At 46.1% G+C, this 288,358-nt stretch overlaps 3 protein-coding genes across 5 annotated transcripts; 2 read left to right on the forward strand and 1 right to left on the reverse strand.

The window, feature by feature from the left end:
• Window positions 1-1,693: 1,693 nt before the first annotated feature.
• On the forward strand, window positions 1,694-196,764 carry SLC35F4 (solute carrier family 35 member F4). Of its 3 annotated transcripts, none has more exons than XM_054972376.1 (8): window positions 1,694-1,796; window positions 162,264-162,452; window positions 173,493-173,790; window positions 180,304-180,523; window positions 183,944-184,069; window positions 190,540-190,732; window positions 194,348-194,437; window positions 196,520-196,764. In XM_054972376.1, the coding sequence occupies exons 1-8, from the start codon at window positions 1,694-1,696 to the stop codon at window positions 196,762-196,764; spliced, it is 1,464 nt and encodes a 487-aa protein (XP_054828351.1). The 3 variants fall into 3 exon arrangements, with proteins under 3 accessions (XP_054828351.1, XP_054828352.1, XP_054828353.1); XM_054972377.1 differs by having other exon boundaries at window positions 173,496-173,790; XM_054972378.1 differs by lacking the exon at window positions 1,694-1,796 and adding an exon at window positions 141,591-141,666.
• A 12,239-nt stretch (window positions 196,765-209,003) lies between these two features.
• Window positions 209,004-232,036, forward strand: CCDC198 (coiled-coil domain containing 198). Its single transcript, XM_054972115.1, has 6 exons — window positions 209,004-209,478; window positions 213,569-213,651; window positions 218,971-219,057; window positions 221,678-221,770; window positions 225,422-225,572; window positions 229,980-232,036. The coding sequence occupies exons 1-6, from the start codon at window positions 209,253-209,255 to the stop codon at window positions 230,264-230,266; spliced, it is 927 nt and encodes a 308-aa protein (XP_054828090.1). The 5' UTR covers window positions 209,004-209,252; the 3' UTR covers window positions 230,267-232,036.
• Window positions 232,037-238,382: 6,346 nt separating this feature from the next.
• Window positions 238,383-253,074, reverse strand: NAA30 (N-alpha-acetyltransferase 30, NatC catalytic subunit). Its single transcript, XM_054972763.1, has 5 exons — window positions 253,017-253,074; window positions 252,061-252,903; window positions 246,845-246,968; window positions 244,592-244,647; window positions 238,383-240,456 (listed from the first exon to the last, which is right to left on the reverse strand). Exons 2-5 carry the CDS (start codon window positions 252,898-252,900, stop codon window positions 240,319-240,321), a joined length of 1,158 nt encoding a protein of 385 aa, XP_054828738.1. The 5' UTR covers window positions 252,901-252,903; window positions 253,017-253,074; the 3' UTR covers window positions 238,383-240,318.
• Between the last annotated feature and the right edge of the window lie 35,284 nt (window positions 253,075-288,358).

The following is a 288,358-nucleotide window of genomic DNA, read 5'->3' on the forward strand; positions in this document are numbered from 1 at the left end:
CAAAAGGCCTTGGGAACTCTCTCCCACAAGATGAAGCATCGGCCAGTATGGTGTTTGAAAGTATTAAAGACATTCATGGAAGAGAGGCCCATCAATGGCAGCCTACAGCTAAAGAGGCCGTGTGTTCCTCCGACCCACTAACTTTGGGCTGCTTCATACAGGCTCGTGGACTCCCTGCTACAGGGTTCGAGACCTTCCCAGGAGAGACGTCCATCAATAGATGTCTGCAGCTAAAGGAGCCACAAGCTCCTGCACCCTGCTAACTTTGGGCTTCCTCACACAGGGCTCAGGGAACTCCCTGTCACAAGATGAAGCGTCTGTCCACAGAGCTAGAGACTTTCCTGGCACAGAGGTCCATCAATGGCTGCCTACAGCTAAAGGGGACACACGCTCCTCCAAACTGGTAATTTGGGTTTCTTCACACAAGGCCCATGGAACTCCCTGCTACAAGATGAAGCTCCGGCCGGTATGGTGTTTCAAAGTATTAGAGACATTCACAGAAGAGAGATCCATCAATGGCTGCCTACAGCTAAAGAGGCCATGTGCTCCTCTGACCTGCTAACTTTGGGCTTCTTCACACAGGGCCCAGGGAACTCCCTGACACAAGATGAAGCAAGATGAATATGGTGTTTGAAAGTATTAGAGACATTCACAAACGCGAGGTCCATCAATGGCTGCCTACTGCTGTAGGGGCCATGCGCTCCTGCACCCCGCTAACTTTGGGCCTTCACACAGGGCCGGGGGAACTCCCTGCCACAAGATGAAGAAGCACTGGCCAGTATGGTGTTTAAAAGTATTAGAGGCATTCCCAGAAGTGAGGTCCATTAATGGTTGTCTACAGCAATAGAGGCTGTAAGATGCCATGTGCTCCTCTGACTCGCTAACTTTGGGCTTCTTCACACAGGGCCCGGGGGAACTCCCTGCCACAAGATGAATACCATGTCTGAAAGTATTAGAGGCATTCCCAGAAGAGAGACCCATCAATGGATGCCTACAGCAATAGAGGCTGTAAGACGCCATGTGCTCCTCTGACTCGCTAATTTTGGGCTTCTTCACACAGGCCCCCGGGGGAACTCCCTGCCACAAGATGAATATGATGTCTGAAAGTATTAGACGCATTCCCAGAAGAGAGGCCCATCAATGGATGCCTACAGCAACAGAGGCTGTAAGATGCCTCTGACTCGCTAACTTTGGGCTTCTTCACACAGGGCCCGGAGAACTCCCTGCCACAAAATGAATACGATGTCTGAAAGTATTAGAGGCATTCCCAGAAGAGAGGCCCATCAATGGATGCCTACAGCAATAGAGGCTGTAAGACGCCACGTGCTCCTCTGACTCTCTAACTTTGGGCTTCTCCCCACAGGGCCCGGGGAACTCCCTGCCACGGGACGAGGCGCCCGCTCCCAGAGACGCGCAGCCCTTCCCGGCCGAGAGGCCCGTGCGCGCCCGCCCAGCGCCCGGCCCGCTCCTCCCGCCGCGGGGCTCCCAGCAGCAACTTGGCCGGCCGGGGCGGGGGAGGCGCGGCGCGGCGCTGCAGCCGGCGAGGCTGCGGCGAGCGCGGCGGGCTTTGCAGCAAGCCGCCGAGACGCGCTCCAGCGCCAGCCCCGGGCCGCCCGCAGCAGGCACGGCCGCCGGGCTCCCGCGCCGCTCGCCCCGGGCCGGCCCAGGCGGGCTGCCCCCGGCGCCCCTCTGCATGGACGTCAAGGCCGCCCCCAACGGGGTGGCCACCATCGAGGACCGCATCCTGCGCATCACCGGCTACTACGGCTACTACCCGGGCTACTCCAGCCAGAAAAGTAAGGGGGCTTCGCGGCGCCGGGCAGGGCGGATGGGGAGCGGGCGCGGGCGCCGCCTCGCTGTCCCGGGACTGGGATCTTCTGCCCCGGGATTGGGGTCCCCAGGAGAGACCCGGACGCAGGAACTGCAGCCGGGGGGTGCTTTTAGGAAGCCACCCCCTCCTGCATATATCTTGCATGCACACGTTTACATTTTACATCCGTCCTTATACATTTTGCACTTACACATCCATATATATATATACATCTTGCCTACATTCATACTGATGTATTTTGCACACCTGCATTCCTACGTCCATACGGACTTTGCATGCAGCTGCACAGATCTGTGAGAAGACTGGAATTGGAGCAGTGGGGTTGGAGAAGACTTTGAGGGATTGGAGTGGGGGGAGGGGAAGCTCTGATGGCTACCCACTAGGGCACGTTGCCATCAGGTGGCCGGAGATGCCCCGCGCCTCGTGGTCTTTCTCCTCCACCTCGTGTGTTGCTTTTTTGGTTTTTAAAAAGATCCTTTAAAGTCAGGAGCAGAGGGGTACTGCAGCCTCCCAGGGGCTTGAGTGTGCACATGTGTGAAGCGGAGGCTGGCTGGCACATGCCCGCGCATGGCTGGGACGGTTGCGGACTGGCATGGGGGAATGGGCTGTTGCAGATACTACAACATAGAGAGAACTTTCCGAGGGCCTCAGGGTTTTTCTGCATTCGCACATAGGTTGCCAAGCGGCCAAGAAAACGAGGGATGTGCATTGCATGTGGGAACCAGGCCACATATCTGTCTGGTGAAAGCATAGATCATGGCTGTGTTTGTGGCGTGCGCCAATCTGCAGGCGTTGCGGGATGCAGAAGCCCCATCCCTGCAGGAAATGCACCGCGGGCAAAAACTCTTGGGTGCTCTGTTCTCTGCAAACGAGAGAATCCAGCGTGGTGAAGCAGGCTGGAGGCTCATTAATTTTCATTCGATTCATTTAGCTTCTGTCAGATTGTGGCCAAAGTGACTGAAAATAACTCCTGCCCCATGCCATCTTTTCTTTGCCAGACTGCATCTCCCTCCCCAACCAAAGTTTCAAATATTTTTGAATAACCCACTTGTGTTGAAAATTCAGAGCAGGACATGTTCGGGAGCCATGTGAAAAGACTTTTAAAGGCACACTGTTATTATTTATTATTATTATTACTGTTATCCTCGCAGCACAATCCAGGCAGTTTATAAGCACGAACCTCTTATCACTTGAGCCACTCTTTTGATTGACATCTTCCATGGCACTGCTAGTATGCCTTCAGACAGTTAACATTTGATAGCAAGGTTGAGAACGGTTGGCGACTTTTTTTTACCTGCCGTTGCTGCCATGTGGCTTGAACAGCTGCATTGAAAAGCAACGTATAATTGTATTTTAACTGTGTAAATTGGATGCTTTTAGAATTTAACTATAATTGTTTTATATATTTTAACCTTTATGTGTTTTGTAATCTGCCCTGAGCCTGCTGGAAATGTGGGGAGGGCGGAATAAAAATCAAAAATAAATAAATAAATAGATAAATAAAAGTAAGAAGGCAAGGGAAAAATTTCTCTTGCTGGATTTATTTTTCCCATACAACTGTTAAGTTACAGCAGACCTGTGAGGAAAAAATGGTTGGAAACTTTATTCCTAAGGTTGTGTGAGTATCTGTGTGCGTGGGGTAACTTTGATCTACAGATTATATTTATTACATGACAGTGCAGTTTGGAAAAGGGGGAGGCATTCAAGTTTTGTATGGGAGAACTATTTTTTTTTCTTATTCTCCAGAATTTTCCCCTTCTGTAACTTTCTGGGTAAGTAGAAGGGAAATGATTTTCTTTTTTTCCCATTGCACCTGAAGAAGTGAGCCTAGTCTCATGAAAGCTCATGCTGGAATCAATGGGGTTAGCCTTTAAGGTGCCGCTGGACTTCTCTTTTGTTTGGCTACCCTGGTAAAGAACAGCCCGTGGTCCACCTTGTGTCAAAATAACTGTGTCTTTCGCTCTTTTAATGAGTTTTGCTGTTGGCACAATAAAATTGCTGCTCATTTTTCTAATTCATAGTTCTTGGCGTCCTTGCCTTAATTTCCTATAGTGGAAACTCAGAAAGAGCGGAGTCGTCTTTTTTTTTTTTTAAATAGAATTTGTATAGAAAAGAACGAAAGAGCTTGATAAGAGAATGGTAAGAAGTTGTTAAGGGTGGGTGTGCATCCTGTAGCTTTTAAATCACAACACGGAAATTTGTGCAAATACGCACACAACAGCTAGGCATAGAAGGCCCGTGCTCAGCATTCATGGTGGTGCAAGGATACTATCAGTATTCAGTGCTGAGTGTAATTGACCCTAAACAAACTTCAGAAGCTAGGAAAGTGTTGCTGAAACTAGAAACCCAGTGGATCTTCAGACTTAAAAGTTTGATACCTAAAGACTTGAATCAAGAAATGGATTTCTCTCAATTTCTATAGTAGAGGATATCCCTTTAATTACATGAGCGTTTCTGTTGAGCGTGGTAATTGACCAGCGTTTGGATATGAGGTCTGTATTTATTATTTATTTATTATTTATTAATTTTATTTTTAACCTGCCCTCCCAACAAGCGGGCTCAGGGCGAGGTACAACATTGATTAAAATACAACTTAAAATCAATCCTAAAAAAGCAACAGATAAAACACTGTGCCCCTTTCAGGGCAGCCAGCGGGAGTGGACTCTCCATACCCCTTGTAGAGGGAGACCAGTGGAAGGCTCAGCACTGATGGGCTAAAATTAGCCTCCACGATATGCCTGGCGGAACATCTCTGTCTTACAAGCCTGCCAAAATGATACAAGATCTTGGCGGGCCCGAGTGTCTTCCGACAGAGTTCCACCAGGTTGGGGCCAGGACTGAAAAGGCCCTGGCCCTGGTCGAGGCCAGCCGAGCCTCCCTAGGGCCAGGGACCACCAGTAGATGTTTTCTGGTTGAACGAAGTGCTCTCTGGGGCACATACAAGGAGAGACGGTCCCTTAGATATGCTGGCCCCAGTAGAGGTTGAGCTGTATTACCACATAGAAGAAGCTGACTGAATGCATTAAATTTGTTTGTGAAAGATAAAATTGTAAGTATAGAAAGTCATGTTTTATGTATATGCAGCACGTCGTGTATGTTTACATTGATTCTATATTAATTGCGGAAATTTGATACGGATTATATTGTACAAAGTAATTGTTACATTTAGAGTGATTTATTTCCACCTTTGTTGAAAAAGACTGGTTGTAAACCGTTTAGTGGTTGTAATTCTCAGGCACTGTGATAAGGCCGTTGAAGAAGCAAGGATAGCAAAAAGGGATATAGCCAATGTCGATGCACCCGTTGCCAACCCTCCAGGAAGCACCTTCGGGGTGCGGCTTGTCCGTTTAGGAACACCAGTGACCATCGTAGGCATCCAGGTGGTCACGGCGTCTCCTTGCCTGAAAGAAGAAAAAAGAAAAAACACGATTAGATATATATAAGAAGGACTTTTGGTGGACTAGTTTCATTAATATGATGTCGATGGGATAAGTATTGTAAAAGGTGTTGGTTTATCAATGCATTTCTATTTTTTGTAAAATAATACTGATTGCGGTTTATGATTGTTTACTTAAGACTTTATAGTCTCTTGGGATTTTGTGTCCTCCTTTTTGGCATTGTACAAGGATACTGGCACCAGCTGCTGATGGTTTGGACTCTATGCTCACAATGTTATCAGAGGTGGCATGGATGGTGCTCAATATATCGGAAAAAAGGAGCTGCTGGTTAGCCCTGAACATGCATGAGTACGCATGAACGCGCATGAGTGCGCATGAACGTGCATGAGTGCGCATGAGGCTGAACTTGTTGGCCCAACAAGTTCAGTATTGTCTATTCTAACTGGCAGCTGCTCTCCACAGTCTTTCACATCTTCTACTGTCCCATCTGTTCAACTACGGATGTTGGGAATAGAATATTCTGGGATATTTGGCATGCCAAGCAGAATCTCTTCTGCTCAGCCACATCCCCTCCTCACTGGATGTTGGCCCTGTCAGGTATCTAAGAGACAAGTCTTGCTTTTTGATTTTAAGCAGTGTGGCCGCTTTCTCCAGCATGGGGTGCTGGATCTTCCCTGGCTCAGATGCTCCGGGAATACACCCAAGTCAAGATGTCCCCATGAGAGTCTGGCTTCTCGAATGTGTAAATGTTGCTGCCTTTCCCCATTTTGTGTCATGATGGAAGCAGTGCCCCACCCACCACCAGGACCTAGCAGTCAGGCTCAACCAAGTGGCAGGACCTCCCCCACAACCAACCCTTGCAGTGTCGCTGCACACATGCAGCGCTCATAACAGATAATATTGGCTTTTCCTCTCTAGTTCAGCCTCATCGAACTCTCTGGTGCCTTTTCATTACATCCTTCCTCCAAAGAACTCAAGGGGACACACAGAGTTTTCCCATTTGTATTTTTATCATCATGACAACCCTAAAAGGTAGGCAACCCAAAGAGAAAGTGTTAGAGAATCACAGAATCACAGAGTTGGAAGGGGCCATATAGACCTTCTAGTCCAACCCCCGGCCCAATGCAGGATGAGCCTAAAGCATCCCTGACAAATATTCATCCAGCCTCTTCTTGAAAACTGCCACTGAAGGGGAGCTCACCACCTCCCAAGCAGCTGATCCCACCTTTGAACTACTCTGACTGTGAAAAAGTTCTTCCTAATATCCAGCCGGTACCTTTGTGCATGTAATTTAAGTCCATTGCTTCGGGTCCTACCCTCTGCTGCCAACTGGAACAGCTCCTTGCCCTCCTCCAAATGACAGCCTTTCAAATACTTAAAGAGAGCAATCCTGTCCCCCCTCAATCTCCTCTTCTCCAAACTAAACATTCCCAAGGCCCTCAGCATTTCTTCGTAGGGCTCAGTTTCCAGACCCCTGATCATCCTCATCGCTCTCTTCTGCACTCTCTCGATTTTGTCCACATTCCTTTGAAAGCTTACTGTTTTTTGGCCGTAGCAGCTGGTACCTAGGAATATGCTGCTTCTGAACACGGATGTTCCATTTAGCTATTGTGACCCAATAAAAATATCAGACTTGCCTTGCTGGATTGGACCAAAGGTCCATCTAGTCCAGAATTGTGCATTCAGCAAAAGTTCACCAGGCACTCCTGGATAGGTCACAACCAGGGCATTGAGAATAAAAACCTCTGCTCTTATATGTGAATGATCTATCTGACAGCCTCTTTTTAAATAATCCCTTTCACTTTAGGCTGAAGTAGTTATTTACAATCCCAAACCTTGGTTAGGTAGATTATTTCTTGGCAGTGAATGGCTACAAGTTTCCCTTGTCCCTTTTGTAGCAGAAGAATTTTACTTCTCAGAGAAGGAATGCAAGGGAGGGTCTTTGTCCAATTCGAATATTTCAGTGCTGGAAGTTTTCAATTAGGGACGGCGGGTGCCAAAGCTGCTGCCGGGGTGGGTTGGGGGACCGTGTTTTCGTTCTCTGTGAATCTGAGAATGGCCTGGTACTGTTTGTTTCCCTGAGCCACAGGCAGCCATCTGATGTGGAGTGATTCATTTTTATAACGGCTGGGAAATGACCCGTTATGGCTTTTATAGTTTCATTGTAATTTTCTATTTGGCAGAATCCGTGTGGGTTGCGCACAGGGCATTGGAAAGGCAGGGAAATGGGGTGCTGGTGAGACCAAAGCATTTTCCAGTGGGACTTTGCCCTCGCAGGGCATCTTTTTAAAACTGGGCTGCTCCCCGTGCAAAGTCTCTAGGGCAAAGGGCTCCAACAGAGGGCAAAGGGCTCCCAAAGAGGGCAAAGGGCTCCCACGGCAGGTAAAGTTCCCCCACAAAGTGCTTTGGCCTCCCCAGTGTCCTTTTCCAACTGGGCCTGGTGTAGAAATAGCGGGGGGCCTGTTTGAGGAATGCAGAAACAGAAAGAATCACAGGTTCTGAGCTACAAAAGGCTCTCCTGCTTTAAAAAAATAATAATGGGTATTTAAACTCTTCGCTGAAGGAATAAAATTGGAATCGGCCAAAACGGCAGTGCAGCCACTCCATGCTAAATCATTATTATTTACTTCAATTATACTCTGTCTTTCTCCCAAATGGGAACCGAAAGCAGCTTTCAGTAGAGAGAGACAATGTTATCCGGGAAGCATAGTTTAAATTTCACCTCTCTACAGACAGGGCCAATGTGTCCATTGAGGCCGGGCTGGCAGCCGCCTCGAGCACTAAGGTGCCGGAGGGGGTGCTGGGGGCAGGGGCGGGCACCACGGAGTTCAATTGCCCCATGCTGCTGCCACCGCTGCCAACACACAGCTGCGGGCCAGGCACGGCAGGCTGCTGAGGCAGTGCACGGAGCAACTGAACCAGAGGGCTGGGAGGACGCACGCGTGCCGTTCCAGCAGCATGCCCTGCGTGTGATGTCACATGCAGTGACGTCATCGCACAGTCTGGGTGCGCATGTGCTTTGCGCGTGTGCGTGGGGGAACAACAGACCTGAAGCTGCCTCAGGCTTCAGAAACCCTGGCACCGCCCCTGTCAACAGAGCCTGTAGGGTTTGTTAATTTTCCCTTCTCAGAAGGGGAGGTGAAATTAACAGAGCCTTATGGGAGGCACAGAGGAAATTAACAAACCCTCTGAGGAGCCATCTTTGCCGGTTCTATAGAGAGGTGAAGTTTAAACTGCACTTCCTGGCTAGCCTGAGTGTTCTCATTAAGATGTCCCATGTAGAGAGCCTCTTGGGTTACCATCAGTAGATGGCGGGGCGCATGAAGCAGGGCCCCTGAAGATGACTGTAAAGTTTGAGTGGGTTCATATGGGAGTAGATGGTCCTTAAGATATGCCGGCTCCAGGCCATATAGGACTTTAAATGTCAGCACCTTGAATTGGGACCAGAAGCAAATTGGGAGCCAGTGTAGGTAGAACAAGTCTGGAATAATACAATCTCTACAACCCACTCCAGGCAGCGTTCTGTACCAGTTGTAGCTTCTGTACAGTCTTCAAGGGCAGCCCCTAGTAGAGTGCATTGCAGAAGCCTAATCTAGATGAAAGAACGTGTTTAGCTTGGGAAAAGGGTAGCAGGAGAGGAGACATGATCTCTTCAAAATGCCTGAAGAGGGTGAAGATTTGATTTTCGCAGCTGCAGATGCTAAGACTACACCTAGAAGTACAGGAGGGCGGGTGATGCTTGAACCTTAAGAGAAACTTCCTAATGGTATGAACAGTCCAACTATGAAACTGGGTGGAGCGTGTTCTCTATTACGGAAAATCTTCGAGTGATGGTAGACACCTTTTGGGAATGCTCTTGACTTGGATTTCAGGCATGGAGCAGGAAGCTGGACTAGATGGCCTCTAATGGTCTTCTGGCTTCAGGACTGTGATGTCGTGGAGTGACATTTCCAGTTGGAATATACAGTGCGGACCCAGATGGACTCGTGGTTTGATTCCCTATAAGGGAGTTTTGTCTGTTCTTGATGCATCACGAATTGCACTCTCTGAGTCCGAACACGTTATGGCGCTTCTGCAAATTTTGGAACGAATACTGACCTATCTTTCGAGGCGGTCACGAGGAGAATTGCACGGAGGCTGTAATAGACGTCAGAAACGATGAATATTAACTCAATGACGAGTTGATGTAGTCGCAAGGTTTTTAGCACTGCAGTGATGCTGTTGCGTATTGACTGATGTCTTGGACGACTGTCATTTCCGTGAGAAATGCGTGTTGGCAGAATTGGAACCAAAATAGATACGATGAACATTACGAGTCTTCATCCATCTTTAAAATGTTAATGGTGACACAAGCAGCCGTGATTCAGATTGGGGGCCTGTGAGGATGGGGAGAAAACTATTATTCCTTCATGTTTCCCATGCTTTTCATAATTGAAACTGGAATTACCTGCACTACATATCAACATTTTAATGGGGAGAAGGCTAGGTTTTTGGTGGTCACATCCTTTCTCCTTTAAAATGCAAATAGGTGTGAGGAGCCTGGTATTAATTAACAAAACTGAGCACAGATTGAAGGGTTAAATCCGTTCCGCCCAAGCCCCCAAACTAAATCATAGCTGTGCACACGGAGGGAGGGAGGAAACTCCACAATCTTTGTATTGTCGAAGGCTTTCACGGCTGGAGAACGATGGTTGTTGTGGGTTTTCCGGGCTGTATTGCCGTGGTCTTGGCATTGTAGTTCCATTGTAGGAACTACAGTGCCAAGACCACGGCAATACAGCCCGGAAAACCCACAACAACCATCCACAATCTTTATCCCTTCTGTTTTGCCCCTTCTCATTTGTAGCCCTGTACTCTGTTAGCTTTTTCCAGCACCTGTCCATTACATGCTTGATTGAAAATAGGGTTGCCAACTCCAGGTTGGGAAATTCCTGGAGATTTGGGGGTGGAGCCTGGGGAAGGTGGAATTTGGGGAGGGAGCTCAGTAGCCCACCCTCTGAAACTACCATTTCCTCCAGGGAGCTTTGACCCTCCAACGCTCCTGCTTTGGAAATCTAGTTGGTCTTTAAGGTGCTATTGGACCTGGTTTTTTATCTTCAACTGCAGACCGACATGGCTACTTGCCTGAAACTGTAGTCTGGAGATCAGTTGTAGTTCCGGGAGAGCTCCGGACCCCACCGGGAGGTTTGCAACCCTAATTGAAAGTAAGCTTGAGCAATGCCTTCTCCAAAGTCATTCTCGGATAGCGGTAAGAGGGTTGTGTGTGAGACTTGAGTGTGAATCTTTAGTCATGAAGTTTCATTAAGTGACGCTGGGCTAGTTGCTGTCGCTCAGCCTAGTCCCCCTCCCAGGTTTGTTCTACGAATTGAACCCGAGACCTTCGGCATGCAAAGTGGATGCCTTGGGATCCACAGGAGTGGATCTATCTCTAGAGACAGGCAGAGAGCCTGGAACTGACTTCAGACGGTTAAGACCGGGAGCGGATGGGCCCTTTAACTCACTGGGAAAATTTCCACACATGGCTGCTCTGGAGGGCAGGAGCAATTGGTGCTGAGGCCTAGAGGAGTTGGCAGCAAAGCAGGAGCCACTTGGCTTAGAATCCAATGGGCAAGTTTAGGTTCACTACTGGTCAGGTCGTAGCTGTGCAGCCCCTGTGGCCAGACTCTCTGGGGCTGCCCTGCTTGCTATAGGACCCGTTCTGCCCCATTTCAGAATAAGTTTGGCATGCTTCACTCCAAGCCGTCCTGTGCCAGAGAACTGAGCAGTGAATAGTGTAAATTTTTGGCTGTGGCTCGTGAAATGTTTTTTTGTCATGCAAGAGCCAGCTTGCAGGTGGGACGTTAAAAATATAAACATGAGGGTGCGGGAAACAACCGGGATGCTTGCTTGCTTGCGTAAGGTGCCATCGAGTTGAAGCCAAGTTATGGCGACCCCAGAGGGTTTTCCAGGAAAGAGATGGCTTACCATTGTCATAGCAAATCTGGACTTCCTTGTTGGTCTTCCATCCAAGTACTAGCCAGGGCTGACCCGGCTTAGCTTCCAAGAGCTGATCAAGCTAGTTTGGGCCATCCAGGCTACAACAGGAGATGCTTAGCAAAGAAAAAAGGATGTCCCTCTTTGTGCAAGACATCTAATCTAGCCACATATCCTGAGCTGACTGAAGAGTCCCCATTTGCTTCGAGAAAATTCTTCTATTAGCATCTTTAAATTGAAGAACAGTTCAAAACATGAGTAGAATCTTTCCTAAGAGTCTGGCAAGCAACTTCTAAACTCGCGTGATTTCTTAATCTGGATGTAAGCTGGTGTAGGCTAGCAGTTAAACGAATGACCCACAAAGTCCCTACTTCAAATCTCGTATCTGCTACGAACATGAACAGTGACCTTTGGCACGACATTCAGCAATATGGTGGCTAATAACACAGACCTACCTTACAGGGTTGTTGTAAGGATTTTATTATGCTAATGTATGCTAAGCTCTTTGAATATTGAAATGGTATGTAAATATGTATGTACAGGGCTTTTTTTCTGGGAAAAGAGATTGTGGAACTCAGTGGGTTGTCAGCACAGGACCCCACTCTCCCACTCAGCAGCAGCCTGATCCTGACCATTTTGGACCCATTTTTGGCCATTTTCAGCCCTTTTTTGCCATTTTGGGCCCAATTTTGGCCCAGAATGGCCAGGATTGGGTTCAAAACAGCCAGGATAGGTGATGTCAGGGGGTGTAACATATACAAATCAATTATGCTAATGACACTCTTCGGGTGATGTCAAGGGGCGTGGCATGTACTAATGAGTTATGCTAATGAGTTATGCTAATGAGTTCCTGCAGCTCTTTTTCTACTAAATGACTTCTGGATGTATGGATGTGAAAGTTGGACAGTGAAGAAAGCTGACAGGGAGAAAATGGATTCATTTGAAATGTGGTGCTGGAGGAGAGTTCTGCGGATACCATGGATGGCCAAAAAGGCAAATAAGTGGGTATGAGATCAAATCAAGCCTGAATTCTCCCTAGAAGCTAAAATGACAAAACTAAGGCTATCGTACTTTGGTCACATCACGAGAAGGCAAGATTCTCTGGAAAAGTCAATAATGCTGGAAAAAGCGGAAGGCAATAGGAAAAGAGGAAGGCCTAAAATGAGATGGCTTGACTCAATAAAAGAAGCCACGACCTCCAGTTTGCAGGATCTAAGCAAGGTTGTTAATGATGGGACGTTATGGAGGTCTTTCATTCATAGGGTCGCCATAGGTCAGAGGTGACTTGACGGCACATAACACACACACACATGTAAATATGTGTAATTATCCAGGAAATTTTCCAGTCCCCTTTCTAGACAGTGACTTTCTCTCATGCGATTTAAGTCATCTCTCTTTAAGGAACTCTGCCAAAAATCCTGCACTTTAAAGGCACTCTAATTTATTGTGCTGAAAGCTTTTGTGGTCTGGAATTACGTTTGACAGCAAAAGATAATTATTTATATGATCTGCCTCTCAGTGTCCTGTGAACGAGACCAGAAATTTTTGGGATAGTGGTTAGGTCCCGCAGGCCGGAACTTTAGTACCAAACATAAGATCATTTTGCAAACAATATCCACTGCAGAATGTTACACAAAAGTGTTTTCCCCTTGCCCCTCCAATCCGCTGAGCAAAGAGATGAAACAGATAAGGGCTGTTGTGAAAAGTATATTTGCAAATAAAGGTACAGGCTACAAGATGAGCTCAGAATGTACCCCAGAACAAAGGAGCATGTTACTTTTAAGGGCTTGTGACATCATTTTGGAGAAACGAAAGTCACATTCAAAATAAGGCACCTGATCACTTTAAAACATAAAGAATCCATCTTATGCTTCTTGCTAGCTTAATATTATTGCTATATGATTAATCCATAGTCTTTACTAATATAAATCTGCTAATCCCACAAGAGCAATACTCAAAAGGCAAGACTTCGTGACATTTCAGAATCGAGAAAGGAGTTCATAGTGCTGACCTAAGCAGGTTTATGCCCTTCTAAATCCATTGAAGTCCCTTGGCTGAGAATGATGCGACTCTGTATAGGATTGCACTGTCAACGTCAAAAAGTATGAGATGGCTAAACTTAAGTCTCTGGTTAGGGAAAAGTCGCTGGATAAATATATTGATACCTGGATACCCTTTGTTGACTTTCTTCAGGAAACAGAGAAAAATGAACTGATGGTTTGGGCGTTTGGAGATTAAGAGTTGAAGAAATATGTTTTAGAGGGAAGGACGAGCAATCCACTTAGGGCTAATTTGGGGTTAAGATATGTTATTGACGGCAAAGGTAAATTTGAAGTTAGGTCATAATTTGTGGTATGTATAAATCATTTCACAGAGGAAATGGGTACTTATTCCTAATTCTTATCCTTAATTCTTATTGTAGTTTTTCTTTTCTTTTTTTGTGTGATTTTTTCAATTAACGGAATAATTTTTTTAATAAAAACTCTTATTATTAAAAAATGTTTTGGCTGTAGATTCATATTCTGAAACACAGAACTGCCTTGAATGCCTATAAATAGGCGGCAAGGGAGTCTAGTTTTAGCAGTAAAAAAGTTGAGAGGAGAAATTAACCTTAATCCTGCCAGTAACAGCTTTCCTATTCAAGCGTGTTTTGTCAGATACTTGAAATATCAGCGTCTGGCTTGGAGAAGAGCTATTTGTGCACTGCATTTTTTTTTATTCCTCTGAGAACAGGTAGGCCTGTATGAGGTAGGCCCAGGGCCGGTACCTCCATTGAGGCAACCCCGGCGATTGCCTCCAGCGCTGAGGCACTGGAGGGGGCGCCGGGGCGGGGGCGCGCGCTGCGGAGCTGACGGCAGCAGCGTGCGGGCGGCTGACCGGGAGGGATGGGAAGCTGCCCCCGGCCACCTGCCACGCCTGGCCCGCAACGACTGCCGCCTCCCAGCTCTCCTGTGCTGCTGCTGCCGCCGCCAACATACTCCCCTGGCCGGGAGCAGCAGTCATGGGCTAGGCGCAGCAGGTGTCTAGTGCAGTGTGCAGAGCAACAGAGTGGGAGGGCTGGGGAGGACGCATGCGTGCCTCCTCAGCCACCTGCCGTGCCTGGCTGGGCTGGCAGCCTCTCAGCCCTCTTGCCCAGCTGCCCGCCGTCCAGGTGCGTGCATGAGGAGACAGGAGCAGTCCTGAAGCTGCCCTCCCCCCCATGCCTCAGGCACCAGAAATCCTGGCGCTGGCCCTGGGTAGGCCACGCTGTGGGAAAGCGTCAGACCCAAGATCGACCAGGAATTTTGTGGCCAAGTGAGGATTTGAACACGGTTCTCCCGGATTCTAGTTCTAGTATCTGATGCAGGGAGCTTGGCTTTAGAAAGCTTATCCCGTGGAACTCTTGTTGGTCTTTAACGTGCTACTGGACTCAAATCTTGCTCTTCTACTGGAGACCAACATGGCTACCCACCTGAAACAGATAATCCCTTGGAGCTTTGAGGGAAATAAGTCACAGGAGGGAGAGGATTTTGCCTGCCTCACCATTTCTGGTGTCCCCTTTTCTTTCAATTGGAGGCCATGTCTTGGTGGAAGAGAGCACGCTTTAAAGTTGTGAAGCTCCAGGTTCAACCCCAGGCAGCTCCATTAAAAAAAAAAATTATCAGGTGGAAAATGTTAGGAAAGGTCCTTCTCCACCTGAACGCTGAAGCGGGCAGTACGGCAACTTGGTGTATCTGCAGTAGATCGTTGGCACCATTTAAACCCAAGAACTTAAGAGCGCTCCCATTTAGCTTGCCAGCTCCCTGCTATTCACTAATTCATACCGTCCTCTTTTCTTTTCGTTCTTCCACCATTTTAGCTTTTTTAAAAGGCCATCCTTCCTTCTAGACTCTATCTTAAGAACCGGTGTATTGCTTCTTAATATTTCTCCCAATATTTCTTAATGGGTGGACCCAGCAACGGTGCATGAAAAGGGCTGCATTTACCAAATTACCCACTCCCATGTGTATTCTATACATTTGCTTTTGTGGTGTCAGTCCATTTAAGAGAGGGAGGGAGAGAAAGGAATGAAAAAGGCATGTAGGCTTTTAAAGTCATTTGAGTAATTTAGAAAATGTTACACTTAATCTTTCATAAAGTACAGGCTTCTGGTTCTTTTGACACTCCTGCTGATTTTCTTGAGAGAGTTCTGCTGTCGTTTTGGGAACTCTTTTTTAGCCAGCCCTCCATGTACAGTACATGGAAGAAAAAGCGTGCGGCTTTCCATGTGCAAAAACCCATCTTAGAAACATCTCCTTTGAGGGTTTAATTTGAGCCATGTAGCCTGTTTTTAATGCTTCAGTCGAGTTTGCTTGTCAAAAGATGACTCAGAAAAGACGGGCAAGGGGAGGGCCTGGGGCGTAGTGGGAGACTGCATTCCTTAAAAATGGGATTTCAAATAACAAAACTGGGGGGAATGCGTTCCTGTGGCCTGGGACGATGGCTCCCTTTGCTAGCCCAAACACACAGTATTTAGCTAGATTCGAGTCCAGTAGCACTTAAAGACAAACAAGATGCCCACGGTATAAGCTTTCAAGTAGGGTTGCCAATTCCAGGTTGGGAAATTCCTGGAGATTTGGTTGTGGAGGCTGGGGACAGCGAGGTTTGGAGAGGAGAGAGACCTCAGCGAGGTATAAAGCCATAGACTCCACCTTCTGAAGTAGCCATTTTTCCCAGGGACGTTGATCTCTGTAGTGTGGATATCACTTGTAATTCCAGGAGATCTCCAGGCCCCACATGGAGGCTGGCAACCTTCCTTTCGGGAGTCAAGCGCCCTGCATCAGACGGGAGCTTTGACTCTTGAAAGCTTGCACCTGGAAATCTTGTCGCTCTTTAAGGGGCTACTGGATTTAAATCTTGCTGCGGACCAACATGGCTACCCACCTGAAAGTATTTCGCTAAATGACAGACGCGATATCATCGGACCGTGCCAGACGTCCAAGAAATCAGTGTCAAGTCCCATCAAAAAAGACCACATTAGAGCACGTTATCTGACTGATCTCACAGTCTATAAGCTTAGGGTAGCCTTCGCGACATTACGCTTCCAGTCCATGCCAACTGAGATGATACTTGGGCGATTCCAAAAAACCCCCATCGATCAGCGGATATGTATATGTGGAACCTCAATTGAGGACTTAACACAATATGTTTTAAATTGTCCCTTATACCAGGAACCAAGGGGAAAATTTCTTGCGAATATTTTGTCTGGTCTCCATCTTCTGTCTGACTTTGATAAATTAAATTTTATTCTTTCAGATACAGACCCTTTTATTTCGAATAGGATGGCCTTCTGTGCCCTGGCTGCTAGGAAAATAAGGGCACATGTGGTAGCCAGGAGAGTAAACACCTGACATAGATTAGAAACCGTTCGGTTTTAATGTTGTTTAATGTTTATATTTTAGGTAAAATGCATTTTATAATAATTTTATTTATAGCTATGTAACTATATTTGTATTCTTGTATCTTTTTGCTGTTTTTAATGAATGATTTTAGATTGTGAAGGCCCAGGGCTCATTTCGAGGGGGAACGCTCAGGAACGCAGTTCCGGCAGTTCCCCAAAGAGGTCACATGTCAGGTGGCCCCGCCCACCTGACTCTCAGCCATTTTGGGCCCGTTTCGGCCTGGACTGGGGCCGACATGACCTGGATCGGGCCTCTGACGGGTGGTGGATGACTCTCCCACTCAGCAGTGGCCCAATCCTGACCATTTTGGGCCCCTTTCCAGACATTTTCAGCCCCTTTTTGCCATTTTGGACCCAATTTCGGTCCTGAATGGCCAGGATTAGGTCCAAAAGAGCCAGGATAGGTGATGTCAGGGGGTGTGGCATATGCAAATCAGTTATGCCAATGACACGCTTCTGGTGATAGCAAGGGACGTAGCATATGCTAATGAGTTATGCTATTGAGTTCCTCCAGCTCTTTTTCTATGAAATGACCCCTGTGAAGGCCTATGTCCACATACATTAAATTTGCATCCTTATCCTTATCCAGTGCCAAGCCACCTTCCCTCCCACCGGGAGGGTAGGAATCCGGCAATCCTAGCTAGGGCTGGCCTTTTATTTGTATCGTTCTCTAGTTCTATAATCCTAGCCCTACTGCATCGTTTATTGGACATCTCGTGCTGTTGATGGAATAGGTCTTAATTTTTTTGTAATCCGCCTTGAGTCTCAGTGAGAAAGGCAGACTATAAATGAAGCAAACAGATAAGTAAATATATGGGTACATTGCCGTTTCCGCTTCCCCCATGAGGCAATCAGCAGCTGGGGAGGGCAATTAAGGCTGGGAAAATGGAAGTACATGAAAGGGTTAAATCCCCCCCCCCAATGCTATAGCTGCAATTCTTGGTTGCCATTTACAGCTCAAAACCACGGGGGAGCTGTTCACCCGTCTTCAACATCATGCAAGATTTGGCCCTGGCACCCCCCCCTTTCTGCGGCATTACACTGCCTTGGTGAATAATGAAATTTCTTACGAAATTTCTCTGCAATCAATACAGCCTCCTTTGTTTTACAGAAGCGTTTGGCCGAGAACATTGTCCCACTTTATGTATTTTTGACCATTTTTTAAAAGGGCAGGCTGGCTTCAATTTTCAGCGAAATATTTGCAAGCTGTTAAAAGTTTACCGTCATTTATCCCGGCTTGTTTTGTTGAGAGTATTCACAGAAGCCGGAGGCTAAAATGGACCAAATCTTTTATTTATACAAATGTTTTGTTTGTTCTTCACGATGAATGAATTGCTGAAGTTTGGTGATCTGCAGCTCAACCTTTGGGGGGAAAAAATCCCCACCTCAATTAATATGCATTCTTTCCCATTTCTCCCTTCTCCTTTAAATCTATTCGCCTTCTACATTATGCAGTATGAATGCTAGACAAATGTCTGCCCCATAAATTGTTATTTGTGATACCATTTTAAAAATCACCAGAACATAGAAGGCGTAGAAGTGCTGCGTGCTGCTTTATTTCTCTTGTAAAGTCTTACTTTGGAAATGAATTTGAAGGTGCAGCTCTATAAAATGAAGGCGCCATCTGGAAGATACCGTCGCGGGGAGGAGTTGATTCCAGCCTCGCACTTCGCGGGCAAGGCTGGGTCTTGACAAATTTAATCTATCCAGTCCCGTGGGTGCAATTTCCGCAGGGAACTGCAGCTCTTGCTGCAGAACAAGTACAGTGATTTGTATGCTGCTGCCCCAAGTCCCTCTTAGAATCACTTTGTGCCACAGAATCTTTGAATTTAGAAGAATTAAGAACCTAGGAATATTGGTGTTGACGGGGTACCCAGAGGCCACTTCAGTCTACCAGGACACTCCATCAAGGACTTAAAGGTCGCTGTAGTTCAACAGAAACCTTTCAAAAACAAAATCCAACGGGAAGCTGCTGAATTGGAATTCATATGCAAATTTGACTCAGTCAGACTTGGATTGAATAGAGACTATGAATGGTTATCTCATTATCAGAAGTTACTGATTTCATTAACAGAAGCAAACCGATCTCATTATCAGAAGTAAACTGATTTGCATCTACTCCCGCCTCCCCTCACCACCTATATATCTCTAGCCCGTTTCTTTGTACCCTCCATGCATCTGACAAAGGGAACTGTGGTTCTCCAAAGCTTATGCTACAGTAAAGTTGGTTAGTCTTAAAGGTGCTACTGGACTCTTACTATTTCTCTCAGCGCGTGTTCATCAAGTGTAGGGAGATGCAATGTTATCCAGGAAGCGTAGTTTAAAAAGACAGATCTGGCAGAGATTGCTCCATAGAGGGTTTGTTCATTTCATCTTCGCTTCCCCGAAGGCTCTCAATTTCACCTCTCCAGTCTAAAGCTGTGTGGGATCGCAAACAGAGGGCAGCGAGGAATGGAAATGGGCTGGAGTTGCCTTCCAGAGCCGGGACCCAGAGAGGTTCTAATGGGCTGACATTTCCCCTTCTGGCATTTCACAGCCCCTTCACACAGCTCCAGTGTATAGCAAAGCCTTTGCCCTGCCGCCAGCTCTATCTTTTTAAACTACCCTTCCCGACTAACATTGCATCTCCCTACATGTGTTCTTCACGTGTCAAATGTCTCATGACTCCATGACCTTGGTCCCTTATATCTACAGGACTACCTCGCTCAGTACTGTATCAGATTTCTGCTTGTTTTCACATTTCTTCTATCCATCCCTTAGTGCACTGTTTATTGAACGTCCCAACCGCTGATCATATTGACTTGTTCTGTGTAATCTGCCTTGAGTCTCAATGAGAAAGGCAGACTAAAAAGAATGAAAATAATAAATACATTTCTCCATGTGGACGGTTACTGTTAGATAGCGGTGGAGGAGAGGTGTGTGTGTGCATACACAAGCAATGCAGCTGACTGCCCTTTGGCTTCAGATGTTTGGTGGAAAGCATTTGTGGTTAAGAGTCCTGCTTACTTTATAAAGTTGTTTGCGGTAAGGACCGTTAAGTGGATGGAATGCAAACCCCCCCCCCATGTAACATGCGGATAAGGCTTTATTTGGCTTTTTTGGCTCTGCATTCCTTTGCTTTGTCTGTGCATCCACGGTTGTTCCTCAAGCGAAGCTGGGTGAGGGGGGAGACAGAGAGAAGAATGCATTATTCTAGGAAGGATGATGCTTCCTTGCATAGTTGAAGGGTCCTTCCAGTTGCGTCTTGTCGAGAAGTTTGACACTTTTTGGGTGGCAAGATTTGGAACAAAATCAAAAAGAGTCCAGTAGCACCTTTAAGACTAACCAATTTTATTGTAGCATAAGCTTTCGAGAATCACAGTTCCCTTCGTCAGATGCATGGAGGGCAAAAAGAGAAACCGATTCCCTTGCGCTGCTGCACTCAGCAACCAAAGCACACGTTTAAACCTCTCTCAGGGAGATCAGTGGGATTTAAAAGTACTAAACGAGTGTAGTGTAGCGGTTAGATTGTCAGACTAGAATCTGGGAGCCAAGCGACAAGCGAGGAATTACACTTGCCTGGCAAGTGAACAGACTCACATGTATTCCTCCCCGTTCACTTGCCATTCACTTGATCTAGAATCTGGGAGCCAAGCTACAAGTGAGGAATGACACTTGCCTGGCAAGTGAACAGACTCGCGTGTGTTCCTCCCTGTTCACTTGCCATTCACTTGCTCTCCACTTGATCAAATGGAGCGCAAGTGAATGGCAAGTGAACAGGGAGGAACACACGTGAGTCTGTTCACTTGCCAGGCAAGTGTCATTCCTCACTTGTAGCTTGGCTCTGGGAGACCCAAGTTTGAATCCCGACTGTGCCACAGGAGCATGCTGGTTGACTTTGGGTCAGTCACACACTCTCAACTGAACCTACCCCGCAGGGTTGTTGTGAGGATAAAATGGAGGGGAGGAGAAGGATATAAACCACTGGGGGGAAAGATGGAGTAATAAATAAAGTAAATAAAATTAACTTGAGACAGCAAATGTCAAGATGTTTTTCATGAAGATGGACCCCACCCCTGGCTAATGGAAAACTGTTAACATTTCTAGTCACTCACTCCTCTTGAAGCAGAAATTACAGATCTGGAGAAAGGAACAGAGGAGGGCAAACAAAATGGTAGAAGGGCTATAGTAGCTTCTCTAGAAACCAAAACTGAAGAAACTCGGGCCTTTCAGCGTAGAATGAAAGACAACTGAGGGGGCATGATAAGAAGTTTATAAAATTATGCACGAGAGGGTTGAGAAAGTGGAGAACTTTTCTCCCTCTACCAAAATATTAAGAGCACTTAATGAAATTAATGAGCAGTGGATTCAGCGAATCCCAAAAGAAGGACTTCTTCATATACAGCCTTAACCAACTTCGTCATCTGAAATTGCTTCGCTTTCCAAGATACAAGGACAGATGGACTCACATTCTAGCAGTATCTGAAGAAGTGTGCTGTGACTCACGACAGCTCATACCCTATCACAAATTTTGTTAGTCTTATAGGTGCTACTGAAGAAGTGAGCTGTGACTCACAAAAGCTTACACCCTACCCCAAATTTTGTAAGTCTTACAGGTGCTACTGGACTCTCGCTCTTTTCTGCTCATATCTGAAGAAGTGAGTTGTGACTTATGAAAGCTCATCCCCTACCACAAATGTTAGTCTTATAAGTGCTGCTTTTTTTCTATAGCCTAACCAACTGTCGGATTTTTCTGCCATGAGATGTGGTAATTGCCATCATCTGAGAAGGTTTCAGAAGGGGTTCAGAAAAAAATGAGTTATTTGAGACTCTGTAGTCGTTGATGGCTATTGGAAATGAAAGGTAAATCGAACCTCCCGGTTTAAGAGCAGTTTATCTCTGAATACCAGTTGCTGTTAGGGGGGAGCATGTTGCATTCTTGACCTGCTTGAGGACTTCCTGGAAGCACTTGGTTAATTTTTCTGGGAAGCTGGATGGGATGGGCTTTGGATCTAATCCAGTAGGGCCCCTTCGTGTTTAAACTGTGCAACACGCATTGCAGTCTTCTTCCCAACTGAATAACAACAACAACAACATTCGATTTATATATTGTCCTTCAAGACAACTTAATGTCCACTCAGAATGGTTTACAAAGTGTGTTATCCCGAATCAATTCAGCAGTGCCGGGGCCAATTTGCAAGTCCCAAATCATTCCAAATCGGGCCTGATTCGGGTTAAAAACGTGAATTGGAAACCCGAAGCGCACAGCCCTAGTTATTATTATCCTCATGACAATCACCCTGTGAGGTGGGTGGGGCTGAGAGAGCTCTGAGAGAGCTGTGACTGAGCCAAGGTCACCCAGCTGGCTTCAACCGGAGGAGCGGGGAATCAACCCAGTTCTCCAGATTAGAGTCCTGCCTCTCTTAACCACTACCCCAAACTGCACTTCAGTAATTCCTATCTGTTCACTTTCTTTCTTTACTACTTTTTTTTTCTTTTGGTGAATTCTCACTGTTGATGATATTTAAATGCCAAGCCTGCTGTCTGGCCGCCTTTGGTGGCCCTCGGAAAGGTTTACACTGAGACCAACTAACGGATCGCCAAACCAAATAAAACCTCAGAAAACAAATTAAAAAATATGTCTCCAAATACACCGACACCAGCAGCAGTCTCTCTGCTTTAAAAACAAGTAATGATCTTATCTCTCCGAAGGCACGGTGGAATAAATAATACCTTGCCAGATCTGCTGAAAAATGCAACGGGAAACGGGGAGCTTCCTTGGGGAAGTAATTCCACAACGCTGGCACCATCATCGATCTCTATGATTGATGTTATGGATCAGCTGCTTATGATGGATGTTCCTCTTGCCCCGGACAACATCGATACCCGAAGTGTCGTCTTTTCATACAGAGCCTGAATTCCTTAAACACGCCCAAATCCATTCTGTTTGGGGCTGGGAAGTCTTTAGTTGTGCACCTTGAATTTAGCCCAGAAGCAAGCTAGTTATTAGTGCGACTCTCGGAGAAGGGAATTAAGATTTCTGTAGCTCTGCAGTGAATATATTGAAGGTGCTGTGTGAATAAATGAGCCGTTGTCTAAATGTAGCACTTTGCCTTCTGGATATAACCCTGCAGAAGTGCTTGCTTAATTTCGAGGAATCTGGAGTTATCTGCTTTGGGAGATGCATGCAATTGTGTAACTTCTTGTTCCGGGATGCAGAAAAGGGGCTACCCACTGTCAGGTCTTGCTGGATAAGTCCCCCAAGTCCTTCACTGCCAACACTCAGATGTATGAGTTAAAGTAACTTTATTGAAGAGACATATCAGTATCAAGATGCTTGGACAGTATCGTTGGCAGAAGTGACGCAAGAGGGGTAAGCAAGGTTAGTTATAGGGGAACGTTCCCACCCCTAGGAAAAGGGATTGTTAAAGTTTGGGCACAAAGTGTCCGGAGCCCGGGAGATTTGGAATAAGAGACGAATGAGCTCATCACAGTTCTCAGGGAAAGCTGACTTCGGCTGATACTTCAAGGCCACGTTCTCAAGCCGCGGGGAAAGTGAAAGCAAGGCACCTGCAAGATAAGCAGCTAACAACCAAGTGGTAACTATGCCCCCCTTATACAGTCTCAGCAGTTCAGAACATTAGACATACAAACAATCATGGCAGATATACAGGGGTGTATCTGACACCCGCACGGTGCTCTGCTACTGAAGCGGCTGTCTTTGTGGAATGAAGATTGCAAACTGTTAAGGGCGTCTAAGCCCCTCGTTAAGCACTTGTTCAGAGTAGTCCCATTGCCATACAGCAAGATACCGGGCCTGCTAGTTACTTGGAATAGGTGGCACTGAATTCAGTACAACTCACTTCCAAGTAGGGTTGTCAACAGCTTGGGAGGGAAAATGCTGTCCCTTTAACAGAAGTTTAATGGGATGTTATTTACCAGGTTATGTTATTCAGCTGCCCATTTCCACATGTTAAGGCTCTGTTAAAGTGCAACACATTTTTTCCCCCTTCCACGTTGCTGGCAATTCTACTTCCAAGTAAGTGTGCACAGGGCTCATTTCGAGGGGGAACGCGCAGGAACGCAGTTCCGGCAGTTCCCCAAAGAGGTCACATGTCAGGTGGCCCCGCCCACCTGACTCTCAGCCATTTTGGGCCCGTTTCAGCCTGGATTGGGGCTGAAACAGCCCGGATAGGGCCTCTGATGGGTGGTGGATCACTCTCCCAATCAGCAATGGCCTGATCCTGACCATTTTGGGCCACTTTTTGGCCATTTTCAGCCCCTTTTTGCCATTTTGGGCCCAATTTCAGCCCTGAATGGCCAGGATTGGGTCCAAAACAGCCAGGATAGGTGATGTCGGGGGTGTGGCATATGCAAATCAGTTATGCTAATGACACACTTCTGGTGATGGCAAAGGGCGTGGTATATGCTAATGAGTTATGCTAATGTGTTATGCTAATGAGTTCCTCCAGCTCTTTTTCTACGAAATGACCCCTGAGTGTGCATAACATCAGAAGTGCTTCCCTTTGATTGGATCAGGGCTTTTTTTCTGGGAAAAGAGGTGGTGGAACTCAATGGGTTGCCCTCAGGGAAAGAGCAAGAGTCCAGTAGCACCTGTAAGACTAACAAAATTTGTGGTAGGATATGAGCTTTTGTGAATCACAGCTCACTTCTTCAGACAATGGCTAGAATGTGAGTCCATCTGTCCTTATATCTTCAGCACAGTATCTGAAGAAGTAAGCTGTGCCTTATTTCTGTTAGTCACAGTTTGTTAGTCACAGTTTGTTAGTCTTATAGGTTCTCCTGGACTCTTGCTCTTTTCCTTGCAATGTATTAAACCTTCCTTGCAATGTATTACATTTAAGATTTTATAGTTACAGTGCATCTCTTCTTGGAAAGGAACACAAAATTTGAGTACCAGATAGAGAATACTCTGACCTGGTTACCCCATGCAAGCCCGATCTTGTCAGATCTTGGAAACTAAAGCAGAGTCAGCCTTGGTTAGTAATTAGATGGGAGACCTCCAAAAAAGACCAGGGTTGCAGAGGCAGGCAATGGCAAATCACCTCTGTTCGTTTATTGCCTTGAAAACCCCAGCAGGGGTCGCCATAAGTCAGCTATGACTTGATGGCACTTTCCACCACTAAATCGCAAATGGTTCCTTGGAATAAGGAACAGATGAAAAGCCTGATCTCCTCTGAAAGCATGTAAGCAGGGCACAGCAGCCAAACCTTCCCTTTCTGTTGACCCCACCGCAACTGGTTTTTAGAGGTATACCACCTCTGAAAACGGAGGTTCTATTTAGCCACCATGCTAATAGACATTGATGAAATTATCTTCCATGAATAACGGAGGATTGGAAATCAAAATGGGAGCTCTCTTCATATGGGTATATCCAGCTGGTTTATACAGAGTCAGGTCAGCTCAGATAATGCAACTGATATAGCCTTATTGTATGGGTCAAAAAAGGGGTCAGCTGCGCAAGCACTGAGTCATTACTGACCCATGGGGGGACGTCGCATCACGACGTTTTCTTGGCAGACTTTTTGTTACGGGGTGGTTTGCCATTCCCTTCCCCAGTCATCTACACTTTACCCCCAGGAAACTGGGTACTCATTTTACCGACCTTGGAAGGATGGAAGGCTGAGAGCCAAACTACAAGTGACGCCTGACACAGGTTGGACACTTGTCAGCTTCACTCAAGTTTTGATGGGAAACGTAGGCATCCTGGTCTTGTAGCTTGGCTCTCCGACGGCTGTCCAATGGACTTTTCAACTGTCACCTGTCCAACATTCCACCAAGCTGCCTACATTTCCCATCAAAACTTGAGGGAAGCTGACAAGTGTCCAACTAGTGTCAGGCGTCACTTGTAGTTTGGCCCATAGTCAACCTTGAGCTGGCTTCCTGAACCTGGCCTCCGTTGGGATCGAACTCAAGTTGTGAGCAGAGCTTGGGCTGCAGTACTGCAGCTTACCACTCTGCGCCACGGGGCTCCTCCATTGTAGGGGACAAAGGAACAATAATCATCTCCCTCCCGGTTGTGGGGCCAGTCTTGGCATGACATGATGGAGCTAATATGGAACCACGCTCAGAATGTCAGATGAGGTTGCTGGAGATTCGTGCTCAAATCCCTGATCTGCCATAAAGCTCACTGGATGCCCTTGTGTCAGTCACAACTGTGTCAGATTAAACAACCTTACAGAATGGTTGTGAGCACAGAATGGGGAAGGGGGAACCTTGAGCCTGCCCCCCCACCCCTGGGGTCAGTGGACGTGGTTGCAGTGGCAGCAGAAGAGCAGGAGGGGATAAGAAGCTCCCATCTTTCTCTCGTCTCCATGGCAGCTGAAGCTTTGGCCTCCCAGGTGCCAGGGATCCTGGGAAATGTGGTTTATAGTGGAAGTCCAATGAGACTGGTAGCCTGGGAACATTCTATCTGCCAGGATCCCTGACTGGTTGTTGCAGCTGCAGCCCTGTAAGCAAAGGGGGATGGTAACAGTGAGACTGGGAAGTTCTCCGATTGGGATTAAATCTGAACTGAAAAATCGTGGCTAGGGGTGGGAGTTGGTTTGGAGTACTGCAAGCTGGGCAAATTGTTATCCCCAGCCAATCTTCCTCCAGCTTTATGGGCATCATTGTCTGGCACAGAGTGGGGTTTGCATGATCAAGGAAATGAATCCTGGGTGTATGGCAGCAACTGCTCTGCACAAAGTCGGCTGCCTTCTGGCCTTAGCAGGCTGCCAGGTGACTGCTTTTTATGGTGAGGCTGAGTTAATATTCAGAGTCACAAACCTTTGTGGAGAACTCCGTCCCATTACGCTCAACGTCTGGAGCTCTCCTGGCCTCAGAGTCCATAAAAATGGGACGCAAATGCAGTCCCGCCGTGACGAATGGAGGAACATTGCGATCAAATATTCATGATGATCGTCAGTACTTATTGGAAATAATAAATCCCGTATCAATTTCTTGCATGGCCAATGGCTTGCTTATGAGCTTTCATTCCCTCTGTCTGTGCTTAATAAAGGCAAGAAGGAGGAATAGTTTTTTATGAACTTTGCAGTTTTTATTAGGCACACAGTTATGTCATTCCCACTGGAGAATAAACTTTGCCATTTGCACTTTCTTTAAAAGAAAGTAAGTGTAATGGCACAGAACCTTCCACACTAGCGGTCCATTCCCCTGGTGGGGGCAGGGGAACCCCCCACCTCCTGTTCCCATTGCCCACCACTACTCAGAGTGGCGGGAGGAGAAAATTTTTTAAAACCCCACAGTGTTGTGTGCGGCATCACGTCACTTCCAGTAGAAAAACCAAAGTCATGTGGGTAGCTCTAGCAATCACTGGGAAATCTATGGTAAAGCCATAGAGTTCTCAGTGATTGCTGGAGCTACCCACATCACTTCTAGGTTTTTCCCCCCTCTGGAAGTGACACAGCATTGCACCCAGCAGTGTGCCTCCCCCATACACCCACCCATAGTCCTCCTGCCACATTCAGGTACTGCCCGGCAAACCTATTCCACACTGACAGCCACTGGTGTTAAGAAAATGAGGGGTGACGTGGCAGCAACCTCGTCCAAGACACGCCGGAGTTGCTCCTCATTTTTAATACAAATCAATGCCAACACATTTGTGTGCGTTTATCATTTTGCTCTGCATTTCCTCCCCCTCTTTTCCACAAAAGAAGGAGAGGGAGAAGAGTTACAATTTCCATATCACCACCATGCGACTGTGGTAAGCCTTTTGTTTTTTGTTGTTCAACATAGTAATGGGAAGTCTGACATCTTTTTGAAGGGTGTTGCTATTTTGGTTTGGGAGGGCTGTTTTTTATTTTCGTCTGCTTGTGGCTTTGTTGCTTCTGACACAGTTTGTCCTCGCTGCCGTCTGCAGAAATGCTTCTCGCATCAGATTATGGCAAATCAATCGAGTGCTTCTATGCAACTTCTGGTCAGTTTGTTTTGTGTGTGTGCTGTGCTGCTCTTTCCTAAACCTTGCTATTAATAGCTCGAGAGACTTGTCTGTCTTCTCCTGTTCAAGGCCAAAACTGCGACGTCTGAGGCACACAGCACTGAGCTCTTGCACCCAGGACGGGCCTAAGATGGGGAGGTCTCTCCTATTCATATCACCTTGACTGAGCCGGGGCTGTGGCTTGCCCCAAAGGGGCAGATTGGGAGACAAAAATTCTCATGCCTGCTGTACCTTGATGTAAACATGGGAGCAAAAATGGGGATAGAGATGGTGTTGCTTGGCACGATGCTGTCACTTCTAGGTGAAGACCTGGAAGTGATGTCACAATGTCAGTTGATGGTTGAGGAATTCACCCAATCTCTATGGTATTTTTTACAGGAAGTGATGCTGCAGCCAGTGTCATGCCACCCCCATATCCCTACCTAGTAGGCTTGCCACCCCCCCCCCCCGGGGACAGGGGAACCTGCATGTGCTCCTCTACTCCCCCACCAGTGATGGAGGAACCATGGGGAGTAAAAATCACCTTTTTTAGGTGATTTTGACTGAACTGGGCTTCAGCATGCCCGGAGGCTACTTGCTCATGCTGGAAAAGACATTATTTTTTGGTGCGAAGGGGGAACACACGTGCGAGGTAACTACCCCGCTGCCCCTCAGATTCCTGCACCTCCACTTTGGGCCCTGGGCAAACCTACCACCCACGGCCCTTACGCTGGCTGTGGCTAACCACCTTTTCGAAAAGTATTTCCTAAAACTTTTCCCAAAGTCAAAGCAGGAACGGTGACTTAACAGGGACAAGTTGCAGAAAATAGGGGCAGTTGGCAGCATGCGTGGCTTTGATCCGTCCGGCATACTTTGCTAAAGCAAAGCAAACCTAAAAATAATTCCAAATGTGACTGGGTTAAAAATAAAAAAGTCGGTTTACGAAGGGGGGGAAGCGTGGCCTGGTGGTTGGGGTGGGCCACCTTCCGTTTGCTGAATCAGGAAGCTCTTTGTGAATTGTTTGCGGAGCTCTAATTAAACTTTCAACTTCCCTTCCTGACACCAGCAAAACGTCCATTTGAAATCAATGGAAGATTTTCCCTGACTCAGGACTGGCTGGGCGCCTTGCCGATTTCGCATCGCTCCCCGTGCCTTGCTTTGCGGCAATTTGTTTGATTCGACACTGCTTGCAAATAGACGAGGCTTGCCTGTGCATAACGAGAGTTAATTTTGACGTTGGCAGTTGCTTGTTTTCAGGTACCTGTCTGTCAGCATTCTGGGTATAATTGATTTTCTTTCTTGTTTGGTAATTACTTCTGCAAGGCCTAATTTGCAAAATTTAAAGCAACGGAGGGGAACCGTGTCTTTCATTTTAGGTGTTGTTTAATTTGCACTGTTCTTTTCTTTTCTTTCCTTTTCCTTTTCCTTTTCCTTTTCCTTTTCCTTTTCCTTTTCCTCTTTCTTTCTTTCTTTCTTTCTTTCTTTCTTTCTTTCTTTCTTTCTTTCTTTCTTTCTTTCTTTCTTTCTTTCTTTCTTTCTTTCTTTCTTTCTTTCTTTCTTTCTTTCTTTCTTCAGAAATCCTAGTGCCAGTGGAAATCCTGGGTTATTACCCTTTTACTGCTGCTACAGTGCAAATGTAATTCTAATTTTCCCTTTAAAAGACTAATGGGGACCCTCAGTTCAGATATCACGTTTGCCACTAAAGGACAATCTGTACGATTTGGGTTTCCCCACCATTATGGTCGTGTACAGAAAAAAGAACATTGCTTTTCTGCTTGCTTTTCGTGAAAGATTTTCATCCGGCGCACAATTTGTCAGGAAAATTGGCCTGTCAGACAGCAGCCTCGCCTAGTTTGTTGACCCCCCCCCCCAAATTGCCGGACAGCTCAAGGGCTCTTTCGAGCCATGAAGAGTGGCAGAGTGGGGGAGAGGGCCACATATTGAACTGGGGGTTGCTTTGGAGGGCTCTGAGCTGGTCACCAGCTCTTCCTGCTTCCAGGACTGCTCCTGGATGGAAACATTTGTCCACCTAAAGTGCATGTGTGTAACCCGCATGTGTGTAACCCAGGTGTTGGAATCAAAGCGAGTTCAAAGACGAGGGTCTCCTTTCTTAAAAGAGATTCCCACTTTACACTCGCGTACCTGGGTATAAGCAAAAAACTTTATTTCTTGTAATGGAGATAATTCTGTAGGGTATGGTACTCCGCATCTGTAAATTCCTTTCCCTTACCAAATCAAAGGCTCGGTGTTCCAAGATGAGTGATGGCTTAAAAAGCTAGAGCTTTTCTCACAGTTGTGCGGCTCTAAGCTAATATCTGGGGTTGCCATGTAGCTGATATTTTGGAAGCGCCGTCTTTTTTGCAAAATTGGGTAGCGCGGCACAGTTCCCAAGTACCGACCGGCCAGCTTCCTCCCTAGGAAGTGATTTGATTTCAGCCGACAGAGGCTAGGAGGGCCCACACCAGAAGTAATGCAATGTAATCTAAGGAGCCCGTCTGGGGGCCAAGCACCTCTCCGGGAAGAGAGTTGAGCAAAGAGAAGCTAGGAGGGGGGGGCCCGTACCGGAAGAAAGCAGCTCAGCAACGTGGACGGAGTAGCTGAACAATAAAGTCCTGAGTGGAAATCCAGTTGAACTTGCTTTTGTCGAAGCTCCAGCCTGCCATTTCTTCAGCTGAGGCTTTTACAGCAATAAAACAGTTGCTTGGAGAAAACATAAGTACTTACAGAAGTCTTCCCCCACTCCCTCTTTTCCCGTTCATGGTCCACAACTCACGGAGGTTACAATGAAAAAATTAGCGACATATGCTCCTCCCAGCATGCAAATTAGGTAGTTGCTTTGCTCCGCCTAACAGCCTACATTCCCAAAGCTCTACATGTGAACTATACAGATACCGGAGGTGGTGGTGGTGGGAAATGATGTCCTGTGCACTGTGACATCACTTCAAGGGTAAATCTGAACGTGACATCGAGTGACTCTAGGAATAACTGGAAACTCTATGGTTAAACAGTAGAGGTTTCAGCAATTCCTAGTGGTGTCCAGTATCAGTTCCCAGTTTCTCCTGGAAGTGACATCGCTGAGCACAGGATGTGGTGCCCGTCATGTCACTCCCCCTGAAGTTCCCTATCAGAAGGAAGTATAGGCCTATGCACTGTGTGCATCCCTCTTACTGCCAGGAAAGAACCCGGTGGCAGATGGAAGCATGCAAGGGCATGACAAGAGAGATTCCATTATGTCAAGATGCTGGAGAACAACCAGCCACTTGCTATCCGCCATCCAGATACAAGGCTTCCTGCAGCTTACGTTGGGGCATCTGGAGGTTGGACAGAGGGCAAGGAGGTTGCCAGTACTATCTGCCCTTTGCCAATCCCCAAATCTCCGCCCTCTGCCAATCCCCAAACCACCACCCAGAGCCACTGAGGATGGGCAGTTTATAAATCGAAATAATAAATAAATAATAAAACTTATCTCAGCTAGGGGATCTGGAATATTTCTGAAGATTTCTGGTATATTTTCACACACCCCCTTTCCTCCAAGGAGATGTGTGTGTGTGTGTGTGGGGGGAGTGTATAGGGTTGTCCTCTCTTCCTCATTTTATCCCCCCCTACAATGTTGGTGAGGACTGAGACAGCAATCAGCGTAGAGTCACCAGTGTGCTTCATGGCAGTGTGGAAATTTGAACTCAGCTCTCCTAGCCTGTAGTCTGACACGCTAACCATCAGGGCTCATTTCGAGGGGGAACGCACAGGAATGCAGTTCCGGCAGTTCCCCAAAGAGGTCACATGCTAGGTGGCCCCGCCCACCTGTCTCTCGGCCATTTTGGGCCCGTTTTGTCCTAGATTGAGGCTGAAACAGCCCAGATCGGGCCTCTGACGGGTGGTGGATCACTCTCCTGTTCAGCAACAGCCCGATCCTAACCATTTTGGGCCCCTTTTTGGCCATTTTCAGCCCCTTTTTGCCATTTTCGGCCCAATTTCGGTCTTGAATGGCCGGGATTGGGTCCAAAACAGCCAGGATAGGTAATGTCAGGGGGTGTGGCTTATGCAAATCAGTTATGCTAATGACGTTTCTGTTGATGGCAAGGGGCGTGGCATATACTAGTGAGTTATGCTAATGAGTCCCTCCAGCTCTTTTTCTACGAAATGACCCCTGCTAACTATTATACCACACTAGCAAATAGGAATGAGCAGCTCAGTTGCATCAAGGGAGCAGTTTGATGCTGAAACAGACGAAAAATTAAGGCGCTTGTACATCGGACAAAAAGACTGAAAGGCATAAAAGTGTGTGTGTCCTGGGATTTGTAGTTGTTCTGGAGGCCAGATGGGAAGCCTGTAAGGGCCAGATTAAATCTTAGGGCCACCAAGCGCCTGTAACGACATTTGAAAGAAGGAGATTTTTAATATGAAGATTAACACTTATTGTTCGAGCATATGCTCGGCGTGCAGAAAGTTTCACAGAAGTTTGAAACAGAGTTTGCAAAGAGCTGAATTGGAAAGAAAAGCATGGGAAAATCTTAATTAGCCTACGTTTGGCATCTGTTATTTGTAAAAGCCCTCTGCCTGAGACCTTGGAGAGCTGCTGCTAGTCTGAGTAGATATTGGTCAGACTCAATATAAGGCAGATTCGTGTGTTCTTGTTCATGTATACCAAGGAAAGATCCGTCTTTGGAGGTTTTAAAGCAGAGGCTAGATGGCCATCTGACAGCAATGCTGATTCTGTGAACCTGGGCAGATCATGAGAGGGAGGGCAGGAAGGGCTGCATCAGTGCTTAGTTCTCGTGGCCCCTTCTTACATGCCCAGGGTAAGGCCAACCACCACCTTGGAGTCAGATAGTATTTCCCCCCATGCCAGTTTGGCTAGGGATCCTGACAGTGTTTTGCCATCTTCTGGGCATGGAGCAGGGGGTCACTGGGGGTGTGGGGGGGAGGTAGTTGTGAATGTCCTGCATTGTGCAGGGGTTGGTCTAGATGACCCAGGAGGTACCTTCCAACCCTATCATTCTATGACTACAGCGTAGAGTGGGTGAGAGGGAGGGACCTTCCTCCTTTTCCATATACTACAGATTAGATAGGAATGTTATAACCACATGTGTACTTTACTTGGCTGCAATAGCATTAAAAGTCCAGGAGCCCTTTATTCATTGCAGCCCAGCCTGGTTTTTTTTGCCAAGCATCTCTGTTGCTTCAATCTTTTTAAAATTTGTGATACTGACGATCTCAATAGAAGCCGCGGCGTTGGCCACGTGGCTCGAGGAACTAAAAATACCATTCTCTGTGGAGCTTCCTTATTTCATGCTCTGAAGCCCCAGAATTGTTTATATGAGGGGAGGGGGGAAACATATTACGAAGTTAGCATTTATTGCTATTCAGACACACTTCACGAATAATTTACCAGGGGGCAAAAAAAAAAAAGAGTCTCCACTGAAAGCGGTAGGAACTTGGCGCATAGGAGAACATCAATTCTCATTGCGGCACAAGTAAGTACATCTTTTATTCAGGCAGCGTAGATAAATGCCTGGCTGCCCCAGGGAATAAGGAACATAAATACAGCCATGTTGAAACAAACCAAAAGACCAACTACTCTAACGCCCTGTTTCTTACCAGATACCCCCAGAAAGTCTAAAAGCAAGATACAGAGACCAAATCCTCTCTGCTCAGGTATCTCAAAAAGTGAATTATGTCTCACTAAAGCTCATACCCCACCATAAATTTTGTTAGTCTTCTAGATGCTACTGGACTCTTGTGGTATCTGAAGAAGTGAGCTGTGACTCACAAAAGCCTGTACCCTACCACAATTTTATTTAGTCTTATAGGAGCTACTGGACTCCTGCTCTTTTCTACTCCACTCTCCTGTTGTAGATCCAGAGGAGTTAGCTGTGTTAGTCTGCAGTAGCAAAATAGCAAAGAGTCCAGTAGTACCTTTAAGACTAACCAAGTTTACTGTAGCATAACCTTTTGAGAGCCACAGCTCTCTTTAATGACGAAGAGAGCTGTGGCTCTTGAACGCTTATGCTACAATAAAGTTGGTTAGTCTTAAAGGTGCTACTGGACTCTTTGCTATTTTAATCTCTTGTTGCTTTCCATAATGCCTGGCATCCAGAAATATAGTGCCCCTGAATGTGGAGGTTCTGTTTATTGCGACTAATACCTGTTGGTGGACCTTTCATCTTCTCAGCTCAATCCCTTTTTCTATCATCATCATCATCACCATCACCATCATCACCACCACCATTGTTGTTGTTGTTGTTGTTGTTATTGACAACAACAACATTTCTAACCCGCCCTTCCCGCAAGCGGGCTCAGGGCAAGGTACAGCAGTTATAAAAATATAATACGAATATTAAAAACAAGTCATAAAACAACAGTTCATCATAAAATCAACAAATAGATAACTGTCCCAAGATGGGGTCATTTCCAGATTCCTGCCCATCAGCATACAGGGAGAGGGAAGCGGACAGATAATGTACTGCAACCCATACGTGGGTCAGCTAATGAATGGGCACTACATAGCCCCGTGCTGTACCCATACATTGGGCAGCTGGCTGGTGGACACTGTATAACCCCACACTTAGTGGGGGGCTGGTGGGAGGCTCAGTGAGGATCTCATGCTGGCCTCAACCTGGTGGAACATCTCCGTCTTACAGGCCCACCGAAATGATAGAAGATCCTGACGGTCCCGGGTATCCTCAGACAGAGAGTTCCACCAGGTTGGGGCCAGGACCGAAAAAGGCCCTGGCCCTGGTTGAGGCCAACCGAGCCTCCCTGGGGCCAGGGACCACCAGCAGATGTTTTCCAGCTGATCTGAGCGTTCTCCAGGGCACATACAGGGAGAGGCGGTCTAGCCAGCTTAATCATCGCTTCATCCTGTAACAGCGAATTCAACATAATAATTACTCTCTGAGAAAAGTTCTTTTTTTTTGTGAAGTCTCTCTCCCACAACCCAAAATTCAAATGTTTGAGGGGGGCGAGGAAGACCCACACAAATGTAACTTGTCCCGTGTTACTAACTTTCCTCCCTGGCTACCAGAAACAATCTAATTGGAGGCTGTTTCATGCCCTAGGACAGAGCAGGGAGAGTCCAGCATGTGGTTCCATCCTTGCCTTTATTTGATCTGTGTTATAGAGAGAACTTCTGGGTTAAGGCTGATGTTGTAACCCAACTTGGGAGAGGAAAGTGCTCTATAGCCATTAGTGCATGTCTTGTTCTCTGGGCCCTGCCTCCCTTCTAGGTTGCGGTCCACATAAGAAAAGCCCTGCTAGATCAAACTGGTGGTCCACCTAGTCCAGCATCCTCATAAATGGCCAACCAGGTACTCTCAGAAGTAGGGGTGTGCACCTGAAAAAAATTTGGACGTGGAAAAATGATTTGTAATAACCCGAAAGCCTCTGCAGCCAGCTGGCCCCAATTCGGGGAACCCGAATCTTTACGCATTGGGTCTGATTCGGGCATTTTTCCCAAATAGGAAACCAGGAAGCGCACACACCTACTCAGAAGGGCTACAAGCAGAACAGTTCTTACTCACCTACATTGGCATCCAGAGAATTGCTGCCTCTGAGTAACAAAGTTCCAGTTAGTTAAAACTGATTTGTATTTATCCCACCTGAGGCTGAAGGCAGTTCCTTCTACATCCAGTTTTCCCTTGGAGGAAGACTTACTTAAGTTTTTTAGTTTTTTTAAAAATTCTTTTATTAGTACAAAGCAGAAAAAAGCAAACAAAGTCATTTAGCAACTGAAAGGGCACAGAGGGTCTATTTCCGTTGACCATCAGTTGGATTCCAAGAGACAGGCAAGTAGTTTAACAGTACATTAACGTCCTCAAAAATAAATGAATTTTTTAACACAAAATTAATATGACTAATAACTTCCTCCCAAAAGGGCTGAATGAGTGAACATATACTTAAGAGATGCGTCTTGTGAATTACACTGCCAACAGTTAGAAACTGTGCTTAAACCTTTATTAAAAAGATGCTGTGGCGTCCAATATACCCTAAATGTAATTTTTTGCTGAATAATTCCCCGCTTAAGATCCAGAGTAGCAACAGGTATATGGCTTAAATCGTCATCCCATTGCTTTAGTCAAATTGGATGCTCAATTGTTCCATTTATCTCTAAAGCTCATATTTATTAACTGACCTCAAATATTTATATACAAATATTGTAGTTTTGCTTTCTGTATTGATTCCATAAGAATCTACGGGACCGCTTCTCCCCATATGAACCCCAGAGGACTCTCTGTTCTAGTGAGAAACATCTGTTAAAGGTCCCTGGCCCCAGGGAGGCCCGCCTGGCATCGACCAGGGCCAGGGCCTTTTCAGACCTGGCCCCAGCCTGGTGGAATGTTCTGTCTGAAAAGACTAAGGCCCAGCAAGATTTGTTATCCTTTCGCCGGGCCTGCAAGATGGAGCTTTTCTGCCAGGCATATGGGCGGTGCTAGGTGGAACCCCCATGGCCGGTTGATGAGGGACTGGGCCCTCCCCACCACCAATACCCCCATTTTTAAAACCTCTTGAATGCAGAGGTGCTCTGAAGTTGTTTTAAATTTGATCAGTGGAATTCTGTGCCGCTATGTTGATATTTATAATTGTATTTTAACTGTGCAAACTGGATGTTTTTAGAATTAACTAGAATAACTGTTTTATATATTTGAACCTTTATGTATTTTGTAATCCTCCCTGAGCCTGCTGGAAATGTGGGGAGGGCGGAATAAAACAAAGCCTACGTAATTGATACAGTGTCAAACTACGTCAGAGACCCAGAGAATCGGTCTATAAAAGCGCTAGGCACAAGAGCACTCTTCACTGCCCCTTGGTGAAGCACTGCGGCCTGCTTGGTCCTGTGCCTCCCAATGGTAGTCGCTGCACTGATCCTTGGGAACTCACAGAGACCTGTTTGGTCCAGTATGTTTTCAACAGGTAATTCAGGAGTGCTCCTGTGGGGATGGGGATTTATATTATAAGTACTACAATTGTTGCATGCTTGTGTGTCTGTATAGGGATTTATATTTTATAGTACTATTATTGTTGCTTTATTATTTATTGTTTACTATTATTATTGTTTTATAGTACTATTATAGTACTATTATTGTTAGCCATTTGAAACATGCAAGGGCAGATAGGCCCAGTTTTGGAGCCTTGTCTCGCCACTACTGTTATCTCTTTTGTTTTTAAAATAAACTTTCAGTTTTGGTTAAGATCTTGTCTGTACAAAGGTGTCTATCTGCGTCAGTAGGTCAGATTAGCACTAGGGAAAACGAGTTTAGTGTTACATCTACACAAACCTTGTTAAGGGGCTTCCCCAGAACAACAAACCAAAGTGGCAACAGGGACCCACAGAGAGAGAGGGGGTCCCCCCTAAAATATTCTCACAACATATTTCAGCTGTCCTTTCCCTGTTTCTGTTCTACCACCCCTCCCCCATAATTGTTGCAAATGCTCACAAATTTCCAGCTGTGTGAAAAGTCACCCCCTGCCTCTCATAAACCGATGTGATGTGTTCCTTTGTTATGTTGTCCGCTGCAGGTTGTGTTAGTAGGGAAACTAACAAGGAAGTGAGCAGGTGAGGAGCTGCAGCACCCGGTACCTGGCCGCTCTGTCTTCTTGCAAAGCAGCCCCGGCTTTGCCTGGAGGAGTTAGTCAGCTGCCTTCCCCTTCTCATCCAAATGAGCAAAGACAAGATGCACGGGAGTCATTCCTCCACTCCCTCCCCGTCTTGGAGGACCTGGGATAAAACTCGTGCCTGTCCATGCATGGGACTGAGAGATGTGTCATTGTGTGAGCGAAAGCACAGAAGGCTAATGGAAAGAAATGCGTGTAAGTTTATTCACTTGCTCAAACCCAGGTAATTCATCACATGTAGTTCCCTCGTCAGTCTCCTCTCCAGGCGAAACATACCGAGCTCCTTCAACCTTTCCTCAAAGGACTTGGTTTCCAGACCCATCAACATCTTTGTTGCCCTCCTTTGGATATGTTCCAGCTAGTCAACCAAGTGAGGTCTAACCTTTTTGATTCCCTTTTCTCAGGGCTTTTTTTCTGGGAAAAGAGGTGGTGGAACTCAGTGGGTTGCCCTCAGAGAAAATGATCACATGGCTGGTGGCCCCGCCCCCTGATCTCCAGACAGAGGGGAGTTCAGATTGTCCCCTGCGCTGCTCGGCAATCTCAACTCCCCTCTGTCTGGAGATCAGGGGGCGGGGCCACCCGCCCACGTGACCATTTTCACGAGGTTCCGGAACTCCGTTCCACCGCGTTCCTGCTGAAAAAAAGCCCTGCCTTTTCTACTAAATATTATAGAAAGAAATTTCATCAGGTAACTTGTGATGTAACTGCTATTTTGCTGAAATTGTCTGTCCAAATGACATACGGACAGTCCATTGGAGCAGTGGCAAAAGGTCCTACAATGTCAATTGCAACCTTTTCCCACACAGCATTTGAAAGAGGGAGTGGCTGTAATGGCAACGGACATGTCACTGCTGTCTTATCGTGCAGGCAACTTAGGTTTTAATAGCTGCTTCAGTCTGGGAGTCCAACTCCGTGCTTGGTCTTCCCCCCCCCATAAATGTTTATTTCAGTCGATAAACATCAAACCACACAAATCATGAATTACCCAGGGTTCATTTTGAGGGGGAACGCGCGGGAACGCAGTTCCGGCAGTTCCCCAAAGAGGTCACATGACAGGTGGCTCCACCCACCTGGCTCTCAGCCATTTTGGGCTCATTTCAGCCTGGATTGGGGCTGAAACGGCCAGGATCAGGCCTCTGATGGGTGGTGGATCACTCTCCTGCTCAGCAGCGGCCCGATACTGACCATTTTGGGCCCCTTTTTGGTCATTTTCAGCCCCCTTTTGCCATTTTGGGCCCAATTTCGGCCCTGAAGGGCCAGGATTGGGTCCAAAACAGCCAGAATAGATGATGTCAGGGGGTGTGGCATATGCAAATCAGTTATGCTAATGACACACTTTTGGTGATGTCAAGGGGCATGGCATATGCTAATGAGTTATGTTAATGAGTTCCTCCAGCTCTTTTTCTACGAAATGACCCATGGAATTACCTAAACACAATAATCTAATTCATACAACCCCCCCATTTTTCACTGAACTACGATCATTTAAATCATATAATCATCAGATCATATATCTAGTTGTGTGTTGTGTGTGTTATGTGCCACCAAGTCGCCTCTGACCTATGGCCACCCTATGAATGAAAGATCCTATTGTTAACAGACTTGCTCAAATCCTACAAACTGGAAGATGTGGCTGCCTTTATTGAGTCAAGCCATCTTGTTTTGGGTTTTCCTCTTTTCCTACTGCCTTCCACTTTTCCTAGCATTATTGACTTTTCCAGAAACTCTTGTCTTCTCATGATGTGACCAAAGTTGTCATTTTAGCTTCTAGGGAAGATTCAGGATTGATTTGATCTAAGGTAAAGGTAAAGGTAGTCCCCTGTGCAAGCACCGAGTCGTTACTGACCCTTGGGGGGATGTCGCATCACGACGTTTTCTAGGCAGACTTTTTGTTACGGGGTGGTTTGCCATTGCCTTCCCTAATCATTACCTCCAGGAAACTGGGTACTCATTTTACTGGCCTTGGAAGGCTGAGTCAACCTTACTGACTCATTTTACTGACCATGGATGGCTGAGTCAACCTTGAGTCTATTTGAACCCAGTTTCCGCCAGGATTGAACTCAGATTGTGAACAGAGCTTGGGCTGCAGTACTGCAGCTTACCGCTCTACGCCACGGGGCCCTTACTGATTTGATCTAGTACCCACTTATTTGTCTTTTGGGCCGTCCATGGTATCCGCAGAACTCTCCTCCAGCACCACATTTCAAATGAATCAGTTTCTTCCTGTCGGCTTTCTTCACTTTCCAACTTTCACATCCATACATAGTAATGGAGAATATCATAGCCTAGATTATCTTGATCTTGGTCCCCAAAGAGACATCTTTATCTTTAAGGATCTTCTTGAGCTCCATCACAGCTGCTTTTCCAAGTCTCAATCTTCTTCTGATTTCTTCATTGCAGTCTCCCTTTTGGTTGATGATTGAACCAAGGAATAGAAAATCTTGGGACAATTTCAATTTCCTCATTATCAACTTTAAAACTGTGTAATTCCTCGATAGTCATTACTTTTGTCTTCTTGATGTTCAGCTGTAATCCTGCTTTGGCGTTTTCTCCTTTAACTTCCTTCAGTTCTAGTTAGAGCTTGCTTATATATGTTCTTAATTTTTCACTGCTGTTGAAATATCTTCCCGTCCGTCTTCGTATCTAATAATAGTTGTTCTTAATTATTCGTAATTATTCTTAATCTTTCATGCTGGCTCTTGAGGATTAGAGGCATGAGAGGATTAGAGATTGAAACTCCCTAAAGGCATTTCTTTTGCAAAGTGTCTTTTTTAAAACAACAGCCGCAGTGGGCTGTTTTTGCAGGACATCTTGCACGTTTGTGAAGAGCCACAAGGAAGAAATATTTTTGCAGAACAGCGGGATTTGAGTACAGTGGCACCTTGAAGACCGACAACAAGATTTTCAGAGTGTAAGATTTCGAGAGGGAGAGCATCAGGTTGTGAGATGGGAGGGGTACAGCAGAGCAAGATGCCCCTTGAAACACTCCACCCACGCTTGGCTGGGATATAAAGGTTCAGGGACCTCCATTCTTACTTGTGTCTCAAAAAGGGAGTTCTAACTCTCCAAAGTTCTTATCCTGGAAATCTTGCTGGTCTTGAAGGTGCCCCTGGATTCAAATCCTACTGTTCTTCTTGATAAAGAAATCGTTATGTTGGCCCTAGAAACTTAATTAAAGGATTCCATGTTTGGGCCATTAGCAGAGTCTGTTAGGCATAGGAAGCGTGATTATAGGTGGTTGTGAGCTTGTTCTGCTGGCTGGTGTGTGTGCAGGAATGAAAATAACAAATCATACACTTGCTTATATTTAGAAAGGAAATAAGAGTTCTTTATTGTAGGAACTCCATGCTCTGATAGGAAAGGAGGAGAGACAGATCCTAATTACCTGTCTAGTCTAAGGATGGACATGGATGGCAGGGCAAGGCCTACATCCATGCTGCCAAGATGGAGGGAGGAGAAGGAGAAAGTTGGTGCCTGGAACAATGCCAGGAAGAGAAGAGGTGAGAGGGAGGAAGTCAGGAGGAGGAAATCCTGAGAATAGCAATCTACATATCAAAGGACAGTCAGAGCAGCAAACAGTAAACAGAGTGCCTTGACCTCTCTCTCTTTCTTACTCTTTGGTTTGTCCTCCTCTGAAATCTGAGGAAAGGGACAGCGATGAGTCCTCCTCTTCCAACACTTCTGCAGACCAACGTGGCTGCTGCCGACCTGAATATATTTTTGCAGGGCTTTGAATCTTCAGGGTCTGTGGTCACTCACTCACATTCTTGCTTTAGCCATGGGTCTGCATTGAAGATTTCTGCGGAGGATCGATGCATTGAACTGCGCCTCCTGCATCCCGGCTTGTTATTTTGGATTCTGCCAGTTTGGGTGGAAATAGGGATAGCTTTTTCCAGTGAAAGGTCTGATTCTAGAGGCAACTGTTCTGTTATGTGAAGGCATATTTGTTTTCTCAATGAGCTGATCTCTAATGATCTCATCTGTCATATTACCAGTATCACCGGAGGCAATCAGGGCTTTGAGGGCAGCCGTGTACTATAGTGTTGTTTCCCCAGGTTCATGCTGGCAGAATTTTCTACAATTAGCTACCACATTCACTCGGAGCCCCCCAAAATTCTTGAATGCAGTGAGTGCAGTCTCGTATTTCTCTGCAGTGGGAAAATATGTGGGAAACATGCTGCCCTTCTGGTTCGAGTGGATAAGCAGAGCACGCTTTTTAACTTTGGAGACCTCCGTACCACTAATTGCTAGCAAGTAATTATCAAAGAACATTCGAATCCAAACAGCGAAGGCAATTGCAGGCTCATGTGGGTTTTGAAGAAAGCAGGCGGGGGACAGAAGAGACATCTTAGAGACAGAAGAGACATCTTAGAGACAGAAGAGACATCTTCGAGCCAAAACGGATGAGATGCCTGACACGCGGAGGACACTTGTTGGTTTCCCACAAGGTTTCACGGGAAGTGTAGGGAGAAAGAACCTCTGCCAGGGAGAAGAGGGAGAGAATCCCTCTTCTCCCTGGCAGAGGTTTTTTCTCTAGGCATCTTGTCTAGTCTGCTGAACTCCCCATAGCTGCTGCTAGCTTCCCTTGCTCCCCTAAAAGCACTCCACAGCCAGGGGGAGCTGAGCGCACTAGTAGTGGCGAGAGGGAATCGGTTGCGCTGGTGGCGGACAGAGAGAGCTGGCAGCGGCAACCAGCTCCTTGACCCTCTTGCCGCTGCCGGTGTGCTCAGCTCTCTCTGGCTGCCAAGTGCACTTGGTTTATTTCTCTGGAAAGCTGGACTAGATGAACATTGGATCTGGTCTAGTAGGGCTCCTTCGTGTTTTAAACAGTGCAACATACATTGTGGGCTTCATCCCAGCGGAATAATAATAATAACCAGGGGTCATTTTGTAGAAAAAGAGCTGGAGGAACTCATTAGCACAACTCATTAGCATAACTCATTAGCATATGCCATGCCCCTTGACATCACAGGAAGTGTGTCATTGGCGTAACTGATTTGCATATGCCACACCCCCTGACATCACCTATCCTGGCTGTTTTGGACCCAATCCTGGCCTTTCAGGGCTGAAATTGGGCCCAAAATGGCAAAAAGGGGCTGAAAATGGCCGAAAAGGGGCCCAAAATGGTCAGGATCAGGCCGCTGATGAACAGGAGAGTGATCCAACACCCGTCAGAGGCCCAATCCAGGACGAAACGGGCCCGAAATGGCCGAGAGTCAGGTGGGCAGGGCCACCTGACATGTGACCTCTTTGGGGAACTGCTGGAACTGTGTTCCTGCGCGTTCCCCCTCAAAATGAGCCCTGATAATAACATTTGATTTATATACTGCCCTTCAGGACAACTTACCACCCACTCAGAGTAGTTTACAAAGTATGTTATTATTATCCTCATAACAATCACGCTGTGAGGTGGGTGGGGCTGAGAGAGCTCTGAGAGAGCTGCGACTGACCCAAGGTCACCCAGCTGTCTTCAAGTGGAAGAGTGGGGAATCAAATCTGGTTCTCCGGATTAGCATCCTGCTGCTCCAAACCACTGCACCAAACTGGCTCTCAGTTTGATAGAAGTGGTTTAAAGCCATCCAAAGTGGCCCCCATCACCACACCTTGTAGCAGTGCTCACGGGATGTTCATTTTTTGCAGCTGACACCCACTGAGGCGATGTGGTTAGTGAATTCTTCATCATCATCCCACAGGGGCTTTCTTAGAACTCCCATCAGTTTGCATATGAAGCCAGGACGTCTTGTTCCAGTGTGCATCACTCTGTCCCGTCCTGCCCTAGTTATCTAGTTTTTATCCTGCCCTTCTTCCAAGGTACTCAGAGTGCTGCATGTTTTATTTGCCGTTTTGCCACCCATTCCCCCAGTTTGAAGAGACGGTGATGGAGCTCTTTGCTGTCTCATTGGTGTGTGAAGGTTATTTGAGATCAATATCTATAAAAGGCAATTCCGAACACTCTGCCACACTTGAACCTGAATGAGGGTCAAAGCAGATGAGAAGCTGGATCTCTGCTGTGGTTGTCTTTCGGATGAAGCAACCAGAGCTGCTGGGTCTATTCTGACAGGGTCTCTGGCAAGGGCTGAGAACAGTTTTGTTCTTTTTCCTGTCCTTGAAGACTCCCCACCTGCTAAGGAAAAACACACTGGAAATCTAGTCATGGATTTTGTAGTGCCTTGTCTGATTTATCATTAACCCAGGATGGGACAGAGAAAGAGAGGTTTGAGTCACTGGGGGCAGGGAGTTAGTTGTTACCCTCCCCGGTGGTGTCTTGGAGGGCAACCTTTTCTCCTCTATCAGCAAAAGGAAAAGGGAGCCCTATGTTCTGAGAGCCCTGTGTGCTGTGTCCCGTCAGAGCGCAGTGCCTGTGTGTACTTGGGAAAGGAACAAGATGCTTATCGTAGAGGAGAGGGCGTGGATCAGGGGAAGAGCCTCTGCTTGGCATGCAAAAGGTCTCAAGTTCAATCCCTTCCATCTCCAGTTAAAGGACCAGGCAGTAGGTGATGTGCCTTTACTTAAGAGCCATTTCCAGTCTGAGCAGTCAATACTGAATGTGATGGACCAAGGGTCTCATTCACTGTAAGGCAGCTTCATGTATGTTAATGTACACAGGCTGGAGAGTTCCACCCCTTCTGTGAGCTCAAGCAGACGAGATCAAGATCACGCATCTTGTCTCATCCATAAAGTACAAATTGCAGGGGTCAGGTAGCCTCAGTTTGCCTTGGGGCTGTACAGGAAAGAGTTAGAGGATTTAACACTTTGAAGTCCATTCACTTTCACTGTTTGAAACTGACCTCCCTGCTTTTTATTTTATTGTATTTATTTATTCTATTTATAAACCACCCATCCTCAGGGGCTCTGTATTAGCATTTTGTATTAGCATTTTAAAGGAGAAAAAACGCATCTTTAAAAAACATGCCCGTTGCCCTTTATAATGCTAAAATCAATGCAGGGGTCCCAGTTTTGAACACCAAAACTAAACAAAGGTTGAAGGATTAAAGCCTACCTCTTTCTCCTGCCAAGTCCTAAGGCTACATCCATGTAACAACAACAACATTCGATTTATATACCACCTTTCAGGACAACTTACCGCCCGCTCATAGTGGTTTACAAAGTATGTTATTATTATCCCCATAACAATCACCCTGTTAGGTGGGTGGGGCTGAGAGAGCTCTGAAAGAGCTGTGACTGACCCAAGGTCACCCAGCTGACTTCAGATAGAGCAGTGCGGAGTCAAACCTGGCTCTCCTAATTATAGTCCTGCTGCTCTTGTAATAATAATTACAATAACATTTGATTTATATACTGTCCTTCAGGACAACTTACCACCCACTCAGAGTGTTTTACAAAGTATGTTTTTTATTATCCCCACAACAATTACACTGTGAGACAGGTGGGGCTGAGAAAGCTATGATCGACCCAAGGTCACCCGGCTGGCTTCAGTGGAGGAGTGGGGAATCAAACTCAGTTCTCCAAATTAGAGTCCTGCCGCTTTTTAACCACTGCACCAAACTGGCTCCAAACATGCGATTTGCTGTTTATGAATAAAAGGTGTCTGATCTTTCTCTCATATGTTTGAGCCCTAAATGTGACAAAGAACATGTGACTGCCACTGAAAATGGCATCTCCAAATCCTATTTCTCCTTCTCTTCACCTTAGCTTGTAATATTGGAAATCCATGTTTGTCATCTACTACCCTCCTAGCAGCAGCCAGTGATGTGGAGCAAGTGTGGGGAAATCCATAATGTGATGATATCACTTCCTGGAATTCCATAATGGAGGAGAGGAGCGAGACATTGACGCAGGGTTGCCATTTTGGATGGCATCCCCATTGTTGCATATTGTTGTAACCCAAGGAGTACCCAAGCATTGCATGGCTATGTCCTTTGAACAGGGCAGCAAAAGCAGAAGAGGTTCGATACAAATGCTTGGTAGGATGAACTATTATTTTGTTAAATAGTAAAGAGTCCAGCAGCACCTTTAAGACTAACCAACTTTCGAGAACCACAGCTCTCTTTGTCAGAGGCATCATCAGCTTTCAAGCACCACAGCTCTCTTTGTCAGATGCATCATCAGCTTTCAAGAACCACAGCTTTCTGACAATGCATCTGATGAAGAGAGCTGTGGTTCTCGAAAGCTTATGCTACAGTAAAGTAGGTTAGTCTTAAAGGTGCTACTAGACTCTTTACTATTTTGCTACTACAGACTAACACGGCTAACTCCTCTGGATCTATTCTTTTGTTGTCCTTTTTGCAAATAATACTTGAAACTGATCAGGGATACTACCGGACAGAATATCAGAATAATGTTTTCCAGCATTCAACGGAGAGCGAGCCTGTAAACCACAGCAAAGAGCTTCTCGTGGAAGCAAATACAATTCAACGGACTCCCAAAAGATATTAGGTTGTATCTAATGTTGCCAACTCTAGGTTGGGAAATTTCTGGAGGTTTGGGGGCGGAGCCTGAGGAAGGCGGGGTTCGGGGAAGGGAGACACCTCAGCAGGGATGTGATGCCTTAGAGTCCACCCTCCAAAGCTGCTATTTTCTTCAGGGAAGTGGATCTCTGCAATCTGGAGATCAGCTGAAATTCCAGGAGATCTTCAGGCCCCACTTGAAGGATAAGCAAATCCAAGAGGGGGTGGTCCCAAACAAAATGAAACGAAGCTGAAGAACAGGACCACGTACAAAAGAGTTTAATTTTCTTACTATCAAAACTCAAATATAAGGCACAACAAAAAGCCAAAATCAATTTTCTTGCTTCCAGAACACAGTTGTAAGGCACATAACAAGCCAAAATCAACCAAGGAGTTATGAAGAATTCCCAAACTCCTGGCTGGAGGTGGCAACGGGTTTGCCGGCTTGGAAATTAGGCCCCGTTTCGCACAATGTGCTTTGTCATAAGCCACATGTAAATCTAAAATGAGGGATGGCAACCCCAGTAGTATCCTACTCTTCTGCTCAGCTACCACCAGCACAAAGAGCCTTCTTCTGAGGCAAGCAGCTCTTGTGTTAGCTAAGTGTGTTTGCCATCTTCTGGGCATGGAGCAGGGGCCACTGTGTGTGTGTGTGCAGTGGGGAGGTTGTTGTGAATTTCCTGCATTGTGCAAGGGGGTGGCCAGACTTGCTTAACGTAAGAGCCACATAGAATAAACGTCAGATGTTTAAGAGCCGTAAGACATGATGCATTGAAGTGACTTCAGAGGAGGAGACGGGTTTGGGGGAGTGTCCTGAAAGTGACATCACAGGAAGGGGTGGGCTTTTGGTGCAGTATGTGGGAGATGACATCATTGGAAGGGGGTGGGGCTTGGGAAGAACCATCACCTGCCCTTTGACCTGGAAGTGATATCACAAAAGTGATGTCACACCCTTGCTAGACACAACCCCCAAAGTCCTCAGGTATTTTCTGAGTCAGACCTGGCAGCCCCAATGTTTTTACTGAAAATATGAAGGACGTGGAAAGAAAGAAGGAAAGGGAGGAAGGGAAAGTCATGGAAAGAAAGAAAGAAAGAAAGAAAGAAAGAAAGAAAGAAAGAAAGAAAGAAAGAAAGAAAGAAAGAAAGAAAGAAAGAAAGAAAGAAAGAAAGAAAGGGAAATAAACTAAAATAAACTTTACGGCTATGGCAATGCTCAGAGACTTCTGGGAGCCACATGGTATGTATAGAAGAGCCATATGTGGCTCCTGAGCTGCAGTTTGGCCACCTCTGGACTAGATGACCCGGGAGGTCCCTTCAAACCCGATGATTCTAGCCCACCGCTGCATCTTCCTCCCTGCTACCCAGCTGCTTAAACTTCAGCTTGAGCAAACCTCCCGAACCTCTGCCGATGGCAAAACAAACAAATGAATCAAAGTCTTTTGAGTCTGGTTTTGTTTTGACAACAAAGAAGTTTAAGCATCCCTTAGTGACAATTATTCAGATAATCTTACCGGCAGAGGAATAAAAAGGAGCCGTTCCACTTGGGACAAAGAACGATCATTATTGTTAATTGTTCACGTGGTTCTTTAAGTGTGTAAAACGCTCAGTTGTTGGCATGTATGCACCGTTGCGTGAAGAAATCCGTTCTCCCCTGCCATTCCTTGAGATTTAATCCAAAGGCCCTTGTGAATAGGCAAGTCTTTGGATTCCAGACCAAAAAGCCTTTAAGGGAAGCTGCGGTTTGCAAGAGCCAAGCTACAAGTGATGCCTGACACAGGTTGGACGCTTGTCAGCTTCTCTCAAGTTTTGATGGGAAATGTCGGCGTCCTGGTTTTACAGCTTGGCTCTCCATTACAGCTGCAAGACCAGGATGCCTACATTTCCCATCAAAACTTGAGGGAAGCTGACCTGTGTCAGGCGTCACTTGTAGTTTGGCTCTGAGAGAGGAGGTTTCAAAACGGGGGAGACAACAACAAACCCCTTCCTCAGGTTCCCACCACTTGAATCTTTGCTAAGCTTAGTTCAAGGGCTGCCAGCCTCCAGGGGGAAATGGAGTCTCCTGGAATCCCAACGGATCTCTAGACTTCAGAAACCAGTTCCCCTGGTTATCAACGCTCTTGGAAAATCACCACCAAAACAGGAGTCCAGCTTGCGCCCTGTTGAGCTGTGATAGCTGGGACCTTCCCACAACACGTCTTGTATCTCCACTGCAGGATCTCCAGCCAGGGAGTTGGCTTCCCCGCCTGCCTGCAGCTGTTGGAATCCTTTAAAGAGACTGAAGGAAGATTTCTCTGTGATTGACTGAATTGTTTGGAGAACTGGTGACCGTGTTGTGGTCTTTGTTGTGTGTTAATAAGTTATAAAGATTTTGTATCATAACTGCCACAGTGTCTTTTGGTACCTTTGATATTGACCTTACCGCCGTAGGTTTTTCTCTTGCTCCCCCTGGAGGAAATGGCAGCATTGAAGGGTAGTGACAAATAAATCGTTATGTAGGCCCCAGAAACCTAATTAAAGGATTCCATGTTTGGGCCGTTAGCAGAGTCTATCATTTGGCATAGGAAGCTTGATTATAAGTGGTTGTGAGCTCGTTCTGCTGGCTGGTGTGTGTGCAGGAGAGATAATAATAAAAGCATACACTTGGTTGATATTTAGAAAAGAAATGAGAGTTCTTTATTGTAGGAACTCCATACTCTGATAGGAAAGGAGGAGAGACAGATCCTAACTACCTATCTAGTCTACGGATGGGCATGGATGGCAGGGCAAGGCCTACATCCATGCTGCCAAGATGGAGGGAGGAGAAGAAGAGAGGTGTTGCCTGGAAGAAAGCCAGGAAGAGAAGAGGTGAGAGGGAGGAAGTCAGGAGGAAGAAATCCTGAGAATAGCAATCTACATATCAAAGGACAGTCAGAGCAGTAAACAGAGTGCCCTGACCTCTCTATCGTTCTAACTCTTTGGTTTGTCCCCCCCTGAAACCTGAGGAAAGGGACAGCGCTGAGTCCTCCTCTTCCAACAGGTAGTCTCTACGACATAATATTCTTGCTGAGGTCCCTTCTCTTCCTGAAATCCGTCCACCCTAGGCTTCACCCTCAAATCTCCAGGAATTTCCCAACCTGGAGCTGGCAATCGTACCTGGTTCCCAGAAGAAAGCCCCCTGCCCTGACCTCAAGTCTGGTTCATTGATGTTGTTAGAGGCGTCCTTTAGGTACCGTGAGCCTAACAGGGCATCTTAAGTAGAGTTACACCTTTCTAAGTCCATTGAAGTCAATGGGGTTGGAAAGGTGCAATTTGACATAGGACACTTTAAGCTTTAAAAGTTAAAGCCGGTTCTGTATATTGACTCTGAAAACAGGTTGAAAGCCTCGACGGCATAACGTTGGCTTAATCCGACTACTGTGGCTGGTGTAAGGATCATAGCTGCCACATTTTGCACCAATTGAAGTTTCCAAACCATCTTCAAGGGTAGGCTCGTGTAGAACACATTATAGTAGTCAAGTCTGGATATTACCGAGGCATGTATGAGACAAATAAGTGGCTTCTAGAGCAAATTAAGCCTGAATTCTCCCTAAATGACAAAACTGAGGCTATCGTAACACCATGAGAAGACAAGATTCTATGGAAAGGTCAATAATGCTAGGAAAAGTGGAAGGCAGTAGGAAAAGAGGAAGACCTAAAACGAGATGGCTTGACTCAATAAAAGAAGCCACATCCTCCAGTTTGCAGGATCTGAGCAAGTCTGTTAATAATAAAATGATTTGGAGGTCTTTCATTCATAGAGTCACCATAGGCCAGAAGCGGCCTGACAGCACATAACACACATAATGCAAGGCATGTGTAACTATGGACTTTACGAACTTACGCAACCACTGTGGTCATTCTTGGAGGCCCTGCTTTGGGTGCCACCAACCCCATTTAAGGGTCTTTTAAAACATGTTTTTAAAATTGTGACAGAATAGCTTCCATTTGAAAAACTAGACCTTGCTTTTAAAATAGGAAACATTCTGGTTGACAGAACAAAAAAATACCTACAAAGTTAGGTACAGACCCACAAATATATCATAGAAATTAAACAGAAAAACCTTGAGGGTTTCATTGAACATAACACCAGCTGCAAAGGGGGGAAAAATCTATATTTCATTAAGAATTTTCCTTTGGCAGTGAAGGAATTAAAAAAAAAAACAGCAGCAAAGACATCTGGGAAAAAACAAAATACAATTTTGTCGGTTTCACCCTGTATGCCCATTTGTTTTCCTTCTCAGTATATTGAAATTAATATAATCCCTCACAAATTATCTACAGAGCTATAAATGACAATTTGGAATTACATGGCGATGTGTTGTTAGAAAATACGCATGTATTTTCCTTGTATGTGCACATATGCTGTGTAGCTTAGAGTCACATTCCAAGATCTTTTCACTGCAATCCTATGCAGAGTTACTCCAGTCTAAGACCACTGAAATTATTAGGCTCACACTGGGGTAGCTTTCCATAGGATTGCGGAATTCAAAGCCTGCAGAGAGTGGGAGAAAATACCCAGAACCCACTGAACTGATGCAGGAGCAGGGCTTTTTTCAGCTGGAACGCGGGGGAACGGAGTTCCGGCACCTCTTGAAAACGGTCACATGGCTGGTGGCCCCGCCCCCTGATCTCCAGATAGATCTCCTGATCTCCAAGCACGGAGGGCAATCTAAACTCCCCTTTGTCTGGAGATCAGGGGGCGGGGGCCACCGGCCATGTGACCATTTTCGCCGAGGGCAATTTAAAATTTAAAAAAACTCCCCCTTTGTTCCAGCTGACCCAAAGTGGCGTCATTGTGCGGTCCCGGGAACATGCGTGCACTTTGCGCATGCGTATGTGGTACCAGGGGCACCCTCTCCCACCAGAAGTTGCCCCCTGTGCTGGCAACCCACTGAGTTCCACCAGCTCTTTTCCCAGAAAAAAAGCCCTGTGCAGAAGGCATCACACAAGCCTTATACAAATGGTGTCGTGAAGTCTAGCAAAACTTTAAGCAGGATTCCACAGACGATGTACCCATGCTCAATGGATTTTGTGCAGATAAAAGCACTCAACTGACTCCTTGCACTTTGCTTACGTGCAGTCCGCTTGCGCAGCAGTAAGTGATTATATCCCTGCTATCTTGTCCACGTTACATGAAACAGCAAGAGATATTTCTTCCAGTAAAATTTAAAAAGCAAACAAATTTAATTTAATTTAATTTATTATATTAATATTCCGCCCTCCCCGCTTTCGCAGGTTCAGGGCGGATAACAAATACAAACACCATTAAAAACATTTAAAAACATTAAATAATACATTTAAAAACATTTAAAAACATTAAATACTACAATTCATGCTGCATAGTGGTTCATACACGCCTCTGTGTTCACATAGGGGCGATGGTTTAACCCCCCCCTTCACGGGGGGGGGCACTGCCCGGCTTCAGCCATATGCCTGGCGGAATAGCTCTATCTTACAGGCCCGGCGAAATGCAAGCAAATCTTGCCGGGCCCTTGTCTCGCAAGACAAGGCCTGCTGTAAAACAACACAAAACAAATTGTAAGGGTAACAACACAATAAAAGAACCCGCTCAATAACAACAATTAAAAATAGATACCCATAAAAACCAACACTAAAAACAAGCGGAGGCATAAAAGCACACATAAAACAACAGAGCGTTCTAAAATGATATTCATAAAACAGCCCTCGGTCTAAGAGCAGACTGTGGGCCAAGCTACACATGACGAATGACACTTGAACAGCAAGTGTATTTCTCCCTGTTCACTTGCCCTCCACTCAATCCACTTGCTGTTCAAGTGTCATTCGTCATGTGTAGCTTGGCCCTGTAAAACAGCTAAAAAGGTGGAACCCGCTCATTAGCACGAAATCAGGCCACTCCAAAGACGGGTCTTGGAACTGGAACTGCCACTGATAGAGACACCTCTCCATATTCTCCAAATCTGCCAAGTCTGCAGGCGCTTGTTTACATGCAATCTAGGTCACTGTCCTCGTTCTAAATTTAAATGGCTGCCTTTTTAAAAAGAGCGTCGCTCGGCTAACTCCTCTGGGAAATTCCTCCAGGAAGGCACAATTGGCAATTGCAGGCAGCTATCAGGAGTCTGAGAAAAACCTGATGTTCAAGAAGGCTACAAGCTTGTAGCAGGGTGGCTACCGCATTTGCGTAACGGCTGGGATTTTTCGCTGGTCCAAAAGGGCCGCGTTGCCTCCGAACCCTCTCAGAGCCCGCCTTAAATTGTGAGACAGCAACTCGGCTCCTTTTCCTGCATCTCTTTACGGGAGCTTATTTCTGCACAAAAGCTGAGAATATAGTACAGATGATTTTCGGATTTATCATCCCGGCAGTTGTGACCTGAAAATCTCTGTCCTAATTTTGCTAATCCCTTGAGCATGTGACTCTTCATTTTCCTGCGATTCCTTGCTCTGAATTTGTTCCATAAAATGTATGCATTTCTTGTCACGCTATTTTGTGTGTCAGTACATCAACATAAGACCCATTACTTGCATTGTATCTATAAAAGACGTGTATTGTGTTAATAAATACCTTATCAACTGCGTGTAAAAACTGCAGAGTGTGCGTACATAATCTACAACATAGGAATCTACAGCGCCAACATCAAAAATGAGAGAAATTAAGTGTTGATTGGGGCATTCAGATTAGTGGAAGGTATTATTATTATTACTACTACTATTATTTATTCATTTATTTTTATTTAGTTTTTATTCCGCCCTCCCCAGCCGGGCTTGGTGCAGATTACAGCAAATTAAAAACACATAATTTATACACCATAAAACAGTAAAAACATTTTAAAACATCCAACAGCACAACATACAAAACAGTATAATAACTAGATGGCAGCAGTCAATATTATTGTTATTATTATTTCTAATCTGTTCTACCCGCGAACGGTCTCAGAGCAGAATACAACATATATAAACATATTACTTTAAAACCAGATAAAAACATCACTAAATATATAAAACAATTTCTAAAAGACAGCAGTACACTTGTGGTTGTTTAGTGTCTGGGCTATCCATGTGTTTCTTGATGCTGAATCCTTCCCTTTCGTTGCCACAGCCATTCTCACTGTCTGGGAAATCAAAGCCAGACAGCGAGGCGTCAGAATCACCATTGGAACAGAAGTTTTTTTTAGAAAGCCTCCAGGTGTTGTGTGGTCTGGCTTTGCTGGCCCCAGGGTGTATTAACTGTGGGTCCAGGGCTCCCCCCCCCCCGTCCAGTCAGGGGCTGCTTGTACCCACAAGTTCTAAGGGAAAGGAGATGTCTCATCTTCTCTTTTATACCAGCTTCCTGCTTTGAACGCCCACCTGTTCACAGTTTACATAATTTGGAGCCAGTGTGATGTCATATCCCTTTTCAGCAGCCTGTCATGACACCGCTTCCAGTTTTCCGAAAACCAGCAATTTCGGCACTGCTTTGCTGATAATAAGTGGGACCACCTGCCCCTTCATACAGTAGTTTGCTATGTCCTTTGCAACATGCAGTTCCGTCTAGAAACGACAATTCATCGTTGTGGGTTTCTAAGGATCCTCTTATCGCACAGTTCCCTGTGCAATTTCCAAGATGTGAAACAGTTTTTTGCAATTTTAATGTTGGAAAAAAAATCATCCCTCATTAAAAATATTTCATTTAGTAAGTCTGCTTTTGTCTATAAATCATACGTAGAAAAGTTTTCAGTGCTCCTGTTTCAATGTTTCGCCCACTCTTCTCTTCCTCGGAGAAAATATTCCACCATTGTCCTGCATGAAGTGACTCAGTAATGGAACGCACAACCGCAATTTTGGCCTGGTCTCATCCATTACACTTTTGATTGGAAGGCTGCCATGCGGATCCCGCGCTGCATTTTTGGCTGGCTTTGGAGTGCGGCTGGCATCAGTGAAGCATTTCAGTTAATAAATTACTTTTACATTTAGCACTTGGTACAGAAGTTGCCAACGCCGTTTCCCTGGCAGAGCTGTCGTCTTTATAAAGTATCATGACACCCAGAAGTATCCCCGGTATGATTTTCCTGGACATGGAAATTGCAACGAAAGGGAAAGCTTGTATCAGTTGGATTTCTGCCTGTCAGAGGAAGGCATGAAAGAGCCCTGCCAGACTTCTTCCCTCTCTCCTTTTTTCTGCTGTGTAGGCTGTAAAGTAATCAACAGGGCCACCCTAAGTAGCTGCGTTTTGCAACGGCAGGGCTCATTTTGAGGGGGAACGCACAGGAACGCAGTTCTGGTAGTTCTCCCAAGAGGTCACGTGTCAGGTGGCCTCGCCCACCTGATTTTTGGCCATTTGGGGCCCGTTTCAGCCGGTATCAGGGCCAAAACTGCCAGGATTGGGTCAGTGCCTGGTGGGGGACCCCTCCCCTGCCTGGCACGAACCCGATCTGGGCCGTTTTGGGCCCATTTCAGCCTAGATCGGGGGGGGGGTTTCATCCCAAATTGGGCCCAAAATGGCCCTGATCGGGCCACTGCCGGGTGGAGGAACGCTCCCCTATCTGGCAGCAGCTGAATCCCGGACATTTCAGGCCTGCTCAAATCAATTATGCTAATGACAAACTTCCTGTGATGGCAAGGGGTGTGGCATATGCTAATGAGTTATGCTAATTAGTTCCTGCAGCTCTTTTTCTACAAAATGACCCCTGTGCAACGGTAATACTTTCTGGGCTATTTGGCCCCTGGACCTGCCAACAGGCTGGAAATTCCTGGAGATTTGGGGGTGGAGCCTGATGGGAGCTGGGTTTGGGGAGGGACCTCAGTGGGTTATAATGTCATAGAGTCCATATTCTGAAGTAGCCATTTTCTTCAGAGCAACTGATATCCCTTGTCTGGAGATCAGCTGTAATTCTGGAAGGGCTCCAGCCTGGAGGTTGGCAACCCTTAAACAGGCAGGCGGAAACCAGGAGTCTTTTCAGCTGTTCTAAACCAAAGCATTAACTACTAAACCACAGGCCTGCCTTGAATATTCTCACTAATAGCCAGTCTCTTACACTAAACCAGCCCTCTGACTGAAGAGAGATCAGAAGTTTGTTTATTCCAGGTGTCAAGTGAAAACCTTGTATCCCATCCAAAAATCACTCAAGGTTATCTTTTAATATCAGTCTAATCACTCCTGGAATGATTAATGATACAAAAACCACTAGCCTATGTCAGTGAAACCAGAAATAGAAAAGCACACATGTCATCTCTTATCCTGGATAAACATATGGAGCTGAGGTCCATTAGTAGCTATTAGCCACAAAGTATAGAGGGAACTCTCTGTCTAGGGCAGTGATGCTCTGTATTCTTGGTGTTTGGGGGGACAATCAGTAGGGGGGCTTCTAGTGTCCCTTCCCCACTGGCAGACCTCCTGAAGACACCTGGTTTTTTGGCCACTGTGTGACACAGAGTGTTGGACTGGATGGGCCATTGGCCTGATCCAACACGGCTTCTCTTATGTTCTTATATTCTCACTATCTTAAATTTAAAAGGTAAAATATAGTTGCTAAAATTCTAAGCAAGGCACTTTCAGAAAGATAAAATAGTCTCACGCAACCCAGATAACAACAACAACTCCAACAACAACAACAACAACAACAACAACATTAGATTTATATACCGCCCTTCAGGATGACTTAACACCCACTTAGAGCGGTTTACAAAGTATGTCCTTATTATCCCCACAACAAAACACCCCGTGAGGTGGGTGGGGCTGATAGAGCTCCGAGAAGCTGTGACTGACCCAAGGTCACCCAGCTGGCTTCAAGTGGAGGAGTGAGGAATCAAACCCGGTTCACCAGATTAGAGTCCTGCCACTCTTAACCACTACAGCAAACTGATCTGAGGAATTCAGGGTTTTTTAAAGAGTGCGGCTACCTTTATTTATGTCCAGTTATGTGACCCTCACATGACTGTATTAAAACCATCCAGTCTGTTTTCTCTGAAGGCACAATGTAGACACCTCGGAGTTTAGAATACACTGTCCCATAGACATGCTTGTTTCAAAACTGTGCTCTGTTTGTTCCACTCTTTCTGAGATTTAGTCTGGGCATGAAGCCATCTGTTCATAATCTATCTTTCTGTGCTGACATAGCAAGAAACAAATATATGGTTGCTGAAATTCTTATCCTTTAATTTGTACCATTAACCATCAGAGTCTGTTACGGGGGCACACACTGCTGCCAGAGCCACCGCAGCACATAAACACCTATTCTTCCTCCATGGAGTTGGGGTTAGAGTGTCAGCCTAGAATCTGGGAGATGCAAGCTTGAATCCTCTCTTTGCCAATTCAAAAGACTATCAAGATTAGGAAGCAACACACAGGATTAAAGAATAGCAAGGTTCGAGTCCAGAAGCACCTCGAAAGTGAACAAGATTTTCAGGACATGAACTCTCGAGACTCAAAGCTAGAGATGGGCACGAACAGCAACACGAACAAAAAAGAAAGCCACGAACAGCCCAATCTGTTGTTCGAGAACAAGCTGTTCGTGAGGCCCCATTCTAAATGAACAGGTGGTCGTTGCAAGCCTCGTTCCTTGCTGTTGGTCAAGCCAGACAGTCTGGCACCTGCAATCAATTCCCTTGGCAACGTAGGCAGGGATTGTCTGAACTCTGTCTGAACTCCTGCGGTTGCCCTGGAAACCCCAATCTAAGCCCAATTTAGTTTGATAGGCAGGTCTTCCTTCCAAGTGTGGAGTTCCAAATTTGTTACAAGGGAGCAAAGACCAGGGGGGAGGGAGGCTCCCAGCTCTGGCTTTGCAGACAGTGGAGAGGGAGAGACAGCTGCTGTTGGCATTTTGATAGAGAGAGTGCATTGAGGCTTGAATTTTCTTTGTGTGTGGTGGGATAGGGATCTACCCCTTCAGGTTCCAGGGCTGCTGCTGGGCTCTGGGCCAAGCTATTATTTATTATAGGTACCTTTCCTGCTGCCTGCTCAGGTCAGGTTTCTGGGAGTGGTGCAGTAGGGATCTTGACCAAACTTGGATTATGGCTGGAGGAGAGCCTGCTGGCCCCCACGAACATCCAATCACAAACATGTTCGTGAATGGGTCATGTTCGTAAGTGTTCGCGAGTCCCTGTTCGTGGATGGCAACGAACAACGAACATCACGTTAGTTTTTTTTCCTGTTCATGCCCATCTCTACTCAAAGCTTCCTTTGTCAGATACAAGTAGAAATGGAAATCCCTGAGCCTTTATATCCCAGCCTGGAAGTGGAAGGGGTGTTGCAAAGAAGGGCATCAAGATGCAAAGGCACAATGAGACGGTGCAGCTGATTAAAGCAGAAATTAGCATTTGTAGTGATATAAGAATCCTGCGTCTAAATTCAACCCCAGGGCTCCAGTGTTCTGCACTAAAAATCTTCCATGGAGATGTTGTTATCCGCCCTGAGCCTGCTTGCTGGGAGGGCGGAATATAAATACAATACAATAAAATAAATAAAATAAAAATAAAATAGAACAAGATGGTAGTCTGTTTGTAGCAGTGGAATACCTGAGGAAGATATCTGAAGAAGTGAGCTGTGGCTCATGGAAGCTCCTACCCTACCGCTAATTTTGTTAGTCTTATAGGTGCTTCTGGACTCTTGCTCTTTTCCACTGAAAATCTTGTTGGTCTTCAAACTGGACTTGAATCTTGCTGTTTTACCGCATACCGACATGGCTACCCGCCTGAAACACACTGGAGTAAAAACTCACAGGTTTGCCAGAACCTTTAGCCTCCACCATATGCCCCCTCATCTAGGAAGTCCAAGGGTAAGATGGCCAAGACTCAGAATATGATCTGAGCTTTCAGAGTTTGAGCCTTCTTCTCAGGGTCTCCAAGGGAATGTCTGAAACCTTCAGCTGGGGAGAGGAACCAAGGGGGTAGTCTATTTTCTGCTTGCCTTGATTGCTATTTGCTCTGCTTCCATCTTCATCAGACTCTGTATCCAGAGTCACCCCTGCACCTACCAGGCTCCACCCCCTTTCATAGGCTCCACCCCTTAACTTATAAGGCACCACCCCTTGGCTCCCAGACCCCGCCCCTTTTGTCTTAGGCTCAGAACCTCTGGAGAGGAAGCCACTTTATCCAAAGCAGAGCTGAAGAGTGTCAGACTGTGGCTAAATAAGGTACTCTCTGCAAGATTCCCTTTAGAAGCAAGAATAAGTCCAATGTCTGGCAAAGGAAGCTTTATTGCAGAAAAGATCCATTATAGTCCACTGTCCTGAATAGGAGACTCAGGATGGTACATGATCATTGTTACCAATGAAGAGCAAGCATAGGATACAGAGTAACAATACCCATCTGGAACAGCCTCCCCCCACAGTTCTCAAAACAACATCTTTCAGTCCTGGGAAGCTGCTCTCCTTCAAGGCCAATGCCTGGTGGAACGGTGTTAGACAAAACAGTCTCCTCTGGTGGGAATGCTGCTTGGGAACTGGTGCACCTGAGGAGAAAACACTTAAACACTGAAAGCATTAGAAAATGGAGTCAGTATAGTTAAGATATATATTGGACCTGACATTTCTGTCCCCCTTAAAATAGATCCCCTCCTGGTTTATATGGGTAGCGAGTATGAAAAGCTTTGGTTAATCTAGGAGCATGAACATGTGCAGAGTTCACCCATTCATCGTAACCAGAATCAAAGTCCTTCCATCTAATGAGGTAAAAAAGCTGATTTTTCTTGATTTTAGAGTCCAAAATTTGTTGTACCTCATAGTGTATTTGGTCGTCAATTAAAGTTGGAATGGGTGGAGCTTTGATATGCCATTTGTTGTCGGTGGGAGCTTTCTTCAAAAGGCTGACATGGAACGTATTATGCACATGGCGAAGGTTCTTGGGCAATGTTACAGCAACAGTCACTTTATTTATTACTTTGCGCACAGGAAAAGGTCCTAAGAATTTCAGAGCGAGTTTGCGGCTTGTCTGAGCTAGCTTTAGGTTTTTTGTGGAAATATACACATGGTCTCCTGGTTGTAATTTCCATTCGGCCACACGATGGCGATCTGCGTACTTTTTGTAATCCAGTTTGGCTTTTTCGAGGTGTCTCTTAATGATAGTCCATTGTTGCACCGCCTCCCCCCACCATGAGGATACATCTGGCAATTTAGAGGAATGGAGAGGGGGTGCGTCCAATGGGAAGGGATTGAAGTGAGTCCCATATACAATTTTGAAGGGGGCTTCTCCCGTTGAAGCGTGTACACTGTTGTTATAGGAGAATTCGGCTAGAGGGAGAAGGTCCACCCAGTTATCTTGTTGGAAATTGATGTAGCAACGAAGGAACTGTTCTAATATTTGGTTTGTTTTTTCGGATTGCCCGTCGGTTTGTGGGTGGTGGCTTGAATTGATACCTTGTTCAATATTCAACATTTTCAAAAGCTCCCGCCAGAAGTTGGCAACGAACTGTCCGCCGCGATCCGAAATCACCTTGGACGGAAAAGAATGTAATTTTACGATGTGTTTTAGAAACAGATCCGCTAGTTTTCGAGCGGAGGGTATAGCAGTACAGGGGATAAAATGGGCTTGTTTGGAGAACAGATCTACCACAACTAAAATACAATTATGTCCTTTTGAAAGAGGTAGATCAGTGATAAAGTCCATGGAGATTACTTCCCAGGGCCTGTTCGGCGTTTCTAATGGTTGCAGGAGACCCGGAGGTTTCTCTTTCCTGGTCTTTGCGCTGAGGCAAACAGGGCAGGAACTAACGTATTGGGAAATGTCTTTGCGCATGCCCGGCCACCAGAATTGTCTTTGAACTAGGTGTAAAGTTTTCAGATACCCATAATGTCCAGCAGTGGGAGCATCATGACAGCGCCGCAAGACTTCCAGCTTAAGGCTGTCCGGGACATAAAACTTGCTCCCAGCTAGCCAATCCCCCTGTGGGGATTGGGTTAGTTTGTTTCGCGGAGCTTTATTCCCCTCCTTCTCCACTTCAGTTTTAAGTTTCGATTTCCATTCTTGGTCGGCCGGGAGGGGCTGCTTAGCACGGCTGCGAGTAGTCACCACGTCTCCAAGTTGCTTAGGTGAGAAGACCGTGTCGACAGTCTCCGCCCGTTTGCTCTTATGTTGGGGCATGCGCGACAGGGCGTCCGCTAAAAAGTTAGTTTTGCCCGGGAGATAATTGAGGGTGAAGTTGAACTTGGAAAAGAATTCCGCCCACCGCAATTGCTTGGCATTCAGTCTGCGTGGGCTTCGGAGGGCCTCCAAATTTTTATGATCTGTCCAGACCTCAAAAGGGTATCTCGCCCCCTCCAGCCAATGCCTCCAGTTTGTGAGAGCTGCTTTCACTGCAAAGGCCTTCTTTTTCCACACATTCCAATTTCTTTCTGCCTCTGAGAACTTTCTAGACAAGAATGCACAAGGCCGCAATTTTCCATCCTCCCCCTTCTGCAGCAAAACCCCCCCTATCGCCGTATCGCTGGCGTCGACCTGTACTATGAAGGGGGACTGTTCGTTGGGGTGGGAGAGGATGGGTTCCGTTACAAATTGCTTTTTAAGGCATTCGAAGGCCGTTTGGCAATCGGGGGTCCATTGTAGTTTAGCAGAGGGTTTTTTGGCTTGGTCCCCTTTATCTTTGGTTTTCAGCAATTCTGTTAAGGGGAGTGTGATTCGGGCGAAATTTGCTATGAAGTCTCTATAGAAGTTGGCAAAACCCAGGAAGGATTGCAGTTCTTTGCGGGTGGTGGGTGTTTGCCAATCCTGGATCGCCTGTATTTTGGCTGGATCCATTTTTAACCCCTCTTGTGAGATACAATACCCAAGGTAAGTGAGTTCGGTTTTATGGAATTCACATTTGGACAATTTGATGGGCAGTTTATTTTTCATCAAGGTGGCCAGGACCTTTTGTACCATTTGAACATGTTCTTCCTCGGTGTCAGAATAAATTAAAACATCATCAAGGTACATCACCACCCCTTTGTACAAAAATTCATGTAAAACTTTGTTTATCATGGACATGAATACAGACGGGGCTCCCGTCAATCCAAAAGGCATAACTAAGTATTCATATTGTCCGAGGGGCGTATTAAACGCGGTTTTCCACTCATCCCCTGCCTTGATACGAACGTGGAAGTAAGCATCTTTTAGATCTAATTTCGTAAAGATCTTACCTTGGGCCACGACGTTGAGAAGGTCTCGGATGAGCGGTATAGGATAGGCGTTGTTGGTGGACACTGCATTTAGTCCTCGGAAATCCGTGCACAGTCTGAGTCCCCCGTCCTTCTTTTTCACGAAGAGAACTGGAGCGGCGTGGGAGCTAGAGGCTGGGCGGATGAACCCTCGTTGGAGGTTGGTGTCGATGAATTTCCGGAGCTCTTCACGTTCATGGAGACTCATGGGATAGAGTCATCCTTTAGGCAATGAGGCTCCGGGTAAAATTTCCACCGCACAGTCCGTTCGTCGGTGCGGGGGTAGAGTATCAGCTTCCTCCTCCGAGAAAGCATTTAGGAAAGGCCAGTACGGTTCGGGTATTTGGTTGACTTCTTCTTGGGTGAGGAGGGCCTTTTCTTTGTAAGTTGGGTCCTCGCCCCAGTTTTGATTCCAACGGTGAAGTTTACAGTTGGCATGATTGAAGGTAATACATCCTTGAGCCCAGTCTATGTAGGGATTGTGATCACATAGCCATTTGCTGCCTAGAATTAACGGGTACTTGGCAGTAGAGCTGATGACAAAGGACCTCTTTTCCCAATGTTGTCCCATGCCTGTGATCACCGGGATGGTTTCCGTTGTGACCGGATTCATGTTGGTACCATCCATTTGTTCAAAAATTACTGGATTTTGTAATTCCCGAGTTGGTAAGACTAGTCCATTGACTAGAGCTGGGGCTATGATATCTCTTGAGCAACCCGAGTCAATAAGAGCTTGCACCCGAATGTGCATTTTTCTCTCTGGGTTGATTAAAGTCACTGGCATGAATAAAATGGACCCAGGTGGCCGGTTCCGTGCAGGGACGGGCCTGGGGCGGATCTGTCGTTTGGGCCCTTTTACGACAGATCCATCTCGTTTCCCGACTGGGGACTTTCTGGATTGACTTCTGCAGATGGGGAAGCGGGATCGTATTCCATAACTTCTTCCGCTTCCAGCCCTCTTTCTGAGGCTGGCCTTTGGGAAGCGCCGCGGCCTCTGTTTGCTCGTGGAGCTGGAGTTGGGCGTTGGAGCGTAGGGAACGGAGCAAGGGTTGGACGCCGTAATTGGAGCGGAGGTCTTTGCACAGGCCGGTAGGGGCATTGTGCTGCAAAGTGACCAGCTTGTCCGCATTGCAAACACAGCCCTTGTTGCCATCTAGCATCTCTCGCTCCACGGGTGGCGTAGCCAGCTCCCCGAGCTCCCTTCTGTAAGGTCAATGGTCTTCTTTGTCCCGTTTGTTGTTGTTGCTCAACCAAACGGACTTCTAAAATGCGATTCTCCACTTCGCAAACAAGTTGAATCCAACCTAACAGCGTAGGGGGATTGTCTTGCATGAGGGCTCTGTCCAAAAGTCTCGGATTAAGTCCTTGTTTGAACAGAATAATTTTTGTGGACTCCTCACACCTGGGGCACTTGGCAGCCAATTGTCGGAATTTCGTGATATAGTCTCTCGCTGCCATGCTGCCCTGCTTAATGGCCTGCAATTCTGTTCGGGCCCTGGTTTCCTCTAAGGGGTCTTCATATTGTGCTCTAATAGCATCTACCAACCCCTGGAGAGTATCGAGTTCTGGGGCCCCGATATTATATAGTCCTACGTACCAGTCCGCTGCTTTCCCTTGTAAGCGGGAGCCGAGATGTTCAATTTGGCTGGCCTCGCTGCCGAAGAGGTGTCCCCACCGGTTGAAGAATTGCACGACTTGCACTAGGAAAAAGCCCAGTTTGGAGGGATCCCCATCAAAAGTGGCGTCCAGTTTCACCCAACCCATTGGGAGGTCTTGCCTCGGAGCCGGTGCTGGGTAGAAGTCCGCCGGAAGCATCAATGGCACTTGAGGTATGGGGGGACCCGGTTGTGCTGGCGGTGGCATCACCGGTTGAGCCGGGGGTGGCGGCCTCGGCTGGGCTGGCGGTGGTGCTCTCGGCTGGGCTGGTGGTGGTGCTCTCGGCTGGGCTGGCGGTGGTGCTCTCGGCTGGGCTGGTGGCAATGCCGGAGGTGCTGGCCGTAGCGGTTGAGGTCGGTGCGGCGGAGTAATAATCGGCCGCTGAGGGATGGGTTGGTGGGGTCGTAGTGGTGTAGGCCCCATCGGTTGGTTCGGAGGTGGTCTTACGGGCTGTTCCAGTGGCAAACGTATCGGCTGCAGCGGCGGGGTTAGTTGTGGTCGAAGCGGAAGGGGCCGCAGCGGCGAAGGCCGAATGGGTGGAAGGCCGCGCGGGCTTGCCCCTCCAGGCGTTGTTGTTCTGGGAAGCGTCGGCTGGCCTTTTGGCGCTGGTAGACCATCTCCCGGAGGTTGCCCGACGGGAACAGTTTCGCGCGGTTGACCAGGGGCTCCCTCCCCTGATGGAGCCACGGGTGCTCCCGCTTGGTCCGGCCGGACCGTTTTAGGGGAAGTATGGGGGGGTATCACCGGTGTATCACTTGGCTTTTCCTCCCCTTCCGTAGGCCTCTCAACGGGGGTCTCGTCTGGCGGCACATCCCCTCCCGTGATAGGAGGTTCGATGGGAGTCTCACCGGATGGCACAACCGGGTGGTCCCTTCTCGGTGGAGTTTCTCGCTGAGTGGGAAGTTCCTTGGGTTGTTCTCCCGATTCGCCAGGATAGGTGCCCCCCTCGCCGGTAGGCGACGACCGCTGCTGAACTTCCTCCATCGGATAGGAGATGACACTTTGAAGGGTAGCTATCTGTATCGCCATCTCTTCAGGAGACAGTCTTTCCCCTGCCCCCATTGAGGAAATTAAATGAATGGCGTGAGCCAAACTTTCTTCCATATCCATCAGCTTAGCTTCTAATTGTTGTATACGACTTGGCCCTGGTTGTTCGCTCAGGGAACCTTCATTCGCTGTACTCACCGGGGAGAAAGGGCCCCACGGAGGAGGGTCCCCTTGGACTATTCGCGACCTCGCGGCTAGAATTCCCTTGGCCATACCCGTCACGGCCGAGATGCTGGTATCTACCGCATAGGTGCGACCTCGTATCTGCTCCCAACTTTGTTCAGGGACTTCCGTTGGCTCCTTCCACGGGGCAAGTTCGGAATAATCCCAACTCAGGGCGCCTCGGCGAGACGTGTCCCCCTCCATCTGCTCAAACGTCCTGTTCCAATATCGCCATGGGTGGCTGCTATCTAGTTCCGGGACGGTTTCTAGGCTTCGGCGCCCGTCCATCGAGACTCGTGGATGGAGTCCACCTGCCCGGCGCTCTCTGGTTTCTCGGGGTCTGGCTCCCCACTCCGACGGGGTGGGTACCGAGATCAAGGGGAGAGCGGTTGCTTTCGGCCTTGCCCCGAGGTTGCTTTCGGTCTCGTTCCGAGTACTGAAGTCGATGAGAGGCAGGGTAGAAGTGGAGGCTCCGGTTCCGTTCCCGGTTGCTCCCAGCTCCTGGGAGTCTTGGGTTTGCACCGGTTGATTGTCGGGAGACGCATACGGATCAAACAAAGGATCCCTGTCCGGGACAACCTTGGATTCCGCTGGGCCCGACTCAGACATGATTGGTAACAAAATGTCAGACTGTGGCTAAATAAGGTACTCTCTGCAAGATTCCCTTTAGAAGCAAGAATAAGTCCAATGTCTGGCAAAGGAAGCTTTATTGCAGAAAAGATCCATTATAGTCCACTGTCCTGAATAGGAGACTCAGGATGGTACATGATCATTGTTACCAATGAAGAGCAAGCATAGGATACAGAGTAACAATACCCATCTGGAACAGCCTCCCCCCACAGTTCTCAAAACAACATCTTTCAGTCCTGGGAAGCTGCTCTCCTTCAAGGCCAATGCCTGGTGGAACGGTGTTAGACAAAACAGTCTCCTCTGGTGGGAATGCTGCTTGGGAACTGGTGCACCTGAGGAGAAAACACTTAAACACTGAAAGCATTAGAAAATGGAGTCAGTATAGTTAAGATATATATTGGACCTGACAGAGTTCCCCCACGTCCTCTCCTCTTCACTTTTTGTTCTTTCTTGTAGCGTTTGATGCCCCACTTTAAAAAAACCTAGCTTCAAATAATGAAGCCCAGTTGCTTGCTGGAAGTGAGATTTTTTCTAATAGCCTGAAGAAATCACAGCAGAGGTCTCTCTCCAGAAGCAAAGATAAATGCTCTACTGGCTCAAAGATTATTTTATACACTGTTCTGAAAGTCAATCCATAGTTGTTGTTTTTAAAAGAAAAGTTGACCATTTTTAGGCTAAAATTCTGTTAAAGTATGTTAAACCTCTTGATTTATATTAGTGCTTACTCTGAGTCAGCATACAATTGCTATGCATAATTTTTTTCCAGATAGAGGCTGCATCAGTTACGCAATGGGTGGGAATTCAACTGGTGCACTGACTGAATTTTGGCCTGCTGCGCTGCTGTTAAATGTGTGTCTCCATCTGGGAGAGGAGGCTAGACCTGTTGTATTTCTGTCTTTTATGCTTCTTTTAAAGGAACAAGGGGGGGAAAGACAGCCACTTTGGGCTTCACCCCCTCCACCCCACACACTATTTCACCAATTTGAAACAATCTCGGAGGGGCTGTTAGTTGCCCCACTGGAGGCTCCATATGAATGAATGGGGTACATGAAAGCTTCACAAGTCTGTCAAATACTTCCCCAGGGCTGTTTCAGGTCAAGAAAATAACAAATTGGGAAGAAGACAGAAGTATAGTTTCCAACTCCTGGTTGGGAAATCCCTGGAGATTTTTGTGGTGGAGCCTAAGGAGGGTGGAGTATGGAGAGGGAAGGACGCTTAGTGAGGTATAATGCCATAAAGTCCACCCTCCAAAGCAGCCATTTTCTCTCAGGGAACTGATCTCTATTACCTGGAGATTAGTTGTAATTCCAGGAGATCTCCAGGCCCTGCCTGGAGGCTGGCAACCCTCAGGACAAGCACCATCTCCATGGGCCAAGCTACAAGCGATGAATGACACTTGAACGGCAAGTGTATTTCTCCCTACTCACTTGCCCTCCACTTGCGCTCCACTCGATCCACTTGCTGTTCAAGTGTCATTCGTCACTTGTAGTTTGGCCCCTTGTGTGCACATCTGGAAACTGAGTTCCCAGCACAAAACTCCAAGCACGGCAGGTTGCCAGCTCCAAGTTGGAAATTTGTGGAGATTTAGAGGTGGAGCCTGGAGAGGGGCGGGACATCAGCGGGGTATAATGCCATAGAGTTTGCCCTCTGAGGCAGCCATTTTCTCCAGGTGAACTGATCTCTGCTTCCTGGAGATCAGTTGTAATTCTGGGAGAAGGGAAAGGTATGAGAATGGGCCTCCCGGGCATGCTCCCCGGCTCTCATGATGACATCACTTCCTGGGAGTGACATCATCGTGCCACCCTGAGAGTGCTCCTGCACTACACGGTGGCCCGATTTGGGGCCCAAGTGGACGGTTTGGGGCCCAAATTGTCCCACTGCATGCTGCTGTGCCTGCATGATGATGTCACTTCCTGGAAGTGATGTCATTGCACAGGCACGAAGAGCAAAGATAAGGTGAGTGCCAGGCCCCCCTCCTGCAGGGAGGGTAAGGGGATCTGGCAACTCAGAGCATTTCATGATGTCTTCTGGAAATGACATCGCATTCCCCTGAAATTCCACCCTTCCCAGGCAGCGCCCTCCAAATATCCTGGCATTTGCTGTGAGGGGCTGGCAACTTTATACGCTACCTTGTGGAAATCTGAGAGCATAGTAAAGGAATTGGAATTGGAATTAAATAGAAGGCGAAGCCAGAATTTGATTGTTAGAAGCCAGGCCCGAGTTTCCAACAACATCTGTCCAGTTTCAAGACAGATTGCGGTGTATGGGACACAGTTAGGAAGACCCAGAGTTTTCCGTAGGAAATAAGATTGTACCCCCTCAAGTGGTTGGAACTAATCCACAAAAAAAGTTAGGTGTATGGGTATATATTTAGAATCACTTTACCTTGCTTCTGCTCCAACAGCATTTCAGGCAATTAAACGGAGGCTCTTAGACATTCAGTTTCAGCGCCTGACCGAGGCAGCTAGGAAAACCTGTTCCCCAATTCACTTGGGACTGCCTTTGTCATCTGGCCACTTAGCCGCCTATTTCTGCTCTTTAACTGATCCCCATCAAAGAAGGGCACTAATGCTGGCCAGATTCAACATACTGCCTTTGGCCATTTTCGTTGGCTGATGCCAAGGGACCCCTTACGAACTCAGAAAATGCCCTTGTGGCCTGGGTGTCATTGAACCTGTTTCCCATGTTCTATTATACTGTTTATTTTATTCTAAGATCCGAGACAAACTTCTGTACTCCCTTCTTTATTCATGATGCGGCCTTTCTGATAATGGCCGAATCCACACTACCTATTTGATTCTGCGGCTTTTTCGCAAGCGGTGCGCTATTCATGCAGATACTCACACGCTTTCCGGTTCCGTGTGTGCCCCACCATCTCCGCGCCACTATTGTGCCTTCACTCCAAACCACGTGATATTTGCGGAAATCCGTTTTCTTCCCTTTTTTTAAAACAGTGCATAATGGTCGGTATACCAGTAAACCAACCCTAGTGAGCAGCGTTTTGCGCGGGAAAAGAAACGGTCACCGAAGCATGCGCATGTCGCACGGGGACCGTTTCCCTATTGAGTTCCCCAGTTTTCAAGAGTGCGAGGTGCTAAGCTGAGCAATCCTGTATTTCCAACAACGGTCATTTCCCATGAACGGCAGGTGCGGGAAACAAATTCAAGATATCGGTATACCGGATAATTGACCCTTTTTTTTTAAAAAAAAGGGAAGTGACGTGCGCCGTCAATTCTGATGGCAGAGGATGGAACCGCCCACGGTAACGCTGTACTCGGTGGCGTGTGGAGAACTGATTGCACCATGAAGACACACCGGAAGGGCCCAATGTCAAGGTCCAGCGATTACTCTCTGGTCACAACCTTTCTGTAACCTCTAACGTGGCTCGTTTTCTTCAATCTGCAATCTGTATCAGGGAAGCCGTCAACTAATTTTAATGTGCCTTTTTTCGCTCTGACGTGCCAATAAAGGTTGTGTTTGTTATAGGCTTCCTCGAAGTTGAGTAGGGTAAAAACGTAATAGATAATCTCCAGATGGGATGGGGAGGGCGAATTCCTGGCTGAGGTGAATTTTGAACCAGGGCTCTAGTGTAAAACTTCATTTGTTTCAGCCAAACTTCTGGTTCGCCTCAGCATCTGTAAAGCCCGGCATCAGGCTCATCGTGGCTGAGATATCGCTTTGGCCCGACACCGCGTTCTTCCCTTTGCACAACGCAGCTTGACAGGCGCCCTGTCACTGTCGTCAGCGGGCCGAAGCAGCCGTTACGCTTCACATCCTTCGGCCATCAGAGCTGGAGGTCTTTTGTTTTGCCAGCCTGCCTTAGCAGGCCTTAACATCCGATTAAAAAGCTGCCCGTCTTTCCAAACGGCACTTGCCTTGAAAAGTATCGCTCTGAAGTTTTTTAGGAACTGAGTGGAGTATCTCAAGGGGATCGGGGAGCTTATAAAAAGACACCTGCTGGATCAGCCAGTTTTCTTCCAAAATTTTGTTTACAGCGGAGGGCATGAAACAGATTACCTTTCCCTGTGGTCTGCTCTGGCACCTACTGCTCAGCAGAACATGGCGTTTTCATCACTGTGCTAGGGGCCAAACTAAAAGTGCCGCAGCCGTACTGCAACTGCCAATTCTTGTTGGCAGCTCCCTGTGAGAGCACCACAGGGGCCTGATTCTGGCTAGGACCATGGCGTGAGGGGAGGAGGGTCTCCTACCTTCCCTCTGTGCGATTTTCCTGGCCTGGAACGGGGCTGGGTGGGGATGCTATTTGCCCTGTCAGGTGGCTCCATGACTCTCTGGTGACCGTGTAACAAACATGGAGGCAGTTGTGAATTTCTTGCTCTCTGCCTGAGACTTGCGTGCCTGAGGGGACAATACGGAGTTAAGGGGACCATTGGTTTCCGATATGATGTAAGCCGACTTCATGGGTTCTTAAAAGCACCCATTGCTCAGGGTTAGAAAATCTGCTTCACATGCAGAAATCTCCCGGCCCCACCACAGGGTTGCTAACATCCACGTAGGGCCTGGAATTGCAACTGATCTCCAGACTACAGCGATCATAGAATCATAGGGTTGGAAGGGACCTCTAGGGTCATCTAGTCCAACCCCCTGCACAATGCAGGAAATGCATAGTTACCTCCCCCACACACACCCAGTGACCCTTACTGCATGCTCAGACGATGGCAAAACACTGTCAGGATCCCTAGCCGAACTGGCCTGGGGAAAATTGCTTCCTGACCCCAAAGTAGTGATCAGCATTGCCCTGGGGGGGGGCCACGAGAACTAAGCACTAATAATGATGATGATAACAACAACAACAACAACAACAACAACAACGTTAGATTTATATACCACCCTTCAGGATGACGTAACACACAGAGCAGTTTACTAAGTATGTTATTATCCCCACAACAAAACACTCTGTGAGGTGGGTGGGGCTGAGAGAGCTAGAAGCTGTGACTGACCCAAGGTCACCCAGCTGGCTTCAAGTGGAGGAGTAGGGAATCAAACCTGGCTCTCCAGATTAGAGTCCTGCACTCTTAACCACTACACCAAACTGGCTCTCCTGAAATCAGTTCCCCTGGAGGAAATGGCAGCTTTAGAGGTGGATTCTGCAGCACTGTACCCTCTGATGCCCCTCCTCTCCCTAGATGGTGGTGGTGGAATATGAAATCATCAAAAGTCATAGTCAGCTATGACATCATAAGTCATAGCTGACATATGGCGACTCCTGCTGGGGTTTTCAAGGCAAGAGATTAACAGAGGTGGTTTGCCATTCTCGGTTTCTGCAACCCTGGGCTTATTTGGAGGTCTCCCATCCAATTCCTAACCAAGACCAACCTTGCTTAGCTTTTGAGATCTGGCGAGATTGGGCTTGCCTGGGCTATCCAAGGCACACTGTCCCCCAGACTCCACCTTAAATCTGCAGGACTTTCCCAACCCAGAGTTGGTAACCCTGAATACATCTCTGGCCCGTGTTCTGCACCACATTCACCCCTGCTCCTTTCCTTGGCTGTTTCCAGATGGCTTACCTGCACCTGGAACGTCGCGCCACGTTGCGGGGAAAACGCGATATTTCACGTTTTCCCCGCAACGTGGCGCGACGTTCCGGGTACAGGTAAGCCATCTGGAAACGGCCCTTATCTTCAAATCTCACCCTCGTCACCAATTTGTTATGCCAAGGGGCAAAAAGTTCTTTTGGATCTGAAGACAATAAACACACAAGTATGGAAGGAAAGCAGATTTCTTAAATCCCTCCAGTAACGTACAGGAAAGAAATGAATAAATGCAAAAGCAATGGCGAAAAGATACGGAACACAGCTTATGCTTCCACCCCTATACTGCTGTCAGAAACCCCTGGAGACGACAATGGGTGGACCCCTGGCTCTGGTTGGTTGCACAGAGCTGCTCTATGGTTCAGCCTGAACTGAGGTCCAACAGGGGAGGGGGTTTCTGAGAGCAGAACCACAAGTGACAAAAGGCACAGGTTGGACACTTGTCAGCTCCCCTCAAGTTTTGACGGGAAATGTAGGCATCCTGGTCTTGCAGCTTCGCTCTCCGACTGCTGTCCAATGGACTTTTCAACTGTCACTTGTCCAACATTCCGCCAAGCTGCCTACATTTCCCGCCAAAACTTGAGGGAAGCAGACAAGTGTCTAATCTGTGCCTTTTGTCACTTGTGGTTCTGCTCTGAGACATATATACATAGCAAGTTACAAAGTTACACCTGGGCCGTTTTCACACTGCTTACCTTCCCTCAGAATGATCTGGAATGTTGTGCAAAAAACGTGAAGATCGTGTTTTCTCGCACGAGATTTGCACGATGTCGGGCAAGAAAACGCGATCTTCCGCGTTTTTTGCGCAGCGTTCCAGGTCGTTCCGAGGGAAGGTAAGCAGTGCGAAAACGGCCCTGGTACTCGTTTCCTCCTGTCTTCGAAGAGAGAAATGATGTATGCAAGGCCAACTGATAAGCAGTGCGTCTGGCAAACGTCCAAGATAAAGAGCGCTATTAACCTCCCTAAAACTATCATACTGGGTGCTAATCTAAACATCTCACTCCTAAACCCGATAGCATGGCCCTATGATTGGGCAAATGGACACTAGAGTGACAAAGGTCTTTAAGAGAAAAGCACTTTACATTGGCAGAAAAGAATGTTCAGGGCCGGTCAGCAACTGGGCACAAGATGGAGGGACTGTAGCACACCATTTACTCCTCGAGATCACAGTAATCTTCCGCAAGGTGCCACTACACACCTCTGTTCATCTCTTGCCTTGAAAAATCTATAGGGGTGCCATGTCAGCTGTGACTTGATGGCCCTTTACACACACAGATAGAGAATGATCTTTCTCAGCACCTGTTACCCGAGACCCTTTAACTGGAGATTCTCAATGATAGATCAAGACGGGTCGCCGTGTTAGTCTGTCTGTCTAGTGGTAGAAAAGAGCAGGAGTCCAGAAGCACCTATAAGACTAACAAAATTTGTGGTAGGGTATGAGCTTTCGTGAGTCACGCCTCACTTCTTCAGGTATCATGAAATTTCATACCCTACCACAAATTTTGTTAGCCTTAGAGGTGCTACTGGAGTCTTTCTCTTTTCTGCTTCAATGATGGAACCACAGACGGTCCAGATAGCCCCTGAGGAGCTCCGTGTTCCTCTACACTTAGATGCAGGGTCCAGGGACCGTCAGCCTCGTCGGCTCTTCTGCAGTCACAAGCAGAAAAATTCATCTTGTGTGTCCTATCTCCAGCTTCGAGCCTTGTCAGCTTTTACTTCAAGCTTTGCAAACTGAATTCTCCCGAGGCCAATGGACCTCCCTGGAGAGGAAGAAATAACAGGGCAGAGGCAGACTTTGTGTGAGTAACTGTAATAATAGTTTAAGATGAGTGAGCCAGCAGAAAGCTAATAGCAAGGCAGTCCTTTGGCTATTCATCGACTACTTCTGTTCATTCCTCAGCCATTTGGGACTTAAATAGGGGGGAAGGAATTACAGACTTCACAAATGAGGGCGTTTGAATTCTGAATAGTTCCACGATTCAGAAATTCAAAAGAGATTCTCCAAAATCCAGGCTGAGCTGCCGGAGCGGGGAGCCGTCTTCAGTGAGGTGAAATGTGCTGTGGGAAGAGCTGTAATTTGCATGGTGTGGAGATTTTATGTGTGGAGGTACAGAGGGTGAAGGGATTTTTCTGTGATTTTATATTGCAGGTAAACTATATTGCTGGATTGCACAGCGGCACCGAGCTGTGAGCTCTTGTCAACACTGCGATCGCTGTTTCTTCCTAAATGTCCCCCGTTTTCACTGGGCTGCTTGAAAGAACCAGCCCTCTTGGGAGCAGACAACTTGCTCCTGTCTGCCTCTCAGGCTGATAGTTTGGAAGCATTTCAAAAGTCATTTAAGTTGCGCTTTCGGGAGGGAAGGGAAGTGGTCAGTAAGAAGGCTCCTGTGGCTTCTAATAACACGGCGGATAAATTATGTATTACTTTGGAAAGTCTGCAAAGCGTTTCCGCATAAATTCTTACCGCACAGAGGGGTCACCTTGTTGCAAAGAACTCTCACCTCACCCATATTAATTGCTTCGGAGCTGCATATAAGGTTGCCAACTCTGGATTGAGAAATTCCTGGAGATTTGAGGGTGGAGTCCGGGAAGGATGGGGTTGAGAAAGGGATAGAATTATTCGGCACATAGAGGAACAAAGCCTGCTGAGGGGAAATCAGCGTGGCTTCTTTCTTGTCACCTTCCACCTGAAGTATAAAAATACATTAAAACTTGGACAATTTGAAGATTTCCGTAAAAGTTCCAGTTAGGTGCATTCAGCCCTGCAGCCCAATTTTGTTCAGGCAGAATCAAGTCCTACTGTGTTTTTGGAATGTCGCTTTGCTATTTTGCAGAGTTAAAGTACGTTATATAAAGCCATTGTCTACATTATACCATAAACATTAAAAACTAAAAAAGCCTCACCTGGACCCACCCACTTTCTAAAAGCACTTGGCAGGTGCCAGTGGACACTATGGGCATCATGTTGAGGCCTTCAGAAGTAAAGGATTTGGTCAGAATGGGTGTGGACAACCAGGGCCAGATCGACGGGGGGCAGGGGGGTAGTCTGCCCCCAGCACCGCCAAAGAGGGGGCGCCGGGCACAGTGGCCACCCCAGGAGCGGGCGAGCGGCAAGACAGGGGGCACGCTTGTCACACGTCCCCTGTCCTGTGGAGCTGGCTGTGGCAGCATGGGTGTCTGGGAGTCCGCTCGCACCATTCGCTTTCCCCGCAGGACAAGGGGCAGCCAGCTTGCCATGCGCCCCTTGTCCTGCTGGTCAGACAAAAGGCAGCGTGGGTGGCTGGGAGGGTCTCTATGCCATTCGCCTGCCCCGCAGGACAAGGGGCGCATGGCAAGCCGGCTGCTCCTTGTCTTGCGGGGCCGGCGAATGGCGCGGGCTGCCTCCCGGCCACTCGTGGTGGTGCCACCAGCTCCACAGCGCGCCAGGACAACTGGCTTGCTGCGGGGCTGCACATGCCGCCTGCGTGATGACATCATGGAACGACGTCATCACACGAGAGGCCGGACTTCGGTTGCCTTGGGCGCTGGCAACCGTAGATCCAGCCCTGTGGACAACGGATAACGAATCGGCCAAGTGGGATGTATTGGAAGAGCAAACTGAAGCCTGCAGAGAGGATGAATGGCTTTCTGGAGTGCGTTACCTACTTCTAGTCCCTACGGCAAAAGATTGTGGAACATTTTACCTATATTGATGATAACAGGGAGACAGGATAACATGTTCAAAGTAATATGAAGGCAGTATATAGAGAGTTTTCTTCATTCTGCTAGAATTCTGAAGCCATAGTGAACCTGTATTTTTATACTTTAGGTGGAAGCCATGCTGATTTCTCCTCGGCAGGCCTTGTTCCTCTATGTGTCTAATAATTCTTATCTTTGATTACGATTTCTATTAATTCGCCTGGGATAGATGTTAGGCTAACAGGACTGTAATTTCCTGGTTCCTCTCTGGACCCCTTTTTAAAAATCAGTGTAATATTTGTTACTCTGCAGTCTTCTGGTACAGTGGCTGATTTTAGTGGTAAATTACATATATGGGTAAGTAGATCAACAATCTCACATTTGAGTTCCCCCCTCAGGTGTATTCCATCAGGACCTGGAGACTTACTGGTTTTTAGTTTCCCCAGTTATTCTACAGACTCCTTTCCTAAAAAACATGACTGTGGGTGGGTACATGCCTGATTTGGGCTAGATCCAAGATCGGCGATGGAAAGTGCTTCTTCACACCACAGATAATGTATAGAACCCGTGACCACCTCACCTAAGCTATGGCTTTCTGAAAAAAAAGAGAAAGAATATTGCCATCACAATACAAGTTGAGCATCCATGGCTAGGGGCAGTGTATCTCTGTTTATTGGAGCAGATGTGCCTTCTTGCCATTGCCCAGGTAGGAGGACTGTCAGATACACCCCAGTATATCTGCCATGTTTGTCTTGTTGTAGATCTATCATGTTTGCCTCTGAGAATATGCAAAGGGAACATGTTTGCTTGTTTGGCTGCTAGCTCCTTATCTTGCAGGTGTCTGCTTGCTTTTCCTGGCCGGCTTGAGAACGTGGCCTTGAAGTTCCAGGCGGGGCCGTATCACTCTCCCTAAAGGACTGCGATGAGCCTGGATCCTGGACCCTTCGCGCCAAAACCCGAATGGACTTTCTCTCCCGGGGCAGGAACATTCCCCTATAATTAACCTTGCTTTGCCACCCTGCGTCACTTCTGCCAATGCTACTATTTGAATATCTTGATACTGGTATATCTCATCAATAAAGTATCTTTAACTCATACACTGAAGCTATGCAGTGAAGTGCTTGGGGATTTACCTGGCAAGACCTGACAAGGACTCTGGTGCCTGTCAGAACTCTCCCCATGGCTAAGAGAATTAATTGGGAAAGAATTATACTCTTGAACGACATTTAGCTGTTCTAGAATTGACTGTGGCATACATGTGGATGGAAACCTGTGCAAGGATCTGTCTGTCCTATCTAGTACATTCTTACACCAAGATAGGTAGCCGTGTTTGTCTGTCTGTAGCAGTAGAAAAGAGCAAGAGTCCAGTAGCACCTATAAGACTAACAAAATTTGTGGTAGGGTATGAGCTTTCATGAGCCACAGCTCACTTCTTCAGATACAGCTAGAATTCTTCCTCTAAGGTGTACGGGGTGGTGTGCCATGGTTCTGTCTTCCCCATTTTATCCTTACAACTACAGTGATGAGCCAAGCACAGCGTGCTTTACCAACTTGAGTTCACATCCTGTATGTAGGGTCAACAGAGGGTGCTCTTTTGCTACCATGCTCTGGTATCACCAACGTTCCCTTGGCACCTGCAGAGGCCTGCCTAGCTTCGACTATTGCCAGGGCCTTTTCGGTCCTGGCTCCCACCTGGTGGAACGCTCTGTCTGTTGAAATCAGGGCCTGACAGGACCTACTATCTTTTCTTGGGGCCTGTAAGACAGAGTTGTTCCGCCAGGCATATGGCTGAGGCTGGGCCTCCGCCAGCCTGAAAAACGGGGTATATAAAATCTTAACCATCCCTGTGAAGGCTGTCCACCATCCTGTTTTAAATGTGTTGTTTTTTATGTACATGAATTTTTAATTGTATTTTTAATATGTTGTTATCCGCCCTGAGCCTGCTCACGGGGAGGGCGAAATAGAAATCTGAAATAAATAAATAAAATAAAAATATGAAGGCAGGCTAAAAATCAGGATAAAAGATGTCCTTGTTCATGGTCTCAACAGCTAAGGAACTCTGAATTTGCAAGCCGTCCCTGTCCTTATCTCCAGCTTCCCGGCAAAGCTGCAATCCGGCAGGGACAGCTGTGACATTATCGGGTCAGCACTCCCTGCCCAGCGACCTGATATTTCTTTGGGGGTAGAAGTCAGCTATGTCGAAATATCTATGCCTTCTTCCAGCTCCCTGTAATAGAAAGGGACAGGTAATTTATCGAAAGGGCACGGGAAGCTCACACAAAATGCTCGCTGACACACCGGATCTTGCGGCCTCCGTCGCAGATGGCTTGTGATGGGAATATGGCGAGCATATTTGAAATCTCCAACGTGATGTTCTTGTCAGGAATGAAGCTCTGTCTGTCGGAAGGTAGATGGCTTGTCTGTGGCTGGGGAGAGACTTGGACAGTGAGTTGAAGGCACCTTGGAGATCAGGGTTGAAGAAGAGGGAATGCAGAAAACGAACCAAGAAAATTTGAACGCCACAGTTATGAGAATGAGTAAAAAATGAGTAAAAAAATAAATAACATTGCTGTTATTCATTAATCCCTGTAACACAAGGGCTACGAGACCACGCCTCAAACAGTGATTAGATCATCAGACTAGTATCTGGGAGACCCGGGTTCGAATCCCCACTCAGCAACCAAAGCACATGTTTAAAGTTCTCTCACAGAGATCAGTGGGATTTAATAGTGTTGAATCGGTGACGTATAGTGGTTGGATTGTCGGCTAGATGCTAGAGGACCCAGGTTCGAATCCCTGCTGTGGCATGGGAGCTTGCTGGGTGATTTTGGGTCAGTCACACACTCTCAGCTTAACCTACCCCACAGGGTTGTTGTGAGGATAAAATAGAGGCGAGGAGAAGGCTGTAAGCCAGTTTGAGTCCCCATTAGGGTGAAAGGGGGGTATAAAAAGTTAATAATAATAATAATAATAATAATAATAATAATAGACATGACATAGCCCCATGCTTTGTTCTACGCGGATAACATCTGCTTCAAGTCCAGTTCTTAAATATTCCATTGCAAAATCCTTATGTTATTGCATTGTTTATTGATAGTCCCAGGCAGCTGACTTGTACTGTGTAATCCACTTTGTGTCTCAGTGAGAAAGGCAGACTATGAATGGATGGATGGATGAGGACCATTTCAACTGAAAGCTACGAGTTTCTCTACATGAGACGTCTTGGCGTATGTTTGACAAGTGTACGGAGACGCAATGTTAGCTGGGAAGCATAGTTTAAAAAGACAGAGCCGGTGGAGATTGCTCCTCAGAGGTTTTGTCAATTTCCTCTTTGCCTCCCTGAAGGCTCTGTCAATTTCACCTCACCAGTCTAAACCTGTGTGGGATCACAAGCAAAGGACAGCGGGGAATGGAAATGGGCTGGAGCTGCCTTCCATAGCTGGGCTCAGACCCGGAGAGGTTAGAATGGGCTGAAGTTTCCCTTCTGGCGTTTCACAGCCCCTTCACACAGCTCCTCTGTATAGCAAAGCCTTTGCCCTGCCGCCGGCTCTGCCTTTTTAAACTACCCTTCCTGGCTAACATGGCATCTCCGCACATATTTTTTTCATGTGTCAGATGTCTCATGTAGAGAGACTACACCTACATCTCCGATAGCTAACCTGATTCACAAACAGTTTCCTCATCATTCCAACAACCCAGCCCTACAGAATCAGGATCTGTTTAAGAAACAATGTGGTGTAGTGGTTAGAACGATAGACAGCTCAGCTGGGGCAAATTCTAGAGAGAGCTAGGTAGAAATATTTTAAATAGGCTCTAGAAAGCTTAGGTTAAAACACCCCAGTGTGCGATGAAGTTTGCTAGATGACTTCGGGCCTGCTCCGAAGGTCACCTTCTGAAATGTTCCTTGGTGCTGTAACACCATTAGGAAATAGAACCATTTCTCAGCATGGGGCTTCCAAGGAGAAAATCTAGATTTGAGAAGGTGAACTGGGTGTCTCTAGCTCGAGTAAACTGAAACTTGGATGCAGAATTGAGGCAGGGGGTGCACAAGTTGTTGCCTGAGAACTGGGTGCAGGGTTCACAGATATGCTGCTTAACGGGAAAGTGGAGATGGTTGGGGGGACTAGTGATACGGTACCGTGAAGGTACAGAACAAATCAGCGTATGGCTTTTAAAAAAAATAGGTTGCCTCCACGTCTAGGTAACCGGGAGGAGGTAGAATGATTAACAGGACAAAAACACCCCTGTACGAAGGGGTGGCTATTAAGCCAACCAGGAAAATTCCAGGGGTGGGGGGACTGATGGCTGTGGATAGGGCTGCCAGCCTCCAGGTGGTGGCTGGAGATCTCCCGGAATTACAACTGATTTCCAGACTGCAGAGATCAGTTCCCCTGGAGAAAATGGCTGCTTTGGAGGGTGGAATCTTTGGTTTATATCCCACTTAGAGCGGGACCACAAGTGACGCCTGACACAGGTTGGACACTTGTCAGCTTCCCTCAAGTTTTGATGGGAAATGTAGGCGTCCTGGTCCTGCAGCTTGGCTCTCCGACTGCTGTCCAATGGACTTTTCAACTGTCACTTGTCCAGCATTCCGCCAAGCTGCCTACATTTCCCGCCAAAACTTGAGGGAAGCTGGCAAGTGTCCAACCTGTGTCAGGCGTCACTTGTGGTCCCGCTCTGAGGCCATTCCCCTCCCCAAATCCCATCTCTATAGCCTCCACCCCCCAAATCTCCAGGAATTTCCCAACCCGGACCTGGCAACACTACCTGGGGGGGCACCCTCCCTCTGGAGCCACCCCAGCTTGGGAGCACTTCCCCCCCCACTGGAGGCACCCCAGTCCAAAAAGAGAGTCAAGTCCCTACTGCCATGAGCGGTAGTCACAGAAAACGAGGTGCCTGGCTCGGACTCAGTCTGCCCAATGTGGGGTCAGCCTTGGCCTCATCGTGGTAAGGAGAGCACGTGCTGGCCCCGGCCATACCACAGTAAGCAGGGCTTTTTTTCTGGGAAAAGAGGTGGTGGAACTCAGTGGTGGAACTCAGGACCGCACAATGATGTCACTTTGCGTCAGCTGGAACAAGGGGGGCGTTTTTTAAAGTTTAAATTGCCCTCAGCAAAAATGGTCACATGGCTGGTGGCCCCGCCCCCTGATCTCCAGACAGAGGGGAGTTGAGATTGCCCTCCATGCCGCTGAGTGGCGCGGAGGGCAATCTAAACTCCCCTCTGTCTGGAGATCAAGGGGCGGGGCCACTGGCCATGTGACCATTTTCAAGAGGTGCCGGAACTCCGTTCCACCACATTCCAGCTGAAAAAAAGCCCTGACAGTAAAGGACTGCACACCCAGCCCCGCAGCTTGTCCAGGGACATCTTGCTTGTGGCTGGCCGTGCGTAGTCTCCCTCTGCCTCTCAAAGGCATGGTGGGACCAGGGCCTTTTCCAGGGCCCAAACCACCCTAAGCGAGCCTAACCGGTACAGTGTTGAACACTTGAAACTGCCTTATACCAGCTGTCATCGGGGATGCCATCGAGTCTGCCAGACCACTTGTAGTGGCGCTGCTGGGTGTTGATGTGGCTGGCTGGAGCAGGCTAGGGAGAGGGCAGTGGTCCAATTAAGGACCATGCAAGAGACAGCTGGTGGCAGCGGCTTTCTCAACGAGGTTCTTTCTTTCTGTGTGTTGTAATAAAATAACACTGGCCTCATGCTAACCATCCTGTTTCTAGCCTGTTGATATGGGGTCACACTCACCAAATATGCTTCCCTGGGTGTTAATTCCTAATTCTCCCTTCCGTCATGTCCCTAGTTCATCAACTGCTCCTGCTGCAGTTCTGGCAGGCACTCATCACAGGCTTGGTCCCTGGGTGGACCTCTATTCTTGCTGTCCAGTCTGGTAGAGGATAGCTATACTCAGTCAGACCACTGGTTTATCAGTAGTAAAGAGTCCAGTAGCACCTTTAAGACGAACCAACTTCATTGTAGCATAAGCTTTCGAGAACCACAGCTCTCTTCGTCAGATGTAGAGTCAGCTTTCGAGAACCACAGCTCTCTTTGTCAGATGCATCGTCAGCTTTCAAGAACTACAGCTCTCTTCATCAGATGCATCTTTTGAGAACCACAGCTCTCTTTGTCAGATGTATCGTCAGCTTTTGAGAACCACAGCTCTCTTTGTCAGATGCATCTTTCGAGAACCACAGCTCTCTTCGTCAGATGCATCATCAGCTTTCGAGAACTACAGCTCTCTTTGTCAGATGCATCATCAGCTTTCGAGAACCACAGCTCTCTTCATCAGATGCATCATCAGCTTTCAAAAACCACAGCTCTCTTCATCAGATGCATCATCAGCTTTCAAGAACCACAGCTCTCTTCATCAGATGCATCATCAGCTTTCATGAACCACAGCTCTCTTCATCCTTCTATTATGGCTTCCAGGTGCTAGAACACTCAGTCTCTGAAAACAGAGACCATATTATTTCCCTTCTCCTCACTAACAGCCACACACTGAGACAGAAGAGGACTCTAAGATAAAGAGAGGCAATCTGTAAAGCTACATTTTCAGTCTAATGAGTATTAATTATACTATGCTCACCAGGAATTATTTTGTCAAAATAGAGAGCCAGCAGCATGTGTTGAACATGATAGTTCCTGACAGAGTGGAACAGGCTTCCTCGGGAGGTGGTGGGCTCTCCTTCTTTGGAGATTTTTAAGCAGAAGCTAGATGGCCATCTGACAGCAATGCCAATTCTGTGAACCTGGGCAGATCTTGAGAGGGAGGGCTGGAAGGGTTGCATCAGTGCTTAGTTCCTGTGGCCCCTTCTTACATGCCCAGGGTAATGCCGATTGCCATTTTGGAGTCAGGAAGCAATTTTCCCCAGGCCAGTTTGGCTAGGGATCCTGACAGTGTTTTGCCATCTTCCGGGCATGCAGTAAGGGGCACTGTGTGTGTGTGTGTGGGGGGGGGTAGTTGTAAATTTCCTGAAGGAGGTTGGACTAGATGACCCTAGAGGTTCTGTGAACTGGCCCTTCCCTCAGAGCCCTGTGTGACCTAGGGCCCACATACCTGAAAGTGTGCCTTCTGTGATGACACCCTTACTTTTTGTACTTCGCATCTTTCCTGACCACAAATATGAAGGAAGTGGCATAAAAATGTGTAAAAATGCTTTGTTTTTAGGGTGGAAGGAACACTCAAATGCATGAAGGTGTCTTATACTGAATGAGACGCTTGTTCTACCAACGGCTGTTTTGTCTACTGTGACTGGCTTTCCAGAATGTGCGGCAGAGTTCTTTCACATCTCCTACACTGTGCGGTGTAATGGCTAGAGTGACCAACTAGGATATGGGCAACCCAGGTTCAGTTTCCTGCTCTGATGTGACCTGGGTGACCCGGAACCAGTCACATACTCTTAGTGAAACCTACCTCACAGGGGCCGTTTCCACACGGCTTACCTTTTGTCGGGATACAGCATCTTTGCACACGAAATCGTGCCAGGAAGATGCTGGTATCACATGGTTTCGCGCGAGATCACGCTGTTATCGTGCAATTTCGTGCGAGATTACGCTGTTATTGCGCGATTTCGCGCAAGATCACGCTACATTCCGGCAAAAGGTAAGCTGTGTGGAAACGGCCAGGGTTGTTGTGAGGAAAAATGAAGGAAAGGAGAATTATGTAAGCTGTTTTCGGTCCCCGTTGGGGAGAAAAGTGGCGTATAAACAAAGTAAAATAAGTAATAAATAAGCTACAACAGCACACACAGAGTGATATGTTAGAATTTTGATTATGCAAGATTCTGGATAAAAGAAGCTGAGTGATTAGCATTTTTTTAAAAAGTAAAGCTGCTGGCTTCATTGTACAATTAGAGTAAATTCTCAAGAGAGCATGGCTTCTAGAGAGATGGAACTTGTTGCTGAACTGATCACAAAACCCTGAACACTGGCAACAGCTTGTACGGATTTTGGAATTTCAGATGTAGATCCAAGATGAAAGAATACACGCTCGCTTACAATTCCCCAGACGTTTAAATTCAGTTTGCTGTCTTCAGAACTCAAGAAGCATAGCGAGCACACTTGCGGAGGTAATGGATTGGGGTTCTGTCAAGCAAAGTCTAACATCCTGCTGGTCCCCCGGAGACAGCGATGCTCCTTTGCATCTTTCCAAAGTAACACCCCCCTAATGAGATAATCACCATTTTCACACGTCCTTAAAGGCAGCCCTGGCGCCAGGGTTTCTGGCGCCGGAGGCCAGCGCTCGCGTGCCTTGGACTGCGTGATGATGTCATCATGTGATGATGTTATCACACAGTGCCACCGGCGGGTGGCTGGGACGGAGCGAGGAGGCCGCACGCCACCCCGGCCGCCTGTCATCCCTGGCCTGTGGCTGCTGCGCCTGCCCGGGGGTGGGCAGCTGTGGCAGCGCGGGGCTGGCTGATGGCGGCGCAGGGCTGGCTGGCAGTGGCGCAGGACGCACACCTCTGCCCCCGGCACCCCCTCTGGCGCCCCCTCCGGCCCCGCGGCGCCCATGGCCCCCGCCTCACCGCCTCAACGGTGGTGCCGGCCCTGCTTAAAGGGTCAGCCCGCTCACCAAACGCTGGTCACTTTCCCCCTTGACTCCAGACGTCTCCGTTTTCAAAACTGTTGCAGGTTGTTTGATTTTGTTTTTCGGTGACTTTTTGGGACTGTAAGAAAGTGCGCTCCCAGAAAAGGTGCCGAACGTGTGGAAAACACCAATGAATTACAGGAGAAATTAATATTCTGAAACACAGAATTTTTCCCTTTCCCTAGCTAGCCCCACCCCCCAAACAGTTATAAAAACCAGTGGAAAGAATATCTCCTCCACTGCCTATTTTTTTTGTTTTTTTTACTATGATAACCAGGGGCCATTTTGTAGAAAAAGAGCTGCAGGAACTCATTAGCATAACTCATTAGCATAACTCATTAGCATATGCCACACCCCTTGCCATCACCAGAAGTGTGTCATTAGCGTAACTGGTTTGCATATGCCACACCTCCTGACATCACCTATCCTGGCTGTTTCGGCCCCAATCCAGGCCGCAATGGGCCCAAAATGGCCGAAAATCAGGTGGGCGGGGCCACCTGACATGTGATCTCTTTGGAGAACTACCGGAACTGCGTTCCTGTGTGTTCCCCCTCAAAATGAGCCCTGATGATAACCCTTCCTCCCACTTTTCTGCTGCCAGGGGCTCAGGCATTTCCATGAGCATTAACATTGAAGATACAAATTCACCATATATTAGGGTTGGGAAATTCATGGAGATTTGGGGGGGGGTCGAGCCTGGAGAAAGCGGAGTTTGAAGAGGGGAGGTATCGCAGCAGGGTAGAATGCCATAGAGCCCCTCCCCTTCAAAACAGCCATTTTCTCCAGGGGAACCAACCTCTGTTTGACCAGGGGAAGCAACCTCAATCGATTGTAATTCTGAGAGAGCTCTGGGCCCCACCTGGAGATTAACAAACCTACCATGTACAGTCAGGCACCACTGGCATCGTTTCGATCTGTGCTGACCCTAGTATATGCCTTGTTAAGAGACTTTGAGTCAGAACACACGAAACAAAATACCTAGATTCAACTCGTGTTCTCTTACCTGAAGGTTTGCCGGGAAGTGTAGGCGTCCTTGCAGCTTAAATTTTAGCATTTACAGTGCAGGCATCCTTGCAGCTTAAAGTTTAGCATTTACAGTGCAGGCGTCCTTGCAGCTTAAAGTTTAGCACTTACAGTGCAGGCGTCCTTGCAGCTTAAAGTTTAGCATTTACAGAGCAGTGAGGAGGGAAGTACAGGCGTGGGGCGCCTTTCCTCCCACTCTCAAGGTGCATCACAGCATTTTCCCTTCCCCTCACCCGGCCTGGCCCTGCAGAGCAACGCCTGGCTGCACCGGGGGACTTTAAGCTGCAAGGACCCCTGCACATCCCTCTCTGCTGCTCTGTAAATTCTAAACTTTAAGCTGCAAGGACGCCTACACTTCCCAACAAACCTTTAGGTAAGAGAACACGAGTTGAACCTAGGTATTTCATCTCGTGTGTTTCGACTGTTTATCTGGAAATACAAAGGACTGAACTAGGCCTGGAGAAAAAATGTCCAGTTCCTTTATTAGAGGCTTAATGTGTAGAAATGGACAGTTGAAGTTTTCATGGCGCTAGGGTTGCCAGCTGAGCACTGGCAAACCCCAGGAAACATGGCGGGGGGGGGCAGAGTGCAGACACTTAGTATTATATCAATGCCAAAAAATCAGTTTTGGAATGAACCTGGAAGTGACATCACCTAATTGGAACTATAGAGTTTCGAGTAAATCCTAGAACGTCACTGTAACGCAGTGATATCACTTCTGGGTTCTCACTGGAAATGACATTGTGGCATCAGTAGGAGCCCGGGGGTTCAGAAGTGGGAGGTCTCCCGCCAAAGCAGGAGACCTGGCACCATTGCATGGCACAGAAGTAAAATAATATGTGGTAATAACATCCCATTAAGCCTCTATTACATTACATTTTTTCTCCAAACCTGTTGGCAACTCTAGATAGAATCTGAGCCCAGACCTCTCATAACAGATGCTCTGTGACCAAACAATGGCTCCCTCCCCTGATAACATTGGGTTTTTTTGGAAAAAACACTGATGAAACATGCGGGTTATTATTATTATCATGTATCCAGTTCTGAAGACGGCTCCGTAGCGTAGATCAAAGTATCTGTACAATAGGACTGCTCTGGGGTAGAGATGGAGTTGTCAGGTTCCCTTACTCTCCCAGCGGGAGCAGGGAGACCTGGCTGTTACCTCCTTCTTCTACAGCATGTACGCTCCAGTGCACGTATGCTTCACAGTGGGCCGATTTGGGCCTCAAACAGACCCAATTCAGCCCATTTGGGGCTCAAATCGGCCCGTGGTTAAGCATGGGAATGCTCTTGTGGGGGCGTGATGATGTCAGCGACATCATCGTGCCTCCCCGGGAGCGTGCCTGGGAGTCCTGTTCCCATGCATTCCTCCCCTGTCGATCAGGTAAATGGAGGCAGCGGTTGGGGAGCAGAGGGTGAAAACGGGGGATCCTCTGCCCCGACCGGGGGAGTGGGATCCCTAGGTAGGGAGGATGTTTCTACAGGTTTGTGGGCAAATCTGAAAACTGGAGGGGGAAATGGTGTTAAACCAGTGAAACTCCTGGGCCGTTTCCACACTACTCACCTTCATCCGGAATGCTGCGGAATGTCGCAAAAAAATTGCAGAATATAGCTTCTTCTTGCGCGAGTTTTGCGCGACATCGCGCAAAACTCACACGAGAAGACGCTATCTTCTGCGTTTTTTTCACGACGTTCCACAGCGTTCCAGATGAAGGTGAGTAGTGTGGAAACGGCCCTGGATTGGTTAGGCTTGGTATAAAGCTAGGATCACAGCCCTCTGTTTTGCCTGATTAACCATGCAGTATCTTCTGTTTGCTGTCTGTCAGGTCACTGGGCAGAAAAACCTTCTAAATTTGGATTTGGGTATGACAATCTATACTGCTGACTTTGTACTGATCCCAAGTCTGAGATTAATACCAGCAGAGTGCTAGGTGCTGTACAGGTCCTCAAAACTGTACAGGTCCTCAATCATCTATCAGAAATGAGGAATGGAAATCCTGCAGTGTTGAAGTTCTAAAATTCGTGTAACAGATTTCAGTGCTGAAGGAAGGTTTTGGAATTGCAGTCTGTCTTGCTCCCATTTGGAAATCTGCCGTCGGAAAAAAATCTGTTAGAAAAAAAAAGTACGCGAAAAAATCTTCCTAGTCGGGTTTGTTTTCGGTAAGCTGAAGCTTTGAAAGCTCACAGGATGCAAATGAAGCTGCACCTGGAAAACAATCCATCTGTGTTGTGGGTCATTAATATTGCTCAAAACGCCCATGCAATTATAATGATTACAAGCTGCATTAAAATTTCTCTGTATACATCAACACAACAAGTTAATAAGGGACGACTCTATAAATTAAGCTTAGATCTGTGGCTGGAAGGGACTATTCCAGCTGCAGCGTCTATTTTGTTTTTAAAGACATTTTTATTGGATGGGTTAACAAATATAAACATACAAGTCATTACCATTTTCCACCCCATTACATTTTCCCCATCCTTCCTCCCCCCCTTTTTCTGGTGACTCCCAACAGTTTTCCATCCCCAACTTAATCTAAAGAATATATCATATCCTAAAATCTATAATAATATATATCATATATATCTAGTCTATTTACTTATATTAACTATCATAATATAATACTTATCTAAATTAAGAGTATGAAAATTATATAACCATATAATAAGTACATATATATAAAATATACTATTCCTTAACTCTGCAGCTTCTAAGCGGGTGTAGAGATGTGAGCTGGGCAGGTCCCTGGTTAAAATCTAACTTGAACCAGCGCCGTGTGTAGTTTTAGGGCAGTCCGTTTTCTCTCTGCTGCCTGTCTAGGGGGATAATAATAACACGGGTCTTATGTAAGCATTACTTGACAACATGCCCAAAGAACTTGGCCCATTCTACAGGCTAAGCATACAGTGGTTAGAGTGGTGGAGTGAACCTGGGGAGACTGAGAGCTAAACTACACGAGACGAATTACACGAGGACGCTCAAATGAAGGGAGACGCAATGGTAGCCAGGAAGCGTAGTTGGAATTTTACCCCTCTCTACAGAGCCGGCAAAGATCGCTCCTCAGAGGGTTTGTTAATTTCCTCTTTGCCTCCCCGAAGGCTCTGTCAATTATAAGGTTTGCAAAAAGGATGAGGTTTGTGGAGCAATTTAAATGCGGAAGGCAGTATAGAAGTATAATATTTATTATGGCCATGATACACAGGCAGTCTGAACACTTTAAGCTTATGTTGAATTAGACCATCGGTAGTCCATCAAGGTCCATTCTGTCTACTTGTACGGGCAATGGCTGTCCTGGTTCGCATGTGGAGATCTTTCACCTCACTTACTGCCTGGTCCTTTCAATTGGAGATGCCGGGAATTGAACCTGGGACCTTCTGTCTGCAAAGCCGAGGTTCTTCCACTGAGCCATGGTGCCAACCCCCCATTTCCCGCATCCTGCAGCAGAATTATATGAGAATTTAAAACTGCTGTTCTTGAAGGTCATCAGAGCAGGAACAAACTGCAGATAAGGAGAGCAAATCTGATACTGTCAAACGTCCTCCGTGTTCTCTTTGGAGTGCTCTGTTGACTTAATGTTCTGAGTCGGTTTAATAATTCATGGGGACACTTTCCCCCCGACCTACTTACAGTGACAATGCCCTCATTTTTGTAACACAGACAAACTCGCGCTGTCTTCAGTCCAAGCAGGAGTAGCCAGCCCCACGGCTCTTGCGTACCGCACTGGATGCTCGGTATCCCAGCATCTAAATTTCATGAGCAATTCCCATTTGGGAATCTCAGCCTCTAAAATAGAAAATTTCAGGGGTCGTTAGTAGCACTTTAATAGTAGTATAGTGGGTAGAATGCCAGAGTAGAAGATCCAGGTTCGAATCCTCACTCTTCCGTGGAAGTTTGCTGAGCGATCTTGGACCAGTCACACACTCACAGCTTAAACTGCTGCACAGGTACAAATCCCAGGTAGTCGCCGGTGGCAGGTAATCTCCCAGGGGTTTAACTGCTTGCCTGTTAGGAGGTTTTGGCCACCCGGCGATCCTCCGCCACTGGGAAACATCCTGGGAACACGTGCGGTGCACACGCTCCCAGTGGATGCGATGACGTCATTTTCTGTAGTGATATTGCACTGGCCACAGGAGTGTTCCTGTGCTTTGGGGCCAATTCTTAAAGGATCGGCCCCGCATGGAGCGCAGGAGCACTCCCGCAGCCAACATGTGCTGGGACTTTGCTTGCTTGAAACCAAGTACATGGAAGGCACAAAATAAGAGCCGGGTTTTTCCTACCCTTCTTGCCAGGAGGTGTAATGGGACTTGGTAACCCTACTCACAGGGTTTTTGTGGGGATAAAATAGAGGAGAGGAGAATGATGAAAGCCATTTTGAGGCCCCCATTGGAGAGAAACGTGAATGGGATTGCCAGCTCTTCTTTGGAGATGAGGCATGGCCAGTGTTGTGATGATACTCTGTGGTAAAACCATAGAGATATTGGGGATTCCTAGAGAGTTACCCATCCCTAATTTTGATTTTCATAGAGCACTCCCCCCACCGCATATTCTTGCTAGAGGTGACTGCTGTATAGCTTTAAAGTCTGTTGCCTAACCAGACTGGGCCGTTTGAAAAGTGCCTAAAATGCTTCTCAGCAGGGGTCATTTTGTAGAAAAAGAGCTGGAGGAGCTCATTAGCATAACTCATTAGCATAACTCATTAGCATATGCCACACCCCTTGACATTACCAGAAATGTGTCGTTAGCATAACTGATTTGCGTATGCCACACCCCCTGACATCACCTATCCTGGCTGCTTTGGACCCAATCCTGGCCATTCAGGGCTGAAATTGGGCCAAAAATGGCAAAAAGGGTCTGAAAATGGCTAAAAAGGGGCCCAAAATGGTCAGGATCGGCCACTGTTGAACAGGAGAGTGATCCACCACCCATCAGAGGTCCAATCCGGGCTGTTTCAGCCCCAATCCAGGACGAAACGGGCCCAAAATGGCCAAGAGTCAGGTGGGCGGGGCCACCTGACATGTGACCTCTTCGGAGAACTGCGTTCCTGCCCGTTCCCCCTCGAAATGAGCCCTGCTTCTCAGCAGCCCAGAAGAAAGTAAGAGCCACCTCATGCCAAAGATGTACAGTTACCTTTCCAGAGTGTTGCCTTGAAATTTGAGGGCAAACTTGTTTTAATTTTCCGGGCTCAATCACAATATTGCATGTAAGACATATGGCCTGTTTGCCTGTCATATTTTAAATCTTTAAAAATAGACATGGAATGGGTGGTTCCGATCTGGGCAACGGTGTATGTGTGTGTGTGACTCTTTACTTCATTTATACTCCACCTTTCTCTCCGGTGAAGGCCCAAAGCAGCCTACGTTGTTCTCTTCCTCTTTATCCTCACGGCAACCCTATGAGGTATATTAGGTGGAAAACGTGGGACATACCCAAGGTCCACGGCCTAGTGGAGGTTCGAACTTGAGGGACTCTAGTTCGACACTCTTAACTACTACACCATTCTGGTTGCTTACGATCCCTTAACTGCCGAGACCAGAGAGTGAACATAGGATCTTTCTCATACAAAACATGTGGTTTGCTGCTGCGCCAGGGCCCCTCCCTAATTTTTATTAACTCAGGAGACCATCTTGCTTCATTAATGCACACGTGCACACTCACACACACCCATCAGACATTTTAATTATAATTGCAACTCAGGCTGAGTTCAGACTTAATGGCACATCGTGGGCAGCTGCCAGGTGAATTTGCCTGTAGGGTGCTTCTCCCCTCCTCCTCTTGTGTGTGGCCGGCTAATTAGATACTTCCACTTTCATGGCAAATTAGAAAAGTCTCTAATTGACCAGCTGCATGTGTAGGGAGGAAGGAACACAGGGCTCTTCCCAGCCTAGTTTTGGTGCGTTTTCTCTTTAATCCTTCTCTGCTCACCCCCCTTCCCCCTGCAGGCACCCTATTCTTCACTGTCGCCTCTCTTTCCGCGCTCAGAGGAGTTCTCCTTTAGTGCCCCGTCTCTGTTCATTCTTCCAGATATGCTTCTTCACACTGGGCTATCCCTCCTTTGCCAGCCTCGTTCTCTTCTTTTGTTCTCCTTGCTTGACTATTTCTGTCCCCCCTTCCCCCTTATTTGTACTCCATCTTGCCGAGTGTGTTATCAACTACACACAAGGCTTTCACTCTCCAAGCCACACACACTGACAGAGGCCTTTTTTGCACAGGCGATTTTTGCCCCGTTTGGCCCCAGTATGTCTTCGAGTTTTCTTCCGAATTCCGGACGATTAACTCCGCCTTCAAATTTCAGTGCTGCGTTTCAAGGGTTCTGTTCTGAATTTCCTCCCTGCGCAGAAAAAGCACAGGCATAAAACTCGGAAGAGAACCCTTAAAACACCGCATTGAAATCTGAAGGCGGAGTTAATTACCCAGAATTCGGAAGAAAACCCGAAGAGGTACGGGGACAAACACGGCGAAAATCGCCTATGCCAAGAAGGCCAGAGTCTCAGATGAAAGTGGTCAATAGAATATGGCTCTCTGCTTGCCCAGACTGGCCCCAGCTCTGGCACTCTAGATGGCTGATTCACACATTACAAAGCCCTCATGGCTGCCGCAGGGACTTTGGATCACATGTGCGCTGGGTGTTCCATGCTTTTCAAGTGAATGGGGGCCCCAAATTTGGATTGGGTATATGCAGAGAAAGGGCTTCTCCATGTGAGCTTGGGTACCAGTCTGCGTCGGGACCTCACACCCCTAGGATGCATGGAATGACCAGCAGGCCCAAGGAATTAGTAAGGTGTGAATTGACGTTCATGAAACCTCTGAACCCCAGGAAAGAAGCACCTGAGATGGCAGTGATGCAGACATTCTGCAGTCCTCATGTCTAATTTTTGATTGGCTGTTTAATAAAGAAGAGAGAAAGGATGACGAACAAAAGGTATATGCAGAGCCAGATCTAGGGTTGTCAGCGCCCAGGGCAACCCAAGTCCGGTCCCATGCGCGTGCACTCCCAGCGCTGCATTATGATGTCACTTCCGTGATATCATCATTCAGTGCGGCGCGCGGCGCCTGCATGGCAAGCCGGCTGCTCCGGCATACCGCAGAGCGGGTGGTGGCAGCACAGGTGGCTGGGAGGCCACCCGTGCCGTTCGCCTGCCCCCACTGAGAGGGCATCCGGCTTGCCGCGTGCGCGGCACGCTGACGGGGCGGCAGGCTTGCCACGCGCCCCCTGCCCTCGGGGCAGGAAAATGGTGCGGGTGGGCTCCCAGCCCTCTGCTCAACTGCCCGCATGCTCCCGGCAGCTGGCAGCTGTGCCCGGTGCCCCCTCTTTGACGGCGCTGGGGGCAGACTACCCCCTGCCCCCCTCATTGAGACGGCCCTGGGTATATGAAATTTTCCTAATAAATAAAATGTGAGAGGAGACACAATTGCTCCATAGGCTTTACATTGTGCACACCTGTGCAATCCTGAGATATTGTGCGTGAAAAGCGAGCATTTTCCTGTGTGCAATAGTGTCTCTTAAGCTGGAGAATCCTCTATCCCAGCCACGAACGTTGATTTCCTTGGCTCCTAACGTGAATTGTTGCAGCCAAACGGCCTCCTAATTATATTCCTTTTTCTACCAACCTCAGCACGAATGCCTCAGCAACAATTTCAGCTGACTAATTGGCGCAGGCCTGCCATATGCTACGTTCAGAACTTGTACTTTTAAAAAAAAAGTTACAAGACAGCTCAGTCGCTGGCACTTCTGCTTTCCGTGGATAAAACGTGTCCGCAAACCTCTGCTTTGGCCAAGTGAGGTGGTCATTAAATCACTGCAGCCTTTTTTTTTTTCACGGCCAGGCTTGAGTTTTACCAACTTAGGAGCCTAAAAATAAGAGGGCTTTCAGTTTTGCATGCACAGGCAATCCATCACTGTAAGTTAAATGGATGGGTTAAATGTGCTATTTAAGAGTGCTCAGCAAAGCGAGAGCTTACAGACCGGGGCGGGGGGGGGGATCGTTTTCCCTGGCTGAAATGTTGGTTCAATGTTCTAGCAAGCAGAACGAATTCTCGACAGTGAATTATTTACAGAGAAAAATGCAGATGTTTGAAAATGCCTGGACGGTGTACAGTCCATCTCTGCATCCCTCGGTGAAGACTCTGGGCATCTCTCACCTCGGCTATCACATTCTCATCCTGTCTTTCCTCCAAGATATTCAGAACAACAAACATGGCTCTCTCTTCCCCATTCAGAACAACCCTGTGAGGTAGGTTAGGCTAACAGTGTGGTATTGGCCTAACGTCATCCAGTGAACTTCCATGGCAATGTGGTGATTCGAACCTGGGTCTCACAGGTCTTCGTCTAACACTCTAACCACATGGGTTGTCCCAACTGTTAGAGCCACCATCTCTCTGCTCACTGCCTGCCCCGTTTGCCTCTCTTTCGTCCAAACTGTTCACTTCTCTCATCTTTCTGACCGTGTGACGCTTCTTCTGAAATCTCTAACATGTTTCCTGCCCTCTCCAAACCTGCTGATAGCTTCTTGTGCTTACTATGAGTAGGGTTGTTGAAAGAAATTCTCTTCATTCCTCTTCATCCAATTTCTCCCTGAAATGCAACCATCTATTCCTTTCCTTCTTGTTAGGAATTTGGAGTTTGTTTTGATCCGATTCCATTCTGCACAAAGTCAAATTAGAAGAGAGGAAGGAAAGGAAACTAGGTTCTGAGAAATTTCAAAATTTCTCTCTGTCTCTGCTCAGAGGCAGGCAACGTCTTCCCAAGCCAACCTATCCTGCCTGTGGTGTGTGACATAACAATGCATAGCATAATAAGAGCTGTAGGCTGTTTCCCCACTACTCACCTTCTTCTGGAATGCTGTGAAACGTCGCGAAAAAAATGCAGAAGATAGCCTCTTCTATCTTCCGTGAAAAACTCGTGCGAGAAGATGCTACCTTCCGTGTTTTTTTCGTGACGTGTGGAAACGGCCCAAGTTACAAACGGGTGCGTTGATTTATTTTATTTACGTCATTTATAGACCTCCTTTCTCACTGAGACTCAAGGCAGATTACACAGTGGCTGCTTCCACACACATTGGATAATCCACTTTCAATACTCTTTAGTGAACATTTGAAACTGATTTTCCATGTGTGGAACAAAAAATCCACTTCCAAAGGATTGCGAAAGTGCATTGAAAGTGCATTATTCAACATGTGTGGAAATGGCCAGTATGAGGTTAATACAATCAGTATCAAATACATTTCAATATAATACCATAAGGTAAACAGACACAAGTTTAAAAGACGTGGCGTTAGCAAGGATCCAAGACAGAGTAGAAAAAATACTGGAGCAAAACATAATCAATTCTAGGACTAACGTTAGACAACCTGGAGCGCTGGTTGTACATAGGAGTACATATTTAAAGCAGCAGATAATATATAAGGCAAAAATAGTGATAAAGTCTATGATCCCCAACTCGTTAGTGAAGCATCTGAGACCCCCTCCCTACAATACAGCCCTCCCATTTGAGTAAAAAGCCTTTTTGAACAGTTCATTTTTGCATAGTTTATGGAAAGCCAGGAGAGTGGGGGCTCTTCTGACTTCCCCAGGCAGGTCATTCCACAGGATAGGGGCCACCACAGAGAAAGCCCTTGTACAGGCTGCTGCTGACTTCACCTGTGTGCAGCCTGGCACCTGCAGGAGACCCTGTTCAGATGAGCGAGGCTGCCGTGGAGGAACATAAGGAGGGAGGCTGTCCTGTAGGTATGCCAGGCCAAAGCTGTGAAGAACTTTGTATGTAATAACTAATACCTTGAACTGAGCATGGTAACTGATGGGTAGCCAGTGGAACGACTGTAGGATGGGAGTGATGTTTATGCTCCTACTCGCTCCTGATAACAATTGAGCTGCAGCATTTTGCACTAATTGGAGCCTCCTAGTTAACCTAGGGCCAAGCTACACATGACGAATGACACTTGAACGGCAAGTGGATTGAGCGGAGGGCAAGTGAACAGGGAGAAATACACTTGCTGTTCAAGTGTCATTCGTCATGTGTAGCTTGGCCCCTAGAAGAGAGACCTATGTATAGAGCATTATAATAGTCAAGACTTGATGTTACCATAGCATGGATCCAAGTGGCCAGGTCAGCCGTGTCATGATAAGAAGCCATCTTCCAGGCTAGAGTGAGGTTGTAGTAAGCATTTTTTGTCGCTGCCTTAACTTGTTTTTCCAGTAATAACACTGGATCCAGTATAACCCCTAGGATTTCTCCTAGGGGTTAGGAAATGTAAAAGAAATTCTGCTCTTAAAAGAGAAAAAAGGAGGAATCCCTGGCTATAACTAAAATAGTGTATGTTAGAAAAAGAAATGTCCATCCCCATAACATTGCTGCATCCAAAGCCCTCCACGATCTTGTCATTCCTTCTCTTTCTCCACTCTGTTTTCCTTTTGAACTCCTTTAGTTCCACCACCTCCAGCCACCTCTTCTTGATTGTGATATAATTTAGTTACAGTGCTAATCCATCATTTCCGCACTCATCCAAGAGCGCTCACAGAGACATACTATGGATTAAACGCCTTGCATCTCAAAACCCGTTAAAAACAACAACAACCAGGTGCATAATTTTCAGAAAGCAAGAAGACAGCGCTGTGGCACAACATTCATCATAATCATCCCAAATTATGCGAAGAGAGCAAACGACAGCGCCGTTCAGAGTGAAAACAAACACACGCAATTTGCACATGGTAAAATTGCCAGCTTTTGAGTCTGAAAAATATTGGACCATGAGCAAAGCCTGAGATGGATTTTGTTAGGAGAAGGGATGTTGGGTGTAGTGCTTAAAAGTGGTAGGGCTCTAATCTGGAGAGCCAGGTTTGATTCCCCACTCCTCTGCTTGAAGCCAGCTGGGTGACCTTGGCTCAGTCACAGCTCTTTCAGAGCTCTCTCAGCCCCACCCACCTCACAGAATGATTGTTGTGAGGATAATAATAACACACTTTGTAAACTGCTCTGAGTGGACATTAAGTTGTCCTGAAGGGAGGTATATAAATTTAATGTTATTGTTGTTGTTGTTATTGAGTTGTCATCTCAGGGGAGGGACCCTGATGGGGTTCTCCCTCCCCCTATGTCAGGAATGAGGTCTGGGGCATTTTGGTGTGTCAGTTTTTGATTCATTCAGGGCAGTGCCTGAAGGAACTAGGGAAACCAAGGGGTGGAGCCTGCCAGATAAGGGTGCCGAGATTTTGTGAACTTTGGAGAAAAATGCAATTGACATTCGAACTCACTGTGGTTGATCTGATCATTTACATGTGAATTAAGCCCCTCACTTAACCCCTTTAGTGGTTTTGCCCTGTTTCATTTCTGACCTTGCGCTCAGTTTGAATCAGATGCTATGAGTCTCTCTACACGAGACATCTGACTTGTAAAGAACTCGTGTTGGGAGATGCAATGTTAGCTGGGAAGGGTAGTTTAAACAGACAGAGCCAGACATAGGGCAAAAGGCTCTGCTATACACTGGAGCTGTGTGAAGGGGCTGTGAAATGCCAGAAGGGAAACTTCAGCCCATTCTAACCTCTCCAGTCCAAGGCCGGCTCTGGAAGGCAGCTCCAGCCCATTTCCATTCCTCGCTGTCCTCCAGGTGCAATCCCATACAGTTTTAGACTGGAGAGGTGAAATTGACAGAGCCTTCTGGGAAGCGAAGATGAAATTGACAAACCCTCAGAGGCGCGATCTCCACAGGCTCTGTCTTTTAAAACTATGCTTCCCGGCTAACATTGCGTCTCCTTACACTTAACGAACGTGCGCCGAGGCAGCAGCATTCAGCTTGAGCGCGTGTTTCTAGTGTATGTCCCATATCAGTAGGGCTGCCGATCTCCAAATGAACCCTAGAGTTCTTCTGGAATTACAACTGATCTCCGGTCTACAGCGGGGTGGGGGTAGACCAGGTATGAGATACCGCCCAACAGCTCTTTCCGTTCCATTCTACTCTCGCGCTGGGTGTGTGCGCTCTTTTAAAATTTCCTTTTAAATTTAAAGTGAGGGTTTTTCTCTCTGTGCTGGGATTCTGGAACCTGAAAATTGGGCCTGAAAAAATGACCAAATCAGAAACACCCCCCTGGAAATTTTGGCGTAATGAAAAGCATGCCCTGTAGAAAAACCTGACCCAAAATAAAAATGGAACATTTTGATGTGGATACCTTTAGACCTCTCCTCCGTCATTATAGCCGTGATTTGGGGGGACCCCAGGAAAGCCGTCATGAAAACTTGAAGGTGCAGTCAACTTTTACTTTGACGATTGAACAATAGGGACAGTATGAAATTGTTTGAACACATACAGATTTTTTTAGAGTTCAGTTGTGCTGATCACAGTTTATGGATGAATTGCAAACTGAATCAGTCAGAGAACGAGCAATTGTGATCTAAATTAACAACAACAACAACAACATTTGATTTATGCCCTTCAGGACAACTTAACGCCCACTCTGAGCGGTTTACAAAGTATGTTATTATTATCATCCTTACAAAAATCACCCTGTGAGGTGGGTGGGGCTGGGAGAGCTTTGAGAGCCAAGCTACAAGTGATGCTTGACACAGGTTGGACACTTGTCAGCTTCCCTCAAGTTTTGATGGGAAATGTAGGCATCCTGGTCTTGCAGCTTGGCTCTTCGACGGCTGTCCAATGGACTTTTCAACTGTCACTTGTCCAACATTCCGCCAAGCTGCCTACATTTCCCATCAAAACTTGAGGGAAGCTGACAAGTGTCCAACTTGTGTCAGGCATCACTTGTAGTTTGGCTCTCAGAGAGCTGTGACTGACCCAGGGTCATCCAACTGGCTTCAAGTGGAGGAGTGGGGAATCAAACCTGCCTCTCCAGATTAGAGCCCTGCTGCTCTTAACCTCTACACCAAACTGGCTCTCCAATTATATTTGAGACATCCTGTGGTGTGAGGGAGGATCTCTTTTAACTATTAATACTGGCCGGGGACGAAAAGGAGACGTCGTTTCTTTAAGACACGTTTTCATTATTGGTAGGCAAAAGCTTCTGGCAGTTTAAAACAACCCTTTTTGTTCAGCATATAATTTCCTGATGTTAACAAGTTATAGATGCAAAGCTACCTGTTGATGCTTGGCTTTGGTGACAGGGTTATGGACAGTGATGACAGCACCATTGATTTTACATTTATTTCTTTGAACGCCTACCTAGAAATATGACAGCCCTTGTTAGAAAAGAAGGTTGATTACAAGCTAAGCTGCGACTTTGACATAGAGGTCGGTCGGTCGATGCAGACTTCACTCTATCTCTACCCATTCTCTGTTCCTTGGCTTGCACACCTTTCACAAAGTATGTTAAGCTTGTAACACTTTTATCTCCCAGCTGGGAGGGTTTCTTGCTGACCTATTCTGAACTGAGATTTGAGGTCCCACATTGTAACGATTTTAAGTAAATGCGTGTATGTGTCTTTAAATGCTTGGTGTGGTATAGATGAAGAGTGGGGGTGAAAGAGAGGGAGGAGTGAGTGAGATGACTGATGACTGAGGGCCAAGCTACAAGTGACGAAAGACACTTGAATGGCAAGTGAACAAACTCACATGTGATCAAGTGGAGCGCAAGTGGAGCGCAAGTGAACAGGGAGGAATACATCTGTTCACTTGCCGTTCAAGTGTCATTTGTCACTTGAGCTTGGCCCTGAAGGTGTGGGCGGTGTGAATGCAGTTTTAGACTGAGAGCCAAACTACATGTGACACCTGACATAGGTTGGACACTTGTCAGCTTCCCTCAAGTTTTGATGGGAAATGTAGGCGTCCTGGTCTTGCAGCTTGGATCTCCGACTGTTGTCCAATGGACTTTTCAACTGTCACTTGTCCAACATTCCGCTAAGCTGCCTACATTTCCCGTCAAAACTTGAGGGAAGCTGACAAGTGTCCAACTAGTGTCAGGTGTCACTTGCAGTTTGGCCACACATCCATACTTCAGTTTGCTCTGTGTGAATACATTCATGTGTTCAATATCAGTTCCTCCTCAACTGCTAAAAGTCTCCCAGTTTCCCTCACCTCCCATTTTAATTCATTGAAATGCAGATCTTGACACTTTCTCACACCTCAAAAAAATACAAATCGGCAAGTCAAAGGAGCCTACAGTACTTGTTCTTGCAGCGAAAACAGAGCTGAATTGGTGCTCTGCCCTCCGGACTCACTTGCAGATGCAATCACACAAAGAGAGCTCCCGTGAAAGTGGCATGCATGTGCGCCAAGCAAGAACAGCCTGCACGTGAATCGAGGACCACGCATCAAATCCTGCACTTGAGCATCTCCAGGCAATCTGCAATGAGTATTTCCACACTTTATCACAGCATAACCCAGTACATTCTTCCTTGAAACTCACATTTTCTATGAGGTCTCTGCCTTAAAACCCTCATCCCAAATAAAAAAGAATTGGATGTTATGGTCTTTTAATCTGTAAACTGCCATGAATGGGACTCTTTTGAGGCCACACAAAAATTTCCTAAATACTGAGAGCCAGTTTGGTGTAGTGGTTAAGAGCATGGGACTCTAATCTGGAGAGCCGGGTTTGATTCCCCACTCCTCCAGTTGAAGCCAGCTGGGTGACCTTGGGTCAGTCACAGCTCTCTCAGGGCTCTCTCAGCCCCACCCACCTCACAGGGTGATTGTTGTGGGGATAATAATAACGTACTTTGTGAACCACTCTGAGTGGGCATTGTCCTGAAGAGCGATATATAAATGTATTATTATTATTATTATTATTATTATTATTATTATTCTGATGCTCATCCTTTGTCCCTCTTTTCCTTTCTGTTTCTTTCATCCTTTGCCTACCTTTGTTCTCTCCACAACTGTTGAAATGCAGATTGTAATTTCTTCAGGGCCGGGACCTGTGGTGGTGGGGGGGAGGTATATATTGTTGTGTAAAGGGTCATATACTCTTTACACAAATACAGTGATGACAGGTGGGAAGCAGCCCTGAGACTTGTGTGCATTCAAACTTTCTACCAGACATTCACAAATGCATAGCAAGTGGAGTGTGCAATCCCACCACATGTGCGGAAGATAGATGTTGCTCCCTTTTTCGGACACCGCTTGTGAAAAACCCATCCAGTGTGCGCTACGGTTAATGTGATTTAGCTATAAAACTATTCTGACTCTAATGTGCTGGGTTCTTTATGCAAAGATCGCCTTGAGAGAATTTTGCTGCATAAAACCAAGGCCGGTTGAAATTTACCCGTTTCGCTGTCCCTCTAGTCCTGGGAAGGAGTGGTGAGTGCTGCATTATTCACTTGCCCAGAAATAGATTGTATTCTAATATTTTTCTTCAGGTAACAGAAAACCCCAATGCATTTCTGACTTTCTTTTCCAGCAGGAGAGATGTCCCAAAGCTTACCCTTTATTCCAGTGAATCATTCTACTTCTCCCCCACTTGCCATACTCTCAGATACCAACTGAAAGTCTGCAGTTTCTCAGCTGTCCTTGCTATTCTGAATAATGTTAGCACGTGCATCTGTGGATTCCCCCCACCCTGAAAAAGAAAAGAGTTTTGAAAATTCTAGAGTTCCTCCAGAATTACAACTGATCTCCCCTCAGAGATCAGTACGACTTGAGAAAATGGCAGCTTTGGATGGACTCTGTAGTATACCACAGGGGTCCCCAATCTTTTTCAGCCTCTGGGCACATTTGGAATTCTGGCACAGCAACAATATGGCTGCCACAAAATGGCTGCTGTAGGAGATGGAGCCAACCACAAAATGGCTGCCACATAGTGCTTGTGCTGTGGAAGCAGTTTCTGCCAAAGCAATGTTTTTAAAAATCTGCACAGTCAATCCATACGCCAATGGCCAATCAGAAGCCATGCTTTGCAGAAGCTCCACCTAGCCCCATCCCTTTCTAAAAACAATTGGTAGGCACAAGAAAAGGTGTCAGCAAGCACAACTGTGCCCACAGGCACCATGTTGGGGACCCCTGGTATACCACATAGTCTAGGAGAAGTCCTCCCCTAGGCACCTCCCCCAAATCTCCAGGAATCTCCCAGGCCAGAGTTAGCAACCCTAATATTGACTGGTGATTTTCAAACCTCTGCTGGTTCAGCTGATGATCTGCTCGTCGGTTGTGAGTGGGGAGCCATTTTTTTACGCAACAGTTTGACTGTTGAGTTCAATCTTGTGGGCCAAACCAGATGTGCAGGTTTTTAGAGAATTGGATTCGGGTTTCCCAGACCCAAACCTGGTTCTCCACAGCCACACATCAGCTGCAGGGAATCGCCCTGTTATAGATATTATTGCATACATGCAGGTCTTTGCAGGTCTTTATGGGAGGCGTAGCTTCATTTAATGTCAAAGGAAGGAGTCAGGACACAAAGGTACAGTGCAAAATGTATTCAGCTCCATTAGAACAGAGGAGAAATGCTAGGGGTTGTAAATGCAGAAATGCATCTGTAGTGACTGGTGAAATAAGAATCCTATGTCCTTAATCCTATTTCCCTATCAAAGGCCATTTCCACACGTCCTTAAAAGGATGGCCCACTCACCAAACTCTGCTGGCTTTTCTCCGTTACTCCACACATCTCTGATTTCAAAATGGTAGCAGGCTTCTGTTTTTTTCATCGACTTTTCAGGGAACTTGGGAAATGTGTTCTCAGAAAAGGCGGTGAAAAAATGGAGGCCAAATAGCCTGCTACCGTTTTGAAATTGGCGATGTGTGGAGTGAAGGAGTAAAGCTGGCAGCGTTCGGTGAGTGGACCATCCCTTTAAGGACGTGTGAAAATGGCCAAATTCAGAACAATGGACACTGCTACCCCTCTGACCCTGTGGGCAGAATAGGGACGTATCTCACTACAGATGCTAATTTCTGCATTTCCTACTCCTAAGCATTTCTCTGCACTCTAATCAAAATCCTAACTCTCTTCTTTGTAACACTCCTCCCATGTTCTGACTAGCCTAGGATATAAAGGCTCAGGGATCGCCATTCCTACTTATAGAAGATAAAGGGGGCTTGAATCTTGACAGCTTATACCCTGGAAAAACTTGTTGGTCTTTAAGGTGCTACTAGACTTGAATCTTGCTCAGTGGGAACGGTTATTCAAATGCATCTCGGTGAGAGGACTGCAATGCTGATGGACATCCAAGCTTAGATGTACATGCTTCAGTGAGCACCTTCCTCTTGGTGCAGCTTGTGAAAAAGTTCGCCTCTCTGGTTGCCATTTTTTAAAATCCCCCAATGAAAAATATTTTGGAATCAGGCATAAGGAGAGTTCAGGTTGATGCCATTGCACCCTTTCCTCTGCTTTTCTCTTATGCCGACATTGTTCACGTGGTGAACTTGCCAGATCTTCCTTCTCTAACAGTGAAATGTACAAATTCACAAACATCGCTGAAATTCGCAAACCAATTTCAGTGGTCATCTTCAGTATTTAACCATCCTACTCTATAAGTCCCACCTTTTGGTGGATTGTGATTTTTTTTTTTATGGAGGATGGAGGGATTTGCTGTCTCTCCCCAGTGAATAAGCACAATTCTTAAAATTTATTTATTGGATTTTTAGCCCGCCCTCCCCACAAGCAGGCTCCGGGTGGGTCACAATCATAAATAAGATACAATAAGTAAAACCAATAAAATAACATCTCATGGATATCCACATTCCAAATTGGACACCCTTCCCCCTTTCCCTGCCCACCATACACAAGGGAAGAAAAGGGTGGAGGTGTGGGTTGGTGAATTGATGCTATTTTACACCAAGCTCCATCCGGCTCAGGAGTGGCAACGCCTTGAAAGGTGACTGCAAGCAGATTTTTGGGAAGACCCCCTGGTAGGATTGCCAGGTCCCTTTACCCTTCTGGCTGGAGCGGGGCCCCTGGCCCTTACTTTTTTGCTCCTCCCACCGTGCTTTTTGCACGCGTGCACTTGGGGCTCAAATAGGCCAGCTGCAAAGCGCGGGAGCACTCTCGGGGCCGTTCCTGGGAAGTGAAATTGTCATGCCACCCTGGGAGTGTGCCCTGGAGGCCTGTTCCCACACCTTTCCCCCCTAGCTGGGGAGTGGGGGCAGTGGGGGGGGGGCGGAGGGTGAAAGCTGGTAGATCCCCCACCCCCACCAGGGGACTGGGATCCCTCTCAACCTGAGACCCTTTATCAAGATACACTAGGGATCACCCCAGGGCCTTCTGCCTGCAAGGCACATGTCGTACCACTGAGCCACAGTCTTTCCCCCTCCTCAAGTCCTTTGACTGTAGATGTAAGAACATAAGAACATAAGCAAAGCCGTGTTGGATCAGGCCAGTGGCCCATCCAGTCCAACATTCTGTCACACACAGTGGCTAGAAATCCAGTGCCATCTAAAGGACTGTCAGTGAGGCCAGGACACCAGAAGCCCTCCCACTGCCTTCCTTCCAGCAGTAGCTTAAAATAGAGTATTGGACCTGAGTCTATGACAACAGTCCCCCAAGAAGGTTTCCTATTCAGGTCTATTCAACGAGACTTGGGCCGATTCCAGATGACTAACCTTAAGGCGTTTCATGCCGCCCTCTTCCGGATCGCGACGGGGAAAATGCGAAATATCGCGTTTCCTCGCATGAGTTTTGCGCGACGACGCGCAAAACTCGTGCGAGGAAACGCGATATTTCGCATTTTCCCCGTCGCGATCCGGAAGAGGGCGGCATGAAACGCCTTAAGGTTAGTCATCTGGAATCGGCCTTGCTCCCGGGAAAGTGTACTTAGGATTGCACTATTTATGATTTGTCTTACACAGAGGAAAGTGACACTTTTAAAGTTTAGGATCTGATTACCGATCTTCTGCCTACACACACATGAGAAAAAAGATTCATCGAAGGAGGTTTTTGCATGTAGGAAAGGCTGAGCGCTCTCTTTCTCTCTTGTTTCCCTTTTTGTAAGCCTATTACCCATTTCTTATTCCTGAGGGCAGGCAGCCTTCTGGAGTTATTTTTTTTAAACAAATAAAATATGCTGAGAATCAATGAAGGCTTTACCTTTTCTAAACCTCCCGTGCCGTTTTTATTTAGTGGCTCTGCAGAGGTCAGTTCGTATCATCGCCTGGGGATTTGCACTGCAGCTCTTACCGTGTTCAAAGAACACCATCAAAAGGAGCGCTGCCTTTTCTCTGTTACCACATTAACATTTCCTCCAGTGCATGTCTGGACTCTGAGCTCATGTTAAACATAAAAGTCACTCTTGCTTTTTTAATTCCCCCCTCCCAAATTCTAGAACAGAATACAAGCAGGTCAAGTGAGCTTTTATGGGGAGGGGGTAGTCTAGACAAGACGAAGACTTACCTTTTAAAGTGCTTCATATAAAGTGATATGTCAGAAGTCAGCAACATAAGACAAGGGGAACCCTGAAAGCTTTCCAGCTTCTATTTAAAAGTCTCCATTGAGGAACAACCTACCACTTTTGTTTCTAGGGTTGTCAGGTCGTCTCACCCTCTGGGTGGGAGACACAGCACTCACCTTTGTCGGCCATTGGATCAATGGTGTGGCATCACACACCTCTCTAGGAATCACCAGAAAAACTATGGCAAAACCATAGATTTTCAGTTGGTTCCTAGAGAGGACTGACATTGCTTCAGGGTTCCCCCTGGAAATGCCATCAGTTCTCTCTAGGAATCGCCAGACTCTGTGGTTTTACTATAAACTTTCTGGTAATTCCTAAAAAGGGGTGACATCTCTTCCAGGTTTTTACCAGAAGTGATGCCACACTGTGGAAGATGGCCGCCCCATATCCCTGGCCCCCCTTGTTCTTCCAACCTTAGCTTTGTGTGAAGATCATTACTTTGTCAAAGAGTGACCACAGAGAGGCCCCAGTCTCCTGTTGCCACTCAGTTTTTCGGAGAAGGGCATCCAGAGCAGGGCCTCGGTTGCTGAACTTAATTAAAGGCAAGATCTTGTGTGGAGACCAGATTGGCCTCTGTAATAAGCTTTTAGATTCCCCAGTGTGTTTTGCAAAGAGGTGGTGGTGATGGAAAGTACTGTGAAGTCATAGCTGACTTATGTCAATCACTGCTGAAGTTTTAACATTACCATGTTGGCTCTCTACGACATTTAATAATAATCAGGCAGCAGAGGAGAAAATTCCATCCTGAACCAAAACCTGCCAACCGTGTGTTTGCTTCAAAGCAATTGTGAGGGAGTAATTAAGCACATTTGTAGCATCTTTGTTCTGATGTCCCTCCCAAACAAGATCCAAAAGATACCCCTTTAAAATTTCCAGAGACAGGGAAAGATATTAATAACTAGCAACAGAGCCTGTTGTAAAAATAAATACAATGGGCTCTAGCAGCAAGGCCAAGGCCCTGCTCCTGCCACAGAGGCAACGGGAAGTCGTGCGGGGGGAGGCTCCCCCACGCTGCACCTCAGTCCCTGTCGGCTCCATGGTCCTGCAGCTGCTGCTGAGGTGGCAGGAAGGTCACATGGGGGGCTTCCCCGTGCTGCGCCTCCCTGCCAGCTGGCCTCTGAGGGGCCACAGAGCCAGGGGGGAAGCACAGTGCAGCCCCGCAGCTGCTGTGGAGGTGATAGGAAGGCTGGGAGGGGGCTCCCTGGTGGCTGGCCTCTGAGGGGCTGCGGAGGCAGCGGAGAGGCACAACACAGCTCCCCTCCACTGTGCCTTCCCGCCAGCTGCACAGCCCCTCAGAGCCCTGCCGCCAACAACTTGCCTTTTATCCTGGTGTGGACACACCACAGGGCCCTCAGGGCGTCTGCGCCAGGATAAGAGGTGAGTCGTCGGGAATACGGCTCACCTTTTTTGTTTAAGGATTATCGGGACTCTGTAAAGTTTATGAAGTACAATTTTCATTAAAAGTTTTTTTTTTAAACCAAATGTTATGTTAATTCCAAATGCACACATAGATTCTAATTGCCAGCAAGTCAGATGGTTCTCCCAAAGCAACGTTTAACTGCATGCCTGGGTACAGATTTTCCACCCCTAATTACGCAGTGCAACTGTGCTGGCTTAAAATGTTCCTGTGTTTGCATGTTAATTTTCCTTTTAAAATGGGCTGTTTCAGTATAAAGCAGGTCAGAGTTCAGTTATTTGCAGCTCAGCTGGAGTTTATTCAGCCGAGGAACCGAAAGCTTCCTACTATTTCGGTAATTGAGCTCAAATATGCAGTATTGGCCAATAGCCACCCACAGGCATCTGGATGAGTCTTGCATTTGGGGGATGCTAAATATCACCCTTTTGCTACCCTGGATTTCATAGCAATGAAATTCCTATTCTCACCCCCAAATCAGTGGTGCTATCGGGTGGACGTTACACCCAGCAAATTGGGTGTTCGTGGCTTTTTTTTTGTTTGTTTTGCTGTTTGTGCCCATCTCTAATGCTGAGCAGACACATTATCACTGTGCCACAGACCCCCCGCAAGGTTCCCACGCACCCTTCCCTTCTTCATTATGCATGCTCACGCCTGTACACACATTCACAAGCACATAAGAAGAGCCCTGCTGGATCAGACCAGCGCTCCATCTAGACCAGCATCCCGTCTCACGCAGCGGCCAACCAGCTATGCTAGAGAGAGAGGCAACAAACAGGGCATAGATGCCAAGACTTGCCCTGATACTGCCTCTTGGCACTGGTATTCAGAGGTTTACTGAATGGGGAGGTTCCCTTTAGTCACAATGACTAGAAGCCACTGGTAGACATTTAAGAAGAACTGCCAGGCAACTAACAGTGTACGCATTGTTCCTAGAAGATAACTGATGGGGTGCTTCCGTTGAGCTTGGAGGCAGTTTGTTGTGGATGATTGTCTAGGACAGCAAATTGCAGATTTGTTATTTAACCTTCAGCTCTTTGTGTGTGCTGTGTGCCGTCAAGTTGCCGCTGACCTATGGCGATCCTATGAATGAAACACCTTCAGAACGACCTATCATTCACTGACTTGCTCAGATCCTGCAAACTGGAGGATGTGGCTTCTTTTATTGAGTCCAGCTATCTCGTTTTAGGTCTTCCTTTTTTCCTACAGCCTTCCACTTTTCTTAGCATTATTGACTTTTCTAGAGAATCTTGTCTTCTCATGATGTGACCAAAGTACGATAGCCTCAGTGTTGTCACTTCAGCGTCTAGGGAGAATTCAGGCTTAATTTGATCTAGAGCCCACTTATTTGTCTTTTGAGCTGTCTACAGTATCTGCAAAATTATCCTCCAGCACCACATTTCAAATGAACCGATCTTCACTGTCCAGCTTTCACATTCATACATAGTAATGGGGAATACCTTTGTTTGGATCATCTTGATTTTGGTCCCCAGAGAGACATCTTTATCTTTAAGGACCTTCTCTAGATTCCTCACAGCTGCCCTTCCAAGTCTCAATCTTCTTCTGATTTCTTGGTTGCAGTCTCTCTTTCGGCTGATGATTGAGCCAAGGAATAGAAAATCTTGAATCATGTCAATTTCCTCATTGTCAATTTTTAAATTGTCTAATTCCTCAGAAGTCATTACTAGACATGGGCACGAACAGGGGAAAAAAACCCAACACCCTGTTCGTCGTTCGGTGCCATCCGCAAACAACAAACAGTGAACATGGACGAACATGAACTGTTCCCAGACATGTTCGTTGTTCGTTGTTTGTGGGGGCCAGAACCCCCACCCCAAACCCTCCCCCACTTAGCTCCCCTCCCCTCAAACCCTTTATGTAGCCCTTTAAAGATTCCTTTAAACTATCAGCTGGCAGGCGGCAGGAGGGGTTCCCCCCTGCCGCCTGCCAGCTGATAGTTTAAAGGGCCCTTTCTTGCCACATGCAAGGGGCAGGGCCCTTTGAACACCCCACAAACTGACCTTCCCAATGTCCAATGCCCACCAAATTTGCAGGGGACATAGTCTTCACTGTCCTCTGAAGACCCCCTAAGTTTCAGAGAGATTGCACCCTGGGAAAGACATGATCCACAGGTCTCCCCATTGGCTGTCATTTTCTCTTCACAGTGGCAAAACCAAGACTCTCTGCTGGAAGTACTTTGAAGAGTTAAAGCCAAAAGGAGTTCAGACAGAGTTCAGTCCCTCCCTGCCTCCGGTTGCCAAGGGGATTGATTGCAGCAGGTGCCAGACTGTCTGGCTTGCCGTAGGGCTGCCAAAGGCAACGAACAAGGCTTGCAACGACCACCTGTTCGTTTAGAATGGGGCCTCACGAACAGCTTGTTCGAGAATAGCACATTAGGCTGTTCATGAGTTTTTTCTGTTTGTAATGCTGTTCGTGCCCATGTCGAGTCATTACTCGTCTTCAGCTCTAGTTCAACTACAATTTCTTAGAGTGAAATTTCAGGATTCATTTGGAGGTCCAATTAGAATTGCCAGGCTAGAGCCTGCAACTCCTTGGAGTGTTGGTGGGGGGGGTGAGAACAGGTGCAGTGGCACCCCACGGGTGCGCTGAGATCATTTCTGCTGAAAACTGGGAGTGAAATCATGACGTTGAGAGGCACGCCCAAGGATTTGCAAAAAACTAGTGTTTTTTGGGCAAATCCTAGAGCATCCCCTCCGCAAAGTCATGATGTCACTTCTGGTTTCTGCTGGAAGTGACATCAGTGCACCAGCAGTCATGACCAGTGCATCGGTAGTCATTACTTTTGTTTTCTTGAAGCTCAGCTGTAATCCTTCTTTGGCACTTTCTCCCTTAAGCTTCACCAGAAGTCGCCACTATTTTCTGCCTGTCGTTAACGGTATTAATGGGAGGGAATGGGCCATTATTTTAATCATGGGTGGGATGTCAGTCTAGATACTTATTGCATTTCTGGGCATGGGCTTTGAAAATGTTTGGGGCTGCCATTTCATCAAAATGCATGAAGTTGCTTCTCTTGAGAGAGACAGAGAGAGCAAGAGGAGGCAGAGTGTTAAAAACATCAGTGTAGGGAAGTGCGTTGTCTTACTGTAAATCCAGCTGAGGCAGTTGACAGCTTCTGGGCTGTGAAATGCAGGAATCTGAAAACCTTTTTGGATGTCACAGCTAGAAGGAACCTGATTGTCTTTTTTTGTTTGTTTGATTCCACGGCTGACTGACTGCCCTAGCTATTTGTGATTCCCCATCCCAAACCTTAAGAAATTTTCAGCGCAATCCTAAACAGAGTTACTCCAGTCTAATCCAATTGAAACCAATGGTCCTAGACTGGAGTAACTCTGCTTAAAGTTGTAGTGTTTGCATTGTAGACTGGAGGTGTCTGTGTTGGGGGGGCGGGGGGAGGCAGAGGATAATATTTCATTATGCAAAAGCTGATACTTCTTAACTGAATTGCAGACACACTTAGGACATTACATCCTAGCTGTCTTGTTAAGTATATGGATTGTGGACCTCCATCAAGGTCTTTATGTAAATTTATTCCAGTATAAAGAATGATGGGCATGTCAGAGAATTTTTCATGGAGCTTAGTTAGGTGCCAGCTTATTACCTGCCTGGGCACTGAAGCAGCTAACCGTGCAGACAAATAAGAAACACCGCATTGCATTTAAACAGGTGAAAGTTTTGTGGTTATTTTAAAAAAAACGTAGTCCAGGGAATGCTTTTCTGAGGCGAAGCCTGTATTTATATTGCCTTGCTTTGCACTGATAAATATGGAGCTGCAGTTTTTAAAATTCAGGGGCAGGCTGAAAAACGCACAAATCGCTGGGGAGTTTGCGTGCCTTGGGGTGGGGGGGTGTTGGAAATTTGTGAAAGCGATGTGTATGTGGTGGTGAAGCTACAAGCAATTGGTGGTCAACCAATCAGCCAAATGATTGAGCTGTACATTCCAGCCGACTGAAAACGAAGTCATTAGAATGCTGGCAGTCCAACCTCCCGAAGGGAAGGAAAAGCAGGCATTTTGGCTAGGAGTAAAAACTCATGCAAACTCGCAAGCTAAGGGGCAGGAAGTAAAAAGGCTGAAGGAAGTGAGGCAAAGAGAGAGAGCAGTGGTTAGGGTGGTGGGCAGCCAATGAGGTATTGCCTCTAAAACCTTGTCTCAAAATTAGACCCTGATAGGTTGGCTGTAATTTCCAGATTTGCACACAAGGTGAGTTGTCCGAGCTGTGGCTTCTTTCGTCACCACAACATTGTGATCTGACCATCCTGAAGGAGAAGTAGGGTCAAAAATAAGGAGTTTAGTCATCTACATTTTTAGCTATAGGCGTCTGCGGTTGCTAAATTCCTTTCATCGTAAATCCCAGTTGTATACCTCATGAATACCTTGTATTCAGAAATAATAAGTAAAATATTAACTATCCAAATGCCCGTTAGCTCTGATGTGCGTGGTTACTAGGGTTGTCAGGTCCGTATACCCTCCCAGTGGAGGGGGGGACTGGTACTTGCCTCATGCCAGTTGCGTACTCTCCCTTCGTGTTTGTGCACGCTCCGGCACCTGTGTGATGATGTCACTTCCAGAAATGATGTCATCACACAGCCCACAGGAGCTCTCCTAAATGAAGCTCTCAGTCCAAATGAAGTGCGGGAGCACTCCTGTGGCAGGCATGACAATGTCCCTTCTGGAAGTGACATCATCGCGCCCCCTGGGAGCGCGGGCACCGTGCATGTTCCTGGGGTACCTGTTAGTGGCAGGTGACCTCTAGGGGGCTTGCCACCTCCTACTAATCATTGGAGAATCGATGGGCAAGGGGGCCAACCCCTGGGAGTTTGCCCGCCACTGGCAGGCACCTGGGAACTCTAATGGTAACACGGGCATATGAAGCTGCCATATACTGAACCATTGTCTACTGGCAGTGGCCCCTAAAAGTCTTATGCAGAAGTCTTTCACATCGCCCTGATCCCTTTTAACTGGAGATGCCGGGATTTGAACCTGAAACCTTCTGTATGCCAAGCAGATACTCTTGCCACTGAGCTATGGCCCCTTCCCAGATAGTCAGATGGAACATTCCTATTTTGCTTCAACCCAGTGTCTGTATGTCTTCATCCCTATCAGGCAAAGTAAGGGAAGTGTTAAGGTTCAAATCACATGCTATTTTTTACATGTGATCGCTATGGGGGACTTATATGGCAGCTTCATATTCCCTATGGGAATTCAATTTGGAATCACTTCATTCCAACAATTTTTCTACATTTATAACAACAGCAGCAACAACACTCGATTTATATACCGTCCTTCAGGACAACTTAATGCTACACTGAGAGCAGTTAACAAAATGTGTTATTATCCTCACAACAATCACCCAGTGAGGTGGGTGAGGCTGAGAGAGCTTTGAAAGAGCTGTGACGGACCCAAGGTCACCCAGCTGGCTTCAAACGGAGGAGCGGGGACTCAAACCTGGCTCTCCAGATGAGAGTCCTGCCGCTCTTAACCACTACACAAGACTACTGGCTCTTCATGAAACCATGAACCAGCAGAAACTGCCTGTTTTCAGTTCCAGTTAGGTTGCGGCAGAGATCTGAAGGGGATCTGCAGTGGAAAGACTCTTTGTTGGGCAACCGATAAGAATGAGTTTTCTTTCATTTTTTTTTTGTCAGGACCTTGTAGTTAAGTTTTATTTCTTGGCCAATAAATAGTTTCAGCGCCAAAATGTCTATTATTGTGCTTAGGGTTGTATGCCCAGCAAGACTGACAATTTTCCCTTCCCTTTAAGAAGTTGGACTATGTTCTAACTACTCTTTTCCAAGCAGCTCAAATTGGGTAGTTCAGCCAGATGGCTGATTGGCTGGTTCACAGCTCAGCCAATCAATTTCAGAGGCTCTACCACGGCAAGCAGACTACAATATAGATAGCACCAGCGTCCATTGTTTTCTGTTGCATTTTTGGTACCAGCGATTTATGCATACGCTCTGTGTTTTCTTTCTTTTTCCTTAAGAGTGGGAAATGTCTTTAGATACTTAAAAAAAAACCCTCTTGCTGCCTGTTTGGGCTTTAATTACTTTTAGATTGATTTCAATGGGAGAGAATTAAGCACATATTTTAAATCTATGAGATGCAATTGTGCTTATCATGTTTCAAAAGGAACACTTGGGAATTAATGCGTGTTAGTATCTTATGGAATAACTTAACGTTTAGTGTTATTTTATCCCTGTTTTTTCATGGACTTCTCCAGAAAACCTGAGCCGCTATCCCCACCCCCCACCCCAGTAGAACAATTATTGTATAGTTTCTCTAACTATTCATTCCTGTGAAGTTTTACCCTTATTTCTTGTCATGGCTCCAGAAGAACATCCATATATATATATATTGCCAGGGTCTGGCTCTAGAATTGCCAACCTCCAGGTGAGACTTGGAGACCCCCCCCCCCAGAATTTCAGCTGCTCTCCAGACAACAGAGATTAAGAGAAAAATGGCTGCTTGGGGGGGGGGTCACCTCTATGGCATTATACCTGGTGGGGTCTTCATGGCAAGAGATTAGCAAAGGTGGTTTGCCATTGCCTGCCTCTGCAATCCTGGTCTTCGTTAGAAGTCTCCCATCCAATTACTAACCAAGGCCACCTCTGCTTAGCTTCTAAGATCTGATGAGATCATTCTCACCTGGGCTATCCAGGTTAGGCATTCGTGTGGTAACCTCTACCAAGTTGACAGTGAATTCCATACATCTGCAGACATCACCAGAAAAAGTAGCCAGAGGTCAGAGAGCCATAGCATCCCAAAATGATGTACAGGGGCAGGAGCAGGGAGATGAACAAGTAGGGTTGCCACCTCAGGGTTGGGAAATTCCTGGAAATTTGGGGTAGTTTCTGTAATATACGTGGAGTATGAATGAAATAATGGTATTTCCCTTCTCATGAGCCCTTTTTATTTTTTTGTTTGTTCATGCCTTCCGCGCTGAGACTCAAGGCAGATTGTTTAATGTGAGGGTCAAACCACACGAGACAAAATACACTCAAATTACACTCAAATACGCTCGAATTACATCAAATTACACTCAAATATGCTTGAATTACAAAATACACTCAAATTACACCCAAATATGCTTGAATTACAAAATACACTCAAATTACACTCAAATATGCTCGAATTACAAAATACACTCAAATTACACCCAAATATGCTCGAATTACAAAATACACTCAAATTACACTCAAATATGCTCGAATTACAAAATACACTTAAATTACCCACGTAATTCGAGTGTATTTTGTCTCGTGTGGTTTGACAATAAGATGAGGAGACATCCAATGTGCTTTAAGTTGTCTAATGTCAATCCCAGAAGTGATTATGTTCTGTTTCAGTATTTTCTTCTACTTTGTATTGGATTCTTGCTAACGCGATGTCTTTTTCATCTTGTATCTATTTACGCTATGCCCTATGGAAATCTCCTTGATACTGTATGGAAATGTACTCGCTGTGGATTGTACTAATCTCATACTGTGTAATCCATCTTGAGTCTTAGTGAGAAAGGTGGACTATAAATGACATAAATAAATAAATACATAAACAATGTAATAGGAACAGGCCGGCAGAAATCTGAAACAAGGTGTGGAGAAACGCCCTTGTGGTTTCTGGAGTTACTTTTCTATGGGCTGCAGAGGGGAGGGGCCAGTTCTGGAGTGGAAGGTGATTGGAGGGAGAGTGAGTCAGTTGGTGGAGGGGAGTTGGGAGTGGACAGTTGGTGGCTGGAGAGCTGAGGAGGAGATGGCTGTGAGGGGAGAGGTAGATCTAATGTAACCCCTAGCAGAGGAGGAGGGTTAGGAGGCTGTCCCTCCTAACCAGGACCCCATACAGGGACAGTGGTGGCAGCAACTACCTGGAGACAGGAACGGGAGACAGCCCCTCCAGGTGCCTGGCCAGAGGCGAAAAGGGAGGGGTAGGCAGAGCGGGGTCTACCAGTGGGAGGACAGGCCCCGTTCTGCCACACAAGGCATACATATGAAACATGACATATTAGCATGACATGTTAACACAGGTGGTGGTGATGGAGAGTGCCCTCAAGTCAGAGTTGGTTTATGGCGACTTTTTGTGGGGTTTTCATGGCAGGAGACTAACAGAGGCATTTTGCCATTGCCTGCCTCAGCAACCCTGGTCTTCGTTAGGAGTCTCCCATCCAATTGCTAACCAAGCCCAATCCTGCTTAGCTTCTGAGCTCTGACAAAATCAGGCCCCCCTGGGCTATCCAGGTCAAGGCATGTTAACACAGGAAATGGTATTAAGCGGAAATATAATGCAGCGAGAGCAAGCTAAAACATACAGTAGCAGACTTCGCAAGGTTGTTGTGAGGATAAAAGGTAGGCAGGGAGAACTATATAAGCCACTTCGGATTCCTGCTGGGGGGAAAGGCAAGATATAAATGAAGTAAAGTGAAGATAATGCATATTAGTGATACAGTCGGCAGTCCCATTTCCTCTATAGAAACATCTTCCCGAGTTTTTCTGTTATAATGAAGCTCTATTAGCTTTATAAAAATGCCCTCTTGGACAGCTCTGTTTTCGGTGGTTTGCAGAAAGCCAGAAGTGTGGGAGCCTCCCTGACCTCCTCAGGCAGGCAGTTCCATAGGGTGGGGGCCGCTGCAGAGAATACACATATATGGGATTCCCCTTCCCATGTGAGCCCCAGAGGATCCCCCTTGCGTATATTGTAACCTCTGCTGTGAATGACAGCCATCTGTCTGGTAAAGTTCATCCCTTTTTTTTTTTTTAACAAAGTGCTAAAATGCTTTGTGTTGACAAATGGAAAACTAGGGAGGAACGTTCCAAGGAGCTTGGCTTTTGCAACCAGTTCATCGGTTGCACTGCCAAATCTTTGGAGGCTGAAAAGGAACAAACAAACAAACCCTGCCTATCTTCTGCTAACAATTTGCACTGAAATAATTTGATCCTTTAGCCGAGTAATTGGAACGCTGAGTGGGGGCACTTTTAGCCATCTTCCTGGCTAGGGCTGATAAGACACCACGGGCCATTCCTGTTCTTCTATCTCAGGGCCAAGCTACACATGACGAATGACACTTGAACGGCAAGTGGATTGAGTGGAGGGCAAGTGAACAGGGAGAAATACACTTGCTGTTCAAGTGTCATTCGTCATGTGTAGCTTGGCCCTCTGTGGCCTTGTTCTCGTGCAGGGATGCCAAATCTGGGCTGGGAAATTCCTGGAGATTTGGAGGGGTGGAATCTGGGGAGGGCGAGGTTTGGGAAGGGCAGAGACCTCATCAGGATATAATGCCATCGAGTCCACCACCCTGCAGTCACTCCATTGACTACCTATCAGTTACCATGCTCAGTTCAAGTTATTAGCAATCACATACAAGACTCTTCACGCCCTTGGTCTGGCATACCTACGAGACCGTCTCCCGCTCTGTTCATCTGAACAGGGTCTCCTGCACGTGCCACCATGCACGTGGGCGAAATCAACAGCAGCCTGTACATGGGCTTTCTTTGTGGTGGCCCCTACCCTGTGGAACGGCCTGCCGGAGGAGGTCAGGAGCGCCCCCACTCTCCTAGCTTTCCGCAAACGATGCAAAACCGAATTATTCAAAAGGGCTTTTTACTCAGATAGGAGGGCTGTATTCTAGGGAAGGGGTCTAAAGAGACGTTTCACTAATGTGTTAGGGACCATAGACTTCACCATTACGTTGCTGTACGTTCTATCTCTTGCTTTAAGTATGTGCTCCGATGTACTCCCTGTTGCTTTATGTATGTCCCTACTAGGTAGTTCTGTGTTGTCTAATGTCAGTCCTAGAATGGATTATGCTCTGTTTCAACACATCTTCAATCCTGTATTGGGTTTTTGCTACTGTCTTTGTAAACTTGCATTTATTTACCCTATGGCGTTGTTTATTGAAATGTCCTTGATACTGATGTATTGATATCACTAGCTAGCCCACCTGCAAATTGATAAGTCCCCCCCCCCTCGCTACAAGACCTTGCAATCCTTATTTAGGGTCTCAATTTCCTAAAACTGTGTCTGTTAAATTTACAAGGCTCACTGTAATTGCACTCTGGGGAAGGGCTGTAGATGGAACATCTACCTGAGACCCTGCTGCCAGACTGAACAGACAGTACTGACTTTGGTAGACCAAGGGCCAATACAAGGCAGCTTTTTGAGATGCCTTTTTAGATGTAAAATAGAAAAGAATCCAGTGGCACCTTTAAGACTAACCAACTTTACTGTAGCATAAGCTTTCGAGAACCACAGCTCTCTTTGTCAGATGCAAGAAGGGCAGGGACCTCATCAGGGCATCTGACGAAGAGAGCTGTGGTTCTCAAAAGCTTATACTACAGTAAGGTTGGTTAGTCTTAAAGGTGCTACTGGACTCTTTTCTATTTTGCTACTACAGACTAACACGGCTAACCCCTCTGGATCTTTTTCGAAGTGTAAATACCCTCCCCAATCACCACCTCTAAATCTCTAAGAATTTCCCAAGTAGGAGTTGGCAACCCGAACTGCTGACTGCAGCTGGCAAGGTTCATTTCTGAACAGATATCATGTTGTAAGGTCTTTTTTTACGTGTGTGCCTTTTTATCCAAAAGGTCGAGTGCCTTCTATGTTTTTCCAAGCAGTGCAGGGCTGGTAATTGTGGAATGGATGTATACAGCAGGTGATATAGATAGACAGAGAAAAGCTTCCAGCGATTTTGGATGAAGGTTTGGTGAGAACGGAAATCCTCAAGCAACATTCCTGGGTGAGAGAAGAAGGGCTCAAGGAGGACGTGATGTCTGCGTTTCCCTGGTTTTGTGTGCCAGCCACTTGCTGCAGACGAGGACAGGTGGGGTGTGTGTGTGAAACGGCATCTCCCTTGAACCGCACGCAGTTGTATCAGCAGTCTAGTCACAAATGCAGGGGCCTAACTTCATTCCACAGGCAACGTCTGCCGCCCATCTACCTTTCTTGCTGGAGGCAATGAGCGGCTGCGTGCTCGGGAAGGCAGGGGAGACGTGCTTAAGGAGAAGCCGATGCTGCCAGCTAGCGGCGTCCGTCTGGGACTCTCCGTGGCTGGGCCGCAGTGCCAGGAGCTGAGGCCCAGCTGTGGGACCTGCCTTTGCAGAGCATTAAAACTGGCTGCTGAGTGGAAGTCTGTTCCAATTGTAAGAGACTATTCAGGGCCCCACGGCTGGGGTTACCAACCTTCAGGCGGGGCTTAGAGATCTGCCAGAATTAAAGCTGATCTCCGGACAGCAGAGATCAGTTCTGGAGAAGACGGCTTCTTTGGAGGGTAGACTCTATGACATTATGCCCTGCTGAGGTCCCACCCCAAAACCTGTTTGTCCCCAAGCTCCACCCCCAAATCTCCAGTAATTTCCCAACCTAGAGTTGGTAACCCTACCCAAAGTGCATATCTCTGTCTGGTGCTAAGTTCCACCTGGTGGGGTAGAGGACCATGGCATATAAGAGGACAGGCTGCAACATCCAGGAGACAGAGAATATAACCGGCATTTCCAAATCCTCACCGTGGATCGAGTGCTTTCTTCCAGATTTCTGTCCTGGCCTTCCTCTGAGGAGGTCACAGAACACAGACCTCTTGCCCTCTTCCGTTTCCCCTCACAACAGCCCTGTGATGTAGGTTAGATGAAAAGAGAGTGATAGGGCCAAGATCGCTCCTAATTAATGTCATGCCTGAGTGTGGATTTGAACCCAGGTCTCTTAAATTCTAATCGAACATTCCTGCCCCTGCAGCGCACTAATGTTGTATGCTACGTGACCCGTCTCTGCTTAGCTGAACAGCTCAAGTTTAAAATCTGGTTACACATGCAGAAGAATGCGGTGGTAGAATGGGTTTACCACTGTTTTCCATGCTTTCCTACACAGTGGTGTCTCTTCCAGAAAAAAGCTGAAAGAGACATCATGCCTCTCTAGGAATTGCTGAAAACTCTATGATAAACCACAGAGTTTTTCAGTAAATCCTAGATTGGACTGATTATACTTCTGGGGAAAATCTGGAAGTGGTTTTAATCCTCTCTAGGAATTGACCTAAACTCTATGATTTTACAATCGTTTCCAGCAATATTTGTGTGTGCAAGAAAAAAATGGCCTTGTTTGTCACTTCATGATCACTGCAACATCAGGCGGTGGTCTGCATGTGAGAATGCACCATCATAGACCAAACACCACAGAAAAAGCTTGATGTTACTAGTTTGGGGATGAACTTAGCTCACCCAGTAAGGACACGCGTGTTCAGCTGCTGGATGCCCATATCAGCATTCAGACGATCAACCTGCATTTGTAAACGTGCCAGTCCGATTGCCTTGTGACTCAGATGCACTGCTTCTGAATATGGAGGCTCCATTTAGCTACTGTGGTGACGAAACTTATCCTCCGTAATTGCATCAAAACTTTTTTTTAAAAGAAAAGGCCAGTTAGGCAAATGGCCATCCTCAGCATCAGAGGTATACTGTTTCTGAACATGGAAGTTCTATTGAGCTGCCATGGCTGTTGGTAGCATCAGCCTCCATTTTTAAAGAACGAAGACACTACATTTTGTGATAGTCAATTCCACGAAGTCTGGAAGTTAATTGTGAACTGTGTGTTGACGTCTTTCCCCTTGTCTCTTCTAAACCAAAAGGCTTCATTTGGTGACTCCAAATTTTCTGCCCTTCTATTAGTCTCTTGCTATGAAAACCCCTCTAGGGGTCGCTACAAGTCAGACATGACTTGTGGGCGTTCTCCACCACCATGACAGGTGGTGAAGATCCAGATGTTTAAAAGTATACGGCATTTCACAGGCTTCTTCTGCAGGGGCAATTGCAACTTCTAAGCCTGAGGCGTGCTTCTGTTGGTAAAAAATGAGCCCAAGGTTAGCTAGGTTGTGAGGCCAATAACATGTGATGAAAACAATGTTCTTTCCGTCCGCTTAAAAAGAAATAAAAATTGCTCGTTGGCTCATGTTCTTCAGCCCACAAAGCGTTAGTCACTTAGGGAGAGGTCACACGGAGAATGTTCGGACAGGAAAATGCATTGCACTCGAACAGCGTCCTGTTAATACAGATTGTGCTTTTAATAAGATGGACTCCTCGGATCTAATTTAATCAAAGCTTGCTGCGGAATATCTCTGATTCGTAGCTGCCCAGTCAAAGGGCTCCAGATCAATAATCCGGCTTGTCCGAGGAAATAGTTCTCATTTTAGGGCTGGCCGCAATGTCTTCGAGGTGAAATGTTGATCTTTAAAACTGTGCAGAGTATCACTCATGGAGCGGATGTTGGTGGAGAAAAGGAAAGGTTACACAGACAGCAAAGGGCAGGACTGTGTGCGTATTGCATGGTCAAAAAGAAGGCGAACGGGAGGTCGTTGTGAAAAAAGACATCTAAGGGTGGCACGGAATAGGTTTTTTAAATAAAAAGAATAGAGAACTTTCTGTCCCTTTCCCATATGCTAGAATTCAGAATCACCCAATTAAATTTATGTGCAGTAGATTCAAGACAGATTAAAAAGAGGCACTTCTTTTTGCAACACAGCTTGTGGAACTCCCTGCTTCAAGATACGGGGATCACCACTTGCTTATACGGTTACAGAGTGGGCAAGACAAATTCATGGCTATTAACAATTATCAGCCGCAGGTGGAACTTCCATGTTCAGAAGCATTGTACCTCTGCATAAAAGAGGTAAAGGTAGTCCCCTGTGCAAGCACTGAGTCATTACTGACCCATGGGGGGACATCACATCACAACGTTTTTTTGGCAGACTTTTTAATGAGGTGGTTTGCCATTGCCTTCCCCAGTCATCTACACTTTACCCCCAGGAAACTGGAGACTCATTTTACCGACCTCGGAAGGATGGAAGGCTGAGTCAGCCTTGAGCCGGCCACCTGAACCCAGCTTCCGCCGGGATCGAACTCAGGTCGTGAGCAGAGCTTGGTCTGCAGTGCTGCTGCTTACCACTCTGCACCACAGGGCTGCATACTGGAGAGTAAATAGCAGGAGAGGGATATTGCCCTGAGATGCCTCCTTCTCTGAAGTGCATAGACACCGTTTCGTGTTGCCAGATGCCAAGAATGAGGGTGGAATTCTTGCAAGAGTTCTTGAGCCACCACCTGAAACCTGTTTGGGTAGAGATGACAAAGTGGCGTGTAGAATGGGCATTTTACCCTGTAGCCATAATCTCTCTGCTATCGTGTGCCTTCGCTGTCTGGAGAAACTGCAGCCTCTCTCGGGTCTGTAATTCTTGGGAACCGTCTGTCAGACCTGTGGCTAAATAATAGTTGTAATCCAGACTACCTTCTGCAATCAGACAAGAGTCCGTTGTTTTCAAAAGATTTACTGAAAAAGGCAACCGTTATAGTCCACTGGCCCAGATACAATATCTGGGCTGGTACACGTGTATTGTTACGAATGATAGGCAAAGAACAAGGTACAGAGTATCAAACCCCAGCAGGCCCAGCCTCCCCCCCCCCCATAGTTCTCAAAACAAGCCGCTTGAAGCTGAGAAAGTGAAAGTTTCCCAAGGCTGGAAAAGCTGAAGTCAAAACATTCTCCTTCTGTGAGATAACTGCGAGGGAGCGTCTTGGCACCTGTGAAAGAAGCACTCAGAATACTAAAAGAATTAAAATGGAGTCTTGTCGAAGGCTTTCACGGCCGGAGAACGATGGTTGTTGTGGGTTTTCCGGGCTGTATTGCCGTGGTCTTGGCATTGTAGTTCCTGATGTTTCGCCAGCAGCTGTGGCTGGCATCTTCAGAGGTGTAGCACCAAAAGATAGAGATCTATCTATCTAGAGATCTAGAGATAGAGATCTATCTATCTCTCAGTGACACTGAGAGATCTCTATCTTTTGGTGCTACACCTCTGAAGATGCCAGCCACAGCTGCTGGCGAAACGTCAGGAACTACAATGCCAAGACCACGGCAATACAGCCCGGAAAACCCACAACAACCAAAATGGAGTCTCTTTGGTTATACATATAACCTGAACCTGACACCGTCAAGAGCAGGAACCTCTAACAGGATTGTTAGAAGTGGGTTCCCGTAAAGGCACAGCTTATTCCCACAAGTGGGGAGTGCAAAACCACTTGGTAGCCCCAAGCCAGAGAGTGATGCAGTGGTTAAAATGTCAGGCTAGGAACCGGTAGACCCCAGTTCGCATTCCTACTCTGCCACAGAAGTTTACTGGATGACATTGGACCTCCCACACAGAGCTAAGCTACAAGTGATGCCAGATGTATTTTTTAACATGTTGGGAATGCAATTTTACCTGGGAACTGTAGTTGAAAACAGCATTATGACCCTAGTGCGGGGAGGCAGGGGAGAGGAAGAGCATTTCAAAGACAGTTTTCAAAGACAGCCCTGCGGGATTGGTGAGGGAGAGAAACTTTAAAATTGTTTTCTTGCAATTTCAACGGAGAGAGGAATACAGGATCTTGTCCCTAGCATGGGGAGGCAGGGGAAGGGAAGAGCTGGTAGTTCACCTCTCGGTTGAGATTGCAAGAAAACAATTGCACAGTCCAGCGATCCTCTGGCTCTGTTTTGAAAACTGTCTTTTAAAATCTCTTCCCCTCCACAGCTCCCCGAGCTAGGGACCTAATTCTGTTTTCAACTATGCTTCACAGGTAAAATTGCATCCTCGACATGTTAAAAAACACATGTATGGTGTCACTTGTAGATTAGCTCACTCACACTCTCAGCCTAACTTGCCTCATAGGGTCATTGTGAAGATAAAATGGAGAAGGGAAGAATGCTGTAAACCACTTTAGGTACCCAACTTGGAGAAAAGTGAGATATAAATGAAGTAAATAAATAAAACACAATCATAGCCTTTCTCTGTCATCAGGGTCAAGGATCCCTACTGCGGGTATAGCTGCTGCTGCTTTGCCCGAAGCTTCCCGAAGCGAGACAAATCACTTTGGAAAGCTTTGCTTTGGAATTCTCGAATTGGCTCAGCAATGCTGGGGCTGATTCGGGAATCCCGAACCTTTTCAAATCGGGCCAAAGTGTACATCCCAAAGTGCACATCCGTAGTCCCTACTGGGGGGGGGGGGTGAGGGCAAAAGAACTTGGGTTCTGAATTGCAAGGGAAGCAGCAGCCTAGGTGTATTTCCTGGGAGAAAGGGCACAATCTATCCCTTTAATTTTGTTATTTAGATATTGGTGCCTCTGCTTTACATCCAATGGGTAGCCAAAACAATTTACCACTTCATCCTCTCCTCCTTCATTTTATCCTCACAACAACAGCCCTGTGAGGCAGGATAAACTGAGAGAGAGTTAGGTAGGTTAGGGTGAGATTGGCTCAAGGTCACCCAACAGTGTTCCATGGCAGAGGACGAACCTGGGCCTCTCAGATCATAGCCCTGTGTTCACAGTCTTCCTCAGGAGTAAAATTAGCTGCGCAATGCCCATGCTACTGGTGCTTGTTTGTGGTAGGTGACAGACCTAACGTCAGTTAATCTGGATGCCCACATCGCTACATCAGGGGTATCTGGATTTTTTTTTAGGAGTTTTTCCTTACACTCCACATTAGAAGGGTTGGAGGTGATATATGTGCATGCATGGAAACAACCTGGGATTGACCAGGACATCTGACCAGGACATCTGAATACAGCCCAGCTGTAGGTGATGTGAGCTATGGAATCAAAGGGATTTGTGCCTTTGATATGCATCTCTAAGTCCCGATCCTATTTAATTGTTTCCTACAATGGTTCCTCCTAAATGTTCCTGGGACATTATACAGGGAAGACAAAGATACATCCACCTTTGTCTTCCTTAGATTTATTCATTTTCATAGAATCAAAGAATCATAGGGTTGGAAGGGACCTCCAGGGTCATCTAGTCCATCCCCCTGCACAATGCAGGAAATTCATAGCTTCCCCCCCCCCTGCATAAACACACCCAGTGACCCCTGCTCCATCCCCAGAAGATGGCAAAATACCGTCAGGGTCCCTAGCTGAACTGCCCTAGGGGAAATTGCTATCTGACAAGACAGTGATTGGCATTTCCCTGGACATGCCTAGCCTAGGTTCATTTTGTTTCTTTGCTTCGTTTAGATGCTACCTTTCTCCCTAACAAGGATCCAATGAGGCTAACATCGTTTTCCTCTCCTCCGCGTTATCCTCACAACAACCCTGTGAGGTAGGTTTAGGCTGAGAATGTGTGACCGGCCCAAGTTCACCCAACAAGCCTCTATGTAGGGTTGCCAACTTCCAGGTGGGACTAGCGATCTCCCAGAATTACAACCAATCTGCAAACTACAGAGATCAGTTCCTCTGGAGAAAATGGCTGCTTTGGAGGGTGGAGTCCATGGGGCTGTACCCCACTGAGCTCCCTCCCCTCCCCGGGCTTTACCCCCAAGTCTTCAGGAATGTCTGAGCCTGGAGTTGGCAACCGTACTTCAATGGTGGAGCAGGGCTTTGAACCCAGGTCTCCCAGATGCTATTGTAACACTAACCACGACATCACATTGCCTCTCAGATGGTCTTTGCATTCCTTCTAACTGGTTGTGAACCAGGCCCTAACCTTGAAGTTGAGGAGCCTTCATAGGGTTGCCGGCCTCCAGGTAGGGGCTGGAGATCTGGAATTTCAACTGATCTTCAGGAGGGTAGACTCGATGGCATTATATCCTGCTGAGGTCCCTCCTCAAACCCCACCCTCTCCAGGCTCCGCCTCCCCAATCTCCAGGAATTTCCCAACCTGGAGATGGCATCCCTACGTTCCAAATATGTTTGAAGATCTCATCTCTGCTTAACAACAGAGAATGCCTTAAGTGATAAATTGTTATGTAGGCCCCAGAAACCTAATCAAAGGATTCCATGTTTGGACTGTTAGCAGAGTCTATTGTTAGGCATAGGAAACATGATTATAGGTGGTTGTGAGCTTGTTCTGCTGGCTGGTGTGTGTGCAGGAGAGAAAATAATAAATCATACACTATATTTAGAAAAGAAATAAGAGTTCTTTATTGCAGGAACTCCATACTCTGATAGGAAAGGAGGAGAGACAGATCCTAACTACCTATCTAGTCTAAGGATGGGCATGGATGGCAGGGCAAGGCCTACATCCATGCTGCCAAGATGGAGGGAGGAGAAGGAGAGAGATGTTGCCTGGAACAATGCCAGGAAGAGAAGGAGAGAGAGGAAGTCAGGAGGAAATCCTGAGAATAGCAATCTACATATCAAAGGACAGTCAGAGCAGTAAACAGAGTGCCCTGACCTCTCTATCTTTCTAACTCTTTGGTTCCCCTCCCCAAACCCTGAGAAGAGGGACAGCGCTGAATCCTCCTCTTCCAACATTAACAGTGCAATCCTAAGCAGAGTTACTCCAGTCTAAGCCCATTGAAATCAATAAGCTTAGACTGGAGTAACTCTCTTTAGGATTGCCCCGTAAGTCTCCTCTCCTCCAGTTGAGGGCTAATTCGTTGTAAATATGCCAACCCAGCTCTGGCAGCCCAGCCTGGCATTGCTGAATGTCGAGATCCCTCTCCCCAATGGTAAAGCCTTGTTAGCCTATAATCCTCCTCCCGTCGCTTCGTGCCGTTCACCAGGCTTTGCTGTGTTATCTGCTTCACTACAATATTGAGAGAGAAAGGCAAGATTTTCCTGTGAAAAAATATTAGGGAGGATTATATGGAGATTAGAGGGGAATTAGAGAGAGAGAAAGAGAGGGCGCTTTGTGTCGCTTGAAAAGGGGATTCGGAATCTTGGCTCCTCTAGGACCTTGTTTTGTGTCTGGTGGCAGTTTTGGCAAATTCATTTGCGGAGACCATGAAAAAAAAATAGAACAGGAAAGGAAAGGCTACAAGGCCAGCTCCGTCCCTGTCTTTTCCAGCTGCCATATCCATCCATACCCTTCTTCCAGGGAACTCAGAAGGCATGCATGGTTCTCCTTTCATCCTCACAACAACCCTGCTAGGTAGGTTAGGCTGAGAAACAGTGAGAGGCCTGCGTCACCCAATGAGCATCACAACAGATTACGGACCTGAACCCAAATCTTTCCAGTCCTGCCCAATACTCTACCACAGTCGTCCTTAACGTTTCATCCACTACTGCCAACAAAGTACGCAACGTTATCAGGAAATTAGTGTAGAGTTGCCATATGCTTCTCGCCACTCCAGCAGCTGGCAGTAGTGGGTAAAATGAATAAAAATGCCTTTGACGATGCAATCGTGTTTCTTCAAGGAAAAAGCCGAAAAAGACTTCACGCCTCTCTAGGAATCGCTGAAAACTTTATGATAAAGCCATAGAGTTTTTCAGCAAATCCTAGATTGGACTGACTGTGTCAGTTTATGGAGTTCCAGTTACTTTGATTTCATCTCCCACCCCTTGGTTACAAGAAAATCGAGGTTTCTTGGCTCAAAGGATTTTATTGAAAGATTATATTCAGAGTACAGGTGTCCATAATTAATCCAAAGGCTACAAAGCTTCTGGCTGACCATGAAGCTTTGTTGAGAATGACGTGTTAGTTACAAAGAGCAATATATCAAACTTCCTTCCAAACTTCCCCTCCTTTGCCCGGCTACAGTGCAAGCCTGGGAAGGCTAGGCGAGGGACGTTCCTCCAAGGTTGATGTCTAGTCCTAGTAGATAAGGTCCTCCAGTCTCTCTGGGAACGCAGCTGGCGCTTTGAGAACCTGAAGACAGAAAACACTAAAACAAACTACTGTATGAGAAAACATTTGCATACAATATGGAGTCACTGTGGACAGTAAGCCTGACATTCTGCTTCTGGGGAAAACCTGCAAGTGGTATCAGACCTCTCTAGGTGTTGGCCCAAACTCTATGGTTTTACAATAGAATTTCCAGCAATTCCTAGACAGGCTTAACAGCAATTGTTTCCCCATGGAAGTGATACTATACTGCCCCCCCCCTCCATATCTTTCCCTCAATTTCCCTCGGGTTGCACACCAAAATGCTCCAGAGTGCAACACTAAATAAATGCTGCAGTTTGAGAGCCCGTGTGGTGTAGTGGTTACAGTGTCAGACTAGGATCTGGGAGACCCAGGTTCGAATCCCCACTGTGCCATGGAAGCTTGCAGAATGGCCTTGGACCAGTCACACAGACCTACCTCTCTGGGTTGTTGTGCGGCTACAATGGAGGAGAGGAGAATTATGTAAGCCGCTTTGGGTTCCCGTCAGGGATAGATCCAGAGGAGTTAGCCGTGTTAGTTTGTACTTGCAAAATAGTAAAAAGACTATTTTAAAAAATTATAAAAGCAGGGTATTTTAAAACATTATAAAAAACAGGGTATAAATGAAGTAAGTAAATACGTAATGCAGTGAATAATTCTGCGTGACTTGAAATAACAACAACTGCGCTTATACACCATTCTTCTAGACAGATAAGTGCCCCACTTAGAGCAGTGAAAAAAGTCGATGTTATTATCCCCATGATACAGCTGGGGAGCTGGGCTGAGGCCTCCTGCAGAGTTCATGGCAGTAGTGAGAATGAAACCAGCAGAGATCTGATTCACAGCCCAACCACTGCACCGCTATGCTACAGCATATGTCTGGAAAGTCAGTGTTACTATTATCTCTACAATAAAACAGGGGAGTGGGGGCTGAGAGGAGTGGCTTACCCCAGGCTACCTGCTGAGCTCATGGCAATGTTGGGAATCAAACCAGCAGGGTACTGGTTCACAGCCCAACCTCTTCACCACTATGCTACAGCATATGTCTGGAAAGTCAGTGTTACTATTATCTCTACAATAAAACAGGGGAGTTGGGGCTGAGAGGAGTGGCTTACCCCAGGCTACCTGCTGAGCTCATGGCAATGTTGGGAATCAAACCAGCAAGGTACTGGTTCACAGCCCAACCACTTCGCCACTATGCTACAGCAGCTCTCTTGCGTGAAATCTTACCCTATAGCAGCAGATGTGTAAAAAACAGCTTAATTTTTAATCTCCTGCCCTGCTTCTAGTAAGGTGCATCAGGAAGGCTGAGATGTATCTCATTAATTGTAGGGAGAACTTAAAATATATGCAAATACATGAAAATACACTGCTGGCCCACCTGGGCAGCCGCTCTGAGAAGTGGTTACAAACGCAGATGTCCCACGGTAAAGATGAGTCACACTGCAAGTGCGGGATTAGAAAACATAAGCCGCTTGCTCGGTTTGCCCCAGATTTGTTCATTAATAATTATCCGACATCCAATTAGCAGCCAAATTATTCCTGCCCACCTCTCCAAAACAATAATAAAAGAAACGCAGGCCCTCTCGAATCTATTATTTTGTCTAGCGATTCAGTGCTGCATGCTTGAAATTAATAATACAGATTTCTTCTTTGTTGATGCCACCGTCTGTCTCGCTTCTCTAAAGCTGTTATTCATACCATATTCCATTGTCAGTGAACAGCTAAATTGCTAGGCTGAAAGATTAAGAAACCTATAATCTCTCTCTAAAGAAGAGGATCCTCCGAGACATCCTTTCGTTTGAAACAAAAGGCATGTAAGACGGGCCTGTAGGAGAACTTGCTCGCTTGTTGGATGACACCTGAGGATCAAACCTGTTTATCAAGGCGGGCACCTGGTTTGAAGTGTTGGACTAACACGGGAAACTCAGGATCCAGTTAGGCTTGCCAAGTTCCCATTGGTGACAGGGGACTCCCCTCCACCGGCGGGCATTTCCCAGGGCCGCTTAACTGGGCAGTGGGAGAAAAACGGTGGAGAAATAAAGGGGAGAAGCAGGTAGAGTCCTGATACGCTGTCATCATGCGCCTGGAAGTGTTGTCAGCATGTCACCAGGAATGGTCTAGCATTTGAGCAAAACTCTATGGATAAACTACTAGCTATGTCACTTACAATTTTTTTTACCAGAAGTCACATGATGCTGCAGCTGACATTGCAGCCCCCCCCCCCCATTCCTGCCTACAGCCCTCCCACAAAACCTATCCTATTATATAAAAGGCTAAGCGTATTAAAGACAACTCACTTCCTACTCTGGTCTGCCACCAGAGGGCACTGCTACGGAGGGAAGCCCAGATGAGGCAGCCAGACCTCCAGAGAGCATGCCCCGGTGAGACGCCCAGGCTGCGGTCACATGTGGAGCAGGCGGCAATGCCTTCCCCCTGCCTTCACCCAGCTGGGTACAAGAGGGAAGCAGGTGGCAATGCCCATCCCCTGCCTTCACCCAGCTGGGATCAGGAGGGGAGCAGGTGGTAATGCCCATCCCCCACCTTCACCCAGCTGGGATCAGGAGCGGAGAAGGTGGCAATACTCGCCCTCTGCCTTCACCACATTGGGATCAGGAGCGAAGCAGGTGGCAATGCCTGCGCACCGCCTTCACCTAGCTGTGATCAGGAGGGGAGCAGGTGGCAATGCCCATCCCCTGCCTTCAACCAGCTGGGATTAGGAGAGGAGTGGGTGGCAATGCCTGCTCCCCCTTCACCCAGACAAGATCAAGAGGAGAACACGTGTCAATGTGGGCACCCCGCCATCTTCCAGGAGGGATCGGGAGCAGAGTGGGTGGCAATGCCCGCTCCTGCCTTCACCCAGCTGGTATAAGGAGTAGAGCAGGTGGCAATGCCCACCCCCACTTCACCCAGCCAGGATCAGGCAAGGAACAGGTGACAATGCCCGCCCCCTTCACCCAGCCGGGATCGGGAGCAGAGCATGAGGCAATGCCCATCCCCCTTCACTCAGCCTGGATCAGGCACAGAGCAGGAAGTAATGCCCACCCCCAACTTTACCCGGCAGGGATCAGGAGTGGAACAGGTGACAATACCCGCCCCCCTTCACCCGGCCGGGATCAGGTGAGCAGAAGGTGACAATGCCCAACCCCGTTCAATCTGCCGGAATCAGGTGTGGAGCAGACAGCAATGCCCCCCTCCACTTCACCCAGCCGGAATCAGGCACAGAGTAGGAGGCAATGCCCATCCCTTCTTCACCCAGCCGAGATCAGGAGCGGAGCAGGTGGCAATGCCCACCCCTGCTTCACCCGGCTGGGATCTGGTGTGGAGCAGGCAGCAAGGCCCGCCTCTTCATCTGGCCGGGATCAGGAGTGGAGCAGGTGGCAATGCCTGCCCTCCGTTCACCCAGCCAGGATCAGGCGCAGAGAAAGTGGCAATGCCCACCTCCCCCTGCCTCCACCCAGCCGGGATCAGTGACAGAGGAGGAGGGAATGCCTGCCCATTACTAGAGCCCATTGTATTTTTCCCCACAACAGGTATTGTTGCTAGTGGTGGCATATTTGTGGAAGTCCCAGCGTCCATCCATAGCAACTCTAGGTAAAGGGTTTCAGGCATCAGGTGTTAAAAAGCAGCTTTTTTTCTGCACAAGATCCTGGAGAGTCCACAGCCAATCAGAGAAGACAGTACTGAGTCAGGTGGACCAATAGTCTGACTTGTCAGAAGGTACTATGTAGTTAGTGTATGCAGGGCTTATTTCAAGGGGGAATGCGCAAGAATGCAGTTCCGGCAGTTCCCCAAAGAGGTCACATGTCAGGTGGCCCTGCCCACCTGACTCTCAGCCATTTTGGGCCCGTTTCAGCCTGGATTGGGGCTGAAATGGCCCGGATCGGGCCTCTGATGGGTGGTGGATCACTCTCCCGCTCATCAACGGTCTGATCCTGACCATTTTGGGCCCCCTTTCAGCCCCTTTTTGCCATTTTGGGCCCAATTTCAGCCCTGAATGGCCAGGATTGGGTCCAAAACAGCCAGAATAGGTGATGTCAGGGGATGTGGCATATGCAAATTAGTTATGCCAAATTAGTTATGCCAATGACACACTCTTTTTCTACGAAATGACCCCTGAGTGTATGGAATAGGAAGAAAGACCTTTGTAATGCAAATGAGCATTCTGGCCAAAGCCCGTTTTACATTTGCAGTACAAACTGCCCCCTGAGCAACGACTGCTTAACTAAAGCTGCTCCTGAAGCGTTGCCGAAAGCAAAATATGATGCGGGTCTGAGGTAAAACACTGGATGAATTTCAAGGGAAGAAGCTGAAGGAATGTTTGCCAACAGGCTTCTGCGACGCCCATCCGAAATCTCTTGTCCTGAGAGACTAGTTCTCTCTGGACTGGTTATGTCCATCTCCCGAGAGGGAGTGCGCACAAACAAATGTTTTTAAAAATCAAATGGACTCTGAGAGAGCTCTCTCTTCAACGCATGACCGGTCTCATCTGCACATTTCTCTTCACCTTTCTCTGAAGACTTTCTTTAATTTTTTTTTTTCCTCGATGGCCATGGAGATTTGAAATCAGGTCACCTTTCCGTCGCGTCGCGCTTAATGTGGAACCAAGGTGTTCAGAGCCTCTTAGTATCTCTTTCACGCACTGCTTTCTCTGTTGTTGTGCTGTTTTCTTCCATAAATCACATTAATATTCCAGCCCTGTGAAATGAGCTGCTAATGGTCTTGTCACTTGTCATCTTGCTGTGCCGGCTGTCCTTAAAAGCGCCAGGGAAATGACAGCGGACGTGAGCGTCTTTCGTCCTGTCGTTGGCTGCCCAGTGAGGCCCAGTGGGTTTAGGGGAGCCATATAGGGCCATATTAGACAGACAGAGAAGCTGCAGCCACGTCGGATCTCAGCCAATTTCCTGCATCAGCGACAGGGTAATCGACTTTCACCTTGTAAATATAGATCCCACAAGGACAAAAGCAAATTGAAAGATAAGGACGATTTCATATGTCTGATCCCTGATGTTTTGATCTGAAACCCTCTCTGTCTGTCTGTCTTCCATTCATCCGTCTGTCCATCCATCCATCCATTCATCTCTCTGTCTGTCCCTCCTTCCTTCCCTCCCTTCATCTCTCTCTCTCTCAAAACATTTTTACTCCACCTTTTGTATTGGTTCAAAGTGGCTTACAATAGTAGATTATCCCTAAATACTTCCCTCCCTGTCCGTCTGTCCATCCGTCCGTCCGTCCATCCATCCATCCATCCATCCATCCATCCATCCATCCATCCATCCATCTGTCCCTCCCTCCCTCCCTCCATCATCTATCTATCTATCTATCTATCTATCTATCTATCTATCTATCTATCTATCTATCTATCTATCTATCTATCTATCTATCTATCTATCTATCTATCTATCTATCTATCTATCTATCTATCTATCTATCTATCTATCAGACTACAGAATCCCTGTTATCTAGAGTTCGTCTCTCCCTTCTGCAAGAAGCACAAGTTTCTTGATTTCAAAAGGTTTATTGAAAGACTAGGCTCTGATACAAGTGTCCATATTTCAAGGCCTAAAGAAGACTTGACTGAACCAAGGCATTGTTGAGAATGAGATACAAAACGAAACCAGCAATACATCACCTTTGGGGTGGGGAAGGTTCTCCCCACCACTGCACCTTGTTAATTTGTTTTATTATTTGTATATTGATTTTAGTTTTTGTTTTTATCGATTTTAACTGTTCACTGCCCAGAGCCCCTGGGGATGTATATAAATTGAATAAATAAATAAATAAATAAATCCCTCGTTCCCAGCCTCCCCCAATAGTTCTGTATGCTGAGAACGTGGACGTGGGAAGGCCGGGCTGCCAAGGTCTTCGGCTGAAGTGACAGATAAGAAGTATTCTCTCCCATGGAAAATGCGGTCAAAACAACATCTGGACCTGGAGGGAGAAAAAGCTTAACAACTACAACTTAAACATGGCGTAACTCTGGTTAAGAACATGAGCCTCAAAAGAGATCCTGACCTCCCTCCATCATCTATCTATCTATCTATCTATCTATCTATCTATCTATCTATCTATCTATCTATCTATCTATCTATCTATCTATCTATCTATCTATCTATCTATCTATCTATCTATCTATCTATCTATCTATCTATCTATCTATCTATCTATCTATCTATCTATCAGACTACAGAATCCCTGTTATCTAGAGTTCGTCTCTCCCTTCTGCAAGAAGCACAAGTTTCTTGATTTCAAAAGGTTTATTGAAAGACTAGGCTCTGATACAAGTGTCCATATTTCAAGGCCTAAAGAAGACTTGACTGAACCAAGGCATTGTTGAGAATGAGATACAAAACGAAACCAGCAATACATCACCTTGTTAATTTGTTTTATTATTTGTATATTGATTTTAGTTTTTGTTTTTATCGATTTTAACTGTTCACTGCCCAGAGCCCCTGGGGATGTATATAAATTGAATAAATAAATAAATAAATAAATCCCTCGTTCCCAGCCTCCCCCAATAGTTCTGTATGCTGAGAACGTGGACGTGGGAAGGCCGGGCTGCCAAGGTCTTCGGCTGAAGTGACAGATAAGAAGTATTCTCTCCCATGGAAAATGCGGTCAAAACAACATCTGGACCTGGAGGGAGAAAAAGCTTAACAACTACAACTTAAACATGGCGTAACTCTGGTTAAGAACATGAGCCTCAAAAGAGATCCTGACCTCCCTCCATCATCTATCTATCTATCTATCTATCTATCTATCTATCTATCTATCTATCTATCTATCTATCTATCTATCTATCTATCTATCTATCTATCTATCTATCTATCTATCTATCTATCTATCTATCTATCTATCTATCTATCTATCTATCTATCTATCTATCTATCTATCTATCTATCAGACTACAGAATCCCTGTTATCTAGAGTTCGTCTCTCCCTTCTGCAAGAAGCACAAGTTTCTTGATTTCAAAAGGTTTATTGAAAGACTAGGCTCTGATACAAGTGTCCATATTTCAAGGCCTAAAGAAGACTTGACTGAACCAAGGCATTGTTGAGAATGAGATACAAAACGAAACCAGCAATACATCACCTTGTTAATTTGTTTTATTATTTGTATATTGATTTTAGTTTTTGTTTTTATCGATTTTAACTGTTCACTGCCCAGAGCCCCTGGGGATGTATATAAATTGAATAAATAAATAAATAAATAAATCCCTCGTTCCCAGCCTCCCCCAATAGTTCTGTATGCTGAGAACGTGGACGTGGGAAGGCCGGGCTGCCAAGGTCTTCGGCTGAAGTGACAGATAAGAAGTATTCTCTCCCATGGAAAATGCGGTCAAAACAACATCTGGACCTGGAGGGAGAAAAAGCTTAACAACTACAACTTAAACATGGCGTAACTCTGGTTAAGAACATGAGCCTCAAAAGAGATCCTGACATCTATCTATCTATCTATCTATCTATCTATCTATCTATCTATCTATCTATCTATCTATCTATCTATCTATCTATCTATCTATCTATCTATCTATCTATCTATCTATCTATCTATCTATCTATCTATCTATCTATCTATCTATCTATCTATCTATCCATCCATCCATCCATCCATCCATCCACCCACCCATCCACCCACCCATCCATCCATCCATCCATCCATCCATCCATCCATCCACCTACCTCTCTATCTGTCCCTCCCTCCCTCCCTCCCTCCCTCCCTCTATCCGTCCGTCCGTCCGTCCGTCCGTCCGTCCTTCCTTCCTTCCTTCCTTCCTTCCTTCCTTCCTTCCTTCCTCCCTCCCTCCCTCCCTCCCTCCCTCCCTTCCTTCCTAACTTCTCTCAAAACATTTTTACTCCATCTTTCCTTGGGGTTCAAAGTGGCTTATGATAGTAGATTACCCCAAATCCTTCCCTCCCTCCTCTCCTAAAAGACGCCTGCCATTCAAACTCCCTCAAAAGTCCTGACAGACAAACAAACCTTGCAGCACCTCCTGAAGATCTCCTTGGTGGGAGCCCATTCCGCAGAGCAGGGGCCACAGTGGAGAAGGCCCAGGCGCTGTTCAGTACTAGATGGGCTGCTCTAAGAGGTGGCATAGCCAACAGATGGATGCCTGAAACCCATACTTGGTATACAAGGACATATGGAAGGAGACAGTCCATTTTGATTACCCTTCAGCAAACTGATCCCATGATTCTTTAATTTTGCACAATTTTCAGTTACCATGTGCTGATTTTTTTTTGCATAAAATTGTCAACAAAGACAGTGTCATGTGAGTAGCTTTGTTAGTGTCTAGTAGTAAAACAAAATTTGAGTCCAGTAGTACCTTAAAGTCGAATAAAATTTCCTGCGGTATAAGCTTCTGAGAGTCAAAGCTCACTTTCTCAGATCACCAGACCATTTACAAGTGGTGTCTGTCTCCATCAATAAATAAGTGCTATGATAGGTTTAGGTGGGTAGCCATATTGGTCTGCGGTAGAACAGCAGGATTGGAGTCCAGTGGCTCTTTCGAGACCAACCAGACTTTCGGGGTCTAAGCTTTCAAGCTTGCATTTCTGAGGAAAGGAGCTCTGATTCTCGAAAGCTTACACACTAAAAATCTTGTTGTTTGGTGTTGTGATGCCACCCTTTGGACAAAGGGGCAAATAAGGCCATCTATCCAGTTTTATCTTTTTTAAGGTGCTCAGAATGGCATAAAGGTAAAGGTGTGCAAGCACCGAGTCATTACTGACCCATGGAGGGCGTTGCATCATGACGTTTTCTTGGCAGACTTTTGTTAGGGGGTGGTTTGCCATTGCCTTCCCCAGTCATCTACACTTTACCCCCAGGAAACTCAGAAGGTGTCGTATTCCCCTAACAGAAGGATGGAAGGCTGAGTCAACCTTGAGCCGGCTATCTGAACCCGGCTTCTGCCAGGATCGAACTCAGGTCGTGAGCAGAGCTTGGGCTGCAGTACTGCCGCTTACCACTCTGCACCACGGGGCATGCTAGTGGCATGCCATATGTGATCTACTGTTCTCCTGTCCTTGCTCCAAGAAGCTCAGAAACTTGAGATGTCAGTGAGGAAGATGGACTATAAAATGAATTAAATAAATAAATAGATGGGCAGATATTGTGTTTTTTTTTTATCCTGCCCTATCTGTAAGAAGGTCCTAGTTTAACACTTTAACCACTGCACCACACCAATCCTCTCCAGTGTCATGCACATTGCACACTGAATTAAATTGTGTGTTCTGCTGAAACACCACGCAGTGCACATGTGTAATACAATGAACCCACGGCTGGTGCCAGGGTTTCTGGCGGCTGAGGCAAGATACCTGCTTGTGCCCCCTGCCCCGTGCACACAGGCAAAGTGCACATGTGCTCTGGCCCTGCATGATGACATCGCTTGTGACGTCATCGCGCAGGAGCGTCCCCCTCACCTGAGCTGGGCTGCTACTGTTTTATTGTTTGCAATGGCCTTTGGCCTAATGCAATAAATCCTGAACTGAACTGAACACCGGAGCTGGGCAGCAGCGGCGAAGGGGCAAGGAGGCAGCCTGCCTGCCCGCTTTCTTCCCCGCTTGCTGCTGCACCGCCTGGGTGCCTGGCTCGCTGAGAGCTGAGCCAAGGCAGGCAGCAGTGGCAAAGGGGTGGAGAGGCAAGCGGGGGCATTGCTTGCTTCCGGGTCGGGGGGGGGGTTATCGGGGGCCGGCACGGTGCCTCCTTCACAGTTCAGCACTACAGGCGGCTGCCGGCACCGCCTCCATGGGCCTGAATGAACCTTCAAAACCAGCAATGAATATCAGAACTGAAAAAATTGCAAAAAAACACGATCCTCTCTAAACCAATATCTCTAAACCAATATAGATAGAAAGGCGAGTATTTTGTTTTGCTGGGGGATTTTTTTAAAAGCAGCATAAATGTGACAGTAAGGATGGGCCTGCTATATAAGACCTCTAGATCCAAATTACTTTGGTCTTTTCTGACGTGACCGAGTGTGAGTGTAGAAATGTCATGCCTTCTGTGGATGTCACCTTTTTGTATGGTGGCAATGTCATGAGGCTGAAAATGCTACTCACAGGAGCAGAACCCCAGAAGTCAAAGCCTGTGAAACTGTGACGGCCAACTTCTGGGTTTTTTTTGCTGTTCTCCAGACTTTAGTCCAGAAGCCAGAACAATCTAACCGCCTCCTTGCGGATGGTCCAGGGGTTTATCATCAGGTTGGCATGTGGAAGCCAGACAGCCCAACGGTGTGAATAAGGATTTCATTTGTCCGGAACTGATCCGGCACATCCAGATTTCCATCCTCAAATCTTGCTGCCCGATACAGAGGAAATGTACGTCAGAAATGTTATTTCTCTTATAACTTTTTAAAAGGCACGTTAATCCCTGGCTTCTCCAACTAAAGGATTTCATGTAGCAGGCTCGGAAAAACCATTCTGAGCCTGAAAGCTGGAATGGCCACAGCCAATCAGATTAGACCATCCCGACCCATACGGATAGGTGGCTTCAGTATAATGATGGTTGCCAGCTTGGAATTCTCATTGAATACAGCCAAGCCTTACGTTACAATCGTATATGCTCCAATGCTCTTGATCAGGGCTCCCACTTAAGAGATTTACAACACGCATTTTTGGGGCTACAGTACCCACCAAATGAAGTGAGGAAACAAATCAACAGGGCCAGACTAGTACCCAGAAACAGTCTACTCCAGGACAAACCTAAAGGAACTAACAACAGAACACCGCTGGTTGTCACCTATAGCTCCCAGCTCAAACCCATCCAACGTATCATCAGTGAGCTACAACCCATCCTGGAAAATGATACCTCTCTCTCAGAAGCCCTGGGTGGAAGACCTCTCCTTGCCTACAGACAGCCCCCCAACCTTAAACGACTTCTCACTCACAACCATGAATCGGCCAGCAGAGTCACCAGCACAGGTACCAGGCCCTGCAACAGACCCAGATGCCAGCTCTGCCCTTAAATCTACCCAGGAAATACAATCACAGGACCCAATGGCATCAACTACACTATCTCTGGCTCTTACAGCTGCTCATCCTCCATCTGATATATGTCCTCATGTGCCAACAATGTCCATCTGCTATGTACATTGGACAAGCCAGCCAACCTCTGCGCAAAAGAATAAATGGACACAAATCTGACATTAAAAAATGGCAACATCCAGAAACCAGTGGGAGAACACTTCAATCTACCAGGACATTCCATCAAGGACTTAAAGGTCACTGTAGTTCAACAGAAACATTTCAAAACCAAAATCCAACGGGAAGCTGCTGAATTGGAATTCGTATGTAAATTTGACTCAGTCAGACTTGGATTGGATAGAGACTATGAATGGTTGTCTCATTATCAGAAGCAAACTGATCCCATTAACAGAAGCTACTGATTGCATCTACTCCCCCCTCCCCTCACCACCTATATATATCTGACCAGTTTCTTCATACCCTCCATGCATTTGATGAAGAGAACTGTGGTTCTTGAAAGCTTACGCTATAGTAAACTTGGTTAGTCTTAAAGGTGCTACTGGACTCTTTTCTATTTTGCTACTGCAGACTAACACGACTAACTGGATCATTGAATTACAATGCTCTCTAGACTACAGAGATCAGTTCCCGTGGAGAAAATGGCTGCTTTGGAGGGTGGACTGTACAGTTAGTGGAAAACATCTGTCTTCAATCCTGACATTAGGGTTGCCGACTCTGCGTTGCAAAATTCCTGTAGATTTAGGGGGGAAACTAGTTGAGGGCAGGGTTTGGGGGAGGTGAAGGACCACAGCAGAGAATCGTGCCATAGAGTCTGCCCTCCAAAGCAGCCAAGAGAATTGATCTTTGTGCTCTGGAGACCAGTTGCAATTCTGAGAGAACTCCAGGCCTCACCTGGAGGTTGGCAACCCATCCTGGCATGCTGCACACAGGGAGGAAAAAGGAAGGCGTGAATGAGAACCCCAGATAAGCAGGTTTGTGCCTGTCGTGAACAAACTTTGGTTTGTTTGCGATGTCTGAATTGAACCCAATTGTCAAAGGTCCTTTGTTCTTCCAGAATATACAGGAGACACCAGCAAAGCAATATGCAGATTTTTTTTTTAAAGGTGTGCCTATTCTCACCCGCTCTTCTTCCCTCTGCAGATCTTCAATATGTCGTTACTGAAGTTCCACCATCTTTTTCTATGGCTCTTAGCAGGGCAGGCCAACACACGAGGATCAAAATTTGGGAGAGCCCCCCACCCCCAAGATGCTGATATTCAATATTGCCTCTGTTTCTGTCTCTCTCTCACACACACACAAGCACATAGCCTTGGGAACATTTGTTCAAAAGACACATTAACACCTGTTGCTCCCTTTCCTTCCAAATTAAATGGCAAGTGACGCAGGGTTGTATTCTACCATAACCATTCCGCTCAGCCAACGGTGGTGCTTTCCTGTAGCCCTATGAGCCTCCATTATTTTTTTAAAACTACACCTTGGGAGCCAGGTTGGTGTAGTGGTTAAGAGCGCGGGACTCTAATCTGGAGAACCGGATTTGATTCCCCACTCATCTGCTTGAAACCAGTTGGGAGACCTTGGCTGATTCTGCACAGCTTACCTGAAGCCGGAACGTTGTGGAACATGCCAGAAAAAAACGCGGAAAATCACGTTTCCTTGCGCGAGTTTTGCGCAACATCGCGCAAAACTCGCACAAGAAAACGCGATCTTCTACATTTTTTCCGGCATGTTCTGCAACATCCTGGCTTCAGGTAAGCTGTGCAGAATCGGCCCTTGGGTCAGTCACAGCTCTCTCAGAGCTCTCTCAGTCCCACCCACATCACAGGGTGTTTTGTTGTGGAGATAATAATGACATACTTTGTAATCCACTCTGAGTGGGCATTAAGTTGTCCTATATACATCTTTTATAAGATCTACCAATCTAATAGCATTTTATAAAGTTCTAACTTTAAATAATTGTAGTATGAAGGGAATGCAATACTTGTAGATGTAGCGTGTGTGTTGTTATATGTTGTTTCTTCCCTTTCCCCCTGTTCCTATTTTTCCCTTTTTGTAGCGTTAGTAATTAAAAAATAAAATAAAATAAAATTTAAAAAGTTGTCCTATATACATCAAATGTTGTTGTTGTTGTTGTTGTTGTTAAAATTTGATGGGACTGGTGGAGGCAGTTAGACTGTTTGGCCAGCCTTGTTTTACTTTTAACATTTTTACAAATTACTTTTCTTTTACCAAACTTCTGAACTTTGAAAAAATTTCACACAGTTCGCATCTAAATTAAAAACAAAAATCACATTGAAACAGGGCATTAAAAATCACATCCAAATGATGAGCGATTCCGCACATGTTGGATAATGCACTTTCAATGCACTTTGTCAATCGTTTGAGGTGGATTTTTTGTTGCGCACATGAAAAAATCCATTCCAAATGATCTATAAAGAGGATTGGAAGTGCATTATCCAACGTGTGCGGAATCACTCACAGTGAACACACAAGGCACCGAGATAAAAGCAAGCAGACAATTCATGTCCGAGGGCATGACAAGATCAAGAGAATACTCTTCAATTGCCCCTGGAAAGATATCGGCAAGGGGGATAATGTCATGAGGAGACAGTCCCACAGGCTCGGAATGAACTGTAAGACTTCTTGCATTCATTCAAAATGGATGGATTTTAGATCAGCAAATCTTAAGGAGACGGGAAGTGTTCATTTGGAAGTAAATGCAACCTCAAGTAACAATGTGAAAATGCCGGTTTGGTGTAGTGGTTAAGAGCGCAGGACTCTAATATGGAGAACCGGATTCGGTTCCCCACTCTTCCACTTGAAGCCAGCTGGGGGGCCTTGAGTCAGTCACAGCTCTCTCATTGCTCTCTCAGCCCCATCCACCTCACAGGGTGATTATTGTTGTGGGGATAATAATGACATACTTTGTAAACTGCTCTGAGTGGATGTTAAGTTGTCCTGTAGGGCGGTATATAAATCGAATGTTGTTGTTGCTGTTATTATTATTATATGCCCCCCTACACCTCTCAAGCAAGAGCCTATAATCTAGATCTCGGTTCAAAAGAAGGATTAAGCGGTATAATTAAGAGCACCAGTGTTCTTATCTGATTTTGCATAATTTAACGCTTGCTAAAATATTCGCATTGTGAAAATTAGATCTTGAAATGAGAGGTGGGAAGAGAAGCCAGTCTAAAACTCCACTCCACATGAGACACTGAAGTACAGATATTCCTCAGATGTATCTACTCCATCTAGGTAAAGGTAGTCCCCTGTGCAAGCACCGAGTCATTACTGACCCATGGGGGGACGTCGCATCATGACATTCTTGGCAGACTTTTTGTTATGGGGTGGTTTGCCATTGCCTTCCCCAGTCATCTACACTTTACCCCCAGGAAACTGCGTACTCGTTTTACCGACATCGGAAGGATGGAAGGCTGAGTCAACCTTGAGCCGGCTACCTGAACCCGGCTTCTGCCAGGATCGAACTCAGATCATGAGCAGAGCTTGGGCTGCAGTACTGCCGCTTACCACTCTGCGCCACGGGGCTGTATCTCACTCCATCTATCTCAACATAAACAGCTCCTGGCTACAGTCTCCTGTGAATTTGGAGCGGTTTCTAACATATTTTCAGAAGGAATTTTTATTGCACACATATAAAACAGTTAACTCTTTGTGGGTCTTATTACATTTATTCAATTACTCACTGTGAAATTAACAAGAAGTCCAATCCTATGTATGTTTTCTTATGGAAGCTAGTGCCTAACTAGGCGCATGAATATTCCCGCTGCTTTTAATGGGAAATACTAATGCAAGGCCCTTATTCAGTAGTGGGAAAAGGGATTTCTCTGTTCCCCCTGTCCAATGTCATTGCAATGACCCCCTGCCTATGTGCCCCACCCGCATTTTTAGTCCTGTAAAGGAAAAAAGGGCAGCTACCCTATCTTGGTCTAGACAAGAGGTAGCAGCCACATTCAGCCAGTGGAAGCTTTTCATCCAGCCCTCCATGGCTTGACAGTATTGCGCGGGCGTCAGTCCACTCTGCCCCAGTCGTAGGGCATCTGCGTGGCACACAGAAGGGCCCAGGTTCAGTCCCTGGCATCTTTATTTTAATTTTATTAAATTTATATTCTGGTCTCCCTGCAAGCGGGCTCCAGTTAAAAGGACCAGGTGGTAGGTGATATTAAAGATCTCTGCATGAGATGCTGGCGAACTGCTGCCAGTTGAGTAGGCAATACTGGACTTAAGCTGCTGTAGCATGGTGGTTAAGTGGCTGTGCTGCAAATCAGCACTCTGCCAGTTCGACTCCCACTACTATCATGAACTCTGCAGGTGGCCTCGGGTAAGCCACTCCTCTCAGCCCGTTTTGAGCTGCTCTAGCATAGTGGTGAAGTGGTGGGGCTGAGAATCAGCTCTACTGCCATGAGCTCAGCAGGAGGCTTTGGGTAAGCCACCTGTCTCAGCCTCAACTCCCCAGCTGTATTGTGGGGATAATAATAACACTAACTTTGTTCACTGCTCTGAGTGGGGCACTAGTCTGCCCAGAAGGAGGGTACATTGTTGTTGTTGTCATTTCCAACTTCTGGTGACCCTATGGCTCAATGACCTCCCAAACATCGTATAATTGACAACCTTGCTCGGATCCTGCAAACTGGAGGATGTGGCTTCTTTTACTGAGTCAAGCCATCTAATTTTAGGTCTTCCTCTTTTCCTACTGCCTTCCACTTTTCCTAGCATTATTGACTTTTCCAGAGAATCTTGCCTTCTTATGATGTGACCAAAGTACGATAGCCTCAGGGCCAAGCTACACATGACGAATGACACTTGAACGGCAAGTGGATTGAGTGGAGAGCAAGTGAACAGGGAGAAATACACTTGCCATTCAAGTGTCATTCGTCATGTGTAGCTTGGCCCTCAGTTTTGTCATTTTAGCTTCTAGGGAGAATTCAGGCTTGATTTGCTCTAGAATCCGCTTATTTGTCTTTTTGGCTGTCTGTGGTATCCACAAAACTCTCCTCCAGCACCACATTTCAAATGAATCAATTTTCTTCCCATCAGCTTTCTTCATTGTCCAACTTTCACACCCGTACATAGTAGTGCGGGATACCTTAGTTTGAATGATATTGATTTTGGTCCCCAGAAACGCATCCTTATCCTTAAGGATTTTTTTCTAGATCCTTCATGACTATTCTTCCAAGTCTTATTTTCCTTCTGATTTCTTGGCTGTAGTCTCCCTTTTGTGAGTACCTGGGTTGTTTTTTTTTTGGTAAGGCTTAGCTGTTGTATCTTTTGACCCTGAAGAGCTTGTGCACAAAAGCATCTCTGGAAACCTCAATTTATTTAAGAGAGTTCTATGCTGCCTCGTCAGAGTTCTGCTCGGGGCAGTTTATAGTTAAAATAATAAAATTTCGTTATTAAAACAAGAAGTCATGGAAGTAAACCATTGGACATAGAGGCTGTAAAACCGCAAACCAGAAGCAAGCAGATCATTAAAAGCTGGAAAGATAATGAAAAGCCTGGGTAAAAAGATGTGTGTTATTTTGGCACCTAAAAGAAAGTAAAGTAGGTGCAATGTGAGCCTCAAGTGGGAAGGTGTTCCAAAGGCCAGGTGCCACTATGGAAAAAAACCTGTCTCTGGTTGCCACCTGCCTTACCTCTGAAAGATCAGAGAGCAGAGCTTGAGGGGCAGATCTTAACTGATGGGCTGGATAGTGGTTTCTAGAGGTGGGCACAAACCGGGGAAATGGCGTTTTGTTGAGGTTCGTGGTTCGTCGCGTTTCACAAACCACAAATGGCCATGAATTTGACCAGTTCGCGAACTGGTTCATTTGGTTCGTCAGTTCGTCACTTCCGGGGCTGCAGAAGGTCTGCAGAAAGCCCATCCCCCTGTTGCCTAGGATTGATCGGTGCCAGGGTGTCTGCCAGGCTGTCTGCAGTGACAAACTGAAAAACGAACTGTATGAACCACTCTAAAGAGTATAGTGGTTCATCGCAGTTTGTCAGAAATGAGCTCCGACGAACCGCCGGTTTGTGAACCAAAGAACGTCCCAGTTCGTAATGAACTTTGGTTCGTGTTTTGGTTCGTGTCCATCTCTAGTGGTTTTCCTTCCCACATTGTACAAGTGTGTGCAATGTCTACACAGGCAAAGCAACAAATGGTTACAGAGATTGGGGTTCTTCTGTGTGTGCTTCATTTCACCCTCTCTGCTTCTTTCACCTTCTTGGGGTTCCCTCACTCAAGGGCACGTGTGAATTTTTACTAGTTTTAAAGGTTTAAATTAGAGGTAGCTATGTTGGTCCATAACAAAATTCCAGAAACTGAACCAACCAAAAGGTTACAAAAACAGGGAGCAAGCTTGGGGGTTCGCTGGAACTTTTGATCAAGCTAAATGTTCAGAGAAAGAAAAACAAAACAACTAAACCAGGACGGGGAGGGGAAAATATTTCAAGACCTATTGGTGGAGACCTCGGTGTACATGTTGGAGAATCTTGAAACAGAGCAGAAAATTGTAGCAGATTTAAAGGCTGCATTTTCTCCTTCATCCCTTTTCATATTTCGCATGAGAGCATGTAACAATTCAAATCTTAGAAGTCTGATTTTACTATTTATGGATGTTTGATGTTGATTTCGCTAAAGAATGGCCAGGAAGGTAGATTAATAGGTTATAAATTCTTCCCTGCGTCCTGTTACATATCGTTCTGTGTGGCACTCTGCTTGTAAGACCTTCTGTTTTGCCCTGTGATTAACTAGCAACAGAGAATCTCTCTGTTCCTCCCCCCCACCCCCAAGTATTATATACTGGAAGCTGGGAAGTAATTTCAAGTTTAGCAGGACGCAGCCAACCTAAACTCTCATGCATTTTTCATAGCACGAGCACCAGAAAATTGTGTTGCATCGTTCCTTTGCGGTTACTGCTGAAAGAAAACGTACCTGATCCGTGGGCATAGAGAGATCTCCTTTTGCGCGTACCGGGTGCTGTGATTCCAAACAGGTTCTCTCCATCTTAGAAGTTGAAAGCAGTATATTTTTTATTGTTTTCTGAACTGCTGGCTGTGCCCAACAATTGACAGCGAGGAAAAAGTGGCTGAGGTCAAGCGTTGTTTGAATGTGTTGCAAATGGTTTCCCGGGGAAACGGAGGAACTGCCCTCGTAGCTGGATGCCGCATCTCCAGACCGGCTTCTCTAGACACAGCAGAGAGGTATCTTGTGGTATTGTGGGGGGGTGCAGCCAAAAACAATGTCGAGGCGGAAGGAGACGAGAACACAACATCTTTAAGAACCATTCCAGAGAATGAAGAAACATACTGCAAGAGTGGCACCATTAGAATCTTTCACTATTGCCACATTAAATTCACCTAGAGCAGACGGTAAATGTATACATTTTTTTCCTACGTACCTTCCCTTCGGAATGAAATTAACTTCTGCCAGATTCTAATTTTTTTTCCCAAAGCCAGTCGGGTTTTTTTTAAAATGAATACGAAGGGACCGTTTTCAAAAAGCTGTGAATGTGTGTAAAGACTTTATTTTGTTGTGTCAATTTGCTACCTAAAATGTCTCGTTTTCTCCCTGATATATAAAAGAATAGCTTTGGAGTGGGAGGGGGAAAGACTGAGCTGAAAAGTTACGCGTCTTTCATTTTCAGCTCGCAAAGTGCTATCAAACCAGCTCTAGAACTTCTGATAATATTTCCATACGAAGCCCTTAATGCTTCTCTGCTTGAAATGTTTTATCATGTGGCGGCACTCGGCAGGGATTTGCTACTTATCCTGACCAGCTCGTAGTTAAAGACGGAAAGAAAGAGAACGTTTCCTTAAATGGCTCCCTGCAAGCATGTTATTTTGAAAGGGTAGGAAACAAATTCTTCAATAGATTGAAGATGCTGTCATTTCGACCTTCCGTGCCCCCTTTGCTCACCTGTGTGAAGATTTCCCCCTATTGGTAGCATACTGTTGGTCCTCCATCTACTGTTATGACAACAAAACTGCCTTATACTGAATCAGACCCTTGGTCCATCCAAGTCAGTATTGTCTACTCTGACTGGCAGCTGCCCTCCAGGTCTTCCACATCACCCACTGCCTGGTCCTTTTAACTGGAGGTGCCAGGGTTTGAACCTAGGACCTTTTGCGTGCCAAGCACTGAGCCACAGCCCCTCGTCAAGATCATAGAGCTGCGCACTTTCCAGACTAAGTAACGGGAGTGTCCTTTCCTGTTCTAGCTGGAGAGGCTTTGCAGGGAGAGAAGCTGCCTTTGAACATGAGAGTCAATTGGGGTGCCACGTGGCGTCAGCGCTGGGTTGGCCACTGTGTGAATCAGGGTGTTAGACTCAGGGCCAAGCTACAAGTGATGAATGACACTTGAACAGCACGTGAATAGGCTCACGTGTATTCCTCCCTGTTCACTTGTGCTCCACTTGATCACGTGATCAAGTGGAGCGCAAGTGAACAGGGAGGAATACACATGAGTCTGTTCACTTGCCGTTCAAGTGTCATTTGATGGTCGTTGTGGATTTTCCGGGCTGTATCGCCGTGGTCTTGGCATTGTAGTTCCTGACGTTTCGCCAGCAGCTGTGACTGGCGTCTTCAGAGGTGTAGCACCGAAAGACAAGTCATTCATCACTTGTAGCTTGGCTCTCACTGGGCTTTGGTTAGATCCAGGGCACCTTGGGGTTCTAACCCCTTTGTTGTTCTAGCCCCTTTGATGTTCTAACCTAAGCAGATCTGTCTTTAGGGGCACTCCAGCAACAATTTGCTTCTAAGTATAAAAAATGCATTGGTGTTTGTCCCAACCTTCTTCCGACGATCTTGGGGCATGGTTTCTCCCTCTCCCATTTTGCCTTTGCAACAACCCCGAGAGATAGATCAGGCTGAGTGATGGGCCCAAAGTCATCCCCTTGGATTCTTGGCTGAGCAGGGATTGGAACTCAAGACTCCCCAGTCTGTAGTCCATCGTTCTAGCCACTAGACCACACTGGCTGTCATCACAAAGTAAGGATAATGATCCATGAGAAGGTTGACCCCTGGTTAGGCCAGAGATGAAGTGTCCAGGAGAACTGAACGTAGGGTGACCAATCCAGCTAAACAGACACCCTGATTACACCTTTGGCACGGCTTTTCTGCTCTGGTGGTTGTGCTTGCAAAATTAAGACTGAAAACAGAGGGTCACTTTCAGTCGGCAACAAAAGATGACCTATTTTACACAGCAAGAAATATCAACCACTGGGTATTCCTTTCTTGGTGGGTGTGTTTATATAGAATCTCTCTACATGAGACATCTGACACATGAAGAACATGTGTCGGGAGATGCAAAGGTAGCTGAGAAGGGTGGTATGAAAAGACAGAGCTGGGGGCAGGGCAAAGGCTTTGCTGTGCACTGGAGCTGTGTGAAGGGGCTGTGAAATGCCAGAAGGGAAACTTCAGTCCATTACAATCTCTCCAAGACCAAGCCTGGCTCTGGAAGGCAGTGCCAGCCCATTTCCATTCCTCGCTGCCCTCTGGTTGTGATCCCACACAGTTTTAGACTGGAGAGGTGAAACTGACAGAGCCTTCTGGGTGGCAAAGATGAAATTAACAAACCTTCTGAGGAGCGATCTCCGCCGGCTCAGTCTTTTCAAACTACGCTTCCTGGCTAACATTGCAATTCCCAACACTTAATGAACACTCACCTAGGTGTCTCGTGTAGAGAGACTCATAGATGCAGCTATTGATACAGAAACATGTTGTCAAGCGCTGGTTCACACATGTAGATGCACCCCTAGATAACAAAAACATGGTTACTCACATGTGTGAAAGAGCTACCCCTGGTCAAAGGTAGACGCTTCCCATCTTCTCATTTCAAGCAGAGTGTCAGTTTCACAAGTACAATTCGTCTCCTTAAATGATGCTGAATTAACGTGGGGGCCTGTGGGGGCTTCCCTGTGCGGATGAGTTTCTGGGAGTTCATTTGGACCTTTAAAGCTATCCTTGGCCCAGCTGTGGGACTGGAGCCTCACCAAAGCAGCAGGAGAATGTACGTTGTTCTTGTGGCCCCTTCTTATTTTCCCCGGGCAATGCTGATCGCCACCTTGGGGTCAGGAAGCAGTTTTCCCCAGGCCAGTTTGGCTAGGGATCCTGACGGTGTTTCGCCATCTTCTGGGCATGGAGCAGGGGTCACTGCAGGTGTGTGGGGGGGGGGGAGATAGTTGTGAATTTCCTGCATTGTACAGGGAATTGGACTAGATGACCCTAGAGGTCCCTTCCAACCCTTTGATCCTATGATGACTAAGACATTTTGGAACTGCGCTGTAATATGCGATTGTCATTTGGGCACATAGTGAGCACCTATACAGTTTCCTAGGGGACGTGGAATTGTCTGGTATAGCCCGATCTCGTCAGATCTCAGAAGCTAAGCAAGATCAGTACTTTGATGGGTGACCATCAATGAAGGTTGCAGAAGAAGGCAACGGCCGACCACCTCTGCTTCTCACTTGCCTTGAAAACCCTTTGCAGAGGTTGCCATAAATCAGTTAACGGAACATATTTATTTATGTCATTTATAGTCCGCCTTTCTCACTGAGACTCAAGGCGGATTATGCAGCATGAGGTTCATACCATCAGTATCAAGTACATTTCAATACAATACCATAAGGTAAACAGATACAAGTTAAAAGACATAGCATTAGCAAGGATCCAAGACAGAGTAGAAAAAACACTGGAGCAAAACATAATCAATTCTAGGATTAACATTAGACAACATGGATCATATAAATATAAACATGCGCACTGTGCTATCAAGGTCAGCATTGCCTACTCTGTCTGGCAGGGGCACTCTGCAGTCTCAGATGGAGGTCTTGCACATTACCTGCTACCTGATCCTTTGAAGTGGAGATCTCAGGAACTGAACCTGGGACCTTCTGCATGCCAAACAGATGCCCCGCCACTGAGCCACAGGCCCATCCCAAGCAAGAGTGCATTGTCCACTCAGGGACATTCAGTTATGAATCATTGCTATAGCACAATAATGAAGTATTTACAGTCTGGCCTGGTCAGAAGGAACCAGTGGGATAGCAGGTGAAGGTACAGGATTGCAATTCAGATCTGGAATTTGGGGGGGAAGCTGGATTTTTGCCTATCTGGCTGAATCCAGCTTTCTCAAATCAAATCAGAGAATCCCAGATCTCTGATTTGATAACTCCAGATGAATCCAGGTGAATCTGGGGAACGTGGCTTCAGTCTCTGGCTGGCTCCTTCCTGGGCTTCTCCCTTGTTTTTTTTCAAGAGGGGCAGGGAAGGAGGGAGGGGCAGGGAGGGAGGAAGGGGGGAGTGAGTGGCCAACCCATGTGCGGGAGCTCTCCTTGTGTGCCTGGCTTTTGTGAGTGTTACTGGTTCAGTTGGGCTAAGTTGCCACTCTGTCCCTTGCTTCAATTTGGTTTGGGTGGAATTCTCTGTTTTGACATGATTCTCTGGTTTGATGTTGGTCCCCTTGTTTCACTTTGGTTCTGGGGGGGATTCCATCCATTCCCCTGCTTCTGTTGGACTTCCTCTTGCATTTGGGGATCTCCTTTTGGTCACTGGCAGCCTTGCCCCTGTGTGTTTCTGCCTGAGAGCCTGCTTGGAAACGCTTCCCCATAGGAAACAATGGAGAGTGGCTGGGAGCACCTGCTTCAGGGGCCCAGAGAATTGGCCCCCGGGGTCCAATGCTCCTGAAACTTGGGTGGTCTTTAGAGGACAGCCAGGAGTAGATTCCCTGCAAATTTTGTGGAAGTTCCTTGAAAAATGCCATACCCAGCCCCCTGGATAATTTACAAAAGGGTTTTTTAAACATTACTGTGCATATTTGTAACTTGTACGTGATGTAAAATTCCCCGCTCTTTTCTTGATGGTACACCTGTGGAAAAGCCTGGTCTTCTTTTTGGGTAGAATCTGCTCCTGGTTAAGCACACATGCACCATTAGTGGTATATTAAAGACACTTTTCATAGCTTCTCAGTCATTTTATTACCAGAGCTTCTTGAAATTGTTACCTCCTGAAAGAAAAGATGCCAAGACTCTTGAAAGTGTCTCTTCTGAAACCAGCAAGCTTTAATGAGATTTGGGCTGGCTGTATGGAGTTAACTCCCGAGTGGTAAGGGAATTTCCGCATATGGCCAAAGGCTTCCTTGCTTTGTGTAACTTTACAACATTGAAAATGAGTTCCTGAGCGAGAGATCGGGAGAGTGGATCAAACTGAGACAACCTTCTGACCAGTGTGTCAAGTTTGGGGTGGGGAAGGGTCCTAAGCAAGACATGATGCCATAGAGTCCACTCTCTACAGCAGTTTTTTTTCTTCAGCGGAATTGATCTGTGTAGTCTGGGAGATGGATGGTTATTTTGAGGTCTCCAGGCCCCACCTGGAGATTGGTAACTCTACCCCCACTCCCACCTCTCCAGCTGGCCACCTTGATGACTCTGGAGATTGTCAGGCTTCTGACATCCGGTGCTAACAGATGACATCATCTTTGGGCGACTCTTTCCAGTGCTGACAGATGACATCATCTTCGGGCGATTCCTTCCCCTTCCACCTGCCTGGAGCTGATGGACAACAGACCACTTGTATGCTTGCTGTTTAGGATGACTCAGTGGCTTGAGAGGAAAGGAAAGGGTCCCGCCAGGCATGGGGGCTGTCGCCATGCGGTTCCTGATGGGGTGGAGTTGGGTTGGTGCAGATTTTTCATGGTGGCCAGGCAGAGCAATAAACTTGACTATCTTAGAGTCTCTCTACATGAGACATCTGTTACGTGAAGAACGTGTGTTGGGAGATCCAGTGTTAGCTGGGAAGGATAGTTTTAAAAGACAGAGCAAGGGCAAAGGCTCTGCTATACACTGGAGCTGTGTGAAGGGGCTGTGAAATGCCAGAAGGGAAACTTAAGCCCATTATAACCTCTCCAGGTCCAAGCCTGCCTCTGGAAGGCAGCTCCGGCCCATTTTCATTCCTCATTGCCCTCTGGTTGCGATCCCACACAGTTTTAGACTGGAAAGGTGAAATTGATAGAGTCTTCAGGGAGCCGAAGATGAAATTAACAAACCCTCTCTCCTCTAGCTCTGTCCTTTTAAACTATGCTTCCCAGCACAGTTTTGGACTGGAGACTTGAAATTGTCAGAGCCTTTGGGGAGGCAAAGATGAAATTAACAAACCCTCAGAAGAGCAATCTCCACTGGCTCTGTCTTTTAAAACTAAGCTTCCCAGCACAGTTTTAGACTGCAGCGGTGACATAGACAGAGCCTTCAAGGAGGCACAGATGAAATTAACAAACCCTCAGAAGAGCGATCTCCTCTGGCTCTGTCTTTTAAAACTAAACTTCCCAGCACAGTTTTAGACTGGAGAGGTGAAATTGACAGAGCCTTTGAGGAGGCACAGATGAAATTAACAAACCTTCTGAGGAGAGATCTCCTCTGGCTCTGTCTTTCAAAACTACACTTCCCAGCTAACATTGCGTCTCTCTACATTTGATGAACATACACCAAGGAATCTCGCATAGAGGAATCTCGTATAGACCAGGATGCCTACATTTAGCTGACAAGTGTCCAACCAGTGTCAGGCATCACTTGTAGCTTGGCTCTCTGTCCCTTACAAAGCATGAATCATCCATAGCTTGCACTTTATTTGGTACACGGAAAAACTATTTATCATATTTTTGCCTGGGAACTGTTGTTTGCAAGTGGGCTCAACCGGCCATTGAGGATATCTCATTATGGTAGTCCTCAGCGATATGTAGATGTTCTATTGAAGTGTCAGGAAGAGAGAGAAAAGGCCCACTTTATGAAAGGCTCTTTCAGCCTTGTCATTGAAATCTCAGTGAAGTGCAGCACTCCATTCATTCACAAATCAGACTTTTGAACCTATAAGGCTGTGGGGCTGATTCATAAAATCCGTGTGCTTCATTGGTGCACGACGGCCAAAGAGAGGGGATGAATGGGAGCCAGGGAGTGGGTGGAAACTTTCAACCAAGCAGACAAACCAAAAGAGATCCGTTTTAAAACTAAGGTGAATGTTTGTTGGAAAGGTGGCTAGAAAGTAAGAAAAAATGCAGCTAATCTAGAAGGGCGAGGCGATAACTTAGAGATAGAACATACAATGTTTTCTTAGAAGTTCCAGGAGCCCCAGGCTGATGGCCAAATCACGTTTTATCGGTTTTGGGTAGGTAGCCATGCTGGCTTGCAGTAGAACAGCAGGATTTGAATCCATTGGCACCTTAGAGACCAACAGGATTTTCACAGCGTAAGCTTTCGAGCATCAAATCTCCTCTGATATCTGAAGAAGGGAGCTTTGACTCTCAAAAGCTGAAAATCTCGTTGAGCTCTAAGGTTCCGCTGGTCTCAAATCTTAACTTTTTATCAGATATCTGTAATCAGATCTCTTGACATTTCCTGTAAGGCTAAAAAGCAAATGGTAGGGGTAAGGTTACCAGCAGCCTAGAGAAGAAAAAAAAAACTCCTTTTCCTTTAACAGAGGTTTAATGAGTGAAAATGGATAACTGAAGTTTTTCATACCATGGAACTAAATAACCTCACCTGTTCAATAACATCCCATTAAGCCTCTGTTAAAGGGTCGGAAGAGTTTTTTTCTCCAGATCTGTTGGCAACCCTATATAGAGAGGAGTATTGAGGCTGTGCAATTGGGAGAGGGTTTTTTTTTTACCATCCCCTATTGTGGAACTTTCCCAATTGAAACTGACTGCAGAGGCTGCTAAAGATAACGTGAACCGCAATAAAAATGATTAAAGATAGTCATAACACAAGGATAAAACAACAGTAGATAAAAATGTGGAGAAATCTTGCAAAAAAAAATCAGAGCCAAGTGTTGGAGTAAATAAAACAGGCACCTGAAACTTAAAAGAGTAGGCACTGCATAAACCTCGAAGGGGAGGTCGTGGTCTCTCTAGATGTGTATTTAGAAGCCTTGCAGCAGTTAAAAAGTAAATAGCTGTTAAAAAATAAAAGAGAGCCCAAATGGTCTCAGAATGCCTCTGCGTGGGGAGGAGGGACTCTTCCTTCCCACATCAAGCCATTTCCCCATATCACAAGAGCACAGGAGTTTTTCCCCAGTTTTTACTGCTCCACATGCACAAAATACTCCACGTGGAGCAGAAAAAACGGGGAAAAACTCCCTCCCTTGTTATTTTAACAGGAGGAAGCGGCTTGAGAGGGGAGGGAAAGGTCCCTCTTCCCCTCACAGAGGCATTCCGTGGCCATTTAGAGTCTCCTTTATTTTTAACAGCTTCTCCCCAAAACTGCTGTGTAGCTGCAGGGAACTCAAGTTGCGTCTGGGGAACTCAGATCCAACTCCTTAAAAACCTGCACGTCTAGCTTGGCCTCAGTGGAGATGCCTCTGCTGAAAAAGCCCCAACTCTAGATGCCAGCCGCTGAATCCCAGCAGATGGGGTGCTTAGATCTGGGGCCTCTGAGACCGCTCTTCACTGATGCATTGATCTTGTTATTATCTTTCCACGAAAATCAGAATGCAAAAGAGCTTGCAAATCTCAAAACGATATATTTAGAACAAGAAGAAGTCTAGTAATAAAGCAGATTAAAATGGTTTTTTTTTAAGAGCAGCAATCACCATTAAATTAGGCATAGTTAGATATCATCTAATACGTGACAATGATTATAAACTATTAAGTAGACCTATGTATAAGGTGCCCTGACCTGGATGGCCCAGGCTAGCCTGATTTAAAGCTAAGTGGGGTTGGCCCTAGCTAGTACTTGGATGGGAGGCCACCAACGAAGTCCAGAGTTGCTACACAGAGGAAGGCAATGACAAACCACCTCTGTTTGCCCAGGAGGGGTCACCATAAGTCGGCTATAATATGATGGCATGTGCACATATACACACACACTCACACGTGAATCAGGTGTGCACAATTAAGGCTTAGAAAAATCCCGACTTGAGAACTAGAACATTTATTTCTTTATGTCATTTATAGTCCGCCTTTCTCACTGAGACTCAAGGCGGATTACATAGTGTGAGATTAGTACAATCAGTAGCAAAAGACAAAAGCAGGCATTCTCCATACAGTGTCAAGGACATTTCCATAAACAATATCATAGGGTAAATGAATACAAGTTTACAAAGACATAGCATTAGCAAGGATCCAATACAGGGTTGAAGAATGGCTGAAACAGAACATAATCAGTTGTAGGACTGACAACAGACAACATGAAGCACAGGCAGTATATAGGAGGACATATTTAAAGCAACGGATAATATGTAAGGCAACATAATGGTGAAATGTATGGTTCCTAACTCATTAGAGAAATACCTGGGACCCCCTCCTTACAATACAGCCCTCCTATCTGAGTAAAAAGCCTTTTTGAATAATTCGGTTTTGCATCGTTTGCAGAAAGCTAGGAGGGTGGGGGCTCTCCTGGCCTCCTTGGGCAGATCGTTCCACAGGGCAGGGGCCACCACAGAGAAGGCCCGTGTACGGGCTGCTGTTGATTTCGCCCATGTGCAGCCTGACACCTGCAGGAGACCCTGTTCGGATGAGCAAAGCTGCTGTGGAGGGACGTAGGGAGGGAGGCGGTCCCATAGGTATGCCGGACTAAGGACTGAGCATGGTAACTGATAGGTAACCAGTGGAGTGCGTGTGGGATGGGAGTGATGTTCATGCTCCTGCTTGCTCCTGCTAACAGTTAAGCTGCAGCATTTTGCACCAATTGGAGCCTCCTAGTTAACTTAGATAGGAGACCAATGTGTAGTGCATTACAATAGTCAAGTTTTGAAGTTACCATAGCATGGATCCAGGTGGCCAGGTCGGCCGAGTCGGGGTAAGAAGCCATTCTCCAGGCTAGAGTTTGCTTCTTGCTGTGCGCTGGATGGGATGGATGTTTGTTGAAGCCCTATCAAAACACACTCAGGGAGGCCGTTCCACAGGGCAGGGGCCACCACAGAGAAGGCTCGTGTACGGGCTGCTGTTGATTTCGCCCATGTGCAGCCTGACACCTGCAGGAGACCCTGTTCGGATGAGCGAAGCTGCTGTGGAGGGACGTAGGGAGGGAGGCGGTCCCTTGGGCATAACAGCAACCATGCTGGATCATGGCTTTCCTTCTCATTAATGACCCAGCAGCTGGTATTCAAATATTCATTTATTTATTTGCTTCATTTATTCCCCACTTTGGGGGACCAAAAGCAGTTTATATTGTTCTATTTGCTTCCGACAGCCCTGTGAGGTAGGCTAGGCTGAGAGTGTGCGATGGGTCCAAAGTCACTCAGCAAGCTCCCGTGGCAGAGTGGGGCTTATCCTAATCCAACCACTACACCACTCTGGCTCTGATGTACTGCCTCTGACTATGAAGGTTCTATTTAGTCATGGGCCGTCGTCACAGGGGGTCCTTATTTTGTCAGTTTTGCACTAGAAATCGTTTCTTCTGTTATCGTTATTAGAACGGATTCTCCCGTCTTTTGAAGACTGCTTGCGTTTCCAGTCAGTCACATTCCAGTCAGTCACATTCTACAGTCAGTCAAAGTGCCTCCAGAAACGAGGCCCTAAAAATCCCGCCCCCTTAAAAAAATTTTTTTTCCGCATATTTGCGTTATATCACTCTTCTATTATAATGTTGTACTGGGCCAACCCAAAAGCCGTGATAGGTAGCAGAGGTTTCCCACCCATGGCAGAATAGCGCTATAGCGTTATAGCGCTATAAGGCTGACGTTTTTTTAAAAAAATTACTTTGAGGCTTAATTGCGAGTTGCACTGGGGCTTGTGGGAGTGTAGGGCAGGAGAATCAGTGTTAGGTGAGACAGATGATCAGGGAGAGTGAGCGTTTTGGTGTTGCAAAGCGTTCATAGTCGATCTAGGGCATTCACATGGAAGTGGATAAAGACGACATAAAGAGTCAGAAAGCATGAATTGGGGAGAACAGCGAAATTGCAAGAGAGCCGAAATAAGGTGAGAATTCAGCGGGAGATGGCGCTAGTTTGGCGCTAAATTTATGGCCGTGTGACGACGGCCATGGATGGGTCTGTCCTCCCTGAATATTTCCAAGCCTCTCTTTAAAGTTGTCTCAGTTAATGGCCATCACTATTTCCTGTTGTTAGGGTAGCCATTTCTGGGTTGGGAAATTCCTCGAGATTTTGGGGTTGGTGCCTGGGGAGGGTGAGATTTGAGGAGGGGAGAGACCTCAGAAGGGTATAATGCCGGAGAGTCCGCCTTCCAAAGCAGCCATTTTCTCCAGGGGCGTTGATCTCTGTATTCTGGAAATCAGGGCTGTTTCCAGATGGCTTACCTGGCTCCGGAACGTTGCGCCATCTTGTGGGGAAAATGCGAAATACCGCGTTTTCTCGCGCGAGTTTTGCGCGATGTCGCATGATGTCGCGCAAAACTTGCGCGAGAAAATGCGATATTTCGCATTTTCCCCACAAGATGGCGCAACGTTCCGGAGCCAGGTAAGCCGTCTGGAAACAGCCCAGTTTTCATTCCAGGGACTCTTCAGACACCCCTGATGGTTTGCCAACTCTACCTGCCATTATGAGTTCCAGAAGTTAATTGCTCCTGTGCCTTTTGAGGGAGTTACACAGTCCCGATTTATTTATTTTATTTTTATTTGTTTATGTCATTTATATGCTGCCTTTCTCAGAGACCCAAGGCGGATTACAGAGTGTGAGATCAGTACAGTCGATATCGAGGACATTTTGATAAACAATGCCATAGAGTAAATAAATGCAAGTTTACAAAGACATAGCATTAGCAAGAATCCAATAACGCTGAAATAGAATATAAGCAATTCTAGGGCTGATGTTAGACAACATAGAACTCCCCAGCCCCGATAGGGTCATACTTAAGGCAACATAGATCCAGAGGAGTTAGCTGTGTTAATCTATAGTCACAAAATAGTAAAGAAGAGTCCAGTAGCACCTTTAAGACTAACCAACTTTATTGTGGCATAAGCTTTCGAGAACCACAGCTGTCTTCATCAGATGCATGGAGGGTATGCATCTCCCTCCATGCATCTGACGAAGACAGCTGTGGTTCTCAAAAGCTTATGCTACAATAAAATTGTTAGTCTTAAAAGTGCTACTGGACTCTTTACTACTTAAAGCAACAGGTAGTACATAGGAACAGAGACTTAAAGCAATAGCTAGGACATATGGCAACATAGTTGTGAAGTCTACAGTCCCTAACTTGTTATTGAACCATCTCTTTGAGACCCCCTCCCTACAATACCGCCCTCCTGTCTGAGTAAAAAGCCCTTTTGAATCATTCAGTTTTGATGGTTGTTGTGGGTTTTCTGGGCTGTATTGCCGTGGTCTTGGCATTGTAGTTCCTGACGTTTCGCCAGCAGCTGTGGCTGGCATCTTCAGAGGTGTAGCACCAAAAGACAGAGATCTCTCAGTGTCACACCTCTGAAGATGCCAGTCACAGCTGCTGGCGAAACGTCAGGAACTACAATACCAAGACCACGGCAATACAGCCCAGAAAACCCACAACAACCATCGTTCTCCGGCTGTGAAAGCCTTCGACAATACATTCAGTTTTGCATTGTTTGCAGAAGGCCAGGAGCATGGGGGCTCTCCTGGCCTCCTCAGGCAAGCCATTCTGTAGGGCGGGGGCCACCACAGAGAAAGCCTGTGTACAGGCAGCTGTTGATTTTGCCCATGTGCAGCCTGGCACCTGCAGGAGACCCTGTTCAGATGAAAGCAGCTGCTGTGGAGGAACAGAGGGGGAGAGGCAGTCCCGTAAGTATGCCAAGTCAAGGCCGTGAAGAGCTTTGTATGTAATAACCAATACCGGGAACTGAGCACGGTAACTGATAGGTAGCCAATGGAGCCACTGTAGGATGGGAGTGATGTTCAAGCTCCTGCTCGCTCCTGATAATAGTCGAGCTGCAGCATTTTGCACCAATTGGAGCCTCCTAGTTAACTTAGATGGGAGACTTATGTTTAGTGCATTACAATAGTCAAGCCTTGATGGAGCCACAGTGTTTTGTACCAATTGGAGTCTTATAAAGGCCAATCTCCGAAAAAGAATTCTCAGCTTAACGGAAAGCAGGTAGCGGCAGGATCCCTTTATATTCCCTGTGTTGGCCCCAGCCATTCTGCCCATGTCAGAACGTGCTTTAGAACCAGGGCTGGATCGATATGGGGGGCAGGGGGGGGGGTAGTCTGCCCCCGGCGCTGTCAAAGAGGGGGTGCTGGGCACAGCTGCCAGCCACCAGGAGCGTGCGGGCGGCTGAGCAGAGGGCTGAGAGTCCACCTGCGCCGAGGGCAGGGGGCACGCAGCAAGCCTGCTGCCCCATCAGCGTGTCGCCCGCATGGCAAGCCAGCTGCCCCAGTGTGCCACAGAGCTGGCGGCAGCAGCATGGGTGGCTGGGAGGCTGCCCCGGCCATTCGCCTGCCCCCTGTCCTGCAGGCCAGGCAAATGGCTGGGGCAGCCGGCTTGCCACGGGACGGCACGCTCCGCCCTGCATGATGACGTCACGGAAGGCAACTTGGGTTGCCCTGGGTGCCAGCAACCCTAGATCCAGCCCTGTTTCGAACTGTCACACTACAAGGTGTGTACAAGGCCGGTCAGCCTGCCTACGATGCTCCCACTTGCCTCTGCTCCGGCAGTCCCGTCATTTCTCCAAACAAACAGCTGAGCAATTTCAGGTGTCTCTGGAACCAGCTGCAGTTACCTTCTGTTGGGGCAGCGGGATAGATTTAATGAACAAGGAGGCTTGATAAATTTGCCAGAATATCTGTTCCCCTTGAAGGGTCAGGGCAGGTTTTTGCAAGGTGCTTAGCTATAGCACTCGGAAAGGATACCGTACAGGGTTTTCCAACAGCTGCAGTGGAATATTGATCAGCTTTAGCTCTCCAAACATCAGGGACAAATATTCTAGCTGATCAAGGATTATCTGTGAATTAAAGGCAATCTCCCCAGAGCTGACCAGTGCCCTGCGTCCTGTGAAATGCCACAGTGTGTGCGTGCGTAAGAGAGAGAGAGAGAGAGAGAGAGAGAGAGAGAGAGAGAGAGAGAGAGAGGCTGAAAAGGCTACGCTTCAGGGTTTCTAACTCTCTAGGAGTTCTTTGCTTGCGAAAGAGGGAAACGAACTCTGTGCCGTCTGTGCCGAAGGTACACGGCAGCCCACGTCTGGCCTCATTTCCTTACCGAACCAAATTCCGATGCAGCCCACATTGCAAGAGCTTCAATTATCAATGTAAATGCAAATAAAAGCTTGCCTCTTTTAATCAGGCAAAGACTCTTGGCTGATCAAGTTTTCGTTTCTCTTCTTCTTTTAAATGGCTTTTCTGCATAATTAGCTGGAGGATTTGGGGGGGTGGGGGAAGGGGAGGGAAGTCACCTGCTTTGCATACAGAAGATCTCCCTGGTTCAGTCCCAAGGATTTCAGGTAGGAGAGGATGAGATGGACATTTCTCTGCCCGAGACCCTGGATAGCTGCGGCTGCCAGACATTATGGAGCAAATAGGACCAATAGTCAGTGTAAGCCTTGGGGAGAGGCTGTGCAGCTCAGAGTTAGAGCAACTGCCTTGCATACAGAAGGTTGCTGGTTCAGTCCCTGGAGAGTTACCCATAGGAGACCATACTGAGCTAGCGGTTCTGACCCTGTGTAGGGCAGCTTTGAATGATCCCATTTGGAGTATTTTGTAGCCCAGGGCCTTATGGGAAAGGGAGGAGGAGATGAGGTCCTGCTTCTTTGGGTGGCAACCACAGGTCCTTCATACGGACCAATCCCTGCTTCAACTTTTGGCACAACAAATGCATCTTTTATCACTGCTCTTCTTCAAGGGGGCATCCATGGAACCATCCTGTTTGATCTGCATAATAACCCTGTGAGGTTGGTCATAGTGAGAGGTAATATCACCCGGTAGAAGGGTAACCAACCTCCAACCTCCCCTCTGTCTGGAGATCAGGGGGCGGGGCCACCAGCCATGTGACCATTTTCAAGTGATGCCGGAACACCGTTCCGCTGCGTTCTGGCTGGGGAAAAAAAGCCCTGGATAGGTATCCTGTGGCAACTTAATATGATTTTATTTGAGCCTAACTTGTAATTCCATGATCTCTCCAGGGCTGGTTGTTTCTCTGTTTTATTTATTGTTTCTGGCACCTTCAAATGCCATGAAGTAAAGAAGTCATACTACAGAAGTCAGGTCCCCTGGAGGAGATGGCAGCTTTAGAGGGTGGACTCTTCCCTCTTTAGAGGGAAGCTACACTGGCTTCCCGTGGAGTTCCGGATCAGGTTCAAGGTTTTGGTATTAACCTATAAAGCCCTAAACGGACTGGGACCAGCATACCCGAGGGACCATATACTCCCCGGAGGGTGCTGAGATCAGCCAGTAAGCACCTACTGGTGGTCCCTGGCCCCAGGGAGGCTCGATTGGCCTCAACCAGGGCCAGAGCCTTTTCGGTCCTGGCCCCAACCTGGTGGAACTCTCTGTCTGAGGACACTCGGGCCCGCCAAGATCTTGTCTCCTTCAGGCGGGTCTGTAAGACGGAGATGTTCTGCCAGATGTATGGTTGAGGCCATCAGGGTTTCCACCAAATGAGCCTCTCTCCCGGTCTCCTCTATGTCTGTAGGGGGTGTTGACCATCTACCCCCCATATATGAGCAACCACGCATGGTTAAGCCGCACCTTCACCTCCATCAGATGTTATATGGTTTTTATACGGTGAGCAGGTATTTTATTAGAAAGCTGTGTTAATTTATTGTGATTTTATCTTGTATATTTTATCTTCTGTTGTAACCCGCCTTGAGCCCGCTTGCGGGGATGGTGGGATATAATAATAATAATAATAATAATAATAATAATAATAATAATAATAATAATAATAATAATAATAATAATGGAAGCTCATCCCTGCTGAACTCTCTCCCCAAACTCTGCTTTCCTGGGCACTGCTCCCAAATCTCCAGAAGTTCCCCAAGTTGGAGTTGGCAACCCTTCCCAGTAGTTGTCATGGTTGGAAGAGGATTTGAGCCCAAGAATCACAGGTCCAAGTGTCACTGCACCACACTGGATCAGCATGCTCCATGCACCTTTGCCTAAGGTTGCCCTTCTGATTGTGGTGGGGTTCGTATTTTTCCAATGCTGTGTTCTCTTTCTGAGCTGAGCTTCAAACAGGGCTACCAGTTGAACAGTTTCCCACCAGCATGATCAGGTTTTCTCTCTCCTAGATAGTTGCCATTGAGAATTTCCACTAGGTAGGTTGCCAGCTCTAGGTTGGGAAATTCCTGGAGATTTGGGGAGAGTGGAGTACGGGGTGGGAAGGGACATGGCCTTAGTAAATAATAATAATGCACTTATATACCACCTTCCTGGGCAGTTTAGTGTCATGCTCAGAGTGGTGAACAAAGTCAGTGTTATTATTATCCCCACAATGCAGCTGGGGAGCTGGGGCTGAGAGGAGTGACTGACCCAACTGAGCTCATGGCAGAAGTGGGATTTGAACCAGTAGAGTGCTGATTCGCAGCCGAACCACTGAACCACAGTGCTACAGTGTCTAATGTCATACAGGCTACCCTCCAAAGCAGCCATTTCCTCCAGGGGAACCGATCTCTGTAGTTTGGAGATCAGTTGTAATTCTGTGAGGTCTCCAGGCGCCACCTGGAAGCTGACGGCCCTCGGAAAGGCTCACATGATGGTCTTCTCTTCCTTATATAAGTTCAAAGAGGTGGACATCTTCGTCTGTTCTAGCAAAAATAGATAGGTGTCCTGCGGCACCTTAATACGATTTTATTCCAGCCTAACTTGTAATTCCATGATCTCTCCAGGGCTGGTTGTTTCTCTGTTTTATTTATTGTTTCTGTCATTATTGGAACAGCTCAGAGCACTCCAGGTGAGATTGAAACATCTTCTGCAATTTCACCCAAAGTTATCTGAATCGTTTTGGTCACCCTGAGGGCAGTAATCAGAGACGGGGAGACAAGATTTGAGAAAACGTTTCTCCCTGCTGCTGGCTCAACTTTTCCTGCTTCTCTTCCACCTCCCCTCAGCTTTGCGCAGGGAGATCAGGTCTCCCCCTTTGCATTGACTGCTGGCCTGCTGCAGGCCAGAAAGAGGAAAATTCTTTAAAAAATGGTACCGTCTCAGCAATACACCATCAGTTCCTGCAAATACCCACAAGTGACGTCATGTCGCCTGCGTGATGATGAAGAGGTGCTCTAGGATTTGGGGAAGAGCTGCTAAAAGTGACGTCCTTCAGCGTATAGTAGACCAGACCCAGCAGTGTGATGCGGCAGCTAAAAAGGCAAATGCGATTTGGGGCTGTATCAACAGAAGCATAGCGTCCAGATCATGCAAAGTGATGGTATTGCTCTACTCTGCTCTGGTTAGACCTCGCCTAGAGTATTGTGTTCAGTTTGGGGCACCACAATTTAAGAAGGATATAGACAAGCTGGAGCGAGTCCAGAGGAGTGCAACGAAGATGGTGAGAGGACTGGAGATCTAGTACTAGGAGGAACAGTTGAAGGAGCTCAGTATGTTTAGCCTGGAGATGACTGAGAGGTGATATGATAACCATCTTCAAGTACTTGAAGGGCTGTCATATAGAGGATAGTGTGGAGTTGTTTTCCGCTGCCCCAGAAGAGTTGAAAGAGTTTTCGGCTAAACATTAGGAAGAACTTCCTGACCATTAGAGAGGTCCCTCAGTGGAACAGGCTTCCTCAGGAGGTGCTGGGCTCTCCTCCTTTGGAGGTTTTAAGCAGAGGCTAGATGGCCATCTGACAGCAATGCTGATTCTGTGAACCTGGGCAGATCATGAGAGGGAGGGCAGGAAGGGTTACATCAGTGCTTCGTTCTCGTGGCCCCTTCTTACACGCCCAGGGTATTGCTGATCGCCACTTTGGGGTCAGGAAGCAATTTTCCCCAGGCCAGTTTGGCTAGGGATCCTGATGGTGTTTTGCCATCTTCTGGGCATGGGGCGGGGGTCACTGGGGGTATGTGTGGGGGGAAGAGGTATTTGCGAATTTCCTGCATTGTGCATGGGGGTTGGACTAGATGACCCTGGATGTCCCTTCCAACCCTATGATTCTATGATTCCTGCCACCAGTGCTGTACCATTCCCATACTGCTCCTCCCACAGGTTGCCAGACATCCACCAAGAGGATGTTCACAGCATCTCTGTATGATTCAATGCTCCAGGCTTCCAGTCAGCTTCCACTAAATGTAGATAATTCTTACTCCTTCTCTGCACTAGTATTGCTGGATCATTCAACCATACCTGGCACAGAAAAATTCCTCATGGATGCAGCCCATTATGTCTCTGGATGAGTTACTGCTCTAGATTTGCCTGCTTCCAAACAGTGAAACATGCAGATTCTTTTCTGAGAGAGGGTGGTTCTTTTTCTGCTAAAAGTAAAACCTTTCTAGTGCAACATACCTCCTATTATAATTTAGGGGGGTGGGAATACCTAAGTCAACTCTGGGACTGGAGGAGGCAACCACAGAAGGTCCCTGAAGTCATATTCCAAAAGGCAGGTGATTTTGACATGAAGCACAGTCCTAAATATGTGTGCTTGGAAACAAATTCCACTGTGTTCAATGTTGCTCTGGTAAGGTGCTGAGCGCTGTGGTGGTCTGAACTGGTATATCTGTCTGCTGCTGAGCTATCTACGGGTTTTTCTTTTGCTCCTGCAAAATGATTTCCAGGAATATTATGGGATGCCTTTCTCAGCTGCAAACTTTTCTACCTAATTCAGAGAGAGATTGTAGCAGCGTTCCCAGGTGGGCTAGGCCAGACTTGCTGCCGTCCACCTTTGCTACGTTTCCCAGCGCTCACCACAAACAGAAGAAACGATTTTCTTGAAGATGCCAAATTGTCGTTTCTCTCCCTGTCTTGGGCTGGATCCATTTTCAAGAGGAGAAACCGCTGAGTTAATTTCAGACAGCAGCCTCAGGTTCAATGGAAGACCTCCGTGCCAATTCTGTGACGCTTTTCTGCGTTAAATGCAAAACTCATGGGTCCAAGTTATCAACATAAGAAGCTCATGAGAAGCCACATCTCACGCTAACCATTGTGACCCTGCAGCTCAGGGCTCTTGATTCTGCTCGTGTAAATAATCAGGAATGGGCAATATGGCTAGTGATGGGTTTATTAGCAGTTGCAGTCGGTAAACAATTGCTTTCAAAGGTGGCACATTTTCTGAACCAAAAATAGGGCTGTTAAGAGAAATTCTCTGAATTCCTCTTTATCCAGAAATCCAGCAATTTGTTCCTTTCCACCTCTTTTAGGGATTTGGAGTCAGCTTCTAATCCATTCATTTTTGATCAGTGGGAAATTTAAAGAGAGAAGGGGCAGGAAGGGAGGCTCCTGTTAGATTTTCCTGTTAGAGCACCACCAAGTGGTGTGTAACATAAAACAACTGCAAGTGCTGGAGTTAAAAAGGGTGCATCGATTTTCCTTCGAAAAAGAAATGAAAGAGAAATCCCTCTGTTAAAAGAGAATAAAAGGAATCAATGGCTATATCTCAATAAGTGAATTTCAGAAAAAGAAATTCCCGTCTCCATAATAGCATTACCCGAAAATCTTAAATCCCAGATTTGTACAAATCTGATTATGGATGCTCAACAGCCAGAGAAAGGATCTGTACACATGCTTGGGAGAACTTGTCTGTAGTTTACCATGTGCCCACTAGTCTCCCAGCAATTGTCTCTGTTGCCCATCGGTGCTTCAAGCATTGGTGGGAGAAAATTAAAAATACTGTAGGCCTCTTTGCTGATACGTCACTTTTGGGCACAACCTGGAAGTGACAATGGGTAGCTCTAGGAATTGCTAGAAACTCTATGGTAAACCATAGAATCTTACCGTAGCATTGCAGTGATTCCTAGAGCTACCCACTGACACTTCCTGGTTGTACCCAGAAGTGATGTAGTGCCATCGTTGCCATAGCTAATATCACATGCCCCCCACGTCCCTGCTCCTCAATACTGTTACTGGATGCTACCCTACAATCATTTCCATATGTTCCCTGGAGATCCCTGACCTGCTGAGATAAAATCCTGGGCCTGCACTTTGAAACTCGACCTAAGTACAGCATGTTCTTTAAGAGCAGATAAATTTGGGAATCTGGAGACTGTAGAAACTTGACTCACATTCACATCAAAGCTTTCCTGGCTGATTGGGGAAAGCTGACAGTGTGAACTCAGCAAAAGTCCAGGAGCACCTATAAGACTAACAACATTTGTGGTAGGGTATGAGCTTTCGTGAGTCACAGCTCACTTCTTCAGTATCTGAAGAAGTGAGCTGTGACTCACGAAAGCTCATACCCTACCACAAATTTTGTCAGTCTTAGAGGTGCTCCTGGACTCCTGCTCTTTTCTGCTGCTACAGACAGACTAACACGGCTACCCATCTTGATCTATCAGCATGAACTCAGTCACTCTCTTCCTTTCAGCTACGTTCTTTGATCGCCAAGAGCCCTGTTTTCTGGCCCCAGCAGGGTGTATTTATTTGTTTCAGAGATGGGGGGAGAAACTTCATTTTTGATCTTAGCATACCACAGAACATATATACGCCCAGGGCTTTTTTTCTGGGAAAAGAGGTGGTGGAACTCAGAGGTGGAACTCAGGACCGCACAATGACGTCACTTTGGGTCAGCTGGAACAAGGGGGGAGTATTTTAAAGCTTAAATCACCCTCGGCGAAAATGGTCACATGGCCGGTGGCCCAACCCCCTGATCTCCAGACAGAGGGGGGTTTAGATTGCCCTCCGTGCCACCAACTCCCCTCTGTCTGGAGATCAGGGGGCGGGGCCACTGGCCATGTGACCATTTTCAAGAGGTGCTAGAACTCCATTCCACCGTGTTCCAGCTGAAAAAAAGCCCTGTACATGCCCCTCCATCTTACCAGTGAATTGTTTCTTTTCAAGTGATTTTTAAAAAAAGATTTAGGATGTTTGATAGAGAAAAGGAAATTAGAAAATTAGAAGAAAAGAAAATATATGTTTCCCCCCATCCCTTATTCCCTCTTCCAGGGAGTTTACCACCAAACTGATGCAAGCTTTTTCTCCCCAGGTGCCTCCCGATCCTCTGTCGTCCGATGCAAGCCGGGAGCCCACTGCCCCAGCACTCAGAGTGGCATCTGCAGGCAGCTCTCTCCTTTGACTGCCGCTGAAGATTCTGTTGCTCCCATTCTCGAGCTGCAGAGTCGAAGCCCCTCTGGATTTTGCCGGCACGGCAGAGGAGAGAGGCAGACCAGATCAGGTATGCATTCGGTCGCCTCAGCGGCACGGCAGATGCAAACTCGACCCTGTCCCACTAAAGCAGGGGGGGTGGCGCGATTGCTTTGGCTGCCGTGGATACCTGGCCCAGCCGTATGTCTGTTACGGGCGGGGGGCGGTGAGCAGAAGGAATAAATGCACAAAGGAGGTATGTCAGATGGGTCAGTGCTTGTGGCAAATAAACTGCCGGCGGAAGATAAACCACAAAAATGGAGGAATTTGCCAGAATGGCTTAATTCCAGTTAGGCATAAGAGGTGGACTTGCTTAAGTCAGATTGAATCTTGGAGTCCTCTAAGAGCTAAACTAGAAGAGACGAATTACACGAGGACGCTCAAATGAAGGGAGCCGCAATGTTAGCTGGGAAGCTGAGTTTTAAAAGAGATTGGAAGGCTCTGTCAATTTACCCTCTCTACAGGGCCGCAAAGATCACTCCTTAGAGGGTTTATTTCCTCTTCACCTCCTAGAAGGGGAAGTGAAACTGACTGAGCCTTTGGGAGGCAAAGAGGAAATTAACAAACCCTCTGAGCAGAGATCTCCCTGGCTCCATAGAGAGGGGAAATTAACAAAGCCTTCCAATCTCTTTTTAAAACTCACGTTTCCTGGCTAACATTGTGACTCCCTTCAGGTGCTCCTCCTCGTGTAATTCGTCTCTTGTAGCTTGGCTCTAAGAATCATAGAATCATAGGGTTGGCATTGGAAGGGCCCTTCAGGGTCATCTAGTCCAACCCCCTGCACAATGCAGGAAATTCACAACTCCCTCTCCCCCACACACATACCCCAGTGCCCCCTGCTCCATGCCCAGAAGATGACCATCAGGATCCCTAGCCGAACTGGCCTGGGGAAAATTGCTTCCTGACCCTGAGTCAGCCCTGTTTTGCCCTCAAAGCACTGGCTTGCCTTATCTGAAGAGAAGAGAAATAAGAGAAAAAAATGACAGAACAAGTCATTTTTCTGATATGTGTAAAAGGTCAGTCTTGGATCATTAAGGATTTGCTGAGGAAGGCACCAAGTTTTTTCTTCAGCTTGGGTCCACCCTAACTTGCTGTCTTTTACTGTGAGAACATAACTGTTGACGTAGAGAGTGGGATGAAAATGTCAACTTAGAGCCAAGCTACAAGTGACTTTTTTCACGTTAAGAACACTTGATCGTTTTCGCAAGTTTTCCTGGGAACTGAAGTCCGAGTGTCCTTCCCCTCTCTGTTAGAATCGCTGCCTGAGGAGCCAGAGAAAGCCGCCGGCAGCAGCAGCTTTTGCAAATCGTTCCTCCAGTCACAAGCCTGTCGGACAGGAGGGCTCTCAACGATTGTTTGGGGGTAGGCAGCTGCTACTTTCTCCTGCTCCTGGGGAGCTTCACCAACACGGCGGCTTTCTCCAGAGCAGCAGGCTTGTGACTGGAGGAACGATTTGCAAAAACTGCTGCTGCCGCTGGCTTTCTCTGGCTCTTCAGGCAGCGATTCTAACAAGAGGGGAAGGACACTCGGACTTCAGTTCTCAGGAAAACTTGCGAAAACAATCAAGTGTTCTCCACGTGAAAAAAGTCACTTGTAGCTTGGTTCTCCGAGCGAGGCAGAGGTGAAAAAGGCAAACTCCATGCTGAAGAGTCTGGGGCTTTCTGGTTGAGAAAAAAGAAGGCTAAGAGGGGACATGGTAGAGGCTTATATATTTATACATGGGGTGGAGAAAGTGGATGGAGAAAACTTTTTCTCCGTCTCCTATAAAAAAACCTTGGCATCCAATGAAGGTGATGGACAGCATCTCAGAAGAGTCAAAATGAAATACTTTACAGTGGCTGGCAACTGGCGGGAGTCAGGGAAGGTGGTAACATCAGGCAATGGCCTTACATCACTTCTGGGGAAAACCTGGAAGTGACATCACGCTGCTCTAGCTATCGCTGGAAACGATGGTACCATAGAGTGGTGTGATGTCACTTCCGGGTTTTCTCTGGAAGTGACGTTCATTACATGAATGGTGATTTTTCTTTTCTCCTGTTGCCCACTGGAGCGCTGGTGAGCAACGGCAGCTGGTAAACGGTAAGCCTATTGCATAGACAGTATCCCAGGAAATGCTAGGTTATAAACTAGGTGACTATTAGACCCATGTTGCAGATCTGAGAGTGAGAGCTGAGCTACAAGTGACGCCTGACACAGGTTGGACACTTGTCAGCTTACCTCAAGTTCTGATGGGAAATGTAGGCGTCCTGGTCTTGCAGCTTGGCTCTCCATTTAATTGAAGTGTACAGAACCTCCACACACACACTCAGCAGAGGGGAAGGGGGGCGCCCAGCTAGAGCCCGACGCCTGCACTCCTCCCCTCCTGCCCACATGTTCTCCCTCCCATAAACTGCCGCTCTGTAAACTTCAATTAAATGGAGAGCCAAGCTGTAAAACCAGGACGCCTACATTTCCCATCAAAACTTGAGGGAAGCTGACAAGTGTCCAACCTGTGTTAGGCGTCACTTGTAGCTTGGCTCTGAGTGAAGCTTGCCTAAGGCCACATTGTGAATGTGCAGGGGATATGAGGTTTGAATCAGTGCGTTTCCAAATTGTGCATAGCTGCAGCAGTGGACCAGTGCTTTCCTTTAACTCTGTCAACTAGGACACCTGGGACTCAGGTTGCCAGCAGGCCTGGAGAAAAAAATCTCCTGTCCCTTTAATAGAGGCTTAACGTGCCATGTCCTGGATCACCTGAGCTAGCCTGATCTTGTCAGATCTTGGAAGCTAAGCAGGATCAGCCCTAGTTAGTATTTGGATGAGAAACTACCAACAAAATCCAAGGTCACTATGCAAAGGCAGGCAATGGCCAGCCACCTCTGAAGTCTCTTACCTTGAAAACCTTTGAGGGGATGCTATAAGTTGTTTGCCACCGGATAGCAAAAGAAATGTGCAGAAAGGGGCAGCCGAAGCTTTTCAAGGTATGGAGGTAACAGCATCATCTGATATCTGATAAATAAATAGTTAGCAGAGTCTATTGTGTGGCATAGGAAGTGTGATTATAGGTGGGCCATTTCCACATGGATTACCTGAAGCTGCGCCATGCCGCAACATTGCGGATTGTGCCAGGGAAAAAGTGAAATACCGCTTTTTCTCATGCGAGTTTTGCACGACGTCGCACAAAACTCGCGCGAGAAAATGTGATATTTCGTGTTTTCCCCGGCACGATCCGCAATGTTGCGGCATGGCGCAGGTTCAGGTAATCCATGTGGAAACGGCCGTGGTTGTGAGCTCGTTCTGCTGGCTGGTGTGTGTGCAGGAGAGAAAATAACAAATCATACACTTGTTTTATATTTAGAAAAGAAATAAGAGTTCTTTATTGTAGGAACTCCATACTCTGATAGGAAAGGAGGAGAGACAGATCCTAACTACCTAACTAGTCTAAGATTGGACATGGATGGCAGGGCAAGGCCTGCATCCATGCTGCCAAGATGGAGGGAGGAGGAGGAGAGAGGTGTTACCTGGAACAAAGCCGGAAAGAGAAGAGGTGAGAGGGAGGAAGTCAGGAGGAGGAAATCCTGAGAATAGCAATCTGCATATCAAAGGACAGTCAGAGCAGTAAACAGAGTGCCCTGACCTCTCTATCTTTCTAACTCTTTGGTTTGTCCCCCTCTGAAACCTGAGGAGAGGGACAGCGCCTGATCCTCCTCTTCTAACAGTATCTCATTAAGCCTTTATTAAAGGGCAGAGACACACAAACACATTTTGATCCAGGTATTGGCAACCCTGACTGGGACACTGCATTCAGCTCGGGAGGTTCAGTTATTCGCGTTGCTCCGGTATCACGCAGTATCATACCTGTAAATATAGCAGGAATCCAAGTATTCTGAGCACGGGTGCATGGAGGGAAGAGTTTTAGGGATCACCGGCAGAGAATCAAAAGCCAGGGCGCCAGCCATTTGGAAATCAGTTGTTGTAAGAGTTGCACTGTGTGATCTGAAGTTTGTTGCACACCTTTGTCGATGCTGCAGCAAACGTGATAATAACCGTAGGTGAACTCTGCAATCTTCCATTAGAATCACGAGGGCCACTTCCTGACTGTAGCAGTCATCATTATTTGTGGCAAGGTCTGCGGCTTGGTGACAAGAGTCTGTGGTTTGCATGCTGGAAATCCTGCTTCCAAACCTCAGTCCTTCCAGGTAATAGCTTTCAAGGACCTGCCTGTGCATGCAAGCTTGGAGACCCACGGCCAACCGGAGCAGATAATACTGGCCAAGGTACAAGATTGGTCTAACTCAGTATGAAGTGGCTTCGTAAAACAGTGGCAATCATAAAAAAGGCAGATAGCCTGGGGTTGGTTTTTTTTTTGGTTTTGCATTCTATAATTTGTGTACAGGCAAGTTGCTTGATACGTGGTAAAAAGGTAAAGGTGCAAGCGCCGAGTCATTACCGACCCATGGGGGGACATTGCATCACAATGTTTTCTTGGCAGACTTTTTGGGGAAAACTCCATGCCTCACCTAACTCTAGGTACCGGGGAATGAAATACGTACCTGTGTATAGCACAGGTAGTTTTTTCCTTCTTCCCTCACTCATTTCTCCACTGCTGAATGTTGTAAGTTGTGAGCTGCTCGAGGCAGAGAACTGCCTTTTGGAGTAGGAGACATACAGTGCAATCTTATGGTGAGTTACTCCAGTCTAAGCCCATTGAAGTCAATGGACTTAGACTGGAGCAGCTCTCCATAGAACTGTGCTGTTTGTGTAGTACCATGTACAATGATATGGTGGTGGTGCCTACTGGGTTGTGTCCTTTCTCTCTGCTAGCAGTGGCACCTTTCTCCAGCCCAATCAGCCCTCCTGCATCCTTGCAATAGAGGAGGGTTCTAGTGTTGTTAGGTAAAAGGTAACGGTAGTCCCCTGTACAAGCACTGACTCATGGGGGGGAACGTCTCATCACGACGTTTTCTTGGCAGACTTTTTATGGGGTGGTTTGCCATTGCCTTCCCCAGTCATCTACCCTTTACCCCCAGGAAACTGGGTACTCATTTTACCGACCTCGGAAGGATGGAAGGCTGAGTCAACCTTGAGCCGGCTAGCTGAACCCGGCTTCTACTGGGATCGAACTCAGGTTGTGAGCAGAGCTTGGACTGCAGTGCTGCAGCTTATCACTCTGCGCCACGGGGAAAACAAAGGAGGGGACATGCTGCAGAAAACACGGGGAAGACGGGAGATCAAAGATCTCCCACAGCAAAGACTTACAGCCTTCTCAACCGTTAAAGTGCACCATGTAAAAGATAGTAATATTCAATATTTGTATATATTTATATATGCGACTATAAAGTGCAAGGTGCAATAAATAACAGTAAATAATTAATTAAATAAGAAGTAATAGTATACAGTTCACGTCCAATAATTACATCACTCAATCACAACAACAGCTCGTAATAATTTACACAGATCATGTAGTCAGGAAGTACTCTTCTACTGCCCGACCATAAGTGCAATTCTCAATAAATGTTCCATGGATCTTATGGTGTTGCTGGTTGAGACTTCCAAAAAGGAAACGGAGGGACTGAAGGTAGAAATCCAGACGGTCACTGACCGTCTTGAAGAGACCACAACCACAGCCGAATTTGATTCTAAAATAGATGATCTTGAGAAAGAATTGATTATGCAGCCAGCACTGTGTATCAGTGGTGGGACTCGCAAGGGGAAGCTGCTTACAGATGCAAGCGAGTCTCCTGGGCAAAAAGCATTGAGACAGCTTCGGATATGGAAACCACTGGCCCCTCCGACCCCGACAGCTCGGGAGACGAGGGCTCCTCATCATGCACCTTGAGGAATAGGGATGTTCGGTCTGGCAATAAGGAACGTTTTTTAGGTCGAGGTTCCCATCCCCAACAAAAGAAAGGGAAGAGGTAGATTTGGTGTTCAATTTATCCCCGAGGACTTCAAGTCCGGTAGAAAGACGAGTCTTCAACAAGGGATTGGGATTTGTGCCCACCCCTGGGTATAACTCATGGCAAACTCGGATAGATATATTCAAGCTAACTCATTTAATTAAATTAAAGACATTCTTTGCAAACAATACTGCCGTGGATGTGTCTCTTCTCCGTGATACATGGTAATATCAAGCCCTCAAGCAGAAAAGGATGGGGGGATCGCTGGGAAATGAAGATGCAAAGTGAGGCACTTCTGCGTATAATGCAGGAGCACAAGCTGGGGGGAAAAACTACAAAAACAATACCTGTATCAACCCGGAAGTAAAAGTCGTACGGTAAGAAGAACCCCGCCCTCTCCTTTTTTCTCACACACTATTTCATGCAAGGGTTCCACAGCTGGAGAAACAAGCAGCCGCAGCTAGATGCAAAATTCTTCTCCTACTAAACAAGAACAAGGCAAAATAAGTTAGTTCTACCTCCCCGAGTTGCATCACCTGATACTCCTGCTGGCTTAAATAAGTGACTTATTAATTTCCCTAGGGGAGCCATACTAAAACAAGAATGGCTCAGTTGGTACCTAGGACTTCTATGAACTCATTAAAAAGCTGGTTTAAGATTAAGTCAAACAATGTCCAAATTCTAAACCAAATTCTTAAGGCAGATAGCCTGTTTGAAGCATGGAGGATGTCAGGATTAGAGATGGGCACGAACCTAAATACAAACCAAAAAAAACCCACGAACCAGCCCAGTTCGGGGTTCACAAACTTTCACGAACTGGACTACTGATTACTGCTTGCAAGCGGCAGGGCCCTTTAAACAGCCCAACCCCCAGCCCCTCATCCCCCTCCCAAGCCCCAGCCCCCCACTTACCTTCCATCTGATGCTGGGGTTGTGGAGGCCTCCTCCACTGCCTTGCAGGCCCGCATGGCAGCAGAGGAGATGGAAAAGGGCCCTCCCGCCCCTCAAATGGCAGCCACAGCTGCCATTTGAGGGGCGGAAAGGGCGTTTTTGGCCTTCTCTACTGCGCGGGTCTGCAGGGCAGCGAAGGAGGTCTCTACCACCCCAGCATCAGAGGGAAGATAAGTGGGGGGCTGGGGCTGGGGCTTGGGAGGGGGTGAGGGGCTGGGGGCTCAGGTTTGGGCTGTTTAAAAAGCCCTGCTGCTTGCAAGTGGCAGGTCCTTTAAAACTATCAGCTGGCAGGCAGCGGGGGGGATTCCTGCAAGCGGCAGGAAAGGGCCCTTTAAACAATTAAATGCCCCTTTCCCTTCCACAAACCATGAACTGGTTTGTAACTTGGCCAGTTTCGTGCCAGTTCGTGGTTCGTGGAAACCCCACAAACCATGAATCCCATGGTTCAGTTTTTTTCTGGTTCGTGCCCATGTCTAGTCAAGATGCTGGCCACATCTGCCATACCCGTACCTGGAGGGTTGGGGCTGGAAGTTATGATATTATGACTGTCTGTTGCAGCTGTGTTTCTTTACTCCCCCAGGATGTGAATTCTTCTTGCTCCTAGGGCCTGGGAAAGGAGCCCACATAACCTTGATCCTTGTGTCCTCCCCTGTGCAGGTAGTTCCCAGCAGGATTAGCCAGCCTCTAGGAAGGGGGGGGGATGTTAGCCTGCAGATGATATATATTCTTGATATTTGGATGTGCCTCATTCCTCACAATAGATTGAGAAGCGTTAGCCGTGTTATTCTGTAGTCACAAAATAGTAGAGTCCTGTAGCACCTTTAAGACTAACCAACTTTATAGTAGCATAAGCTTTTGAGAACCACAGTTCTTGCATCTGACGAAGAGCGCTGTGGTTCTCGAAAGCTTATGCTACTATAAATTTGGTTAGTCTTAAAGGTGCTACTGGACTCTTTCCTATTCCTGACAATGGCTGATTCTGCACATGTTGGATAATGTACTTTCAATGCACTTTATCAATCGTCTGAGGTGGATTTTTTGTTCCACACACACAAAAATCTGTTCCAAATGATCTACAGAGAGGACTGGAAGTGCATTATCCAACGTGTGCGGAATCACTCAGTGAAAACAGTAAGATTATGAACTAGGAACTTTTCAATAAAGCTCTTTCTAACAAATACAACAGTGGAGTCTTTTGAAAGTTACTTGGCAGATCCTCACAGAGGAGAGAAGCAAGATTTGTTGATAGATCCATCAGTCAAAAGCACTGGGAAGTACCCCATGCTTTTCAATCTTTATGTAAAGCCCTTAGAACAAATCCTTGGTTGTTTTGTAATCTGCCTTGAGTCTCAGTGAGAAAGGCAGACTATAAATAACATTGATAAATAAATAATAAACAAAACACTAATAAATACCCAGCTCTATATATCCTTATCCAAATCTCTTGGTGATGCAGCAGAGGTCTTGAATTACTGCCTGGGTGCTGTGGTTAAATGACTGGTGGTGGAGAGTGCCCTCAAGTCATAGCCGACTTATGGCAACCCCTGGTGGGATTTTCAAGGCTAGAGCCTAACAGAGGTGGTTTGCCATCACCTGCCTCTGCAACCCTGGTCTTTGTTGGAGGTCTCCCATCCAATTAGTAACCAAAGCTGACCCGGCTTAGCTTCTGAGATCTGACAAGATCAGGCTCACCTGGGCTATCCAGGTCAGGGCTGGTTAAATGGTTAAGAGTGAACAAATTGAAACGAAGACCTGGAAAAACAGAGGTAATGCTGGTCGGGAAGGTGGAGGTCTTGAAGGGCATCATGCGCCCCTCTTTTGACAGCATTCAGAGGGCTCTTGCTGGCTCATCCAACGTTACTGCTGGAGAAGCAAATGGATGTATCTGCGCAAAAAAAAAAAATCTCCCAACTCAGTTTAGCCCGGAAGATGGCCGCCTACATTGACACGGCTGATCTGGCCACCTGGATCCAGAGAGAAGAAGGGCCGCACCAAGTCAAGTCAAAACGAAGAAGAAACAAAAATTGGTGCAAAGAGAATATTCTTTAATGTTGTATAACCCCTACACCTCAGCTTCGTCAGCGGGATCTTCAGAATTTTCCTGGACGTCTATTCTCTGTGTGCACTAATTGTGAACTGCACACAGAGAATAGACACTGATTGTGAAGTGCACACAGAGAATAGGCGCCCAGGAAAATTCTGAAGATCCCCCTGTTGAAGCTGAAATGTGTAGGGGTTATACAACATTAAAGAATATTCTCTTTGCACCAATTTTTGTTTCTTCTTCGTTTTCACCTGGATCCACACCACAGTAACATCAAGACTAGACTACAATAATGCACTTTACGTTGGTCTCAAAATCCACTTGGAGATTGCAGTTGGGGCAGAATCAGCTAAGATCAACAGTAGGGTTACCAATCCCCTGGTGGGAGCACGGCATCCCCCCTTCCCAGCCTCCACCCCCCACCACCACTCACCTGGCCAGTGGGAGCAGGGAGGGAAAGCAGGGGGGTGGGCACAGGAGCTCCCGAGGCTGCAGGAGCACGCTCCGGAGCTTTCCCTTGTTGCACCAAGAATGACGACATTCCCGGTGTGACAAGGAAGTGAAGGCCCTGGCAACCCTAATCAGGAGCTAGGCAGAGCGTGCCCATTACTCCCATTTTGCAGCCGCTCCTTTGACTACTTATCAGTTACCAGTTTCAGTTCGAGATTTTAACTATCACATGCAAAGCCCATCATGGCATTGGTGCCCCCTCTCTGCAGGACTGCCTCTCCACTTACGCTCTGCCATGACAGCTTTGCTCATCTGAGCAGGGCCTTCTGCCTGTGCCACCCTGCAAATGGACAAAAATCAACAGCTGCCCATACGTACTCATTCCCTGCTGTGGCCTCCACCTTATGGAATGGCTTGCCCAATGAGGTCAGGGGACTTCCACTTTTCTGGCTTTCTGCAAAGCATGCAAAACTGAATTATTCAGGAGGTCTTTTCGATAGGGTTCTGGTTGGTTCCAGATATCTGCAGCCAAATCCTATTGTATTGTTTATTGGATGTTGATTGTATAAACAATGCAATAGGACTTGGACTGCAGATATCTGGAACCAACCAGAACTCTGAAACAGAACTGAAGCAAAGCCCCAGTACTGACATGACACATTAAAGGAGGCACAAATGGTAGGAACCTGCTTACAGCAATAGATAGTATGAACTATGCCCAGTACTATAGACCACAGTCCCTCCCTAACCTTTTGATTTACTCTGGGTCCTGGTGAGAGAGAAAAAGAAAGAGAGAGAGAGAGAGAGAGAGAGAGAGAGCTGGCTGTGATTGCTCCAAAAACACCTGGCAAAGCGTCTTCTTTATTTCCATCTGAATGCACCCCATATTTTCAAATAATCAGGAAACTAGTCTTAACGTCTCATACAGCTCTGTGCTCTTCCCCATGGTTAGTGGAAAAAAACATACAAAACAAACCTAAATAGTCATAGTTTATTTTGTATGGTTTATGTACATCTCTGTGCAATTTTTTATTTGTTTCTTTTTATGCACAGATCCTGCACAGCCCTGTTAGGAGATTTTGGTTACTAGTGTGAACTAAATTTCTTTCTCCATGAGCATTTTTTCCGTATGCCACATCACCACAACATGCCCTTCTTGGCAGCACTGGTTATGCTCTGTGTGTGGACTACTGTTGAGCATAAAAGAGGCAGTTTGCAGTTTCACAAAATATTTCAGCAGAATGAAAAGCCACCTCTTTTTGGTGATTGGGGTGGAGAGGAGATTACTAAGAAAGGGTTGTGAAATAGTTTGATTCATAGCGTGATCTCTGATTGGCTAGGGTTGTCCTTGTCACCAGTACAAGAAGCATCCACTGACTGGGTTAATCTTCTCTGAATGACATCAATGCACAGCTGTGAATCAGTTTTGTGATGTCATCTTGTCTATTACATGATCGCTGATTGGCTGGAAGTCTGAGGAATTAAACAGAGGAAAAATGGCCACTGACACAGCAATAGGGGAGAGCAGTGGAAAATAGGGCACTGAAGAGTTGCAAACAGCCATTAAAAAGTAAGATGAAGAGCTTTTTTCAGGAAGGTTTCAGACTGTCAAAATCATAACCTTCAAGGCATAAAATCAAACTTGGCAGCATTCGGCTCAGCGCTAGCCGGAAGAGCAGTAATTATTTTTCTCATATATAAACCGGCACAATGTTATGGATAATAGATCCTGTTCTTTCCGTTTTAGGAGAAGATGGGACACAAGCCCACGGTGAAAACGCCAGCCAAGAGAGCCACGAACAGACCCGGTGTGAGTCCTGCACGTCCACATTCCTCAAGATTGTCTGGGGATTTCTGATCATCTTGTCAGTCTCCTCTTCTTGGGTTGGGACCACGCAGATTGTTAAAATCACATACAAGAACTTTGATTATCCATTTTTCATGACTTGGTTTTCAACAAACTGGAACATTATGTTTTTCCCTGTTTATTATTCTGGGCACCTTGCAACTGCACAGGAAAAGCAATCGCCGATCAAAAAAATCAGGTAAGTCTCTGGTTCCGGGGATGTGTCTTTACTTACGGTGGCAACCAAGAGGAGCAAATTAGTGGCAAAGAGGGATTGGAGTCAACAGTCAGGATCGGTGCATTTAAAAAATAACAATTCCTGCTGTGATAACCTGCATGTTTTTTCCCCTTAATCGGATAAGTTTTCGTTTTAAAAGCTTGAACTTGCTTGCGAAGCATCCTGAGAAAAATGGAAGTTATTGGAATCCTTTCCAAACCAATCCAAGCCACATTTTGGTGGCCCATATCAAGTAGCAACTGCTTCTTAAAATGGCTTTCAGTAGGGATTCCAAACTCAAGCAAGATCAAGCCCAACTGGTGAACATCAGGTGCTCTAGGCCGGCATGCTTAAATTTTTTTGGTGTCAGGGACCACTTACTTTGGCCGTTTCCACACGGCTTACCTTGTTCACGTCTTCTCGCGAGATTTCACTGTTTTTCTGGGATCTCAAGGGACACCATTGAGAGTCTCTCTACATGTTACTTAGTACCTAGGGACACTCAAGCACAGGATTGTATGTGTAGTCCTCAGTTCACATGCAGGCTCGGCACATGTGCACACCACTTTTATGAGAGCTCCCCTTGTGTCACTGCATCTGCAAGAGACTCCGGAGGCAAAGCACCAATTCAGCTCTGTTTTCCCTTCAAGAACAAGTCCTGTAGGCTCCTTTGACTTGCCAATTTGCATTTCTTTAAAGTGTGAGAAAGTGTCAAGATCTGCATTTCAATGAATTGAAGTGGGAGGTGGCGAAAACTGGAATATTTTGAGGAGGAACTGCTATCGAACGCTTGAATGCACTCATGCAGAGCAAACTGAAGTGTGATTATGCCAGCGAGTGCCTGGGAAGCTGGAGGAGGGGGACATGTGAAATGGGGTTCACTTGAAGATTCATAGGTACTTCGTAACATGTAGCGAGACTCTGAGTTTCTAGCAATTATAGTTCAGTCAGTGGAATGATGTCCCCTGTGGGCCTTGATGCTGTCTTCTCTCGAATTTTTCTTTTCACCCGAAAATTCGTTCAAGGTATTACCAGATTCTGCTTCTAGTTTTTTCCCATGGTCCCTGTTCTTGCTCTCTTCCCACCTCTCTCCCTCCCACTCCGATCCACTCCCTCCCTTGCCCAGCCCAGATCACCGCCTCTGGCTTTGCTTCCCCATTGTCCTCAGCCTTCCTGGCCCCAGCATGCCTTTCTGTGCCTCCCCTGTTAGATCTGAATGTATCCCCCAAAGCACTGTTAGCACCACTGGAGTTGATTTGCTGGTTGGCTGCAGTGCAGACCCACGCCAACAACACACTGACTTGGCGTGCTTTCAAATGGCGGGGTGGCTGGCTGGCTCCAAGATTAGCTCCTGCCCTGCTGTTCCCAGTCTTCCTCCTGCCCACAGGCCGCCTAGAGGGTCCCCACCGATGACCGGTTCAAGAACCATTGCTTCTACACCACCAAAGCTTCTGCCACAATAAATCGATTAGCTTTTAAGGTATCACATCTCTCCTTTGAGCAACAATTAGTATGCGCAGAGGCACACTACGTTTCTTCTAGTTTCACCCCTTGACCTCTGAAAGTTATAGGAGGACAGACGCATCTTGACTCTCATTGTACATGGTTATTAGTATTGTCACCAACCTCCAGGTATGGCCTGGAGATCTCCCAACATTACATCTCATCTCCAGTCTACAGAGATCACTTCCTCTGGAGGAAATCACAACTTCGACAGGAGGACTGTGTAGCATTATATCCACAGTGATTTCCTTCCCTCGGCACTCCCCAGGCGCTGTCCCCAAATCTCCAGGCACTTCTCAAGCAATCCTAATGCATATAAGTGGACATAAAATGACATCATGCAAGTGTTGTGCCCTTTGCCCAAGGAGCGCAGGGCAAAATACACAGTTCTTCTCTCCATCATTTAATCTTTAGAACCAAGACAGTGCATATAATTGGTACAGGGTTATCTAGCAAGCTCCATGGTTCAGTGGAGATGCGAACTCTGGGTCAATTCCCTTCGATCCACACTACCCATAAAAGCTTACCCAAGCAATAAATGATCCTTGGTGAAATAATAGTTGTGATATTACAATTGACCCTGTGTTGTCTGTAGGGGTCTCATTCCCCTGGAAGGGATGGGGCATCTCCGTCTCTCATTGCTTGCCACCACTGCAAGTGGAGAAAATTTTTAAAAACTCTGCACTGTTGTGTGAAGCATTACGTTACTTCCAGTAAAAAAACTGGAAGTGACATATGGTAGCTCTAGGAAACACCAGAAAGTTTATGGTAAAAAAACCCCATAGAGTTTCTGGTGATTCCTAGAGCTACCCACTTCTGGGGTTTTTTAAAAATAAAAAGTGATATCCTTGCCCACAGCCTGCCCACCAGTGTTGGAGTCCTGAAGCCTCATTTCAAAAGTCATGCAAATTTTGAGCTGGACCTGCTTGGAAGATCTGGAAGCACCTGAAGGTTTATATATTGGAAAAGGTGGCCCCTAAGTTGCCCTGGACCCAAACCATTGGAGGCTTTTAGCAATCAGTGCCAGCACTCTGGATTCCCCTTTCAATCTCATATATATATATATGCAGAATGCTGCAGCCAGGATATTGACTGGAGCAGGTCACAGGGAACCTATCACTCCAGCCTTAGCTCGTCTACACAGGCTACCAATCTGGTTTTTGGGAATAATTCAAACTGTTGGTGCTGACATTTAAGGCCCTATATGGTTTGGGACACCCTGACCTGAGTAGCCCAGGTGAGCCTGATCTTGTCAGATTTCAGAAGCTAAGGGTTGACCTTGGTTAGTAATTGGATGGGAGTCCTCCAACAAAGACCAGGGTTGCAGAGGCAGGCAATGGCAAACCACCTCTGTTAGTCTCTTGCCGTGAAAAGCTCACCAGGGGTCACCATTAGTCGGCTATGACTTTCGGGCACTCTCCACCACCATGGCTTGGAACAAACATACTTGGAAGGACCAACCACGGCTGTCATCTTCAGAAGGCCTACTTTAGGTCACCTCACCTTCTGAGATTAGGCGCCTGGCAACCTAAGTGAGGGCCTTCTTAGTAGTAGCACCAAAGCTTTGGAACGCTCTCCCCAGAGAGAGTCCCCTGTCCCCTCTTCTTGCCGTCTTCCACCAGCAAGTGAAGACTTCATTATTTCGCTTGGCTTTCCCTCCATCATCCCTCCTCTCTCCCCAATGCTTTATCTGTTGGTTTTATCTCATGTATTTCCTTTAAATTCTGGTTTTAAACTATTTTAATAATGCATTTATGTGCTTGTTTTAATGGATTTTATTTTAATTTGCGTGTTTTAAATTTGTTATCCACTTGGTAGCCCTGTGAAGGCAGAAAGGCAGGGTAAAATTATATATATAGGTAAAATTTATATACAATTGTACCAGTTACATATATATAGTTACATATCCTACTATATAAAAGGCAAGCTGTATTGGCGACGACTCACTTTTTATCCTTGTGCAGTGCATTGCCGACAACGCTGGCCTCGAGACTGCTGTGAAGTGCCCGCTTGCCACTGGGAGGGGGCCCGCCAAATCGATGGGCTCAGCAGTCCTCCCTGTGCCCCCCCCTCAGCACCCTCCCACTCTGACCTGGGGGCTGCTGTGAAGCACCCATTTGCTGCTGGGAGGAGTGCTCAAGCTATCGATTTGCAGCAGCAAGCAGGTGCTTCACAGCAGCCCCCAGGTCACAGTGTCAGGGTGCTGAGGGGGGGAAATTAAAAAAATTACCAACAACAGTTTTTAGAGCCTGTTGTGTTTTTTCACACGATGGGCTTTGTTGCTAGTGTAATTATAGAAATATCGGTATATAAAGGCAGCACTTCAAGGGCTTGTTCCCTTTAGGAAGTTTAACTTAATAATAATGTGTTTATTTGCCTCAAAGCATATTGAAAGAAAGCCAAAGCCTGCTTTAGGACTCTGCTTGCTTGCTCCTGCTATGCCACATAATCTCCAAAGCACCCCTGAAATTGCCTCCACCCTCTCATTTACTTTATAAGGATAACGCAAGCTGGGAACCCTGTGTTTCCCTCTGAACATGTATGTGTATGCATTCCCACCCTAAGACATTAGAGATAATCTTTGAGAGCCTGTTTTGAAATCTTTGAGAGCCAGTTTGGTGTAGTGGTTAAGAGCGGCAGGACTCTAATCTGGAGAACTGGGTTTGATGCCCCACTCCTCCACTTGAAGCCAGCTGGGTGACCTTGGGTCAGTCACAGCTCTCTGGAGCTCTCTCAGCCCATCCACCTCACAGGGTGATTGTCGTGAGGATAATAATAACATACTTTGTAAACCACTCTGAGTGGGTGTTAAGTCATCCTGAAGGGTGGTGTATAAATCGAATGTTGTTTATTGTTGTTGTTGTTGATAGATAGATAGATTCTTTATTACAGCACTTAGCCAATACATTTATCATAAAAAGTAAAATACATATTTTACGACCATTAAAACATGGAGCATATGAATATGTACAATTTAAAACATATCTTTCAAAATTTATAAAAACCAGAAATTCAGCATAGTTCTAGACAAGCAGCCGGAGTGGAGGCCTACACTCTAATGGACTTTAACAACCAGGGCACAAAATTTCGCTATCTGGTGTAATGTTGTAAAATCTGAGTTTGACAGCAGTTTCTCTAATTTATTGTTGTTGTTTTTATTAAATATTGGACGTATACTGTAGGATGCCTTGGAGATTCCCAAATACCTTAGAACTCCTTCTAGGCTGATGCTAGTGGTAAAACTCATTGATTAAATGTTTTCCCACTTCTCGGTGTCACCTTTGAGTGCGAATATATGTGACCTATACAACGTTCACCGTTTGTTCAAATACCACTATAGGGGATTTGGGAATATAACTTGTATAGAGATCCCCGTGGGGCCTCCTCGCCCAGTGGATATGTTGCTGCTGTCCTTTGATCCCCTTTAAATATGACAGCCTCAACAAACCATGTGGCGTAGTCCACCCATTCCATAAGGTACGATGGGGCTGTTCCTTATCAGCCATCCTCTCTCTTTATTAGGTGTTACTTTCAGAGTCCACCTTCTGATCTGTTTTCTCTTAGGTTCCACCCCTATGCCCGAGTGTCTGAGCCTAGAGTTTGAAATGTCAATGGAGTCCTTTCAGAAGCTGATTATTTTTAAAAAATAGTTACAAATGTTTACAACTTATCTCTTGGTTGAAATTGCTATTTCATGACGGGGGGTTGAGAATAAGATAAATTAAAAACAATAAATCAATTCATATGCAGTACATTTGAAATTTCAGTTTTGGATTCCTAATAGAGGCGGGCATGAACTGGGAAAATGGCAGTTCATTGCGGTTCATGGTTTGTCGTGTTTCACGAACCACGAACTTGCCCAGTTCGTAAACCGGTTCGTTTGGTTTGTCGGTTTGTCACTTCTGGGGCTGCAGAAGGTCTGCAGAAAGCCCATTCCCTCCCCGTCTGTTGCCTAGATACCAGATTGATTGATGCCAGGCTGTCTGCAGTGACAAACCGAAAAATGAAGCGCTCTAAAAATGATAGCAGTTGTCGCAGTTTGTCAAAAATGAGCTCCAACGAACCGCAGGTTAGCGAACTAAAAACTGGCCTGGTTCGTGAACTTTGGTTCATTTTTCAGTTCATGCCCGTCTCTGATTCCTAATTAGTGCTGAAATTTAAGTTTTGACTCATATGTACTTCCATGAAAAGCTGGTACAAATTTTAGTGTGAATTTTACAGTGTGAATTTTCAAGTGCATGTTTTGAAATTCATATTTCTAATGGAGACCCGGGCCCAGCGGGACATATTATCGTTCCGCCGGGCCTATAAGACAGCGCTGTTCCGCCAGGCGTTCGGTGGTTGAAGGGGGCGGTGCCATGTCGGCCTCCCACCTTTGGGGTGGGGGAGGGTTCTCCCCACCATTGCACTTGGTTAATTTATTTCACTATTGTTTTGTATATTGATTTTAGTATTGTTGTTTTTTTGCTTTTATCGATTTTAAACTGTTCACCGCCCAGAGCCCCTGGGATGGGCGGTATATAAATTGAAATATAAATAAATAAATTTTGTACTAGCTTTAAATTCTGCTTTCCTTAAATTCCTCTTTCCTCTTAGCTTCAACTCTAGGACCTCTTTTTCCCACTCAAATAGATTTGCAAACGAACACTAACACTAACACACACACACACACACAACCCCAGTTCTACGTAACTGCAGGGAGGGAAAACTGTGAACAGCATTGATTGGTGAATACTTACACAGTTGTCAAGATCCTCCATGCACACAATCTTTTTAAAATATTCCCTTTCCCCCCCAATAAGATGAAGAACTGGTGTATAAATAAACAGACCTACATCTGTTTATTTATAAGGCATGCACTTGAAGCATAAACATTGCAAAGCTGGGATGAAGCCCGATTCAGGTGATCGGTGAGGGACCTGCGTTGGTTTCGCTTTTAATATGGCACCTGTCCTCCTCACCCTGACTTCTGAAATGCTTTTCTGTCCCTAGGGAATGCAGTCGGATCTTCGGCGAAGACGGTCTGACGTTGAAGCTCTTTCTTAAAAGGACAGCTCCCTTTTCTATTCTCTGGACTTTGACTAACTACCTTTACTTGCTTGCTCTGAATAAGCTGACGGCCACAGATGTCTCGGCCCTCTTCTGCTGTAACAAGGCCTTTGTCTTCCTGCTTTCGTGGATTGTGTTGAAGGACAGGTTCATGGGTGTAAGGGTAATGGCCGATGCAATTCTTTCTCACGATTCTCCCTCCCACCCCACACAGAAACATTTTCTATTATCCAGTCAGGATTCTAAGGATAATGTCCTGCATTGTAATTAAAACTAAATAAATGACTCCATGCTCATAGCATCAAAATCAAACCATCAATGTTGGAGGATCCCCACCACCAGTGGGCCCTTCTTGCCACTGCTCAGCCGGCTGCTGAGAGGAAGAAGCTGGCAAAATTGTGACAGGAAGCATCCCAATTCTGGTTAAGCACAGTTAAACCATAGAGTTTTGCCTAAATGCTAGAACATCCCCGGCAATGTGCTGATGTCACTTCCAAGTTCACAGGAAGTGACATCAGCGCAACTCTGCTGATGTCAGCGTGCTGCCAGTGAGCCTCACCACCACCATTAGTAAGTCTCCCTCCAGAGCTGTTCAGCAATCAATGACATTGTGCTTGAGGATCAATGTAGAGTAGTAGTTGGAGTTTCAGACTCGAATCGGGGAGTCCCAGGTTCAAGTTCCCACTAAGCCATGGGACCTGTCAGGTAACCTCGGGCCAGTCATCTCTCAGCCTTACCTACCTCACAGGGTTGTTAGGAGGATAAAATTGGGCAATGTAGATAGATAGATAGATAGATAGATAGATAGATAGATAGATAGATAGATAGATAGATAGATAGATAGATAGATAGATAGATAGATAGATAGATAGATAGATAGATAGATAGATAGATAGATAGATAGATAGATAGATAGATAGATAGATAGATAGATAGATAGATAGATAGATAGATAGATAGGGTACAAGGGCAAGGGGGCATGTATGTGGCATTACTGTCGTCATGACATCACTTCGAAATCAATGGAAACTTTAACTATAGAGGTTCTGGCTTGGAGCCAACTAGGAGAATGTAGTGGGTGAATATATATATGGTTCCTAGTGGCTGGGTCTGAGCAGAGCATTCCTTGCGTCTTATTCGGGGATGGGGGGCATCTGAATTTGGTCCTGTGGATAAGAGCTAGTAGAAAAGCTGCCAGCTCTTTCTGGACTTCCTCTCCCTTCTTCGTTTCCTGAGACCGAGCTCCTTTTGTGTGTCCTCACAGAGCCGTATCCTCTTCCCTCCACAGCTTGATCTCCGTCAGAACGTTGGCTAGGGCAGCCAGATTGTTGCTAGCAACCCAAGAATGAGCCCCGAAAAATAGCGTTGCAGATGTTGTGATGTCATTTCCGGCCCAAAACCTGGAAGTGACTTCACAGACACAATCCTGCAGTGCTCTAGGAATCCCACCAATCACCATGGTAAAGACCACAGAAATTGGTGGAATTCCTAGAGCATCGTGGTAGCCTGTGATGTCACTTCCAGGATTTCGCCTGAAAATGACATCATGGCAGGGGTTGTTCATCACTGTCCGGTTGCAGGCAACCCTGGTGTAGGCACAGCAGGGTCCTTTTCTCAGCAGAGGGAAGCTTTTGCCATCAGTACACAGGATTGAATCCCGTTGTACCGTTCAGCCAAGTTGGAAGCTTTCCTCAAGCTAGGAAAAGGCTTGAGGTTTGGCCAAGCAGTGCGGTTGGTACAAATTATGGCATAAAACCGATGCAAATACAAAGATGAGTAAGTTATCAATATATTATTTTAAACAGCATCTTTTTTTAACAGCCAGCAGCAGAATAAATGAGAATCCATTTCATATATTAAAATATTAAACAGCAACAGCGGGGTTGCAAATGAATAATTTAAAAAGCTACGTACAGTAAGTAACCAGAGTAACCAGACGATCAGTGGTGGGCCATGCAAAATACAAGGGAACCAAACTTCTGAAAAATCACGGGCAAATAAGAAATAAAAGGTTTTGCCTAGCACTTGAAAAAGCCATCAGATTCAATGGAGGGCAGAGGCTTAGTGTGTGTTAAGAGTATTGTGCAGAACAGCCAGTATGGCATACTGGCTTGACTGTGCAACTGGGAGACACGAGTTCAAATCCTCACTCTGCCATAAAACTGGTCGAGTGACTTTGGGCCATTCTCCTTTTCAACCTCCTGTACTTCACAAGAATACCAAACCTCTCTTTGCATGCTTCTTCCCACTGCCTTCACAGCCAGTATGGTGTAGTTGGGATAGGATCTGGGAGGCCCAGGTTCGAATCCCTGCTCTGCCCGGGAAAGTCATTGGATAGCCAGTAGCACATTCTCAGCCTAACCTGGGTTGTTACGAGGATAAAATGAAGGAGAAAAGTACATCAGAACTGGGCAAACTGTATTTTGAGAATTGGTCCCTATGGCTTCTGTTTCTCATTTATTTATTATTTATTATTTATTTATGTCATTTATAATTCGCCTTTCTCACTGAAATTCAAGGCGGATTACATAGTGTGAGATTAGTACTGCCAATATCAAGGACATTTCAGTAAACAACGCCATAGGATAAATAAATGCAAGTTTAGCAAGATGTAACATCAGTAAGAATCCAATATAGAATTGAAGAAACGCTGAAACAGAGCCTAAGCAATTCTAGGGCTGGCATTAGACAACACAGAACTACCCAGTAGGGTCATACTCAAAGCAACAGGGAGTACATAGGAGCACATACTTAAAGTAACAGATAGGACATAAGGCAACATTGTGGTGAAGTCTGTGGTTCCTAACTCATTAGTGAAGGAGGTAAACTACTTTGCAAAGGTTTGTTCATGTAAAATAAAACCATGCTCTGGCATTCCTTTTGAACTGAGCCTCTGTTATATATCCTCCTGCTCCGCTCAGGTTACAGCAAATGCTTCCTCGAGTGCAAGCAGCCGCTGAGCCGAGCAGTAGAACACAGCTCAGCATTTTTCATTTCTTGGGACCATAATTTCTGACACCCCACTGCAAAGAATCGATAACGGTTTACCATCAGTGGAAGAAACTCACCTCAGAAGGCAAGAGTTCTAAACCTATTTTGTTAAAAACCTTAAGCAAGAAAAAAAATCTTGAATTACGTTTCACAAGAAAAGAGCACACATCCCTGTATGTCCTGGCTAGCCACATTTATCATATTACCATGTTCCATTGCTGTTCAACATCAACTGTTTCATAGATTGCAAAATAGTAAAGAAAGAGTCCAGTAGCACCTTTAAGACTAACTAACTTTATTGTAGCATAAGCTTTCGAGAACCACAGCTCTCTTCGTCAGATGCTGATGAATAGAGCTGTGGGTCTCAAAAGTTTATGCTACAATAAAGTTGGTTAGTTTTAAAGGTGCTACTGGACTCTTTACTATTTTCAACTACAGACTAACACGGCTAACTCCTCTGGATCTGTGTGTCATAGATTGCCATTCAACAGCAACTGTTTCACATTAGCAGGCAAAGCATCCTATACATGCACCTTCCTCACTTTTCCAAATAATTAAGCGGCTTATAAATGTCTGTTTTCGGGTTACGCAGATCGTTGCTGCTATAATGGCCATCACTGGGATTGTGATGATGGCCTACGTAGATGGAGTCCATGGCGATTCGATTATCGGTGTGGCCTACGCCGTTGGATCCGCATCAACCTCTGCACTGTATAAGGTAGGTCATCTCAGTTTTTTAACTGTCTTCATACCTTTAAAAAAGACAAACAGACTTCCGGGATGGAGTAGCAAAGGCACGGCAGCTGAGTTATGAGCTCTGTGCTGTGAGCTTCCTGGTTCTGACTCGAGAATTCGGGCCCCCAAGTCCCCCCCACGGAGAGGGGGGGCAGGCTGGAACAAGGTGGAGGAGCTCAAGGGGACTGGCAACCCCCGGGAAAAAAGACAAACACATGCACAGAAGATGTGTTTTGAAAAAAACCCTCTCTCTGACTTTGGTTGCCTGATTTACATTCCAACGCAGGTGCACTGGGAAAGAGGTACTGCTCAGATAATTATTTTGCGGCCCTTGAGGATTCCGCTTGGCTGTCCTTTATCGAATCTTAATGAAAACTCTGTTATTCCTTGACCACGAGATTAACATCTCTAAGTTCCTCATTTTCCACACTGTTGTTTTGTGGATATTGTTTTTGAGAGAGTCTCGCTACGCACGGCTGGAAGCAAATGCTAAAGTAGATGAGAACGCCAAGTGAGGAAAGAGCTTCTCGCTTGCAGTGCCGATTGCTTATTGCAAAGGGAAGTCTTCTCTGAGGCCAGAAATTCCCTTCTGCTATAAGGCCCATCACTAGAGTTGCCAGTTCCCCTGACCCTCCTGGCGGGAGAGGGACCTAGCGCTTACCTTCCCGGTGCACGGCCCCACACCAGTGCAGTGACATCACTTCTGGGAAGTGATGTCGTCGTGCCAACCCCAGGAGTGCGCCCGGGAGGCCTGTTTCCCACTTTCCCCCCTGCTGGCCAGATAAAAGGTGGCGGGGGAGCAAAAGGTGGGAGTGGGGGATCCCCTGCCCCCACAGAAGAATGGGATCCCGACCCATCACAGTATTGTATTATAGACAGGATTGCTTCCTCAGTAAAAATTAGGTGTGTTGACATAGGAGCATTACGGCAGTTTGGATTACTTAGTGAGCGGTTCGATGAAGGAGAAGCCCCTTTTGGTGGGATAGATCAGGAGTCAGTAAGTTGAGGGGGTTTATTAACCTGTGCCCAGTGTCTTTTTCTCTGCTTGATCCTATATAATCACATCGATCAGGCATTTCAAACAGCACTTTGCAGCGCATCAGAAACATATGGGACACTTAAGAACGGAAGGAAAGGGGTTTAAAAAAAAACTGGGTCAGCCTTGCATTGGAAACGGGACGTGAATGGCTTTATGCGAAGAGGTAAAAAAAAATCCATTAGCAACCAGAAGCCAAAATGGTTTACACCGGCAGTGTGAAAGGGCCCAGTGTCTCTTATACTGACTCATACTATTGGTCTGTCTGGTGAGCAGTCCCTAACCTTTTTTAACCTACGAGCAGCTTTGCAATTCTGACACAGGGTGGCAGGTGCAATCACTAAATGGATGCTGCAGGACGCTGAGCCAACCACGAAATGTCAGGAAAGGAGGTTGTGCGTAAATTTAATCATAAAACTTCAGCATGACAAACAGAAGCTCTGTTTAACAGATGCCCTTTAAAATGAATGTATCATTCTGAGGAAGCAAAATAGTAAAGAGTCCAGTAGCACCTTTAAGACTAACCAACTTGATTGTAGCATAAGCTTTCGAGAAGCACAGCTCTCTTTGAGCCAGTTTGGCGTAGTGGTTAAGAGCCCGGGACTCTAATCTGGAGAGCCGGGTTTGATTCCCCCCTCCTCCACTTGAAGCCAGCTGGGTGACCTTGGGTCAGTCACAGCTCTTTCAGAGCTCTCTCAGCCCCACCTATCTTACAGAGTGATTGTTCTTGTGGGGAGAATAATGACATACTTTGTAAACCGCTCTGAGTGGGCATTAAGTTGTCCTGAAGGGCAGTATATAAATCGAATATTATTGTTATTATGCGTCATGCCTCTGACAAAGAGAGCTGTGCCTCTCAAAAGCTTATGCTGCAATAAAGTGGGTTAGTCTTAAAGGTGCTACTGGACGCTTTACTATTTTGCTACTACAGACCAACACGACTAACTCCTCTGGTTCTAAGGAAGGTTTTTGCAAAGAGTTTACCTTCAGTTCTGCACCAAAGATCCTTGTGCTACGGTGGCGGCTGCTAGGATTTTAAAAACCCTCATAGCCAGTCAGAAACCCTGCTGTGCAAAAGCTCCATGTGCCCCCACGCACTGGTGCTGGCAGGTGCCCAGAGGCACCACTTTGGAGACCTTTGATCTAGTGGCTGTCCAGGATCTCTGAAAGAGAAAGATCGTTCACATTATCTGCTTGAAGAGGTTCTTTAATTGGAGATGTCAGAGACTTAATCTGGAACCTTATGCATGCAAAGCAGGTGGTCTGCTGCTGAGCCACAGCCCCTCCTCAATTGTGCCCTCATCAGTCCCCCCCTCCATGCGCTGCTTCTTCTGTGCTATGGATCACTCCCATTAGAAATGTCTCACTCTAATTTAAACAAAGGGTTAGGCTTTTATTATATGTTACAGGGCAGCAAGGGCAGCAGTGGCTAGAAACATCTTTCATCTGCTGCATCTGACAAGTTGGCCCCTGCCATCTGACCTCAAGGATAGACTGCTGCTTTATGCTGTACTTAGGGCTGCCCTTGAAGAGCATTTAGAATGCTTAGCAGGCACAAGCTGTGGTCAGAGTTTGGAGAGTGGTGTATCATTGGCAGCTAGGGTTGCCAACTCTTGGTTGGGAAATTCCAGGAAATTAGGGGGGGGAGCGTGGAGAGGGCAGAGTTTGGCAATGGGAGGGACCTTAGCAAGGTATAACACCGCAAATTCCATTCTTCAAAGCAGCCGTTTTCTCCAGGGGAACTGATCTTTGTCACCTGTAGAACAGTTGTAATTCCGGGAGCTCTCCAGGCCCAACGTGGAGGTTGGCAACCCAAATAGCACACAATGGTAAAGCAGCCGTGCTAACCAGGTATTCATTTCCAGACAGTGCCTTGGTTACTATTTATAATAGAAATCCGGGATATAAATAGTGCTGGCTAACACCCCGAAATAGCTTCCCGCTTACCTTGGAGAGTACCCCTCTCTGTATGAGGCCCTTTGTTCCTGAGCTAATAAGAAGGAAAAACGATGCTTCATTTCAGACTTTCTGCTGTTTCTTTTCTCAATAGTGACTTGAGAAAAGAGGAAAATTCTACTATAAGTAATCAACAAAATGTCTGGTCCCTTCTCTCAGTTTCTGTTCCCTACAAGAACATAGGGGGAAGCCCCAAACATGGTGGGGGGAGCCCCACCTACGTCAAATATCCAGTTATTTCCTTGGTCCAGCTCTTACAAGGGCTCCACAGAGCTTTTTGGCGAGCGGTTGTAGCGCAACCCCCCGTTTGTTTTCCTTCATCCAGAAAGCAGTTGAGCTGCAACAGTCCAGCCGTGCAATCACCTCACGGGGAAAGAAGTTTCGTCATCCTGTGCTGGACCAGCAAGCAGCAACCCAAGATTTGTTTGACATTATTATATTATTTGACATTATTATATTAATTTGTTTTAGGGGTTGTGGGTTTCATTATATGTTAAATATATTTTAAATATGTGGCTATTGATGTGAGCAAATTTCAAACTGGAATTTTCTTTTTGAAATTTTTTTTATTAGGTGAGTCCAAATTACAAATAAATTTTTAACTTAAAAACCTAAATATCAATTTCCCCCCACCCTTTCCCTCCCCCCTTTTTCTCAGACTTCCAACAGCTTTCCAACCCATATCTTATTCTATTACTTACTTATCTATTCCCTTTATATATTATTATCCCATTATTTCCTTAATAAACTAAATAATATCCATTAAGATCAAATCTATTCAAAACTTAAACTTAGCAATAATTAAAACTTCACTTTAAATGGTAAAGATCCCTATCTCTAATAATTCCCTCATACTGGAATTTTCTAATGTGGTTCTGTAGTCTGAACCCTGCAGGGGGATTTACTGCACCATAAATCTCAATAAACCAAAGGCCTCTGCGAATGTTTTTCTACCTGTCCAGTTTATGGGGAATGCAGCTACTTTGATAAGTTATTTGAGATATACTGGGCTCATTTCGAGGGGGAACATGCCGGAACACAGTTCCGGCAGTTCCCCCCAAAGGTGAAAGGTCAGGTGGCCCTGCCCACCTGACTCGGCCATTTTGGGCCTGTTTCGGCCTGGATTGGGGCCGAAATGGCCTGGATTGGGCATCTGACAGGTGGTAGATCACTCTACCACTCTCCCTGACCATTTTGGGCCCCTTTTCAGCCATTTTCAGCCCCTTTTTGCCATTTTGGGCCCAATTTCGGCCCTGAACGGCCAGGATTGGGTCCAAAACAGCCAGGATAGGTGATGTCAGGGGGTGTGGCACATGCAAATCAGTTATGCCAATGACACACTTCTGGTGATGTCAAGAGGCATGACACATGCTAATGAGTTAATGCTAATGAGCAAACTAACCAAACTGGCATGGGGGAAATTGCTACCTGATTGATAGTTTGCCAGCTGCTACAGAGCAGCTCCTGTATCCCATAGCAGGAAAAGATCTGCTATAGGGTTTATTTTTAAAACGCTTTTATTTCGTAGGGTTTTCCTCTGTGCTGCTTAGCTGATAAGCTTCATTTCTGGTTTTAGATCTAAGCGACAAGTGACACCAGACACGTGGTTTTTACTGCGTCTGGGGGCCAAGCTACAAGTGACGAATGACACTTGAACGGTAAGTGGATCGAGTAGAGAGCAAGTGAACAGGGAGGAATACGCTTGCTGTTCAAGTGTCATTTGTCACTTGTAGTTTGGCCCTCTGATGCAATTTTATCTGGGAACTGAAGTTGAAAACAGCATTATATCCCTAGCGCGGGGAGGCAGGAGAGGGGAAAAGCTTTTCAAAGACAGTTTTCAAAGACAGAGCTGCATGGGATCACTGGGGGAGAGGAGCTTTAAAATTTTCTTGCAATCTCAACAGAGGGAGGAATACAGGATCTTGTCCCTAGCGCGGGGAGGCAGGGGAAGGGAAGAGCTGCCTGGCAGTTCATCTCTCTGTTGAGATTGCAAGAAAACAATCGCACAGTTCCTCTCCCCCAGTGATCCCATGCAGCTCTGTCTTTGAAAACTTAAAAAATACTTGTCTGCGTCACTTGTAGCACAGCTATAAGTCCATGTTCTGTTTTCCAAAACAAAACTTGTTAACATGCCAGAATAGAAGGGGAAGTTGCTCGAGATATTTTTCTTTGCTCAAAGATTGCTCTCACTAAAGAAAAGGTTGTCGACTTAACGCCTTCAAGGGAAGAAATCAGAATGCGCAGAGGTACAACCCCTTGTTCCACTTCCAAATATCTAACACAAGAGAGGCACTCAGGGGGAACAAGACGAAGCAGCACCAACAGTTCCCCTCTTCACTATCACGACACACTATAGTAATAATAAACACATATACGTTTAATCAACTGTACATATGAAAAGTTAACAGTCTATAAAGAATGTAAACTCCATCAAACATTAACCATAACATCAATTCCAATCCATTAGAAATACATCATCAATGGATCACAACCAGAATCCGGTATCCAAATGATCTCTCATAACGTATGTAAAGTGTATCAAAAGCAGGAGTCATTTCATAGAAAAAGAGCTGGAGGAACTCATTAGCATAACTCATTAGCATATGCCATGCCCCTTGACATCGCCGGAAGTGTGTCATTAGTATAACCGATTTGCATATGCCACACCTCCTGACATCACCTATCCTGGCTGTTTTGGACCCAATCCTTGTCATTCAGGGCCGAAATTGGCAAAAAGGGGCTGAAAATGGCTGAAAAGAGGCCCCAAATGGTCAGGATTGGGCCGCTGATGAGCGGGAGAGTGATCCACCACCTGTCGGAGGCCCGATCCAGGCTGTTTCGGCCCCAATCCAGTCCAAAACAGGCCCCAAATGGCCGAGAGTCAGGTGGGTGGGGCCACCTGACATGTGACCTCTATGGGGAACTACCGGAACTGCGTTCCTGTGCGTTCCCCCTCAAAATGAGCCCTGATCAAAAGCATTCAAAGTTCGAATACCAGAATGTCCCAGAGCAATAGTATGCACAGACAGTATGGATGCCAGCTGTACTCTCCACAGGAGCCCAGTGCGGCACAACCGTGTCTCAGACGAGGTCCAGTCTGTCCTGGGGGAAGCTGGCAAATGGGCTGGGATATTCGCCAGCTTCCCCCATTCTTTTGACATTCTTTATGTACTGTTAACTTTTCATATGTACAGTTGATTAAATGTATATTTGTTTATTATTACTATAGTGTGTAGTGATAGTGAAGAGGGGAACTGTTGGTGTTGCCACCTCCAAATATTACTCATAGAAGTCACAAAGATGAACCCACAATGAGCCATAAAGCAGGCCACGGTCAGTCTGAAGGGGTCCGTAAATCCGTCTTGCTCTCTAAAAGTGGGCTGCTGCTAGTGTGGAATGTTCCCCTCCACGAGTTTCATTTTTCTCTGTGCTCCTTCTTCTCTCTTCTCTTCCCCCCTTAGGTTTTATTTAAGATGTTCCTGGGAAGTGCCAACTTCGGGGAAGCTGCCCACTTCATCTCCACCCTGGGCTTCTTCAACTTGGTCTTCCTTTCCTTTACCCCCATAATCCTGTATTTTACGAAAGTGGAGTACTGGTCTCCTTTTTCGGCTGTGCCATGGGGCTACCTGTGCGGAATAGCAGGTCTCTGGCTAGGTAGGTGTCAAGAAATTTTTTGTTCATGTCCCTTTGCAGTGAGATCCTCAAGCTCGTTTCCCTTCCCACCACCGGCCGAACCAGGCAGCTTTCTTGTTTGTTTGTTAACTTCAGCCAAATGTCTCCTTATGGATTTCTTTTCACGTGGTTTTGCTGGAGGGGATCAAAGATGGAGTAAGAGCAATAAAAACTTTCCAGCCCAACTTTTGCAATTTGTAATTTATTTGTAATTTCAATGTATAGACCGCCCTACCCCTGAGTACACACGGCTCAGATGTTAGGATGAAAGAGATCAGGGCCCTTTTCACACTACATACCTGCTTCCAGAACATCGCGAAACGCAGCACAAAAAACACGGAAGACAGCATCTTCTCGCAAGAGTTTCGCGCGATGTCACGCAAAACTCATGCGATGTTGTGCAAAACTCTTGTGAGAAGATGCTATCTTCCGCGTTTTTTGCGCTGTTTTGTGATGCTCTGGAAACAGGTATGTAGTGTGAAAAGGGCCCAGCATAATGATAAAAACATTCATAAACAACGAAACCATTTAAAATAAGCCACGGTTAAAATCCTCAAATGGCGCTAAATCTTCAAATTCCAAATTCTTATCATTGCCCCACAAAAAGATAGAAAGGGGGTAAAATAGAAACATGGAGGCGGAGAGGAAGAGGGAAGAGCAGTAAGATGATATATCCCATCGCTGTCCTTAACAAAAAGCCTGGCGTCTCTGCCTTACAAGCCCTGCGGAACTGCATGAGTTCTCGCAGGGCACGGATGTTATTTGGCAGAGTGTCCCACCAGGTAGGAACCAGGGAAGAAAAAGCCCTGGCTCTGGTTGAGAACAGATGGACTTCTTTTGGGCTGGGAATCTTCTTTTCTGAATAAAAAAAACAGGTCAGCTCTCAGGCAAAGGAGTGGAGCGACAATCATGGGACAGAACTTTTCACTTCTGCCTTCCCGCTGCAGCCAGCTGTGCCCCCCCCCTCCCAATACAGCTATTTGAGAAGGGGATCAGTGAACTCTTAGGAACATCATGGGGTCCGGTCTGAGGGTCTGCAGTGAGAAATGGGAATCAATGGAAATCTTGCGTGAACGGAAGTGGCCCTCGTGTGAGTGGAATAATTTCCCCGCGTGCTTGAACCCCTGTGCGAGTGGAAGCATACTAAAAAGACTGCGTTGGCAGCTCGCGCTATGCTGAAGTAGTTATTGTATCCCAGCTCACCTTTCCACTTGAGCAAGATGTTCTTCACATAATTATCAGGATCAATAGGTACGGCAGCATTTCCACTGCTACTGCTTCCACAAGTGGAACTGCACGTGTACGTAACAATAGTATAAGTTAAATACAATCTTGTTATGAATCTTGATTTATGCCAAAGCATTCTCTCTCTCTGACGGACAGCACCTTTCTAAGGCTTTAGGCAAAGGTCTTTTCTAGCCCTGAAATCTGAGATTATTTTTCCAAACTGGAGGTGCAGAGAGGTTGCCAACTCTGGCTTTGGAAATTCCTGGAGATTTAGGGGCAGTGCCTGGGGGAGGGCAGAGTTTGGGGAACGGAGCAAGTTCAGGGATGCTGTACCATGGAATCCACCCTGCAAAGCTGCCATTTTCTCCAGGGGAACTGATTTCGGTAGCCTGGGGATCAGTTGAAATTTTGGGGAGAACTCTATGCCTCACCTAACTCTAGGTGCCGGGGAATGAAATACGTACCTGTGTATAGCACAGGTAGTTTTTTCCTTCTTCCCTCACTCATTTCTCCACTGCTGAATGTTGTAAGTTGTGAGCTGCTCGAGGCAGAGAAGTGCCTTTTGGAGTAAGTGACATACAGTGCAATCCTATGGTGAGTTACTGCAGTCTAAGCCCATTGAAGTCAATGGACTTAGACTGGAGTAGCTCTCCATAGGACTGTGCTGTTTGTGTAGTACCATGTACAATGATGTGGTGGTGGTGCCTATTGGGTTGTGTCCTTTCTCTCTTCTCGCAGTGGCACCTTTCTCCAGCCCAATGGGCCCTCCTGCATCCTTGCAGTGGAGGAGGGTTCTAGTGTTGTTAGGTAAAAGGTAAAGGTAGTCCCCTGTACAAGCACCAAGTCATTACTGACCCATGGGGGGGATGTCGCATCACGACGTTTTCTTGGCAGACTTTTTGTTATGGGGCGGTTTGCCATTGCCTTCCCCAGTCATCTACACTTTACCCCCAGGAAACTGGGTGCTCATTTTACTGACCTTGGAAGGATGGAAGGCTGAGTCAGCCTTGAGCCTGCTACCTGAATCCGTCTTCCGCCAGAATCGAACTCAGATCGTGAGTAGAGCTTGGGCTGCAGTACTGCAGCTTACCACTCTGCACCACGGGGCTCCTATTATTGTTAGGAGAGATTTTTAAATAGTATTCTGCTTCCAATTTATAAGTCCTCTACTACCACTAACCCATATATATTTCAAGACACCAAATGCAGTGAATATAGAGGAAAAATGGGTTTATTTCTTACATGGAATAATCCCAGACACTGCCTCCATTTCTAGGAGACATGTGTAAAGACCATTAGAATTAGAGGGCCTTATGTACCCTTCAGTACTGATTGTTTACAGAATAATTGCTATTTGTTTATGGAATAAAAGATCAGAGGTTAGAATGAAACCCTGTCAAAATGACGCATTTCCCCAGAGAACATGACATCTGACAAGTTTGAATGATAAATGATTTATGCAAACATTTGAGAAGCTGGAGCCATGTATCTGATATTTTCCTTGGGAAGGAATTCATTCAAGGTTGAAATCTTAACTTTGTTTAATTAGAACAACCCAAACAAAACAAAATGTTTACACGTTGCTCAGTGATTTGTCTCATCCGCTGGAGACATGCATATCTCAAAAGAAGAAATGTGACACTTAGCGTAAGGCTTTATTACTTGTTTACAGATTTCTGTGTACTGGTAGCTAGAATGTATGCTCAGAACAAGATTTTATGAAATGGGGCCTAAAAATTCCCTAACAGTTGTACAACCCACTGATTGCCTTGAGAATTGCTTTAACAAGGAGAAGAACAGTATGGGGAGTGTGGGAAGCTTTAACCTTTTTCTCCCCTGATGTCTTCTCACTAGAAAAAGTTGCTCCTGAATTATTTCTTACCCCTGCTGGGGGAAAAGAGATGGGTACCTCTGAGTTTTTCCCATCAGAGGTAAAAGCAGCTCAGGGGAAGCTTTTTTGCATGAGGAAATGGCTGGGGAGGAAAGGGATACAGTTTCCGTCTTCCCCGCTCCATTCTCCTCCTTGACCATGCAATCCCAGAAGCCAGATTTGCAAAAGAAAAAAAGTGTTTTAAAGTAAAGGCAAAAAGGGTCTGCACCCTTTGGTGGTGTCCCACAATATCACTTGTGGACGGTTTCTTTTAAACAGAAACTTTAAATCAATTAAATACAGATATATTGTCGAAGGCTTTCACGGCCGGAGAACATTAGTTGTTGTAGATTTTCCGGGCTGTACAATGCCAAGACCATGGCCATACAGCCCGGAAAATCTACAACAATTAAATACAGACGTTCCCTTGCAAGGTCAAACTCTGCTACTGCGGAAGCGCCCGCTTCAGTATCTCATGCTTGGCTCTTTTTTTGTTGTAGCTTTTAATATTTTGGTGAATGTTGGCGTCGTGCTGACGTACCCCATCTTAATATCGATCGGGACAGTGCTCAGTGTCCCCGGCAATGCAGGTATGAATGCCACATTTTGATCATTTCAAAACATTTGGTAGATGTGCTAGCATCTGCTGACAGCAAGTGTTATGGAGTAGTTAGAGTACCGGAAAGGGACTGGGGAGACCCGAGTTCAAATCTCCACTTGACCGTGAAGCTTGCTGGGCCATCATTTTTCCTCAGCATGTCCTACCTCACAGGGTTATTGAGAAGATAAAAAGGAGGAGTAGAGGACCACCCTCAACTCCTTGGACAGAAGACAGGATAAAAATGTCATCGAAGATAGACTGGCACCTGGGCTTCATCCTAGCTCGCTTCCCTCTGCATTTCTTGGAAAAATACACAGATGTAGCAGTGTGTCAGAACAAAAATGTACACAGACTAGCTCAAAATGGGAGCTGAGCTGGCTCCATAGTTTTCGGTAGGAATCAAGAAAGGTTGCCAGTGGGAACATTTGGGGGAGTGAGAACAATTTCTTCAGCTTCATGCCAATGCATGATGTCACTTCCTGTCTCAAACTGGAAGTAAGGTCATTACATCAGGGTGCACTCTAGGATTCACCCCAAACTTTATGGCTTGGGGTGAATCCTAAATTGTTGCACTAGTACCATACCATCACTTCCAGTTTTATGCTGAAAGTGACGTGCTTTGGCACAATGCTGAAGAACGCTTCTATTTTTCTCCTTCCAGCCTGTCAAGCAGTGGAGCAGATAGGGATGCCAGATCCATGCCCCCCACCCCGCCCCCGCTAGCGGGGGGGAGTGCACCTTACGTGCGCACTCCCCTGCAGTGCTGCACACTCCCGTACACTGCAGCCACCTGGATTGGGCCTGTTTTGACCCGGATCAGGCCCAGATTAGGGCTGCTGCAGAGCACAGGAGCACTTCTGCCCTTCACAGCAGCCCAAAACGTGCCTGTTTCTGCCCAGATCAGGCTCATTTTGGGCCCGTTTTGGCATGGATCAGGCCTGTTTTGAGCTGCTGTGGAGTGCGGGAGCGCCTGCGCTCTGCAGCAGCCTGAAACAGTCCCGTATTTTGCCTGGATCAGGCCCATTTCAAGGCCATTGCTGAGCACAGGAGCGTTTCCATGCTCCGCAGTGGCTCAAAACGGGCCCGATCCAGCCAAAACTGGCCCAAAATGAGCCCAATCGGGCCAAAACGGGCATGTTTTGGGCCGCTGTGAAGGGCAGAAGCGTTTCTGCACTCTGCAGCATCCCCAATCCGGGCCCCTGTGGAGCATGGGCGTGCTCGGGGGGAGGGTCGTGTGATGACATCACTTCCTGGCCGTGATGTCATTGCGCTTGCGGGAGCGTCCGCGCATTTTGCACATGCATGCACATACACCCGTGCAGGTAAGTGCCAGGCCTCAATCCCCCGCTGGGAGGTTGAGGGGGCCCGGCGACCCTCGGAGCAGAACAGGAGGCCTGGGCTGGGAGGTACCTGCTAGAGTGCACTGTAGAGGCAAGTCTGGCCTCATCCTGTGTATGTAATGAATTGGAGCAACAGGAATAGATGAAATTGGCTGTTGCTAAGGCTAGGTTTGCCAGGTCCAGGTTAGGAAATTCCTGGAGATTTGGGGGTAGAACCTGGGGGGGGGCGAGGTTCAGAAAGGGGAGGGACCTCTATAGGGTATAGTGCCGTAAAGTCCACCCTGCAAAGCAGCCATTTTCCTCCAGGGGAACTGACCGCTGTAGTCTGGAGATCAGTTGTAATTCTGGAATATCTCCTGGCCCTAACTGGAGGCTGTCAGCCTAAGCTAAGGCCCTTTGGCCCCAAGAGGGCCCATCTCTGATTTTTTCAAAAATATTAAAAACTTGAAGGAGTTTGAAGAGTTTAGCTCTTAAAGAAGTGGAAGAAGAATGTAGAATTGTGATATCGCAGGTGCTTGTCAATCATTACACCATTTGACCACATTCTGTTGCTGAGAACTTGGGCATCTCTGAACATTCCATGCCGATCTGTGAACATTCCATGCCGATCACAGCAACTCATCCAGTGGTTACGGGCAATTTTTTCCCCCGTGCATGATGTAGGCCCGGGTTGACCGTCATAACTTGTCCTAAAATGTAAGCATTCTCATTTCTCCCTTCCCTCGATGCAGCTGTAGATCTGCTCAAACACGAATTCATCTTATTTAACGTCGTACGGTTTGGAGCAACCATTATCATTTGCCTTGGATTTTTGCTGATGCTTCTTCCGGAAGAATGGGACGAAATCACACTGAGATTCATCAACAGCTTAAAGGAAAAGAAAAACGAAGACCACCCCGAGGATGTCACAGACTCCAGCATGCATTTCAGGAGTAGAAGCAGAGCTAATGGGGCTGTGTCTATACCGCTGGCTTAGAAGCGGCAACCTCTTAACTCCATAGGAATGTATATTCTGTGAATAGAATTTAATAAATATTTTTTCTCACTCACATGTATGCTAAAAATGGACAGTTATGAAGCTGGGGACGGTCTATACACTCAGCACTGAACACATATGGAACTGTTTGCTTTAATACCCAGCTTCAGGCGCAGGTGTAAATAACTGCAATAAATTTCTTTTCTTAAAAAAACCCCACTTTTTTGTGATTTATAAAGCTACAAGGAAGAGAGTCGTGTTAAAATAAAGGCCATGGAGTTTGGCGTACTTATTCGATTGATCCAGGTGGAACTTGAGATCACATTCCACAGTGTACTGACCGGATTAAGCCTCATTTTCTCCAACGCAAGTTTTAGAAATAAATTTCAATAAGGCTGGGGTTGCTTGCCTGAGATGATCAGTCTCCGGCTGCCAGACTGCTAAATTTCGCCCACGTTTTTTAAAACCAAGCCTCAGGTGTTCCAAGGAGATGGAAAGGGAGAGACAAAAACTCTGGGTGTTTTGAAAACAAAGCTCTAACTTCATTGATTACAAACTATATTTTGTTATCTGCCTTTACCCAAATTGGCTGACCAGGTCAGGGTACCCGGATACTGACTGATCAGAAAAAAGCCAACTGACCAGGAGAGAGCTTCAAAGGAGGTCTCTGGTAAAAATCCAGATGCTTGGACAAGCTTTTCAGTGCAGATTGGGTGGGGGAAATCTGTCAAAGGAGATTTTCCCCCCAAACTTGTTCAATCCTGATTTTATAGTCGGTCTTAGCTGGACCTCCTGCCCATGTATGGTAACTTGGGCACCTTTGGCAGGTATCAATGTTTGACTGAGTACTGATCTCGTGTTTGTGTGTGTGTGTGTGTGTGTGTGTTATGTGTCGTCAAGTCGCCTCTGACCTATGGCAATCTTATGAATGCAAGAACTCCAAAACGTCCTAGCATTAACAGACTTGCTCAGATCCTGCAAACTGGAGGACGTGGCTTCTTTTATTGAGTCCAGCCATCTCGTTTTGGGTCTTCCTCTTTTCCTGTTGCCTTCCACTTTTCCCAGCATTATTGACTTTCCCAGAGACTCTTGTCTTCTCATGATGTTACCAAAGTACGATAGCCTCAGCTTTGTCATTTTAGTTTCTAGGGAGAATTCAGGCTTGATTTGATCTAGAACCCACTTACTTGTCTTTTTTGCCATCCGTGGTAGCCGCAAAACTCTCCTCCAGCACCACATTTCAAATGAATCAATTTTCTTGTCCCATCCTCTAATTACATTTCCTCGGTAAGTCCTTTCTGGAATTGATTTCCACATACCCTTGACCACAACTCCTGCCTACCTGACCTCCCCTTTGGGTTACCATGGAGTCCTAGTGCTTTTTTCAACCCCGTCCCCCCAAGTTCTTGATCCTTGATATTTAGCCTTAACCAGGGCTGGCCAAACCCCTTCAAATACTTAGAACATTTAGCATTTACACAGAGTTGGCAGGATTCCAAGCAGTTCGCACCTATGATCTCCGTATAACCCTTACAGCAGGTCGATAACGTAAGCAAATGGAAGGCTGAGGGCCAAGCTACAAGTGATGAATGACACTTGCCTGGCAAGTGAACAGACTCGCGTGTATTCCTCCCTGTTCACTTGCTATTCATTTGCGCTCAAGTGGAGCGCAAGTGAATGGCAAGTGAACAGGGAGGAATACACGCGAGTCTGTTCACTTGCCAGGCATGTGTCATTTGTCACTTGTCGCTTGGCCCTTAGTGAGTTTATGGCAGAGGTAAGAACTGAACCCAGTTCCTCCCAGCTTGCAACTCAGTTGCTCAGCCACTATGCTATATTTTCCCACTTAACACAACAACCAGCAATAGAGTCACAATAATGCTACACTGGGAGCTACAGTGGTGACCAGATAAAAAGGGAGAGAAGAAGGTTCTCAATATTTAGGGAGAAAAGGGCCTTTTAGCAGGTGCAGCATTACTCATCTTTGCGCAACGAGGTGGTCCAACCACAGTTTCTTCCACGAAGGGTTTCGAGAGTACTGTGCATCAAAAAGCTTCAGTGGCAATACAAATTTATGTTCATCAATAGGCCATATAGAGTCCAATGTCATATTCTGAAAATGTGGCTGGGCTGTACCATCTTGTATGAACCAGGACCCTCAGCCTCTAGATTCTGGGATGCTGATAACAGCCATGCACAGCAATTAGACAGAAGAGGCCTAATTAGGCACCTGTTCATTTATTTGGGAGGCTTTTCAGTCTCTATTTTCTTCCTGGATGTATTAACGTGTAAACTATGAATCCAGACCCAAGTTTAAATAAAACTTCCAGTTTATTGACTTAAGGAGTGTTTGCAAAGCATAAAGCGCTCAAAACACATGCAAGAGAGATTCAAAACAAATGTTGCTAGCTAAAAGCTGCCTATCTAAAACTTATAAAGTTTACTAACTAAGCATCTTTGGTTAGCATTTTTGGTAGCTGATCCCGCCCATTTGTTAGTATGTGTGCCCCCTCCCAAACCAGGCCGCATGGGGCATGTTGAAGCGATGAGCAGTGCAGATGGTATGGAGTAGAGCATGAAGTCGAATGGGAATAGGGACTAGAGTGAGGTGAAAAGCCGTATTTTCAGGCCTCAACACATCAAGAGCCAATCAGGGCAAAGCTGTTAATTGGCATTCCAGCTGTATGGGGAACTGTGAGACAGGGCCAAGCTAGAACTGACGAGTTACACTTGAATGGCAAGTGAACAGACTCACACGTATTCCTCCCTGTTCACTTGCACTCCACCCGAGTGATTGATAACGCTATGGGGGAGAGGTGCCTGTGTGGCCCAAGAGAACAGGATGCTCCTCCTCTTGCAGTTGCTGCAGTTTTTGTAAGGAACAATGTGTCACTTGTAGGGGTGTGCAATTCGGGTATATGATACCCGAAAACAACCCGAAACAATACCCGAACTGCTAAACCCGAAACGGCTAGACATTTCGGGTTTTGCTGTATCCGAAACGGATTCTCGTTTTGGGTAAACCCGAAACGAGAAACCCGAAACGGTGTGCCTTTGCACACCCCTAGTCACTTGTTTCAGGTAGGTAACCACGTTGGTCTGCAGTAGAACAGCAGGATTTGAGTCCAGTGGCACCTTAGAAACCGACAGGATTTTCATGGCACAATTTTTTGAGCGCCAAAGGAGGGAGTTTTGACTCTTGAAAGCTTCTTGTTGTTATGTGCCATCAAGTTGCCTCTGAACAATGGCGACCCTATGAATGAAAGACCTCCAAAACGTCCTCTCGTTAATAGACTTGCTCAGATCTTGCAAACTGGAAGACGTGGCTTTTTTTATGGAGTCCAGTGATCTCGTTTTAGGTCTTCCTCTTTTCCTGCTGCCTTCCACTTTTCCCAGCATTATTGACTTTTCTAGAGAATCTTGTCTTCTCATGATGTGACCCAAGTACGATAGCCTCAGTTTACCCTGAAAATCTTGTTGGTCTCTAAGGTGCCACTGGACTCAAATCCCGTGTCACTCGTGTGTTTCTGTGATGATTTTTGCTGACTTTTAAAACAATAGTGTGCACCCCATAGGAGCTGTGATTCGAGGGGAGAGATTGGTATGGGGGTGTGCCTAAAATCACTCCCCGCAAACTGTTTCTACCATTTTTTTGCTAGGAAAAAAAATTAGGGCCACCCATATTTTTGTCTAGCACAGCACAAAATAGCTGGCAGGGCAATTTGGAGTGGGAAAATGGTAGTGGAGAGTTAAATTCGGTTGAATTCCGGTTGCATTCCGAATCAGATTCAAGGTGTTGGTTCAAGGTGTTGGGACCAGCATATCTTCAGGACCGCCTCTCCCTGTATGTTCCCCAGAGACCGCTTCGATCAGCAGATAAATGTTTACTGGTGGTCCCCACCTCGCTTCAACCAGGGCCAGGGCCTTTTCAGTCCTGGCCCCCGCCTGGTGGAATGCTCTGCTAATGGAGACCCGGGCCCAGCGGGACATATTATCATTCCGCCAGGCCTGTAAGACAGAGCTGTTCCGCCAGGCGTTCAGTGGTTGAAGGGAGCAGTGCCATGTTGACTTCCCGCCTTTGGGGGTGGAGGGGTTCTCCCCGCCATTGCACTTTAATGTATTTGGTTAATTTATTTTATTATTGCTTATTGTATGTTGATTTTAGAATTATTGTTTTCTTGTTATTATTGATTTTAACTGTTGTTCACTGCCCAGAGCCCTTGAGAATGGGTGGTTTATAAATCAAAATAATAATAATAATAATAATAACCCCTCTCCCCTGGACAGTTTCCTCCTTTAAACTCATAATAAACATTTTTGGGTAAAAAAAATCTCAGGACAACACAGTGTTCTGACCTCAGACGGAGCGGGATGAAACAGCTTCTCCTTTGCAGACAAACCTCTGTCATCTGAAAGTGAAGCATTCTGCTAACTTAATTTTTGTCATTCCGGAACTGCCTTTGAGCTCCAGGCGAAATAACATACAATTTGAGAAATGAGGCAGCTGTGCGATTACGTCCGTCGGCACAGAAGGGCCAATCAAGCGGCTCTCCCATCAGGAAAACAAAACGTGTCGCGAATAAAAGGCAGCTCGGAAACCTGCCCAGGAAATAAGGCGCTTCCTAAAGCTCAGGCAGGAGGCCACAATAGGAACTGTCTGAATTGGGTTGGTGGCGCTGGAACGGCACTGTGCGGCACACGTGGGGTGCTCAGAAGGCAGGGCTTCCGGGCAGGACCTAATAAAATAGATTGCATCTTGGAGTGCGCCGTTACTTCTGGATAATGACGTTAGGCCAGAAAAGTTCATAATGCGATTTGATCCTTTGGAGATTTAAAACAACAACAACTGCAGTCTGGTTGCTGCACTTTGCTGATGAAAGATCTTTCTCAGTGCCCTGAAATGCCTTTTCGAAGGAAACAATCTCTCAAGTTAAATTATCTTTGTAAAAATTCAAAGGCAGGACTTTTTTTTCTGCAAAAAGAGGTAGTGGAACTCGGTGGGTTGCTAGCACATGGGGCAACACCCAGCAGGAATTGGTGCCCCTGGTACCACATGCGCTCCCAGGACTGCATGATAATGTCACTTCCGGGAAGTGATGTCATTGTGCAGGGTACAGCCACCCCTGGGAGTGCTCCCGCAAGGGGGGGGAGTTTAAATTGCCCTCTGCACTGCTCATGATCTAAACTCCTTCCTTGCTTCAACTGACTGGCACCAATGAGCTAGAGCAAGGAGGGGGTTAAAGTTTAAATCCACGCTGCTCCCCCCCTCCTTGCTGGAGCAAGGAACAAGGTGCTTCCTTCATCCGGTGTGACAGGGCGAGGAGATGATGATGATGATGATGATGATGATGATGATGATGATGATGATGATGATGATAGATAGATAGATAGATAGATAGATAGATAGATAGATAGATAGATAGATAGATAGATAGATAGATAGATAGATATACCGCCCTTCAGGACAACTTAATGCCCACTCAGAGCGGTTTAGAAACCATGCCATTATTATCCCCACAACAAAACACCCTGTGAGGTGGGTGGGGCTGAGAGAGCTCTTAGAAGCTGTGACTAGTCCAAGGTCACCCAGCTGGCTTCAAGTGGAGGAGTGGGGAATCAAACCCAATTCTCCAGATTAGAGTCCCGTGCTCTTACCCACTACACCAAACTGGCCCTCGTCCCTCTGGCATCAGGTGAAGTGGGCTTTTTTCCGGGGAACTGAACTCTGTCTGGAGATCAGGGGGCGGGGCCACCAGCCAATTGAGCATTTTCAAGAGGTGCCAGAACTCCGTTCCACCGCATTCCAGCTGAAAAAAAGCCCTGTGGCATTGATTCGCCCTGACCTGGATAGCCCAGGGAAGCCTGATCTCGTCAGATCTCAGAAGCTAAGCAGAGTCAGCCAAGAAGAACATGGTGACTAAGCATGTTGGGAGACCTCCATCAAAGGCCAGGGTTGCAGAGGCAGGCAATGGCAAACCACCTCTTGTTAGTCTCTTGCCATGAAAACCCCGCCAGGGGTCACCATAAGTCAGCTATGACTTGAGGGCACATCACCACCACCACTTTACTCAACTAAATCATGGATTTATTTATATTCATTTACTTCATTTATATCCTGTCCTTCTCCCCAGTGGAAGGTGGAACCTGGGGAGGGCAGGGTTTGGGGAGGGGACAGACCTCAGTGGGGTATAAGGCCATAGAGTTCACCCTCCAAAGCAGCCAGTGTCTCCAGGGAGACTGATCTCGCGTTCTGGAGATCACCTGTAATGCTGGGAGATCTCCAGGTAGTATTGCCAACCTCCAGGTGGGACAGGGAGATCTCCCAGAATTACAACTGATCTCCAGACTACAGCGATCAGTTCCTCTGGAGGAAGTGGCTGCTTTGCAGGGTAGACTTTATGGCATTATACCCTATTGAGGTTCCTTCCCTTCCAGTTCTGGAGAAAATGACAGCTTTGGAGGGTGCAGTCTATGAAGTTATACCTGGCTGAGGTTCCTCCCCAAACTCTGCAACCCCCTAGGCTCCACCCCCAAATCTCCGATTCAGCTTGGCGTGTGCATGAGCTGAAACGGGCTTCTGCCTGGATGTGGCATCACACAAGCAACAGAAGCTGCACAGGCAAAGTATGGTTGCCAACCTCCAGCAGCGGGGTGTGTGTGTGGCATTCTGGAATTACAACCAATCTACAAGAAACAGTTCCCCTGGAGGATATGGAAACTTTGGAAGGACAGACTGTATAGTAAAATAGTAAAGAGTCCAGTAGCACCATTAAGACTAACCCACTTTACAAGTAGCATAAGCTTTTGAGAACCACAGGTCTCTTCGTCAGATGCATCTGATGAAGAGAGCTGTGGTGCTCGAAAGCTTATGCTACAGTAAAGTGGGTAAGTCTTAATGGCGCCACTGGACTCTTTACTATTTTGCTACTACAGACTAACATGGCTAACTCCTCTGGATCTAAGACTGTATAGTATACCGTAGATTCTAGGTGAAAACCCTTCCCAAATTCTCCCCTCCAAAGGCATTCCCCCAAATCTCCAGGAATTTCCCAGACTGAAGTTAGCAACCCTACAGGGCAAGTCCACGCTCCCTAACCCCCCCTTAGGTGGCATCCTGTCCGCATGTCACTCCTGCTGCCCATAATCTACCCATCTCCTCTGCAATTGATTTTATTTTACTTCACTTACACCTTACCTTTTCCCCCAATGGAGACCCCAAAGTGGCTTACATCCTTCTCCTCCCCTCTATTTTTCCTCACAACAACCTTGTGAGGTAGGTTAGGCTGAGAGTATGTGACGGACCGCAAGGTTACCTGGTGAGCTTCTATGCCAGAGCGACAATTCGAACCTGGGTTGCCCAGATCCAAGCACGACTCAGCCGTATTTAAGTACTTTTCGGTCCTACTGATTGGAACAAGCTTAAAGGCACTTCATTTTATTGCATGGTATGTCTTTCTGCTATCCTTCTTCCTCATAAAGGTAAAAGAACCACGGACTCTCAAAAGCAAATTTCAAGGCAAACTTTGGAAAATGTTTGACGTTTAGAAAAAAAGACTAATATTGAAATTCTATGGGGAGGGGATTTTAAGCGGAGCTGTGTGTGCGTATGGTAGGGGGGGCAGGAGAGGCGGTTGCTTTTTGTCTTTCCTCCTGTGGCCCCATCAACGGCAGCTGGAACGATAAGGCCAATTTGTTCAATCATACCTCAGCCTAGTTTGATTTAGCAGTTACGAGATGGAGATATGAGCTGGAAAGTCCCCAGTGCAAATCTCTGACTCCCCAGCTGGCTTTCGTTTCTCTGCTTCAGTATCTCAGCTAAAATATGAAGAGCGGCCTACATTGCAGGGTTGCTGTGCGTATTACTAAGATAACATGCAAGGCTTGAAAGAGGTTCTAGTTTCAATAGAATTTGTACCATGAATGTAAAATGTATATTCCTCAGAGTACTTATTTGCATTATAAATGCCTCTCTTCCTCCTTTGCCTTAATTTTGAACTTCGTGGGGTGGTGGGGAGTGCTGTCAAGTCATAGCACTCATAGGGCTAACCCTGGCGGGGGTTTCATGGCAAGAATCTAACAGAGGTGCTTTGCCATTGCCTGCCTCTGCAATCCTGGTCTTCGTTGGAGGTCTCCCATCCAATTACTAACCAAGGCCGACCCTGCTTAGCTTCTGAGATCTGACGAGATCCGTCTCACCTGGGCTGTCCAGGTCAGGACAATTTTGAATTTATAGCATGAAAAGAGGGCATAAGGGCATCGCATGTGTCTCTGCAAACAACTGTTGGGAACAGAATCCCCCAGAGAGATCCAACAGCCAGCGGAGCAGAGGGAAGAGCCGACGAGAGCTTTCTGCTGCATGGCTAATTGCGGTCTGCCTTTTTTTGGTTAAAAGCTTACACCCAAGTAGTCCCAGCCGCTGCACCAACTCCCTGCTGGAAAAAGGCCTCCGAACATTGTACGAGAGATATTAAACGATTCCCTTGCTAACGGGGAGAAAAAAATCCCACTCAGAGAGGGAGCATAGCTCAGGGGCAGAACGCTGGCTTTGCATACAAAAACCATCTCCAGTTTGAAAGGGATCACACAGTAAGGGATGTTTTAAGACGTCTGCCCGAGACCCCAGCAGCCGTCGCCTGCCATACTACTAGACGATACTGACCTTGATTGACCAAATATAAGACAGCTTCATATATTTGTCTGTATAGCGAAAAGAAAGCCAGTGTGGTGTAGTGGCTACAGTGTATGAATAGAAGCTGGGGACAAGCTTGTTCCAATCGTGACTCTGCTGGGAAGTTTACTGGGTGACCTCGGCCCAGTCATTTCTCTCAACTTAACCTACTTCGAAGGGTTGTTGTGCGCAGGGCTCATTTCAAGGGGAAACGCACAGGAACGCAGTTCCGGCAGTCCCCCAAAGAGGTCACATGTCAGATGACCCCGCCCACCTGACTCTTGGCCATTCTGGGCCCGTTTTGGCCTGGATTGGGTCCGAAATGGCCCGGATCAGGCCTCTGACGGGTGGTGGATCACTCTCCCGCTCGTCGGCAGCCTGTTCCTGACCATTTTGGGCCCCTTTTCAGCCATTTTCAGCCCTTTTTTGCCATTTTGGGCCCAATTTTGGCCCTGAATGGCCAGGATTGGGTCCAAAACAGACAGGATAGGTGATGTCAGGGGGTGTGGCATATGCAAATCAGTTATACTAATGATACTCTTCCGGTGATGGCAAGAGGCGTGGCATATGCTAATGAGTTATGCTAATGACACACTTCCGGTGATGGCAAGAGGCGTGGCATATGCTAATGAGTTATGCTAATGACACACTTCTGGTGATGGCAAGGGGCGGGGCATATGCTAATGAGTTATGCTAATGAGTTCCTCCAGCTCTTTTTCTACGGGATGACCCCTGCTTCTTAGGGCAAAACGGAGAAGAGTAGCAGGCACGCCACCAGAGAAATCCTAAGCGGAGTTACTCCAGAGTAAGCCCATTGACTTAGGAGCCGGAGGAGTTAGCCGTGTTAGTCTGCAGTAGCAAAATAGTAAAGAGTCCAGTAGCACTTTTAAGACTAACCCACTGTATTGCAGCATCAATTTTCGAGAGCCACAGCTCTCTTCGTCAGAGGCGTCGTCAGCTTTCGATGCATCTGACGAAGAGAGCTGTGGTCCTCGAAAGCTGATGCTGCAATAAAGTTGGTTAGTCTTAAAGGTGCTACTGGATCTTCTGAGGATTTCACTGCACGTGGAGGAAGGAGGGATTGGAAATGTGCTAGACAGATAATGCAGGTCATGGAGGCAGTTAAGCGTAGGGAAAATGCCATTTCCTTGAGACATACAAAACCCACTTAGATCCCCCATAAGCGTAACAAGAATACAAAGAGGTATGGATCACGAGCAAAAATTCAGTAGTTTTAAATTCATGGCACTAGAAGGAAAATTGAAATGCCCCTCTGAAAAAGCCGCTTCGGGGTTCTGAGATGCCGAAGGTGGCATCTCTCCTCAAAAGCAAAGCGATTTGCAGACGAGAGTTCCCTTCCAATATTATCTTCTTTTTTGCAAGCCATTTCCATTTGGATTCGAAGGAGAGCCATCAGCGGAGTGAGCGCTTCGTGGTATAAACATTAAGCTGATGAGGCGTGAAGCTGGTTTTCTTGGGGGTGAGTAACCTGCGCTGGCGAATGATTGCCGGGAGCCAGGCATTTCATTCCTGCAGGCATTGGCTGTGCTGAGCCTCCCAGACCTTGCTTGGGGGGTGCTGTCTTCTCAAGCCGTTGTTTACAATGGAGAAATGTGGGGGGGGGGGGGAGGTTGCAGGAGAGAAGAAAAATGCTGCCAGAATGATAAAAGGAGGAGACTTTTGGAGAAGACAGCCCGGGCAGAAAGTCGATGGTGGTCCACCAGAGAACCACTTAAGGCCAACTGGTAGCTGGGTTCCTTGTCAGAGCTGCTGGACCATGGCAGTGGGGGATGGGCTTTGGTCTGAGAAAGAAAAACAACTAAGATCCTTAAGCATGAGAGCCAACTACGGTTGCCAGCCTCCAGGGGGGACCAGGAGACGGGGTTGCCAACTTTGGGTTGGGAATTTCCTGGAGATTTGGGGGAGGAGCCTGGGGGTTGCAGAGTTTGGGGAGGGGAGGGGCCTCAGCCAGTTATCAGGCCATAAAGTCCACCCTCCAACGCTCTCATTTTCTCCAGGGGGACTGGTCTCTGTTGTCTGGAAATTGTAATTCTGGGAGATCTCCCGGTCCCGCCTGGAGGTTGGCAACTACCTGGAGATCTCTCAGAGAATGCAGAGATCAGTGTCCCTGGAGACAGTCACTGCTTTGGAGGGTGGGCTCCCTGGCCTTATACCCCACTGAGGTCCGTCCCCTCCCCAAACCCTGCCTTCCCCAGGTTCCACCTTCCACTGGGGAGAAAGACGGGGTATGAATGAAGTAAATGAATAAAAATAAATAAATAAATGCATGTTTTAATTGAGTAAAGTGGTGGTGGTGATGTGCCCTCAAGTCATAGCTGACTTATGGCAACCCTTGGTGGGGTTTTCATGGCAAGAGACCAACACAGGTGGTTTGTCATTGCCTGCCTCTGCAACCTTGGTCTTTGTTGGAGGTCTCCCATCCAATTACTAACCAAGGCTGACCCTGCTTAGCTTCTGAGATCTGACAGGATCAGGCTCACTTGGGCTATCCAGGTCAGGGCAATTGAGTAAAGTAGAACTTCCTTTTTCTGTTCTAAATCTATTGCCCATTACTTTCATTGGGTACCTTTGAGTTTGAGTATTTTGAGAGAGGGAGAGAAATTTCATTCTGTCCATACTGTGCACAACGTTGCAAAACATATGTTAGAGAATCACAGAGATTCCAGAAAAAAAGGAGAGATACGTAGGCTAGTCGAGATTAAAGTCAGTCCGTTCTTGTGCTAAGGATCTAATGAAGAATTCTTTGCCTCTTCATCAAACTACAACTCCCAGGATTCTTTGGGAGAAACCCTGATAGATGGGCTTCTCCCATTGGTGTTGTGGTTAAGAGCAGCAGGATTCTAATCTGGAGAGCCAGGTTTGATTCCCCATTCCCACTCCTCCGCTTGAAGCCAGCTGGGTGACATTGGGTCAGTCACAGCTCTCTCAGAGCACTCTCAGCCCCACCCATCTCACAGGGTGATTGTCGTGGAGATAATAAAATACTTTGTAAACCGCTCTGAGTGGGTGTTAAGTTGTCCTGAAGGGAGGCACATAAATTGAATGTTATTATTAATCTTATTATAATAAAACTAATATTTTTATAATGTAGATATATTTTAACAAGGATACCCCGTCACTTGATCCTGCAGTTCTTCCTATTTTTGGAGCGTACTACCTTATGGCCAATTCAATGGGAAACTAGAAACACTGGACCTCCAAAAGTCTAACTAGGTCCAGCTGAAATGGAAAAATCTCAGTTTGTGTTCATTAAATGGACACAGGATAAGAGCATTCAAAGTTAATCATGGCACAGTAGATATACTGGGTGGGTGGGAATGTCCTCCAAATCTGTTATTTATTACTTAATGTTGACTTCCCAGAATGCTCTGTGACCGTTCATGTGCGTGCCTACTAGACCCTCATTCCTTCACGCCAGGAAGTGCCCAGATCTGGTCAATGTTTAACTGGAATTACCAAGGGTAGAGATGGGAAAGGTTTGTAAATAAGTTACCATAGAAATAGATTTGGCTTTTGCTGCACATCTTGCGCTTGAGTGTCCTGGGAGAAAATCAACATTGAAGGTACTTGGTAGGTTGTGTTCCGTAGGCAAATCAGAGCTGATGTTTTTTCTTTCCAAGGGCCTTGAATTTCCCACATGCTTTAAAGCTACTTTCAGTAGCCTCATGGCCCTTGCCAGGTTTTCTGTAAGGGTTCCACCTCGGGAACTGTTCTCAGCTCAACCTTGTTTTGACTAAATTAGCAGCTCGAAGACTGGAACGCCGTTTCTTGCAAGAGTGACTCACCGGATCCAAGAAAGATGGGCTTGAGTCACTCGAAGACTCATGGCCAAGTGACCAAAGTCGCCCCGATGCCCACCAAAGAGGGGGCACCCAGTCCTCCAGGCTGTGTTTCTGTATTTGGATTCCAGAGTCCTTCGACGGAGAGGAGTTCCAGCTCCTTTGCTTCCCTGACAGAGAGAAACCCGCTCTCGGAGAGGCATCTTCCACCCTTGCGGGAAAACTGGTTTGCAAGATATCCTTCAGGTAACCATGAAATTTCATTTATGTCGCACTGATTTTGACAGGAGGGATGACATTACATATGGCTATGGCTGGTTTCATGCATGCAGGATCAGGGCTGCAGCCAGTCTTTCTTGCCAGATAGGGCTTAAAAAAGAAATAGACAGAAAATTCAATCTGATTCCGCACATGTTAGATAATGCACTTTCAATGCACTTTATGGCTGATTCCACACACGTTGGATAATGCACTTTCAATGCACTTTATCAATCGTTTGAGGTGGATTTTTTGTTCCGCACATGAAAAAATCCATTGCAAATGATCTATAAAGAGGATTGGAAGTGCATTATCCAAGGTGTGCAGAATCACTCAATTGATTCTTTCTATAATGAGGGATGCCAACAGGCCTGGAGGGAAAATCCTGTCCTGTTAACAGAGGTTTAGTGTGTGTGGATGGGTAGTGGAAACTTTTCATGGCATGGAGGTAAAATAAGTTTGTTGTAGTGGTTAAGAGCAGCAGGACTCTAATGTGGAGAACCGGGTTTGATGCCTCACTCCTCTGCTTGAAGCCAGCTGGATGACCTTGGCTCAGTCACAGCTCTCTCAGAGCTCTCTCAGCCCCACCCACCTCACAGGGTGATTGTAGTGAGGATAATAATAACACACTTTGTAAACTGCTGTGTGTGAGTGTTAAGTTGCCCTGAAGGACGGCACATCAATAAAATGTTATTATGACATCCTATTAGGTCTCTATTAAAGGGATGGGGGAATTTTTTCTCCAGGGCAGCTGGTAACCCTATCTATAATCCTGATACCGCATGCAAAAGTTAATATGCATTTTTGTGTCTCAAAATATTTTCAAAATGTAGGTTGTCTTTTTAGTGGGGCAAATCAGTGCTCTAGGCGAGGCAATGCAGACACTGGCCTCCTAGAATGGCCAACAACCTGGAGGAAAATAACTTGCCCCTTAAACCAAGGTTGAATGCAGTAGGAAAGAGCAAGAGTCCAGTAGCACCTATAAGACTAACAACATTTGTGGAAGGATATAAGCTTTTGTGAGTCACAGCTCACTTCTTCACATACTAGTAGAAAAGAGCAAGAGTCCAGTAGCATCTATAAGACTCACAACATTGGTGGCAGGGTGTGAGTGTAGAGGAGCTTTCTCCTCCTTTCCAGTTTTGGAGAACCCTCTAAACATCAGTTTCTTAATTCATTAAGATAGATCAAGATGGGTAGCCGTGTGTGTCTGTGGCAGTAGAAAACAGCAAGAGTCCATCAGCACCTATAAGACTAACAAATTTTGTGGTAGGGTATGAGCTTTCGTGAGCCACAGCTCACTTCTTCAAGTGAAGAAGCAACCTCACTTCAAGGTTTAATGTGCAGAAATGGGCAGTTTGACACTTTAAGCCATATGTAGGTAAATAACATCCTAGGAAGCTTTTATTAAAAGGGCAGCTCATTTTTCTCTCCAGGCTATGGCCCTCATGGGAGTGCAAAAGCCACAGGCAGAAATGAGGCTCGGTGGGGGCAGTTTGGAACAAGAAGGTTAGAGTTTTGGAAAAGGTAAAGCACTCCCTTGCCCTCTCTTCTGTATGTCCATCGCTCTGTGCTTTTGACATGCACAGGTGTGTCACTTTAAGATAGGTCCTGGCTCTCTCATTAGTGAACTTGATGGGACTCTAAAAGTGCCTTGCTTGGTCCAGGTTTTTTAGTTACTCCATGTAGCATGGGTATATCTAAGCTTATGTCAGACTCTGGATGACAGGATATGGCAGACGGATGCCTGGATCATTTCAGCAAGACACAGGTCCTTGGTTAAATGACTTTTATTCAGAAATCAGATCTTTTCCATATGCAGGTCCAAAGGTCTACTTAGGAGTAAGGTAAGCAGCTAAGTAGCTCGAGTAGAAGTTTGACAAGAATGGCAACGTGGGAAAAATACATCTCTTTTCTACCCTACTTTTCTTCCCCCTCCCGCTTCCCAAACAATCCCTTGCCGCTTTTCCGGTGTGAGAACATTTTGCATACTTCTGCTATCACGCTGCGCCACTAAGAAGAAAGACGTATCATAGTCCGAGGGAAAGTCCAAGGTCGTAAATAGTGGAGCTCAACAGATAGCCGCCTGTGAAAGCCTGAGAAACCGTTAGAATACTAGCAACAGGAAATTGAGTTACACCAAGATCATGGTTACGATAACTGGTGTTAGAAGAACATAAGCATCAGAATGAACATTGGCATGGATGAATGGGTACAGTCATACATGATGCCCCCAGGAAACAAAGATGCATATAAACACGCTTCTCTGAGAATCAGTTCGGGCAGCCTCCTATCACCAGTGTGCTTATATTTAAATTCTTCTGTTATTAATACCTGATTGAATTGGATAGGAGGGAAACTGAGGCTTCCAAAATCCAGAGCTCAGAAAAGAGAAGTGTTGACAAAACAAACTGGCCGATATTAAAATAGAACCAAACGTGGCGACATTTATCAGACTAGCAGCGTAGCCGGAAAAGTGCTGAATGTCTGCGCAAACAAATGAGTTTTCATTCGGCACCATTAAGATATTAATTTATTCAGTGAAGGTTTTTTAAAAAAAATCCTGCCTCGTAGCCAAAGGCATCCAAGATAGCTACGTGCTTGTGTGCCCTAGGCAAGATTAATTGCCACAAGACATGAGAGCCAGTTTGGTGTAGTGGTTGATAGTCTAGGACTCTAATCTGGAGAGCCGGGTTTGATCCCCCACTCCTCCACTTGAAGCCAGCTGGGTGACCTTGGCTCAGTCACAGCTCTCTCAGAGCTCTCTCAGCCCCACCCACCTCACAGGGTGTTTTGTTGTGGGGATAATAATGACATACTTTGCAAACCGCTCTGAGTGGGCCTTAAGTTGTCCTGAAGGGCGGTATATAAAATGAATGTTATTATTGTTATTATTATTATGTTGATGGACACTAGACTTAAAAGATCAGACACATTTCTGAAAGAGAGGCCCACCACTGGCTATTAGTCAGGATGGCTTGATGGAACCTCCCTGTCCCAAGGTAGTATACCTCAGAAAAACAATTGTGGGGGAAAAACGGTATGGAAGGTCTATATAACTGCTTGTGGGATTTTTAAAAGCATCTGGCTAGCGACTGTTGAAAGTAGGACACTGGGTTAGAAAGACTTTGGCCTGATTCAGGTGGCTCATTCTTCTAATCTGAAAAATTTGGACCACAGTCTTGTTTTGGGGGGGAGGCACCATCATAGAAAACAAACAGAACAAAGGCAACTTTTTAAAAAATCATGCGGGTTGGATAGTTTCCCCTGGATAATCTATGGAGATTGCTGTCTTCCGAACATGAAAGAAAACTTACCCCACTTTAAGAGGAGTTGCATTTTGCAAGTCGGAAGCTTTTGCAGAGAATACAAATGAGCTCCGGGCCTTTGGCAAGACAGCCTGAGCTTTTTATGACAGCAAGAGCGCTTACATAAACAGCCGCCTGCTTGAGCACAGAGATAACTTCCAAATTCTATCGTGGTGCATTATTAGGAAAATATGTTTGAGCCTTCAGCCTTCAGCCTCTTTTCCTTTCTCTGTCACCGATCCAGAGGAGTTAGCCATGTTAGTCTCTAGTAGCAAAATAGAAAAGAGTCCGGTAGCACCTTTAAGACTAACCAGCTTTATTGCAGCATAAGCTTTCGAGAACCACAGCTCTCTTCATCAGATGCCCGTCTGACGAAGAGAACTGTGGTTCTCGAAAGCTTATGCTACAGTAAAGTGGGTTAGTCTTAAAGGTGCGACTGGACTCTTTTCTATTTCTCTGTCACCGTTTCCACGTAGCATTTGCACCAACCTTGCAACCTCTTATGTACATCCCAGGGGCACCAGTGTACAGAGACTCTAGGTGGCACTGCTGAGCCATATGACTTCAGGAGTTTCCATCACAGTCCCACACTGGATCTTATTGGCCCTGTCCAGGCTCCGCCTTGGGATAGGCCCCACCCCTTTCCAGATATGCACCTCCCACAAGCTGGCAATCCTATTCCAGCCTCTCATTTTAGGAAAATCATAAAACGCCTGTGTAATGTCTTGCTCACAATCTACTGCTAAAAACAGTGTTTCCTCTCATCTTAGTACCTGGACCTTTTTCACTGGATCTCAAGACCGAAGAAGGAGAACCAAGTATCATTAAACAGCATCCTCCTCGCAGACCTCAAGTAAGATATCGGAGCTCCCCTGGAGATATTGATTCCACCTTCCTAATGAAAGGCAGTATGGTTCAGTGGCTAAAACAATGACCTTGCATTGGCTCTGGTCAATCTCACAGGATGACCGCACGGTCTTGAACTGGACACTGTTTTTTAGCTCAGGCACGCCATTCAGGGATCCGGACGGGAGATCCCTCTCGACTGCCAACATTTCAGGCCGTGTATGATTTTTTCCCTCAATAGCAGCTACATTTCGGGCCATTTTTAAGCCAGGAACCACAACTGCTATGAACAGTTAAAGAGGTGTTTGCACTAGTAATGCAAGCCGAAGGCACGGATCCCTGATTTTAAAAAGAGGTGGAAGGGGCTTGATTTAAGAACCTGAACATACTTATTATGATGTAAACAAAAGTAACCGCAAGAAGTGCCCTGAAAATTTCCTGCTTTCTTAAAAAACAAAACAAACGCAATGTAATAGTCACTATATCTAAGACTTTTAGACCTCGCCGAGCATCTTGGGTCCTCCCACTGAAATCTGAAGCGGCGCCTCTCAGGCCATGACCTGTGAAGCCTGAAGATCTGGAATGACAACTGATCTCCAGACGACAGAGATCCGGAGACAATGGCTGCTTCGGAGGGTGGGCTCCCTGGCCTTACACCCTACTGAGGTCCCTCCCCTCCTCAAACCCTGCCCTACCCAGGCTCTAATCCCAAATCTCTAGGAATTTCCCATCTGGAGTTGGTAAACCTAGTCCTGAAGTTGTTTGGCAGTAATACAACTTAGCATTGATCTCATGTTATGGAGCAGGGTTCATTTTGAGGGGGAACGCGCAAGAATGCAGTTCCGGCAGTTCCCCAAAGAAGTCACATGACAGGTGGCCCCACCCACCTGACTCGCAGCCATTTGGGGCCGGTTTCGGACTGGATTGGGGCCGAAATGGCCCAGATCGGGCCTCTTACGGGTGGTGGATCACAATCCTGCTCAGCAGCAGCTCGATCCTGACCATTTTGGGCCCCTTTTCAGCCATTTTCAGCCCCTTTTTGCCATTTTGGGCCCAATTTTGGCCCTGAATGGCCAGGATTGGGTTCAAAACAGCCAGGATAGGTGATGTCAGTGGGTGTGGCACATGCAAATCGGTTATGCTAATGACACTTCTGGCAATGGCAAGGGGCGTGGCATATGCTAATGAGTTATGCTGATGAGTTCCTCCCGTTCTTTTTCTACGAAATGACCCCTGTTATGGAGTATCCCAAAAAATTTCTGGAACATTACATTATTGTTACAAACCTTTCCCCAACAACACTGAGTTGGATCCTGGGGATATGTTCTGCTAGCTGAACCACTTTCTGCCAGGGGAAGGCTCCAGCCATAGGAAAGCAAATGGATTCAAAGGATCCGACCCAGTGTGGACACACCCTTATAAACTAGAGCTGCGTTTGCAGAATAGAACTAGAAGAGTTAGCCGTGTTAGTCTGTAGTCGCAAAATAGTAAAGAGTCCAAGAGCACCTTTCAGACTAACCAACTTTATTGTCGCATAAGCTTTCGAGAACCACAGCTCTCTTCATCAAATGCATGCATCTGATGAAGAGAGCTGTGGTTCTCAAAAGCTTATGCTACAATAAAGTTGGTTAGTCTTAAAGGTGCTACTGGACAGAATAGAATTGTGTCTCTTCCCACTACAGCCTGCTGTGCTCTTGAGGGAGGGACCTTTGGACACAGTTTGATGCTGAAATTTGAAGGTCTGCAGTAGGAAGGGGAAATTGGTGGGAAGCCTGCAAGAACAGGGCGATGAAGTGGACGGCCTTCGGGGTGTTCCTTCAGGCTTCCTGTTACCTGGACTTCCAAAGCCTGAAAAGGAAACAGTAGTCGGGCTAAACACACAATTCTGGCGTAAAACCAGAGACAGGACTCAGTGTCTGAGGGGAAAAGCAGCAAAAGACATCCTGGGAATATTTTGCACGATGGGAATTTTTGCAAGTGATTTAAAGAATAGTCGTTGTGGTGTTACTTGCTGCCACCTAGTGGCTACATTGAAATTAGTATCTTCCAAAAAAAAATGCAAACACGAGATGAAAGGATAAAACCTCACCTGCAGAGTTTCAGGGTTTTTTGGGAAAAGAGGTGGCGGAACTCTCGAGAGGGAAATGAGGAAGAAACACGCAGGATTCTTTGAAATCATATTATTTTCACGCGCTACTGCTGAATATTTTCAAGAGGTGCCGGAACTCCATTCCACCGCGTTCCAGCTGAAAAAAAGCCCTTCTCACCAGTACTGTAAAAAAAAAGACAGATTGCAAACACGCTGCACATACCAACCATTTGGCAAGGACACCAGTTGATTCAGAACTGGTGTTTTTCACATGGATATGTTAAGAGGGTGGGGGGGGAAACTGGAAAACATTTTAAGTGGCACAAGTGAATTTGGTACAGATTGCAAGAGCGGATGAGAAGGGTAGAACTTCACATCAAGTATAATGCCATGATTATTTCCTCTGTGGATTTGTTTTTAACAAATTGCAGGTACAGGGGCTGCAATTTTAAGGGGAAAACTGGAACACAGGACGTCAGACTATTTTATTTATTTATCTGATATACTTCTACCCAGGGGTCATTTCGAAGAAAAAGAGCTGGAGGAACTCATTAGCATAACTCATCAGCATATGCCACGCCCCTTGCCATCACCAGAAGTGTCATTGGCATAACTGATTTGCATATGCCACACCCCCTGACATCACCTGTCCTGGCTGTTTTGGACCCAATCCTGGCCATTCAGGGCTGAAATTGGGCCCAAAATGGCCAAAAAGGAGCCCAAAATGGTCAGGATCGGGCCACTGCTGAGTGGGAGAGTGATCCACCACCCGTCAGAGGCCTGATCCGGGCCGTTTTGGCCCCAATCCAGGCTAAAACGGGCCCAAAATGGCCAAGAGTTAGGTGGGCGGGGCCACCTGACATGTGACCTCTTTAGGGAACTGCGTTCCGGCGCATTCCCCCTTGAAATGAGCCCTGCTTCTACCCCTTCCTTTCAACAATGTTGTAACCAAGGATGCTTACAACCAGGACTTTTTTTCTGGGAAAAGTGGTGGTGGAACTCAGTGGGTTGCCCTTGGAGAAAATGGTCACATGGGTGGTGACCCCACCCCCTGATCTCCAGGCAGAGGGGAGTTGAGATTGCCCTCCACACCACCTGGCAGCGTGGAGGGCAATCTAAACTCCCCTCTGCCTGGAGATCAGGGGGCGGGGCCACCAGTCATGTGACCATTTTCAAGAGGTTCCGGAACTCCGTTCCACCACGTTCCTGCTAAAAAAAAGCCCTGCTTACAACATATTAACAATGACACTAACTTGCTAAAATAATAATAATAAATAATAAAAATAATAAAAAATAATAAATAATAAAAATAATAACACTAATCTTCAAAACACCCATAGATCCCCCCCGCAGCAGACTAACTAATGACCTGTAAAAGGTGCCAAATAATATTGGGAAAAGCCAGCATTAAGAGTTTATAGAGAAATAACAAGACCATAATATTATTAATATTAATATTATCAACAATATTATCAACAATACCAGCATGGTTGTTAAGAACCCAACTGAATACTCAGGAGAATTTAAAAGACTTGGAGGATTCTAAAAAAATCTCTATTGGCACTTGAAAGAATGTAAGTTTGGTACCAGGGAAGCCCCTGAAGGGAGAGCGTTCTACAAAGTAGGGCCACTGTTGATAAGGCCACCTTACTTCAACATCTGGGGGCACACAACATCTGGAACCAGTTTGGTGTAGTGGTTAAGAGTGGCAGGACTGTAATCTGGAGCATCGGGTTTGATTCCCCACTCCTCTGCTTGAAGCCAGCTGGGTGACCTTGGGTCAGTCACAGCTCTCTCAGAGCTCTCTCAGCCCCACCCACCTCGCAGGGTGATTGTTGTGGGGATAATAATGACACGCTTTGTAAACTGCTCTGAGTGGGTGTTAAATTGTCATGAAGGGTGATATATAAATAGAATGTTATTGCTATTATTATTACATGGAGTAGAACCTCTGGAGACGACTTGTGAGGGCAAGCAGATAATAAGATAAACATCAGGTGATCCACTCTTCCCCTTTTCCCCCTTTCTCAGCCAAAAATAATCATTTCCAGGGTATATCATCCTTTCTGAGGAAGACTTACAGGCACTTATATTCACCCCCCAGCTCAGGTAAAAGATCCAGGCTGAGTCCATTTATTGCTAGATATTGTGCTGTGATTACACTATACATAAAATTTGCAACTGATTTTTCTGTGCAGATATGCAGCTGTGAATGAATGCTATAATGCACAACGCATTAATGTGTGGCTGCAGCCTTGCTTCATCTTCAGAATGCCTTTTTAACATGGAATGCTTCCTCTAAACATTGTTAATGCTCCAGGGAGAATGAGAAACGCGGCCATACTTAAATCAAGCAAACATACTGTTTTGTACCTTACAGCTGTGTACAGTTAACAGGGCTGCCTTCTGCCAATGTAAGACGTTCTCTCATAAGGCAGTCACATTCAAACTGCTTCTAGTTGTCTGTCCTCAAGCTAGGGTTGCCAGCTTCAGGTTGTGAAATTCCTGGAAATTTTGAAGGTATAGCTTGGAGAAGGTGGGGTTTAGGGAGGAAAGAGACGGTAGCAAGGTATAATGCTGTAGAGTCCACTTTCCTAAGCAGTCATTTTCTCCAGAGTCCAGTAGCACCTTTAAGACTAACCAACTTTATTGTTGAAAGCATAAGCTTTCAAGAACCACAGCTCTCTTCATCAGTTGCATCTGACGAAGAGAGCTGATGAAGAGACCTGTGGCTCTCAAAAGCTTATGCTACAATAAAGTTGGTTAGTCTTAAAGGTGCTGCTGGACTCTACGGTTTTGCTACTACAGATTAACACAGCCAACTCCTCTGGATCTATGGCCATTTCCTCCAGAGGAACAGATCTCTGTGGCCTGGAGATCAACTGTAATTCTGGGAGATCTCCAGCCACCACCAGCAGGTTGACAACCCTACCTCCAGCCAAGATGGGCCTGACATGCCAAAGGCTGGAAAGAAATTCCAGGACTTTAAGTACTGTAACTGTGTTAAGCTCTTGCTCTCCCCTTAGTTTGGCAAGGAAAATACCAGCAAGAAGCCAGTTTGCTAGAATGAGGCCTGCCAAACTCTTAACTGTATAGTTAGTTATTTTTTTATGTCATTTATAGTCTGCCTTTCTCACTGAGACACTTAGGAGAACAACTTAGGAGACAACTTATGAGAACAAGTGAATTATTTTGAGAAATGTAATGTGTTAAATGCTCTCACTCTTGGCTTTGCAGAAGTTGGAACCTCTCATTCTTTCAAAAGATGTCCCTTCGGACAAGTTTTTGAGACAGCGGTCTGGGGCGGCTGCTTATACACCAAAGGTAGGTGTCCCAAAGGTCACAAGTGGGTGGGGGACACAAAGAATAAAGCAGACCCATGTCAACAGTGAGTTGTAGAGGAGCTGGGGGAGTAAGAGCACGAACAACGTCTTGAACCTTGAGTCCAGCATTTGATTTGCATCAGCCGTTGAGAGCGGAAGTTCTCATGGCCCATGAAGGGAAGGCAGCCCTCCTCTGTTATGAAGCTTGGAAGCAGACACACACACACCCTGCCCTTAAACAGCAGTAGGATTGGCTTCTCCAATCCTACCATCTACCCTCTCTAGTTTGGGGAGCTCCTGGGCTAGGATTGCCCCCCCTGCCATCTCTATTTGGAATACTGACTCTACTTTCCTCTGTATGGTTATGAAATGAATTTAGTATTCACATACCCTTTAGTATTATTCTATTTATGCATGACTATTTATGGAAAATGTTGAATGACTGTTTATAGATCTTGAATGTGTTTCTGTCTGGGGTCAGCAGCCCAGCCCCTGGACTTGCCGGGAGGCAGCGGCGGGGGGGCAGCCAGGAGACAGCAGTTCAACCGCTCTGACTGGCAAACAGAGCCAGAACCTGCCTGTGCCAGGGGGAAGGGGCGAGGCCCCAAGGCCTCAAAGGTGAGAGGAGACAAAGGGAACCCAGCTAGTCCCACCCCCCTGGGGGAGGAAAGGGGGCTAAGCAGAGCAGAGGAAGGGGGCAAGGACAGCGGGTTTGGAGACCCAGCAGTCGCCTATACAGAGCCCTTACCTGAAGAGAAGGAGCAGCAGCCCCAACAGCCCAGAGCCATGCCCCAGCTAGAGGATAGTAGCCTGGCCCAGGAGATACCAAGAGCCAAGCCCCTCCAGGTGGAGCTACTGGAGGCACTCTGCTGGAGGAGCTGGGCAGCCAGCCAAGGGGCCACAGCTGGGCCTGCCTTCAGCAATCAGCTCAGCCAGGGAGGCCTGGCAGCCAGAGAACAAGGCACAGCTGGTGCTGCTCAGTGGCGCCAGATCAGCTACCCCAGCTGCAACTACTTGGGGCAGCCCAAGACCAGGCTGGAAGGAGGGTGGAGCAGAGAAAGGAAGGCCTGTAAAGGATGGCTGGGAAGAGCTCTGGGGTGGTGGGTTTGAGTAGGAGGGATGGAGTGGGAGCAGAGCGAGAGCAAAGATCAGGAAGAGAGTGGATAGAGGAGGAGAGGCCAGAGGCCAAAGGAGGTGAGTGGCACAGGTTGAGCGGACCAGCGAGTGGACTGAGAGGGAGTCTGGGCGAGGTATACCGCCCCTCCTTTCACAGAGCAGGGTCCTGCAGCATCCCTGGCGCCCCTCTGACGTCAGGAGCAGACCGCCCGGCGCCCTGGCCGGCGACGGCCACGGCAAGCCCTGACATTTCTACTCATCATGATATTTATGGATTATTATCAATGAATTTGTACAGAAGTTGTTAGCATGTATTGTTAGATGAACGGATAGTGTGGCCGTTGTGCATTATTCCTTTAAATGAGCTCTGATGGGGATTGCATACGTGTCATAGATGAATTTGTCAAATTCCTATTGTCAAGCACCTGCACTTTATATGATTGGTAGTAATTATATTGGATGTATATACTTTGAACAGTGTAATTTGGTATAGAGTAATCATTACGGGGACACCTAGTGCCTGTTGGACTTGGCTCCTGCCCGCAGTTGCCCTTTTGGTTTTCAGCCTCCAGGGGGTGGCTGGAGATCTCCTGGAATTGCAACAGGGATCAGCTCCCCTGGAGAAAACGGCTGCTTTGGAGGGTGGACTCTATTGCTCTATATCCCGTGGAGGCCCCTCCCCTTTCCAAACCCCACCCTTCCCAGGCTCCACCCCCAAATCTCCAGGAATTTCCCAGCCCAGAGCTGGCAACTCTATCCTGGGCAGACAGTGCTCAGAGGCCCCTTTCGGCCCACCGGCAAACTCTGCCATGCTTCTCTTTCCACTCACTCGCTAGTGTGTTCTCCCACCTTCTCACAAGCTCTCCCACCACCTGCGCTACATTCATGCCCTTTCCCCAACAGAACTGGTTGATACAGGCGGCTGCTGTGGCCATCAAAGATAGGTGCCATTGCGCAACATCTGCATGGACTTCCCCATCAATGCTGGGAGCATGGGAGGTGGAGTGCTTGCAAACGAATGGGCGGGGAAAGGCGCATGGACATATGGCGGAGGAGATGAACAGGGGTGGGGAGGTTGTGACCGTGGGGCCTGTCAACTTGCCCCCAAAACAGATAGAAAGAGCGGCTTCTAGGGCCGCACTTGAGCACCCCCAGGTAGCTCGCAATATGTACTTACAACCATTGTATTGTCCTGAGTTGACACTTGGGGCTTGCAGCTTCATGGTACAACAAGTTGCAGAGAAAGAGAATGCAAAAATAAAAACTGGCTCGATCTGCTTCAGTAGCTTACAAAGCTCACATTCTTAGTATGGCCATTCTTGAGTAAATCCAGGTTTACGCTCACTGGCAAAGAATCTCTGATGTTTCGACAACATAAAAATGGAACGCTGTTCCTTTGTCATCTACAAATCATATTTGGTTTGGTCGAGACAGTGATGGTGAAATAAGGGGCCTCTTGTCTTCTATAACGTTCATCTCCTTTTACTGTAATACTTCCCTGGCAGGAGCTAGAGAAGAGGGGGCCAGCTGTTCTGCACCCCACGGGAAGAAGACGGCAGCACCTTCACAAGATGAAGATACTGGAAATGCGCCAAGAGGTAATGGTGAAATGGTTTCTCAAGAGACTCATAAAGTCCTAAACGGACTGGGACCGGCATACCTGAGGGACCGCCTCTTCCCATATGTACCCCGGAGAGCACTTAGATCAGCAGGAAAACATCTACTGGTGGTCCCTGCCCCTAGGGAGGCTCGACTGGCCTCGACCAGGGCCAGGGCCTTTTCAGTCCTGGCCCCAACCTGGTGGAACTCTCTGTTGGAGGATACTCAGGCCTGCCAAGACCTTGTGTCCTTCCGGCGGGCCTGTAAGACAGAGATGTTCCGCCAGGCATTTGGTTGAGGCCAGTATTCAGATTCACCGATTGGCCTCCCTGCCTGTCTCTTATTAGTGGGGGGCTATATTGAGTCATCTGCCCCATGTAGGAACGGTGGCCAATCTCGCACCAACTCACGTCCTCACCCCTCTCTTCCCTTGTGGTTGGCAGGGAAGGGTGAAGTGAACCTGGGACATAGTGCAGAGTCAGAACATAGTGCAGAGTTTGTTTTTATGCGGTTAAATCTGGCTTTTATCATGATTTAATGTACCATTTTATTAATGTGTTTTTATCTGTATGTTGTAATCCGCCCTGAGACTGTCCACGGGGAGGGCGGACTATAACTTTCATTATCATTATCATTATCATCATCATCATCATTATTATTGATGATGATGATGATGATGATAGGGGGATTTAAGAACATAAAGCAGTAATGACCAGGCGAAATGATGGAGCTACTGAAGATGTTTACATTGGAGCAAAATCCTATATGGAGTACAGAATTTCGAATGTTGGGATTTCATTATTTAAGAAAGCATCCCCACGGTTTTAGCCCTTGGTTTAGCGCATCTGACTCTGACCCCTGCTGATCTATATTGCATTGATATAGCTTCCGTAGAAAAAGACTAATGTGGGAAGGAGCAGGTCTGCTATTGGGAAATGAAGCTGAAGTTGGTTCCCAGTTCTCCGTTCCTTATTTGCCATTCCCAGTTCCTTGTTCACAAATCCAAACAAATATTGGGGGGGATTGAGAAGCTCTGTACCCCAAAATAAAGTTAGGAGGAGCACATATCATATACCTCCCTATTCAGGGGACTCCGCCCTCTAGGTAGACATCTGCTGGGTCCGCCTACAAAGCCCAGTTCTTCAGTTAACACCTTCACAGTAGAGTGCCCCCAGAATAAATCAATAAGCAGAAAGGGGGTAGTTGCATTAAACAAAAAAAAACTTTGGATCACCCCAAATCACACAGCCCTGCACTCCAGAGACTGTTGGTAACGGCTTGCGCTGTACTTTAGGAAGGCCCCGTAGACCAGAGGAAACATTGAAAAGTGGCTAAGCAGCAGAGCGGCAGGATGTATATTACAGGGTATGATATCTTTTCATTCTCTTTAACCAATGGAACAAGCCTCTGTTCCCTTCCGAATCATCGCAGAACAGGCTTAATCACAGAGTGAATCCAAACATCGTGTAGCATAAGAAGAGTCTTCAGCTATGGAAAATAGCGAGGGATGGAGGGTACCCATGCAACAGTCTTGGTCGGTTGTAGCATTGTGTGTTGGAAGAGGAGGATTCAGCGCTGTCCCTTTCCTCAGGTTTCAGAGGGGGACAAACCAGAGAGTTAGAAAGATAGAGAGGTCAGGGCACTCTGTTTACTGCTCTGACTGTCCTTTGATATGTAGATTGCTATTCTCTGGATTTCCTCCTCCTGACTTCCTCCCTCTCACTTCTTCTCTTCCTGGCATCGTTCCAGGCAACACCTCTCTCCTCTCCTCCTTCCATCTTGGCAGTATGTGTGCAGGCCTTGTCCTGCCATCCATGCCCATCCTTAGATTAGAGAGGTAGTTAGGATCTGTCTCTCCTCCTTTCCTGTCAGAGTATGGAGTTCCTGCAATAAAGAACTCTCATTTCTTTTCTAAATATAAAGCAAGTGTATGCTTTTGTTATTTTCGCTCCTGCACACACACCAGCCAGCAGAACGAGCTCACAACCACCTATAATCACGCTTCCTAGGCCAAACAATAGACTCTGCTAACGGCCCAAACATGGAATCCTTTAATTAGGTTTCTGGGGTTTACATAACAATTTTTAAAATCATTTTGCATAGACAAGTTTCCAAGGGTTTTTTTCTGTGAAAATATCGGAGGGTATGAAATTAGTTTCAGCTTTAGTACCAAAGATACCTGAAGAACAGAGCTCTAGCTAAATCAATTAAACGTGACAAATCGTTGCTTTACCTGCTAACGCTTGCTTTAGTTCTTCCCGGGACTTCCAAGGTCTTCGTCATAACTAAAACCCGTGCATGACTGCAACTTAATGTTTAGTTTGAGTAAGCTATCGGTTTCATCACCTGGAGTACATCTCTAAAGCAAATCCATGACAAGTGTCACACCCTTTTAAATTTCTCTCAAAGAATCTTGTATTGTAGTTTGCGAAGGGAACTTAGCAATATTCCAATGTAGGGAGACCCCATTACTGAATTTGGCACCCCTTTAATTAAGGCAGAAATATTGACAAAATAAAGAAAAAGTTTATTAGAGTTTAAAGACCCAAATGAACTGATGCATAGCAGGTATCTCTGACAATGCATGCCAGGCAGGGCATATATTATTATTATTATTATTATTATTATTATTATTATTATTATTATTATTATTATTATTATTAATATCGTATTTGTATTCTGCCCTCCCCACGAGCAGGCTCAGATACGTGCTATCTTATATACCTTCTTACAAACAAATCAACAAAACAGTTTAGAATATCACATTACTTCTTACAAAATAAGAAAACATCCAGTCAGAAAAGCTAAAAAGATTGACAGGTCATATAGACAGGAAGAAAATGGATTCATTTGAAATGTGGTGCTGGAGGGGAGCTTTGCAGAGAACACGGACAGCCACAAAGACCAATAAGTGGGTTCTAGATCACTTCAAGCCTGAATTCTTCCTGGAAGCTGAAATGACAAAACTGAGGTTATCATACTTTGGTCACATCATGAGAAGTCAAGACTCTCTGGAAAAGTCAATAATGCTAAGAAAAGTGGAAGGCAGCAGGAAAAGAGGAAGACCTCAAATGAGATGGCTTGACTCAATAAAGGAAACCACGTCCTCCAGTTTGCAAGATCTGAGCAAGGCTGTTAACAATAGGACGTTGTGGAGGTCTTTCATTCATAGGGTCACCATGGGTCGGAGGTGACTTGAGGACACATAACACACAGCATAGCTCCTTCTCTTATCTTTTTGCATATCAAGAGGGGTACAGTCACACCTTTGAGGCCATCCCCTGTTGTAAATCATAGTGCCCTGAGACATTCCATATCTGCCAGAGTTAGAAGCTAAACTGTTACTTCCGCAAGGCCATTACATGTAGGTGAAACGGAGAAAAAATCACGGGAGTCAGCCAAGACTCATCCCAGCATGCCCCGCAACAGAACCAAAGTGTGGTTGTTTTTAATGAAAAAGAATTTTTGTTAAACCATATACATAGGGAAAATTTTTCCCTTAACATAGTTGGTGCAAAGGGCAGAGAATTCTTTTGACAAAGTGTGCCTGCCAAATGAACTACATTTTCCACGAAACTCTAAAAGAGCAAGAAGGGCTGTCAATCCATTTTTAAATCTGTATATATGAGACAAGCCCTTTGTAAATGCAGGCAGAACAGAAGAGGCAGCTGCGCCAGGAGGCCACGCTCGGCAGGCCAAACAAGAGGGGCTTCAAAGTCCGGCAGAAGCTTAGCCGCGTGCCGCAAAACGACAGCTCTGACGAGGACGACCTGTTTGCCATGGAACATGACGGACATCTTGGTAAGTGACTGGATAGAATGAAGCTAGGCTTGGGTGGGTAGCCACGTTGGTCTGCAGTAGATGAGCAAGATTTGGGTCCAGATTTGGGTCTAAGAGCCAAGCTACAAGTGATGAATTACACTCGAATGGCAAGTGAGCAGACTCACGTGTATTCCTCCCTGTTCACTTGCACTCCACTTGCACTCCACTCGATTGAGCAGAGTGCAAGTGAACAGGGAGGAATACACGTGAGTCTGTTCACTTGCCATTCAAGTGTAATTCGTCACTTGTAGCTTGGCTCTTAAGAGACCAACTAGATTTCCAGGGTATGAACTTTTGAGAGTCAGAGCTCCCTTTGTCAGATACTTCATCAGTTATCTGACGAAGGGATTTCTGACTCCTGAAAGGCTCGTACTCTGGAAATCTAGGTCCCGTTCTCATTTACGGTTTAAACCGCCATTGAGGAGCAGTCTCCTCGATCACAGTGGCTTCAGTATGGCACTCCCCCATTCCACAGTGTCCGAGGCAGTTTCGATTTGGTGCCCTTGTTTTATCATTTTAGATGGGATTTGAAGCCTTGGTGCAGTTTTGGGTTTTTGGGGCTTTGCAATTCACGTCACACTTTTTTTTTTTTTAACTTTGAGCAAGCATAGTAACAGTGCAATGTTGGAACCCATTCCCCTGTCCCTGCATTTGCTGATACAGGAAATCCATGCCCATTGGAGAGGCAATTGGTGGCGGAGTTATGGGGAAAAGAATGTACTCTCCCTTCTTGTTCCACTCTCATTTATTTGTTTTTAAACCAAGGCAGGAAAGGGTTAAAATACTGCTGCTTCATTCCCTCCTGGCAGCTTCCCTGCCACTATGTTTTGCAAAGGGCTGTGCAAAACACTTGGTGTTTTTTTTATTATTCTTTGGCATTAGCAGAAGACACAAGGAGGGAGGGGAAAGCAGCCATTTAATGCTTTCATGGCTTTTAAAGTCAGGAGGAAAGGACAGTAAAGTTACAACACAGCAACATTACAACTCATTCCTGGCTTTGAAGAAAGAAAAAGAGTGTGTGTGCATACCGCCCCCCAGGAGAAAGGGAAAAGCAGCCATTTAACCCTTTCCTGGCTTGTAAAGCTAGCAGGGAATAAGCAGCAATGTTAGGAATCATTCCTGGCTTTTGGGGGGGGGGGGTAAAGAGTGCCAGTTTGGTGTAGTGATTAAGAGCGTGGGACTCTAATCTGGAGAACTGGGTTTGATTCCCCACTCTTCCACTTGAAGCCAACTGGGTGACCTTGGGTCAGTCACAGCTCTCTCAGAGCTCTCTCAGCCCAAACCAACCTTAGGATTCTTCTGAGGATAATAATAACACACTTTGTAAACTGCTCTGAGTGGCCATTAAGTTGTCCTGAAGGGCGGTATATAAATTGAATGTTTTTATTTATTTATGCAGAGGAGTTAGCCATGTTAGTCTGTAGTAGCAAAATCAAAAAGAGTCCAGTAGCACCTTTAAGACTAACCAACTTTACTACAATAAAGTATGCTACAATAAAGTTGGTTAGTCTTAAAGGTGCTACTGGACTCTTTGATTTATTTATTATTATTATTACTCGAGAGGAAGGAAGCAAGTGGAGAAGCAGCCTTATGACCCTTAACCTGCTTTACTGATAAAATGGTGGGAAAGGAGTTCAGAGAGCTGAGGAGGGTGGGAGTGGTTAATTCCGCACAGACCAATCAGTTCCCAGGGGGAAAGGAGATTGGGGAGAAGAAGGGGAGTATAATGTTCACACTGACATTAATTGGGTCGGACACAACTTGGCAACGGCTTCAAAATAAAATTGCGGTATGTCCGCAGGGGGGGAAATCAGGGATACCGTGGACAAAAATCAGTTCTGCATTCCATAACTACCTTGCAAGCTTGGAACTCCTGCAAACGTGGGAAGCAGAACAGATAAAGTGACAGTGTGAAAAGCACCCTAGTTGCCCTCTAAGGTGCTACCAGACCCAAATCTTGCCCTTGATAGAAAATCTACCAGACCAAAATCTTGCCCTTGATAGAATAAAGAACACTTGCCTGTTTCAACTATGCTTCGTGGACTGCACTATCCCACCTTTCATACCTGCTTCATCCTTACATTTAAGGGGTGTTGCCAAATTTCAACAGTGAATGGCAGTGCCTTGCACCACTGATGCTCGAGGTTCTTTGCTGCTGTGAGACAAGTAGAAGGACACCCCCCTCACACACACACAGACACAGACACATCACTGATGCATTTCCAGTCACAGAATGCACCTGTCTTGTCTCTGCTCTCATATGTCAGCCCCAAATGCCCCTCAAAATGCTGCTGATGGACAGGGATTCCCCAGAACCAGCATTTGGGGGCCATTTTTGGGCTGCTGTGTGTGTGTGCGTGCATGTATAGTTACATTCTATGGGCAGAAATCGTTCCATCTATGGAAATGCTCTCATGGATTCAAGTCACTGTTTTGATTCAAGAATCCCAGTTTCCAAACTAGATTCTCCCCGCTCGAGATGGGCCTTTGGCTTCCTTTTTAATAATCTAACTACGCCTAACAAAACTGATAGAAATACAAGCGTTAAACTTGATAGCTGGTGCGTCAATTGCATCCCAGTGCCCTGAAACCATGTCAAAACGGCATTAAAATGTCATAAAAGAAACAAAGCACAAACACCAGCAAGGAAAATCAGCAAAATGAAAAGACTCGTGATAATGACATCCAACCCGCAAAGTGTATTTTTTCATCTCATTATTTAAGAGCAGGTCTGTACATGGAAATCGCCTTGTGCTCGACCTTTTTGTTTCCTCTAGGCAGCTCTGCCATTAGTGAATCCCCTACATCTTGAAGGGTTGATTGGCAAAGATACATGAACACTGCACAGTATCTCTTGGTTCATAGCTTATCTCGTGCAATCCTGTTTTCAAACGGTGTTCAGGTTCATTTTTAAAATATTATATCCGATGTGGTTCACATGTTGAGTCTCTTGCTGCTCATTCCAGGAATCCCTCTCTAGAACACCCCGTTCTTTTGTTGTGCTATTTCTCTCCCATGGTGTTGTAGATATTAATTTGAAAAGCGTCTTCTCCTTTTCCCTTCGAAAGCATCCCACGGTGGTTTACAATCTGATACACATCATTATAAAAATACGTATTAACTGAAATTAGGGTTGCCAGGTCCGGGTTGGGAAATTCCTGGAGATTTTGGGGGCGGAGCCTGAAGAGGGTGGGGTATAATTCCATAGAGTCCACCTTTCAGAGCAGCCATTTTCTCCAGGGGAAATGATCTCTGTCACCTGGAGATCAGATGTAATTCTGGGAGATCTCCAGCCACCACCTGGAGGCTGGCACGCCTAACTGAAATGCACAACCATTTCTTATTTCTTTAGTTGTGGAGAGGAAGCCTAAGTGGAACCTTTTTGCCGGGGGATCACACTGGTTCTTGGGAACCGCATTTACGGCACCTTTTAGAAATCAGTAAAGTAATTCTTTTTTCCCTTCCTCTGGAAAATTGGGGTCATAACAGACAAAACGTGTCCCAATTGAAGCCAAATGCACAGTCCTATGGAATGGCACACCAGGCAGTAAAAAACAGAAGTTCCATGGCACCTTAAAGACTAACATTTATTTCAACACGAGCTTTCGTGAGTCAAGAACTCAATTTTTTTTTGGTATGTGTAAAGAGGGACGACAACTTCATTTTAAATTTTTACAAATTATTCCATTAGTGCAAAACCGAAAAAAATAAAAAAGGAAACAGTAGGGAAAAAAGAAAAAGAAAACAATTCTGGCTACAAAAACACTATTGGCTAATCTATACATAGATATCTATAAAATATTTACAAATATCTAAAAAGGAGTCCACCTGCAATTGCCTTCTATATGCGATGTGTTCAAATGTTGGTAAGACAACTTCAGTTTGGGAAGTCTTAGAGTGAAAATTACAGAAGTGGGGGGACTAAAGGGAGAGAGAGACCAATAGGTAAGAGCAGGGCTTTTTTTCAGGGGGAACGCGGGGGAACGGAGTTCCGGAACCTCTTGAAAATGGCCACATGGCTGGTGGCCCCGCCCCGATTTCCAGACAGAGGGGAGTTGAGATTGACCTCCACGTCGCTGAGCTGCGTGGAGGGCAATGTAAACTCCCCCCTGTCTGGAGATCAGGGGGCAGGGCCACCAGCCATGTGACCATTTTCTCTGAGGGCAACCCACTGAGTTCCACCACCTCTTTTCCCAGAAAAAAAGCCCTGGGTAAGAGCCACTAATAAAAGGGAAGCTGTTGTATGGGTTCATAACAGTTCCTACAAATATCTGCACGATGGTAACCGAAGAGAGCACAAAAGACAAATCCAAATTCAAAACAGCACGAATGGAAAAAAACCAAATTTACAACTCACCCAATGAAGTGTTTTTTTTTCCTCTTTAGGTGATCCTTGGGCTGGGCAATTACTTAAGGGGCACAGATTCCCCGAAACCCATCGGGGCCCGATCAGTAAAGTGGAGTCGTGGTTGCTGAACCAGCAGGCAAGGAAAGAATCATTTTGGGATGCTTCCAGCACTGACTCGGATAGCTGGAAAGAATCGGACGAGGGGAAGGTTTCCCGGAAACCAGCCTTGGTGAGAACCAAGACGGAGAGGATCCAATTCTTCGATGAGTTCTTCGACCAGGAGTACCCATCTACAGCCACCAGAACGAGGCCATCTTGGTGGTGAGTTTGGAGAAAGCCACCCACTCTCAGATCTTGGTTCTGCTACTGTCCAGGCATTGCTGAAGACCGATATAAGCCAAACTCCACAATTTTGCTGCAGATATCAGCCCCAACCAGGGAGGAATCTCTAATGGCCCATATGAAGATGCCCTGTACTGAGTCAGATAACCGATATATGAAGCCCGGTCTTACCTATTCTGATTGACACTACTTTTCTCAGCACTGCAGCTTTCATCCTTTGGCCGAAGAGAATGAGGATTTCACAGGGGCTTTTTAGTGCTTTTGCCCCCAGCCCAAGCTCACTGCAGCCACCTGAACATTCAAACCACAGAATCATTGGAAGGGGATGCAGGGCATTATGCTTTGGAGGCTGTGGTGCCTTCTTGAAACAGGGCATGGTCTTCCTTATGCATAGAATCCTACTATATAAAAGGCTAAGCGTGTTCCATACGACTCACTTCCTACTCTGGTGCACCACCAGAGGGCGCTGCCGTGGAGGGAAGACCAGGCAAGGCAACTCGTCCCTCCAGAGAGCACTTCATGGTGGGAAGCCCAGGCCAGGATCAGGCACGGAGAAGGTGGCAATGCCAGCCCCCCGCCTTTATGCAGCTGGGATCAGGAGCGGAGCAGGTGGCAATGCCCGCCCTCCTTCACTCATCTAGGAATGGGCGCAGAGCAGGTGGCAATGCCTGACTCTCCTTCAACCCCATGGAATCAGACGTGCAGAGGGTGGCAATGCCCGCCCCCCCCTTCACCAGGACAGAATCAGGTGCAGAGCAGGAGGCAATGTCCAACCCCTCTTCACCCAGCCGGGATCTGGAGTGGAGCAGGCGGCAGTGCCCATCCCCTGCCTTCACCCTGCTGGAACCAGACACAGAACAGGAGGCAACGCCCACTCCCCCTTCACTGGCTGGGATTAGGAGTGCAGCATGAGGTAATGCCCACCCACCCCCTTCACCCGGCCGGGATCAGTCACAGAGGAGAAGGCAATGCCCACTTGCCCGCCCTCCCCTTTCTAGAGCTCGTTGTATTTTTCCCCAAAACGAGCTTTGTTACTAGTCAAGATATAAGACTTGAAAGCAGGGCTCTCCAACAAGGCCCTGAGCCTGCTGCTGTGGGGAGGGAGGAATATAAATCGAATATAAATAAATTTTAAAAACCCTGATGCCCTCCAGTACTTCCCTTGGCACCCTCTGAGTTTTTCAGAAATTGGGCAGGGCCACTGTAAGGCACTGCTTGTTCTTGGGCTGTCCTCAGTGCAAAAGTGTGCCACTGGAGGAGCAGGAAGACAGGCAAGCATCTGAGTTTTCCTTGTCCAGCGTGTACTTTCATCCGCTCTGTAGGCTTTCCTTCTTCCCAGGAGGTGTGAAGAGGGAAGTATTCAATTTGGATCCCCCTTCTGTGGCAGCTATTTTCAGCTGGCGCTCACCACCCAAAGGTACTCACAGGCTCCCCCCCAAAAAAGTTTGGGCTCCCTGTTCTAAAGCTATGGGTTGGATTTTTTGGTGATTTCCCTGGGACAGGGGCCCTTCCGCTGATTCAGGGGGGCTGTTCTGCTAGTGGATCTTGGCATCGGACAACTTCTTGCACTAGAAGAAAATGGTGTTATTAGCAAAAACTGACCTGCAGGATTCAACCCTACGATGCTATGAATTGGGAATGACCATCACAGCTACATATCTGAAACTATCTACTTAGGAATGTGCGTAAGACAGAGCAAGAGGAGTAGCTGTGTAAGTCTGTCTGCAGCTGTAGAAAAGAGCAAGAGTCCAGTAGCACCTATAAGACTAACCAAATCGGTGGTAGGGTATGAACTTTCGTGAGCCACCGCTCACTTCTTCAGATGCCTGGTATATGAAGAAGTGAGCCGAGGATCACGAAAGCTCATACCCTACCACTGATTTGGTTAGTCTTATAGGTGCTACTGGATTCTTGCTCTTTTCTACGTGCAGAAGATTGGCTTTATCTCCACTACGAAGGGTTCCCCCCCCTCTCCCCAGATAAACCCGAGACTTCTATTTCTGTGAGGCAGAGATCACGGTGATTTTTCAGCTCTTTGCCAAGCTAGCTCTGGACTATATATTGTCGAAGGCTTTCACGGCCGGAGAATGATAGTTGTTGTGGATTTTCCGGGCTGTATAGCCATAGTCTTGGCATTGTAGTTCCTGATGTTTCGCTAGCAGCTGTGACTGGCATCTTCAGAGGTGTAGCACCAAAAGACAGAGATCTCTCAGTGTCAAACTGTGGAGAAGATGTTAGCAGGTAATTTATATCTACTCAGGAAGGTGGGTTTGGGCTGAGTCATCCTGTAAGAGTTTCCCAGGGTGTGGAATGCTAATGGGGGGAAGCATCACTGTATCCTGAGGAGGTTCTTTTGTATGTGGATTGGTGCTTGATATGCTAATCTTATCTGCAGGGCTATTGTAAGATGTAGAGTATTTTGTTAGCCTGGTGTTTTTCAGGACTGGAAACCATGCTCTATTCATTTTTAAAGTCTCTTCTTTCCTGTTGAAGTTTTGCTTATGCTTATGAATTTCAATGGCTTCCCTGTGCAATCTGACAAAGTAGTTGGAAGTGTTGTCCAGTATTTTAGTGTCCTGGAATAAGATACTGTGTCCTGTTTGAGTTAGGCTATGTTCAGCCACTGCTGACTTTTCAGATTGGCCAAGTCTGGAGTGTCTTTCATGTTCTTTTATTCTTTATCCACATGCAAAAGAACCTCCTCAGGATACAGTGAAGCATTAGCATTCCATTAGCATTCCACACCCTGGGAAACTCTTACAGGATGACGCAACCCAAACCCACCTTCCTGAGTAGGTACAAATTACCTGCTAACATCTTCTCCACAGTTTGACACTGAGAGATCTGTCTTTCGGTGCTACACCTCTGAAGATGCCAGTCACAGCTGCTGGCAAAACGTCAGGAACTACAATGCCAAGACCACAGCCATACAGCCTGGAAAATCCACAACAACCATAGCTCTGGACTGTTGGGGAGGGAAAAACCACAACTACGATAGTAGCATAAAGAACGTAAAAGCAATGGAAGAGCTTGAATGAGCAATTGATGGATTCGATTTCCTGGTTGAAGAACGTAAGATTTTTAAACATAAAAGATTGTTTCCAGTATTCATCTGACAATGTCTGTGCTGCTCCAGAAATGCCAAGCAGAATTGATTCCTCCCCCTCTTCGTCCTCTCTTGTTCACAGCAGTCCTTTCCTCTATAGCAAAGCTGTGTTAAGAACCTCTTTCGCCAGGGAGTGTCCTTACACCAGAGGAAAGGGCCAAGAGGTTGTGGAACAGCCCTCCACTCTGCATTCCCCATCCTTCCTTTACCCCTTCTCATTGATTCAGACACTCCAAAGTGGGAAACTGAATAAAATACACCGATCAGCTTTGTTCAAAGGCGAAGAGATCATATGAAACCAAAATACGGGATTTATTTGTTTGAAAGAGCTGAGGAAAGAACTAGCTTTACTTTAAAGGGCAGAGAGAACACAAGGGAGATGTTATTTAACCAATCAATACGTAAGAATCATACCGTGTGGAGACATTTCTCTTCCTGGTAAGGCATAATAGCAACTCAACACCTGTTGAAGGACGCAGGAAACTCAGTTCTTTCTCAAATAAGAGACCATTGTACGAGCTGCTTAAATGGCCAAAGTAACTTATGTGAAAGACACTTGGCGTGATCTGTCGCCCCTCTTTTTTCCCCGACACTGTTGCCACCTAAAGACTTTGGAGTGAAATCAGGCCTACGGACCAAATTTGGCCCAATTTCTTTACGAGCACCCCTGATCGCTCTTCCGGAAATGGTTGTCTGTGGGAGACTCAAGTCTCTATCATTTTATTGCGCTTTTATCCCCTCCCCCTTCCCTGAAGGAACTCACAGTAAGCTTCCATTTTGTCCTAAAAACACTTAAGTAGGTGAAGTTGGAAAGACGACTGGTTCATGGTTTCCCAGTCAACCTCATGGTGACTCGATAGAGATTGTGTCAGTATTAGCCTGACATACTCAAGGCTGGGGGCAAACTAATGGTTTTACCAAGCAAGACGCAGCTCTTGACCTCTTCTGCCAGATCAGCCAGCAGTATTTCTTTCTCCTGTAGAACTGACATTTAACTCCTTTTTCATCTGCTGCCTGTCCACAATCACCAGGAATCTAAACAAATGCTCAAATACTCAAGTCTTTAGCAAGAGAGGGACCCAAACACAGTGCATTTCCCCGCTATTAAATCACACTTCCCCATTATGAAATCAGTTTTTATGAGTCATCTCTCTACTGGTATCCACTGGTAGCCCGGACCTGGATAGCCCAGACAAGTTCCATCTCGTCAGATCTTGGAAGCGAAGTAGAGTTGGCCTCGGTTAGTAAAGTTAGGAAAGGGATAGGGAGTGTACAATGCAAAACCGAATTACTCAAAAAGGCTTTTTTCTCAGATAGGAGGGTGGTACTGTAGAGAGGGGGGTCTCAGATGTTTCGCTAATGAGTTAGGAACCATGGACTTCACCACTATGTTGCCTTACATATTATCTGTTGCTTTAAATATGTACTCCTATACACTACTTGTGCTTCATGTTGTCTAATGTCAGTCCTTGAATTGATTATGTTCTGTGTCATCATTTCTTCTACTCTGTATTGGATCCTTGCTAATGCTATGTCTTTGTAAACTTGTATATGAGTGATTCCACACACACTGGATAATGCACTTTCAATGCACTTTATCGATCATTTGAGGTTCCGCACACAAAAAAATCCGTTTCAAATGATCTATAAAGAGGATTGGAAGTGCATTATCCACGGTGTGCGGAATTACTCTTAATTTACCCTATGGCATTGTTTATGGAAATGTCCTTGATGCTGATTGTTCCACGCTCGTACTGTGTAATCCACCTCGACTCTCAGCGAGAAAGGCGGACTATAAATGACAAATCACAGGCAACTTAAGACTTTTTGCCACTTTGAAAACTCTGAAGGGTTTTTTTTAATAGTTTGAGACTGAGCATTTCCTGCAGCACCAATCTAAGGGAAGCATCACATTGCCCACCATTCCAGGGTTCAAACTAAGATTTCTATGAGCAGCTTAAGAAAAGGGGAAGTGCAGAGCAAAACCTCTGAGAAGAACATGATTCAGCTAGAAAATGGGGTGACCCTGTCATTGAACTTCCAGCTGTTCTTCAGCCTAAAAAACTACTTTTTTTAAAAAAGGGGGAGAGGTATTGTGAAGAGGATCAGTGTTTTACTGAATAAATTGTCATGTATGCAACATTTCAGTCGACTGGTCTCTTAAGACAGTAACCATCATTCAAATATTCAGTTAACTACTACGCTACAATTATAACTGTTTCTATAAAATTAAGCCCTAAAAAGAGACTATAAATAACGACTCAGTAAAACATACAACATGGATCTAAACTTGATTGCTTCATAGATTCACCAGCCTCCACCGTCAGCCCTAAACCACAAGTTTATCATTACAGACTCAGACATCCTTGGAAAGTACCTGATTTTTAGCAGTACAGGAAAAAATTACCAATGAGCAGTGCCTGAATTTCTCACTCACTTCTGGTGTTTACTGTCTTAGACAAGCCTAAGGACCCCTTCCCCCAATTACAAGTGTTAACCAGCATCCGGCTGTGAAAACCTTCGACAATACATCGTTAACCAGCATCGCTTAACTAAAGAATCTTCTGTTTTGCTCTTGGTTAGATTTGAATTTTAACCTAATTACATTTCAGCCTAGGTAAAGGTGTGTAAGCACCGAGTCATTACTGACCCAGGGGGGACGTCGCACCATGACTTTTTCTTGGCAGACTTTTTGTTATGGGGTGGTTTGCCATTGCCTTCCCCAGTCATCTACACTTTCCCCCCAGGAAACTGGGTACTCATTTTACCGACCTCGGAAAGATGGGAGGGCTGAGTCAACCTTGAGCTGGCTACCTGAACCCAGCTTCCGCCAGGATCGAACTCAGGTCATGAGCATAGCTTGGGCTGCAGTACTGCCGCGTACCACTCTGCGCCACAAGGCTCTTCTACTCTTATACCTTACAGGTATTTCAGCCTGTACTTCTTGTATTCACAGCCTCATTACCCAGCTGTGATCCCCACCCCCCCACACCTGACATAAAAATGAGCATCTTGCAAGAAACCAAATCATTGCACCTAAACACATGGGCTCTATTCCACGTAACCTACAGCTGGAATAAGAACGCTAGCCTTTAAGTTGATACAAGACTTCCATAGCCGCCACTGTAATTATTTCATTGTTAGAGGCACATCTACATATACCAGAAGGAAATGTTGCTAGTCACATTTACAGCTGATGGCATCTCTACCCAAGACCTGTGCCATATGGGGCGCATAGTACAGCTGAAGTTCTGAGTCCCACAAAGGCCTGATGTGAGAGCACATGCAAGGTGGCAAAATACTAAAGTGATGATGGAATGTGCCACGACAGGTACTGCAGGTGCAGGCTCACATTTCTGAAATGTTCTGTCTTTGCAAACAACCTACAAACAGTGTAAAAGAGCAAGAGTCCCGTAGCACCTATAAGACTAACAAAATTAGTGCTAGGGTATGAGATTTCGTGAGCCACAGCTCACTTCTTCAGATACAGTGGTAACTGAAGAAGTGAGCTGTGGCTCACGAAAGCTCATATCCTACCACTAATTTTGTTAGTCTTATAGGTGCTACTGGACTCTTGCTCTTTTACACTGCTAGACAGACAGACTAACATGGCTACCCACCTTGATCAACCTATAAACAGAACACCAGCACAAGCAAAGGGATGGAGTAGCAGGTTTCTCCCAGGTGTACAAATTTTCTAATTTGCATGGATTTTTGGTAGTATCAGAACTAGAACCCAACCCCAGCAAATGTCATTTCCCTGCACGTCTTGGTTGCCTGTGACATGACCTGGGAAGAAGAACATACGCAGCATCAGAATGACTTGAAGCAGGAGTGTGTACATGCATTGTTGTTTTATGCAATACATATAGTTTCCAAGAACAGTTGGGCACCTGGAGGAGGGTGTGCTATCTTGCATTCTAACTTACATCTTTAAGCCTCTTGAGTCATGACAGCATCTTTCCCAGAGACGGGAAACAACCTTACATTGAGCAAGCTAGAGATACAAAAATGTCTGGACATTATGAAGCCATGGAACCAGCGCCCCTGACTTTTTTCTGGAAGGAAATGATAATTTTGGGAAATGGTGAAATATAGGTTAACTCTTACTTTCCTATCAAACCTGAACTACTTTTACTGATTTAGCAAAATTTATCATGTGTAAGTTAGCATATAAAATTGTACAATTTGGCATGTTTGTGGGATTTAAATACAAGTATCTTCATTTCTTATAAAAATAATTATATGTATACTCAATACTCAAGTACTGAAAACTGCTGCATCCTATGCTGCCATAGCACATGTATCTTTAATTTTGCCTTCTGAGAGGTAGGAAAAAATAAAAGTCAAAGCTAGAAAAGTTCTGCAGTAAACGTAAGCAAAGTTCTGCAGTAAACGTAAGCATATTATTTTGATAAACCCTGAGAGTTGCAACAGGTGTGGCTACCAGCATGCTTAGATATTAAGGTAAACTTTATCACAATGAAAATATAATACTTCAGTGTTATCATGAAACATTAAAGCATATTAACTGCTACCAAACAACTTACATTTTACAAAAAAAATCTTAAACACTTGTATAGGTCTACGGTGTCAGATGCTTGTATATGTCTACTCCTCAAAATGCCCCAATTTCACCATTGGAAGAACTGCTCAGACTTCTTCATGCTGCATATTTGAAATGAGTGAAATGCTTTGCATGAAGGTTCTTCTCACTCAAAAAAGAAAAGATTTTATATGAGATTCTTTTCAGTGCCTTCCTGGGAAAAAAGAAAAAAATAAGTCCGGGGGTGGGGAGGGGGGGATCATTGCCCTTCCATTTTTCCAGGTGCGCAGAGCTCTAAATTAAACTATTCTATTGTTAAACACATTAACAGCTAGTTGTTCACAGCTCTGAGCCAACAGCAAATGAGAAGTTCTTCCCCTCACCCCTCTGAAAAAATTTCAAAAAAAGAAAGCACTCTTCTATTCTTGGCTCCATTGGCCCATTTCAAGTAGATTTTTAGATAACAGCTCACTTTTTCATGTACAGTTAAAATTGTGAAATATGTTTACTCAAAAGTAGTGTAGCATGGACAACGAGGCATGGAGATACTTTGCAAGAAGCTATGTGCCACTGAGGATCTGCTCACAGGGGTCTTTACAGGCCGTAGAGCAAGGGATTCAAGCATAAAGGAGCGGGAAGGAGAGAAACCAACCATGTAAGCAGCGTCCAGAGAGCAGTGTCAGTTTTAAATTAAAATCCTTTATTTTTCCCAAATACAATTCACAACTTATACATAGTGGGGGGGGGGGGGGAGATGCTCAGTCTGTGCAAAATAAGGATGGCCTTCCTTACAAACTTAAGCTGTCCAGAACGGGTCTTTTATATCTCTGACGTGTGACTGGGAGGCGAGGTCCTCCCAAAGGTACAGCGACTTCCATCATCTTACAACATGACAAGTTGAATCCCTAACAGACAACGTAGTAAGGCAAAGTTGAATTCTGAAGATTTTCCTCCCAATAGAAAGGAAGCAATTTTCCATGAGTCACTTAGGATTTTTTTTTTTTGCTTTTATATATAGATTACATATACCAATGCTGTCATTGCTGAACCGTCAGAAGAAGTGATTTGTTTTACATATTGCACTGACAGACAGAAGTACACACTGTGTAACTGCTGGGGAGGGGGGGAAATGTTTTTAACAAGCCTACACAGATCCCATCTGAAGGGGGGGGGGGGAGTTCAAATCCAGCCTCAGATACACCCCTGCCAAATTTTTCAGAAAGAAATTGAAAACTGCAAGAGTTTTGGCTTTTGTGGAAGGAGAAAATGAAAAGCAGCTTAAAAATGGATGCGCCAAGAACTGAAGACCAAAGCATTTTTTAGAACACAGAAGCAAAGCAACGTGAATCCAAATCAAAATCGTATTGTTCCAACTGCTCAGAAATGGTTCTTTAGCTATTCTAATGATCATTTTGATTAAATAAAAAAAACCCAACCTGATTTACACTAATTTGCTGTTTTCTCTTTGAAAAGATCCCTCACTCTTGTTAAAGGAAAAAAGTGCATCAGGCTCCCTTTTAGCAGCTACACGAGATTTTTCCCACTTCTTGCTATAAGAGAAGAACTTTTTAAGCCTTCATCTGGGAGAAGTATCCAAATTATAAAGTCTGAAATAATTTATTCTCAAATCCAGAATTTAAATAAAAGCCGTTCTTGCAAAGACAAAAAGAAATCAAGAAAAGAAAAAAAGCATGCACTCAAAAACTTAGCAGTGAAGACAAATATACGTATCTACACAGGCACTGGCAGACGCAATTTAAAATTGTTACCGGTACTCAATGTAACACACACCCCACTCTACAATACAGTTTTTCATTCACTAATCACTGAGGTACCAATATTTAAGAATGGAAAGTTCATATTGAAAAATAAAACCTAAAAGTTGAAGCCTTTTTTTAAAATTTTCCCCAGAAAAAAACTATGGTGAATTTTGTATGAAATGTTAGTATACTTATAGAATTTTACAATCTACATTGGCTTTTTTTTTCTCACTTCCTTTCTCCCTGGAACAAAAAAAAAAAATGTGTTCCACATACACAGGTTCTTGGATAAGAGTGTTCACCGTTTTATGTAACAGGAGTCAGTAGACTTGCGAACAAAAAAGAACGGATCTTGGCTACCTACTGGCACATCTTCCTGGTTATTCAAAGGACCTGGAGTCTGAAACAATCGGTTGTAAATTCAGAACAAAACGCGCCATGCCACAGTGCAACGATTTGAGGTGCGACGCTCGATGGAGACACTCACAGAGAAGAAGAGCTGCATGGAAATAATTATGTCCACCTGCAAAGCAATTCCACACAAATTGCATTGCATGCGAAAGGACACCGCTGCTGCCGCGTCATTGGGAAGATGAGTCCTCGGTGCAATCGACGGCCTCTTATTAACGCAGCCAGAGTTTAAGACGCAGTGCATCAACTCCATTTAAATAGTATCTGAACAGCCTCTTGTCTCGCACAAAGCCAAGATTTTCATAAAGTTTCAACGCGGACTTGTTTGTGATCTCGGTTTCCAAGACAACCTAGAAAAGAGGATACGTTTTTCAAGGAGAGCTGCAAAGTTCTTTTGGGACGCTGCAGAGAACAAATCCAAGCGACTGCACAGAAACTCGAAACAGCCACTCTTGAACGTATTAAAACTGCCAACATCTGAGGTAGGAAAAGAAGTTTTGGGCATTTCATCCCCACATTCTCCGCAAGCCCTGTCTAGGACATGTGGTGCTACACAGCCAAGACCATGAATAGCAGTCTACCCATGGAGGCCTCAACAGAAGCACCTACAATCTTCTAAGATAGGGAACCTGTATCCTGAGACCACCATACAGCAAAGCTGTCATTGCCTAGCCGTGAGTTTCACCTGTGCTGAGCTCATGGATTCAGATGATATATGGATTGTTAGAAGATGGCTGAAGACCAAATGTGATCCTGAAGCATGCCTTCGGGCCGAATACTGGCACAAGATATTTGCCTCTTTTTCAGAATGTATGCATAGTAGAAGCAACCAGAGATACATAAAACAGTGAGCTGCTGTTACCTACCTCTTACCACTGAAACCGTGAGAAGCACACTGCATAATCGTCACAGCTTGGTAGAGAAACTGGGGCTCTGAAACGGCCAGTTTGCCATTCCCATTCTAAACCAGCGACACCCTCCCCTATGCAAGAGATCTGCAAGCTCCAAGGTAGCTCCAGGAACCAGTTATTGTTTGTGGTCAACTCTGGTTCTCCATCAGAGCTGGCGGGGGGGGGGGCACACCTGATTTCACACTGCTTGTCCTGAGCGCCTCGGAACTCCAGCAGAAGGCCACGAAAGAACCTCTGCCAGTCTTCCACGTGTGCCGGGGGCAGGCAGTTGCCCAACTAAAGGACAGGCTTACCACTGGCAACTGTGGACCCCTGTCCATGAAAGGTGAACACGGTCTGGAGCAAACTAAGATTTGGCATGCTGAGCAAACTCTGTTAAAGCTAGAGATGCCAGGCCAAATCTGGCAACTAGTGGGAGAGCTGGTGGTGGTGATGATGATGCCAGCAACATTGCTACGTAACTTTTGGGTACAACCTGGAAAACCCATAGAGTTTCCAGTGATTCCTAGAGCTACCCTTTGTCAGTTCCAGGTCGCACTCAAGAGTGATTTAGCAACATCACTGTGTTTGACATTTTTTTCTCCTGCTGCCACTCAGAAGGGTGGCGGGCAGCGCAGTTTGCCAGTAGGAAGCTTGGCAAGCCTAGTTATAGCCATTTCAGTGTCCAGAGGCCACCGTTTCAAGAGGCAAGGCTGAGCAGACGAAAAAAGAAGAAGATGTGTGGCTCCAAACCACAACCTGAGTTTTGTAGAGCAGATACCCATCTGTCACATTTTTATGACAGATCAGCAAAAAAAGACTAACTTGCCAAATGATATTCACTCATGGCTGAGGGCTTGATCCCAGACTGCCTGAGTCCTAATAAGACATCATCATCATCATCTGATTTATATACTGCCCTTCAGGACAACTTAATGCCCACTCAGAGTGGTTTACATAGTATATCATTATTATCCCCACAACAACAATCACCCTGTGAGGTGGGTGGGGCTGAGAGAGCTCTGAGAGAACTGTGACTAGCTCATGGTCACTTAGCTGGCTTCAAGTGGAGTAGTGGGGAATTAAACCCGGCTCTCCAGATCTGAGTCCCGCGCTCTTAACCACTACACCAAATCACTCACCCATGCTGTCTGTCTGTGGATAGTACAAACCTGGTTTGGTGGTATGTCTGCATTGGGGCATACTTTCATAATTAATTTTGACCTGTTACCTTTTAAGGTTCCAGGTTAGGGGACAAAATACAAGGAACACAATAAGCATCAGCTTTAACAAAGCTGGAAGCCTTTTATTTAAGTATCTGCTTCTCTGCCAAGTTGGCAGATTTTTCTGAGATGTTTTTGCCGTTTGGATAAAAGTTCCTGGGACACACCTAAAAATATCTGCTGTACATACAGTGAAGATAACCAGACAGTAAACAAAGCTAATCAAAAGAGTGCTTCCTAAAAAAACTGGAATGTAATCGTACTCCTTTGACTGTAGGAGCATAGCAGGCAAATGAGGCGAGGGGGGGGGCTTTATTTAATTATGCTGTTTACAGGAAACAAGTAAGGGTAATGACTAACAGAATAAGCGTGATTCAGAGACAAGATCTAATTCTGCATCTATTCAAGGAGGACTCTGACAACTTCCTATTCTAGATTTTTTTAAAAACGCAAGCAGAATGAAAATATTCCTGGAATTTGTTTGAATACTGAAGGAGTCATGATTAATGTAGCCCATACCTCTGGTGGCTGTTCCTCGCCTCTTATTGCTATACTGGAATGATAAACACAGTAACTATAAAGATCGGATCCAACAAAGCACCCAGACCCTTACTGCCCTTTCCCCAGTTCACTCACTACACCTTAGTAAAGGGAGCAAAAACAGCCACGCAAGCTGAAAGGGCCAATTGTTTTCCAAGTCACCCAGGACACCGGGATTACCAGCTGTCCAATGCAAGTGGATACTGTAGAGCATACAAGTCCTGCTCTACAGGGAATGATTCTTAACACTTAAATAAGTTTATCTACTTCCATACAATGTTTTACATGCTAACATTGCTATTGTTGTACGTTACTGGACCTATTTCGCAAGTGCTTTCCAGCCAATTACAGTTCATTGAAACTTAAGAAACTGTTACCTGCCTAAGATAAGAAAAGAAATACTGCTGCAGTCTCCATGGGGGAAGTGAATGTTCGCCATCCCCTGCTCACTCTTGCCCCTGCAGTCTCAAGGATATCAAAGGAAAGGGATGCACCACTCAAATCCTAACAGGTTACGCAAGACAAACCTAGGGCTGCGTAGCAGATTAACTCAAGAAGTGAGATGCTGCTTGCTGTATCATGCTAAAAAAGGTGAGTATCCTCCCCCTACCCCCCCCCTCCGGCTCAGGACTGCACTGGAATGAGTCAATAGAGCCTACAAGTGCCCTGGCAACTGACCGAGGCTCTTTTAAGAAAGCCCCTACCTTGGCTTGTTCTTAAGTGGACCCAAGTGGAGCTCTACTTACACAACTCCCTTGGGCCTCTTCCCCATCCCACAACCCTGAACCTCTGAAATGTTGCCATCAGGGCCCAGGGGAAAGCACAGCACAGGCACAATGTAGGGGGGTCTGCAGCGAGGACAAAATGGCAAAAATACACCCCCCACAAGTAACAGAATAATTTCTCCAAATGTAGGGTTGTACCAAACAATCATTTGGTATCAGGAAAGAACTTCTACCAGGGACAGCTGGGGCTGGCTAAAGTTTTAATTCATACTGCCCTTTTTTTAAAATTACTTTTTATTAAATTTAAGTGTATAGATACATAAACATTAACACCACAGGATGGGGGGGGGGGGGGAAGAGAGACAAGGGAAACAATGTAAGACAAAGATACATACTTGTGTATTATGTTAGTTTCCCATCTCTACAATTCATTGATCTTTATAGCTTCTTTAGGTTTAGAGTAATGAAAAGAAGCTATAAAGATCAATGAATTGTAGAGATGGAAAAATAACATAATAGAAAGGCAGCATAAATTAAGTAGTCTTACAGAAATACTAGGTTTAGTATTTCTATAAGACTACTTAATTTATGCTGCCCCCCCTTTTTTAGTTTGTATGTAATGACATGGCTGCACCCAAAGACATGCATTGCATAACTAAAATTTTTATTGCTGAATGGCAGTATTTATAAAAAACATTTCCCACCTTCTGCAGAATTCTACAGCAACAGTATATATTTTTGGGCCCCATCTTGCAACATCAAGATGTGGGGTTGGGTCCTAAGCCACTCATTTGCTGCACCAGGGGTGGGGGGTGGGGGCGTGGTTGTCCGCTGCAAAGCACCTTTCCCCCTCCTAGTGCTAGAAGCTTCCACTTGTGCAGGACCAACACTTTCAATGAACTGTGAAGGCACTCCTAGTTTAAGAACAGCCTGTGCGAATATCACTGTACTGTATCTAGAAGTAAAAAGTAAAACAAAACTTTTTCCTGGAGTCACAGAAAGCTCTTGGGGTAACATGGCGCTTGAAATGTCTTCCTACACCACAACATATTAAAGGACAGCCTTTAAAAGAAGCCGATGCAGTTCCTTCGAAGGAAAGAGACTCACCTCATCGCAATCTCCTTCTACCATGGCATAAATAGCTTTCTTAACCAAGTTTGTACCTGGAATACAGATTAAAAGCAACACGTTTAACTGCAGGAACAAACTATTTCAACATATTCACACGTGAAGTTCATAGCCTGCACAATTAAAGGCACATATGGATAATTTAAGCAAGATCAACTGTTACGGCAATATTTTATACAATTTAGGCAAAGCCTTCCTCTACCTTCAGGAGAAAAAAAAAAGGAACGAAGATGTTGCTCGGCTCTCTGACTCAAGACAGGCTAGGATGCCTCATGCCTGTGAATTCAGAGCAACGCTGAGGTGATGTAACTGATCAGGCCCCCATGGCCTGCAACAGCTTGATGAAGTCAAGGAACAGAGAATGAGAGGCTAAAATGTTTGCCTTTCCTGGTGCATATATAGTCAACATCCTGACATTATAAACTAATTTCACTACATGGCCTGTGGTTTCAAAGGTGTGGAAATCAGACATTTTGATAATTCCCCTTCCAAAACCTCAAGAGTGAATTCTTTCCTTCAGTGCGGCTGAATTTCTCTCACCAGAGTTCTTGAACTTGACGAGGTCTATGACATAAAGATGCTTTGCAAGACAAAGCAGCCAACTAGTTAGCAGCACATAAACAAGACAGACCTGTCTTGTGTAAGAATACTGAGAAAGGTAAGAAAGCAGCTTATTTGTTCTGTGTGTTGAAAGTTTTTTAAAAATGAAAAGAAAGCTGTTTTCCACATCACTCAACTCAAGAACTGAAGGGCCTTCGAGGACCTCCTTCTGAGCTCATTAGAAACACCCTCATATGCGTACACAAGGAGACTTTCAAAGGAGAGGGCCACTACAGAGATCAGACCTCTCTCCCTGTGGGATTTAAGGAAAAAATTACAGACGGGCATGGAACAGCCAAGAAGAGAAAACCCATCCTAAAATGCTGACAACCTGGAACATAAGAACTTGTTTCAGACTATCTAATCAGTAAAATCAAAAAGAGTCCAGTAGCACCTTTAAGACTAACCAACTTTATTGTAGCATAAGCTTTCGAGAATCACAGTTCTCTTCGTCATCTGCTACTGGACTCTTTTTGATTTTGCTACTACAGACTAACACAGCTAACTCCTCTGTATCTAATCAGTCATTCACAAACACTGAAAAGTGCATATTAAAAATCAGACTGGAAAACTGAAGGCTACCTCCTGTTTGGTTGATGTGATTTTGAAGTTCTCAGGCTACATTGGTTGTTGTGGGTTTTCCGGGCTGTATTGCCGTGGTCTTGGCATTGTAGTTCCTGACGTTTCGCCAGCAGCTGTGGCTGGCATCTTCAGAAGTGTAGCACCAAAAGGTCTTTTGGTGCTACACCTCTGAAGATGCCAGCCACAGCTGCTGGCGAAACGTCAGGAACTACAATGCCAAGACCACGGCAATACAGCCCGGAAAACCCACAACAACCATCGTTCTCCAGCCGTGAAAGCCTTCGACAATACATCTCAGGCTACAATTTGGCCTTCTGAGGGCTGCCATTTTGGGGGGGGGCTTTATGCCACAGTGGCCATTTTGCACCAAACACCCGAGATTGTCTTCAGATACTCACTATCAAACACACACACACAACAGGTGCTGCAATGCTTCAGTCTAACAGTGGAGAAGCCGCAGTTATCATTTGCGATGGCTGGTTAATGACTTTACAACATTCCTGATTGTAGGACCGGATGAAGTCTGTACAGTTTTGCACTGTATCTGGGGCATTTTTCTTCTTTGTCTCTCAGCATATATAGGAAAGACATTTAGGAAGTGGAGTGCTTCTGCTGATTTGTATGGCTAAGGGAGTGCATCTGGCCCACTTTGCCTAACATTTTCATGATCGTAAATGTTGCTCAATAAAATACATTTATTTTTGCCCTGCCTCTTCTCATGGTTCAAAGCCGCTAAAGGGAAAAAGCAAATGCCCAGTTTTGATCTGGAAGTCGGACCAGAATGGACTTAGATGCTACAGTCTGTCATTATCAGAAGGGACTTATTTGTTCTCAGAAGCAAGAGGAAATTATTCCCAAGATTGTACTGAGCGAAGTCCTGGATTGCACAGAACTTCTTAAGGGCTACACATTGCACTGTCATCAAGGGAAACTGTGACACAAAGAAAGATGGGCACAGATGCTTTATTATCCCCCCCCCCCAAAAAAAAGAATCTTGTCAGCATACTATTTTTAGGACAGGTTTTAAGAGAACAAGACTACTATTCTTACCTATGCCTTTTCTTCTGTATTTGGAGTCCACGGCTAACATGGCTATATAACCTCTGCGAAACATCTTTTTGTGCATATCCAACTTGCACACAATGGCACCTACGCACTCATCTCCTACCATTGCCTTAAAAAAAAAAGCAAAAATATTTTTTGTAGATTAAGCTGGCAAGAGACAGTGCCATAAAACCCAACATCTTATAGGGACATGTATTCTTAAAAAGACTGCATTCTGGAATTTGTTTTGCATAGAAGGACTTTTTTTTTGCACAAAGACAGATGCATTCTAGCATTAAAATGCAACTCCCAGTAACAAAAGTGTAAGTTACACATTTTGTATTATAAAGTTTCAGTGATGATTCCTAAAAACGTTACTCTCACAGTCTTCAACCTTTATTTGGTCCAGACTCTAAGTATTCTACACAGAAGTCCTAAAAATTATCAAAAGGGCAGCTTTATATTGTGCAGATAATACGTTCTTAACTAGCATTATCTTGAATGAAGATTATGAAACAAAGCATAGTCCCCGACCAGTCATGAGCTTAATACTCTACTTGACTAAGAAGCTGCTCTAAAGATAGCAAGCCTGCAGTCCTCTGCCGGCTCTGGAGGCTATTCTGGAATAACTGGTTTAAAGATTTCAACAAAAGCCTCTGCACTCTGTACAGATAAATTCAGATTTTGAAAGGTAGCATGGCAAACTTTAAGTTCATTACTCTCAGGATAAAAAGCCTAGTTAAATGTTCTTTTTGTAGCTCAGAACGTAACTCCCCTCCACTCTCTCCCCAGTCTTTTTCACACGTGCATGCACACACACACACAGATGGACTATCTATCAACAGTGAATTGGTTTCAATGTCCTTATGATTTCAGAATGTCCTTCACTGACCTCCAAACCTAATATTATTTCAGCAGAGGTGTTATGTTAACTCTACATTTCCCAATGCAGTACTCCCATATGACAGTCATGTAGCTTAACATTGTGGAATAGGAAAAGAAAAAAAATCACAGAAATAGAAATTTGCCAGGGCTGAAAAGCTGCCTTAAGGAAAAATCTATACACCGTTCACTTGTATACCCATGTTCATTTGGTAAAAGAAAGGGTACGGAGTTTAAAACGTGAACAGTCCAATCAAAATGTTTTCTAGATTTGTATTTAGTACAGAACCCTGGTGAGCTGAAAGGTGTATTACACTTTAAAATACAAAAAATTAAGCGAGAACAGCAAAACTGTAGGGAAATATCTAGATCGTTTGGGTTTGCAGTTACTAGGCAAATCAGGGTGATCCTTTTCAAGTTCTAAAAAAATACCCCACCTACACTGAAAGCTTGCCTCAGGCTGAAACTTTGCACCCATTTTATATGCATCACTCAGACCCTGAGAAATGCTGGCATAATGCTAAGAAAATGCCAGTTTTAGCGCAGAGTCGCTCTCAAGTAACTATCTGGGCATAGGCAATCCTTATGTCACAAGACGATATATATGGCACAAACACTTCGTAAAGCAAACCAAAAGTGTAGCACCTTTAAGACTAACCGAACGCGTTGAGTCTTAAAGCTGCCACTTGATTTCTGCTTTACTTTGCCACAACAGATGAACAGTTACCATTTTAAAAGAGAATGTTCCAGCCAAAAATTGAGCAGTTTAAAGCCATACCAACAGGTGCACCGCAAGTTTTCCAGAAAACCTCTTACATCGAGGGTATTCATATAGTGAGGTCAAGGGCACAGGTGCAGACATGGGGCTTGCACCTCTTGCTAAAGATTACATCTTATGCAGCAGAATGAAGACAGCCAACACCATGAGCTTAAAACTTCTTACCCATGCACGCCACAATATTCCATGCGCTCCCTCTGGCACAAATGTTTTCCATTTAGGAAAATGGAAAACATTGGTGGACCAGCGGAACACAGGACCTAATCGTACAAATTTGTCCCCTGGTGTTGGCATATCGCTCCAGCGCAAATAGTCTTCCCACCAACTCAGTCTCCTCTGCAGATGGAGGACCACTGGAAGAACAGACCAGCACCAAACTGGAAGGAACTAACCCGGAGATTCTGGTGACGTTTTCAATAGTTTAAAAGCTTCGTCCTCTTAACAACCAGGTGCCATTAGCAATAACTGTTAAGGAACACAAACACATGCACATCTTCTCTCTCTCAAAAAAAGGTACGCCCACGTCATAAAGACCAGGTAGCTGGGCTTGCAGAAAGATGCAGGCAGTCAGAATTAGGACTGAAGTTATTTCTGACTGACAACTGCCCTTGCTATTGACAGCATTTACATAGTTAAGGGACTAAACACAGGAGCCTTAGCCTTTGAGTTTGTGGATTCCTCAACCCATGTTGACACACCTTGCCTGAAGAGATATATCTAGAGATTTGTGTACAACAGGTAAGTAAACAATATTTGTGTTAAAGCTTCTGGGCATTTATTTCTACAAGCTTTCTTGTTCAGACCCATATTAGACAGCCTCCTAATCACACAAGTGTGAGTGCACCACAGATTTGCATGCTCTCGCCTTCCTCCTTATACACAGGAATTCGTTCTGCTGGGATGAGCAGTAAGCAGTTTATCCGATCCAGCCCCCACAGCAAAGTAAGCCACAGAAAGAAGAGGGGCTCTATACCCAAGAGGGATTGCATGTGGCACTGGTGTCTGGACATGGGCCCGGCAGGGAATATGAACTAGTCCACACACAGGGAAATCAAGGTGGTAGTTCACAGAAGTAACAATAATAATAAATAATAACATTCGATTTATATACCACCCTTCAGGATGACTTAACACCCACTCAGAGCGGTTTACAAAGTATGTTACTATTATCCCCACAACAAAACACCCTGTGAGGTAGGTGAGGCTGAGAGAGTTCCAGAGAACTGTGACTAGCCCAAGGTCACCCAGCTGGCTTCAAGTGGAGGAGTGGGGAATCAAACCCAGTTCTCCAGATTAGAGTCCCGCACTCTTAACCACTACACCAAACTATGCAGACTATGCAGTTTAGAAATTTTGTCTACTGAAATAGAATAATGCCCCACGAGGGTACACTTTTGACTTTTACACTTTACCAGATACCTACACAAAAAGTAAGCAAGGGAGGATTCTGGCTTTGCAAGGAAACATAGCCACTAAAAATAATAACAACAGAGGGCAATATGTAAAGTACCAACCGTGCTCTACAGAGATTATTTTTGTCAGAGGTTAATCAGCATTTGTGAGGAACTAAACATCTTGCAGCATAATTACTGCCCCCAAACCCATATGGCTATAAGGAGGACATAGTCCTATATGATGCTTGATAACCACTGTTTCCTCTGAAGTATTTGCACCAACACCCCTGAATCACAAATGTTTTAACTGTTTGTCAAAATGGCTTCAGAACCACAGCTTCATTGTGTGTTCAAATGCAGCTTTCTAGAAGACCAACTCTGCGAATGAGTATTTTAGAAACAATCCTCACAAGTGCCAGAAACTGCACAAAGGTGATTCTGGCTGACTCTAGATCAAATGCTTAACAGGCTTTTCTTAAAAGCAGATGCCTGTGAACATCCTCAACCCTTGGACCAAACAAAGCATGAAGTCAGCATTATACCTTACAACATGAAGTTCAATCCTGCCACTGGGGTCGAGCCAGTGGCTTTTGAAATCACACGCTCCCCAAAACAACACAGGTTATAAACTGCTAGTGGGATACAAGGTCTATATGATTCACAGATCACCAAATGACCGTCGACGCCGATATTGTCAGTATCAAAACCCTGAATATTTCCCCCCAAACCATTACTGTGATACCCCACTTTTATCCCTCGATAATGCTGCTCTTCTACATGTTGCAAGCTCTTTCAAAAAAGCAGTCTCCCCCCCCCCCAAGCCTGTAATCATGACCCCGCCCTCTGGTTAAACTACACTCGTGACATTTCCTTGGAATGATCAGAGAAAAAAAACTTGTCACTTCCATGAAACAAGTCCCAATAATTAAATATTAAAATTACAACACCCCCCTACCTCACATACACACACCTGTTAAAAGCAGAAAGTTGCCCATCAAGTTCCTCCAAATAAGCCTTACATTTAACATCAGCTGATTATGGTTATTACAGAGCCATATTAAGATAATTAGTGTTGCCTTGGACACAGTCTCGCTTTACTTTTCAGTTATTCATCAGATAACAGCACAGCTTTGATCCTGAAATTTATTAGTGCTTCCATGTATGCTGCTATTGAATTAGCACTGAAGACTGGGGTACGAAATTTGAGGTGTGACTTTAGAACATGTTGTATCATTATCTTGATACATAAGGAGAATGCTAACATTTCTATTTAGAATAAAGAAATCTTCAATATGACAATACTATTAACGCAAAGCCCCCTAACTTGACACAGATTTTCTCTTTTCTGTCACCACTCATTTGCTTCTCCTCACACCCAACATTTTTATGGTATTATACTTTATACAAAACCTTCTCCTGCCCCTGGTATTCTAAAACTTTCCCAAGTGTTAGCACTTCATCTTGCCTTAGCAATTCCTCTACTGTAATGATTAAATAGTATCAGTTTGTCTCAGGACAGGGAAAGGAAGGCAAAAGCCCTAGAAAAATTAACATTTAACATGGGCACTGAGATGATGAATGTATCTTTAAATATGTAAACAATGAGAGCTAATCTTCACCTTCATTGAACAGAGATTACAAGAGGAAAAAATGCTTAAAGTGTGCATTCGTCTTACAGAGGAATACTGTCAAATCTTCAAAACGCTTGCTTTCAGAGGACTTTAGTAATTAAAAGGCATAGTAAGGTGATCTTTTATGGCACCAATTTACAGTGCCAAGAAGATTGTCACAGCTTTGATACAGAAGTCTCCTCACAGAAAAGACCTAGGTATCTTAAATGACTGTACCTGCTTTGCATATAATTTATCTTACTAGACTGGCCAGCAAAGCATATCATACTCCTATAAAACTGTATTCCACTTTAAGAACTTAAGACAAGCCCTGCTAGATCAGACCAGTGGCCCATCGACTCCAGCATCCTGTCTCACACAGTTGCCATGGAAGACCAAATGAATACAGCAGAGAGCCCATGACGCTACATTCTAGCACTAGGTTTTGGAGTTCACTGCTGCAACTTACTCTGCCTGGTGTGATGCCACCATCTCCCTGCCCAATGCTAAATACCCCCTTTCTTCTCAATAAAGGCCTCTCTCCCCACCCCAACTTACCAAAAAGCAAAGCTGAGGCCAGTTGTGGATAAAATACCTATATGTGTAAATGGAGTAGGGTTCAGACAGATCTTTGGTGATCAGTCTCATGATATCGGGCATCTGCAGCTCAGACTCATAGCGGACGTATCGTATCGTGAGGTCCCCCGTCGCATCCTCCTCCTCTGGTGGGGCCCAGGAAGAGTCCGTGGGGGGGCCCGTGGAGCCTTTCTGCAAGTTGCAGCTGGAGGCCAGGGACCTGGAGAGGAGCAGCAGCGACTCCTCCTCCTCCCCGCCCCCCTCCTGCTCCTCGCCTTCCTCCTCCTCCTCCTCCTCCCCGCCAGCCACCCCGTTCCTGGCCCCGGCAGAGGGGGCAGCAGCCTGGGGGCAGTGGTGGGGGCGCTGCTGGGGCTGTGCAGTCCTTGCCTGGGGCCGGGGGACCCGGTGGTGGTTGCTGAGCGAGGAGGGGGGAGGCGGCGGCGGCGATCCCTGGCCCCCGTCGTCCCGCTGGGGCTGCTGCTGCTGCCGCCCGTGTCCCATGGCCTTGCCGCCCTCGTCGTTCAGGACCTTGCCCTTGAGGGAGGTGCGCAGGTGCCGCAGGTCCGGCGGCGCCGCGATGAGCCCGTTGAGCTGGTGGTTGCGCCGGTGGGGCGGGCAGGGCCGGCGGCGGAGGGGGCGGCAGGGGGGGTCCCCCTTGCCCTCGCCCTCATGCCCGGCCTGGGCCCCGCAGCCGCCCTCTTCTTCTTCCTCCTCCTCCTCCTCCTCCTCGGCGGTGGCCCCCGCGAAGGGCGAGAGGAGCGAGGCGGCGTCTCCCGGCGGCGGGGCGTAGAGGCTGCTAGGCCCGGGCGGAACCTCGGCCATGTCCTGAGGCGGGAGGAGAGAAAGCGAGAAGGGTGAGGGAGGGAGAGACCGCCGCCCCCCTCCCGCGCGCCCTGGGCCGCTCCCCGCCGCCTCTTCCTCCTCCTCCTCCTCCTCACCCCCGAATCCCCTCAGCGGCGTCTCCCGCTCCCCTTCTCCGCTCCTCCTCATCCAGCGGCCGTAAAGCGAGGCCGGGTTTCCTGTCAGGCCAAGGCCGCTGCGGGCGCGCGACGCTTCGCGTCTCCTCGCTTTACGGCCGGCGCTGGGAATAGATGAGAAGGGAGAGGACGGAAGCGCGCGACGGGGAGGCGGGGGCGTGGCCTCGATGGCTTCTCTCGGTCGCGGTGGCTACGCACGGCACTCGCTTGCTTTACGGCTGTCCCCGGAGAAGGAAGAGGCAACCGCGGCCGTCTCGTCCTCTTTTCTAGCTCTATGGTCGTAGCTCAGCGTCTCTATCGTCAGCCCGACGTCATGCCTTTTATAGCGTGCTCCGTGGCGCAGGCGCAGATCAGTGCGTGACTGATGAGTGCGCGAATAAACCTGAGGGAAATAATAGAGAGGGCGGAGCTAGAGATTGGGAGGGGCGGGGCCTTCGTATCTCCTGCTGAGGCTGCCGCTTTGAGGAGGCTGGCTATTTTGTACACGTGTCTGTGTGTCCACACGTACGCTCTCATTTAGACTATGAGAAACGCATTTTATTGTACACACACGTGTCTATATATATATAATTTATATATAAAAAACACTCATTAGGTAAATAAATATATATTTATTTTACCTGATGTGTGTGTGTGTGTGTATACACCTCATATATACAGATAGATAGATAGCTAGACATGTATAAATAGATGATTACACACCTCTTTCTCTGATATACATATAGATAGAAATTATATATTGTGCTGTAATTAGATCTAAATCTTAAATCGTTTTATTTGCTCCATTATAGGCCTTGAATTTTCTTATTCAGTGTAAGTGTGTTACATAGGGTTGCCAGCCTCCAGGTCGTGGCTGGAGATCTCCCGGAATTGCAACTGGTCTCCAGGCCACAGAGATCAGTTCATCTGGAGAAAATGGCTACTTTGGGGGGGTGGACTCTATGGAATTATGCCATGCCAAGGTCCTTTCCCTCCCCAAACACCACTTTCTCCAGGTTTCTCCAGGTTTCACTCCCTAGAACTCCAGGAATTTCCCAACTTGGAGCTGGCAACCCTAGTGTTACATGATTGGTCAAATGACCATAAATAAAGAATTGATTGATTGAGATAGATACACAGATACAGATAGATGATACATATAAAATATGCATACACATTACATATAGGGGTGTGTGTGTTTATGTATATCTGCTGTATCTGTATATAACGCTTAACAGTCCAAAAGCACATACAGCTGCATAATAACACACACACATTGTTCAATTTGCCTCTTTTTGTTCATATTATTCTCCAAAGCCTGTGTACATGAATGTTCTCGATGAGCATGGTAAGTGCATGATATGCTCTCCTGTGCATGAATCAAACAAATCCACCACCTCTGCTAGGTCTATGTTTTTTATCTCCTGCTGTATATGTGTTACCACACAGGTCCAAAACATGGAGATTACAGACGGGGACGAAAGAATATTTGCTTCCATGTTGATAGCAATTCTGTACAAAATAGGGTTGCCAACTCTGGGGCTCGGAAATTCCTGGACATTTGCAAATGGAGCCTGAGGTAGGTGGAGTTTTGGGGGCGGGAGGGGGAGCTCAGTACAGATGTAGGGAGCCTGCCCTTTGAAGCTACTATTTTTTCCAGGTGATCTCTGTATTTACTTCTTTACTATTTACATTATATTTAGTCCGTCTTTTTCTCTGAAATGCATGATGGATTACACTGTGTACGTCAATATGCTCAATAGGATGGGACATCAGTGCAGTAGGTTTTGGGTTGCTGAAAACTGAAAAACAGCAGAAATCTGATACAGAGATTAAACAACGCTGAAGTGGGGAGATCAGCTGTAATTCTGGGAGAACTCCAGGCCCTGCTTGGGCCCCTAGGCTTGGAGTTCTCCCAGAATCACAGCCGACATCACACTATTTATTTATTTTTATTTATTTTTATTTTATCACATTTCTAGACCGTCCTCCCCGTCAGACAGGCTCAGGACCAAAGAGTCCTGTAAAATAAAGCTGTGAGATGTTCAGATTTCTATCTTCTAGTTATAGCATCTATTGTACAGCGTCCTGAAGAGCCTGTCTCCTGGATTCCCAATGTCACCAAACTTGGTTGTGCTCTAACAGCCAAATTCTGCTAACCTTATAAAGGTAAAATAGTAAAGAGTCCAGTAGCACCTTTAAGACTAATCATCTGACGAAGAGAACTGTGATTCTCGAAAGCTTATGCTACAATAAAGTTAGTTAGTCTTTAAGGTGCTACTGGTACGGACTATTGACTATTTTGCTACTACAGACTAACACGGCTAACTCCTCTCGACTTAGAAAGGTATTTGTTTTTAACTTCTATCAAAATTCTTTCAGTTTAAGGAATCCACAGACGTCTTTTGAATTTTGCCACAGGGGGAATTTTCAGTGCCCAGCTGGCCAGATATGTACCTGTGAATTTGAGGGTGGGTGGAGATTTGATATCACATAGGAGAACAAGTGATGGAAGTCAACAGCTGAACTTCTCAGATTCCTTAAAGTTTCATTAAGTGTTCTGCGAAGTGCTCCTGGATCCATCCGTCCATCCATCCCATTTATAGTCTGCCTTTCTCACTGAGACTCAAGACGGACTACATAGTGTGAGATTAACCCAGTCAGTATCAAGGACATTTCCATAAACAATGCTGTAGAATAAATAAATACAAGTTTGCAAAGACATAGCATTAGCAAAAATCCGATACAGAGCTGAAGAAATGCTGAAATAGAGCATAAGCAGTTTTAGGACTGACATTAGACAACATAGACATGACTTCTACCTGGAGATAGATCAAGATGGGTAGCCGTGTTAGTCTGTTTTTAGCAGTGGAAAGGAGCAAGAGTTCAGTAGCACCTAAGACTAACAAAATTAGTAGTAGTGTATGAGCTTTCGTGAGCCACAGCTCACTTCTTCAGATACTTCAAAGCTCATCCCCTACCACTAATTTTGTTAGTCTTACAGGTGCTACTGGACTCTTGCTCTTTTCCATGATTTCTACCAGACAGCCTTCTGATTTCTATTAACTGATAACGCTACCTGTTTGTGATCAGCAGGCAGGTGCATCCATGCCTTTGGGCTTAGCTCTTCCCATACAGTTCTGAGTCCTGCAAGGTGGTCCCCTATCTTTCATCAGCCATGCGTGGTTGAGAGCCCTGGGCCACCAGATCATGTAAACCTGATCTGATGGCAACTTGGCTTACCTGCTTCGGACTGCAGAGGTCACATTCTCTCTTCTTGAAGTCATAAAGCTCCACAGTGATGTCAGAACCGGCTGCTCACCTGGTGGGAGACCTTGCAGCACACAGTTGCGAAGGAGGTAAGCGCAATGCGGGCTGTTTTGTGGAGCAGTCATAAGCAAGGGTACATCTTTCTGAGCCCCCAAGAAAGGTATAACTTTACATTCATGCTGGCGGCCATTCCTTGTTTCTCTATGTACTGATTTAGGCCAGGTCTGTAATCCACACACCTCTCTTACTCTGCTGTTTTCCATCAGCATACTGGTGCCATTTAATGCCATGGCTTCCTATCTATCTATCTATCTATCTATCTATCTATCTATCTATCTATCTATCTATCTATCTATCTATCTATCTATCTATCTATCTATCTATCTATCTATCTATCTATCTATCTATCTATCTATCTATCTATCTATCTATCTATCTATCTATCTATCTATCTATCTATCTGATTTCAGCGGGCTTAGACTGGAGTAACTCTTCTTGGGAGTTCACAGTGAGATTAGTAAAGTCAGTATCAAGGACATTTCAATAAACAATGCCATAGGGTAAATAAATGCAAGGTTACAAAGACATAACATTAGCAAAAATCCAATACAGAATTGTAAGAAATGTTGAAACAGAACATAAGCAATTCTAGGGCTGTTATTAAACAACATAGAACTACTTAGTAAGGTCATACTTAAAAGATGTTCTCACTCCATGTAACTGGATGGGAGAAGAGGTAAAGAATCCCAGAGGGACTTGCCAGGACAAGTTCATCGTCAAAAGGTCTGAAAGAGAAGGAGAATGTTTTCACTGTGTGATTAGCCTGATTTGGTTAATTTTTGTGTGTTTTGCGGTTTCTGAGAGGACAGGTTTTAACGGCTCTGAGAGATCCTTTGGTAAAGGGGCAGGAACTGTAGGCTATACTACTGCATATTGTCTTTTGATGTAGATATGCACCTACTGGGTAATTTCCATGTCATTAAATATGTCATGTTTAATTACGTATGCTTTGTTTCATCGATGTTTCATCTCTGTATTTCTGTATTTGGATTTATGCTGGTTTTCAAATTTGAGCTTGTTTTCAAACTTGTGCAGCCTAAATATATTGTTCGTTAATTGTCCTAGCTGTTGGTTGTGTTGACTTGCACTGTGTAATTCACCTTGAGAGTCTCTCTACACGCGATGCCTTGACATGTGTTTGTCAAGTGTAGGGAGATGCAGTGTTAGTTTTAAAAGATAGAGCTGGCAGAGATCGCTCCTCAGAGGGTTTAATTTCATCTTCGTCTTTCTGAAGGCTCTGTCAGTTTCACCTCTCCAATCTAAAACTGTGTGGGACTGCAACCAGAGGGCAATGAGGAATAGAAATGGGCTGCAGCTGCTTTTCAGAACTGGGCTTGACCCTGCCCCTTCTCACAGCTCCAGTGTATAACAAAGCCTTTGCCTTGCCGCTGGCTTTGCCTTTTTAAACTGCCCTTCCCAGCTACTATTGCATCTCCTGCCATGTGTTCTTCACATGTCTCGTGTAGAGAGAGTCTGAGAGCCAAACTACAAGTGACGCCTGACACAGGTTGGACACTTGTCAGCTTCCCTCAAGTTTTGGCGGGAAATGTAGGCAGCTTGGCGGAATGTTGGACAAGTGACAGTTGAAAAGTCCGTTGGACAGCCGTCGGAGAGCCAAGCTGCAAGACCAGGATGCCTACACTTCCCATCAAAACTTGAGGGAAGCTGACAAGTGTCCAACCTGTGTCAGGCGTCACTTGTAGCTTGGCTCTGAGTCTCAGGGAGAAAGGTGGACTATAATAAATAAATAAATAGATATGTGATATTTGGAAGTTTGTATGTAATATCACAAGAGGGCAGCATTGCCCTGCTTTCCGTGAGCCTTAACAATACCTCATGAGCTTCTTTTTCAGAGGCAGAAAGAAAACACTCCCACCCTGTGTACTGTTTGTGTCAAAGGGGGTGCTTTAACACATTACATTTTTAGGTTATGCACCTAAGATGTTTTAATTGTGCACTGAAAAAAATCAGGGTATGTGTCAAAAGTGGATATCATACTGATTTGCTAATCAAAAAGCTGGGATTGGTTGCATTTGAGAAAATGCTATGCAGCAAACCCGGGTCTGCTCTCTGGTGTCCTCTCAGTTATAGAAAGGTGAATCCTTTTTCCAGAGAAATGAGGTAGAAAGAGCTGAGGACGCACAGGCAAGAGAGTTCTGTTATGTGTAGTTCTGAGATACACTTTCTTTAAAGTGCAAAAGTAGTGGCTTCAGTGAATGTGCCCTTACCCCCAACCCCCTGCATGTAACTCTGCCTAGGTTAGTTCCCTGACTTGCTAGATTTCTGTGTGCACATAATGTTTTCATACAGAAGAGCATTCAGTCATGCAAGCCCCTACCCTTCTGAAGCGGGGCAGCTTAGGCCTAGGTTGATCACCTCAGCAAGAGGCAGGAGCCAAACTATAGCTCCTGATTGGAAATCCGTGGAACTACCCAGGCAGATCAAATCAATTTTATTCCGCTCTCCTTCTAACTGATTTCTACAATGAAATTACTGCCAAGTTAGCAAGAATCTGCGCCCTAGTTTAATCAGACAGAACATTATAACTTCTTTTAAGAAAACATAATTGTATTTTAATAATTTTATTCATCTTAGTATATAGTAGTATTTAATCCTTAGATATGTTTAGATTTGGAATTGATGTATTCGTTATATATTACTGTATGTGCCGATCTGAATTTTGATCTTGGATCATAATAATAAAACTGAACTGAAATCCGTAGATTGGATTCCTAACTAAGAGTCTCTCTATGCAAGATATCTGACATGTGAAGAATAAGTATCAGGAAATGCAATGTTTGTAAGGATCTGCCAAAAATCTTCCCGAAAGACTCTTCCCTGGGTTTTAGAAAAGCTTCATTGGAAAGTCCTAGTAACATGATCTTACAAAGGATCAGGGCTCATTTCAAGGGGGAATGCGCCGGAATGCATTTCTGGCAGTTCCCCAAAGAGGTCACATGTCCGGTGGCCCCGCCCACCTGACTCTCTGCCATTTTGGGCCCGTTTCAGCCTGGATTGGGGCTGAAATGGCCCAGATCGGGCCTCTGACAGGTGGTGGATCACTCTCCCGCTCATCAGCAGCCCGATCCTGACCATTTTGGGCCCCTTTTCGGCCATTTTCAGTCCCCTTTTGCCATTTTGGGCCCAATTTCGGCCCTGAATGGCTGGGATTGGGTCCAAAACAGCCAGGATAGGTGATGTCAGGCGGTGTGGCATATGCAAAGCGGTTATGCTAATGACACACTTCCAGTGATGGCAAGAGGTGTGGCATATGCTAATGAGTTATGCTAATGAGTTCCTCCGGCTCTTTTTCTACGAAATGACCCCCTGCAAAGGACAATTGTCAGGAATGAAGCACACGTTTCTTAAGCACATGTCATTCACAGGCAAACAATTTCCCCTTCCCAGAGGCTGGCCACTATCTGCACATAGGAAGACACAGAGTTCAAGGTTCTTTCCCAGCGGCTGGGAACTGGCATAGTCTAAGAAAGATAACTTTAGACAGACTTCACATCCTGGGAGAGTTGAGGACCACAGCTGTAGCAGCTAAGCATAATATCACAACCTCCAGCTTCTCCCCCACCCCCAGGTATGGGTATGGCAAGGTGTACGGATCTGCCATCAACTTGATGTTGATAGCTGGGAAGGATAGTTTAAAAAGACAGGGCTGGTGGCAGGGCAAAGGCTTTGCTGTACACTGGAGCTGTGTGAAGGGGCTGTGAAATGCCAGAAGGGAAACTTCAGCCCATTCTAACCTCTCCAGGTCCAAGCCCGGCTCTGGAAGGCAGCGCCAGCCCATTTCCATTCCTTGCTGCCCTTTGGTTGCCATCCCACAGACCGGAGAGGTGAAATTGACAGACTTCAGGGCAGCATAGCTAAAATTGACAAACCCTCTGGGGAGCGATCTCCACCGGCTCTCTCTTTTTAAACTATGCTTCTCAGCTAACATTCTGTCTGCCTACACTGGACGAACACTTGGCGTCTCGTGTAGAGAGACTCTAAATTTTCCACTAACAGAAGGGTGGTGGTGAAAGTTTTTGCTGATTCTCTGTTCCTGTTGCAATCTGTGGGTTCACCCCTCGTGTTGTGCCTGATGGCCTCTCCTCTTGCAGCAGTGTTTTTGAAAGATCTGCAGCTTGCAGTGGGAGCAGGGGAGCAAGGAAGCTCCAGTCTGCTGACGGAAGCACCTTTTATTTATTCGGCTCTGACAACCTGTTTGTATAATTTGACCCTAAAAAGAAGCCTGTAGGAGGAGGAGGGTAGTCTGGATTGGAGCTGTGGCGTTGGACAAGGTAGGACTTAAAGCTTCTCTGCTCAGCAATCTCCACACCACTCCCCAAAAGGCAGATAGTACCTGCCTGCCCCCCTTTGTGCAGCCTCAGAGCCAAGCTACAAGTGACGAGTGACACTTGCCTGGCAAGTGAGCAGACTCACGTGTATTCCTCCCTGTTCACTTGCCATTCACTCGATCAAGTGGAGCGCAAGTGAATGGCAAGTGAACAGGGAGGAATACTCGTGAGTCTGTTCAGTTGCCAGGCAAGTGTCATTCGTCACTTGTAGCTTGGCTCTCAGAGGAAGGGCACCTTTATAACAGAAATGGTGCAAGGAGGAAGGGTTGAACTCCTCTTCCTCAGCGCTGTGGCCCCAATCCATCCTCCCCCTCTACTCACCATGCAGCTGGAGTTGCATTGATGACCGTAGCATTTGCAAAGGAGCTGTGACACCTCACGTCCCTTACCGCAACGCATAATGCATCGGGTACAATCTATGCTCTTCAGTTGCCGCAACGATTTGACCTTGTAAAGCTGCAGTCAGCCAGGAGGTTTATTATATCGAAAGGAAAGTGCATTTGAACACGAACCGGCGTGGTGTGTGAACCTGCCGTTTCACACAGAACCGGGAATATAGTCTCGCTGTTTCCCTCGAATACGGAAATCACTTACACGCAGCCAGAATAAGTCTGGATCTCATTCCAAAGTAAATAAATAGCTTTTTTAAAAAAAACACAACAACAACACAAAACCGCCCAACGCACAATAGCAGCAGATCCTGGTTTTGTGCGCTGCATTGCCATAGAAACAAAAACAGAGTTATAAGCCAAACTGGTTCCTTCTGTGTTCTCAATTCATTCTTGCCGTGTAAGACCCAAGAGTTTTTAAATGGCTGAAAGAGCGAATAAGAGACGCAAGTAAGAGCGATAAAACAGGTTGATCTTTTATTTACTGAGTAGGCAAGCTTCCAAGCGCTACAGAACTTTTCCTTTTTCGGATGAGACTTGCAGACTCTAGGGCCAACTTGAAAATGTTTTTTTCAGATTTCTCCTTGGGAAGGGAACAATCTGGCCGCCCAAATGTGTAATTTCACCCTAAAACTCAGTAGAGGAGGAAACCCAGCTTGACTGAGATGCCTTGGTCTGATTCCCTGATCTGCCCTGGGAACTCACTTGGAGACTTTAGGCCAATCCCTGTCTTTCAGCCTACTCTGCCTCGCAGGGTTGTTGATACCAAATTGGGAGGAGTAGCAAACACCCAAGAAGATAGAATTAAAATTCAACAAGACCTGAATACTCTGGAGAAGTGGGCAGCTGTGAATAGGATGCAATTCAACAAAGACAAGTGCACAGTATTACATCTGGGCCACAAAAATGGGAAGCACAAATACTGGATGGGGGATACACTTCTGGGTAGTAGTATATGTGAAAGGGATCTTGGGGTAAGAGTGGACAGTAAACTGAATATGAGCAGTCAGTGTGATGCGGTGGCAAAAAAGGCCAATTCAATCATGGGTTGTATCAAAGGGGCCATAGCGTCGAAATCGCAGGAGGTCATAGCCCCTTTCTATACTGCCTTGGTCAGGCCACACCTGGAGTATGGTGTGCAGTTCTGGAGGCCTCACTTCAAAAAGGATGTGGACAAAATCGAGAGGGTGCAGAGGAGAGCGACAAGAATGATCAGGGGTCTGGAGACTGAGGGCGGGACCACAAGTGATGCCTGACACAGGTTGGACACTAGTCCCTCAAGTTTTGATGGGAAATGTAGGCATCCCGGTCTTGCAGCTTGGCTCTCCGACTGCTGTCCAAGGGACTTTTCAACTGTCTCTTGTCCAACATTCCGCCAAGCTGCCTACATTTCCCATCAAAACTTGAGGGGAGCTGACAAGTGTCCAACCTGTGTCAGGCGTCACTTGTGGTCCCGCTCTGAGCCCTACGAGGAAAGGCTGAGGGCCTTGGGAATGTTTAGTTTGGAGAAGAGGAGGTTGAGGGGGGACATGATTGCTCTCTTTAAATATTTGAAAGGCTGTCATTTGGAGGAGGGCAAGGAGCTGTTCCAATTGGCAGCAGAGGGTAGGACCCGAAGCAACGGGCTTAAATTACATGCAGAAAGGTACCAACTGGATATTAGGAAGAACTTTTTCACGGTCAGAGTAGTTCAAAAGTGGAATCAGCTGCCTGGGGAGGTGGTGAGCTCCCCCTCACTGGCAGTTTTCAAGAAGAGGCTGGATGAATATTTGTCAGAGATGCTTTAGGCTCATCCTGCACTGGGCAGGGGGTTGGACTAGATGGTCTCTATGGGACCTTCCAACTCTGTGATTCTATGATTCTATTCTGAGGGCAAAATGGAGGAAGGGAGAAGGATATTGTAAGCTGCTTTGAGCCCCAAATGGGAAGAAGAGCATGGTATAAATCAGGGCAGTAACACAGGGAAGAGGGGGCCCAGCACCTTGTTGCAAAAATTGCAAGGTCGTCGTGAACTGGCGCTTTGCCCAGCGATGACACCAAAACTTGGAGAACTTTGAAGAGGAAAAGCTTTTATTTCATGAAATAAGGGAACAGAGTTCAAGCAAGTAAAAACACTCTGAGCTCTCCCAAATACGGCGGGGGAGGATCTTTTATACCCTGTGTCAATTCAGAGGAAAACCCACCTTCTTCTGCTCATCTAGCGGAACTTTTCCTTCTCCTTATTTCTCTAGCTCAAACTAGTTCTTGTTTACAGCTACCGTCTTGCTGGTTCAGCTATTTCAAGCTAAGCTACATTCTCAAGGCTGTGCAAGCTGCTTCGAATTGCATGCTAAGCGAAAAAATTGGCTGGGCTGTTGCTCACAGCCTCTTCCCACACACCATTAGGCCAACTGGAAAGGGCCTGTCTGGGGTGCTTTTAACCCCATGCCATGTATCGCGTCTGTCCTTCTTAGAGTCCAACCTCCAAGGAAGTCATTTTCTCCAGGGGAACTAATCCTTGTTGGCTGGAGGTCAGTTGCAAGAAAACAATTGCAAAGTTCCTCTCCCCCAGCAATCCCACGTGGCTGTCTTGAAAACTACAGTTCCCAGGTAAAATTGTCTCCCCGACACATTAAAAAACACGTGTCTGGCGTCACTTGTAGCTTAGCTCTGAGGAGGTCCAATGGCAGGGATGTCCCGAGAATGCTTGCAGTCTGTTCTTTCAGTTAGTGAACTGTCTCCTCCCTCAATGGAGAACTGGCTTGGCAAACCAAGCTCTATTTCCCATTAAGTTGGAGACTGTCCATGCTGTGTGTCCTGAGGTGTCGTTAATTAACAAAGAAGGGACTGCACCAGGGGCCTTGGGACAAGTAGCTTCCAGGGAGAGTCATTCTAAGATGCTCTTGGGAAAAACTATATTTCCCAGGGTCCCTAGCCTTTGATTTGCTCCCATAACAGCATTCCAAGCTGTCCTAGATGAGAGGGAGGGAATCTTCTATCTAAATCTACCTGCCACCACTACTTCCAGACAGGTATGGTGGAAGAGGAACGGAAAGCAGGCAAACAAACGTTTATCTCTACCTGGGGTTATGATATAGGCCGCTGCAGGATTTGTTTGGCCACCCCGGATTGAAAACAAGGATTTGCAAGCTGCCATTACTGTATATGGATAGCTGGGTTAGTCTCTAGAAGAAGAGCAAGCTCCGGGTCCAGTAGCATCTTAAAGACCAACTAGATTTCCAGGGTATGAGTTCTCGAGAATCAAAGCTCCCTTCATCAGATTCAAAGCTCCACTCCATCTATCTGACGAAGTGAGCTTTGACTCTCGAAAGCTCATACCCCGGAAATCTAGTCGGTCTTTAAGGTGCTACCGGACCTGAATTTTGCTCCATTACTGTATATGTAGCCAATTTTCTGTGCTCTGCAAGGGAAATAGGGGCAGAGTTGGTGTCTTGTGCACAATTTATTGGGAAAGCGGCCCTTATATTGTCAGCTGTACCAGCTTGATAACATATGTGGAAATATCACTGTTGGTGATTAGTATAGCTGTAGCAGTAGGAAAGCGCAAGAGACCAGTAGCTATAAAAAAAAAATTGTGGTAGTGTATGAGCTTTCGTGAGTTACAGCTCACTTCTTCAGATACCTGTGACTCACGAAAGCGCATAACCCTACCACAAATTTTGTTAGTCTTATAGGTGCTACTGGACTCTTGTGCTTTCCTATTGCTACAGACAGACTAACATGGCGACTAATATTGATGTAGTATAGCTGTGTTTTTGCTGCTTCTCTGTGGCTTGTGGGCCATTAAAGACTGACTGGCAGATGTGTTGCCATTGCAAAGAAATTACAGAGTTAGACGCCATCGCTGATTCCAGTGGAATTTCATACCGTAGAACTTTCTGGTGTATTGTTTCCCATTTACAGGTTTTTGTTGTTTCTCATTTAAAGGTGACCTAATGGTTTTGCTAAAAACGTGCATCAAAGCCGCACAGTTCTGAAAGTCTGAGCAGTTCACAAAAGATACCACTGGGGGAAAAAAAAATTACAAGATTCTCTGCATCTCTGCCTGCATATTATCGTTTATTTTCTTGCTCGTGGGCAACATGCCATATTTGCATTTTTGAGCCTGAACAGTTCTAATTTCCCATTTTTTAATTGCAGAAGCTCAAGAGGAACATTTACTTTGTTTTCACTGAGCAGTTATACAATTATTCCTTTTCAGATACTATGTGAACCATGAACCCTAATAGGCTAGGCTTGGTTAATGCAATTTGGCAGAAGTATTTACATGAAAACAGAAATCTAATGAATTTTTCAAATGAGTACGTAGGTAACACAAAGTAATTACTTTTTTTTTCTTTTTGGGGGGGGAGGGCAGACACAAAATTCATTAAACTTTTCTCAATTAGCCAAGTGACTTGCTAAATAAGCTGGGGATGGAAAAAGAAATGTTTGATTATCGACATGCTAGACTTTTCCGCCTATCCATCAAACTTGCTTAAAGGGGAGTGGTCTTGCCACACAGGAGAGGGCTGAATGCTTGTGAAAATGATGAGGCCCGAACAGGGAATAGCATGGTGTGAGGCCCTGTTCAGACATGGGCTTATATACCGCTAGAGGCAGGCATGGACTGAAATATGAACCAAAGTTCGTCAGGAACTAGGCCGGTTTGTGGTTTGCAAACTGGCAGTTTGTCAGAGTCCATTTCTGATGAACTGCCACGAGCTTTAGACCGGTTTGTTTTGTTTTTTGGCCTCACGCGGATCAATCAGTTTCCTAGGCAACGGGGGAGGGGCTTTCTGCAGACTTTCTGCTGCCCCGGAAGTGATGTTTTCCCAAACCAAACGAACTGGTTCTCGAACCGGGGCAAGTTCGTGACGAACCTTGCGACCAACCACGAACTGCATGGTTCGGTATCTTTCTGGTTCGTGCCCGCCTCTATATACTACCATTGTGCTCAGCTATTGGCAATGCCCTCTTTCAATGTTCTTCTAAATAGTGGTTGCTGAGCTATCAGCAGGGGAGGTTTTGACCTCTCCTTGTAGGCCTTGTGGGGGTGCATAAGATATGGGCCGATTCCAGATGGCCAGAAATTGTGGTTTTTCTGCGGAAATAATCGCTTACCGGCCACACGTTCACTTTCGTCTCCATCCGCTTTGTCTCGCAGCGTGCCGTGCCATCCCGCTTCCGGATGTTCACACGGCCAACTGAGGTACCCGGGATTGGTTGTTTCCTCCCCATCACAGTTGACGTCGGGGGCCTTCATTGGTTCGCATTTCAGTTTTTTTAAAAAAAAATTTTTTTACGTGTTTTGCGCAAATGCGCAAATGTGCAGGTATGCGAATACGCAGCGTCAACTTTTGTGCATTTGTGCATTTGTGCAACTGCACAAATGGCGCCTGGTTTAAAAAAAAATTAAGGGAATATTGTTGCCGGCTGGCCGGCAAAGGAAGGAGGGAAAGGGGAGGGCCTCTCCATGGCGACGAAGCGTCCAGAAGTGTGCAAACCCACAATACGGCGTTCACACTGTCCGCTTCTGGAGCGCAACACAGCGCCATGAACCGGAGGTAAGCAGGGACGGGACATTATGGGTTTTTACGAGTGAGGTCGCTGGAAAAGCGAAAGCACTCGCTTTATTTGTGCCCGTCTGGAATCGGCCCTGGTTGGCCACTAGGGTTGCCAACTCTAGATTAGGAAATTCCTGGAGATTTGGCGGTGTAGCTTGAGGAGAGCAGGGCCCTTTTCACACTACATACCTGCTTCCAGAACATCGCGAAACGCAGTGCAAAAAACACGGAAGATAGCGTCTTCTTGTGCGAGTTTTGCACGATGTCGCGTGAGTTTTGCGCGACATCACGCAAAACTCTCACAAGAAGACGCTATCTTCCACATTTTTTGTGCTGTGTTTCATGATGTTCCGGAAGCAGGTATGTAGTGTGAAAAGGGCCCAGGGTTTGGGGAGGAGAGGGACTAGAGCAGTCATTTCCTTCAGGGGAACTGATCTCTGTATAGGGATCCCAGGTCCCCCAGTGGGAGCAGAGGATTCCCCACTCCCTCCCTCCACCACCCCCGCCACCACTCACCTGTCGGGCGGGGGGGAGGCAGGAGAACAGGCCTCCAGCCTGGAGTGATGTCATCACGCCACCCTGAGAGCACTCCTGCACTTTGCAGTGGGCTGATTTAGGCTGATTTGGGCCTGTTTGGGGCCCAAATCGACCCGCTGAGAAGTGCATGCATGCTCCTGTGCAATGAGCACGTAAGGAGGGGAGAGAAGGTGAGTGCTGGGGGTCCTCCCCCGGGAGGTAAGGGGGGGGACTTGGCAACCCTGTCTCTGTAGTCTGGAGATTCGTTGTAATTCCTGGAAACTCCAGGGCACCAACCTGGAGGTTGGCATGCCTCTTGGCCACTGTGGGAGACAGGTTGCCGGAAGAGATCAGGCTTATCCAACGGGGCCTTTTTCAAGCACTTCCGTACTACGAAGGGCTTCAAACCCTTTAATTTCATAACGTCGCCTAAATTTCATTTGCATCGAGCTGTTTCTTTCAAACATCCTGGTTGTGGAATTGGAAGTTCAAAATCAAATTTCTCTTACAAAAAAAGAAGAAGAAGGAAGTTTCTTTCCGCTCTGTGCCAAACACACAAAGTCTTTACAACGTCTCTTGATGTACGGTGTTCGATGTGGAGGTGTGTGGGACGCCTTCACTCTATTCGGCTGACGATCCACTATACCACATATAAGCAAATAGTGTGAAAATGCAGGTAGGACTGTATTTTTTTTTTAAAAAACCCACAACTCTCATTAGGTTGGAGGTGTGCACATCAGAAGGGCTAATTGTCGGAATCTTTAATTGTTACCCTATGACCCTAGCTCCCCTCGTGTGATAGTGGCGCACCGTCGGGGCTAATAGGGAGGAAATTTAACTGTACTCTGGCTAATGGAACACTTTCCTCTCATTTTCTCCTTAGGGTGGCTGTAGGTGTACAACCTTATAATTGTTGCTCTTACTGTAATTGGAGGTAGTAGGAGTATGTATAATTCCATTGTCTTTCCTATAAGGGGGTAGGTTTATTTACGACCTATTTGATGACTCCTAGCTGGTAGAAGAAACACGGCAAGGGCTACATTAGCTTTGCTTCCTGGTTGGGCGAGAGCAACCCAAAAGCTGTTATTAACTGGGAGGGGGGGAAATGAGTACTAGAGATGTAAGTCTGGAGCAAATATTAACAATAGTAGGGGCAAAAGACGGTGTCCCTGCGCTTGAGGGATTTGGAAGGTTGCAGGAAAAATTTTTTGCAGGCTTGAGCTAAATGGAACGTTCTCCCATTTTGATTTTAGAGGAGGAAACGGGGCTTTTGGTGGGGCAGAAATGTTTCCCAGGAGCCTCTAAACAGTGACATTGTTTACCTTTGCATGACGCTGTTTGCAACCGCTGTTTCCTCCCTTGGCTACTAGTTCAATATCCCTCCCCCCACATAGATACCAGTTCCTCTTCTTCTTGAGAATTAGCATCTAGGAGATCCAAATGGGATTTGATGCTATTTAACCAATTGGATCACTAAGGGCAGGGGTCATTGTGTAGAAAAAGAGCTGGAGGAACTCATTAGGATAACTCATTAGCATAACTCATTAGCATATGTGATTCCCCTTGACATCACCAGGAGTGTGTCATTAGCACAGCTGATTTGCATATGCCACACCCCCTGACATCACCTATCCTGGCTGTTTTGGACCCAAACCTGGCCATTCAGGGTCAAAATGTGGCCCAAAATGGCAAAAAAGGGGATGAAAATGGCCAAAAAGGGGCCCCAAATGGTCAGGATTGGGCCGCTGCTGAGTGGGAGAGTGATCCACCACCCATCAAAGGCCCGATCCGGGCCATTTTGGCCCCAATCCAGGCCGAAACTAGCCCAAAATGGCCAAGGGTCAGGTGGGTGGGGCCACCCGACATGTGACCTCTTTGGGGAACTTCCAGAACTGCATTCCTGTGCGTTCCCCCTCAAAATGAGCCCTGACTAAGGGCTAACAGAGCTCAATCAGAATAAGGGCAATTTCCCCCTAAACTGGAGAGTACTACAGGGTCCTTCCCTTCCTGTCTTTGAAAAACGTCCCTCCCTTTTGACTCGGCTCTGTTTGCTGGCATTCGCAACTAGTAATCAAAGCTACACTTCCTTTGAACAAAGAGGTTCCATTTAATTAGTGTGGTTTACATCAGTTTAGGTTTATCTTCCCTGAATTTGTGTAATCCTCTTACACCCCCTGAAAATAACTGCAATTCCCACGGGGTTGTGTGAGAACATGCATGTAGGAATTCTTCCAGATCTGGACATTTCGTCTGCCTTTGCAATGAATGAACACGGAGGGAGACAGCTGATAACTAAGTCACAAACTGTGAAATGTTTTGTGTACTTCAAGAAAGTTGCAAGCAGCAGATAGGGTGAGGAGACAAAAGTGATGGGTGGCAGATGGAAGGAAACTGGGGGAAAGCCATATGAAAAGATACGTGCACGATCGGCTTTTTCTGTAGTCAAACATATCTAAATTATGCAAACCTTTTTTGAGCATTTGGTGGCTCTGAGCACAGTTTGCAGATTGGCTGCAGGTAACCCAAATCAACTGCCAGTTGAGTATCTCTGCCGTTATGAACCCATGTTTGCTGAATGAATTTACTGGTATATTTTTTATAAAACTCTTTCCAGTTCCCTCTGTTGCTGCCACCACAAAAAGTCTTCATTGCCTGCCGCTGTGTTTTGGACTTCCCTGGTGGTCTCATCTTAGTTCTAACCAGGGCTGACCCTTTTTAGTCTCCAAGATCTGACGAGTTCGGGCTAGCTTGAGTCATCCTGAGTTTTGAAGAGCAGATACCCATCTGTCACATTTTTATAACAGATCAGCAAAAAAGAATAACTTGCCAAATGATATTCACTCATAGTTGAGGCCTTGATACCAGACTGCCCGAGTCCTAATAAGACATCATTATCATCTGATTTATATACCGCCCTTCAGGACAATTTAATGTCCACTCAGAGTGGTTTACATAGTATATCATTATTATCCCCACAACAACAATCACCCTGTGAGGTGGGTGGGGCTGAGAGAGCTCTGAGAGAGCTGTGACTGACCCAAGGTCACCCCGCTGGCTTCAAGTGGAGGAGTGGGGAATCAAACCTGGCTCTCCAGATTAGAGTCCTGCTCTCTTAACCATTACACCAAACTGGCTCAATGCAAACCACCTGTTAGTCTGTTACCATGACAACCCCACAAGGGGTTGCCATAGGTCAGCTATGTGCCTCTTTTCATCTCTTTTCAGATTTCTGTGTTGTCTCTATGTGGTGTTTGTCCATTTTTGTTCATGGTGAACAGAATAGTAGGTAGAGTGCTTGACATCTTGTGCGTGGACGCTCATATTTCTTCAGTGCCATTTGTACACAACTGAAACAGAAATAACATTGAAAATGCACAAAGTTTTACAGGAAAAATTAGACTCGGAGGCACAGACCATTGCAGGCCAATTAAAGGAGAAGTAAATAAAGATGGAGATTTTCTACTCAAAAAGATCTATCCAGTCCTGCACCGAATCAAAACGCGTTGCAAAATGCAGTAGCATTTTTTGCTAACCGCATTTAAGGTGTATAGATCTGATTATGAAATCAGGAAAAGAGAAAGACTTCTTGATTAAACTTAGATCCAGTTTGGTGTAGTGGTTAGGAGCGCGGGACTCTAATCTGGAGAGCCGGGTTTGATTCCCCCCTCCTCCTCTTGAAGCCAGCTGGGGAGGACCTTGGATCAGTCACAGCTCTCTCAGAGCTCTCTCAGCCCCACCCACCTCACAGGGTAATTGTCATGAGGATAATAATGACACACTTTGTAAACTGCTCTGAGTGGGCGTTAAGTTGTCCTGAAGGGCGGTATATAAATCGAATGTTATTGTTGTTATTATCCTTTTCCCTGGTTTCTGTTGATTAGACTGGACTCATTATACTCACATTGGGGCAGATAATTAGATGTGGCAATTTCTTTGGCATATGTCAACCATATGGGAGTCCTGTTCTTGGATCCATAGTATCAAGCCCTCTTCCTGATGGATCACATTTAACTACTGCCAGAGTCTCATTCCAGCTTGCCAGGCCGAGCTTGGCCACTGGCAAGAATGTTGGGAGCGTTGACATGGTGAAGGGTGAAATTAGAGACATTTATGTATTTCCTACATTTATACCCCTTGTTCCTCCCCAATGGGGACACGTGGCTCTCCTCACCTCCTTTTTACACTAACATCAGCCTTGTAAGGTAGTTTAGGTGGAGAGTGTGCGACTGGTCTGAGGTCACTCAGCAAGCTTCCATGGCAGAGGTGGGATTCGAACCTGGGTTTTCCAGATCCAGGTTGGACACTCTAACCTCTATACCACATGGGCATTGAAATGATTATTGCAAAAAAAGAATGGCACATTTTCAGTGCAAACTCCAGTCTGTGAGCCAAGCTACAAGTGACGCCTAACACAGGTTGGACACTTGTCAGTTTCCCTCAAGTTTTGATGGGAAATGTAGGCATCCTGGTTTTACAGCTTGGCTCTCCATTACAGCTGCAAGACCAGGATGCTTACATTTCCCATCAAAACTTGAGGGAAGCTGACAAGTATCCAACCTGTGTCAGGCGTCACTTGTAGCTTGGCTCTGAGCCCATTAATGGGCTTAGACTGGAGTAACTCTTCTTAGAATTGCACAGTTTGTCCCCAAATCCTGTCTAATGGCTGCAGGAAACACGAGCAGGCCAGCCATTTTTGCTTTACTTTTAATTGTTATTTATTTAGAAAATTTCTATGCCTTCTCTCCAGAGAACCTGCCTTATTGAAGATTATTTCCCAACACAGCAGCAGTAATGCTCAGTAACGGCTGCCAATCAGCAGCATTCTTGCGCATGCACAGTTTGAAGACAATGCAATGCGCAAACCTGTTTGGCAGACATTCATGACTGGTTGGCACAAACCAAACAGACCAAGCAATCTGTTCATATCTGATTGCCAGATATCTGACTTCCCACAAAGTGCCATCTTCTGGGTACGGAGCAGGGGGCACTGGGTGAGTGTGTGTGTGTGTGTGGGGGAGGTAGTTGTGAATTTCCCGCATTGTGCGGGGGGTTGGACTAGATGACCCTGGAGGCACCTTCCAGGTTCTATGATTCTACAGTAAGTTTGACCATTCTACTTACAAGAGAAAAATGAAGGAAAGGGGGATTTGGTAGGAGGATGTGAAAGGTACGAAAGCAAAATTGTGCTACAATGTTTGGAGTTTACATCACATAATGTCTCTGTGTTAAAAAGGCAGTTGTACATAAACCGGTTCACCATTTATATAAGAACGAAAGGGCTTGTCAGGTTACACAGAAAGAATCTGGACTTGTTAGTCATTCAAGAAATTTCAGCTGACGCTTTAATTTTTCGAACGAGGCCAAATGGGAAGCGTGCTTGTGCCAAAGCTGTAACACTGGGCGCTCTGTAGCTTTCAGTGTAGGGCTATGACCAAATGAGCAGCAAGAATCATGAAAATAAGACTTTTGCGTGGCACCCTTCCGGGACAGCCATAAAACGGTTTCAGAGTGCAATTTTGAGGTACACGTATAGTTGTCTGAGAAACCTAGGCCAGTCTGGCTTGCAAGAGGGTTGTGAAATGATATTGAATATACATCGTTTACTTCCAGATTGCAGGAGATTGCACCTCCTGCAATAATTGCAACATGTAGCTGTCTATTTATTTATTTACTTTATTTCTACCTTGACTTTCTCCCTAAAGGGGGCTCAAAGCGGCTTACATGTCTCATTGGGAGGAGCTGTGGCCCCACGGGAGGACGTCTACTTGGCTTGCAGAACGTCCCAGATTCAATCCTTGGCATTTCCAATTAAAAGGATGAGGTGGCTGGTGATGTGAGAGATCTTTGCCTGAGATGCTGGAGAGCTGGGTAGAATTAGGATTTGAACCCGTGTCCCCCAGAAAAGAAGGGTATAGATTTATTTAATTATTTACTTTATTTATAGTCTGCCTTTCTCACTGAGACTCAAGGCAGATTACACAGTGAAAGTCAATATGACCAACAGCCGAGAGTCTGGCTGATTCCGCACATGTTGGATAATGCACTTCCAATGCACTTTATCAATGGTTTGAGGTGGATTTTTTCTTCCACACATGAAAAAAATCCATTTCAAATGATCTATAAAGAGGATTGGAAGTGCATTAACCAACATGTGCGGTATCAGCCATTCTCTACACGAGACGCCTCAGCGCATGTTGGTCAAGTTTAGGGAGATGCAATGTTAGCTGGGAAGCGTAGTTTTAAAAGACAGAGCTGGCAGAGATCGTTTCTCTGAGGGTTTGTTAATTTCATATTCGCCTCCCTGAAGATTCTGTCAATTTCACCTCTCCAATCTAAAACTGTGTGAATTCCAACCAGAGGGCAGCAAGGAGTGGAAATGGGCTGGAGCTGCCTTCCAGAGCCAGAGTTTGGACCTTAAGAGGTTCTAATGGGCTGAGGTTTCCCTTCTGGCATTTCACAGCCCCTTCACACAACTTCAGTGTATAGCAAAGGGCTCTGTCTTTCTCAACTACCCATCTCCCAACATGCATTCTTCACGTGTCAGATGTCTCGTGTAGAGAGACTCTGGGACATTCTATAAACAATGCAGATTCCAAATGTGCAGAAACTTGAAAACAAGCCGAAATCCGATATAGAGCTGAAACAACTCTGAAAGAAAGCATAAGTGATTAAACACGACATATTAAACAGCACAGAAACCACCCAGCAGGAACATACAGCAACAGACAGTATGCAGTAGTATAATCTATAGTTCCTATCTCTTTACCGATGCATCTCTTTGAATCATTTCCTTACAGCACAGCCCTCCCACCTGTGTAAAAGAAGCCCTCCTGAATTATTCAGTGCAAAAACAAAGTAAAGAAACATAGCTCACATAAGCTAAGTCAGTATATTTTTGATAGAGGGATAGATGTATGTGTTATTTATTTATTTATCCGTTTGTTCATTCGTTTGTTTGTTTAGTTTATAGTCTGTTCTCCCCACAAGTGGGCTCAGAGCGGATTAACAACATAAAAATTCATATAATAAAAACATATAATAAAACAATAGTAGCAATCATATAAATATTGTACTAAAAACATCCGGAGGTAGCCCATATTACATCCCACCTCTCAAACATCATCAAGGCCTGTAGGGCAGGATGGCTAAGATTTAATAAATACAGGGTCGGGGGCACATATCGCCCTCCCCCAGAAAAGGCTGGTTGGATGATTCCTCTGCCTCAGTCATTGTAAGTGGAACATCTCCATCTTACAGGACCAGCGAAACGATAACAGGTCCTGCTGGGACGGGGCCTCTACAGACAGAGAGTTCCACCAGGTAGGTGTGTGTGTTATGTGCCGTCAAGTCGCCTCCAACCTATTGCGGCCCTATGAATGAAAGACCTCCAAAACGTCCTATCATTAATAGACATGCTCAGATCTTGCAAACTGGAGGACGTGGCTTCCTTTATTGAGTCCATAGATGCAGAGAAGTTAGCCGTGTTAGTCTGTGGTAGCAAAATCAAAAAGAGTCCAGTAGCACCTTTAAGACTAATTGGTTAGTCTTAAAGGTGCTACTGGACTCTTTTTGATTTTATTGAGTCCAGCTATCTCATTTTAAGTCTTCCTCTTTTCCTACTGCCTTCCACTTTCCCGAGCATTATTGACTTTTCCAAAGAGTCTTCTTGTCTTCTCATAATGTGACCAAAATACAACAACCTCAATTTGTCATTTTAGCTTCTGGGGAGGATTCAGGCTTGATTTGAACTAGTACCCATTTATCTGATACTTATTTGGTATCCGCAAAACTCTCCTCCAGCACCACATTTCAAATGAATCAATTTTCTTCCCGTCCGCTTTCTTCACTGTCCAGCTTTCCCATCCATACATAGCAATGGGGAATACTGTAGTCTGGATTACCTTGATCTTGGTCGCCAGAGAGACCAGGTACGTCCCAGGACTGAAAGAGCCCTGGTTGAGGCAAGGTTGAACCTCTTTGTGTGTACTGTTTTGTTTGGACTGTTTTGTACTGTTTAAGGGCAATGCTGGGGTGGGCAGGCGGGCAGGCGATGACTGGCCACGATCCGGTGATGGAAAGGCACTAAAAGTAGAGGGGCCTGGAGGAAATGTAGAGAGGAGGCGTCCCCGCCACCCCTGTCTTGGTGTTTGTGTTAGGAATCCACAGCAGAGAGAGAGAGAGAGAGAGAGAGAGAGAGAGCACTCCTCCGAGTGACGGGTGTAGTAATTTCTGCGCTGGTGATCGCTACAGGGTAAATTTGACTTCTACTTTTAACCCCGTTAAGAGATAAGGAATGATTATGCTCATAATTATTGTGCTGTTGCTTTATTGGTTAAATTAACATTCAATTGCAGGGGGTTTGCTGTGCAATATACAATATTATTTCACCTACTGCGCGCTCAAAGTCTTCCTGTCACAGCAACAGCATGCCGGCAGGAGAAATCCTTTTAACAAATAGGTAAATATAAGCCTTGGGGGGAAATATAAGGGGGAAAGGGGTAATTATTTCAGCTATGTTAGTGGGTGAAGGGGAAAAAGGGGCTAAAAATAAGTCCCCAAAGCTGAAAAATATTCAAGCAGTCCATTGGAGAAATAGCTATGAACTGAGAAGAACTACAGTTGTTACAGTGTAGAAAAGCTCTGCCGGAACAGCTCAGAGGTCCACTCTGACCAGAATCCTGTTTCCCGAAGTGCTTGACCAGATGCGCCCAGGCACTCCAGAAGCGGCATGTGGAGGCCACACCTCTTCCTTCTTGTTAATGCCCTAAGTAACAGATATTCAGAGGCACATTGCCTGACCATGGAGGCTCCATTTCTCTGCTTTCCACCAACCTATCCAATCTCCTGTTAAAACTGCCAAAGCCGTTGGCCACCATGCTGTCCTGTGGCCATGAGTTCCACAAGTTAAATGTGCATGGTGAAAAGAAGACATGGAGAGCCAGTTAGGTCTAGTGGTTAAGAGTGGCAGGACGCTAATCTGGAGAACTGGGTTTGATTCCCCACTTTTCTGCTTGAAGCCAGCTGGGTGACCTTGGGTCAGTCACAGCTCTCTCAGAGCTCTCTCAGCCCCACCCACCTCACAGGGTGATTGTTGTGGGGATAATAATAACATACTTTGTAAACTGCTCTGAGTGGATGTTAAGTTGTCCTGAAGGACGGTATATAAATATAACATTATTATGATTTTATCAGTCTTGAATTGACTGCCAGTCACCTTCCGTCTATACGGATTAGAAAATCCTCCCTATTCACACATATGATTACCACTAAGTACCATCAGTGCTATCTAATGCTACTTTTTTATCCCATCCCCCTCTCCAAGGAGTTCCTCCTTTCTATCCTCACAACAGCCCTGTGAGGTAGGTGGGTCCGAGAGAGAGCGAGTGACTGACCCAGGTCCATCCAGTGAGCCTCTTGGCATAATGAGAATTGGAGCCCAGCACTCTGCACTGGTCATTCATTCATTCATTCATTCATTCATTCATTCATTCATTCATTCATTCATTCATTCATAGTCCGCCTTTCTCAATGAGACTCAAGGCGGATTACATAGTGTGAGATTAGTACAATCAGTAGCAAGGACATTTCCATTCAGTGTCCGGGACATTTCCATAAACAATGTCATAGGATTTTACAAAGATATAGCATTAGCAAGGATCCAATACAGAGCTGAAGAATTGCTGAAACAGAACATAATCAGTTCTAGGACTGACACTAGATAACAGGAAGAACAGGCAGTAGACAGGAGCACGTATTCAAAGCAACAAATAATATGCAAGGCAACATAGTGGTGAAGTCTATGGTCCGTAACTCATTAGTGAAGCATCTGAGACCCCCTCCCTACAATTCCAGTATATGTGGAACCCTAAAAGAGTAATTTAAATTTCAGCACTGGGGAAAATAAGCATTTGATATAGACAGGGAAAGAGGAAAGGCGACACAGACACTTGAGATGTGGAGTTTGTGCACACGCGTGCGCGCGCATGCACACACACACACACACACACACACGAACGAGGGTTTCCAGGAGGCAGCCAAAGAAGAAAACGTTGACACCAAGCAAGTGTGTCAACCCAGATGGACTGCATTTCTGTACTAAAAAGCTCCCTTAACCTTCCCCTTCAGCCAATACATGCATGGAATGGGATTCTTTTATGTCCACACAGAACGTGATTCTTATATGTCCACGTATGGCCTTTTATTCCAATCGAGGTCTGGAGGGAAGTTGGGCCGTAGAGGCCATTGATCCAGCTGCCTGCTTGGCACAGGAAACCTATATCCCGAGCATCCAGAATTTACAATTTAGAGCCACCCCCTTATATTTTACATTGTTGAGGATCTGGGAATTTGTGGACTTGCCCTAGGTCTAGAAAAAAGGCTTACAGAAGCACAAACTGTGCTGCTATTAAAGGTGTTTTAAGCCATTCCTCATTCTGGTGGTCTATATCTGTCCACCCAGAAATATTATGCATGGCTGAAAGCCCTCCAACTTCTGCCTGAAGATTTCAAGCCATGGAGAGCCCACCAGGTCTCTAGCTTATTGGTTTGATTGTCATGATGATGCTTTCATGGTTAGGACTTATCTCTGAATGTTCAACCAACATCTCCCTTCCCAAAACTTAAGCTGTCTAGATCTAGTCTGGCCAGCTGGTGCAGCAGGGAATGAGTCAGCCACCCCCTTCCCCACCATTCATGTGGAGGCCTGGTGCTTGGGTTGCCAACCACCAGGTGGGACCTAGACACCTCCTGGAATTAGAACTGATCTCCAAATGACAGAATTTCTCTAAAGAAAATGGCAGTTTTGAAGGGTGGACTCGATAGCATTATACCTGGCTGAGGTCCGTCCCCAGGTTCCACCCCCAAATCTCCAGGAATTTCCCAACCCAGAGTTGGCAACCCTGCCTGTCACATGTTTGCATGCCCATTTCTCTACGGCAAATTAATTTTGTTCTCATCAACCACTGAGTGCAGAAGCTTACAGGGCAATCTTAAACTGAGTTACTCCAGTCTAAGCTCACTGAAACTTTAGGACTGCATTGTTAGTTATAATTTCATTATCAAACCCAACGGCCATGCTAAAAACAGCTGTTTTTGCCCAACATCAGAACCCGAAGGTACGAGTTTGAATGCCAAACCACCACCCCCTTAATAAAAAAAGGACACGTTTGCTCGAAGAATGCCCCCTTTGTTCCCGTAGAGCCGAGTTGGTCCTTCTGCCCCCTGCAACCTCTGACTCTCAGCAACGATGAACCGCAAGCCGGTGCTGAAAGGACTTTTCATCGGCAATTTGCTTGTTCCAATTTGCTTTTCAAGGTTCGTGATCAGGACTGTGAGGGAAGCCTGTAAAAGGATCGAGTTCTATTAATTGGGCCTGGCCGGGTCTCTTGTTTGAGGCCTATTTAGTTTCGCTGGCAGTTCCACCCGGTGAGCTAAGTGAATCCAAAGTACCACCACCCAGCCCCGTCTATGGTTTCACTTCCAGACGGGAGCTCCGCTCTGCTGCAGTAACAGATACGCCACACCTGTTGAAAAGGTGAGGAAATGTGGAAAGACCTCTTGGGGAGGGCGGGGGGGAGCCAGCAAAGGCAGTCAGTTCTCCTTCCAGTGGAAGGCATCCAGCACCACCGGAGACTGGCATCTCTGGTTTTTTCTTCAACTGGCATGGAATCATATCTGAACAATCGTAAGAGCCTAGGAAGAGCTGTGCTAAATCAGACCAGTTGTCCATCTAGTTCAGCATCCTGTCTCATACAGTGGCCAACCCGTTCTTATGATATTACTCTTTTCTTCAAAATAGACTCATGAGTAGCTCCAGCTTGCTTCCCAAACTATGAACCGTATTTGCTTGGATTCTTTCTTTTTCTTTCTTTCTTTCTTTCTTTCTTTCTTTCTTTCTTTCTTTCTTTCTTTCTTTCTTTCTTTCTTTCTTTCTTTTCCTTCCTTCCTTCCTTCCTTCCTTCCTTCCTTCCTTCCTTCCTTCCTCCTTCCTTCCTTGTGAAAAGAACCCTGGTTGATTCTTGTCCAACCACATTTGTCCATACCCCTTCCCACGGAGGATCTAATCTCCAAATTCAGACATTGTACTAAGAAGGCAAGAATAATAACCTAATTGTGTCGCAGCATTTAGATGCAGACATGGTAAACAAACCTACTTGATGCGGTTGCCATGTTGTGTGAATAGGGGCAACACGTGCATTAACCACATGTGTAGAGCCTTGGCACACATGAACATATTAGTAGTTAGTCCCTGTGCAAGCACCGAGTCATTACAAGACCCATGGGAGGATGTCACATCACGACGTTTTCTTGGCAGACTTGTTACGGGGTGGTTTGCCATTGCCTTCCCCAATATGAACACGAACCTTGAAAACCCCGGTGGTCAGTTTGCATGCGCCAAAGCTGTACGCACGTGGTAAACACATACATTGTTCCAGTTCGCACAACATGGTAACTGCATGTATTGGGAGGCTCATGTAGTGCACACTCCCATTTTGCGGGATGTAGGCTACCCGTACACGTGATCATAACATCTGAAAGGGAGTTAGATTAGCCTTAAATAGCAGCCATAGAATTTCCCAATCTGGGTATAGGGTACTGTTCTGGGGAAGTGCAATGCTCATCCCCCCCCCTCTTCATTTAATGACCCCCCTTAATTCCCCTTCGTGACTAATAGCCGGGGGACTAATAGCAACTGGTAGAGAAGATGCCATTTCCCTCACTTGAGAGAGCCAGTTTGGTGTAGTGGTTAAGAGCGGCAGGACTCTAATCTGGAGAGCCAGGTTTGATTCCCCACTCCTCCGCTTGAAGCCAGCTGGGTGACCTTGGGTCAGTCACAGCTCTCTCAGAGCTCTCTCAGCTCCACCTGCCTCAAAGGGTGATTGTTGTGCGGATAATAATAATAACATACTTTGTAAACCACTCTGAGTGGGTGTTAAGTTGTCCTGAAGGGAGGTATATAAATCAAATGTTATTATTATAACTTGGGTGATTCCTTTCTGGCTTGTGCGCTCTTTGCCTTCACAGCCAACACGAACAGTTCATAACACAAAGTCATGTCTGAGCCCAGTCAAGGACGATGTGAGCTTTCTCAGCTTTCCAGGACAACCCTAAGCAGAGTTACTCCAATCGAAGCCCCATTGATTTCCTTGGGCTTAGACTGCAGTATCTCTGCTTAAGCTTGCAGTGATGGAGTCTGAAGGAGAATTTTCCAAACCCAAGATCTATTTTTTTGAGGTCTACCCTTGCTGCAGGACAAAGTGGTACAGTCCTGTTTTTCAAAAATTTTTTATTAGGTGAGAATATTAATACATACAACTTTCAAATAACATCTCAATATCATTTTCCCCCACCCTTTCCCTCCCCCCTTTTTCAGGACTTCCAACAGCTTTCCAACCCTATATCTTAATCTATTCCTAATCTATCCCCTATTTCTGTAACTCATTATATCATATTTACATTCTGCTTTCTTAAACTAAGCCCTATCTGTTAGCTTCGAATCTATTATTATTAACTAAAAATCTATTATCTATTACTATCTATTGACTTCAAATATATTTAAGTTTAAGCTAACGATTAAATAAAATATCTACTTTATTAATTTTACCAATATCTATTAACTCCAAATCCACTTAAATTTAGGCTAACAATTAGCTAACAAAGTGGTACAGTCCTGAAGGGGTAGGATGGATTGTACCACTGCAGACAGCAGATCCAGGAGTCACATTCGTGAGTGCCCCCTGTGTAAAAAAGTCCTTACAGACACAGAAACACCACCGAGGGTGGACTACGCTCAGTGTTTCTTCCTGATATTCTACTACATTTTCACTAGCAGAGATTTTTTTAATGAAAGGACAAGTTAAAAGGTGATTCTTCTTTTTCAGTCAGAAGTGGCAAAAATCCGAGCTCACAATTCTGCTGCCGTTTATAAAGCAGACAATATAACAAGGCAATACCCGGTACAGAAGAAAGACTACAGAATGAAAAATTACCCGGGTATTTAGAAAAAATATTCAGTTGTTATTATTTAACAAAAGGACAATCACTATGTGAAAAATTCATACCATGTGCAAACAGTGCATTCATATACTCTAATTATCTCTAAGAATGTCCTTATCTCACAGTCCAAACCATGCAGGGAACTCCATGCCCCGCTCCGATCCTCTTAGGAACAAGGCAAGTACTCCGTGGGTAGAAGAGATGGTAAGTATGAATCACTTATGATCCTTAATGTATTTGATTTCTTTTCTTTCCATACAGGTGTCTTCCCAGATGTTATTTATAGCGTCCAACCAAAAAGCAGCCCCAACTGCAACCGGCTAAGCGGCAAACCCTGTCCTCACGACCTCCCCAGGGGCTGGCGGACCACCTGTACTCATAAACGTATGTCTCACCACCCAAAGAGCGACACGTGTATCAGTACGCACGTCGAGCAGGCCTGACTCTTGAGAAGAGTTGCCAATCACCTTGGTGGGGGCTGGAGAGCTCTCAGAATTACAACGAATCTCCAGGCTACAGAGATCAATTCCCCGGGAAGAAATGGCAGCTTTGAAGGGCAGACTGTATGGCGTAACATCCCAGCTGAGCTACGCTCTACAAACCTTGCTCTCCCCAGACTCTACTCACAAATCTCCAGGAATTTCTCAAGCTGGACTTGGCAATCCTTATAGGGTTACCAACTTCTAGTTGGGGCCTGGAGATCTCAGAGAATGACAACTGATCTCCAGACTGTAGAGATCAGTTCCCCTGGAGAAAATGTTGCTTTGGAGGGTGGAGTCTTTAGCATTATATCCTGCTGAGGTCGCCCCCCCCCCGCTCCCAAACCTCGCTGTCCCCAGACTCCACCCCCAAGTTTTTAGGAATTTTCCAACCTGGAGTTGGCAACCGTATGGTTGCCAGCTTCCAGGTGGTGGCTGGAGATCTCCTGGAATTACAACTGATCTCCAGGCTACAGAGAGCAGTTCCCCTGGAGAAAATGGCTATTTTGGTGGGAGGCTTCTATAGCATTATGCCCTGCTGAGACCCCTCGCCTCCCTAAACTTGGCCCTCTCCAGGTTCCACCCCCCAAATCTCCAGGAATTTTCCAGTCTGGAACTGGCAACCATATTACTGAGCCTGCATATACACATACGATTGAATATGTGGGTCTCTTCACAGAATCCCGAATGCACAGAGAGTTCCAGATAAGCCTTTATGTGGACATATTAAAATATAAATAAAATATATAAAATATAAATAAAATAGTCACTTAAATATATTCAAATCCGTATCCATTCAAACAGAGCCTCATTTGCATACAATCAAATGAGACACATACGGTGAGGTGGGGGCTGCTGTCGCAAACCCACCTGCTTCCCCAGGTTACATTCATTCGGTTCCTTTGGAGCATCCAACGAGGAAGAGAGTCTCCCGGGGAATGCACAAAGTCTTAGGGTGCGGAGTCAGAGAGGAACAATGTTTCCTGCGGCTTTCTCTCCACCCTGTTCGGGCTAGCCTTCCCCTGGATGGCCCCGGCTAGCCTGATCTTCTCAGATCTTGGGAATTAAGCAGGGTCGGCCCTGGTTAGTATTGGGTGAGAGACAGGCTTCCCATCGCCCAGGGGTTTGCCCTGTTGCCCACTGATCGCCGGAGATCAGTGAGAGGTGGCAAGCCCCCCCCCCCCGAGATTGCCTGCAACTCAGGAAAGTGTGCACTGGATGCAATCTCGGTGGGGCTGGACAATGTAACTTCCTGATGTGATGTTGTTGCGCCAGCTGTGGGTGTGCTCCTGTACTTTGCTGGGGCCAATTTTGGTCCCAAATGGGCAGAGCTGTATCGTGGGTTGCCAGCACCTGGGGCAACCCAATTCTAGTGGCACCCCTGTCCCCACATGTGCTCCTCATCATGCAGGGTGCCCCCACCAGGAGCGAGCCCTCCATTTCTGCTGCTGCGGCTCTCCCAACCCTGCCACACAGCTGTCCACGCTGCTGCTGGAGGTCCGAGAGTGTGTGGCAAGCCTGCTGCCCCATCAGTGTGGTCTCCCTGCCCTCCTGCACAGCCGCCCATGCTGCTACTGGAGGGCCGAGAGCATGCAGCAATCCAGCCACCCCGTCAGCACAGCAAGTGCCCAGCGCAGTGCAACACAGGCGGCCTGCCAACCCTCCCGTGTAGCTGTCACTGCTGCTGCTGGCGGGCCAGGAGCACGCACTCCTGGCACCCTCTGTTTGGGGGCGCCTGAGGCAAGCGACCCCCCTGGCCCCCTAAATCCGGCCCTGCAAATGGACCAGAATTAGCCCCATGCAAAGCATGAGATCACACCCACAGCCAGTGTGATGATGTCACTTCCTGGAAGTGACATCATCACGCAAGCGCTGGAAGCATGTGTGCACTGTGTGTATGCAGGAAACAAAGAACACAGAAGGCATGAGGTAAGTGCTAGGTACCTCCTCCCACCAGGAAGGTATAGGGGCCTGGCAACCCTGATGGGAGATGACCAGGGAAATCCAGGGTTGTTACACAGAAGTAGGCAATGGCAAACCACCTCTGAACATCTCTTGCCTTGAAAACCTCATGAGGCCTTGCTGTGATTTGGCTATGACTTGACAGGTTTTCACACACACCTATTTCATCTCAGTTCTGAGGAACATGTCTGTCAGGTCTTGCCCGGTATTTTCCCCAAGTACTTCACTGCATCACTCAGGTGTATGAGTTAAAGTTACTTTATTAAAGAAGAATACCAGTATCAAGATGGTCAGACAGGATCATTGGCTGAAGTGACTCAAGGTAGCAAAGCAAGGTTAATTACAGGACAAAGTCCACACCCCCAGTTGGGAAAGAAAGTCCATTAGGGTTTTGGCGCGCTGAGCCAGGGAGCCAGGAGAGAGGGGAGGAGGGACGGGATGAGCTCTGCTCAGTCTCTTAGGAGGTTGGTGCAGTCTCTGCTGGAACTTCAAGGCCACGTTCTCAGGCCGGCCAGGAAATTGTAACCAAAACACCTGCAAGATAAGCAGCTAGCAACCAGTCAACAAAACAGGTTCCCTCTGCATGTTCTCAGAGGTACACTACACACTGCAACAAGGAATCCATAACACATGACAGATATGCTGGAGGCGTATCCGATAATGTTCCTGCAGTTGATCATATTTCCTTATTATGCTGTATAAATCCACCCTGAGTTTCAGTGAAAAAGGTGGACTATAAAAAAAAAATAAACTCACTTTCATAGCACATTCTTCTGTTCTTGGTACTTTCCACTCTCTTTCTTTGGGAAAGAGGCGATCACCATTTTGAGAACCCGAGAGGGCGATAAGCTTGTTTTGGCAATCAGGTGGAAGCCATCTTTTAAAAATGCTACCAAGTACTCCCAAGCCCTGCCTGGTGCAACTGTGGAAATCTTAAGACATTCCTCATACTCTCAGGGTCTTGGCCTCAGAATACCTGGCAACCATAATATTTTAATTTGCCGTTATGGATTTTAGCTATGTATTTCCGCTCTGATTTTTAAATGTTTTTACAATGATTTCTTGTTATGCTTGCTCTGTTGGCCTCCTTGGTGGCCCTGATTGGGTAGAAAGGCAGAATAGAAACATTGTCAATCATTCAATCAATAAAACTGTAGTTGTGCCAAATTTTTTTCCCGTGGTTCATAGAATGAGTGAGCCCATAAAATGTAGAACTTATCCAAAAAAGAGAGGGTTTTTCATTGCTGTTAAAATTGAAGTATTCACGGACAAACTAGTACAGTAATTTCCAAACTGTAGACCACAAGGGAACTTGAGAATCACAGCTTGAGAAATAATGTAATTTAGTAATCCCTTGATCCTAAAGCACCCATACACGAAGGAGGAGGGTACCTGAAGCATCTCTGTATGACTCCTGCTTTGCTTTAGTGTCCTTGCAATACGCTTTGTTGGCGTATGTGCAATCCCACCATGCGTTCCCTCAAATGTGATTGAATCATCCAGTAACTTCTGCTGCAGCAGAATTTTTTTTCTTTTCAGAGGAAGCTTCCTGTTGCATCTCTGTAGGAGTCACTAGTTTGATCTCGCATCTTTTCATTCAGGAGACTTATGCAGGAATTCAGAGGATGAGCTGTTCTGAAGGTGTGTTGTTCTTACTGCACTAAACCTTTTCAGGAGTGGTGGGTTCTCATTTTGATTGAGAAAAAAAGTGGTTCTTGGCTATCATCAGTAGCAATCACTGGCCACAGAAAATAAATAAAATGAAGCTGTCACAAATACAGAGCGAGATAGCAGCATTTATGAGCACTTTCCTACCACCAGGGGGCAGACTTGGCCTTTGAACAAATTGGCCACTGGATGAAATTGTGTCACATATAAAGGCTTCTCCTTAGGTTAATTCTGCATTTTCCAAACCATTCGAGGTTAACGTACTACATCTGTAAAGCAGGTTGTGGGAATGAATAGGATCTGTCCAGCCTGGAGGCTTCCGTCGCAGGCTGCACGTTGCAGTTGCCATGCAGCCGAGAACAGCCTCTCTGTCAATGTCAGCCCCCTCCTTCCCACAGCACGAATGTTCTGGAATGGGACCAGAAGTGTAACTTGGGATATGACAATTTAAAACTTGTATTAAAGGGCATAACATGTCATGTGTAGTTGATAACAAAGCATGTGTGTTTTCCAGTGGGAAAAAGCCAAATATCTGCTTGTTCAGAGGCTTAGTAAGTGCAGCAGGCCAAGGAGATTGGCAGCAGCATTGTTGGCTCTGTGTGTATAACAACAACAACAACATTAAATTTATATACTGCCCTTCAGGACAACTTAACACCCACTCAGAGCAATTTACAAAGTACGTTACTATTATCCCCACAACAACCCTGTGAGGTGGGTGGGGCTGAGAGAGCTCTGAGAGAGCTGTGACTGACCCAAGGTCACTCAGCTGGCTTCAAGTGGAGGAGTGGGGAATCAAACCTGGTTCTCCAGATTAGAGTCCTACCACTCTTAACCACTATACAAAACTGCCTCTACACCAAACTGGCTTGAAACCTAACACAGTCAAACAGATACAGCTGCAGAATATTACGAAAGGGGGCGAGTGGAGAGAAAATGAGAGCCATGTAGTCAGTTGGTAACAATACTCTGCTCATGCTTTGCTGTTTTATGCAGAAAATGTACTGGCTTTTACTATCCTGTCTGAGCTGTAAGAATCTGGGATTTCAGCTTGAAAGGCCATACCCACTTATATCCAGAGGAGTTAGCCGTGTTAGTCTGTAGTAGCAAAATCAAAAAGAGTCCAGTAGCTTATGACATTGCCTGTTTCTTGGGGAAGGTGGGTTGGTTTTCGATATTCCCCAGCGCTAGAAATGATTATTAATGGTTCCCTGATCTGCAGGTCCTTGGGGGAGGAGCTTGGGAGACCAGGGGGTGGAGCCTGGTGGGGCCTAATTCTGCCTGGTGGGGACAGAGGGTTATCTGGTGATTTATGGTGCCGGGAGGGGGGGGGGGGAGACGTAGCCAATAACAAAAGCTCTGAAGCCCAACACAAAACAGCTTCTTCCTTGATCCAGTCTCTTCGCGCTAACTGTTTCATCGTATAGTCTCTGTTGCATTTGAAAATTTGTTCCAGAGGAGCAGGGACCCCTTGGAACAGATGGGAATGCTCTGTGGAGAGGGACATCGCAAGGGAGAATTAGAGAAATCTCCCCAAAACAGAGAGAGAGAGAGAGAGAGAGAGAGAGAGAGAGAGAGAGAGAGAGAGGAAGGCTTGTGCAAGCTCTTCCATGAACAGAGCAAGAATTTGCAAAAGGGTACGCGTGAGATTTCAGTTAATGTCCTCTGTTTTCTCAAGCCCCATCTGGCATCCCATTCTTTTCCTGAGGGTCTCCCAAACGGGGCTGCTAGCCTTCAGGTTGTGCCTGCATAAGGGTTGCCTGCCTCCAGGAGGAGCCTGGAGATCTCCCAGAATTAGCCCTGATCACGATCGCAGAGATCAGTTCCCCTGGCGAAAATGGCTGCTTTGGAGTGTAGACTCTTTGGTGTCATACAATTGTGAGATCCATCCTGTCCCCCAAATGCCACCATCCTAGGGTCACCAACCTCCAGGTGGGGCCTGAAGATCTTCCGGAATCATACCTGATCTCCAGACTACAGAGATCAGTCCCCCTGAAGAAAATGGCTGCTTTGGAAGATAGGTTCTATGGCATCACATCCTGTAGAGTTCCCGCCTTTCCATAAACTCCGCCCTTCCCAGGCACCGCCCCCTACTCTCCAAGAATTTCTCAATTTAGAGTCAACAACCTACCCCCAACTCTCAGAAGAAAACCTTTGTTCGGTTCATGTTTCATGATGCCCCCCCCCCCGATACGGGGCCATTTTATTCATAACGCTGACTAGGCCGAAGCCTAGGGGTTCCGCAAGGACTAGGGGCCCGTCAATTTTTACACACCCACATAAATTACAATTAATTGATTATCTTATATAATCTCTTTTAATAAGATAATTATCTGCTTCCTTACTGAAGTGAAACAAATTGTCTCTTACATTAAAACAATTATCCATAAGTTATATATATACATATATTTAATAAATAATAATTTAAAAATTCACTTCAAAATATTACAGAGTAGAACAATTATACCCCCAAAGTGTGCTTTCCTGAAGAGTTCTACTCGCGCAATAAAAATATTTTTTAAAATTGTGACCAGAATTCTTCAGGAGACCCTCAAAATGGATACAGGGCTACGTACTGCGGTCTAGTACCTACCGTACCAAAGTCAGTACGTCAGCTGTAGTGGGGTGAAAGATTGAAGTGCCAGAGGGGGCCCTAAATACCTGAAAGCCTAGGGGCCCGGCCATGGGTTAATATGGCCCTGCCCTGATAACAAATTTAATATATAAATGTATATGATAGGAAGGCAGGCTGGCTAATTTTTTGTCAATGAACTATGTCTGCCTGGAGATGTTAAGTCAAAAGTTAGAAAATGATATTGAGTTGGTGGTGATATTTTAATGTTGACAAAGTTCCCAAACAACACTCGGTGGGGGAAAAAAAAACCCTTTGAAATAATTTATTTTAATTTTCTTAAAAACTGTTATTGGCTTCCCAGTGAGATTTAAAGTTTTGTGTGTTATCTGTTTGTCGAGCATTTGAAAACAGCCTTGATTTTAATTCAAAGCAAAATGGGATAACAATCTATCTAATGAGTTAAAGGCACCCTCCGGGCCTTTCCCCCCAAGTTCTCAGTTTTAATGGGGCCTCTC

This window comes from Eublepharis macularius, chromosome 2, assembly GCF_028583425.1.
Source record: "Eublepharis macularius isolate TG4126 chromosome 2, MPM_Emac_v1.0, whole genome shotgun sequence".
NCBI lineage: Eukaryota > Metazoa > Chordata > Lepidosauria > Squamata > Eublepharidae > Eublepharis > Eublepharis macularius.

What these genes read in the sequence shown, in the direction of transcription:
- SLC35F4 (XM_054972376.1), top strand. Translation starts at nt 1,694, where the DNA reads ATGGACGTCAAGGCCGCCCCCAACGGGGTGGCCACCATCGAGGACCGC. An exon ending in AGAGAGGCAGACCAGATCAG is followed by an intron (nt 162,453 to 173,492) that starts GTATGCATTCGG and finishes TTTCCGTTTTAG; the next exon opens with GAGAAGATGGGACACAAGCC. An exon ending in ACAGGTTCATGGGTGTAAGG is followed by an intron (nt 180,524 to 183,943) that starts GTAATGGCCGAT and finishes CGGGTTACGCAG; the next exon opens with ATCGTTGCTGCTATAATGGC.
- CCDC198 (XM_054972115.1), top strand. Translation starts at nt 209,253, where the DNA reads ATGGGCTTGAGTCACTCGAAGACTCATGGCCAAGTGACCAAAGTCGCC. An exon ending in TACTGGAAATGCGCCAAGAG is followed by an intron (nt 221,771 to 225,421) that starts GTAATGGTGAAA and finishes TTGTAAATGCAG; the next exon opens with GCAGAACAGAAGAGGCAGCT. An exon ending in GGAACATGACGGACATCTTG is followed by an intron (nt 225,573 to 229,979) that starts GTAAGTGACTGG and finishes TTTCCTCTTTAG; the next exon opens with GTGATCCTTGGGCTGGGCAA.
- NAA30 (XM_054972763.1), bottom strand. Translation starts at nt 252,900, where the DNA reads ATGGCCGAGGTTCCGCCCGGGCCTAGCAGCCTCTACGCCCCGCCGCCG. An exon ending in ATACAGAAGAAAAGGCATAG is followed by an intron (nt 244,648 to 246,844) that starts GTAAGAATAGTA and finishes TCTGTATTCCAG; the next exon opens with GTACAAACTTGGTTAAGAAA. An exon ending in TAGAAGGAGATTGCGATGAG is followed by an intron (nt 240,457 to 244,591) that starts GTGAGTCTCTTT and finishes CCTCTTTTCTAG; the next exon opens with GTTGTCTTGGAAACCGAGAT.